The 288,358-nt window shown below is 37.7% G+C and overlaps 2 protein-coding genes across 3 annotated transcripts; one reads left to right on the top strand and one right to left on the bottom strand.

The window, feature by feature from the left end:
- The first annotated feature begins 119,271 nt into the window (after window positions 1-119,271).
- On the top strand, window positions 119,272-120,114 carry LOC131062976 (chitinase 2-like). Its single transcript, XM_057996720.2, has one exon. It carries the CDS (start codon window positions 119,272-119,274, stop codon window positions 120,112-120,114), a length of 843 nt encoding a protein of 280 aa, XP_057852703.2.
- A 14,346-nt stretch (window positions 120,115-134,460) lies between these two features.
- Window positions 134,461-261,664, bottom strand: LOC131063009 (uncharacterized protein At1g32220, chloroplastic). Of its 2 annotated transcripts, none has more exons than XM_057996764.2 (7): window positions 261,280-261,664; window positions 258,363-258,459; window positions 258,179-258,267; window positions 248,507-248,562; window positions 187,317-187,463; window positions 135,266-135,366; window positions 134,461-135,130 (listed from the first exon to the last, which is right to left on the bottom strand). In XM_057996764.2, the coding sequence occupies exons 1-7, from the start codon at window positions 261,444-261,446 to the stop codon at window positions 135,119-135,121; spliced, it is 669 nt and encodes a 222-aa protein (XP_057852747.1). In that variant the 5' UTR covers window positions 261,447-261,664; the 3' UTR covers window positions 134,461-135,118. The 2 variants fall into 2 exon arrangements, with proteins under 2 accessions (XP_057852747.1, XP_057852746.1); XM_057996763.2 differs by having other exon boundaries at window positions 135,241-135,366; window positions 261,280-261,660.
- Between the last annotated feature and the right edge of the window lie 26,694 nt (window positions 261,665-288,358).

The raw sequence follows: 288,358 nt of genomic DNA, 5'->3' as shown, positions 1-288,358 counted from the left end.
CACTTATCAGCCAATTGTGCAATGAATCTGTGGATGGATTGAAGCCGTCCTTGTAGTGTTCTTAGCTGACTGATATTCTTTGGAGGTGGCATGTCCATGATTGCTTTAACCTTTGCTGGATCGACCTCAATGCCTTTGCTTGAGACAATGTATCCTAGAAGCTTCCCAGAGGTCACTCCGAAGACACATTTCTTTGGGTTGAGTCGAACATGGTATTGTTCCAGTCTATCAAAGATTTTATCTAAGATGTGGAGATGTCCTTCTCTAGTAAGTGATTTTGCTAGTAAATCATCCACATAATCTTCCATCATAGTATGCATCATGTCATGGAAGATGGTGGTCATTGCTCTTTGATAGGTCGCTCCTGCATTCTTTAGACCAAAAGGCATTACATTCCAATAGTATGTGCCCCATGGACATGTGAAGGCTGTCTTATGTTGGTCCTCTGGTGCGATCTTTATTTGATTGTATCCTGAAAAGCCATCCATGAGTGAAAGCATGGCATGTTCTGCTGTTAGACCACTATGATGTCAATATTTGGTAGGGGGAAGTCATCCTTAGGACATGCCTTATTCAGATCTCTGAAGTCAGTACAAATGCGGATGCCCCCTTTTGGTTTGCCGACTGGCACAATGTTGGAGATCCATTCTGCATAATCAATTGGTCTAATGAAACCAACATCCAGGAGTTTCTTGAGTTCTGTTTTGACTAGCATGGCAATCTGAGGATGCATCTTACGAAGCTTCTGCTTGACAGGTTTGGCTCCTTTTGCTACTGTGAGATGATGCATGACTAAATCAGGATCAAGCCCAGGCATGTCTGCATATGACCATGCAAAGTTGATCTGACGCTTCTGGAAGAACTCTATGAATTGAGGCTGTTCCTCTGGAGTAAGAAGAGACGCCAGATGTATTATATGAGGGTTTTCAGGAGTCCCCACATTGTATTCATTGGTTTCCTCGATGAGAATCGTTGATTGTTCCTGTTGTGTACTATCAGGGAGAATGTCAAACCCTTCATCCTCAGGCGCCTCAGAGAGGTTTTCACCGTTGGATACGCTCTTTCTTTTTACTGTTGTCAGATCAAACAGTGCCACAGTGTGGTTTTCACTGGAAGATCCATGTTTTAATGTTATATTTTTGCAGCTGAAGGGTTTGGCATCCGCCCCGAAGTATGCTGCGCTATTAAGTTGAATGGCGAATCCAGCTTTGTGATCCCCGCTTGGTAGATTATCCCTTAATTCCAAAAATTCAATGATAGCCTCATCGTTTTGGAAGAGGTCAAGACATGGGGGATTTGGTTGGTTCCATTCGATGAGTTCAGGGTGGATAATGGGCATTACTTCGTCGATTAGATTAAGTTCGTTAGAGGTATCAGTGAGGGTTAAGACAGTGTGTTGCAGTTTGTTGATGGTACTCTCCTTGTCAGAATCAGGCGTAGGATGAGATGTAGGGTCTGTGGAAGATGTTTCCAGCTCAGGTACCCAAGTGGTCTTTATCTGTGCTTCTCCGTAAACAGGAATGTCTTTGCGTGGTGGAGGTGGTGATGTGTCTTCCTCATCTGAAGTGTTAAGCTGTACAGAATCAAATTCCCACTCATGTGAGTCGGTCTCTGAATCACTTTCCAGCATCCGATTGCTATACCATACTGGGATGTCTTTGGAGTTAAACACGGCAGGTGTGATTGGTTTATGTATCTTTGTGGTGATTGGTGCTGCAGGAACCGTGATGGGGTTTAAAGGATTTGTTAGTGGAAGTATTGGTAATGGTGACTCAGTGGCTTCTGCTGGAACTACTGGCGCCATAGATGTTGCTGCGGGTTCTGATACAGTTGCTGCTGCTATTGGTGTTATTGATAGGATTACTGGTTTGTTTGGTGGGATGATTGGTATTGTAGATGGTTGTGGTGGGTTTGTGAGCCTCGATGGGGCAGTGGGGATAGTGTTTGATGGTGCTTTGATTATGAAAGGTGTCCTCTTTGCAGTAGGCGGGCAAAATGGTTTGCTAGGTTTTCCTTTGAATCTGAGTTTAGGAAGAATCTCTTTTTCAAAACCTAGGCCTGTATTACCTTTGGGCTTGAATTCCGGCAGCAACGGTTCGTGTCGTCCTTGTTTGCAGTATCCCAAAGCACTCTGACCATCATATCCCATTCTTTGCATAATGAGGAGGCCTTTGCCATATTGTTCCGTAGGAAGTGTAACTTGCGGTTTGTCAGTGGTGATGGGATCTTTATAGATCCAGTCCGCTAGGTCTTCATCTTGTGTTTCTTCCTCTTGACTCTTTCCAAGGATGAAAGGCGTTAAGGCACATGCTGGCGTGATTAGTGGTTGCTGGAGCAACTGCTGTGGTTTACCATGTGTTCTAGGAGAAGTGGGCATTTGTCCCACACAAAAGAGCTGACTCAAGTTGTATTCTCCAGGACCTTCCTCTGCTACTTTCATCTTAAGATTTTCTTGCTTGGGTATAGGGGTGTTCGAACTGGCAAGAGAGGCGGGACTTACATATGATGTGGAGGAAATGGCTTCCCTATTATTAGGAACAGTAATCTCTGGTTGATGGCTGATATTATGGCAAAATGCAAAGGGATTTGCATCGCCCAGGATTGTGATCTCTACACCGTTATGTGGGAACTTGATACATTGATGGTAGGTAGATGGAACAGCTTGCATGGCATGTATCCAAGGTCTCCCTAACAATAGATTATATGGCAGAGGAAGGTCCAGAACCTGACAAATGATATGCTTTACCACAGGGCCCACTCGGATTGGTAGTACCATAGCTCCTTTGGATGAACGTTCTGCATCATCATAGGCTTTGATGGTGATCTTCTTACGAGGATCCACTGATTCTATTGCATATCCCAATGCCGTGACCAACTGAAGTGTGCAAATGTTTAGGCCTGCTCCATTATCGATCAAGACTCGCTTGATCCTGTGTTGGTTGACAAAGCCTTCAATGTGGAGTGAGGCGTTATGAGGTTGCTGGAAGGAAGAGTTGTCACTTTCGGAAAAAGTGAGACAAGTTGATGACTTTAGATTTCCAACCATGGCTTGAAATTGGTCCGTATTCAAGTTTGCAGGGACTGACGCCTCTTGGAGTGCTTGATCCAAGATAGTTTTATGAGATGGTGACAGGCGTAATAGCTCTAAAATGGATATAAGCGCAGACGTTTTGTCTAATTGTTCCACAAGATTGTACTGCTTTGGGATGGAGGTGGTGCCTTGTGGAGCTGCCTTGATGGTAACTTTGCCGCGACGCGTAACAACATTGCAATTTGAGGTGGGATTTTTGAAGGTGATAGTTGCAATTTGTTCACTGGCATCATACAGGTGATTGACAGTGTAATTATACGCAGCTTGTGTATAATCAGTGGTATCAGGACCTCGTCTGGACGTGGAAGGACCCCTTTGATCTTGCGATGGAAGTGGATTTTTGAACATCTGATGATCATTATTGGTTGTTTTTGGGTCATGCCCTTCAATTTCAATTTCTCCTCGGTCAATAAGATCCTGAATGAGATCTTTCAATCGATGACAATTACTTGTCTTGTGTCCTCTTCCTTGATGGAATTCACAATGTTCAGTATCTCTCCACCATGCCGGTTTGACCTGAGGCTCATAATTTGATAACTTAGGTAGAGTGATCAAATTCTGAGAAATGAGTTGTCGCATCACTGTTTCAATGGGTTTCCCTAAGGGAGTGTATGTGCGTTTTTGTTTTTGTGGACGGGGTCTTGGTTCATTATGAGATGTGATGCGACCTTGATTAGGAAGAACATTTGTGTTATTTTGAGGTGGAGGATTTTGTCCTGCAAACCCAACCACAGGTTGTGCATTTTGGACAGTCCGAGCATCCACAACTCCATCGTTGACGATATTCTTATTCTTATTCCAGAAGTTCGGTTTATCACTATTGAAGCGCGGGCGAGGACCATCTTTGGGTTCATTAAAGATTTTGATGAGTCCTTTTTTGATGAGTGCCCTTTCACATTTTATACCTTTGGTGATCATATCGTTAAAAGAATCGGTGTCTTTGACATCCAGGTGAAATTCCATTTCTTTGTTTAAGTTGGAAATGAAAATTTCCACTAGTTCTCGTTCAGGTAACTGAAGAGAACGTCTGCTAGACATTTGGCGCCATCGTTGCAGGAATACTGAGAATAATTCACCTAGTTTTTGTTTGGTGTTGCATAGATCAGCCATGGTGATGTCGCGTTCAATATTATAAGAGTAATGAGATAGGAACTTCTGGATGAGTTCCTCAAATGTTCTTATGCCACCTGGTAGTCGGGAAAACCATGATGTGGTTGTTCCTCCCAAGCTTTGGGGAAAAAGGCGCATTAAGTATGTGTCTTCATATGCAACTTCGAGACAAGCGGAATGAAATTCTCGGACATGATCGCGGGGATCTCCCTTTCCTCTATATTTTTCGAATTTTGGTGTTTCGAACCCACGTGGAAAGGGTGGCATATAAAGATTCCTATCAAACGGATAGGGACAGATGTCGTTAAGTGAGAATTGATTGGTCTTAACACCACTATGAAGTTGTTGGGCGAGATTCTCGACTTGTTGCCGCAACATCTCCATTTCATTAGGAGGAGGAGGTGGTGGGTTACCTCGAGGGATGTTATATCTGATGGGATCTCTACGCCTTTCCTCCTCATGGCGACTTTGTCTTTCTGATGCTTGTCTTAATTGGGCAAGATCAAAGTCTGAGGGGAGTTTGGCTCCTTCTTGAGCGAGTTTTAAGAAGTGAGCATCTGCGTTGCTCCTTAGTATTTCATCAAATAATCATTTAAAATGAGGATTATGCTGAACCCTCTCGATTGTTGAAGGAGTGGGTGTACCTGGGTTTTCATCATTCCCATTTCCTCCAAGTGCTTCTTGAAATTCATTGAGGTTGTCCTCTTCTTCCTCAATTTCTATTTCTCGTTGCCTTGATCGTGATCGGGTTTGAGCCATTTTGTTTGCAAGTTTGTTTTTTGAAGTTGATTGAAGATGATGATGAGTGGTGATGAAATGAAAGATTGAATGGTTGGTGATTTGTGTTGTATGGGGATCTCTAGCACTTTAAGGTAGATGTAACCGAAATTCCTCCTTTGAATTGCTTGTTTGTTTTGATAAGATTTGATATGATAAGGTGCAGAGAAATCTGAGATGTGTTACAGATTTAACTACCTAGCAATGAGAGGATTCACTCATGAACTAGTTTTAACCTGCGTAGATGTGTCTCTTAGGATGAGCTTATCCTAGATGTAGAAACAATCTAAAAAGTGATGTGATGTGTTTGATTTCAAGCAATATCTAAAAAGAGAATTTGGGACAAGAACCTCTTAATGCTTTGAGAATTTTTGGGATGGATTGATGATGGAATAATGATGTATGAATGAGATGATGGATGTTTTTGTTTTCAACTTCAATCTTTCAATAAAAACTTTGTGTCACAAATGGAACAAACTCTTCTTCTCCCCTTTCAGGTGTTGGTGGCACTTCTCGAGCTGTGTTGTAGGTGATACAAATGTTTGGGAAGAAATTGGGATTAATCTTTCCTCCTTGATTTTTGTGATAACTCAGAGCTCTATATTGCATAAAAGCTCTGCGGTTCAATGATTCGGAATCAAACTCGTTTGTTTTACCTTGAAGATAGAGACGCATGCGATGTAGAAAGACTCTATGTGAGACAAAGATTTGTCTATTGAGATAGAAGAATTTCCTCCTTTTGATCAAAGCCTTTGAGCTTAATGGTCTTCTTTTTAAGGTAATATTCTGATGACACTTCTTCTTTCGCAAGATGTGAAGAATGGTCATAAATTTTGTCTCTTTGTTGTTTGCACTTTGTTTTTGGTATTTTTGGTTGTGTTGATAGATGTTGGATGAGTACTTTGTTTTTGAAAGTGATTTTCTGATTTTTCTTTGACAAGAAAACAAAGCAAGCACACAAACACAAAATTGTAGCCTCAAAGGCACAAATGAGTATGGGTCTAGATTAACCCAATCCTTAGACTTGTTTTTGACCCTTCCTTTAGATTTATTTTAAGGTGTAATTCCAAAGCCTGAAGTCGGCTCAATTTGCTCTAGGTCTGTAAAACGAACACACTTCAAACACTTTTTATCCCTAAGGTCAAATGGCCAGTTGTGATAAATTTAGCCCACATCTTGATATTTCTTCGACTTTGGTACTACATACCTTATGAATCCCGCCGTGGCAGGTAAGGATGTGATATACTAAGTCTTGCACGAGCATAACAAATAGATGATCCCTATGATGGGGGAGTCACCACTTTTATCAAGCCACAAGTGACTTTTCAAAAAGCTATGTTTCTACTCAAGGAAATATGTATGGTGAGTATCTTGGGAGAAAAACCATCTATGCTCTTGCACTAAATTATACCTCAAATATCCTCAATCAATAGAACGGGTGGGCTACTACTTAAAGGTGTTTAGTCATGTTCGATGGCTTTGGACATAAGTTCATTCTGCAGTGACTCACTTAAGAGCCTTGTAACTGGTGGTGGGGCCCATTTGTCCTTTCGGCCAGTTACACTGTAGGAACAGCTATACCCAAGGCTACAGCTTTCGCTCTCACCTGATTTCTATAGCGGCTCGAAGGATTTACCGCTCGAGGTCGTTCCCAAGAGTATCGATCCCTTGGCAGGCCTCTCTTAAAAAGATAAAATTTGAGTGCAACTAACACTTTTCTCTTGCACCTAGGACCACGAGAGCCAAGGGAGAGGATAGTGTGTGTTAGAAGTAGGTCCACTCGACTGACTTTTGTGCACAAGCGTGCCAAACACGAAATTCACTTGTTCTTTTTAATCCAACATTTGCAAAGATGATCTAACTATTTGGAGATGCTGCTCCAACAGCCATGGTGATCTTTTTAACTTCAAAGGCAATGTGTTTTGTAATCTAGAATTGGGAAATCCTGGTCAACTTAATGAAAAACACGTTTGCATGAAGGAAAATTTGTTTGCCAAAAATAAATCAAGACAAGTGGATTGTTCTTTTTACTACACCAAAAATTGAAGTGTGGATTGTGCTTTTTAAGTCCCAATTGATGCAAATGAAATTAAAGTTGTGTTGTTAATTTTAAGCACCAAAGAAAATGAGGCCTAACTAGAAAACAAGGAAAAACTATTTTTTGTGTTTTTAAGTTCTTTTTAAGCACTTAAATGAATTTTTTTTGTGATTTTTGTTGGGTTGTTAACCTGCACAAAGAAAAGAAACAAGTTAATAAAATCAATGCTCAAAGGGGGGCTTCCACAAGCCTAAATTCTGATTTTTTTTTTTTTTGGGTTACAAGTCAATTTGGGCGACACTCTGTCGCAATAGCGCTATTCTGTGTTTTTGCAGAAGCGCTGATTCATACAATAGCGCTAGTCTGCATGAGCAGAAGCGCTAATTAAAACTGTAGCGCTGAAAGAAAACAAAAACCCGAGAAGACAAACGCGCTAGAAGTGTGTCAATAGCGCTGAAACGGTGACAATAGCGCTGGAATGTTGTCAATAGCGCTGGAACCTTTTCAATAGCACTATCTTATGGTCAATAACGCTAAAAGAAATTGTTGCAAAAGCGCTAAAACGCGTTCAATAGCGCCGAAGCGCGACCTGTGTGGCAATTTCAACAAGCAAAATGTTAATTTCAAAAAAAATGATCAGAAGGTTGCGTGTTCGATTCACGTCGGGTTCACCAAATGACGCCCTCCTAAATGGCACAAATAGTTAGTTTAAGATCAATCAACACAAAACACACAAGACGTTAGAGTTAATCAATCTAAAACCAAACACATGAAGGCATTCCAAAGGAGACACTAAAAACATGCTAATGAATCTAACTAAAGAAGTAAGACAATGAAATATCTCCAACTATCTCTTAACATGATATTAGCTCCTTTCTCCCTTGTTCCTCTCCTCTCCAAGTTCCAAAATAGTGTAGCTCTCAGCAGCTTTTTGCACTATGGATGCTTATGGAGGATTGAGATTGTAGTATAGCTCCAAACATGAAATGAAAAGCTATTTTATGCTAAAATGATGTATTTTAACCAAAAAGACAAGATTTAGTTATGCTATGCTAAATGCTCTCTAAAATGGCTATAGTCTAAATGCATACAAGTTTTCAGGATCTGGATTATGAAGGAATGGGCTCTATTTATAGGAAAAATGGAGCAATGGATGGTTGAGATTGAGTAATCTCAACAAGGGTCAGGATTGAATGATTTCAAATCCATGTGAGGGCTTTCAACCCAATCCCAGGATGACAAGTGTCAATGTGAGATAGGTTGAGAGGAGAGGGAATAAGCATTAAATGCCTGACATGACTTTGGGATTTTGAGTCAAGGTTGGTTGAATGAATAAACTCTTTATTCAAAGAATAAAGCTTTTATCCAATAGATAAACTCTTGTGCAAATGTGAAATGGATGAATATGGTCAAAATAATAAATGTTTGGGGAGACAAGATTGAAATAACCATAAATGGTTATGTAAGAGCCATTAGTGGTCTTGGAAGACTTTGGGGGTTAATTTGTTGAACACACAAAGCATTAAATGTTTTTCAAAGACTTTGGAGTCTTTGAGAAGTGACTCCATTTTGCTTAGGAATGTGACAATAATTAGGGGATGGATTAGGCTAATTAGGAAGGGGTTAGAAGAATCTAGAAGGGGATTAGGTTTGCAAGTGGATTTGGTGGGTGAGGGAAAATAGGATTTTATTAAAATAAAAATTCATTTATTTCAATAAATGTGTGCAAGTTGCATTTGTAGGAAAATGCAAGTGGGGTGGTGATAATGATTTAAATAAATGTTTTATTTAATTTATTTAAAAGAGGAATAGGGGGATTTTAATTAAATAAATTGATTTTATTTATTTAATTGATTTGAATTGGATTTTAATGAATTAATTAAAATAAATTGGATAATTTATTTAATTAATAGAAGAATGTTTGGGGATGAATTAATTAAATATCAATTTAATTAATTGGTGGCTAGTGGATTTTTAATCAAATAAATACGAAATATTCATTTAATTAAAATGGACAGATTTATGTGACTACAAATTCTATTTAATTAATTTATTCACATTCATCTATTTTATTAAATAAGTTAATTTATTTAATTAAGTTCACCTAAGCCTTTTCTAACCTTTAATTAAATAAACCAATTTATTTAATTAAATTCCCTTTCTCCCCTTTTAATTAAATTCATCCTTGCAAGTAAATAAATCTAATTTATTTATTTAAATCCCCCACTTGTATTTATGCAAGTTGCTTCCTTTTTTATTGAAATAAAGATTTATTTTAATTAAAATTCCTTTTTCCTCCACTTGCATTCTCCTACATATCCCACTTACCTCCTTAACCCCCTTCTAGATTCTTCTAATCAATTCTAATTTAGCCTAATCCATCTCCTCACTTTTCAAACCCTCAAAGTCTTCTAAACCATTAAAGGCTCTTACATAACCATTAATGGTTAACTCAACCTTCTTGCATGATTAGAGACTTTCTCTCTATCTCAACCCCCATCTAACCCAAGGGTCTTATCAAGCATTCATGGTTTTAACCTTGGTTATCCCTTTAACCCTTGCACAAGAGTTTATCCTTTGGGTAAAAGCTTTATCCAATGGATAACCCTAACCTAACCTTAACCCTTACCTCCTAAGGTAACCACCATGTCTTCTCAAGCATTTAATGCTTCTTTCATCTCCTCTCAAGCAATCTCTTGTTGACAATTGTCACCATTTCATTGGTGAGAATTGTAAACATGGATTGATAACTTTCAATCCTGGCCCTTGTTAAGATTATCCAAGTTTCATGCATCTAATTTATAGTCATTTTACTAAGCATTTAGCCTCTCTTTGATAAAAATCATCTTAATAGCATTTTAGAATATTTTAAATATCATAGCATATCCATGTTAGACTAGTATATCATGCTAGGATAAGTTCACTAAATCCTTTATCTTATCATCATCTTTTATGATAGTTTAAATCATCATAGATTCAATATCATACATATCTAGGAATGCATTCATGCTAAATTAATAAAACATCACTCATTCTTGGAGTTGTCATTCCTAAGTCACTTTTCTCAATGATCTGAGAGCAAAGGCATTGACTTGAGGGATCCGGTGAGATAGAGAACAATAAAATACCCCTTGGGAAGTTGAGTTATTCAATATAGCTCCCATAACTTGCACCAAGAGTCTCATTGGTGTGCGGACACTTTGGAACTCAACATTTATGCTTTTGTCACCCACATTTCCTGCACACATTTCTGGCGCCCACCGTGGGGCCGGACCCCATTAATCTTATCATTTTTGATACAGGAGCAAGATTGCAAGCACACAAAAAGGTTGGTTTAGCACATTGTGACCTTTCTTTAGCGTGTAGAAACCTTTAGTTAACGCTTTTGGTATACTATTTAGCGCATTAGACCTCTTCTCTAGCGCATTTAGACTTTCTGTTAGTGCCTAGCATTATGGTCTTATTCTATATCATCATAGCACATTCGGCAAATAGAGTAGTGCATTCGGTAACCAAATTAGCGCATAGAAGACATTCAGTAGCACATCTATACTTTTTAGTAGCGCATCTGTGCAGAAGTCTTGCACATAGCTCTGGCAGAGGAAAAGGCAAAACTATAACCAAAGAAGGAAAATTTTAGGCTTGTGAAGCCCACCCTCAGGATTTGATTGTTTTTGCTAACTGATTTTGTGCAGGTTCTAACCTTTTTGTGCAGGAGCAAGAGGAGTTAGTTTAATTTTTTCTTTGCTCTCTTTCAAAGTTAGTAAAAAGAACTCACCTTCCTTTTCTTGCAAAAGCTTAAAATGAACCTCATGATTTCTTTGGGATGCTTAAAATGAACTTCTTGCTTTCTTTTGGTGTTTAAAACAAAACTTCATCTTTTCCTTATTGCTTGGGTAAAAAGAGCAACAAAGAAAAAAATTCCATTCTTGCAAGTTAGGAAAACACTTCGTTTGGGTTTAAAAAGAGCAACAAATTTACTTTTCAGTTAGCAAAGGTAAAAATAACTCCACCTTCCTTTGTTGCCTAAAAGGATTCATTTTGATTTATTGCAAAAGTAAAATAACCTCACTTATTATTTTGTGCAAAGCAAAGGGGTTGTTCACAATTTTCCTTTTTGTTGACCAAACATCACGATTTCTTTTGTTGACCAAACATCATGATTTCTTTTGTTGACCAGGATTTCATTTCTTAAATAGAAAATCATTGCTATGAAAGGTTAAAAAGAACACCATGCTTTTTGGAGCAACATCTCCAAGTAGAAGTTAGCAAATTATTGATTTGAAGGGTTAACAAGAACACTTGTGGGCTTTGTCTCGAAAGTGGAAGGTATATGCTCTCCCCTTAACTGGGTGACCAAAAATCCAAACCACTCTTTCATGCTTTCTTCATTTCAAGCATTTTAAATCTTTTAGTAGGCCTGCCCTCCTGAGTTGCTCTTAGAGCGCCATTAATGGCCAGTGAGAGGGAAACGACCTAAGTGGGAAACGACTTTATCGCCAAGTGTTCCAACCCACTATAAAAAAAATTGGAGGCTGATGAAAGTCCCCTTCAATGATTTTGCTGAGGGATTAGCCTTCCCCCAGTATCTTTAAGATACGTAAAGCCTTTGTTCTAAAGGTTGGGAATCCTCCTGAAAGAGTTTATCACTGAAGACCGAACGAAAGCCTGATTAAAAACCTTAGCACTAGAAACTTTGAGCCAAGTCAGTATCCAAACATCTTCAATATCATAGTGCAAGGGTGGGGAAGAATCCGCTCCCAAGATCACTCACCATATATCTCCCAAGATAACTTCTCAACTGTGAAGAAATTCACTTTGAGTTAATTTCTGGCAAAAGACAAAAAAATGGGCGCCCCTAGGGGGTGACACGACTATTTGAGCTGATGGAGTATCGAGACTAGTGGGCTATGATATTGTTGATGACCCTTGAATAAAGAGTCTATCTGATTTGTATTACTTGTTATCTTATCTAGTGAAAACATCAGGGATTTGAACACATCCTCACATAACATACACTATTTGTCTAGCATAGGCAAAATTTGTTATCTCTTTTGTGTGTCGTGTTTGCAATTTATTTTTCAGAAAATCATCCATTATGACACAAGTGTTAAAAATCCTCAAACAACATAAACAAAGAAATCAGGGCAACTTAGCGCATAGGAGCAACTTCCTAGCGCGTATCAACCATTCTGTAGCACATCCAAACCAAGATATAACGCTCTCAGCCTTCACATTAGTGCATAACCAGTTTCAGACTAAGTAAACTTTCAGTGGTGCTTTACGATACCAACTTAGCACATTTTAACATCAGCTTAGCGCTTAAGAGCCATATCTTAGCGCTTTCATCTCAAATGCTAGCGCTTTTCAGGGACATATTAGCACGTAATCTTTCCAATCAAAACAGTTTCAAGCAAATCTTAGTCACCATGTAGAAGAGGCAGCTTAGCGTATAGAGAACTTTTTGTGGTGCATCTAGACCATTTGTTAGCACATCCAGTCTCTGTCTTAGCGCATATTCAAAACCTAGAAAAACCAAAGATCAAACCAGGCATTTCAGAAAAATTTTATTGTTACACAATGCACCATTGAGAGGGGGAGGGGGTGAATCAGTGGTTCAAAATTTTTTCCCTTTAGCTATCCTATGTTAGCATACTAGTCAATAGAACTAACTCAATGTAGACTTATCGGTTAGAGGAGAGACCCATACCAATGCAATCACACAAGGGACAACACATAACACCAATATATATACAAGGAAAACCCAAGATGGGAAAAACCTCGGTGAGCAATGCTGCTGAAGACTACTACTCCAATCCAGCCTCACAATGAAAATTTTGTTACAATGTTTTGGGCACCAACCCAAGGAGCACCAACCCCTAACTTGTTTATGGGCTATAACTGAAAGGAGATACAACCCCTTCACCGAGCTACAACTTAGTGTTCATAATAAAAATGTCAATTATAAAAGTAGTTGTCTTGTTACAAGTGAATCTTGTAACCATTTCATATACCTTACTCCGTCGTTGAGATACCTTCTCTACTACACCGACTCACTCTTCTACTGCTTAACTACTGGTACACCTCTCCTCTTCTTCTTCTCTATTTAATCTCCACCTTACTCTTTGTTCTTCATCAGTATAACACTTTGTCAGTTCTTTGTCTGCCTTCTCTGCAACCTCCTTCACTTCTTCTCTGCTACCGGTTGAACACTTCAACCTGATTCTCACTCACTCTCACTCTCTTCTAAGATACTCGTGGAGCACTTGGCTGATTTTCTCTAACATGCAGAAGTAACACACTTCACATTAGCACAATATTCTTCTATTTAGCAACACTTAACAGTGTCTTTGGTCTCCATATTTATAGCCAGGTTTTCTTGACAAAAGCCAATTCAAATAATGGGCGGTTAGGGTTTTATCATCATCCTCAAGGAAAACCAAATCTAATCAGATCTTCCTTGATATGATCTTCCCAACAACCAATAGTACACCTCCTCCATTATCGCACCTTCTTGATTATGCCTTCTATTTCTAGCGATCTTCTTTTTCCTTATCGACTGATCTCTTGGTTAAACACCAAGATTTGTCTTGTTGTTTCCTTCAACTGCCTTGATCTTATCAATCACTCTTAGCTAGCTCGTAGTTGTCCTCAAGACCTCGAGCTGCAAACCTCTGTAAGGACACTACAGTACGTCCCATGAATTGTGGGATTTTCCATCAATGTCGACCAACTCTGCAACTACCCCATCGGTGTACATTCCATCTTCAACCAAATGTAGGTTCGCCACCTTGACTCCATGTGGCATCCATGCCAACCATCTACCAACTTGACTCTTCATGTTGGTCCAGGTAGAATCACCAACTAAACACTTCTATCGGTTCCTCTTCTCTACCGGTTTTCTAACCCTGCCGATATCTCTCATTCTACCGGTTCACACCTCATGTCTGCACTTGTTGAATTGTCGGTGGAACACCTAAACCGATCTTTAGACATGTCTATCCCAAGCATGCACATTCCCACAAGGTGGGAGGACATCTGCATCTGCACCTTGCTCATATTACCGGTGGACTTACATACCGATAAACCCTCTTGATTTGTTCCAACATCTCAACATGCCTTCTAAGTCGGTTCAATGCATATCCCTGATTTCATGCAATTGATGCACACCTCTTCTTCCTCATCTCACAAAAATATGATGCACACAATGCATGATAGGAGATAAGTTCCAATTACCAGTGGAGTGCCACCTTGACTTCTGTATCCCGCAATGTACACATGTGACTTCCCTGTTTGTGCAGCATATCTTCAAATAGACACATGTGATCTTGTGTGAGAACATTCACTGTTAGTCATTATTTTTCATGATGACTTCATCTTCATCAGGTGGGAGTCTTTCTATCCTACAACCTTACAGTATACCTGTGCTCTGTTCATTCTTTTTTCTCTAGTGTTGATTTGATTTAGGTAACATTTTGCCTCTTCATCACAAACAACATCCAAGCACCTTGCTCATCCTGGTTTGTACACTGGTCATGACCTTTGCAGGCAGAAAACCACTCACTTGATTGATCTGACTTCCCCATGTCAGCACATTACTTACTAGTTGACATCCTTTCCTTTTCGATGATGCACTATATTGGTATTGGTACAGGTATCGATCACCTTACCATTCCACCCCCACAAGCCAGGAACCAACTTGTGTACCAGGGTTATCTTTCTTACCTTACTAGTGTTTTGCAACACAAGGTGATATCAAAGATATCTCAACATGTACTCCTCCTTGATAGTATTGCACATACATCTCTCTTACTGGTAGTCACCCCATACTGGTTGACATCAAGGACAACCCAATGCCAACAATCTCCCCCTTTGGCATTGATGTCAACTCATGCAGTATCTGACATACTACATAGTCCTTCTCCCCCTTTCACTGGTCTAGGTTCTCGGCACATGTAGTATAAAGTATACTATAGAATGTTTCTCCCCCTTTGACAACAATGGCAAAGGGAACTGCCAGGGTATCATTCCTCCTTGTATTTGCTAGGTACTGACATAATTCTTTCTTCCCCTTTGTCTTTACTGGATGTCTCTCCTCATCTGTCGGTCAACTTGCATCACCTTCTAATTGATCCCAAAATTCTTTAGGAATCAAATCTGATTGTACTACTAATACAACCAGCCAACTAACAAGTGGGAATCAAATGTGATTGTACTATGAATACAACCAACCACATGACAGGTAAATACCCCTTGCAATGAAATTCTCCTGGGTATTCCTACTGTGATTTTTCATCATCTGCAGTTTTGGGCAATCAGTGCACTTACTCTTCTAAGTTCAAGCATCCTGGCTTTGCATCATAGCCACTTTAACTCCCCTGAGTCATACATCTCAAGTCCTTATCTCTAGTGGGGCCTAATACCTGGGCTCCAATTTCCTCCATATACCAGTTGAGCTATGAATATGTGATCATCTGATGATATTTTAGCTCCACTATTTCACCACAACATTATGACATGATCCTGGATCTACACAATGCTAGACATTATTATCATCATGCCAATATTCAAACCGGTTAGCCCAAAAATATGCATGCCTGCATGATCAACCATCAGGCCAACAAATGTCATTTAGGTCTTTTCCAATACTACTTGAGACATGAACTCCACATTCTATTCTACCGGGGCTAATGAAATGATTTCCAACTTAATTGTCTTACATAACCTGCAAGTACATGTAGGCATCTATATCAGTAGCATTCTGCACATACTAGTTAACATCTGATACCAATTGTTAACCTCCACTTATTGACACATGCAATGGTGTGAACCAACACTAATCTGTAGGTGTGTAGTTAAGGCAGCCTCTACACACACTTATCATATATGTTCTTCCATGTTGCCTTATTCACAGAGGGGGTGAATGATAAATTCAATGTGCTGCTCCTCCTAAGATCTCGCATCTCCTTTAGGCCTTATGAGATATCATCTGTGCAATGAGTGCACAGTGTTGGTCCATGGTCTTCTTCCTCCATACCTACTTGGTCTCATCCTTCTTCCCATTTTCAGGTTTGGGAGCTAGTCTTTCCTTCTTCTGTTGATGGGTCTTTCCATTTCCTGATTCTCCATTACAGCTAGAAGTAGTGCTATAGTAGCACACAACATCCATCCCAACTTCATGTTTGGGGAATCTTGACATACTGGTTTGACCATCTCCTTCTGGTCATGTTGCCGTGACTGACAACCAAAATCAGTGGACCTCTTTCTCCTCCAGGGACATTTGTCCTTTGTTTCCATGTATGTCTCTGACTTCCAAATGCTCTATATCTACATTTCTGTAGAGCATAGTTGCTATACCAGCCTCCATGTGACTGCAGGTTCCTCTTCCTGCACTCAAAATCTCTATGGCCAAAAACATTGCAGTTAGGACAAACAACATTTGCATAACTGAGAGAGGGGACATGCATGTATCTTCTCCTAGATACATTTTCCTCATATGCCTAATTTCTATGAGATCCTACATTATCCTTTCTATATCTCTTTCTGCATTCCCCTACCCTATGGCCATAAGCATTACATGCAAAGCAGTAACCGGTAAAGGATGGCATATGACTTACAAATCTATTTTTCCATGCATGGGGAGATCTTACCGATTTAGCATCTCCATTTCTACTTCTTTGAGAATGGATCCTTGGTTGTCCATTTTGTGCATCTCTTCTATCTCGTCTCTTCTTCTCCCATACTTTCTTTTCCCTGTGGGTGGTAGCATTTTCTTGTCCTCTTCCAGTAGGAGGTCTTCTTTTCTTCTTTCTCATTTTCTTGCTTCTGGTGAAGCTGTCTTCTTCGATCTCCGCTTTACCTTTGGAATCCGCATTGATCCTCCTTCTTACAGCATCGATCATCCTTTTTGTCTGCAAGTCCTCACCAGTTGTCCTTAGGTCAACCTTCTTCCGGGGAGCATTTCTGACTGTGAAGATCTATCCGTTGTTTTCTCCATTTGAGGAGACAAACAAAATGTCATTGTGGGGGACATTATTGTTGGTGGAGCATTCACTAGCACCACTTCCTAACCCTTAAGTGTCCTTGGCATGCCTCTGCTTTTTCAACATCTTGTCCAAGGCATCACTGGTGCCATCAAACCGGGTTCTTACCTTGAGCTTATCCTGACACTTCTCAAGGTCATTTTGAAGAATCTCCATTTCTCCAACCAGCTGCAGATATTTTTCATTCTTCACTTCTACCCTAGATGCTAGATCTTCACACCGACACTCCTTGGTGATCTCTGCGTGAGACTTTAACTCTAAGATGCATTTCTCAGATTCTTCAAAGCATTTTGTCATTTAGTTCTATTCTACTATAGCAACATTATTGAATAGCTTGTATTCATTTCTCAAGATCTCCCTTTCACTTTCCTTGGAGTCCAAGACTAATTTCAAATCAGCAGTCAATATTTTTGTCTCTTCTAGTTGAGAGGTCAATAAGTCAACCTTTTGGTTTGACACATCAAGGTAGGTTCTCAGTTGATTGCAGTCCTCATAAACTGATCTTTTGTAGATTTTTAAATCATTTCTAACATTTTGAAGCTCTTCGAGAGCAATTACGAGTTCACACTCAAGATCTACTTCTACGTCTTCTTCTTCTTCTTCTCCCTCACTATCAAATAGATCTTGATGGCTAGATCTATCTGTCTTGTTTCCTTCTTCCTCATCATCACTCCCAAACACATATTTTTAGTGGGATCCATTTTACATCACTTTTAGATGTGTGTACCTCAACTTCAGATCCTTGAGCCATGAGGAGATGGGTTCCTTCTTCATCAATGCTGCAACTGCTAGTGGATCTTCCTTCATCATTTGAACATGTATCTACTGCATTGTTCTTCTCACTTCCACACACTGATCCAGTAGTGCAAGGTTCATTTCCATAGAGCTTCCTTAGTCTATCCCATAGACTCTTTGTAGATTTACATTTATCCACTTGTGAGGAGATATCACCGGTGAGCCAACTGAATATAGCCTTCATGGCTTCTTCACTGCTCAAATGGGAGTCGCAATGACTACAGTAGGATGGTTAAATCCTAGATAATGTACTACTCAAAATAACATCTTCATATGCTAGATTCAATACTGATTAAGCTCTGATTATCTCCTTCAAACCTTCCTTGAACCTTCAAATGATGTCTGCATGAGTAGCTCTACTTATATTCGCATATACCGAATATCACAACCTTATAATGCCTTATGTCATTCCTCTACCACATAATCTCACAAATGAGATCTTACATATATACCAAAACCTAAGACCAAATGTGTAGGTCGGCTCATTAAGAATATTACAATAAAATCAATTACAAATGAATCAATATGTGATGCATCATGTCGGCTCAATGCATTTACAATAATAACCAATCAATAAATCATCTCCATAACATGTTGTGCTGATCTCGAATAGATAACGCATGCCGGTCCATAACCTAGACCAATTTGCCGGTAACAACAAATATGCCAACTCAATTAGACCAATAACCAAATCACCAAAACCAAGTGTCCAAACCATGTCTTCGACATAACCAAGTAATCTCCAGATGATAACAGATCATCCTCAGTACCGGTGAACAATAAAACCTGCTAATGAATCAAATACCGGTGACTGTGCATAAGTCATTGAACATGCCGGTGAACATAACCAAAGATCTAAAGAAATATACGTGCTGATAAGTGTTGACATCAATGACAAAACCAATGCAACACATCCATAATACCAACAATCTCCCCCTTTGGCATTGATGGCAACACAAGATGGAAAACCATCTAAGTGCCAAAGTCAGAATGCCAAAAACCAAAAACCAACAATCTCCAGAAATCAAAATATAGAATATCTCTCCCCCTAGGAATAATGATTCCTAAATATAAATTTTTTCCACAAATATCTCCCCCACTTTGACATCAAATGCCAAAGTAATACAAAAACCAGATACAACCAGTTCATAGAACTAATTACAAATACCAACTACTCCCCCTGAGAAGTATCTCTCCTTCATCAAAGCTGGAAAAAGGTTTCTCTATAAATTCTACCAGTCTGATGCCAATCTCGAACTATTTAAGTCTCTACTAGTGAGGGTATTACCCTAAGCCTCTCTCTGAGATATTCAAAATCTTCTTTAGGAAAAGGCTTAGTAAAGATATTTGCAATGTGCTCTTTAGTATTCACATAAATCAATTTCACTTCTTTTGCTTCAACATTCTCTTTCTGAAAATTGAATTTGATAGAAACATGTTTAGTTTTAGAGTGAAATACCAGATTCTTAGATATATCAATTGCTGCCATATTATCACAGTAAATAATTATAGGTTCTTTGCATTTTACTTTTATGTCCTTCAACATTTGTTTAATTCATAATACCTAAGTACAATTAATTTCTACAACACCAGTGATGCTCTTTATGTCATATACATCTCCTTTAGTGTAACCAAGCTTCAAAAGATATTTGTCCAATCTAGCATACCAAGCTCTAGGAGCTTGCTTCAATCCATATAAAGCTTTCCTTAACCTGCAAACCATATATTTGTCATTTGTCAAAGAAAATCCACCAGGTTGTTCAATGTAAACTTCTTCTTCAAGACCACCATTTAGAAATGCACATTTAACATCCATTTGATATATTTTATAGTTCTTGTGTGCTGCAAATGCAAGAAATAGTCCGACTGCCTCAATTCTAGCTACCGGTGCAAAGGTTTCATTGTAATCAATTCCCTCTTTTTGTGAATATCTTTTACACACTAATCTTGCTTTGTTTATGATTACCTTACCATCTTCATTAAGTTTATTTCTGAATACCCATTTAGTTCCAATTACATTTTTGTTTTTAGGTCGAGGAACCAATGTCCATGTGTTATTCTTTTCAATTTGTTTGAATTCATCTTCCATAGCTTTAATCCAAAATTTATCTTCACATGCCTCAAAAATAGATGCTGGTTCAATTTGAGAAATTAAGCATACCTCTTCATTTGCCAGTCTTCCTCTAGTCATAACTCCTTGATACTTATTCCCAATTATCCGACTTTCAGAGTGATTCAATCTTACATACCTGGGTGTATTCACTTGTTGTTGTTCTTCAGTCACCATGGAATTCTCTGATGATGCTGGTGTGATTGGATCTACATTCTGTACCGGTGCACTCAGTGCAGGTTCATTTATGATTATCTCAATTTCCAGTTCAAAATCTACAGATCTTGAATTACCTCTAAACTATTCATCTATCTTCACATTTGCACTCTTAATGATTTTTTGCAATCTTTTATTAAAACATCTATATGCCTTGCTCTTAGATGAATAACCAAGAAATATTCCTTCATCACTTCTAGGATCAAATTTACCAACATACTCATCTCTCCTAATATAACATTTACTTCTAAATATTCTCAAAATATTTAAGAGTAGGAATATTACCAAACCATAGTTCATGAGGGGTCTTACCGGTTTCACCTTTAATGTGAACTCTGTTGAATGTGTAAACCATTGTATTTACTGCTTCTCTCCAATACACATGAGGTAGGTTTTCTTCTGATATCATGCTTCTAGCTGCATCTAGAATAGTTTTGTTCTTCCTTTCCACAACTCCATTTTGCTAGGGTGTCTGAGGTGCTGATAGTTGTCTTCTGATTCCATTCACTTCACAGAATGTATTAAATTCCATAGATGTGAATTCACCTCCACAATCTGATCTTAAACATTTGATTTTCTTACCGGTTTCATTCTCTACCATTGCCTTGAATAGTTTGAATTTCCCAAAAGCTTTTGATTTCTCCTTGAGAAAAGTAACCCAACTCATTCTAGAATAATCATCAACGATTAGCATAAAATATCTATTGCCTTGTAGACTTCTAGTTCTTGCCAAACCACATAAATCACTATGAATTAAATCAAGAACATTATTGGATTTCTCTGGAATACTCTTAAAAGTTGTTCTAACTTGCCTTCCAAATTGACATTCCTTACATACCGGATTGTGAGGTTTTACAATCTTAGGTAAATCCCTTACTACCTTAGTTGTACTAATCTTCACAATGCAATCAAAATTTACATGACAAAGTCTCTTATGCCATAACCAACTTTCATCAATATGTGCAATCAAGCATGTCTTCTCATTATTATTCAAGTGAAATATATTACCTCTAGTTTGATTACTGGTTGCAATTTCCAAACCAGTTCTGTTCAAGATTTTGCATTTACCATTCTTGAATTGTAACTGAAATCCTTTTTCAACTAATTGACCAAGACTCAAAAGATTATGCTTCAAACCTTCAACATAATAAACATTGTCAGTATTGAGCTTACCATCAAAAGATATAGTGCCTTTTCCTTTGATTAAACAAGCTTTATCATCCCCAAATCTTACTAGACCTCCATTGTATTCTTGAAAAGTTAAGAATTTATATTTATCACCAATGATATGATGTGAACATCTGGAATCAATGATCCATTCATCCTTTTCTTCAATTTTAGTTGCCAGTGCCTGCTCTACCGGTTGTACAGTAGGTGTCGGTTGATCTTCTGTTATAGCAACAAAAGCCCATCCATTGTCTGTCGGTTCCTCATCAGAATCGTCAGTAACTCATTCATCAGCATAGTAACATGATTTGTCTCTATTCTTCATAAAACTGTATCTCTGATATTTAGGGTTAGGTTTATATGTTCTTTTAGCTTCTTCTCTCAATCTTGCATGTCTATCCAAACATCTAGATGCCATATGACCAATTTTATTGTAGTTAAAACATTTAAATGGTGCTTTACCTTCATACTTACTTCCAACTAGACCTTTAGGCATTTTTCTTGCGAATAGTGCTTCAAATTCTTCCAGTTCTTCATTTTCCTTTTTGATGTCTTCAAGTTCTTTTGCATAAAGTGCTTTCCAATCAGATTTCTCAGATGATGATGTTGTAGATGATGATGATGCTTTGAAAGCTAAATTTGTCTTAATTGTAGCAACAAGACCAAATTCCTCAAGTTCAAAGCTGAAAGTTTTCCAACCAAAGTATCTCTCAATACTGATGTATTAGGCATTGTTCTCAATTCATTAATAGCAGTTACTTTCATTTTGTATGCCGGTGGTAATGCTCTTAAAAATTTAGAAACAATCTCATCTTCATTTAAGGATCCTCCACGACATTGTATACCCAAAACAATTTCATTAACTCTTTCCATAAAAGCAGAAATACTTTCATCTTGTTCCATTTTCATACCTGACCTTGAAGCATTCCAGTTTTGCAATTTTGACAGTGGTATCACCTTGATTCAAAGTCTCCAATTTATCCCAAATTTCTTTAGCAGTAGATCAGTCTGATAATCTCATGATTTGCTGATCTGACAATGCGCTCAAAAGTGCTTCTCTTGATTTGCAATCATTCTCCTGATCTTTAGCCAAGTTTGGTGGATTAGGTTGACTCTGTGTAGGACCAACATAGCCATTCTTTGTAACATCCCATATGTCTCTTCCAATGCAATTTAGATGTGTCTCCATTATGATCTTCCATATACCATAGTTAGTTCCATCAACTTTCAGACTGTCCTTCCTGAAATAGTTAGTTGCTATAGAATCTCCTCAAGCTATTAAACTTCTGAAAAAGAGGACTTAGCTCTGATACCAATTGTTAGGACCCAGAGGCAACTGAGAGGGGGGGGGGGGTGAATCAGTTGTATCTTAATTTCAACTCAAATATATCTAAATTAAACTTGATGTATAATACCGATAAACCAAACTTAATGTTGGTTGACAATTTAACAGTTAATAACAATACCAGTGAATCTTAATGCATGAAATAGAAAGAGAAATAAAATCCACAACACATAACACATATATTTGTATGTGGAAACCCTGTAAGGGGAAAAACCACGATGGGAAACCTTACCCACAATCAGATGATATTGCTGCAGATAGTATGTATGTACAAATGGGGTCTGCACATGTAGAAAGGCTAGTTGCGTAGAGCTCACTGCTCAAATGGGAGTCGCAATGACTACAGTAGGATGGTTAAATCCTAGATAATGTACTACTCAAAATAGAATCTTCATATGTTGGATTCAATATCGGTTAAGCTCTTATTATCTCCTTCAAACCTTCCTTGAACCTTCAAATGATGTCTGCATGAGTAGCTCTGCTTATATTCGCATATACCGAATATCACAACCTTATAATGCCTTATGTCATTCCTCTACCACATAATCTCACAAATGAGATCTTACATATATACCAAAACCTAAGACCAAATGTGTAGGTCGCCTCACTAAGAATATTACAATAAAATCAATTACACATGAATCAATATGTGATCCATCATGTCGCCTCAATGCATTTACAATAATAACCAATCAATAAATCATCTCCACAACATGTTGTGCTGATCTAGAATAGATAATGCATGCCAGTCCATAACCTAGACCAATTTGCCAATAACAACAAATATTCCAACTCTATTAGACCAATAACCAAATCACCAAAACCAAGTGTCCAAACCATGTCTTTGGCATAACCAAGTAATCTCCAGATGACAACAGATCATCCTCAGTGTCAGTGAATAATAAAACCTGCCATTGAACCAAATACCGATGATTGTGCATAAATCACTAAACATGCCAGTGAACATAACCAAAGATCTCCAGAAAGATAAGTGCTGATAAGTGTTGACATCAATGACAAAACCATTGCAACACATCCATAATACCAACACTTAACTGCTGGTAAACTCTACTGGTACACCTCTCCTCTTCTTCTACTTTGCTGGATCTCCACCTTACTTTGTGTTCTTTATTAGTATAACACTTTGCCGGTTCTCTGTCTACCTTCTCTGCAGCCTCCTTCACTTCTGCTCTACCAGTATGGTCATTACCAGTTCTGCTCTACTATCGGTTGAACACTTCAACCTGATTCTCACTCACTCTAACTCTCTTCTGAGATACTCGTTGAACACTTGGTTGATTTTCTCTAACATGCAGAAGTAACACACTTCACAGTAGCACAATATTCTTCTATTCAGCAACACTTAACAATGTCTTTGGCCTGCATATTTATAGCCAGGTTTTCCCACCAAAAGCCAATTCAAAATCATGGGTGGTTAGGTTTTTTGCATCATCCTCGAGGAAAACCAAATCTAATCAGATCTTCCCCAATCTGATCTTCCTGACAACCAACAATACACCTCCTCCATCGCACCTTCTTGATCATGCCTTCTATTTTTGGCGATCTGCTTTTTCCTTATCAACTCATCTCTTGGGGAAACACCAAGATCTGTCTTATTGTTGCCTTCAACCGCCTCGATCTTCTCAATCACTCTTAGCTAGCTCGTAGTTTTCCTCTAGACCTTGAGCTAAAAACCTCTGCAAGGACACTATAGTACGTCCTATGAATTGTGGGATTTTCCATCAATGTCGACCAACTCTGCAACTACCCCGTCGATGTACATTCCATATTCATCCAAATGCAGGTTCGCCACCTTGACTCCATGTGGCATCCATGTCGACCATCTACTAGCTTGACTCTTCATGTTGGTCTAGATAGGATCATTGACCCAACACTTCTACCGGTTCCTCTTCTTTGCCGATTTTCTAACCTTGCCGGTATCTCTCATTCTACCAGCTCACACCTCATGTTTGCACTTGTTTAACTGTCGGTGGAACACCTAAATCGGTCTTCAGATATGTCTATCCAAAGAATACATATTCCCACAAGATGGGAGGACATCTGCATCTACACCTTGCTCATATTATCAATGGACTTACAAACTGGTAAACCCTGTTGATCTGTTCTGACATCTCAACATGCCTTCTGAGTCGGTTCAGTGCATATCCGTGATTTCATGCAATTGATGTACACCTCTTCTTCCTTATATCACAAAAATATGATGCACACAATGCATGATAGGAGATAAGTTCCACTTACCGGTGGAGTGCCACCTTGACTTCTGCATCCTGCAATGTACTCATGTGACCTCACTATTTGTGCAACATATCTTCAAACATACACATGTGATCCAGTGTGGGCACATTCACTGTCAGTCATTTCTTTTCATGATGATTTCATCTTCATCATGTGGGATTCCTGCTAACCTGCAAACTTATAGTATGCCTGTGCTCTATTCATTCTTTCTCCTCCAGTGTTGATGTGATTTAGGTAACATTCAGCCTCTTCATCACAAACAACATCCAAACACCTTGCTCATCCTGGTTTGTACACTGGTCATGACCTTTGTAGGGAGACAACCACTCACTTGGTTGATCTGACTTCCCCATGTCAACACATTACATACCAGTTGACATCCTTTCCTTTCCAATGATGCACTTTACTCGTACCAGTATAGGTACCGATCACTTTACCATTCTATCCCCACAAGTCGGGCACCAACTTATGTATCGGGGTTATCTTTCTTACCTTACCGATGTTCTGCAACACAAGGTGATATCAAAGATATCTCATACTCCTCCTTGACAATGTTTCACATGCATCTCTCTTACTGGTAGTCACCCCATACCAGTTGACATCAATGACAACCCAATGCCAACATTTATCACCAGTCTTGAATACCCTTTTGGGTCTTTTGTCAAACTCACCAGTCAAAATCCGAACTAGATTATCAAAGAAAACACTTCCAAAATCAAACAAGCATCCTTAGAACAAATTTTTCAAATCTAAAACTAGCTTGAGATAAGACTTAATCCAACAAAATCAGGCAGTATCATAACATTGATCAAAGTTTCAGCATCTAATGGATTCTATCAAAAACAACATACCAAGTTTAATCCTTAAGTTGTCAAATCAACTTTCCATATCGGGTGACTCTTATCCATATCATTTGACACACTTTGTCGTCGACGCGAATCAAACTAAACCTCTACTTGATAAAGTAGGCTTGAGTTTTCAAACAAAGTATCACAATCCAACATCAACGAAAACCATTGATCATTCATGTATGACCACTCCTAATATTTTGAGAAGAACAAGTCTTCATCACAAAACTAAGTTGAAGAAGAGACAACCTATTTCTAAAGCACTTGTGAGAAGGAATGAGTTTCTCTATATCAATCACCAACTTTTTAAATCACATCACGCATTCTTGTGTCACATGTGATTGTATATTCAAGGAAAATCAAATGTGTTTGACAAAGAACCTTTGAGAAGCATAGCTTATATTCAGAAAGTTGCATTCCACCAACGCTTAAATTGGGGAGGAAGGATCAACCCTTCTTTATTTCCATAGTTCTGTATCACTTATAATGAAGCTCGACTTGAACCACCAACCCCTGAGAGAGAGAAAGAAGAAGAAACCCCCTTTGTAATAGAAAGTTTTTATTGAGGAACATATTATATCCACCTAAACCCACAACACCACCAGGAATTCATCATGGTAGAAATTTACTAAATGCCCATTGTCATTTGCTCTCAGAGAAACAAGCAAAGTGAATCACAACCAAAATCAAGTATGGGTCATAGATTATCCAACCATTTTGATGAGTATGCTAATATGAGAGATATAGAGATCACCGAGGAAATTCACCAAGAGTGTCAAGAAAACCCTTCATTCCAAAGGATCATGGAAAGACTTATTGAAGTAGACAAGGAAAAATATATACTCATGCTAACTAGCAAAGGAGTTAGACTTCCTGAAGATTTTGATACTAAAAACTTAAGGAATGTAGAAGAAAGAATTTTTAGAACAAGGTTTAGAAATTACGCCTATCAAGACCAACAAAGAGAAGAAGAAACACATGACTCAGAAATCATACATGAACAATGTTGGATTGCTGACATTGACAAAACCGGTCAATCTATAAAACTGGTATATGTGCTAAGGTTTGTCATTGATGTCCAACACTTATTGGTGAAGACAATAACCGATGGAGTGGTATAGGTAGAGTGGTGTTTCTTTTTAGTAAGAAATAGTGAATGGAAACAACATTGGTATTGAATTATCAAAGGTTACTTCAGCTCAAGGAAAGATAAATTAAGTCAACCTATCTATCATTCAGAAAGATCGGTCACTTTGATGATGGTGAAGTCACAAAAGCTGACTCAGGGAAGAAAATTTGTTTTCTCTTACCAACCGATAACTCATTGGTAAACAAGGGAAGAGACTTGGTGCTAGCACAACAATCCGGCAATCAAAGGATGAACTGGTAATATAAGAAGTGTAGTTGCATACTGGTACACCGGTATGATAGAAGGAAGACATGAGATCACCATAAATCTTGGAGCAGTGATCGACTATTCAGTTGTGGTGACAAAGGATGAGTTGGTAAGCTTGTGTCTACACCAAAACATTTGTTGGTAAGGCTAACTTTCAGTTATCATGCAGTCAAGCATGATTACATGTGAGTTTTTGGGTTTGCATTTATTTGGCTGAACATGACTCAAAAGTTTCTATCTTTGGGAGATGCGGTGGAAAAATTGGTTGAATACTTGGTAGAATTGATGTAAGGCACGCAAAGAAAGAGTGGAAGATTTTGAAATTGAAATCTTCAGAAATCCTTGATTGATTTGATTTAGGATTGCCTGAAGGTGTCAACAAAAAATGTATAAAGAGTTCTTGAGCTCTTTCAAAAAGTTTTTTGATCGTGAAACTTGAAACAAGGAAATCTTGTTGAAGGCGATCCAAGGTGAAGAGCAGAGTGAGAGGAAGTGCTAGGAGGTGTTAGCATAGTTGAGTGTGTGTGTGAGGTAGACTAACTAAGTGCAGAGATGAAGGATAGAAAACCAGCTAAGGGCAGAGCCAAATGATAGAGGACCGACAGAGTGCAGAGCCGAAGGTGAAAGGACCGATAGAGTGCAGTGTCGAGGGATAGGTGACCGACTGAGTGAATAGCCGAAGGTGTAAGAAGGAAATCGGTGTTGTGTAGAGAAGACACAATCAGTGTGTATTGAGTAGAATGCATATTGAGATCTGATCAAGCTATCAGTAGCTAATTCAACAGATCATCCATATGTTGCTTTCTAACAACTGCAACATAAATCCCTTAACTGGGTGGACTTTAACAGGTCCCTTTTGTAAAATACCTTAACTGGGTAACATATTAACTGATGTTCTAAGTCCTCTAACTAGGCTACCTTTAACAGGGTAAAGGGACTAACTAGCCTTGATCAAAATCCCTTAACCAGGTGGCACCTAATAGTGTCCTTGTTATCTCCTAACAGGGATGGCTCTTAAGCGGGCGTACTCCAGAAGAGTGCAAATTTTGTGAGTTCCTACTCACACTGTGGTTTTCTCCCTATTGGGTTTCCACAAGATAAATCCTTGGTGTCATTGTCAACTTTTCATGCTTGCATATTTTACTTCAGTGATTAAGTATATTGTTGGATCTTAGATGAATGAAGATTTAAGATAAAAGTTAAATTGTGAAAATTTGATTAAGTGCTGATTCAATCCTCCCCTCTCAGCACTGGTTGGGACTAACAATTGGTATCAGAGCATTAGGTCCCTACATTAAGAAGAAGCTTAATCAACTTAGGGAGAGATCCAAGATGATGCGTAAGGAGGGCCCTAAGTTCTCTAAGGAGAGCTACATCTTATGGTGTGGAAGAATGAAACTTTATCTAAGATCCCTAGGTGAACACTACTGGAATCATGGGATCACATAATACAATGAACCTTCAGGGACTCTTACTCTAGACTAGATAAAGGAAAGGCAAGATAATACTACTACTATGGATCTGATTATTAGCACTCTTTCAGATAATGAATTTGCTGAAGTACAAGATTTGAAAATAACTTTTCAGATATGGAATAAGCTGAAGATAGTCTATGGGGGAGATCCCCATGTTCAAAAGGCCAAAGTAGATAGCCTGAGAGGAAAATACGATGAGATGAGAATGTAGGAAAGTGAAAACATAGAGCAGTACAGTAAGAGGATAAAGGATGTAGTAAACTCCATTAAAAGTGCAGGAGGAAAACTCGAGGAGGATGATGTGGTTAGCAAAATCCTAAGAACTCTACTACCACAATATACCATAAGGGTCTCTTCTATACATGAACTTAGATCCTTGGGAATAGTTAGTGTAACTCTTGACTCACTGATCAGTAAGTTGACCACTTTTGAATTGAGCAATTATGACAACAATATACCAAATATTGATGCTTCTTTCAAAGAATCCATGATGCATGCACCCACAAGGAGAAGGAAAGAAACCGGTAGTAGCTCTACTACCAGAACCGGTCATTCCCATGAGAGTGACAATGTGCTCTCTGAGGAATAGTAGCAAGATGAAATTGAAGCTCTACTGGCAAGAAGATTGCCAAGAGGTAAAGGTAAATACAAAGGTAAATTAACCTTAAAGTGTTTCTTTTGTAATAAGATAGGTCATATTGCTTCAAGATGCCCTGACAATAATAGAGACATGAAGGACAATTTCAGAAGTTACAGGGACTTGAGCAATAAGGAATATTATCTTGCAGAAGAAGGAGTCACCAATGAAGAATCAGAGAGATCTAATGAAGATGGCATTGCTTTTGTGGTAGTCAAAGAGGAAAACATAGAGGAAGGAGATATGACATTGATTTCTAGCACAAATTGGTGTGGAGAATGGGTGATCGACAGTGGCTGCACTCATCACATTACCGGTGATAGAAGCAAATTCCTCAACATGGAGGATTGCAATGGAGGAACAATGAGGTTCGGAAATGATGCCCCATGTGCAGTAAGAGGTAAGGGATCTATAGCCTTGAATGATAAGACAAATTGTGATGATGTCTTTTGGGTAGAAGGATTAAAGTATAGCTTGTTAGGTGTTGCACAACTTAACAATAAAGGATACCAATTAGAGTTCAATGAAGGGATATGTAAAATAAATGACAAACCTGGAAGTCTAATTACCACTGGTAAACAACCAAGAGGCATTTTGTTTCATCTAGACACCACCATAGGTAATTGTCTAGTGGCTAAGGTAGAAGACAACTAGTTGTGCACAAAATATTTTGTCATGTTAATTTTGATAGCATAGCTAAAGTCAGTAAGGAAAAATATGTCAGAGGTATTCCTGACATAGTAAAACCTAAAAAATGCTATGTGCAAAGAGTGTCAACTAGGAAAGTTGACCGGATCCAGTTTCAGCAGTAAAAATTTCTCATCTGAAAGTGTGCTGGACTTAGTTCACACATACTTGTGTGGTCCCATGAGAAGCAAGAGTTTCTATGGAGACTGATATTTTATGTTATTTATGGATGACTTCTCAAGAATGACATGGGCTATATTATTAAAAGAAAAATCAGAAGCTTTTCACATATTTAAGGTGTTTAAGGCTCGAGTAGAAAGAGGAACCAGTAAGAATCTGAAGTGCCTAAGATCAGACAGAGGAGGAGAGTTCACCTCTCAAGATTCATGAACTACTACGAGGAACAGGGAATCATGAGACAAATGTCTGCACCCAAAACACCTCAGCAAAATGGAGTTGCTGAAAGAAGAAACAAAACTCTCATTGATTGTGCCAAAACTCTAATGATACAGAAGGATATCCCACATACCTTCTAGAGATAAGCAATAAGCATTGTTGTGTACACTTTGAACTAGATATAGGTAAGGAAGGGGAAAAACAAAACTCCTTATGAATTATGGAGTGGTTACTCACCTAATGTTTGTTATTTCAAAGTATTTGGAAGCAGGTGCTATATCAAAAGGGATGAGTACACTAGAAAATTTGATCCCAAGAGTGATGAGGGAACCTTCTTAGGTTACTCAACAAAGAGAAAGGCTTACCGGTGTCTAAACAAAAGGACCGGTAAGATTGTAGAAAGTGCAAATGTTAGAGTAGATGAGTACTCTGAGAAAAATGAAGAAGATAGTAAGAGTGAACTGGAGAACTATAAAGGGTTCCAGTACAATGTACCAGTGGAACCTACTGAAGAACATCCCGTTGAAGTGGCTAATGAAGAAGCCTGTGAAATAAAACCTATACAATCAGTAGAAGAAGCTCTAAGGGATGAACCGGTATTGGCTAAATATATCAGAAATAATCACTCTATAGAAGATATCTTCGGTGACAAGGATGTAGGAGTTCTAACCAGAAGAAGAGCAAGAGAGAATGAGTGTATGCTATCCATTTTTTAGCCCAAAATATCAAAGGAGGCTCTGAAAGATGATGACTGAGTCAAAGCCATGGAAGAAGAGTTGGAGAAAATAGAGAAAAATGATACATGGACTCTAGTACCCAGGAAAATAAAAATGTAATAGGCACCGAGTGGGTGTTCAGAAATAAGATAGATGAAACTGGTAAGGTAATAAGAAACAAGGCAAGATTAATTTGTAAGGGCTATTCTCAAGAAGAAGGTTTGGACTATGGAGAAACCTTCGCACCGGTCGCCAGACTAGAAGGGGTCAAAATTATGCTGGCCTATGCTACTTATAAAAGGTTTAAAGTATACCAAATGGATGTCAAATCGACATTCTTAAATGAGGTGTTAGAGGAAGAAGTATACATAGAGCAACCAGAAGGGTTTACATCTGAAGATTGGAGGAATATGGTATGTAGGTTGAAGAGGGCTTGGTATGGGCTGAAACAAGCATCGAGAGCTTGGTATGAGAGGTTACACTCATATCTACTAAGCATTGGGTTCAAAAGAATCAATGATAATAGTAACTTGTATCTAAAGAGTGGAGTTGAAGGAAAACACCTAATTGTTGAGATCTTTGTAGATGACATCATCTTTGGGGGAGATAATGAGATGAGCAGAAGCTGTGCAGGACAAATGCAGCAAGAATTTGAGATGTCCATGATTGGTGAGAATAAATTCTTTATTTTCCTACAAGTCTCTCAATTAAAGAATGGCATCTTTATCAGTCAGACTAAGTACATAAGATAAATTATTAAGACTTTCGGAATGGAAGATTGCAAACCTGTTGGAACTCCAATGGTTACAGGTTGCAAGCTATCTAAACATGATTAGGCTGAAGAAGTGAATGAGACACTTTACCCTCCATGATCGATAAATTATAGTTTGCAGTAAATAACAGACCGAACATAGTACAAGTTGTTGTTTTGGTTTCTAGATTTTCTACAAATCCGAAAGAAACTCACATGATGGCAGTCAAAAGAATATTCAGATACCTAAAGGGGACTGATGAGTATGATCCCTGGTATCCACACAAAGGCGACTTTAGTTTAAGTGTCTTCATTGATTCAGATTGGGCTGGAAACATCAATGATAGGAAGAGCACTAGTGGAGGAGCATTCTTTCTTGGAGAAAGGATTGTATCTTGGACAAGTACAAAACAAAACTGCATATCTCAATATACAGCTAAGGCTGAGTGTGTAGCTACTGCAATTAACTGCACACAGATAGTGTGGATCAAGCAACTGCTAGAAGGAATTCAAGAAAAAGTGGTTGAACCGGTAGTAGTTCATTGTGACAACACTAGTGCCATTTACATATCTAAGAACCTGGTGATGCACTCCAAAATGAAGCATATAGCCATCAAATATCACTATCTAAGGGAACAAGCTCAAGAAAAGGAAGTGATGTTGGAATACATACCAACAAAAGAGCAGGTGACTGATATATTCACCAAGCCACTACAGAAGGACACCTTTGATTATCTTAGAGGTAATTTGGGGGTTATGCCCCTCCATCCAGTAAAGTAAGCAAACAGGGTTCTACATCAATCTGGTATGATTTCAAGTTTTTTCAAATGAAAATAACTAGATTGATGAGTGTGGACTACTTCGGTTAGAGGGAGAAGTCTTGTAAGTGTTCAGAATGGAATCTTTGGCATTGTTGTCAAAGGGGGAGATATGTTTAGTGTGTTTGAGCATTGGCAGACATTAGTGACAGGGGGAGATAGCATGTTTGAGGATTGGCACATATATAAGTGATAGGAGGAGATATTCATCACTTAGGGCAGAATGACTAGACTGTTACAAAGATGAAGAAGCATGCATCTAATTAGCCAAAGTTTGAAGTGTTTTTCATCAATTCCAAAGGGGAAGATTGTTGGATTGCTGGCATTGACAAAACTAGTCAATCTAGAAAATCGGTATATGTGCTAAGGTTTGTCATTGATGTCCAAACTCCTTATGAATTATGGAGTGGTTACTCACCTACTGTTTGTTATTTCAAAGTATTTGGAAGCAGGTGCTATATCAAAAGGGATGAGTACACTAGAAAATTTGATCCCAAGAGTGATGAGGGAACCTTATTAGGTTACTCAACAAAGAGCAAGGCATACCGGTGTCTAAACAAAAGGACCGGTAAGATTGTAGAAAGTGCAAATGTTAGAGTAGATGAGTACTCTGAGAAAAATGAACAGGATAGTAAGAGTGAACTGAAGGACTATATGTTGGAAAATGCACACTCCAATGAGAAATTGTAGGTGATTGAAGGTATTTTCATTGATGGCAACCTTACAATCTTATGGCACCAACACAGGCACAGAAACCAACATAGGCACAAGCATCAGTAGTGGCAGCGGCAAAGATGTTTATTGACACCTCAACGGACAAGATTTTGTTTATTGTATTTTATATTTAATTGTAAAATATTTTTGTAAAGCCGACAAGGCAAATTGTAATAGGACTAATATAAGTATGAGATCTTGTAAATCATTTATATAAATATAGATGGAATGTAATAGGCAGATGCGAATATCAAGGTAGATTTTGGAATAAGGTTTATGGAAGTTGTATGAGCTTAAACCGATACTGAACCTGGCATAGCAGATGCTGAACCGAAGCAGTACATGATATTGGATTTACATAATCCATTTTTATAAGTCAATGAGACTTCCCTTTTTGTATTTGAGCAGTGAGCTCTAGGTAGTGAGCCTTCCTGCATGTGCAGGCACCACATTTGTAAGTAATATTCACTTATTGGCTAGTGAGCGAATATTGTGGGTCACAAATCCCACCGAGGTTTGTTCCACATTGGGTTTCCTCATTAAAAATATTGTGTTATGGTGTGGTTTCTATGTTGTGTTTGCTGATCTTATTTACTGCATTATTTCTGGTTTACCGGTACACTATTTTTGCATGCAATTCATTTAATAAGTTTAGAAAATCCTTTAACCGGTTAGATACTGATTCACTCCCCCTCTTAGTATCTTTGGGAATCCTAACACTATAAAGGGTTCGAGTACAACGTACCAATGGAACCTACTTAAGAAGATCTTGTTGAAGTGGCTAATGAAGAAGCCTATGAAATAGAACCTGTACAACTGATAGAAGAAGCTCCAAGGAATGAACCGGTATTGGCTAAATATAGCATAAATAATCACTTTGCAAAAGATATCATCGGTGACAAGGATGCAAGAGTTCTAACCAGAAGAAAAGAAAGAGAGAATGAGTGTATGCTCTCCATTTTTTAGCCCAAAATAGCAAAGGAGGCTCTGAAAGATGATGACTGGGTCAAAGCCATGGAAGAAGAGCTAGAGAAAATAGAGAAAAATGATACATGGACTCTAGTACCCAGACCAGAAAATAAAAATGTAATAGGCACCAAGTGGGTGTTCAGAAATAAGATGGATGAAACTAGTAAGGTAATAAGAAACAAGGCAAGATTGGTTTGTAAGGGCTATGCTCAAGAATAAGGTTTGGACTATAGAGAAACCTTCGCACTGGTCGCCAGACTAGAAGGGGTCAGAATTCTGCTGGCCTATGCTTCTTATAGAAGGTTTAAAGTATACCAAATGGATCTCAAATTGACATTATTAAATGAGGTGTTAGAGGAAGAAGTATACATAGAGCAACCAGAAGGGTTTTCATTTGAAGATGGGGGGAATATGGTATGCAGGTTGCAGAAGGCTCTATATGGGCTGAAACAAGCATTGAGAGCTTGGTATGAGAGGTTACACTCATATCTGCTAAGTATTGGGTTCAAAAGAATCAATGATAACAGTAACCTGTATCTAAAGAGTGGAGCTAATGGAAAACACCTCATTGCTGAGATCTTTGTAGATGACATCATCTTTAGGGGAGATGATGAGATGAGAAGAAGCTTTGCAAGACAAATGTAGCAAGAATTTGAGATGTCCATGATTGGTGAGATTAAATTATTTATTGGCATACAAGTCTCTCAATTAAAGAATGACATCTTTATCAGTCAGACTAAGTACATAAGAGAAATTATTAAGACTTTCAGAATGGAAGATTGAAAACCTGTTGGAACTCCAATGGTTACAAGTTTCAAGCTATCTAAACATGATGAGGCTAAAAAAGTGAATGCGACACTTTATCGTCCATGATCGGTAAATTGCAATTTGCAGTACATAGCAGACCAGACATAACACAAGTTGTTGGCTTGGTTGCTAGATTTTCTACAAATCCGAAAGAAACTCACACGATGGCAGCCAAAAGAATATTCAGATACCTAAAGGGGACTGATGAGTATGGTCTCTAGTATCCACACAAAGGAGACTTTTAAGTGTCTTCATTGATTCAGATTGGGCTGGAAACATTGATGATAGGAAGAGCACCAGTGGAGGAGCATTCTTTCTCGAGAAAGGATTGTATCTTGGACAAGTAAGAAACAAAACTGCATATCTCAATCTACAGCTGAGGCTGAGTGTGTAGCTACTACAATTAACTGCACACAGATAGTGTAGATCAAGCAATTGCTAGAAGGAATTCAAGAAAAAGTGTTTGGACTGGTAGTAATTCATTGTGACAACACCAGTTCCATTGATATATCTAAGAACCCAGTGATGCACTCCAAAATGAAGCATATAGCCATCAAATGTCACTATCTAAGGGAACAAGCTCAAGAAAAGGAAGTGATGTTGGAATACATACCGACAAAAGAGCAGGTGGCTGATATATTCACCAAGCCACTATAGAAGGACACCTTTGACTAACTCAAAGGTAAGTTGGGGGTTATGCCCCTCCATTTAGTAAAGTAAGCAAACATGGTTCTACATCAATCTGGTATGATTTCAAGTTTTTCTAATAAAAATAACTAGATTGATGAGTGTGGACTACTCCGGTTAGGGAGAGAAGTCTTGTAAGTGTTCATAATGGAATCTTTGGAATTATTGTCAAAGGAGGAGATATGTTTAGAATGTTTGAGCATTGGAAGATATCAATGACAGGGGGAGATAGTGTGTTTGAGCATTGACAAATCTATCAGTGACAGGGGGAGATATTCATCACTTAGGGTAGAATGACTGGACTGTTATAGAGATGAAGAAGCATGCATCTAATTAGCCAAAGTTTGAAGTGTTTGCCATCAATGCCAAAGGAGGAGATTGTTGGATTGTTGGCATTGACAAAACCGGTCAATCTAGAAAACTAGTATATGTGCTAAGGTTTGTCATTGATGTCCAATACTTACCAGTGAAGACACTAACCGATGGAGTGGTATAGGTAGAGTGGTGGTTCTTTTCAGTAAGAAATAGTGAATGGAAACAACATTGGTATTGAATTATCAAAGATTACTTTAGCTCAAGGAAAGATAAATTAGGTCAACCGATCTATCATTCAGGAAGATCGGTCACTTTGATGATGGTGAAGTCACAAAAGGTGACTCAGGCAAGAAAACTTGTTTTCTCTAACCAACCAGTAACTCAATGGTAAACAAAGGAAGAGACTTGGTGCTAGCACAACAAACCAGCAATAAAAGGATGAACCGGTAATATAAGAAGTGTAGTTGCATACCGGTACACCAATATGACAGAAGGAAGATAGGTGATCGCCTTAAATCAAGGAGTAGTGATCGATTATTCAGTTGCGGTGGCAAAGGATGAGTTGGTAAGCTTGTGTCTCTGCCAAAAAAATTGTTGGTAAGGTTAACTTTTAGTTAGAATGCAGTCAAGCATGATTACATGTGAATTTTTTGGTTCGCATTTATTTGGTTGAACATGACTCAAAAGTTTCTATCTTTGGGAGATGTGGGTTGAACACTTAGCAGAATTGCTATAAGGCGGGTAGAGAAAGAGTGGGAGATTTTGAAATTGAAATATTTTGAAATCCTTGATTGATTTAATTGAGGATATGCCTGAAGGTATCAACAAAAAATGTATAAAGAGTTCTTGAGCTCTTTCAGAATTTTTTTTTATCGTGAAATTTGAAACAAGGAAATCTTGTTGAAGGTGATTGAAGGTGAAGAGCAGAGTGAGAGGAAGTGCTAAGAGGTGTTAGCACAGTTGAGTGTGTGTGTGAGGTAGGCCAGCTGAGTGCAGAGCCAAAGGATAGAGAACTGGATGGGGGCAGAGCCAAAGGATATACTGATAGATTGCAGAGCTGAAGGTCAGAGGACTGACAAAGTGCAGTGCCGAGGGATAGGTGACTGGCTGAGTGAATAGCCGAAGGTGTAAGAAGGAAACCAATGCTGTGCAGAGAAGACACAACTGGTGTGTATTGAGTGGAATGCATATTGAGATCTGATCAAGCTATCAGTAGCTAATTCAACAGGTCATCCATTTGTTGCTTTCTAACAACTCCAACATAAATCCCTTAACTGGGTGGACTTTAATAGGTCCCTTTTGTAAAACCCCTTAACCGGGTAACATCTTAATTGATGTTCTAAGTCCTCTAACTAGGATACCTTTAACAACGTAAAGGAAGTAACCGACCTTGATCAAAATCCCTTAACCGGGTGGCACCTAACAGTGTCTTTGTAATCTCCTAATAGGGATGACTCTTAACTGGGTGTACTCCTGAAGAGTGAAAATTTTATGAGTTCCTACTCACACCGTGGTTTTCTCCCTATTGGGTTTCCACAAGATAACTCCTCGGTGTCACTATCAACTTTTCATGCTTGTATATTTTACTTTAGTGATTAATTATATTGTTGGATCTTAGATGAATGAAGATTTAATATAAAAGTTAAATTGTGAAAATTTGATTAAGTGTTGATTCACCCCTCCCCTCTCAACACTGGTTGGGACTAACAAATAAGATAATACCCCCGAACACAACCATGGATGAACTCAGGATAATTTTAATGAAAGGGAGGAAGCTCTCCCTTGACGTACAAATGCACCCATGGTCTCTCTTACACAACAAATCCAAATTCCCCAAAGGAAAATGAAGGACATGCAACAAGGGACCACAGTGCGATACTCCTTGGAAGAGATTTGTCCTTATCCTTTTGATAGGAGATTAAACATGGTACCTTTTCCCCTGAGTTCAGATATACCAAAGTATGAAAAGTACGATGGTAAAAGTGATCCCCACGATCATGTTCGGGAATTTTGTACTATAAGCCTAGAGTTTTCTCACGATGACACTTACTTAATGAAGCTATTCCCAAGAAGTTTGGGAGGGCAAACAATGGAGTGGCTGTCTAAACTTACACCTCCCATCAGATCATTTGATGAGTTGGTAAGCAAATTTATCACATAATACTCCTATAATATTCAACACGCAATCACCATGTTGGATGTATGTAACACCAAACAAAAGAACAATGAGACATTAATGGTGTTTCTTTAGCATTGGAGACACATGGTTTCAAGATATCCTCAAGATGTGCCTAAAAAGGAAAAGATGGAGATCTTTATTGATAATATAAATAGTGAGATGAGTTATCAAATCAAACTCCAATGCATACCATTTTTTGCGAAGTTGATAGAAAATGGAATCCAAGTAGAGGAAGCCTGCATCAAGTAAGAAACATTGAAGTTCTTTAAGGAAGGAACTAACTCCTCCAACAATCACCCCTTTAACAGTCAAAACAACAACACTTTAGACAAATCCATATTTTGGACAAGAAATAAAAATGTTGTTAATGATGGAGGAGTTGATTCTAATGATATGAAGTCCAAACAACCAGTATTAGCTTTATCAGGTAATCCACAATCTAACAAAAATCAAAAGGGTGTTAACCAAGGAACTAACACTTATCCACAAAATACCAATCAAGGACCTTCAATTTTAAACACCAAAAACAATACCCAAGGCAACAACAATCACCAAGGAAACAATGCTAATCGAGGGAATAATACAAACCAGAGAGGTAACACCAACACTTTCTTGAATATACGCATCTACACACCATTAGGGAAAACCTTAGAATCAACGTTTCGAGAACTCTTGGCGAAAAAAATTATCACATTGTCGGCCATAAACAACTTTGAACCCCAGGTCAAACCACCTTGGTGGAATGATGCACATTTCTATGATTTTTATCGAAACAAAGGACATCACACAAATGATTGCATGAGGCTTAAGAACATCATTCATGATATGATCGATAAAGGTGATTTAATATTTGATGGTCTCAAAACAAATAGTTACCATGACACCTTTAAAAATCCTCTTCCAAATTACAACAAGGGAGGAGCTTCATCATCAAACGATACAGGAGGAGCTCGTATAAATCACCTGTACAATAACACCATCAATCACATATCAACAGATGACAACCAAATAAATGTCATAAAAATCAAGGACAAACAAGACCATGCATCAATCAATGTGACAACCAGAGCTCAAAAATTCGTCTTGAAAGGGCATACATCAACATCCACCACTATCCCCAAGACTCAATATAATTTGGTTGATCAACTGTGGAGAACTCCTGCTCAAATATCCATACTTGAGTTACTCAAACTCTCACCAAAACATAATGACATCTTGGAACAAGAATTGGTTGAAACAAACGTTCCTCAAGATCTGGACATTGATAAATTTCAAGCCATGGTGGCTCATATGACAGGGCCTCATAACCTCACCTTTTCTGAACATGATAATGTCTCCTTGAATCATCCTCATAACACTCTGCTCCATATCAAATTATTAGTCTATAAACATCGAGTTAAAAGAGTGTTAATAGATGAAGGAACTGGTCTCAATATCTATACTTTAAAGCTTATCCATGCATTGGGCTTCTCTGAGCAGTCTATTGATCCAAACAAAAAGATCACCTTCAAGGCCTATGATGATGAAGAAAGGTCATCCAAAGGAACAGTGATACTACCAATTCAGGTAGGACTGATACAAAGGGACACTATGTGCCAAGTCTTAGACAGAGAATTAACATACAATATTCTATTGGGTCATCCTTGGATACATGAAATGCAATCAGTTCCTTCAACATACCATCAGTGTGTCAAATTCCTATATAATGGGAAGAAAATTTCCATATCTACCAATAATAATCCTTTTCAACATTGCAATGCTATGGGGGTAGCTCAAGACAGCCTAGTTCCACACAACATGGAAGCTCCAACTTCCTCAGCATTAGATCATCATCAAGAAAAACTTAAGTCTTTATCCATGGAATTCAAACAAAAGATGAAAATTAAAGAGAAAGGCATGAGAGAATACTCTTTTGAACCCATGTGTCTATCAAAATTGCCAACATCACCAAAATATTATGGACAACCTTCTGCATCGACACATCAAGCAACACACCCCATCACTAAGTTTGACGGCAAATTTATCCAATTGGGCACACTAGCAAATGAATCAGAAGAGAAAGACATCCTTAGTTGGCTATACAAGGATGAGGAAGAGGTCATAGCTGCTACTATGGAGGTGGCCATACCAACACAACAATATGGAAAGGGATTTTGAATCATGCAACAGATGGGATACAACGACAAATGACATATAAGCAAGCATCAAGAAGGCATTACAGAACCACTAGAACCTCCTTCACAATTTTCACGAGACAAAACAAGACTGGGATATGGACATAACATACCACCTAGGCAAAAACAAAACAAGTATCAGAAACCTCAGTGGAAAGCAAAGACAAAATACAATGAGAACTCATGGCAAGAGGCACTACACCAAGCAGCAGAAACAACAAGTAAAGAGAGAGAACACCAGGAAAAAGAGAAACGACAAGAGGAATTGGCCATTCAAAAGGCAGAAGCATCTTATAAGAAAGTGCATCATGTGGAGGAACCTATTCAAAACAAGGCAAAGTCACCACCCGAAGAAATCATTACTCTCCAAGGAGAAATAGTGTATGAACAAATGAAAAGGGTACAAGAAGGCTTTGATTCTGAATCAGAAAAAGGTACAAGACCAGTATCGATTATCATCGATCTTTTCTCACCCTACAACGTACCTGTTAGCAGCACTGAGAGACTCTAGGACAATACTTCTGAAACTAATTCTAATGACTAAGAATGGGGTAGTTGTTCAAATATTACTGAGGATGTCGAGGAAGATACTATCCATTCACACAAACCCCTTTCTCAAGAGGGACAAGGTGCAGAGTCTCGATTACTTGAATTCGGACCACGACATATCTACGAGGCTAAAGAGAATTAGCATCAGCACTACGAACAAGTCTACACCGAAGATGATACCATCAAAGACCTTGACAATATCATTAACCTAACCAACATCCCAAACAACTATAACACTACCTCTATCATGACACTTACCGCAGCCGATCTCGACCCACCAAATGACTCTCTACCGCTTGTATTTCTTGATCTCATAGACTGGGAAGAACCTAAACACCTTGATATACCCATTTTTCCAGATGATGAATCCATTTTACAATATCTATGTACAGTCAATCTAGAACATGCTCTACTAGCGAACAAAATAATGATATCTGCAATCAGGAGAGTGTCAAGTCTCTCAATCGCAAAAATGAAGGAAACAAAAGATCTAATGCTGAAAACCAGTCAATGGCAGCGCTCGATCACAAAAAAGTCAAAATAAAGGATGCATCTGAGGGTGAAAACCTTTTTAAGGCACTTAAGGATGGGAGACTTGACACTATTCTAAAACATTATCAAGAAAGATCACCCATATTGATCAAGCCCTCTCTATCAATAAACATCGGTACAGAAGCAACAACTAAAAACATACACCTAGCATAATCACTGACAAAAGAAGAACATCCAGAGTTTATCAGATTCTTGAAAGAAAAGAAAATCAATTTTGCTTGGTCCTATGCTGATATGCTCAGAATAGCTCCAAACCTGATCATGCATCATTTATCTATTTCTCTAGGAGCTAAGCCAGCCAAGTAGAAATTAAGAAAGATGAATCCACATGTTGCATTAATGGTCAAAGTTGAACTAAAGAAGTTATTAGACATTGGATTCATTCGACCTATTGACTATGCTAAATGGATTTCAAACATTGTACCAGTTTCAAAACCAGATAGAAGCATCCGAATATGCACAGATTTAAGAGATGTCAACAAAGAATTCCCAAAGGATGACTTTCCTTTGCCCAACATCGACATAATTGTGGACCTAACAACAGGTCATGCAATGCTATCATTAATGGATAGTTTCTCTAGTCATAATCAAATCAAGATAGCTCTTGAGGATCAAGATAAAACTGCATTCATCTATCCATGGGGAACATATTATTGGAACGTCATGCCTTTCGACTTGAAGAATGCTGGGGAAACATATCAAAGAGCCATGACGACAATCTTTCATGATATGATGCATACCTTCATTGAGGACTATGTGGGTGATTAACTGGATAAACCATTCACCCGGGCATAACATCTGGGAATATTAGATAAAATATTTCAAAGATTGGAGCAATTCCAAGTCAGGTTAAATTGTAAGAAGTGTGTCTTCGGGTCACATCAGATAAACTATTAGGCTACATTGTGTCTACAAAAGGCATTGAAGTAGATCCAATGAAGGTACAGGCCATCATGGAGATGCCACCTCGCAGGAACATTAGTCAACTCAAATCTCTACAAGAACGACTGCAGTCTATCAGGCAATTCATAGCCCAACTTGCAAATAAAATTCTACCATTCAATCATCTGCTACATAAGAACATACCTTTCCGATGGGAAGCCAAGTGTACGGAATCATTCTATCAACTCAAGAAATATCTAATGAATCCACCAGTTCTGGTACCACCAATTGTAGGGAAGCCACTCATCCTCTACATCTCAACAATGAAAGTATCATTGGGGGCACTTCTAGCACAACAAGATCCAGAAGACAAGGAATGAGCTATATATTACATTAGTAGAACATCAAATGGATATGAGCTAAATTATACATTCATTGAGAAGGCTTGCTTAGCTATGGTGTTCACCTCTAAAAAATTCCGCCATTACATGCTAGCTCACATAATCAAGCTGGTAGAAAAAAATGATCCACACAAGTATTTACTCAGCAAAGCAACTCTTACAAGCCAACTGGCTAAATGGGTCATGATTCTCAGTGAGTTTGATATCTAATACATAGAGCGTCGAGCTATCAAAGGATGGGTAATTGCAGACCAACTAATTGAAGCACCATTACCAGATAAACAACCAATGTAGGTGGAATTTCTAGACATGGATGTCCTTACTGTCACACCCAAGCAATGGACCTTGTACTTTGACGGTTCCTATACCCAACATGGATTAGGTACCGGCTGTGTGTGTGAAAAGTGGACCTATATTTGTATTTGAAATACACAACACTTCAATTAAGTCATTAGATGCGTGGTTAGTAAATCAATAATCAATGAATAATAAACCATTACAAAGAGACCCATTGCCTTCTAGTAGATGCGAGTTTAGATTGCTCTCAAATTGCTAAGCTATCCAGTGACTAGACAACACCTAAACGAAGGATTTTTAAATCTATATGAGCATGAATATGAGCTAAATGGATGAAAGATTTAAGCAAGATGTGCAAGATTAATTTAACATGATTTAAGCAATAAATGAGCTAAATGATCTAAATATGAAATAACTAATATGCAAAATCTCAATGCAAATTCTCAATGAACCTAGAGCAAAAACAACATAATAACAATATATTCTCCAGGATTTTTTGAACGAGAGATGAGAGCCTGTATTTATAGAAAATTCAGAAAGAAACCAACGGCTAAGATCAAATGATGATGAGTGCTCAAGATTTTCCAAGAGGAAGCACAATCCAAGTGAATTGATGTGATTGGATGCTTTTCTCAGTTTTAAGGAAATTGAACTAAAATTAAGATAAAATCAGAAAAATTGATTTATTCTCTATTTCATTCAATTTTAATATTTAATTGTTTTATTTGCTTTCTTTGAGATTATTTATCAATTTTTCATTCTTTTTTTCTAATTAATTCCTTTTTTGATGATTTAATGGCAAATTGATTTATTTAATTAAATATGCTAGGATATTTAATAAAATAAATAGGATAATTATTTAAAAATGATTTACTTGGAATGATTTAATTAATTAAATAAATATTTAATTAATATTGAGTGATTAATTTTTCCATGTGACATTGATGATTAAAGAATTAATTGTGTGCCCAAGATTTATTTAATTGCCTTTGGTTAGGACCTTGGTGACGTTGTCGAGATTAGGGGCTCATGGTTTAGATGACCATTTTTAGGGTATTACATTTGCCTCTCTTTGAATTAATGTGCGAGCAGCGCGTTGGTTCAAAGAATAGTTGATGTCTGGGAGATACCAGTTCTGAACTTGATTGATCAGGAACTAGATGAAGAGCGAGGTATTTAGCTTGATTCGAAGCAATGAAGCTGAATAGAGTTGATTAAAGCGATATCGATCCCGAACTTGATTGAACTAGGACCGATGAAGAGAAGAGATACCAAACTTGAACTTGATGGATCAAGAAGCGGATCTTACTGATCTAGAACTTGATTGAACTAGATGCAGTGAGTGAAGATAAAATCGATCTTGAACTTGATTGATCAAGATACGATGAGTGAATATAAGCTGTCCAGCTTGATTTGATGCGATGAAACTGAACACCTGCTTAGATTGAGTGTGTGATCAAAGATACTCTTTAAAATTTTGATTGAGTTTAAACGAATAATCAGCTTGATGAAAAGTGATGAAACTGATTAACGTTAATAGACTGATTCAGACAAAGACAATATCAGCTTGATATGAAGTGATAAAATTGATATGCCCCTAGCAATTGATTTGATGAAGCTTAGCTGCTTGAAGATTTGAAAATTTTCTCAACATTTGAAGATGTGAGGTCATAAGGTCATGAGTATGCCCCCTTGGGAGCGAAATCGAAAGATAGCGAGGGTACATTATCATAGGCAATTGTTTAGCGATGATATCGATTTGAGCACGAAAGTGGTTCAGAGGAATAAAATTGAGATTCAGTTTAGAAATTGAGCGCAAAGTTGAAGAAAGAATGACCTTTTGATGAAAAGCGCTAATTGGTCCAAATTTTAGAAATTGACTAGCAGAATGATCTCAAATTTTGATTCCGATCCCAAAAATGGAATCAAGACGAGCAAATTAGCTAAGGGTACAATTTTCATGTCCATTAGAGCAAGTTGAAAAATTAGGGTTTTGGCTATATATGGGGTAAAAATGTTATTTTCAATTCATTTTGACCCTCCAAGTTTGAAAATTCAAAAAGCCTTCTGCGAAGAAAAATGGTGGTTCCCACTCATGTGCATCGATTTGAGCGCCAGAGATGACATAATCGACCTTGGAACTATGAGCTAGTGGTAAGTGATCTATCTTAAGCTTGTTATGCATTTCAATTTTGAATTTTTTTTGTTGAATTTTTTAATTTTTTGCATGTTGAAGTCGGGCGTTTTCGTTTTGTCGTTTAAAACCACTAGTTTTGTCGTATGAGACCTACCCTTCTGTCGTACGACAACATTCAAAAGAGCCCATTTTGTTGTTTAAGGGCTAGTCTTGTGTTGTATCAGAGTCTTTTGTCATATAGGACCAATTCCTGACTCGTACAAGTTGTTGCCTATGTGGTGTTTTTTCGTTTGGAAAACAGTGAGCATTTTTTAAGGTTTAAACTTGAAAGTTTGATTTTGCAATTAGTGTAGTTGGATTTGCGTGATGTTTTGCTTCCTTCATCGACTATTTTGGAATGTTTCCTGATGATCTTTTGTTTGATTTGTGTAGGTTCGATTGCCCCATGTATTATTCAGATGTGTATATCCACCTATGATGGCATTAGTTCGATAGTTATCAGATATAGACCAGGAGCATATTGATGCATGCAGATTGACTCATCTTCTTGGGTTGCCTGATATCAGTGTAAATCACGATATGCTGACTGCATTAGTGGAGAGGTTCCATTCAGAGCATAATATATTTCATTTTCCAGTTGGGGATATGACCTTTACTCCTGAGGATGTATACCAGATTCTCCGTATCCCTTTTGCTAGCGATAAGGTAGATTATGATTTAGCACAGTGTCCTAGCCTTCTAGCCCTTAGATAGGTATTTCATGATGCGGACATCCTGACTTAGTCCATCAGTTGGGATGAGATGATGACCAGATATAGTGAGGAATTTCCACTGGCTTGCGTCTTGGCAGGTTTTATCGGCTATTTTGTGATATCGGACAGGGGACAACAAGGGTTTTTATGTGGATGGGGGCAGGATGTTGGAGAGATTCATGGAGAACCCTCAGAGGTTAGGATGGGGTTCTCACATATTGACACACATGTATTGTGAGATGCATGAGATTGTCTACTGGGAGTGGAAGAACATGATTGTCGGAGTTTTAATTTTGTAGGTATGAGCCTAGGAACATCTCCCAGTATGCAGGCCGATTGTTGATGAGGCCAAAGATCCACAACAACCCATAGTTTATAGATATGTTGGATATGTGATGCAACCCCATCTGGGCAAGATAAATTTTTGGAGACGATAGCTGGACGACTTGATAGTCATGATATGGAGACTGTATAGGGGTCTTGAGCCTTGGGATGATTGGAGAGTTATACATAGAGACCTCTTCATTACACAACCTCTCATAGGTAGATCACAGACATTGGTTGAGCATTTTGTTGTTAGTCGAGTGATGAGGCAGTATGGCAAACCTCAGGGGATCTCGCAGGAGTTTACTACATACGTGCGTTATGCAGATGAGGAGAGGTAGGGACAGGGACCTAGGCTATCATACGCCTTGAGAATGCAGGAGATGACTAGGTTATAGTGGCTTAGGTGGGACTATCTTGATGATATTGCAGATGCGGGGGTATTGCCCCAGTATAGGGACTGGTTCTAGCAGCATTCATTCCTAAGATTCACGGATCTGGCTAAGCAAGCACCTCGCATAAAGGAGGTTGAGGATGATGCCCCTGTACAGGGATAGGGACATGGACATGGACAAAGGGCCGAGGCTCTGAGGCAGGCATGTGGTGATCCTGGTGCTAGCAACAAGAGGGTATCAGTTGGTGGTAGGCAATAGAGAGGAGAGGGTGGATCCATAGGGATGGTTGGAGAGAGACTAAGCAGAGTGAGGGTACCAGAGGGTGGAGGAGAGGAGAGAGAAACATCGAGACATGTTTGACAAAGGAGAGAGGAGCAGGGGGAGGAGATGGAGGAGGAGATGGAGGCAAAGAGCTTGCGAGGGAGCAGGGGGTTGCCACAACGCGGTCGATGAAAGCATGCCTAGCGGGTTTGTAGTCACAACTGACAGTGGCAGAGACACAGTTGGCAGAGTGAGACCGACAACTAGTAGAGCTTAGAGCCAAGAGATATCGTCAGGTCACGGTAATGAGTGCAGAGCGAGATGCTTTGCAGCAGGAGGTTCTTCATCGGACGAGTGAAGTAGCCTATTATGTTGTGGCTTACAGCGTAGCAGTTCCAGTAGCGCAATAGGTTATACTGTACTCGCAGTACATGGCACATTCAGAGGGAGCTTGGGCACCTAGGTAGGATCTGGGTTAGCACATTCCACCTCCTCCACCACCTAGCAATGAGGGAGAGGCAGAGAGCTAGATTTTCTTTTTGTAGCTCTGAGATTTTTTTGTAGACACGCCCATTTTTTGTAGCCCTTATGATTCTTGCTCCAATGGAAGTTTGTATTCGATAGTTGACATTATTTTGTACCCTAAGACTTGATCATTATATATATATGAGATCTTGATTTGACTTCATTGTACTTGTGTCAATCGATTTATGAGATGCTTGTCTATATGCTTTATTCTATATGTATGCATATTTGTTTAGTATGAATGTATGTAATGCATATGAATATGGATGTTTATTTTTTTGTTTGTTTTCATATGTAAATAAAATGAATGAAAATGAGTAATGAGTAGTGCAAGTTTTTTCATTTTTCAATGCAATGAGATGAATGCAAATGAATGATAGTGAATGTATAAATCTATATAAAATGCTTATGTATGTAGCTAAAACATCTGAATACACAAGTACTTGATCGAAGAAATGATGAAGAAAAGACCACTTAGCTAAGAAATGATGATGCTTCAAATTATCATTCAGAAGATAAAGAGATCATTGTTACCATACCAAAATCACTCTAAATTCACAAGATGTAGAATGAAATGCAAGATGAGATGCAAAATGAGATGCAACTGAAACCTAGTCATTGGATTTGGAATGCTTAATTTTCATCACTGAGCATTTTACAACCACAGCAGGTAGATTAGAGTTCCTTTCTTTACATGTCCAATATTAATTATCTTGATCAAAATGACCCTTTTTCGTTCATATCCTTCGACAGATGTCGCAGGGACCCGAATTGCATGATAAAGAAATTCCCCCAAAACAGGCAAAGAAATGATGGGAACCTCCCTATAGCATTCAAATAAGCGGAGTCGAGGTATGTGTGGTGATTTCACCTTGATGTGAAGGCTCTTATCATAGACACCCAACTAATTTAGATGTTTCCAGATCATCGGAATCATTCATACAAGCTGGAAAACAAAGAAAATATTATGCCCCCAATCCTTGCTCCTCTTAGTCAAGATAGACTTCCTCGAGTTACTCAAAGGGATAATAATCGAAAACCAATTTAAAAGACAACACACAAAGAAAATTTCATGCATAGCTCAAACTGTTTAGTGATTGTTTTCAGTAATGTTGTTTTGCTTGTGTACTTAGTGATAAAACTCTTCAGTACTCAGGAGACAGGTGACTGACTTGGAGTGGATGACCAGGTTTTATTGACGTAAATTCGACTTGGGTGATGCTTCTTAGGACATGTAAATTGCTCATTTGATTAACCTAAGACTAGGACATTGATCAGTTTCAGGCCATGAGGGTTCCAAAAGAACCAGGATGTCACAAAACTGACTAAGCAAAAGCAAAAATGCATAAAAGCGAGAATGCCAATGTTGCGTTGATAGATGGAGTGCTTGAGTACAAGAGGCACCTATTTGCCAGGTTTTCACTTGCTTGGCAGAGATTCTTTTTTTTTTTACCAAGATGCCTGTTTACCAGGTTTTCACCAAGGCATTTTCTCTCTTTTTCCTTTTTTTTTTCTTTTTGTTTTTTTTTTTAATTTCTTTAGGACTTTTTTCTAATTTTTAGGATTTCTTCAGGACTTTTCTAATTTTTAGGATTTCTTCAGCTATGCCACCAGTATGCAAACCTATATGACATGATGATCTGTAGAATGCATGTGGAGACAATGAATTTTTTGATATGATCTATATTAATGCAATCTGCATGATGAAGGTACATTTCCTATTTGAACAAGGATGACCATGTTTGTTTAGCACTTTGTAATACATCAATTGAATTGGAGATATAAAACATTTCATAGATAAGCGGTCAATCGATCCTTAAGGTCCCTTGGAACATCCAAATTAACACACTTGGTGACTAGGATTTACAAATGGAGACGTAAAAAACTTCCTCATTGATTCTTTAAACTTTGATCTTCTTTTGCCCATGTGAGTGCAAATGAGTTAATTCCTGCTCTTTTGTTCACTAAAGATCCTTAGCATCCTTTATGACTAGCTACATGGATTATTATAACTTCAAAAGCATCTCGAATAGAGCCTCGCTGCCAGCAAGCTTTTAGAGCTTCGACGAGGTTATAGACTATAATTTCTCGAATATTGCTCCATTGCTAGTAGGCATCCATAACCCTGATGGAGTTACTCACATGTTCCCATAGTCAAGCTTTTTGTCACACTTGTATGCATGATATTTCAATTATATATCATTTCTCTTTTGCCTTGAGATGAATATTTGGCATAACACTTTTTCTCTTTTTTTTTTCCTTTACTTGTAAGTAATGAAACCTACTTGGGTGTGACAATTACAAGGACGCTGAAGTAGAATTTTAGATTTTTTACTAGTCATATGATCAACTAGGTATCTCGAATGAATTAGATATTTTTTAATGTGTTTGAGATATAGAAATTGATAGATTTTGGGTTAAATAATATCAAATAGTGAAATCGCTACCCAACCATAAGTAAAGCGTCATCACAGGGTAATATTAAAAATGAATGACCTTATGACCTCAAGGACTTCATGTCTGAATATCTAAGAAAGGAGACAACCCTTGTTTGTCTTGAATGCAAACAAATGATAAACTCAGACAATTGCCTTGTTTTATTGATGCTGCTATATGCAAATGCAGGAATTTTGTATGAATGAGATGCATTTGAAAAAGAAACTATATGTGATGCAATGCTTTGAATAAAATGATATGCGATGCAAAAAGCAAAACCCGAACTAACCAGACCCTTAGAAATGATATCATTGAAGGTGCATGTTGTTCATAGGGTCAGGGATTTTTGTGTCGGTAGTTCATTGGTCCAACATAAAGATGTCTTTCTAAGAAGGACTCAACGAAGTGTACATGTCTTTTTTTTTGGGGGGGGGGTGGGGGATTTTGCGATGAAACTAGGGTAAAGTCTTATGCAGAAGATTGGATAAGGGGAATGGAAAGATGAAACAGAGGTGTTGGATAATGGACTAGATGTTGAAATTTTGGTGCATGAGTGAATGGAAACATTTGCAGGATCACCATTGGCACACATCTTGAGGGATGGTGCATTGATGGAGGAAAAGTCGATCTCAGATTTCGAGATTTGGATTGAGGAACAATCAGAGATTTTGGGACATAAGGTTCCAAAATAGATGAAATAGGTGATGGAGAAACAAATTTGGAAGGTTTGAATGGAGGAACAACAATCTTGGCCTTGGATTTGGATTTTTCTTTAGACAATTGTGCTTCAAGGAGACACTTAGGGATCCACATGGTTTTTGATTTTCCATTCTTTTGTAGTTTCTTGGAACACATTGCTTCTACTAGTGCCTTAGGAACCCATATAGCTTCTGATTTTGCTTTCTTTTGCTCAGTGAGCCTTTGTGTCTTTCTAGATGGATGAAAGGTATGTGAAGATGTATGCCTTTGTTGATCTTGCACAAGGGATGGAGGAATATAGGGTCCTAAAATGGATGGAAGAGATGAAGGGGAAGGCTTGTACCTCAATTTTGGTTTAGTAGGGATACCACCATCTTGAGGAATGTCACTAAGGACATGAACCTTAATAGTTTCTTTAACATGGATGAGTTCTTGCTTGTGAAGGTCTACCCCTTTACATTTATAAATATCTTGACTTGTAGGATCATGAGAGGGATTTGTAGGCATGGTGGATCCTTGAGGTGAACGTGGAGATTATGACAAGGAGATGAAGGTATACTTTGATCTTGACATGGAAGATGGCCATTGGATAGAGTAGGAATGGTGTTTGACTCTTCATTTCGAATAGGATCTGTAGATGTATAAAAATGACCACATTCCTAAATGAATATTTTATGTTCATTTTTCTATTTAATTAAATCCAATTTAATTAAATTATCCACATTCTTCTATTTAATTAAGTAAATCACTTGATTAAATTCACTATACCATTTAATGAATAAATCATTTTATTCAATTAAATTCCCCTATCCACTTTTAATTAAATTCAAATTTAATTAAATAGTTATCCTAAATTGAATAAATCAAATTTATTTAATTGCAACCAAATTGAATGAAAATCAAATAATTCAATTAAATCCTATTATCCCCCATCCACTTGCAAAATCCCAAACCCCTTCCTAATCCCTTCTAGAATATTCTAATCGATTCTAATTAACCTAAATCCCCTCTAAACTTTGTCACATCCCTAAGCAAAGGGAGGTCACTTCTCAAATGGCCCAAAGTCTTGGATAACCATTGAAGGTTTTCAACCTTCAACCACCAAAAACCCTAAAGTCTTTGAAAACCATTGAAGGCTTCCAACTTTCAACCACTTAATCCACAAAGTCTCCAATAACCATTAATGGCTATTTCAAACCCTCCCACATGGTTAAAACATTTGTTTTGACTCAACCTCTATCCAACCCAAGGGTCTCATCAGGTCATTAATGCTTTGACCATGATTATCTCTTAATCATTTGCACAAAGGTTTATCCTTGGATTAGATCCTAATTCATTGGGTAAACCTAACTGAGACTTGACCCTTAGCCTTTAGATAACCATGAGGTCTCCTCAGGCCTTTAATGCCTCCAACCTCTTCTTTCAACCCAATCCTGTGTTGACACTTGTCATCATTTCATTGGTGCCAATTGTGCACATGGATCCCCAACTTTCAAACTTGGCCCTTGATTAAACCTTTCAATCTTGACCATCCATTGCTCTGTTTGTGCTATAAATAGAGCTCTCATTCCTCCATTCTTAAGAATCATCTTTCAAATTTGTAGCATTATACTTATGCTCAAATACTTTCAAGCTTTTCATCATCTTTATGCTCATCATTTAGCCTCTCTTTAGATCAGAATTAATCATGAATATGCATGTTTAGAATAAGTTCATTATCATTTTAGTTCAATTATAGATTAAATATAGTATGCTAGGATAGTATTCATACTAACCCTGTCATCTTATCATTTAGTTTGTTGCATTTCTAGCATCATACCTAGCTTATAACACATCTCATACTAAAATCTAAAAAAAGCATCTCTCGTTCTCATATTTGCCATCCCTAAACCATTTTGCTCAGTAATCTGAGAGCAAAAACGTTGGTTTGAGGGACATTGTGAGATAGAGAACCATGGGACCCTCCTTGGGAAGCTGAGTAACACATCGTTACTCCATAGCTTGCATCAAGAAGTCCTGTGTGTGTGTGTGGATTGATATTTATCGTAATTTTTCACATATTTAGTTTTATTAATCCATTTTTCCCACATACAGGATCATTTGAAAAGGTGGAAGAAGCGTCATGATCTTTCTTAAGAAGTATTCTTTTCTCTTGAGATGGAAAGGGATCATCTTGGAATAAATGGAAAGGTATAAGGGAATCATCATGGGATTCTTGGAGATGGGATCTTTTTCAACCATTGGATAGGATGGCCCTTGAGATAGCCCTTGAGGATCAACGTGAAAAGTTTCATCATTAGGTTCATTATTTGAGAGACATGGTATGGATTGTTGTTGAGAAGCCTCAGGAGATGGAGGTATTACGAAAGAGATGGAAGTGACATGTGATCCATTGCTAGACACAAGTTCATCATTTTGATCATGTTTGGTAATGACATCTGGTTTCTCCTTAGGGGAATTTTCAGGATCTTCGATTTCAATAACACCATCATCAAGGAGGTCTTGAATTTTATGTTTTAATTCCATACACATTGAAGTCTTATGTTTGTTATGCCTATGGTATGCACATTATTTACTCAAAACTTCACATCCCCATGTGGTCTTTTTAGGCAATATGATAAGATTGTTCTTAAGAAGGTCTTCCAAAGTTGACTCAATAGATTGACCCAAAGGTGTAAATTGTCTATCTAGGGAATAGATGTCTTTTTGTCTTGGTGAAGGTGTCTTGCGATCTTGTATGAGATTTGACTTTTGATTTTCAATTACTTTTTGTTCCATCTTATGTAATTGTTTTAGGAATTCTTGAAGTCTAGTGTTCTTAATATCATGAATTTTCATCTCAAGAGGAGTCATTGAATCTTTTCGTTGATCTTGAATGTCATATATTTCTTTCTTGAGAACTTGAATTTGTTGAGCCAAGGTAGTCATGGGATTATTACTTTTATCATAATTTTTAGAAGAGCTTCTGGTTTGAATAGGCATTTAGAGCCAACAGGACCAAGAGCTATATGTGATGTAGAACTCAAGATCAAATTTAGAGCTAGTTGTTCATTTAACGTATTATTTGAGAGAAGCAACTAAGATTTAGTCTGGTTTTAGGAACGATCTATCATGTATAAGACGTTTATCTAAGTTGATCCGAGAGAAGTGACTAAGACTCAGTCTGGTTTCAGGAATGATCTATCCTGTATAAGACGTTATCTAAGTGACTTAGGTTTGATAAGTAGTTGATTGAACTAGCTAAAAGATTATCAACCAAATCGTGCAACACAAATGGTAGAGGTACACTGTCTTGATATGTTTATGCTCAGGATGATAACTAGTTTTATACTTGTTGTAGACTATTTTTAGGCAAGTTTGACTATTCTAGATTGACAAAATCAGAGATTCGTATGACATAATTTCCAAGATTGGACGACAGTATAATAGCTTCAAGAAAATGGCAGTACTATTTCATACGAGTTGCTGCCTAAGACCGTATGATAGATGGGTATGTCTGAAATGACAAACTAATAAATTCGAGGGTTTATCGTACGACACATGATTCAAGATAAAATGACATTTCTTAGACTCGAACGACAGACAATCAGGGATCGTACGACACACAAACCAAGCTAAAATGACAAACTCTTAGGACTGATGGAATATCGTACGACACAAAATATGAAGCAAAATGATAAAACAAAAGGCTCGTACCACTATGTCTGGATAGAGATTAAATGTTGAGTTTTTGATGATTGAGTATGACCAGTTTTGAGGCGGACTGAGTTTTCACTGACTAATGAAGACTAGTTTTTGACACTGACAGAGTTTATCACTGAGTTATTTGGTATTGTTTTCTCTATTTTTGGTATTCTAGTTTTAGTTTTAGGGATGAAAACATAGAAAAAACACAATAGGAATAATAACTTCAATCACAACATGCAAACCCTATGGCAGCTGTCTTAGAGAAGAAAACCTTTGCTTGCTGACTTAGGTACACACCCAATAGCTAATCAGAATACGGTCGCTGAGTCTCACGCAATGAATTCTCAATGCTGTATTAGCCGACTCCAAACGCTAATGGGGGCATGATATGGCAAGTGTCTTGGGAGAGTTACTATCTCTCTTGCACAAAAATTATCAACCTTTCGAAGGTGAATCGAGTAGCTTCTAATTTGAATTGGAACTAGTAAGGGGTTTGTTCGGCGCGTCAAGGTATAAACTCAATTAAGAGGTCTCTTGACCTTGAAAACCAAGGTTTAATATACCCGAAGTTACAAAGGAGAGTTATTCCCGAGCATTGCCATTGACTTGATTTTCATCAAATCATATTTATTTTATAGTGGGTTGGAGTAATTGGCATTTAGTCGTTCCCACTTGGGTCATTCCCCTCTCACCGACTGTAATGGCTATAGAGTTATTAGCTCCTTGGGAGGGCAGGCCCGCTAAAGATGTAAAAATCTCAAACTTAAAGAAAATGCCTCAAGGGTCTGGATTTTTGATTGTCTATACAGACAAGAGCATACTCTCCTACCTCTCAATTTTTTCTTAAAACATGAAATACAGATTTGTTCTTTAACCAGATAGCAAGTTAGGTGCCTAAAAAATGAATTTAAAGAATACACGAAGTTTAGTTGATTCTCTTTAGGCAACCTGCAAAAACAATGTATCAATAGTCATGTTGTTTTTATTCTTTGACAGACGTATGTTTGATTGATAAATTCTTTGACAAGCGTCCTACAAGAAACTGGTTAGGCTATGAAAATATTAGGCAGACAGAAGACAATTCAGGGTTAGCGATAGCGTAATCAAAATTGGACAGAAGACCTAAGAAGTGAAACTTGTTTTAACCCAACCGAATACAACATCGTACGACAATTATCACAGAGTAAAATGACAAAAGACTTTTATCGTACGAGTTAGAACTGAGCATGAAACGACAGAAGACAAAATCAGATATTCAGAACATAATTTTGTACGAGCCCCTTTTCAGATTCATATGATAAATCAGAGGCTTTGACAGAATGTCATACGATGCGGTAATACCACTCGTACGATATTTCATAGAGATTGTACAGATGAAACCTATAGGATAGAAAAAGTAAGTTTGAGGCCGAAAAAAGTAGTCTTGGCCCCACAGTGGGCGCCAAAAATGTGTGTGTGAAAAGTGGACCTGTATCTATATCTGAAATACATAACACTTCAATTAAGTCATTAGATGCATGGTTAGTAAATCAACGCATTGCCTTCTAGTAGATGCGAGTTTAGATTGCTCTCAGATTGCTAAGCTAACTAGTGACTAGACAACACCCAAATGAAGGATTTTTAAATCTATATGAGCATGAATATGAGCTAGATGGATGCAAGATTTAAGCAAGATATGCAAGATTAATCTAACATGATTTAAGCAATAAATGAGCAAAATGATCTAAATATGAAATAACTAATATGCAATATCTCAATGCAAATTCTCAATGAACCTAGAACAAAAAACAACATAATAACAATATATTCTCCAGGATTTTTTTGAATGAGAGATGAGAGCCCAAATTTATAGAAAATTAAGAAAGAAACCAACGGTTGAGATCAAATGATGATGAGCGGTCAAGATTTTCCAAGAGGAAGCATAATCCAGGTGAATTGATGTGATTGGATGTTTTTCTCAGTTTTAAAGGAAATCGAACTAAAATTAAGATAAAATTAGAAAAAAACTGATTTATTCTCTATTTCATTCAATTTTAATATTTAATTGTTTTATTTGCTTTCTTTGAGATTATTTATCAATTTTAAATTATTTTTTTTCCAATTGATTCTTTTTTTGATGATTTAATGGAAAATTGATTTATTTAATTAAATATGCTAGGATATTTAATAAAATAAATAGGATAATTGTTTAAAAATGATTTACTTGGAATGATTTAATTAATTAAATAAATATTTAATTAATATTGAGTGATTAATTTTGCCATGTGACATTGATGATTAAAGAATTAATTGCGTCCTCAAGATTTATTTAATTGCCTTTGGTTAGGACCTTGGTGACGTTGTCGAGATTAGGGGTTCATGGTTTAGATGACCATTTTTAGGGTATTACACCGGCGTCTTGTTCATCACTCCATAAGGGTATACAATTCCATGATCTTATAGACTGATGTTTCCATGCACCAATAACATCACTAAGTATGAAGTCTTGGTAACAGGAATCAACATGGTAGTGGAATGGAGAATCATGGACTTAAGAGTCTATGGAGACTCTCAATTAGTTATCAATCAAATCAACGATGAATATCAGACAAAGGATGATAAACTAATGCCCTATAAGAGAATGGTGGATGACTTCAAATGGTACTTTGTACATATCACCTTCGAGAAAATACCAAGGTTGGACAACAGAGCAGCCGATGCAATGGCCACTATCGCTTCACTGCTACAAATTTTAGAGCAACGGAGTCATTATGAGTTCCTAGTAGAGCAACTGTTTTTCCCAACCTATGACAATTCTGCATCCCACGTCATCTATTCCTTAACCGGTTCAGACTCCCCTCTATATGAGACAATTTATGAATATCTTAAGACCAATACCCTACCACTTGACCTATCTCGTAACCAAAAACACATCTTTATCCGGCAAGCCGCCCATTATACCTTAATTGTTGACATACTTTACTGTCGAGATCTAGATGATACTCTTCTTCGTTGCCTTGATCGTAATGAATTTGACTCTGCCTTGCACGAGCTTCACGAGGGTATTTGTGGCACACATTCAAGTGGTCCTACTCTCACCAAGAAACTTCTCAGAATGGGGTATTACTAGCCGACAATGGAGAAAGACTCTTATCAATTTGCAAAGAAATGTCCTAAGTGCCATATTCATGGCAATCTTATCCATGCACCATCACAGGAGCTACAACCGTTTACAACATCTTGGCCTTTATGTCAATGGGGACTTGATTTGGTAGGGAAAATCCATCCTTCCTCTTCAAATGGACACAAGTTCATTATCACCGCAACAAAGTATTTTACAAAATAGATTGAATCAGTCCCATTGACCACAATAACTGGAAAACATATTGCCTCATTTATTCTCAATTATATAATTTGCAAATACGACATTCTCAGCTCCATCATCACAAACAATGGGTGTCCTTTCAAAAATTAAGATGTACGAGAGCTATGTGAAAGATTCAAAATGCAACATCACTTCTCTACACCTTACTACCCACAGGGGAATGGTCAAGCAGAAGCATCAAATAAAACAATCTTGAAAATCCTCAAGAAAACAATAAATGATGTGGGTAAGAATTAGCATGTACAACTCAATCCGACACTCTGGGCATACAAGAATAGCATTCAGACACCTACAAGGGCTACACCATATTCATTGGTGTACGAATCATAAGAAATTATACCTCTTGAGGTAGAAATTCCATCACTCGGGGTGTCTTTGAAAGGCCTCATACCAGATGAGGAATATCGGGTAAACATATTGCATGAACCAGAGCTTCTAGATGAAAAATGACAAAATGCCTATGATCATCTCAAAGCATACCATCAACGCATGTGTAGAAGCTAGAACCACAGAGTCATCCCTAGGGTTTTTAAAGTCAGTGATGTTGTACTCAAAGAAAATCCCAGAAATCAACAGGATTGAGAAAAGAAGGGGAAGTTTGAACCTAACTGGTTGGGTCCCTATGTCATAATATTAGCCTATGGATCAAGCGCCTATCAGTTAACAACTTCAAAAGGTGATGTACTTGATGAACCAACTAACAACATCCATCTAAATAAATTCTACAGTTGAGTCATCTAATGCACGGAAAAAGCAAAAAAATGCAAAAAAAATTAAAAAATACAAAAAAATAAAAAACAAAACAAAAAATGCAATAAAAATAGTAGTGAAAACCTGGCAATAGGTGCTATTTGTGAGATAACATCTCCTCTATCTATCAATACTTCTATCTTTTGATCTATCTAGTCCCAGCTAAAGGCCATCGCCCAACACTTTTCACATAGCATCATCCCAGACATACTTAGCGTAGTCACTGTCCTTGATTATCCAAAATGAGCAGTTTCTTCATATCATATCCTACCATGGGTTGGTGATCGACGTATATATCCATATCAATAGATATATATGGCTAGGGGAAACATTCCTCTCACTTAAATCATTACAAACAATGAACAAACAAGGATCACAACACGCTAAGGAAACCCTGTCAACAACTGCTCATCGGGCTAGAAAACAAGACCATTATCCAAATATAACTTTAACACACACATGATGGATGATTTTATGAATTATAATTTGTTCACATCTAGCATAAAGTTTTGACTACTTTGTATCTTAAAATTTTGAAAAATTGGATCTCCTAATTTTCTCGAAGATGCATCGAGCTAGAGAAGGCAACAGGAGAGTCTGATATTTTTTTTGGTTATTTGTCTATGAGACGATCACTTGTACGGTGCAAATTTGTCTTGAGACATGATTGGAAACATATCATTGAATACATTGTTCTACTTTACGCATAAAAATGATTAACTCTTGTCTATTTTATGCAAGCAACACTCAGGTTGTCTTGGTTCAATTATACCTCGACGCTTGTGTCATCTTGCCATATCAAAATCCATGAACGTTTCACTCAAGTCATTATGGTTCAATTATACCATTATGCTTGTATAAACTTCCAACATATCAAAAGCTCAACGATGACAAACACAAACAGAGAAAAACCAAGTGACTAAACAAGAATGACAACGACATAATGAAGGTGATCATTTAATTGCATATAATTTTAAACTTGCATTTAGTTGCATATCATCTTAATATTGCATTAGGTTGCATATCATTTTAATCTTCCATTAGTATCATTTCATTATCATTATCATACCTACATTTTCAAGATACATCTCACATCATTATCATTATCATTATCATACATCTCATTTTCAAGATACATCTCACATCATTATCATTATCATACATCTCATGTTCAAGATACATCTCACATCATTATCATTATCATACATACATTTTCAAGATACATCTCACATCATTATCCTTATCATACATCTCACATTATTATCATTATCATGCATCTTATTTTTAAGATACATCTCACATCATTATCATATCATGCATCTCATTTTCAAGATACATCTTATAAATCAACGAAATCAAGGTAACAATGCATCATCATATTCTCATTTCATCATGGATCATGCATCATCATCAAAATCAAGAGCATTATTATCTTAGCACCATATCATCATTGTAGAAACATCATATCAATGCATATCATAAATCATCATCCATAACACATCACAATTGGATTAGAGAAATTAGTGCTATATATATATATATCTCCAAAATAGTCAGAATATACAAGGGATATCATGTCTGTCAAAATACAACAAAATGATCAAAATATAATAGAGATAAGTCTCTCAGGTATGACTATCTCCTGAGGCTGATGGTCTCACAGCAGATGTCTCAACCCCTAGATCTCCACCAGATGGATCACGTCGGGTAGGCCCCGTAACACCTCTTCTCTCCATCCTTGTCTGACTATGAGCAGATCAACTGGCTGCATAGCTAGGATCTCTGTGCTCTCTAGGGACCAACTCCTCATATAAATGCCTGTAGTACTCAGCCTCCTTGGTCGTATATTGTATCTCCCTCAGCATATCTCACATCAGGGCCCCACCTGTCACTCTCTCCAATCTCTCAGCAAGATCCTCTGCCCGGCCATGACACTATCTTTGTATCTTTCTTTGGTATAATCTGTGTAATCTGGCATTGTTGTGCTAGAACCTGTGCCTGTAACTCCTGCATTGTGACCTATAGGGCTCTAATATGTGAATCCCATTGATGGGTGGGTACCTTAATTTGAATGGGTACCTATGTCATGGTCCCACCCATACCTATCCATGTCCCTGTCTGAGGCGTCAGTGGAGGTATAACATCAGATCTCCTCTGAGCGGGTCGCCTAACATCCTCTATACCACCCACTACCACTAACACTGCACCTACCCTCCCACCACCACCAAAACCAAGAACGAGCCCTCCTCCTCTATTACCTCCTACACCACCTCCTCTATCTCCTCCTCTCCCTATATCTCCTCCTCTCTCCCCATCTCCCCCTCATCCTCTATCTCTCCCTCTATCAAATCCTCTCCCTCCTACATCACCTCCTTCACCACCTCCTCCATCATCTCCACCTCCATCTCCTATCTCCTCTCCCTCCTCATATCTCTCCCTCTCTCAGATATTCGTGCCACTGCATATGCCACGAAGTACACTCCAAACTCCTTTGTTATCCCAACATCAACAACCCCAACTCCATAATCCCAGATCTGGCTTGCCAATGTCATATACTCCTCTACCGCCACTACACTATCTAATGTGGGTCCCCACTCTAGCACATCCTATCTCTGGCGAGAATATAAACATGCTCCATGTGGCATCCCCTGTTTTCTCCCATATTGCCACTGAACATGGTTGTGCAAAAATCGTTCAATAATAAAGGGCGTCCACCTAATCAAATATCTCGACATATACACATAGGGCATCTCTAGCCCATTCTCAGCCCACACCTCACAATCCATATACAGTCTCCATATGATCGTATCGATATCATCCAATGCTCTTTGCCAGTACTCTAGTTTGCCCAGCTTATGCTAGAAAACTATACCTATGTACCCATAAGCATATGCTCGACCAACTAGCCTATCTCTATCTGCAAGTGGTCTCAACACAAGAATGTGCTCCTAGGCCCACACTTGTAGTAATGTCACCCCCGCGGATAAACTATTGTATCATAGATACACCATCTGGTGAATCTCTCTGTAAAGGTGGGATAACATACAAGACCCCCATGCGAACCTGCACCCCTATGTCACCATATCCTCCAAAACCAATCCCCATACCACAGCTAGTCCTTTCGACCTACATTTGGGACACATAAATCCACCAATAAAACCTGCTAGTACAAAGGGCAACGAAGCATAAACTAGATCTACAAACTCCTGCCAAGGGATCTCATATCTACAGATCTGATCATCCTAGAAGATGCGGCGAAGAGCCTCTGTTCCACCCTCCTTAGTCTTCTCGTATGGCAATAAGGCCCCCACGATAAGAATCTGCAGATGCGATAACAATCCTCTGGTGTGACTGTTATCTCACCCGTAGCTAAGTGGAAGGTGTCCGTGTCACTATGCCACCTCTCTATCAAAGCTATCAACAAACCCCAATTAATGATATATCGAGGCATGTCTGGTAAGGAAGATAAACCACATCTCTCAATCACATCCCTATCAGCCTGTGACAATCCCAAAATCAATGACCACGGTCGTGGAAATTGCTCTCGTGGCTAAAGTACACCAAGCTATGCCTGCAAAACAACAAATGTCCATCATCAGTTCCCACATCTATCTGATATATCCAATCAAAACAAAATCAACTTAAAACAATGAAACGTCTCAAGAAAGCATCATATCAAGAAATCAATCAAAGACCATAATGGAAGAATCATATAAAAAATCTAACCCATATCAAGAAATCAATCAAAGACCCATAACACAAGCATCATATCGAAAAATATAACCCATATTGAGAAATCATATCAAAGACCCATAACACAAGCATCATATCGAAAATCTGACCCATATCGAGAAATCAATCAAAGACCCATAACACAAGCATCATATCAAAAATTTGACCCATATCAAGAAATCAATCAAAGACCCATAACGCAAGCATCGTATCAAGAAATCAATCAAAGACCCATAACACAAGCATCATATCAAGAAATCAATCAAAGACCCATAACACAAGCATCATATCGAAATCAATATCAAAGATCCATATCGACAATCAAAGATCCCTAATGCAAGCATCACATCAGGAATCATATCAGACATTAAGAATCGGAACTCACATTGGACATCAAATTCATATCACAAGGCAAAAATCACAGATCCACATCAAAAGAAAATCAGGATCCTCATTCAAACAATCAATTAGCTTGGAACTCCATATCAAAAGCAAATTTCAATAGACTCCAAAAATTAGACATCATCACAACAGGCAAAACATTGGCTCAAAACCCATCATGAAACACTCAATAGGCACCTACCCATCCCTAAGCCATCTACCTAATCTATTCGGCCCTCGACGCATTCTTCTAAACCTTCTTCACCCATTTTTGGACCCTACGCACCAAAACAGACCTCCAACGCGCTAAGCTTCTACTTATGCACTATTTTTCTTCACCAATGCGCTAGACACTTTACTCTATGCACTAATTGGTCCCGCCATTGTGCTACCCTACTAACCCAAAGCATTACAAAACCCCTACACGCTATCCTTTTCCCCCTAAGCGCTAACATGTCTACCCTATGAGCTACAACACTCAACATGCTACCCTAACCTGTCGACATGCAACAGAATGCAACTTAAACACTAACCTAACTAGGTCAACCCTACGTGCTATCTTTTCTATCGTATGCGCAATAACAAAATCCCTATGTGCTAAAACGGAAAATTTTCAACAAAAAAATAAAAAAACGTGATTAAAATAGGCAAAATCAATAAAAACATGGAAAGTTTTAGATCACTTACAGGTGGGCCATATGCGGTGGGCCTCCGGTATCGACGAACGCACTTGAATTGGTGCGAAGCATATGGAACCAACATTTTAGTCAGAGCTAAAATATCACAATCACAAGGAGACAAATGTGCAAATGATATGAATAAAATCACTTTTTACCTTTTTATAGGGTAAAAGTCAACAAGGTTAGTAAGTGGGGCATGTATTTTCCTCATTTTTCTCACTTTTAACCTTATCAACATAATTTTTGGGAGATGAATCAATTAAAATGCATTCAATACAGTCAAAATATTCAAAATGCAATTAATTAAAAAACTCTCATCAAATCAACAAAATTTTCAAAATCCTTGATTCCTCTCCCGAGGGGGCATCATCAATATCGTTCATCAACTGGGGCATCATATCGACATCTCAACACACAACATCATATGGATCAAATTTTGACAGCATATCCGACAAATTTTCTTTGAACCAACATGTGCACACACTTCACTTCAAAGAGGGGCAAAATGTAGACGTATAAATCTGACCACTTTCATAAGTGTATTTAATATTCATTTTAACCTCATTCCTCTATTTAATTTTTTTCTTCACATTCATCTATTTGATTAAATAAGTTACTCAATTTATTTAATTAAGTTCACCTAAGCCTTTTCTAACCTTTAATTAAATAAACCACTTTATTTAATTAAATTCCCTTTCTCCCCTTTTAATTAAATTGATCCTTGCAAGTAAATAAATCTGATTTATTTATTTAAATCCTCCACTTGTATTTATGCAAGTTGCTTCCTTTTTTATTGAAATAAAGTAATTTATTTTAATTAAAATTCCTTTTTCCTCCAATTGCATTCTCCTACATCTCCCACTTGCCTCCTTAACCCCCTTCTAGATTCTTCTAATCAATTCTAATTTAGCCTAATCCATCTCCTAAATATTGTCACATCCCTAAGCAAAGAGAAGTCACTTCTCAAACCCTCAAATTATTTGAAAACCATTAAAGGCTTTATGTCCTCAACAAGTTAACCCTCAAAGGCTTCCAAACCATTAAAGGCTCTTACATAACCATTAATGGTTAACTCAACCTTCTTGCATGATTATATACTTTCTCTCTAACTCAACCCCCATCTAACCCAGGGGTCTTATCAAGCATTCATGGCTTTAACCTTGGCTATCCCTTTAACCCTTGCACAAGAGTTTATCCTTTGGGTAAAAGCTTTATCCAATGGATAACCCTAACCTAACCTTAACCCTTACCTCCTAAGGTAACCATCATGTCTTCTCAAGCATTTAATGCTTCTTTAATCTCCTCTCAAGTAACCTCTTGTTGACAATTGTCACCATTTCATTGGTGAGAATTGTAAACATGGATTGATAACTTTCAATCCCAACCCTTGTTAAGATTATCCAATCTTGACCATCCGTTGCCCTATTTTTCCTATAAATAGAGCTCTCATTATCTCATTTTCATATATCCAAGTTTCATGCATCTAATTTATAGTCATTTTACTAAGCATTTAGCCTCTCTTTGATAAAAAACATCTTAATAGCATTTTAGAAGTAATTTTAAATATCATAGTATATCCATGTTAGACCAGTATATCATGTTACAATAAGCTCACTAAATCCTTTATCTTATCATCATCTTTTATGCTAGTTTAAATCATCATAGTTTCAATATCATACATATCTAGGAATGCATTCATGCTAAATTAATCAAACATCACTCATTCTTGGAGTTTTCATTCCTAAGTCATTTTGCTCAGTGATCTGAGAGCAAAGGCATTGACTTGAGGGATCCTGTGAGATAGAGAAAAATGGAACACCCCTTGGGAAGTTGAGTTATTCAATATAGCTCCCATAACTTGCACCAAGAGTCTCATTGGTGTGTGGACACTTTGGAACTCAACATTTATGCTTTTGTCACCCACATTTCCCTCACACAGGAGGCATAGCAGATTGCCTTCTTTGTACTATATTGTATAATATTTTTTAATGTCTTAAATGAGGGTGTTCCTTCTCGAAACCAAAGAAAAAAATATCTTTCACGAGATTCTTCATTCCTGAAACCAGACGCAACATTTAAATATGTCTTAAACTAGGTGCACATTCTCAAAACTAGAGCAAACAAACTCTTATAAAAGATTCCCTTGAAACTAGGCATATATTTGTCTTACATAGGGTTGTAGACTCTCAAAACTAGAGAAAACAAAATGTAACACGAGATGTTCCCAATACCATACACACATTTTTATTTTCATTGCATGTCTTACATAAGTTGTTGCATGCTTGAAACCGGAGAAAATAAACGCTTATATAGGATGCTTAACACCTAAAACTAGACAGTCGCACACACAGTAGGATGAGTGGAACTAGCAAAACGTAGCTAGACTATTCCTACTCTCATCCCCAACACGGATCACCTAGAAAAACACAACTAGAATGTGATATCCATGTCTTCTCTCACTCTTATTCTTATGGATCACCTAGAAAAATACAACTAGAGTGTGATACCCATGTATCTTCTCTTCTCTTCTCATCATGAGCTCATAGCTTTGTTGTTTGTAGTTCATGATTTTATGTGTTCTCTTTCTGTTTTTTGTGATCAATTGTGTCCTTGTGATGACATTTCAAGAATGATATTAGTGGTTGAGACATTTTGATTATTGAGGTCTCTTGGGCTAGTTGACTTGAGGTCTTGTTTTGATTTTTAGCTTTTTTTGTGTTGTGTCTTTTACCTTTTGTTTTTGTTTGTCTTTGTTTTACTATTTTGTCTTTGTCTTGTTTTGTGTGCCCTTGCATGCGACTATGTGAGTTAAGATCCTAAGATTGGGGGCTTGGTTCCTTGACATTAGTGATGTCTTAGCTCCTTGTGATTTCTCTCCTAATTACTCCTCTTTTTCATCTTTCATCTACTTTACCATGAGTATTTGCATAGAATCATACTCCCATTAAAGTGGGGGAAAAATATATCATCATGAATTGTCACCGATACAATTTACACCTCATGTTTGCGCCCCTACTTAAGCATGATCTATCCCCACCACCTCTCCAAGTCTAATTTGTGCTAATTACCTAGATTTGATGTCATGATCAACTCGTTGCAGGTCCCATAGAATGGTACCCACCTCCTTGGTATCTTGTTTTGGTCCCTTTTGCAATGGTACTAGCGCGTGGTACATCCTAGTCTAGACCATGACACCCTAAAATGCCATGGTCCCCCTCAAAGGGGCCCAAATTTAAAATAGGGCAGGTGTTGTGTTTCCCTAGTGGGAATTCATCCTCATGGCTATACATGACCATTAGAGGTTGGCCTAATTAGTAATTTACTTAGAAAACCCTATATAAAGACATTTAATGAACATATTTTCATCGAACCCAAGAAATCTAAGTCTTCATTCCTAACATTCATGCATATTTGAAGCATTCATGGAACAATTTTAGAGATCTTGAATGTTCCATATTCATCATTAAACCATTGCGAAGAAAAAATTACATCAATCTTCTACAAGCATGTGTGTGTGATTAGGGTTTTATATTTTTCATGCAATTTCATACAACTTTTGTGACTACATTCAAAGAGAAAAGTATCATCATCAACAATTGCAAATCTGAGGTATATGTTTTCATCATTTATTTCAGTATTTGATTTATTTCATTCAAAGTTAATTCCTAAACTGCGGTTTGACTTAGGCAAACCTCTATCCCCAATATATTTACCTTTCTTTATGTGTGCATGGCACAAGTATAGAGTTGCATTTGGGAGGATCAATAGAGTTTGCAGAGATGAACAAGTTTAGCTTTTGACGATGGAAAATTTGGTGGACCGTGGTGAATTGATACTACCTAGTCCCAAAAATTTAGGCCGACCTTCTCAGAACAGATCTGTGACATCTTATTTTTCTTAGATCCAGGGTGGTGTCCCCATACGATATTTGTAGCTCACTATTTATGCTTGATCTCTTCATTTATCACCTATTTTTCCCTAATCTTCAACAATCAAATCAATTCAACTTAAAGATGAGAAAGCCCCTTAAACAAGGAGACTAGGATTCTATCTAGAATCTTAGTCTTTCAAGGATAAATCTATTAGATTCCTCTCCTCTTTGATGTAATGGTTAATTAGGTAATTTAGTTTTTTTATTATCTTAATTTAACCCTAACCCTAATTTTTCTACCATTATAGCCACAAATCTCACAACATCCCTCTTCATTCCATTCCAGATGTATAGAGGTTTGACTTCTGTCATAAGCATCTAATAACACTTGAGTGTCTGAAATATGGTGCTAAATGCACTTCCTTCCAAACTAATTACCTTAATTCTAAGGTATCTGGTACATACATTCATCCTTGGTATCTCAAAAGGCCATCTAGTTCAACATTGAACCCTTCATACCTGGGATCTTGGGGATTAACTTGAAGGGCCTCTTTGACCTAAATATAATACTCATCCCCTTCTAAATTCTATAAAACACGTGCTCTAAAATTTGTGTTAATAATCACCATATAAGGTAGGTTTCTTTGATGACTTAAAGCATCTACCACTCTATGAGTGTGTGCACCAAAATGATGTGCAAAAAAGTGGACACACCCTCAAAAAAGTTGGAAAAATAAAAAATGTGCACGAGTTATTACAAATTTAAAAAACCCCATACATATTTAGGCTCATTTTTTCGAGCCTAAAGGAATAAAAATGCGTACAAGGTTTTACTTATACTAAACGTGTACGTAGTTTAGTTTTCAAAACCCCATGCGCGTTTTACTGTCAATTTTTTTTTATTGCGACCGACTGGGTCATTTTCACCTGCGCTCATAAGAAAAGCACTTTGAGGGTTTTAAACAACCAAATACGCAAATGGGGTTCTCAAAATAAAACACATCAATAATGGAAAGATTTATGAGATCAAAATTTTTCATCTATTTTATGCATTTAATAAATTATATTCACAATTACAATGTAAATTCATTGTTTTTGAATTTTTTTTTTGTTATGAATGCATATTCGATTCTGAAAATACTACCCCTCAGCAAGACACACCTCCTAAGAACTTAGGGAAAAACCCAAAGGAGAAACCACAACCAAACCCTTAAGATACAAACCCTCCAGCTTCTCCAGTAGACCATTCACAAGCTACACAGGAGAATTTGATAAACCAGTTAACACAAAACACTGCCAAAATAACTAGACTGGTGAATAGATTGAAGGAATTCAAGCATGAGCATCATGCATCCCTTGCCATAACCCTAGAATCATTAGCTAGTAGTGCCAATGAAGTTTCCAATCAAATTACAAAATCGTGAAGCTGTAGGGATCGATGTTGTGCTTTTTATGCTAGTGGGTTGTCATTTAGAGAAGTGAAAAAAAACATAAGTAAACAACAAATATGTGCTTTTTTTTATTGATCCCAAAATGGGTGAGACCTTACCTCTTAATTCAAAGAAGTTTCCTATACATTGGTGTAGCCATTTTGCAATGAAAAATGCTTTATGGGATAAGTGGTGGATGGTCTTTGACCAACCACCTTGTAATAATTCTGAGGTTCCATTATATTTTTTGAGGAAACTATATTGTGAGTTTATCCTCAATGAGTGGCCGAAGTATTTTGATATGAGAGAGTTCCAAGGTAGAGGTGGAGGTTCTGCCCAAGATAGACCTGGAGCCCGGAGGGTACTAAACCCCCAAATTTTCATCCCCCTAGCACCAAAATCTGTGGTCCATGTCACGATCCTTGTTGGACATTGTTGCTGCTAGGATATGTTGTTGCCATTGATGTCAACATATTCCTTCTTTGGTGATTATAGATTGGTTTATTGGAATTATGGTTTGGTGTATGGAGTATTTCTTGTATCATTATATTCTTCTATATTGGTCTTGGTGATCCGGGAATCCTAATTGATCATATCAGATGATCTAGTTTTGCATTTTGTTTATCTGATCAGTTATTTGCAGAGTTCAATATCTCCTTTGGTATATTCCGCTATGATCAAATCTTGAGCTGAGATTTTGGAATATTGTTTGGAATGGTCTTGTGTATCTTCATTTGAGATGGTTCATGATTTGGTGCTCTTCAAGTTATCTTTTCTTCATGATATTTGTTGTTTTTTGAGTGTTCTTGAGTTTCAGATGTTGATTGATGAAGATTTGATAAGTGGTGTGATGGGTTTACCTAGTTTGCTCAACACTTCACCTAGGTGGTGTTGCTCAATTGCACCAACTCACCAGGCCTAGTTGCTCTCTAGACCTTCAATTCCTTCTCAATATCTTCTAGGGATTTATTCTTGATCTCTCTAAGATTTTTTCTTCAAGTTTTTTGGCTAGGAACCCTACCAACTCACAGTGCTTCCCATGTACTCAATTATGGCTTCTTGACTTCAAGTTGTCAAAATGACCTCCTACCATTATGAGATGATGCGAAGGTGTGGAGGTATCTTAATTCATTTTTTGGATGCATTTAGGGTCCATTTAAGGTTTTCCATAAATAGGTTTCTTACCGATTTCAAATTCTTGCCTAGAAAAGGGCTACAAGGAATTAGCCCAATTAGGCCTCCTAAAACTGATTTTTTAGGGCTTGAGTGAAAACGATCCAAAAGACCCCCAAAAAATCTTGGATTTCCTTCAATTGTTCATCTAAACTCAATATATTTTTGTGGTTTTATCTTCTTGTTCCACCATTCATTGTGCTAACCCCAAAATGAGGGTTTTGGAGGGTTTCTAGGCCTTCTAGGTGGTCGTGACATGTCAAGTTGGGGTTTGTGCATTAAATGACCTCTTCAAGGCTCCTCCTTGCATTTTAAAATCTGTCCCAACTCATTTGACCCATTCAAAAACTTAGAAAGTGATTTGACATCTACCCCTACACTTGGCACTTCATTTTCACATTATTTCCTCTAACCGAGTTGCTCCTGGACTCACCTAGAATAAGGTGATAGTCATATCAAATCTCTTCTCCAGAACTTGCACCTACATTTGCACATTATACAGATGGTTTCTCATCATGTTCCAACAAGCCATGATGGTAGCATGTGTGGAACTCATGGGGCAACCATATTTACAAGAAAACTGCTATATACAAGCCAAAACTGGTTGCTTGCAAACTAAAGCAAGAAAACACTAATGAACAGTATCTACAAAGCTCTAAATTGAACCAACAAAATAATAAAACACAAGAGTAACTCAATCCATTTCTGGATCAATGGATTCAATCCATCTTTAATTACAAAATGAGTAAATCAAGCCAAAATGTTGCCAACTAGTCTGAAAATGAGTAGTTTCAGATTGTTAAGCTTGCAAAACACATTCACCACCCTTGGTAACCATGCAAGAGAGGGTTATTATAGATTTACCATGTGTGGAGTCATCCTAGGGAATTTAATAATCCCTAACTCCATCGCTAACCATTTCAGGACAAAAGTTGTCATGACAACTTTCAAAAGTTATCATGACAACTTTCAAAAGTTGTCATGACAACTTTTTGCAACTTTACAATTTTTTCACTTTTCGTCTTTCCAACCTATAAGACCTATTCCAAGTCATCACAAATGAATTTTAACACTTTCATAATACTACTTTAACCCTTCCTAATGCCTGTACCAAGTTTTGACACTTTTGACCATAAAAAAAGTCAATTACCTACTCAAACTCACTATTTACACAAAAATGCAAACCTAAGAAGTATGAACACAACCTAGGCCTACATTGACTCAAAACTCTAACTCTTGGACCCTCTTGGATTCCTTATTCACCACTGAGTTGGCTAGGGTTGGTAGAAGCCAAAATCAAAAAGACTAAACAATCTAAGTCCTAAGTGCTCCTGTACCATGGTGTTGGTGCAGTTGTTGCTAATGATTCTAACGTGCTTACTGGTGTTTCCTAAGCATGTCCTATTTGTTTTGATGATCCGTATTTATCGTTGTGCAAGTTTTTTGGCAATTTTTCTGAAATGGTGATGTTCTTCGTGTTATGTGGTTTTCCTAGTGGTGCATCGTGTTGCGGTTGATCTTGGCATGATTTCTGATGGTGATGAGCATTTAGGTATTTGATTTAGGTCCATGTTATGTCATGTATATCATTATACTGGTCTTGTTGTCGATCTTTTTATTGTGTGATGTAATTTTGTAGTTATAATTTGAGGGTTTAGCCGACCTTGTTGTCAAAGTTGATGAATTGTATAAATAGGTGATATAGTCATGTAAATTAGGGATAAAGGGTGTGTCTTCCTTATCAGAGAGTGGTGTATGTGCGATAAAGTGGTTTCATATTTTGGTGTTGTGATTGAGCAGAGATTGGTGTTGTAGAGAAGACAATTATGCTTAACCAGAACTGTAATTAGGCATTTGGAGATGTTATTTTTTCAGTTCATTTCTTTCGGATTGTAGTCCAAATCTTTTTGTAAGTTAGTGAGACTTCCCTGATGGTTGTAGACTTCTGGATCATTATCTTTTGAGAAGTGATCTCTAGGCAGTGTGCTTGCATGCATCTGCATTCCCCATTGTAATATTTTCACATACTACTATAGAGTATCATCTTACTGTGGGTAGGTTCCCATTGTGGTTTTTCGCTTAACCAGGTTTTCCACGTCAAAATATTGGTGTTGTGTGTTGTGTTATCTATTTTCTTATTGCTACAGTTTGTAAGATTTATTTTTGTGATTAAGTTTGTAGATCCGGTGAAAAATAATTCACCCTTAGTTTTCTCTCATTGTTGTTGCCAACAATTGGTATCAGAGCTAGATCCTCTAGAAGAAGCTTAACCACTTGAGGAGATCTAGGATAGCAATTGGAAGTGAAAGTGTTATCTTTAAAAAGGAGATTATGAGATTTGATGGTAGTAACTATGCTATATAGAAGAACCAAATGGAGGTGCATTTGAGATGTCTTGGAGAAGATTATTGGAATATCACAAAGAATGCTTATTTTGTTCCTTAGAATGGACTGGTTACTGCATATGAGATCCAGGAAGCCGAACATAACATTAGAGTAAAGGAAGCATTGCTAAGTGCCCTAAATGATTCAAAAACAACAAATGTAATGGGACTTTAGATCACACATGAGATGTGGGAGAAGCTCGAGACCCTGTATGAAGAAGATAAAAAATTCAAAGTTGCTAAGTTGCAGAGTTTGAAATGGAAATATGAGATGCTGAAGATGGGAGAAGATGAGAATGTAAATACCTTCATGGCTAAGGTGAATGATCTTGTCCTAGGTATCAGATGTGTCAGTGGAACCCTTGATGAAGATGAAATTGTTGCTAAGGTGTTGAGATCTTTGCCTCCTGCTTATAAACATAAGGTAGCTTCTATACAAGAGATTTGGAGTGTAACTACAGTGACAAGAGATATGTTGGTTGGAAAGATTGTTGCGTTTGAGTTGAGAGAATTTGGTAAATCACATGGAAAGTCTGAGACATTATTTAGAGCATCTGTATCTAGTAAACAAAAGTATGAACCTGAAGAATGCAGAATATTCAGATATGAAAGATAAATGAGAGAGTGTTACTACTTACTAAGTTGCCATTAGTTTTATGTCCAAAGTCATTCTATATACTCTACTCGGTTACTACTACTGAAATATTCAATCGGTATGCACAGAGCAGTCGGTTATAGAAGAAAGTAGTCACAGAGCCTAGTATACACCGAGCTGTGTACCGAGTAACACTCTATGTCTACCGAGCAGCAATAATGATACACCGAGTGAAACATGTTACCAGATTCATTGAACCTAGATACACATGTGGAAACGTGTTACAAGATCGAGGAACAAAGAACCGTTATCACATTGGAAATTGCACTTAAGGATTGTGTATGATTTTGAGGTCATCTATCCAATAAAATATTTTGTATGGTTATTCATTCGATAAATCATGTTTGTAAGATCGAAGCAATGAACCAGATCACCGACATAAGAGATCTATTTATACAGCATGGATTGAGATCAGAAAAAGAGATATAGAGGTGTATGAAGCAAGACATGTGTGATACATAAGAAAGCACTGAGTGTTATGATTGTTACAGAGACACAGAGGTCACTGAGAAGGATTTCAGAGAACAGTCAAGGAACAAAGTAAACAGAAGGGTTTACCAAATTATTCTATGGGTTACCGAGGTATGCTATAAGCAAGGTAATCTCATTTTGAGCACATAGAATCTGCTATAACATTTCAGATGTGAAGTTGCAGATATTTGTAAAGATTTTATTGTAATATTTTGAGTTGTAAGAGAAACCTTTAACAGGGTAAAAGACTCTAACAAAGTCTATAAATTGTAAAGCCTTTAACCAGGTGCAGCATTTAGAATAAGTCTTGCAAAATCCTTTAGCAAGGTAGATCTAACGATCTTGATACTCCTAACAGGGCAAGCTATCAGAAATAGCTAAACATGTAGCTCTAACCGAGCACTCTTTATTATTGCAATAGTGAAGTTGTGGGTGCCATCCCCACCGCATTTTTTCTCTCTAACCAAGAGTTTCTACGTAACCAAAATGTATGTGTTATGGAGTGAATCATGTATGATTGCTATTTATTTGTTTTAGCTTTATGTTATGTTACAATAGTTTTTGGTTTATGCATAACAGTAAAGTTATTGTTCAAGAAAGGATTTGAAGTACTTATTCACCCCTCCCCTCTCAGTACATTAGCTTTCCATATTGGGCCTAACAAAGAGATGAAAGAGCAAGAAAGAGAACTAGATAAGCTTGAAGCATTGATTGCCCAGAGATTGCCTAAAGGAGCCGATAAGTATGATGGAAAATGGCCCTTGAAATGTTTCTCTTGCAATAAGGTAGGACATTTTGCTTCTAGGTGCTTGGGGAGAATGGCTAAATATGACAGTCATGATAAATTTGATAAGAATGACATAAATGATAGATATGAGAAGCATGAGAAGTATGATAAGCCTTATAAGTCTAACCGGAAGTATAGGAATCAAAAGAACTGCTATTATGTTGCTGATGAAGGTGTTACAGATCAAGAATTAGAAGGAGATGAAGTTGTGTTTCTTGCCATTAAGGAAGATGGACCAATACCTGTTGATTCCACTAGCTACACTATTGAGGAGAAATCTTTAGCTACTAAAGTTGAAGAAAAAGATGAATGGGTGATTGACAATGGTTGTTCACATCATATGACCGGTGATAAAAGAAAATTTGTGAGTATGGAAAGGTATGATGGTGGAATAGTGAGATTTGGAGATGACAAAGCCTGTGTGATCTGTGGTAGAGGTTCTATTTCTTTTGATGGTAAGGATAATACTGATGATGTCTTACATGTTGAAGGTTGAAGCATAATCTTTTGAGTGCTGGACAGGTGGTTGGTAAAGGATACGATTTGCAATTCAAGAATGGTAAATGCAGGATCCTAAATGCCTCTGGTATAGAGATTGCATCTGGAATTAAGACTAAAGGTAATATTTTTCATTTGAATGTTGGTGAGAAAAGTTGCTTGATTGCTCAGATTGATGAAAGTTGGTTGTGGCATAGGAGAATGTGTCATGTTAATTTTGATTCAATGATTATGATTAATTGTACACAAGTTGTTAGAGATCTGTCTAAGATTGTTAATCTTATTGATCTAGTATGTAAGGAATGTCAATTGGGTAAGCAAAAAAGAATTTATTTCAAGAGAAAGTAGTATACATCTGATGGATAGCTATATCTTGTGCATACTTACCTATGTGGACCTACAAATATTAGAAGTGTGCAGGGTGACAGATATTTTATGTTGCTAATTGATGACTATTCTAAGATGATGTGGGTTGTCTTTTTGAAGGAAAAATCTGAAGCATTGGACAAATTCAAGATATTCAAAGCAAAGGTTGAGACTAAGTCAAGATTGAAGGTGAAATATTTGAGATTTGATAGAGGTGGAGAATTTTGTTCTGGGGAGTTTGATTCATTATGTGAGAACCATGGGATTAGAAGACAATTATCTGCTCCTAGAACCCCTCAATAGAATGGCGTTCTTGAAAGAAAGAACATGACTGTCTTGGATGCTGCAAGGAATATGCTAATTGAAGGAAATGTTCTTAAGACTTATTGGAGAGAAGCTATTAGCACTGTTGTTTACATATTCAATTGAGTTCATATTAAAGGTGATACCGGTAAGACTCCTTATGAGTTATGGTTTGGACATGTTCCTACTATGAGATATTTCAGAGTATTGGTAGCTAGTGTTATATCAAGAGAGATGATGACATAGGAAAGTTTGATGCAAGAAATGATGAAGGAATTGATTATGAGGAGACTTTTGCTCTGGTGGCCAGACTTGAAGCTGTTAGATTGTTGCTTACATATGCTACTTATAAAAATTTCAAGGTATATCAGATGGATGTTAAATCTGCCTTTTTGAATGGTGATCTTGAGGAAGAAGTATACATTGAGCAAACTGATGGATTTTCATTATTAGATGATGGAGACATGGTATGTAAACTGAAGAAAGCCCTTTATGGATTAAAACAAGCCCCTGGGGCCTGGTATGCCAGATTAGATAAGTATTTGTTGAAATTAGGATTTAACAAAGGAACTACTAATAGTAATATGTACTTTCGGATTGAGAATGATAACATGTTGATTGCTGAAGTCTTTGTTGATGACATTATCTTTGGAGGTGATGATAAATTGAGCATGAAGTTTGTCAGTGATATACAGAAAGAATTTGAGATGTCTATGATAGGTGAGATGAAATTTTTCTTAAGTTTGCAGATTTCACATACTGGAAAAGGTATTTTTATATCTCAAACTAAATATGTGAAGGAATTGTTGAAGAAGTTTGGATTAGATGACTCCAAATTGGTTGGAACTCCTATGGTGACTGGCTGCAAATTATCCAAGAATGATGATTCTCCAAAAGCTAATAAGAGTTTTGTATAAATCTATGGTTAGTGGACTGTTATATCTTACTCAAACTAGGTCAGACATTATGCATGTTGTGTGCATGGCTGCTAGATATCAAGCTGATCCGAAAGAGAGTCATGTCACTATTGTGGAGAGAATATTCAGATACTTGAAGGGGACTGTGGATTATGGTTTGTGGTATCCGAGGAATGATGATTTCATGTTATGTGCTTACATTGATGGTAATTGGGTCGATGATGTTGATGACCAAAAGGGTACCTCCGATGGAGCATTCTTTTTGGGTAAGAAACTGATTTCATGGGCTAGTAAGAAACAAGATTCAATATCTTCATCTACTGTTGAAGTTGAGTACATTGTTGCAGCTAGTAACTACACTCGGGTAGTTTGGATGAAGCAAATATTGAAGGATATAAAAGTTATCTATGATGAGCCTATTGTCATATGCTGTGATAAATCCAGTGCTATTAACATGTCAAAGAATCTAGTACAACATTCAAAAACTAAACATGTGTCAATCAAATATTATTACTTGAGAGAACAAGTCGGTGAAGAGAAAGTGAAGTTGGAGTATGTATCTACAAATGAACAAATTGTTGATATTTTCACTAATCTTTTACCTATAGATACATTTGTCTACTTGAGAGACAAGTTAGGGTTATCTACCCCTCCTGATGAGAACTAGATTCATTGAGTTGCATCAATCTGGTGGACTTCACAGTCTTATCTCTTTATCTAGATTGATGAGTTTGTGTTGCTCCTCTGGTGGAGTAGTCTGGTTATGTGTTTTAGGGGGAGAAATTCATGAGGATGAGTTTTGTCTTTGGCATTGATGTCAAAGGGGCAGAGAACCATGTGAAAATTTGTTTTATCTACTTGATCTTAGGAGAGTTTGTTGGAGATAATTTCTTTTTTTGCATTGAGTGTTTTTCACATTCATATGTTGCCATCAATGCCAAAGGGGGGGATTGTTGGAAATTGTTTCTGTTAGGACATGTTGTCATTGATTTCAACATATTCCTGGTCCGGTGATTGTAGATTAGTTTATTGGAATTATGGTTTGGTGTATGGAGTATTTATTGTATCATTATATTCTTCTGTATTGGTCTTGGTGATCCGAGAAGCCTAATTGATCATATCAAATGATCCGGTTTTGCAGTTTGTTTATCTGATCGGTGCTTTGCAGAGTTCAGTATTTCCTTCGGTATATTATAGTGTGATCAGATCTTGAGCTGAAATTTTGGGATATTGTTTGGGATGGTCTTATGTATCTTCATTTCAGATAGTTCATGATTTGGTGCTTCGTAAGTGATCTGTTCTTCATGACAATTGTTGTTGTTTGCGTGTTCTTGAGTTTCAGATGTTAATCGATAAAGATTTGATAGTGGTGTTGGTGCAACTATTGCTAATTATTCTAATGTTATTTCTAGTGTTTCCTAAGAATTTCCTATTTGTTTTGATGATCTCCATTGATCGTTGTGCAAGTTTTTGGTGATTTTGTTGAATTGGTGATGTTCTTCGTGTTATGCATTTTTCCCAGTGGTGTAGCGTGTTGCGGTTGATCTTGACATGATTTTCGGTGGTGTTGAGCATTTGGATATTTGATTTAGGTCCATGTTATGTCATGTATATCATTATATTAGTTTGACGGTCGAACTTTGTATTGTGTGATGTAATTTTGTAATTATAAGTTGAGGGTTTAGCCAACCTTGTTGTCAAGGTTGATGAATTGTATAAATAGGTGATATAGTTATGTAAATTAGGGATAGATGGTGTGTCTACCTTATCAGAGAGTGGTTTATGTGTGATCATGTGGTTTCATCTTTTGGTGTTGTGATTGAGCAAAGATTGGTGTTGCAAAGAAGACAATTGTGCTTAACCGGAATTGTAATCAGGCATTTAGAGATGCTATTCTTTCAGTTCATTTCTTCTGGATTGTAGTCTGAATCTTGTTGTAAGTCAGTGAGACTTCCCTAAGGGTTGTAGCCTTCCAGGTCATTATCTTTTGAGCAGTGACCTCTAGGCAATGTGCTTGAATGCATGTGCATTCCTCATTGTAATATTTTCACATACTACTGCAGAGTATCATCTTGTTGTGGGTAGGTTCCCACCGTGGTTTTTCCCTTAACCAAGTTTTCCACATCAAAATATTGGTGTTGTGTGTTGTGTTATCTATTTGCTTATTAATGCTACAGTTTGTCAGATCTATTTTTGTGATTAATTTTGTAGATTCAGTGAAAACTGATTCACCCCCCCTCTCAGTTTTTCCTCATTGGTGTTACCAACAATCCCAGTACCCCTGAAAGATTTGATGGATCGATAGACTCTTCAAGAAGCCACTGCATTAATCAATGTCATAATTCAACATGGCACACAATTATCACGCCCTCTTGGTCTGGATGATGATGCAGTAGTTGATCCATCTGGCATGGGTGAGCCCATTCAGCATGTGTGTCCCAATTGTTCAGGTATATGCCTTGGGATGGATGTTGAGGCAAATGCAGGTGATTCTACGTCCCATCTGTGTATAATTTGCAGGAGTAGATGCCAGACTACCACTATAGACGATGTGGCACTGATTGATGATTTGATGGATATGGTGTTTGGTGGTCACACACAGACACAAGTGTGGTGATTTGAATTGATAACATTTTATTTATCAATCACTTAAAAATTATAAATGTAAATGAATTTTCATTTATAGATCAATTTAAATTGATATAAACAATATGCATTTCAGGATGTAGTAGCGGGTGTTAATACACCATTTGATATTCCTCATGTAGTTGTTGCAGCTACAACTTAGATGCTCGAGGTATAAATTTTGTAACATGTTAAAACAAAATAGTACCTTGAATTCAAAAAAAAAATTATAAGATATACTAAATCTCTTTAATGCATATTTATTTTGTGTTTTATAGGCATTGTCAGACGATCAAATGTCCCAAATTGATAATGTCACACTCTCGACCATCAATTTTGGCCTAGAAAGCTACGCGGTATCATATTTTGCCCACCTTTTTTTATGTATTTTTTTGAGTGAATATGCAAGTCATTTAAATTTAGATTTGTTAAATTATATTTAATATTATCTACTGATATCTCTTGTGATAATTTTGTTTCTTTTAGGGTACCCCACACGTGTCTAAGACACCTCCTCAGCAAAAGAAATCCTCAAGGACGCCTAAATGTCAAAAGGTAATTGAACATATTTTTAATTGACACAACTGTTTGAAAAGGTTGAAATTGTCTTAAGTGGAACTTGTAGATTGATTAGTCTTTCTTGTCTCTTTTATATACAATGGCAATTGTGATTTGTAGAATTGATGAATGCACCTAATATGCCAGAGGATCAAGAGAGGAAAGAGGTATGTATCTCTACTTTATTTTCTTGATTTGATAATTATATGCACATGTACATGTGAACTTTAGATAAATTATAATCTTATCACTTTTCATACATAAAATAGCCATAGTTGCTTCATCAATGGCAAGCCCTCCTAAGTCTATTGGAGAAGCATCTTAGGCTCTGGTACACTTTTGTTTTATATATTGTAGATTTTTTGTGTTTTTTGATCTATATATGTTATTACCTTGTATTAATTGTATTTAACCTACAATACTTATCATTGTATTAATTGTATTTAATATTATCATTTTTCATACAAGAAATAGCCATAGTTGCTTCATTAATGGCGAGCCCTCCTAAGTCTACTGGAGAAGCATCTCAGGCTCTGGTACACTTTTGTTCTATATATTGTTGATTTTTAGTGCTTTTGATCTATATATGTTATTACCTTGTATCAATTGTATTTAACCTACAATAGGACCCTTTGCAGTTTGGCCATAGCGTGGATCCTCTCAAGTTCCATTTAAAGAGGACTCCTAAGTTTGACAAGGCAATGAAAGAAAAGACTATAGATCCCAGATTAGCAGATGAGGTAATCTACAATTCAATTGCAAATAAATTATAGTTGAATGTATAGTTATGTTGATGATTGAGAACTATTTTGTACAAAAGGATTCTAACTTGGCTTTTGAATTGTGGTTGTGTAGCCATCTACAGAACTGCATACTACATCAAAGAGGCTCGATTTTGATGATCCACCACAAATATAGGATCATATAGTGTTAGTTGTGGTCATCGAAGGACCAATACAGCTAGATATATTCTACATTTTTATTGTATATCAATCTGGACATGGCATATGTCATATTTTTGTACAACTTTTATTGACAACATATATGCCCATTTTTGTATACATACACAATTATTGTGCATTTTGATATATATAAATGTTGATATTCAATCCAATAAATGTGCATTGTGTTCATTATTGTGCATTTAGTTGATATTGATATTGATATTCGGTACATACACAATTTGTTCATTGTGTTCATTATTGTACATTTTGACATATATAAATGTTGATTTATAATTGTTATTGTTGGTGTAAATAAATATTCATTATGGATATTATTACACTTTATTTAAGTTAACTTGGGATAATGCATCTCTTCGTAGTTTGGATTTGAGACACTTAGGGAAGTTTGCACATAGGGATATAGCTTGTAGGAGAAATTCCATCTTTTGTGGTCTTATTTTGCTGTTACACTCCACATTGAGTGGATCATCCACCTCTTGTGGAATATTATATTATTTCTCCTACCTACCCCTAGTATTTATTACCTACCCTTGTTTCTCATTGAGCCACATGTCATGATTGTGTGCTCGTACATCCATATGGCCTTGCCTATATAAATAGGCCTATATTCATTGTATTGGTTAATCTAGTTGATCATTTGCATATTGATGAGAATACAGTTTGTTCTTGTCATTCTTTTGTCTCTCTTTTATACTTTTCATTGTGTCCTTGATCTTGGCAAAATATCACATAGTATTAGAGCCATTGGGGCTTCATTGATTGGTTTTTGGAGACATCTTGGAAGGCTTCTATTTTTGGATCTGAGGAACAACGCTTTTTGGAGGAATCTTAGAGCATTTTTGACCTCACCATTGCATTCGAGAGGCCGTTTCCATAAAAATCAAGTATAAACTCGACTTATTTTGGCGAAAATTGAATTTTGGGTGTTGGAGGAATTTTTTGCCCAATTCAGGGGGTATAGTACAAAATTTATGGATCTCAAAAAAAAAAAAAAAAAATTCTAATTTTTTTTTTTTTTCAATTTTGAAAAAGATTTTTTTTGCAGGTTCGTACCTTCTACCCAATCAGCCACTCAGTCAGCGCCCAGTCAACATTTTTTGAAAAAAATTTAACCCCTCTATTGAGCAGTTTGAATTTTTTAGTCAACTTTGGAGGCCCATAACTTTCTCAACTTTTCTCCTTTTTGGGTGCATTTTTTTTTTATTTGGGATAATTTTTCGTGCTCTCCACAGTGGTGTGGTTATTTTCTGATTTTGGTCCACAGATTTTTTGAAATTTTTGGATTCTCTCAGATGTACCTGTCCAATCCGCAATTTTGCAACTTCAAATGCTTCGTTTGAGCTCACATGACCTCCTTTTTAGGTGCCGTTTTTTTTAAAGTGCATATTTTTTCATCTACTTTCATAATCTATGATCATATTTCAGATATTTTGAGTGGAAATTGTACTTTTAGATATTGTTGATGTAAATAATTATTCATCTTGGATATTATTACACTTACTTAAGTTTACTTAGGAAATGCATTTCATAGTAGTTTGGGTATGAGACACTTGGGTGTTTGTGCCACATTGGGATAGTGTGTGTAGGAGAATTTCCACCTTTTATGGTGTTGATCTTGTTGTTACACTCCACATTCAGTGGGTGATCCACCTCATGTGGAATATTATATTGTTTCTCCTACCTACCCACACCTATTTCCTACCTACCCTTGTTTCTTATTGAGCCACATGTCATGTTTGTGTGCTCACATATCCATCTAGCCTTGCCTATATAAGCAGGCTCATCTACTTTGTTTGTACGGATAATTAACATCGATTGATGATCCAGTTGATCAGTATTTTCATCTTGATAGAATACAATTTATTTCTATCATATATTTTGTCTCTCTTATTTGTGTTTTCCATTGCCTCTTTATCTTGGCAAAATCTCACATGGTATTAAAGCCATTAGAGTGTCATTGGTTTGCTAATTGAGATAAATTTGATGCTATTTGGGGTTGTGTATTTTGGAGTTTTCTATTGCAGGTTTTTATTGAAGCTTGATGGGTCAAATATGATGTTACCATTGGATTTAGGAGGTCTAGGAAAGTCAGTTTTGCCTTTTGTTTCATCAAAATCGGACTTCGGAGGCCAAATCTAGAGGCATTTGAAGTTTGACGTTGTGGCGGAAATTTTCCAGAAATTATAATTTTGCAAGCATTTTTCAAATAGCGATATCTCACTCATCCAGACACATTTTTTCGAGCAATATTTTTTGTTTTCGGGTAGAATTTTGTGATCTGTATAGTGGTGCAGGAGTTTTCTGATTTTCGGATACAGGTTTTTCGGAAATCACGAAATCTCGATTTTTACAACTTTGGAGCTTCATTTGGGCTCATATGGACTCCTTTTCAAGTGCCGTTTTTTTGAAAGTGCATATTTTTTCATCTACTTTCATAATCTACCATCTATTTGCAGTGATTTTGAGTAGAAATTGTACTTTCAATATTTGGCCATTTTTGGCATATTTGGTACTTGTATTTCGCTTGGATCTCAGTTTAGATCACTAGCAGTATTTGTTGAAGTCTCTTATATCTCATTTTGAGAAGTTGTAAATTGAAATCAGAAGTCCACTTTGCCTTGTTTTTCAAGTGGCCCATTGTATACACACTAAATATAAAGTGCCAAAATCACCATTTTGGGGGGATTTCTTGATTGAGTATTTTGGGGGGGTGTCTTGTGTGATTGTGCCTCTCTCTATCTTGTGTTTTTTCATTTTGGTGCTATGGGTTCTCCTAAATTTCCACTTTTAACTCCTCATAATTATGCATCATGGAAAATTAAGGCATGGAGTAAACTAATGGAAAAAGAACTCATTCATTATGTAAATGAAACTATAACAGCACCACCTGATCCTAAGGCTGATCCTAATGCTCAAATTGAATGGCTTACTAAGAATGCTATGGCACTTGGAACTCTTAGAAAGTATGTATCAGATGACCTCATTTTTCAGATTGATAAGTGTACAACAATTAAAGAGGCTTGGGATATTTTTCAGAAATTGTATGGTCAAGTTGATGAGATTAAGGGCTATAAGCTTGATAGTGAACTCACAACTTTGGATCCCAAGGATTTTGATACAATCCAAGATTATGTCACAAAAGCAACTGAGATAAGAGCAAAGCTAAAGGATTGTGGAATTGACAAAAAGGATTCTCAATTGGTTTATAACTTGTTGGACAAACTTCCTTCAGAGTATGTAGCCTTTGTATCTAGCTTTCACACCCATAGGTTAGCTCAAGGTTCCTCATACACTTCTCCCTCATTTGATTCATTCATGGAGATGTTGATACTTGAGCAATATAAGTTGACCATGATGGGGATTCTCAAATCTTCAAAGTCACAAGCTTTGGTGGCTAACAAAGGGAATCAAAGTAATCAAGGAAAATGCAAGAATAAAAAACAACCTAAGTCTAAACCACAACAAGATGGAGCACAATCTTCCTCTCCACAACAAGGTGACTCACCATTCTCACCTAAGAGGAAATCATATAAGGACAGTCTTTTTTGTGGATATTGCAAGAAGTCAGGACATGATGAACATCATTGTTGTAAGAAGGATATTGATGAGTTGAAGAATCTTCTTGAGAAGAACAGAATCAACCTACCTTCTAGAATGTCTACATCGGCTTCTTCTTCCAAGGATAAAGGAAAGGATCACTCTTTTGGGACAGATAAAGGAAAGGGATAAGCTCTTTGTGCTACTACAAGTCATGATTCAGGGAGATGGCTTCTAGATTTAGGGGCTTCTCATCATATGGCATCTTTGCAGTCTATGTTTTCTACATTTGAGTCTTGCCACATGCCGCAGATTTTGATGGGCAATCATACATACATGGATGTGATTGGGAAAGGATCTATTGCCATTGGGGATAACTCCTTCAAGGATGTGTTGTGTGTACCCCACTTGACAAATAATCTTCTTTCCATCTATCAAATCACACATGGGGCAACTAACAAAACTGTGGAGTTCACACCTGATTCAGTTATCATTAGAGACTTGGAGAGTGGAGCTATCATTGCGACTGAGGTGGTTGATCATTCATCTCGATTGTACTCTTTTTCAGATTTTGGTCCTATTGATGAGGTTGATTCTACCTATGTTGGTGATTCAGATTTTGAGGAGAACTTTGGGCATTTGAACTTGGGGGTTCTCACATGTGACCCCATTCTTGAGCCTTGCATTTCATCTCCTTCTCTTGATATCACACCACCTATTGCACCTGATGATGCAACTAGTGCGACAGTTTTGCCTTCTTATGATTCAGTGCAGCAAGATATTTCATGTCTTCCAGCTTCAGTTGATTGGGATGCCTACTTGACAGACATTGCAGGTTTGTTTGTGGACTCCTACATTACAGATTTGGGAGACACCATTCATGACATTCATCTTCTCTTTGATGAAGATGATCCTTCTTTGGTTGTTGCGAGGGATAACTCTGACCCTCTTGTGCATTCTCTACATGATCAATCCTTAGAGGTTGACATGATTGTGGATACTTTTGTACAACACTTGGAGGAGGTCTCTTTATCTTTTGAGGAGACATATGAGTCTTTGGATATTGTTCTACATTCATCTCCACTAGATCCTAGAGTGCCTTTTTCAGCAGTGTGGCACAGTTTACCACCTTTGGAGGGGGTACCTTTCAGCATCGACATGGGGACACTTGAGCAGTTTTTTAGAGATTCCTTTCATCATGAGTATTTTTTCTCCATCTTCCTTTCATGGTTGGGGAGAGTTTTTGGATCCACCTTTGGTTTTGTTTCTTCCTAAGGGAAGGAATGTTGTTCGACGTTCATGGAGTATTTTTTTCATTCATCTTCAAGCTTCTATCATTGGTGCAGATTCCAGATTGAGGGGGGGCTTCCTAGTCTCTCTTCTTCTTCTCTCATATGGGGGGGACTTTTTCCTCACATGGGGTTTTGTCCTTCACATACTTCTATGAGAGTTCTTTGTATCTAGTTTTTCATCTCTCTTTTGGGGGAGGGTTTTTTCCCATTGGGTTTTTCTCTCTTTCCCCACTTTGTGAGAGATTTCATTGCATTGGTTTGCATGCATTTGCATTTTTACATGGGTACCTAACATGGCCTAGTAGCCGAGACCCATCTTGCATTGCTTAGTTGCATTGTAGACTTAAGCGCATTCCCCTAAGTTGCACTTAAGGGGGGGTGTTGGTGTAAATAATTATTCATCTTGGATATTATTACACTTACTTAAGTTTACTTAGGAAATGCATTTCATAGTATTTTGGGTATGAGACACTTGGGTGTTTGTGCCACATTGGGATAGTGTGTGTAGGAGAATTTCCACCTTTTATGGTGTTGATCTTGTTGTTACACTCCACATTCAGTGGGTGATCCACCTCATGTGGAATATTATATTGTTTCTCCTACCTACCCACACCTATTTCCTACCTACTCTTGTTTCTTATTGAGCCACATGTCATGTTTGTGTGCTCACATATCCATCTAGCCTTGCCTATATAAGTAGGCTCATCTACTTTGTTTGTATGGACAATTAACATCGATTGATGATCCAATTGATCAGTATTTTCATCTTTATAGAATACAGTTTATTTCTATCATATATTTTGTCTCTCTTATTTGTGGTTTCCATTGCCTCTTGATCTTGGCAAAATCTCACAGATATTGGTCTTATTTGGCCTACTTGGTACTTGTAATTTTCTTGGATCTTAGTTTAGATCTCTTGCATTATTAGTTTGAGTCTTCTTTGGCCTTATTAAGGCAGTTGTAAAATTGAAATTAGAAGTCCACTTTGCCATTTTTTGCAAGTGGCCCATTGTACACACACTAAGTATAAAGTGCCAAATCATCACTTTTGGGGGGGTTCTTTGATTGAGTGAATTTGGGGGGGTGTCTTGTGTGATTGTGCCTCTCTTTCCTTGTGCTCTTCCATTTTTGTTGCAATGAGTCCTCATAAATTACCACTTTTAACTCCATATAATTATGCATCATGGAAAATTTAAAGTATGGATCAAATTAATAGAAAAAAGGTCTCACACATTACATAGATGGAACAATAGCAGCACCACCTGATCCTAAGGCTGATCCTAATGCTTAGTTAGAATGGCTCACTAAGAATTGCATGGCTCTTGGAACTTTGCGTAAGTATGTATCAGATGACCTCATCTTTCATATTGAGAAGTGTACTACAATCAAAGATGCTTGGGATATGTTTCAAAAATTGTATGGTCAAGTTGATGAAATCAGAGGTTACAAGATTGATAATGACCTCACCAACTTGAATCCCTAGAGTTTTGATACAATTCAAGATTATGTCACCAAAGAAAATGAGCTAAGAGCAAAGCTTAAGGATTGTGGAATTGACAAAAAGGATGCTCAGTTGATATTCAACTTGTTGGACAAGATTCCACCAAAATATGCAGCATTTGTGTCTAGCTTCCAAACTCATCGTTTGACAGTGGGGAGTTCCTATGTTATGCCTTCATTTGATGCTTTCACAAAAATGTTGATATTGGAACAATCTAAGTTGTTGAACATGGGGCTTCTCAAGTCTTCAAAGTTCAAGGCTTTGGTAGCTAATAAAGAGAATCAAGGAGGTCAAGGCAAAGATTCCAACAAGAAGAAGAAGCAATCTAAGTCAAATCCACAACAGGAAAAAGGGCAATCATCCTCTCCATCACAAGGTGATTTTTCATCCTCTTCCAAGAGGGGGACTTCACCTAAGAAGGATAAACCAACTTGTGCATATTTCAAGAAGTGTGGTCATGATGAGCATCGATGCCACACCAAGCAAGCTGATGAGTTGACAAATCTTCTTAAGAAAAACATCAACTTGCCATCTGCCTACACAAATAAGGATTCATCTCCTTCCTCTTCCTCACAGTCTAAGGGAAAAGGACAAGCATTTGTGGCTACAACAAGTTCTTCACAGTAGTGGATACTTGACCTTGGTGCCTCTTATCACATGGGTTCTACAAAGGAGCAGTTTTCTTCATTGAAGCCATCTAAGGTACCTCACATTTACATAGGTGATGATAAACAAGTAGAGGTTGAAGTGAAAGGTTCAGTTGACATGGATGATGGAACATTTGAGAATGTTCTTTATGTTCCTAACTTGTCTACCAACCTTCTCTCTATCTACCAAATCACTCACTATGGGAATGCGAAAAAGGTTGAGTTTACACCTAATTCAGTTGTGGTAAAGGAACGTGATGATGATGCCTTGGTAGCAGTGGGACAAGTCAATGACAACTCAAGGCTTTATTCATTCTCCCACTTTGTGCCAAGCTCTCCTTCTAGGGCCTTTCTTACTCATTCAATTTCAGAAAGTAAGCTATGGCATGAGCGGTTTGGTCACCTCAACTACCACTATCTTTAGCAGCTCAACACTAAAGACATGGTCACAGGTCTACCTCGAATCAATTTTTCAGAGGGTGTATATTCAGGTTGTTCCATGGGAAAGCATCCCAAGGAGAAGTTTGATAAGGGGAAAGCTTGAAGAGCTTTGGAAGTTCTTCAACTTGTTCACAATGATGTAGCAGGTCCATTTCCATTACCTTCATTTAGTAAGGCCTATTATGTCCTCACCTTCATTGATGACTACTCTTGCTTCACTTGGGTCTACTTTCGCATTCATAAGAGTGAAGTATTTAACAGATTTCAAGACTTCAAGACTCATGTGGAGAAACAATCCGAAAAAGTGGTCAAGATTCTTCGTACAGATAATGGAAGGGAATATGTGAACAAGAGACTTGAGGATTTTTGTACATTTGAGGGGATTGATCTTCATCATTTGGTTGCATACACTCCACAACAAAATGGAGTTGCAGAATGCAAGAATAGAACTTTCAAAGAAATGGCCAGTTGTATGATACATGCACGTTCTCTTGATCCCACCTTTTGGGAAGAGGCTATCAGTTGTGCCACACACATCCAGAATCGGGTTCCTCACAAAGCTTTGCAAGGTATTACCGCTTTTGAGGCTCGGGCTGGTATAAAACCGATTGTGAGACATTTCAAAATCTTTGGGTGTCTAGCATGGGCTCGCATACCTCCGCAAAAATGCAAGGAATTGGAACCTCAAAGTCGGCCTTGCATATTTGTTGGATATCCTGAGGGTGTTAAGGCATATAGATTGATGGATCCTGAGACACATGAGGTGTTCATTGAGAGGAGTGTTCACTTTGAGGAAAGCTCTCCTAGCTTAGCCTCTCTACCTCCTCCACCTTCCTCCATTGTGGATAGTGATGCCAGTGATTCAGATGATGAGACTCCTTCAACTCTACTCACAGGGTTACACCTCCGCAGAGTCCACATGTAGTTGAGGAGCATCATTCTCCACCTCCACCTAGACCTTGTTGGGCTCGACAGACACTTGAGTCTGTGGGTTCTCTTGTTGGGGATCCTTTAGATACACAGAGGAATCGATCATAGCATCAAGATCTTCCACAAGCATTCATTTCTACCGCTTCTAATCCACAGACATTTTGGGAAGCATCGAGGATTCCTGAGTGGGACCAAGCTATGGAGGAAGAGTATAGTTCCTTGATGAGGAACAACACATGGGATTTATTCCATCTCCCTAAGGGGAGAAAGATGGTTTGATGTAAGTGGATCTATTGAAACAAGTTTGCAGCGGATGGTAGTGTGGATAAGTATAAGGCTTGGCTTGTTGTGAAAGGTTTCTCTCAGGTTCCAGGTGTTGACTATACTGAGACCTTTGCGCCTGTAGCCAAGATGAACTCCATTCGTTTGACACTTGCTATTGCTGCAGCTCATGGTTGGGTTGTACATCAGATGGATGTGAAGAGTTCTTTTCTTCATGGTGATCTTGATGAGGATATTTATATGGAGTAGCCACATGGTTTCATCCAGAATACTTCCTTGGTTTGCAGACTAAGGAAATCTCTCTATGACCTTAAGCAAGCCCCCAGGGCTTGGTACGCCAAGATGGATTCTTTTCTTCTCTCAACAGGGTTCACCAGGTGTCATTCTGATCCCAATGTCTACATTTTGCGACATGATGACTCTCACTTGATACTTGTGCTCTACATTGATGATTTGATCATTACAAGGAGCACCGCATCCATCATTAGCAGGGTCACTTCTTCTTTGCATGATAGATTTACTATGACTGACTTGGATCTTTTGCACTACTTTCTCAGGATAGAGATTTCACAATCACCTTCCGAGATTACACCATCACAGCCCAAGTATGCTCTTGGTCTACTTGCACACTTTCATATGGCTAATTTTAAGCCTACACCGACTCCCTTTCTTTCAGGAGTCAAGCTTGAGGCTCATTGTTCTTCTCCACCAGTTGATGCCACATTGTATTGTTAGCTTGTGGGTAGTCTCATCTACTTGACTCATACATGCCCTGATATTTCACTTGCAATTGGCATGGTATCTCGCTTCATGCAGGAACCACATGAGCTTCATTGGAAAGCCTCCAATCGCATCCTTCATTACATCCAAGGTACACATCACTATGGGATTCACTATGCATCAGGCACAAGACTTTGCTTGGTTGGTTACACAGACTCTGATTGGGCTAGCGATCTTGATGATTGTAAGTCTACTTTCATTTATAGGTTCCACCTTGGTTCGAGCCCCATTTGTTGGCAGAGCAAGAAGCAGAATGCTATTTCTCTTTCTTCGACTTAGGTTGAATATCGAGGAGTTGTTAACACAATGACTAAGACCATTTGGCTTCAGCAGATTCTCACAGAGTTTGGGTTCACCACTCCACGGCCAACAATTCTACATTGTGAAAATCAGAGTGCTATTGCAATCTCGAAGAACTCGGTCCAGCACCAGCGGACCAAACACATCGAGATCCATATGCACTATATCTGAGAGCTGATTCAGGAGCAGGTCATTGATTTGCAATATTATCCTACAACGTAGCAGGTTACAGACATATTCACCAAACCTTTCACCGAGAGTAAGTTCCACCAGTTGCGAGCTCTCTTGGGGGTGTGGGATGTGTCATTAGGGGGGGTCAACTAACTTCTCCTTCCTCTCTTATGGGGGGGACTTTTTCCTCTTTGAGGTTTTGTCCTTCTTCTTTGAGAGTCTTTTGTACATTCATCTCTCTTTTTTGGGTGGGGGAGTTTTTTTCCCACTGGGTTTTTTCCCTTTCTCCATTTGTGAGAGATTGCATTGCATAGTTTTGCTTGCATTTTCATATTGTACATGGGTACCTATCATGGCCTAGTAGTCGAGACCCATCTTGCATTGTTGACTTGAGTCTTCATTCCCCTAAGTTGCACTTAAGGGGGGGTGTTGGTGTAAATAAATATTCATTATGGATATTATAACACTTTATTTAAGTTAACTTAGGATAATGCATATCTTCGTAGTTTGGATTTGAGACACTTAGGGAAGTGTGCACATAGGGATATAGCTTGTAAGAGAAATTCCACCTTTTGTGGTCTTATTTTGTTGTTACACTCCACATTCGGTGGGTCATCCACCTCTTGTGAAATATTATATTATTTCTCCTACCTACCCCTAGTATTTCTTACCTACCCTTGTTTCTCATTGAGCCACATGTCATGATTGTGTGCTTGTACATCCATATGGCCTTACCTATATAAGCATGCCTATATTCATTGTATTGGTTAATCTAGTTGATCATTTGCATATTGATGAGAATACAGTTTGTTCTTGTCATTCTTTTGTCTCTATTTTATACTTTTCATTGTGCCATTGATCTTAGCAAAATCTCATAGATATAATTAGTTTTTGCTCAAACAAAGACATACAATTCATTATGTGAGAAATATATCCAAAGTGCTCAATGAAATAAGTCTCACTGATAACAAACAAGCTTACAAAATTGTAATAAAAGAGCCTCCAACACACAATCATTAAAATTTGTCTCTACCTAAAATAGTAGTTTCAAGCTAGGTATTGCCAAAACCAGTGGCTTGCTAATCAATTACTTCTGCTAAACAAATGCCTTTTTATTGAATTGTACCCCATATAAAAGACTTAACAATTGCCATCACAAAATATGAAGAATTGCAACTATGGAATATGATTTGATAAGCTTTCTCAGATATTGAACTACCCCTAGAAAACTCCATGTCTCAATCACAGTGAAAGTCTTGGATCACTTCAAAATAGCTTCCACTTTTACTAAATTCCTAAAAATAGCTGGATCCTTGTCTGATAAATTTTGATCTCAGCTACTCCATAGACTTGGCTAATCTATGATCTCATACTTAGATAGCTATTTGGTGTATTTGGTTATTGCCCTTCTATAAAGTTAGATGAATATTTTCCTATGTAATCAGAAATATGAATATAAACAATAATTTTGTTTTCTAGAATCATGGGTTAAACTCTATTTTATTTACTGTATATATCTATATGATGATTTTTTCAAAAAATCTTGTACTTTTGGTTTGTTGATTTTTTCCCCAAACGATTTTTGTTGCTATGATATAAAGCATTGCAATTGTGGAATATGATTTGATAATATCTCTAAAATATTGAATTAACCCTACAAAACTCCTTACCTTAATCACAATAAAATTCAACGGTAATGATCACTGGATTTTTTTTATTCCTTTCCTTTATATCTGTCAATGTGAGTGGTGCAAGAGCACCCTCATTTTTGCAATGGTAAAATTTGGGTTTTTGTCTTGTTTTATATTTTTCCATCTAAATAAGGCCATTTGGAACCATTAATGATCATTTGGAGTCATTTGTGAAAGTTTGAGGTCATTTGGATAAAATATGTAAAAGTTGCTCAGTTATTGTCAAAGTTGCTCAATTGTTGTCAAAGTTTTCAAAGTTTGGGGTTGGATGATGGAAACCACTTGTGTGGTCATAAATAGGCATCTTCAACATGACCCAAGGGTTGAAAAAACTTTGCATTGAAGTTTTGAATAAAGTAGAATAGGTGAAAACCGTTAGATGCATACAATGCAAGGTTGCAAGATAGGTTAAATTTGATTTCGTTCGTCATGGGCATGAACCAGCAACACGAGCGCATCTGGGTGGGTAGGTTTATAGTAGTCATGCTCTTGTTGTGCCTCCCAACTTGTTGGAACATCCAGAGCCATATCCTACTAACGCGATCTCTCAAGCGCCCTAAGTCCAAAAAATTATCAAACTTTGATGATTTGTTTCTCGCAATCCAAGATGCACACCATTGATTTGTTTGAACCTATAGGGTCACGAGGGGCTTGTCTACAATGACTTGTCTCGGTTTATGAAGACTCGAAGACATTTTCACATGGTAGCATTTTTTCAGTTGGTGCGAAAATCGTCAGATGCGTGCAATGCAAGGTTGCAAGATAGGCTAAATTTGATTTCGTTGGTCCTGGGCACGAACCAGCAGCATGAGTGTGTTTGGGTGGGAAGTTTTGTGGTAGGCATGCTCCTATTGTGCATCCCAGCTCACCGGAACGTCCAGAGCCATACACTACCGACGTGATTTCTCAAGTGCCCTAAGTCCAAAAAATTGTCAAACTTTGACAAACTATTTCTCTCAATCCAAGATGCATATGATTAATCTATTTGAACCTATAGGGTCATGTGAGGCCCATCTACAATGACCTGTCTCATTTTTAAATACTTGAAGTCATTTTCACATGGTAGCATTTTTTCACTTGGTGCGAAAACCGTTAAATGCATGCAATGCAAGGTTGCAAGATAGACTAAATTTGATTTCATTCGTCATGGGCATGAACCAACAACACAAGTGCATCCAGGTGGGAAGGTTTACTGTAGGCATGCTCTTGTTGTGCCTTCCAACTCCCTGGAATGTCTAGAGCCATATCCTACCAACACGATCTCTCAAGTGCCCTAAGTCCAAAAAATTGTCAAATTTTGACAGACTGTTTCTCACAATATAGGATACATGTGATTGATCTGGTTGAAGCTATAGGTTCATGGAGGCCCGTCTACAATGACTCATAATGGCAAAAAAGAAGTATATGGCCACCTAGGTGCTCCTGCACCACATACTCATGTACGATAGACATACACATGTACTCATAAATAGTCATAAATTAGGTCATGTACTCATAAATAGTCATACAGAATTTCAAGTATAATAAAAAATACAAAATGCATCACAAAATTCCATTTATGCACAAATTTACATATACAAAAATTTGCATATATAAAAAATTACATATACAAAAATTTACATATATTTAAAAAATTTCCTCTAAATACGGACAAATCAGCTCTTGGCTATTTAATAAATATACAAAAAAAATATTTATGAATCAGCTCATGGGCATTTATACATAATTTGGCATTTAAATATGCAAAATCCAACTTATGGTCATTTAAATATACAAAATTTGGCATTTAAGTATGTACAAATCAAGTCATGGTCATTTAAATATACAAAATTTTGCCTCTAAATATGCACAAATTATCTCATGGGCACTTATATATACAAAAAATGAATATAGAACAATTCACCGACGATATATACAAAATTCTCAAAATCATTCTACTTTGAACCGTAGAATCATTCTAATGCTTCAACAATTGAACACTTGTAGATGACCCAAAAATCAATCAAGTGAGCCTTCTGGGTCAACTCTAACCCGTATTGTGTCAAGTATTTCCTCATGGTTGGATTCATGAACTTCCCATAAATTTTTATTATGAGGTCTACCACGATAATTAATCAATTGAATATTTGTTGCAACAACAAGGTTGGAGAAATGAAGAATATGTCTGTGTGTTTCAAAGTCCTTGAACAACCAAATATCAGAATTATTGATAGGGTATTTCCTAAGCCATGTGCCTGTCACGACAATAGACCCTATTGGGTACTCAATACCCTCTCTGTCAATGATTGTGGTTGCTAATTTTCTTTTAGGCTCAATACAATGACACAAAAAGTAATTTGTTCCTTCTTCATTATTCTCTTATACAACAACTGTGTACAGATGACCTGAATTTTATAGAATGATAATTAATACAAAAAATAATGTGTGATGTAACAAAATGAGCCAAAAAATTGCAAAAAAATTAACCAAAAAAATCAGTTGGTTCCACTAGGTCAGATACATGGTCGAAATCCACTGATGCTTCCATCTGGTTCAATTTCAGTGGTTTGGGAATTTGATATGTATAAATGGGAACCAACGGTGTACAATACCATTTGTCAACTCAATCTTGTGATTCACATTCTTCCCACAAAAAATACATGTACATGAAGAGGAAAAACATATAATTTGTCTAGTAAAAATTACTAGTGAACTTGCATTGGAACTTCTAAATGAGTGCATGTCACTCAATCCTGCAATTGTACAAAAATGTTGATAGTTTTCAATGTTAGATTCACTGATCAACCAAAAATATCTATGAACCATTGACGTAACTGCATTACCTGATCCCATTGTAGAGTTACACCATTGCACAATTGTTGTTGCATCTATCAACTGGGCACCACCTTCGTATTTTAATTCTTCTCTAGATAGGGCTCTTTTTATGCATGCTCATGCACCATTGTTCTCTCCCTTTCCATGTCCAACCTCAGTAAAATTCCAAAAATATTGTACATCATCGGTCACATGCATCCTAGTAAACCAATTAAACATCCTTGCATTCTTGAATTGTAAGGTGCAATTATTTGACCATATTATGTGTTGGTTGTATCGTATGTTTCTTTCCCTTAAATTATCGTAGAAAAATTTAAAGCATCCTTGCACAAAATCTGATGAATGAGTACGATCATAACTTATGTAGAAGTGATACTCTCTTACAACCTTTCTATCCCCCTTTGTGCTAGCATCTGCATGTATGAATGCTATGTGCACTGAAATAGAAACTTGTATAGAATGGTAATACATAGATTGCACTTCATTTTGAGGTTGTAGTATATAATTTTAAGAAAAATCAATGATAGAGATAATGGTACCAAGAGGAAATGTTTCCTTACATAACTTGAATTGCTCATCTAACCATCGATCTCTATGTCTATGCATTATGTACTCATAAACTAGTTTCTCTTGAAACATTTTTATAAATTCAGCTACACATATATCGTTTTTCACTAACTCAAATCTCTTCAATTCTTTTCCATCTTTAACCCCATATGTGACTGTCTTGTATTTTGCAAAGGAAACTAGTTTCTTACCAATTTCATGTGTGCTCTCCAAATGTACACATCTTGGTAAGAGTTGCAAACCATCACATGTAGCACAAGAACCTTTCAAACACATCATCTTATAATAAATGCAACCATCGTCTCTTTTACATAACACACTTGAAATAAATTCTCTTGGTGACTTAGGAGGTGATTGTATATTGCATTCTTGCAAAACATCGTTAGTGTGCAAAGTACAACATATATGATGATAAATATCACAGTGCATGGAAAATTCAATATGCATCCTACAACAACACGTGGTGTGTACATAATTAATCTTAACATAAAAAGGTTTTGCCATTTCAAAAAGTATTTGACTAATTTTTAAATGAGAAATTTTTTGAAGGAATCATAAAATTTTATTTGAGTCATATCCAAATAGTGTTCAACATCTGGCTCACAATTTCTAGATCCAATTCGCCTTCTAACAACATCTCTTTGGTTGGGCGAAAACCTTGTGTTGCCATGCCAAAAATTTGCAATTAATATTCTTAGTGCATCAACAACAACCTTGCCTTTGCGTGGTAGTCTACCTGAGAACATCCAAAGAAAATTATTGTTAGGATCCTCTATTTTCTCCCGCCTCTCTAATGCTTTACGTAATGTTGTTTCTACTTATGTTTGATGACTTACTTTTCTTGCTTATCAAACGATCTTTTTTTATTTTCTTACTCATTCTGGTTGATGTAATAACATGTCAAGCAACATTAGAATCTTTATTACATGATTTTGAACCAATAGCTTGATATGCATCAAATAGATTTCTCACAATAGTTCTTTCACTATTACTTTCGAATGATCTTAGGCCTAGAATTTTCATTGTCTCTCTAAAATTCAATTTTTTAATCATTTCAATAATTAATTGGCATCTTGCAGTTTGATTTAAGTTTTCAAAATAGTGTTACCATATTCTTTTAACCATTCTTCTACAAGTTCGTTTGTTTATTTTATCGGGCATTGGCTTCAAAATATTCTCATCGATGTCAATTAGGTACTATGGTTTCCTATGAATAATTATAGGAGGTTTTAACTTTGGTGCATTATGTGCATTAGGTACATTCATCACATCAAATTGAGCTAGTTTATGTACATCATTTGATTGATTATTCATTGTGGTCTCTTCTTCAATTGCATTAGGTTCATTTGGTAAATCAAACGTTGTAGGTGCATCTTCATCGTTTGTTTGATTATTGGTTGTGATTTCTTCTTCAATTGCATTAGGTTCATTTGGTATGTCTAATTGAGATGTTTTGGATGACATGCCTTCTTGTCCTATTGTTCTTAGTTCACATAATTTTGTCATGCTTTGCCTTTGTCTTTCATTTTCAACCTCTCGTTGTTTGGTTGTTCCTCACTTGTTCTTTCCCATCGTTAATAACGGTTGTCATAAATAGAATGATTTTGCACATATATGTCAAAAAAAATTATACAATTAAATGACCATAAAATTGAGTATTATCATTATTTTTAATAATCAAAACTATTAAACAATCACAATAAAATTGATCAAACTAATTAGAACAACAATTCAATCATTTGAAATCATGCAAAATAAAATTTTCACTTATTTTGACATATAAAATTGTCACAGAATCGCAGTATCAGTTGTAGTGGGGCCTTCAACGACTTCAAAAACTCCTTTTTTGGTCATTGAGGTCATTGACCAAAAAAGGAGTTTTTGACAACATATGACCCCTTAGCACACCATACAATGCCTTAGGATATCAAATGGTCCTACTTGGGGTTTTATGGTGTGGTAAGGGATCTTATGGTGTCGTCAGGGGTCATGTGGGGTCTTAAGGGGTCATATGGTGTGCTAAGGGCTGGGGTGATCTAAACTTATTTTTGTAAGCAGTATTGGTATTGATTTTTATATTATAATAATGGTTCATATTGTCCCTCATGACACCATATGACCCCTTAGGACACCATATGACCCCTTAGGACACCATACGATGCCTTAGGATATCATATGGTCCTACTTGGGGTCATATGGTGTGTTAAGAGATCTTATGGTCTCTTTAGGGGTCATGTGGGGTCGTATGGTGTGCTAAGGGCCCACATGATTTGAACTTATTTTTGTAAGAAGTATTAGCATTGATTTTTATATTGTAATAATGGTTCATCTTGCCCCTCGGGACAACATATGACCCCTTAGGACACCAGACAACATTTTAGGATATCATATGGTCCTACTTGGGGTCATCTGGTGTGCTAAGGGGTCTTATGGTGTTTTTTAGGGGTCATGTGGGATCTTAATGGGTCCACACATGTGTTACAACACCATATGACCCCTCAGGACACCATACAACCCCTTAGGACATCATATGGTCCAAAAGGGTCTTATAGTGTGCTGGTCATATGGTGTCGTTAGGGGTCATGTGGAGTCCTAGTGGTGCCACACATGTATTACAACACCATATGACCCATTAAGACACCATATGACCCCTTAGGATATCATATTCTCCTAAGGGGTCATGTGGTGTGCTAAGGGGTCACACGATGTCCTTAGGGGTCACGTGGGGTCCTAATTGGGTCACACATGTGTTACAACACCATATGACCCCTTAGGATATAATACATGGTCCTAAAGGGTCATATGGTGTCATTGGGGGTCATGTGGGGTCCTAGTGGGGCCACACATGTGTTAGAACATCATATGACCCCTTATGACATTATACAACCCCTTAAGATATCATATGGTCCTAAGGGGTCATGTCGTGTGTGAAGGGGTCATATGGTATCATTAGGGTTATTTGGGATCCTAATGGGGCCAAAATTTTGTTATAACACCATATGACCCCTTGGGACACCATACTGATGTAGGGTGAGTTGTCTCTCACTAGTTTGTGCTACCTTGTCTAGGTATCTCCTCCAAGCTACACAAGAACCATCCACTGATTCTACACCTCACATCCTCCAAGGGTCTGCAAGAATTACCCTCTCTGACATTCCCAAGGTCTTTAGGCTATGATAATCACTTGTTGTTTTGTGAGTTCCATTTTCTTGGTTAGGAGACATTGTTTTCCCACTCCCTTTCACACTCAACCAAAGAGTTCAACCCCTCTACCACAGGATCTTCATTCCCCACACTACACACATTAGGATGAATGATTTTTGAATTATTCCCAACCCCATTTCTTACTCAAGATCTTTTACACTTACCGGTTTGGTGTTTTACAAACAAACTGCACTTTTAGGCCTAACAGGAGACCTAATTCTAGTAGCCCTGTCAGCGAGGTAATCTGCATTTATCTGTTGAACTTCATTAATAACCCTATGAAATATTTTACATTTCAAACACCCTTTTGTGGTTTACATACAATTTCTCAAAATCAGATGTGGGTTTTGTCATTAACATATCTAACCCTTACCGGTTAATTACGCCTAATTGCCCCTTCCTAGGCCTAGAAAGTAGGGAATTGGTTAAAAATCCTTCACCGGTCTGATTTCCTTTGTGAAATGATGTTGTTTTGAGGTCTTTAACTCCATATGGTTGTGTGGGGGAAAAAGTGACACTAAGCAAACATGCCCTAATCTCACTTTCAATCACACATTTGTGGAATACGAAAGAGCCTAGAGGTATCACACAATTGGCTACTTCTTTTTGTGGAAGAGAGAGCCACGGGCTACCTATTAGGATTTCTATTCCTTTGTTGTAATTGAAAGATAAAATGATGCAAGTTCAATCCCAAACCCCAAAGTGCAAGTATGAACTAATAACAAGATTTGCAGAATTGAACTTAAATAATGGAAAGCTATAAACACAAGGACAAGACAAGAATGTAAATGCGTACCTGGTGTTAAAATATGAATGAAAATGTTCGGGAAGGGGGCACGGGCGCCACTGTCCTGAATCTGCCCCTGAAACTGCTCCAAAAACTGCTGTTTTTGCACTCTAGAAAAGCTGTCAAAAATGCTGAAAATGCTATCTGTCAGGAGGACCAGGGCGCCCAGCACCCCTGTCCCAGGGACCAGGGCGCCCCACGCCCCTGTCCTGGTCTTTTGCTCTGAAATTTGGTGGGAAGGTCGGTCTCAGTCTGCTTCTCCCAGATCTGCAACCTGCGGCGTCGTCCGAGTCCCGAAACCTGCACTTATATTTGAAAAGGTGTTTGGGCGGCTATATAGGGTTTTGCCTTAGTCAAACCCCCGCTTCGGTGATTTCCACCTCCACGAATAGCCAAGTTGTATTGTGTGTGCAGACCTAGTGTGTGTGCAAGGTCCTAAAATGCAAGAAAGCAAACTAGAGCAACCTAGAAAGTAAACCCTAATTGCTTGTAAATGATAAGATAAATGCTCTAAATCAAGATGCAAAGTGATCTAAAGCATGAATAAGTGATATATTGAAGCTTATGCAAAGACATGAAAACAACATGAAATCATACCCAACCCTCAAGGGAGGAGTACAAGCCAATCTTCAGTCGGTAATCTCCTATTGTTCTTCAATGTCTTCCAAGCCCTAAAATGGATGGATGAAATTGAATGAATGCTTGATAGATGGATGTTGAGTGTTGTTGAAGTCTTCAAAGATCTTCTCTTTCGCTGCATATGAGGTCCTGAAAACCAAAAATTCGGATCCTTTCAAATGAAGAAAGAGAGCTCTTATATATGAAACCCTAGGTCTTAATTTCAACTTTTGGCCGACCTAGAGATTGAATATCCTGCCAATTTCTTGGGGTTAAGCTTTATTTTATGATTGGATCGCGCTCCTAAAATTTTCAGAAAAATGTCCGGGACCATGTTGCACTCCGGGCGCCATGGTCCCGACAACTTTTCACCAAATTTTCAGGGCCGTTGGATATGATGATTTTAGAGAGAATCCCGAAGTTACAGGTGATTTCGAGATGTTTTGACCCCCGAAATCAAGCCCCTAAGTTCAAAATAGGACCTAATTAGGGTTTTTGATTAAATGATGTATTGGAAGAATAAAATGAAAGGGGCACACTTTAATGAAAGGGCCCAACTTTATGATGTGGGAGATGATAAAATAGAACCTTAGACCTAATTAATTTGATTAATTAAGTGCTCAAGGGGAAATGCAATGCAAAATGTAAAATGCACTAAGGCGGGTGCTAAACTAGGTGTGAAATTGTACCACCCTAGCAAGTGCGTACAATTTACGATGCTACAATGGTATTCCAATCCAATCATACTTCACCTCCACTCATCGGATTCACCCAATTAGGGTCTGTTATCCATGATTCTTAATGATTGCCAACTCAATGTGCCAAGCCTAGGGTATGGTGGAAAATATTTGTTTTGAATTGACTCAAAAGAAAAAAGAAAACATATAATGCATTTCAACCTAACATTTGATAAGGTTTCAGAAAGGATATCTACCATGGAATGTTAGGTTGGAGCCATTTTGCTCTCAAAACCCTGGTTTTTAGGACCTTTTAACCCGCCTGCAACAAAATGAAGTGTATTAAAAAACTACAACACTTCAAGACTCCAAATAAAAAAAAATTAAGGTAAGATACCAGGATAACAATCCATTTCCCTATTTTGGAAGTGTCAATCCGTATAGGCAGTACAAACTTGCCACTGAACAAACGATAACTCAGGAAAAAAACACATCAAATGGGAAACCAAATTACTTTATTTGCTTCAGATCTTCAACAACAACAACAACAACAACAACAATTGTTTATCATCGGTCCTTCCAAGCCCTGTACTTTCCTTGGATTAGTTACACATGCTCATAACCAACTGTGACAACCAACTAGTCGTTGGTGTATGAAAATGTTGCAAAGTTGTTATGAGCAACTTTTTGCAACTTTTGTAATTTGTTACATAGGTGAGTAACTTTTTCTCAAACCCAACCTTGGTCAGTTTAAAATGACTCATGTGACCTTAACAACATCAACCAACCTACATTAACCCAAAAACAACTTATCCTATTAAGTGCTCTACCTAGCACCCTTAAGAGCTCACATACCAACATTGGGCAAACAAAGACTCTTAGAGACCTTACAATATTTTGAGCACACACTCAATGGCCTCTTGGCCTTATTAGAAAACTAAAAACATGATTCCAACATCCTGGAAACAAAGTTATCAAAATTTTCTAAGTGCCCTTGCACCACATACGACCCCTTAGGACATCATCATGTGGTGTGCTAAGAGGTCTTATGGTGTCATTAGGGGTCATGTGGGGTCCTAATGGGGCCACACATGTGTTACAACACCATGTGAACCCTTAGGATACCATACGACCCCTTAGGACATCCTATAGTCCAAAAGGGTTGTATGGTATGCTAAGGGGTCCTATGGTGTTGTTAGGGGTCATGTGGGGTCCTAGTGGTGCCGCACATGTTTTACAAAACCATATGACCCATTAGGACACCATATGACTCCTTAGGACATCATATGCTCCTAAGGGGCATGTGGTGTGCTAAGGGGTCACATGATGTCGTTAGGGGTCATGTGGGGTCCTAATTGGGCCACACATGTGTTACAACACCATATTACCCCTTAGGATATCATACATGGTCCTAAGGGGTCATATGGTGTCGTTGAGAGCCATGTGGGGTCCTAAGGGGTCATATGGTGTCGTTGAGAGCCATGTGGGGTCCTAATGGGGCCGCACACATGTTAGAACATCATATGACCCCTTAGGACATTATACGACCCCTTAAAATATCATATGGTCCTAAGGGGTCATGTCATGTGCTAAGGGGTTGTATGGTGTTGTTAGGGGTCTTCGGGGTTCTAATGGGGCCACACATGTGTTAGAACACCGTATGACCCCTTAGGATATCAAATGGTCCTAAGGAGTCACGTGGTGTGCTAAGGGGTCATATGGTGTTGTTAGGGGTCTTGTGGGGTCCTAATGGGTCTGCACATGTGTTATAACACCATATGACCCCTTAGGACACCATACGATCACTTAGGAAATCATGGTCCTAAGGGGTCATGTGGTGTCCTAAGAGGTCATATGGTGTCGTTAGGGGTCACGTGGAGTCCTAATGGTGCCACACATGTTACAACACCATATGACCCCTTAGGACATCATATGCTCCTAAGGGGTCATGTGGTGTGCTAAGGGCTCACATGATATTGTTAGGGGTCACGTGGGGTCCTAAATGGGCCACACATGTGTTACAACACCATATGACCCCTTATGACACCATACGATCGCTTAGGATATTATACATGGTCCTAAGGAGTCATATGCTATCATTGGGGGTCATGTGGGATCCTAATGGGGCCACACATGTGTTATAACATCATATGACCCCTTAGGACATCATATGGTCTTAAGGGGTCATATGGTGTGCTAAGGAACCTTATATGATGTCATTAGGGGTTATGTGGGGTCCTAAGAGAGAGAGAGAGAGAGAGAGAGAGGGTAGGATCAATGCAATGTTCTAAGATATTGAGAGACAATATATATGCATATATTTTACATACATATATGTATACATACACATACACATATAATTTACATACATATATGTATACATACACATATTATATACATACATATGTATTTCTATATATTAGGATGTCTTTATGTTGACATAACCCGTACGGGTTTTGTTCTCTCTAAAACGCATATGCTCTTTTGTTTCTACAAACCTCATACATGCTATTAGTTAAACAAATTGTACGTGTTTAATGCATTTAGGCTTGTGAATAGGCTTGGATGACAAGGCTGAGGGTTGGAAGTTTGATTTCCCTCCATTTCCCTCCTTTTTGACATATTTTGTTTTATCAAATTGGTTTCTCGACTTTATCATCATCAAGTTTACACCTCATCAACTGGGTATTTCTAAAATTGCCACCATATTTTCACCCATATTTTGATCTTTCTAACCACATAATATTTTAAAAATTTGAACAACAATAAAATATTAATCTTTAATTTCTTTTACTAGTGTCTCCATAGTTCTAAGAGAGATGTGTACCAATTTTTTTAATAACTTTTGATCTAATTATCCAAATTTAAAAGGCTTTATATATTATTGTATTGCACTTGATTCTTTACACTTTTTTAAAAAATGCATTTTTTATTATTTTGGTGCAAGTTATGCTTCGTGCATGAACAGGTACCTGATTTTCAAGATGTGTCCGATTCGAAAAATCATAAAAAAAAATACGCAACAAAAAATTACAAAAAAGTACACAACTAGTGCTCACTCTTAACTATCTTTCTACCAAAGGATTTGTCAAAATACTAAATTTAACTATTAATTTTTTTATGTGCACGTCAGACACTATGTTATGTTTTTTTTTTAAATCAGGATCTGTTTTTCATGCGTGAAGGATTTGATCCCCTTAATCTTATCCAATTTTGAAATTAGTAGTTTGGAAACTAGATTCAGAGTACTACAATCTTTGTTCTTTTAGTATCTTCATATTTTGAGTGGATGACTCTCAAATTTCTCCTCCAAGTTCAGGTTTAGCTGATTTTAGGAAGAAAGTGTCCACTTATAGCCCCATTTTTGCACACCATCTTGGTGCACTTATCCCTACTCTCTTTACCCTTGATGTAATTGATTTCAAAATCAGTCAGATATCAACTCCAACCATCTTCTTTGACGAGCATTTATATTGGGTTGGGTAAACATATATTTTAGCCCCCAATGATCTAATCCGATTTCAAATGGTTTTCCCAAAAAATGGTGTCTCCATGTCTAGAGAGCATTCACAATAGTTGCAAGCTTGATATTGTGGGGTGCATAATTATACTCTTTGTCTTTTCAAATTCCTTGACTCATATGCAATTACTTTCCCATCCTACATGAGAACCTCACCTAACCCTTCTCTGGATGCATCTGTGAAAACCACAAAAATCCTTTGGGATCTAGCACTTTCAAAATTAGTACTTTAGTTAGCTTCTCTTTCAGATACTCAATTTTTTTTGGCATTTTTTTGTCCACTCAAACCTTTTCCCTTTCCTTTGAAGTGTGGTGATAGGATGACCTATTCATGAAAAATTTATTACAAACTTTCTATAATAACCTACCAATCCCATAAAACTTCTCACCTCCTGGACATTTTTTGGAAGTGGTCATTCTAGTGTGGACTTTATTCTCATCTTCAGACATCCTTAATGTCTCTAATTTGTGCTTTAGATTTTGCAATTTGACTTGCTTGGTCTTCTCCTTCATAAATGTTGCTCAATTTATCCCAAAATTGCTTTGCACTTTTGCATCTATTGATCTTGAAAAACTTTGTGTCACTCAAACTACTAAAAAGTATATTGATTTCCTTGGCATAATTTTCATTCATGACCTCATCTAGAGTAGTAGGACCACCTTGTAAAGAAGTATAACCAATCTTGATAATGTTACACATTCCAAGTGATAGATAATTCAAATGATATTCCATCTCCGACTTTCAGGCAGAGTAATTTGTTCCATCAAACCTTGGTTCCTTCAAATAGACTTCCCATGCCATCCCAGACCTTCCTAAAGCAGTTAAGTTTATCTCAGAGGAACCTCACTTTGATACCAATTGTTCAACACACAACGGGACTAAGAGGGGGGGTGAATCAATCTGGACCTTAAAACAACTTACTTATAACCCTTTAAACTATAAATCACAACTAACTTATCTCTAAAATTATGAAACATGAAAGCACAAAGCACAACACACACAAGAACACTAGATTTATGTGGAAAACCCAAGAAGGGAAAGCCTACGGTGAGAATCACACTCACAATATGAATAATTGATTACAATGTTTTAGGCTCAAGGCCAAGCAGCTCATTGCACCTAATTTGACTTGCAAAACTAAGGTGCACAACCTTAGGGCAAGATATAAGTGACTTGCAATACTGAGAAGAACAATCTCAAGGCTAGATACAAATTACTCCTTAGGCTACCAAAGGACACTGGCTTTCGATAGGTACAAGGAAATAATGAATTGAAATAAACAAGATCTCATGATCATGAAATTGTCCTTGTACCACTATGTCAAGCAAAGAATATCATGCCAAACATCTTTGACTTCATTCACTATCTCAATACACTATCACACTAAAGATATAAGCATCAAAGCTCATCACAAATTGAAATCCACATTTTTGTTGCTTGCACATCATTCACATCCAATTCACAACAATCCATTCTGCAAATCACATACATACACTTCCATTTGTAACGTCATAAATTGTACGCACTTGCTAAAGCAGTACAATTTAACACCTAGTTTAGCACCCGCCTTGGCGCAGTTGCATTTTGCATTGCATTTCCCCTTTAGCACTTAATTAATCAAATTAATTAGGTCTAAAGGTTCTATTTCATCATTTTCCACATCATAAAGTCGGGCCCTTTCATTAAAGTGTGCCCCTTTCATTTTATTCCTCCAATACATCACTTAATCAAAAACCCTAATTAGGCCCTATTCTAAGCTTGGGGGCTTGATTTCGGGGGTCAAAACATCTCGAAATCACCTGTAACTTTGGGATTCTCTCTAAAATCATCATATCTGACGGCCCTGAAAATTTGGTGAAAAGTTGTCGGGACCGTGGCGCCCGGAGTGCACACGGTCCCGGACATTTTTCCCAAAATTTTAGGAGCGCGATCCAATCATAAAATAAAGCTTAACCCCAAGAAATTGGCAGGATATTCGATCTCTAGGTCGGCCAAAAGATGAAATTGCGACCTAGGGTTTCATACATAAGAGCTCTCTTTCTTCATTTGAAAGGATCGGATTTTTGGTTTCCAGGAACCTCATATGCAGCGAAAGAGCAGATCTTTGAAGACTTCAACATCTTACAACATCCCTCTATCAAGTATTTATCAATTCCATTCATCCATTTAGGGCTTGGAAGACATTGAAGAACAATAGGAGATTACCGACTGAAGATTGGCTTGTACCTCTCCCTTGAGGGTTGGGTATGATTTCATGTTGTTTTCATGTCTTTGCATAAAGCTTCAATATATCCTTCATTCATGCTTTAGATCACTTTGCATCTTGATTTAGAGCATTTACATTATCATTTACAAGCAATTAGGGTTTACTTTCTAGGTTGCTCTAGTTTGCTTTCTTGCATTTTAGGACCTTGCACACACACTAGGTCTGCACACACAATACATTTTACAAAACAACTTGGCTATTCGTGGAGGTGGAAATCACCGAAGCGGGGGTTTGACTAAGGCAAAACCCTATATAGCCGCCCATACACCCTTTTTCAGATATAAGTGCAGGTTTCGGGACTCGGACGACGCCGCAGGATACAGATCCGGAGAGAACAGGTCGAGACAGCACTCTGTATCAAATTGCAGAGCAGAAGACTGGGACAGGAGCGCTGGGCGCCTTGGTCCCTGGGACAGAGGCGCTGGGCACCCTGGTCCTTCGGACAGACAGCTTTCCGACAGTGTTTCAGAGTGCAGAACGACAGTTTCCAGTGCAGTTTTCAGGACAGTGGTGCCCGCGCCCCCGTCCCACACATTTTCAGTCCGATTTTGACTCTGGGTACACATCTGCATTCTTATTTCATCCTTGTATTTACAGCTTTCCATTGTTTAAGTTCAATTCTGTAATCTTGTTGTTAGCTCATACTTGCATTTTAGGGTTAGGAATTGAACTTGCATAATCTTACCTTTCAATTACAACAAAGGAATAGAAACCCTAATAGGTAGCCCGTGGCTCTCTCTTTCACAAAAAGAAGTAGCCAATTGTGTGATACCTCTAGGCTCTTTCGTATTCCGTAGTGTGTGACAAGAGGTAGGATTAGGGCATGATAACCTAGTCTCGCTTTTTCCCCCACACACCATTTATATAGGATTGTTCTTTGAAACCCTTAACTAGGTCGGCCATAGACATAATAAACATGAATTACATAAAGTTGGTCGCTTGGACCAAAAATACATAATGCAGTCCACTCCAAGAGATAAAGGGGACCCAAACACATCACAACACATCTTCGAAAGTCTGTTCCAACAAACCATACATACTAGAACATCCTTTAAAATAGACATCAACAGCACCATGTAGAACAACAATAAAACATTTTAACCAGTTGGCCCAAAAAAATCACCCAATCCAAAATAATCAATGTGGATATACACATCCCATAGTGAGACCCATGTCAAAATTCTAACTCAACCTCCAATTCACATTCAAACCAAAAGAGCATGATCCAAATAAGATACACCACAAGTGTGTCATCCAAAGACAAACACAGAACTCAAAACAACATAGCTTTACTTTCCAATCAAACCAATAGTAGAAATATGAACTAGAACACTACACAAACCATATGAACATGTCCTCCAAGATGCAACACTTGAATCAACGCAACGAAGCAATACAGAGTATTCTCTGGAACATTCCTAACAGACAACTTCACTGTTAGCAAATCACCACAACCAACTACATCAACACAACAACTGAGGGCTAGAAAACATGATAGTGCAACATCCACAAAACATATACATTATATCCAAAACCACAGGACAACAATGTCATGAACCAAAGGAATGTAGATAATTCTTCCATAAAGACATTTAAATACTCTTTCCTGCATAATGTAATTTCCACTACACTAGCCTTCTAGGAACACCTCATACTTACTCAGCATCACCACCAGACAATGTAGCAACATCTGAATAATTATTTTTTGACCATCTACAACATCCACACAATTGAACAACAACAATGACAACACCAGTTAGGTTGGCATCAATGACAACAAGTTTAACATCAATGACAACACAACACAAGTTTCCAAGACACCACCTCCTCCTTCTAACTTAGGGGAGTCATCCTCTAAGTCTAAGAAGAAGAAGGGTAAATGTTCCTTTTGTAGAAAATCTAGGCATAATTATGCACGTTGTTTTGTGAGGCTAATAGCATTGGAGGAAGCTATGAGAAAGCATAATCTTGCCATACCTAAGTCTTCTTCTATGGGAAAAAGGCAACCCCTCTCATCTAGAGCTTCATTCTCTACTAGTTCCAGTTGGATTCTTGATTCTGATTCTTCTTATCACATGAATCATAATGTGGATCTTCCTTATTCTCTTTTCGAGAGTCCTACTTCACATATTTCTATTGGGAACTCTTCTTAGATTCCAGTTTTAGGGACATTAACAGTTCATATGCAGGATGGTAGCATTGATGATGTTCTTCTTGTTCCTGATATTTCACATAATCAATTTTTTGTCTATCAGATTTGCAATCATGGTGATGGAAGGATTATTGAATTATCTCCTACTTATGTGACTATTTGAGAGATGCACTATCCTGAAAAGGTCATTGCTACAGGCATAGTTGATCACACAACCACTTTGTATAGGTTCGATGGATTTGAGTCTTCATCATGATCATCCCTTACTGCTCATGCAAATTCTATGAGGAAAATTTGACATAAACAATTTGGACACTTGAATTACAAATATCTCTAGCAGAAGAGCGCATAGAACTTGGTGATTGTTCTACCTTAGATTTCTTGTTCAGATGGAGTTTTTCAAGGTTGTGTTCTTGGAAAACATCATAGTGATCCATTTCCTATGGTTTTGGCCACACGTGCTTTGAATCCCCTTGAATAGGTGCATAGTGACCTCATGTCCTCCATTTTAGGGGCCAAGTATATTTTCACCTTTATTGATGACTTCTCTAGGAATACATGGGTGTACTTTTTGTAGTACAAGGATGAGGTTCTTTGACATTTTGTGACCTTCCTTGCATTTATGGAGAAGCAGTCAGGACATTCCATTCAGAAACTTCACATAGATGATGTCGAGAGTATGTCAATAAGGCATTCCGAGAATTTTATCATGCTTGAGGTATTCTTCATCAACACAGAGTGCTATACACTTCTTAGTTGAACAATGTAGACAAGCAAAAGAATAGAACCATACGGGAGATGGCCAGTTGTATTCTTCACTCTAGGTCCATGACTCTTGAATTTTAGGTAGAGGCTTTCAATTGTACTAACAACATTCAAAACCATCCGCCTCACTAGGCAGTGCAGAATATGACCCCTAAGGAGGCTTATTCTCATGCCAATCCCAAGATGTTCTTTTTTTGAGTATTTGATAGTGATGCACATACATTCATTCTAGATGGTAGGCACAAGGCAATGGAGAAGAAGAGTCAACGGTTCATCTTTGTAGGCTATTATGTGAATGTGAAGGGTTATGGTTTGTTCGATCCTATCACTCAAAAGGTAATTTTTAATTGCGATGTTCAATTTGATGAGTCTTAAATCAATTTGAAGTATTTTGCATCACAGGCTTCTCCTTCCCTTTTTCCCAGTTCTTCTTCAAAATATGTTTTGCTTCCAGAGGATGATGATGATGATGTTATTCTTGATGATGGTATTGATCTAGTTTTTAACATTTTTCCATCTTCTCCTTCTTCTCCACCTACACCTTGTCGACCTTTATAGCCATGTACACTTCTTGACGATGTTGGTTCTCTTGTCGACGATTCGATAGCTACACGCTACACTCATTCTCACACTTCAGGTATCAGTCTTTTGATTCATACGGTTTCTAGTGATCCTCATAAGTTTCTTGATGCTTATGTTGTTCCAAAATGGGATAGTGCTATTATAGAGGAGTATTCTTCTTTGATGAAGAATCATACTTGGGATTTGGCTCCTATTCCTAAGGGAATAAAGTTGGTTCAATGCAAGTGGGTGTATCATACCAAGTTTGCATTTGATGGTTCTAGTGATAAGTATAGGGCTCATCTAGTGGTTGAGGGTATTGACTATTTTGAGACTTTTTCTCCTATAGCCAAGATGGATTCCATTCATCTTGTACCTTTTGTAGCTGTATCTCAGGGTTGTTCATTGTATCAAATGAATGTGAAGAGTTATTTCTTGCATGGTGATATTCAAGAGGATATCTATATGCAGGCACTAGGCTTTGTGTAGGATCCTTCACTTGTTTGCAAACCACACTATTCATTGTATGCTCTCAAACAAGCTCCTCAAGCTTGGTCTCAAACAATTTCTTATTTTCTTTTGTATTCACTAGATGTCACTCTCATCCTATACTTTAGATATAGAGGAAAGGAGGGATCTCTTCATTCTTGTTCTCTATGTGGATGATTGATTCTCACGAGGAGTTCTCTTGCCATGATTGAGGATACTCAGTAAGACTTGGTGGAGCATTTTGATATGACAGATCTTAGTTTGTTGCATTAATTGGTCTTCAAATTCATCAGTCTCCTATCAATATTTCTATCTTTCAATAGAAGTATACTCTTGATTTTCTTCAGAGATTTGGGATGGCTAATTACAAGTCATCCCGTACTCTTTTTAAGTTTGGTGTTGCGTTGTCTACTATTTGTACTACTCCTTCAATTGATGCTACTTTGTATTGGTAGTTGGTTGGCAATCGTTTGTACTTGACACATATTCATCCTAATATTTTCTTTGCAGTTGGTCTTGTCTCATGTTTATCTCAAGATCCTCATCAGAGTCATTGGAAGGCAGCCAAGCATATCTTGCAGTACATTTAGGGCACTACATAGTTTGACATTCCCTACACATCAAGAGCTAATAAGATTATGGTCTTCACTAACTCAGATTGGGTTGGTGATGTTGACAATCAAAAGTTTACTTTTGGCTTTGTCTTTTGTCTTGTTTCTTATCCGGTTGCTTGGTCTTGCAAGAAGAAAATTTCTATTGCAATATCATCGACTGAGGTTGAGTATCAAGGAGCGGTCTTGACTAGTCAGGAGATTCTTTGGCTTTGACAATTGATGGTTAAGTTTAATTTTTATATTGATCATCCCACTACTCTTTGGTGTGATAATTAGAGTGTCATACATATTTCTTGCAACCCAATGGAGCATCAACATATTGAGATCCATATTCACTTCATTTGGTGACTCATTTAGGATGGTGTTCTTTTCTTGGAGTATTTGCCTACGAAGTAGCAAGTTGCATACATCTTCACTAAACCCTTGGCATCTCCTCGCTATCTTTTGTCACAATCAATGTTAGGGGTGAAGGAAGTAATCCTTGGGGGTCTTGAGGAGTCCTCCTTCCTTTCACTTTTGCTTTCTATCATTTTCTATTTTCTCTCTTTTGGAGAGTAGCTTTCTCCAATCGGATTTTTCTCCTTTTCTCCGGTTGTGAGATATTTGCATTTCATTGAATTGTAGTTTTACATGGGTACCTAATATGACAATGTTTCCTAGACTCATAATGCATTTCATATTGCATATTGCATTTTCATTTGCTGATTGCATATCTTACATATTTCTCCCTAAGTTTCACTTAAGGGGGGGCTGGTGGTGTACGTGTTTATTTTGTGCATATATTTTTTAATTTACTTAGGAAAAATCATCTAGTTGTATACATTGTATACATTATCTAATAATGTTAGGTGTATTATTTTTTGGTTTTGAGTGGTTACACTTACTCTCCTTTGTGATTGGGAGACATTTCCTTATCACATGTTCAATCCTATCATGTCCTTTGCTTTATAAGCATGGGCTTTGTGTTGGAAATCTGAGTTATATTGTCATGGATGTCAAACTTGTTGGCCTAAATGTGGTCTAGTCCAAATGTGGTCTTGTGTTGTGCAAACTAATGTTGGTGACACGTGAGCTATTATTATATTGTCATGCAAGTATATGAAGGTTTGTCTATTTTGTATTGTTGATTAAGGGAGTTAGAAATTGTTGCTATTGTTGAGTTTGATTGGTGTCTCAATTGAGTTTGTTGTGGAAGATAATCAAAGATGTATGATGTCAATATGTGTTGCTTGGTGTTGTTGTTGAGTTTGATTAGTTTCTTAGTTGAGGTTGTGTTGTCATTAATGTTACTTTAAGTTATATAAAAGTGTAGCAGATGTTCAGTGGTCTATTTGGTCTAGTACTGAGTGTTCAAATTTTGTCATATTGCTTGGTGAAGATGTTGTGCTTACATGAGGAGTTTTGGAAGATTGGTGTAGCAAAAGTTTCAATATGCTCAAAAGAGTACATTTAATGCCCCAATGTAAGAATATTATGTTCACGATTGTGAAGAGTATGGTGTGCAAACTTGGATATAATGTTAATGTTCTGTGAATGGTGGGGTAAGTGCACCAAGATGGTCAACAAAAAAGTGGCCACATGCAACAAAAAAAATGAAAAATTTTCATAACCCGTATGTGTTCTAGAAATTCAAAAACGTGCACCAAGCCTAGCCAAAAACAATTAAAAAAATAAAAAGTCAAAAGCTCCACAAAACCGTACGGGTTTTGAGGAACATTATATATTATAATAAAAAATCAAAAGCTACGAGTTTTGAGGAACATTATATTTTTTAGAAACCCGTGGGTTATGCAAAACTAGAAGTTTTGGCCTTAGTTCTGCATAACCCGTTAACTAGGAACCAAATAGGAAGTGGAGAGAGAGAGAGAGAGAGAGAGAGAGAGAGAGAGAGAGAGAGAGAGAGAGAGAGAGAGAGAGAGAGAGAGAGAGAGAGAGAGAAGGGGATAGGAAGAGAGGGAGAGAGATAGGGAAATAAAGAGAAGAGAGAGAGAGAGAGAGAGAGAGAGAGAGAGAGAGAGAGAGAGAGAGAGAGATTGGGAGATTGGGAAAATGTGAGAGAGAGGGGGGGAGGGAGATTGGGAAAATGAGAGAGGGAGAGGGAGGGAGATTGGAGAGAGAGTAGGGTCAAGAGAGGGGGAGGGGGAGAGAGAATAGGATAAGATAACGAGAGGGAGAGGGAGAGAGGGGGAGGGAGATAGATTTAGAGATAGAGAGAGAAGGGGATAGGAGAGAGAGAGAGAGAGAGAGAGAGAGAGAGAGAGAGAGAGAGAGAGAGAGAGAGAGAGAGAGAGTAGGGTCAAGAGAGGGGTAGGGGGAGAGAGAGAATAGGATAAGATAATGAGAGGGGGAAGGAGAGGGAGGAGGAGAGAATGAGAGAGAAGGGGGAAGAGGGTGAGAATAGGATAGGATAACGCGCGCGCGCGTGAGAGAGAGAGAGAGAGAGAGAGAGAGAGAGAGAGAGAGAGAGAGAGAGAGAGAAGGATAAAAGGGTGAGACTCGACAAAGAGAGAAGTGTGAGGGGGAGAGAGATGAGATAGAACTCAAGGAGGATAATTAGGGCTCAGAATAGATAGAGACGGTGATGGGGGAAGGAAGACGAGAGAGAGAGGAAAAGAAGAGAGACATGTATGTATACAAACATATATACATATATCTATATAAATATATGTATATATAACTATAGATATGCATATATACATACATAAACACATATTATATATGTATGTCTATACACGTGTAGTGAATGGTAAGTTTACAAGCATACATTATTATGTCTTCATAACCCGTACGGGTTTTGTGAAACACAAAACAATGGTTTTAGTTCTACATAACCCGTACAAGTTATGTAGAACTGTGAAAAGTACTTTTTGTTTTTCAAAACCCATGCGGGTTTTGGCTTGGTAAGAGGGTAGGAAAATGACCCTAAGGCTCACGAGCCCATTTTTCCCCCATTTTTGTCCCTTTACACATTTTTTCATCTTCCAACATGATTTCTCGACTTTGTCATCATCAAGTTTACAAATGATCAAGTGGGTATCTCTAAAATTACCACCATAATCTCACACATCTTCTCAGTTTTTTTACCATATAATTTTTTCTATTTTTGGACAACTTAGCATAGTAAACTTTAATTTTCTTTACCAGTGCCTTGACAGTCCTCACAAACATATGTCTACCATTTTTTTATTGACTTTTTATATACTTGACTAGATTCAAAATAAATTATATATTATTGTTCTACACTAGATTCTATACACTTTTTAAAAAAAAATTGCATTTTTTATTATTTTGATGCAAGTTATGCCCAGCGCACGAACAGATACCAAATTTTTCAAGATGTGGTCACTTCAAAAAATCATTAAAAAAAATACTCAACGGAAAATTACAGAAAAATACACAACGTCTAGATCTCACTCTTACTTATCATCCTACCAAAGGGTTTTGAAAAATAGTAAATCTAACTATATATTTTGTGCAGCACACGAAAACAGCTATGTTATATATTTTTGAAAAAATCAGGAACAACTTTTCATGTGTGAGAGGTTTGACCCTCTTAATCTTATCCAATTTTAAAAAACTTAAGTAGTTTAGAAACTAGATTCAGAGCACTACAATTCTTATCCTTTTCTCAACTCCTATTTTTTAGTGCATGACCTTCAAATATCTCTTTGAAGTTCAGGTTTACCTGTTTTTAGGAAGAAAAAAAAAGTGGCCACTTATTCCCCCCTTTTTGTTCACCATCTTGGTGCATTTACCCGGTGTACTATCAAGTTTGCAGGTCCTTTGATTGCTCAAATGATGCGATTAGTTGTTGTTGCTCTTTGACGGTGAGAGTATCTGTCAAATTAGTCCAAAATTTATTTGGTGGCTTCCAGATATGAATTCAAGTGTTGCAGTTTGGATGAGATGTTTATTTGGTTCTTGTAGTGTTCCAGTTTGAATCTTTGGTGTTGTTTTTGTTCCACAAGTGAGTTATGTTAGTCTATGCTTGGTATGGTCAGTTTTGTTGGGTCTTAGTATGCTCGGATGGATTATCTTGTTTGGATCATGCTTTTTTCGTCTGATATGCATTGGAGGTTGAGTTTGAATATTGTTTTGGGTCTCACCATGGTGTGTGGAGATTCACAATAGGTAATTTGTATTGGAAGATGCTTTTGGGTTGATTAGTTGTGAGTTTAATTATTTACCTACATGTTTCATTTGGAACCAGCTTTGAAAGATGTGTTAGCATATGTGGTTTGTTGGAATGAACTTAGAAGGATGTGTGATGTTGATTTTGGGTCCCCTCTTTCTCCTAGAGTGGACCGTATTAAATATTATTGGTTCAAATGGCCTAGTTTATGTAATTTAATATACTTTGTTTTGGTTCAACCTAGTTGAGAGTTTTAATGAATATCTAAGTTGTATATAAGTATGAGTAAATGTGTGTTGAAGAGTACAAAAGATGGGGATGCATTTGAAATGATGTGAATGACATGCAAATAGATTTGATCGAAAAGGTGTGCGGAAGTTGGTTGAGAAAAGCTTAGACAACATGTAGTAACAGAGTTTAAGGTCAGATGTATTTGCCATGATATTGGACACTTGAAATAGGGGGTCAAGGTCAATTTCATGATCAAGAGATCATATTCATTTTTAGTTCAGCTATTCCTACTAGAAGACAATGTGTCTCTCTTGACAGCTTTATGTATCTTGCCTTGAAGCAATTTGACAGTGTTCAATAACAGAGTTTGAGGTTAGATGTATATGCCATGATATTGGACACTTGACACAAAGGTTCAAGGTCAATTACATGATCAAGCGATCCTATTCATTTTCAGTTCAACTATTCTTTCTGGAAGAAAACATGTCTCCCTTGGGAGCTCTCAGTATCTTTCTCTGAAGCAATGAGTTTTAGTTGAGCAAATCCTTTGTATCTTGCCCTAAGGTTGTGCACTTTAGCTAGTTATTCCAAAGTAGGGGGCTCCTAGCCTGTGGCCTAATCATTGTAATTATTTATATCTATATTGTGAGTGTGATTCGTGGTTTTTCCCTTCTTGTGCTTTCCACATAAATCTAGTGTTCATGTGTTGACAGTGTTTTGTGCTTTCATGATTTCATATAAGTAATATGTTAGATATGCTTTGAAGTTTAATAGATCATAAATAAAGTTGCGTTAGAGATATAGACTAATTCACCCCCCCTCCCAGTCGTGTTGTGTGTTCAACACTTTGTACATTGCAAAATATCTCATTCTCATCAATGCAATAGTTCATTGACTAGCGAAATAGTTTATTTTGTGTTGCTTCTCATTGTCCTTGTGGAGGTTTTTTTTTTTTCTATAGGTCAGGATCCTAGGTGCATCGACAGACTTCTCTAAAGATGTTGGTGATCTAAGAATTAGAGAAGTAAACCAATATGTTCAATGAGTCCTTAATAAAATAATAATGGTCCAACATGTTTTCTCTCTAAAGTTATTGCCAGTACATTTATAATACACAAAAAAGAAGTAAAAACTCAAAAAAAAACCTATTAGTTTCATACACATCCACAAAATTTACATGTAAAGATATATTCTTTGCAAACCCTCGACAACAATAAAAAATCTTGAAATTCATTTAATTTTGTTATTTCAATTAGCTAGTTAAATATTATATAGTTTAATGGTCAAACAATGAAGAATGATAAGTTTGTACACTTTTTTTTATAAAAATTGAAACCACCCAACTCTTTTACAAAAACATGACTAGATAGAATATCTAAGCCAAAAAAAAGAATTGAAAACATTAGAAGGACGAACAATGCTTGACTACTAATCAAACAACTATACAACCTAGATAGTGCCACCACTTAAACAAACAATATAACAATTCATTCACGTGAAAAAACAATAAACATTTGTCATGTTTTGATTGGCCAAAATTTATCTTGACTATTAAATTAGACAATATCTAAGATAAAATATAAAAATATAATCCCTATAAAATAATTCTTAAACATCATGCATTTCAAGTATCAAAAATCAATAAAGATAGAACAAATATTTATATTTTTTATATTAATATAAACCAAATAATAAATTTTTAAAAAAAAAAAAAAAACCGATCACTTTCTCCTCATATCTCATTCAGCATTGTTCTTTGAAGCTCTCGAATACATCATCTATTTCGTTTTTTTAATAACAAACCAGACGTGGGACAAATCTGAACCAGCCTCTTGGGGAATCTTCTGTAATTGTATCAAACAAAACAAAATAGTTTAAAAAAACAAAAACAAAGTAGAGAATATTTTATTTTAAGAGATTGTATAATACAATACCAAATCGCCTGTACAACCCATTATAATTCCTAGAAATCATAAAACAATAGTAAGAAAGCCAGAATGAACCAGCTTATTGCAAGAGCCGGCTGCTATGTAATCTCCGAATGCTTATTTCCTTTACAACCTATAAATTCGTGTATGATGTCCTGCAATAAGTTATCCTGAGAATTACTACATCATCAGCCATGGATTTCAGATCATCTGTTATCTCCCTCCTGTTGGTTGCCATGGCACTCTCAGCAAATACTTGTGTCTACTCAGGTAAAAACTATATATTTTTGTGCTGCTTCTGAATTGTTTCTGTATATTTGTTTGTCTGATTGCTAGTACAAAAATGTATGATATTTAAACCCTCAACCATATATTTTTGTGCTGCTTCTGAATTATTTCTGTATATTTGCTTGTTAATCCCTTTGTTTCAGTGATGAATGATTAGGATGTATAGTTTGTATTCTGGAATGGTTATGATTGTTCTCAGAGCAGAGCTGAGTCTTAATTCTCTTAGAATGCTTTATGGTCAGAGTAATTTGAAAATAAAATTAACAGTAAAATAAATAGTTTCAATCTATTTATAGAGGTAATTGTTTTCATCATATTTTGATTTTTAATTTTTTTTTATCTTAGTTTGTTAAATTTAATCTAGCTAGAAAAGAAAAGAAACAAAACTTGCATATAGAAATCTGAAGAAAAAGAATTAATGTAATTAAATCATTTACATTATCATATTGAAACTTGAATGAATTACAATTGGTTTATAGATCATAGGAGCAGAAATTATGCATTAGATGCATGGAATTTCTGGAGATCAAGAACTGTTTGCATGAAACAAAACTAGAAGATGAAGAGGGAGTTAAAAACAAGAACTCCTTGGTTAGCTTAAACATAAGCAACAATGCAAATCACAATCACCGTAAATCACGGAGAAGACTGCATGTTAAGTTGCGCTAACATAGTTTGGAGGTCAAATGAATATATGGAATGATTTATTTTTTATTTAAATAAATAGGATTACATAGATATTTATCTTTGTATAGCAAATTACAAGATCAAAACATATATAAACTATAAATATTTTCAACTAAACAATCACATACATAGAATTAAATCGATCAGTCATTCAAATATCGAACCTGAAATAAATCTCCATCTTTTCAACTAAACAATCACATACATAGAATTAAATCGATCAGTCATTCAAATATCGAACCTGAAACAAATCTCCATCTTTGTTTCAGTAATGGATGTATATTTTTTATCCTAGTATTGTTATAACCAGAACAAAGCTGTGTCCTAGTTCTTTTAGAATGCTATTCCAGTCACAGTATTACGGTCACAGTAATTTAAAAATGAAAATTAATGGCAAAGAAAACAATTTTAGTCTAGTGATAAAGATAATTATTTTTATCATATTTTGCTTGTTAATTCTTTTTTCAGATCTTGGTCTGTAAGTCAAATGAATTTATAGAATGATTCTTCTTTCAAGAAATAAGTGGGATTACATAGATGTCAGCATCTCTATCTTTATATTGTGATCAAAACAATGTGAATAAGCAGACATATAAACCAGAACGCCTTCCATTAAAAAATCCAGTCCATCAAAATCATCCAAATATCGAACATAATGAAAGTGTCTCGAAAAATTTAAACCTTGATGAAATAATCTTTAAGCCCACAACCATACGTTATTAATAATATAATAGACTCTGCTCGATCTGTGGTACTCTGCTTGCTTGATCTCCAAGCCTGTTTTTTGAAGATTTTTTGGTAATGAACTGTAATGGGTTGGAGCCCTTCCCCACTTAATTTAATCAAAACAATGTGATAGCATGATATTGAAGCTACTTTCATAGATTTATGAATGTTAAATATCTTGAAACTCGATACCTCTCAACAATGTGATAGCATGATATTGAAGATACTTTCATAGATTTATGAATGTTAAATATCTTGAAACTTGATATCTCTCAACATCTTTTACAAAAAAATATACACATACTAACATATCATTTGTTGTGAGACTCCACAGAAGCGAAGGTATTTATGGAATACATTGGCGCGACAGGGATCCCAATAAACATGGATGACGTGCCGATACGTGACGGTCTCGACTTCTACTTCATATACGGCTTCGCCATCGATGCCGACACCGAAGGAAACTACAACGACGGCGTGTTCCTTCCCTATTGGACGTCCACTCTGACCCCACAAGCCCTCCAGGGCGTCCAAGAGCGCCACCCCAAAGTGAAGGCCATGGCCAGTCTGGCCGGGTGGAGCGTCTACACAAACCAAGGCAAAGATAAAGTCATTGCTTGGTATAATCCTAAGGACCCCAATAAATGGGTCGACAATGCCTTCAATTCCTTGTCTCAACTCATCAAAGATAATCACCTTGATGGCATCGACATCGACTATGAGAATTTCCCCGTTGGAAAAAACAACACTTTTGCTTACTGCATTGGGGAACTCATAAAGCGCCTCAAGAATTCAGGTGTCATAAACACCGCTACCATTGCACCTTATTATAAAACAGTGGGTCCCTACATTGAGCTTTTTCAGAAATATGGGTCGTTTATTGACTACGTTAACCATCAGTTTTATACTGACAAAGTGATCGCCCCTGTCAAATTTGTTAATGATTTTGTCATGAGGGCTTCCCAGTTTGATCCTGCTAAGTTGCTCCCCAGTTATGAAGTTGATGGCAGAGGAATCCAAGGTGAAGGCTTTTTCACTGCACTGGGTCTCATTCAGAAGAATTTTACTGTCAATGGTATCATGATATTCAGCGCTGATGCTTCTGCCAAGCCTGGTAATAATAATTCTTATTACTATGAGAGTCGTTCTCAGGATTTCTTGCTGGGAATCAACAGCTCTATGATAGTTTAGGTTTTGTTAGGATCACTCTATTGTTGTTATGTTTTTTTCATGAGTTCTATTTTTCTGCATTTTGAGCTGTTTGTTGTTTTTGTTGCTTCTGTGGCCACATGAAGCTCTCAGCTCTGAGAATAATGGCTGTCAAAGTTGGTTCTTACTATTGAGTTGATAATTTTATGGTTGGTTATCATTTTGGCCTTGCTTTGATTCCTTTGAAAAATAATCTAACTGTTTAAGCCTTTTTAAGAATGTTTCATTCAATTATCAGCCTGTTTGGTACAGTTTAAAATGTATTAATAATCATGTAATGTGGAATGTGGAATGGAAATAGAAATAGAAATGGATTTTTTTATAATCTATGATATAAAGTGATCTGTTTTTTAATGTACAACATATTCATTTTAATTCTGTAAAATCTAATTTTAGCTCACTGAAATACCGAAAAAGAGCAAAGTCCATTAATTCATATTATCAATTATAATGGGACATGATAGATCCTCCCTTGCCAAAATCACTCGTCATGCCAACATAATTGTAAAGCAATCCACCAATCATATAAATTTGAAGATCCCATTTTTTGTGTAAATGTGATGAATCATTCTATGTTGCGCATAGAACCTAGATCCTATATCTGATAGATGATATAGAATTCTATGTAAATTCACATACTCAAGTTTCTCAATGTCAATGTCATGAATCAAACAAAATTGTCCATGTAATCTGAATCGCGTACCTATCAAGTGAGACAACTTTTGTCAAATAACACTACAAGCTATGCTATCTTTTATGTGCACAACATCCTTGTAGAAATCGCATGATTTGATAATTTTGTTGAAAAAGAACTTGTCCTTAATAGGATAAATATTAAAGAAATGTGCCAAACTCTCAACAACATAAATGATATCTTTCTCAAGTACCCTTAAAATACTTACAATGTCATCTTTGACCATATTTTTCCAATCTTGATGACGAATCAATAATGGCTACAACAAATTTACTAGAGAGACATGTCTTACCTCATTTTGATGGAAGATGATGTATCCCATAGTGTCTTAAAATATCCTCCTCCATTAGAATCTCTCTTGTTTAGACTGATAAATTTTGTAGGATCTAAATTGGCCCAAGCATGATAGGTACCAAATATTTTGTTTCATTTTAGATTCAAGATCTAGACCAATTCTATCCTTGTACCGAATGAGATCATCTGCCAACACATCCTTGTCATCTCTTATTGATCAAATATGAAACTCAACTCATAACATTTAATTTTTTTAATTTTACAATAAAAATGAATTTAATTAAAGTCATTACAACACCTATAACTACTCGTATAAATTTGGAAAAATGATAACAACAAAGTTAGTTAAATTTTAGTTTCTAACCCCTCTTTTGGAGGGAAAAGTAAATTTGAAATTTTCATTAACACTCCCACTCATTTCTTGCATTCAAAAATAGCATCACACTAACATTGTCATATTGGCAATTATAACTTCATAAAAAATCAATGCCCCTCTTTAAAAAATTGAATATTATTTAATATTAAATGATCCAATCCACCAAAAATATGAATTAAAATAAGACCAAATAAATATTGATTAAAATAATTCCCATTCAACTAACTTTAGCTCACTAAAAATATGGAAAAATAAGTTAAGTTCATTAATATGAATATTTTTTAGAATACCCACATGACCCAAAAAAAAAAAAACTAATTTAATATGAATCTTATAAATATACTCGTATTTAAATACTGGAAAAAAATATTATAGCTTTTAAAAAATACTAAATAGATTGAAAAGTGTGGCTTCAATAATATTTCTATTGAAATTCAAATTGGAACCCTATATAGTTTTGGATTACAATGTTGGTGAAGCTAATTTTTGTTTTTCTATCTATCTTTGACATCTATGAGGTTGTCTATTGTTTATTATAATATATTTGGAATTAGGGATGTTGAGTGGAATGTATTGGTGAATTCTAGACCTACAAAGTGAATATTTTTGTAATAGAGCTTCAAATTTTTAATGTAATTATATGCAACATAAAATTTAATATAAATGAGAGTTGATTTAAAGATGATGTGCGTTTAGTAATCCTACAAGGTATGAAACATATTTTGTAATTAGATTTGATGGCATTGAAGTTGTAGCATTCGGTTTACCCCTTCATTCTACTCCACTCACCTCAAAAGTAATAATTGTGGGAGCATGGGAGATGTAGCTACCTATTTAAACCCTAAAGCAAGTAGAAGATGGTTCAATGATGTCTTTGTGGTACAAGATATATCTATTATTTGTTTATTCTTAGATATATTTAGCTTATTCAAAGATACTATCTAAAACTACAGATATCTATTTTTTTGTCTATTCTTAGATATCTTTAGCTTTTAAAGCTTTAGAGAATAGCTTCAAATATCATTAGCTTTAGCCAATATATTTAGCTTATTCAAAGATATTGTGTAAAACTAAAGCTAAAGATATCTTTGAATAAGCTAAATGTGTATCCATATCTAAATATTGCATTAGAAGAATAGTGTCCTTAATGATAATTTAAAACTTTCTTAGAAAAAATCTCTATGTATCGAAGTCTAGTATAACATATGACATTTGAGAAAAATAATTATTGATAATGGAAAATAAAATTCGTTATTTTCATATTGCCACCAAGCCAATGTTTGCATGAAAGTGCTATAAGAATCTATTTACAAATTAATCAAAAGATAAAATAGAATGATATGATACAAGAGTAAAACTAGTCTAATGCAATGTCCTTCAAAGATCATGCAAATAGTGTTGCTAACAACTCTTGAAAAATCAAATCACTACACATGTGGTAAATAAAAAGACGTGTTTACATGTCTCCTTTGTCATTATACTTTTCAAAATATGAGACCTCAAATTTAGTGGAGAGATGTGTAGCAATAATCTCAGGCAATAATGCACTAGGACAATAGTATTGTGTAGTAAGTGGCTATAATGAAGTGGATTATGAAGCAAGTTACTATTGCAAATCACCCATATTTTGTAGTGTTTTTTATTAGTCATGTGAAGGTGCATAATGGAAGTGGTAGTGATAATAGTAGTCGTAGGAATATCAAGTATAGCTAGGGACTAGGAGATGAGGGGATATGAAGAGTATGTTTCAAGGTTAAAGCAAAGTTTAGGATTGGGAAACAAACCTATATTAAGTAGTAAGAAATCACACCAATTTATAATAGTAAGTGCCTACATTACCAAATTGAATTGTGGAAGTAGTCATATTCATCATATTTGCCATGTGAATGTTTGGTGTTAGCAATGACAAATTTTTGGTTGTGTATAATATTTAAATGTTAATCTTGTTGTTGTTCAAGAGATGAGTCACTATTGATGATTAGCCCATGCAAAAATACTTAACCTTCAAGATGATGACCTAACATCATTCTCACGACATACAAAATGGGACTCATAATGCACTATGTATTCTCATCGCTAGTGAATTGAGACTAGAAGTTTGCTAGATGGATATCCAACCAGCTAACTTGTGCCTCAACTGTCATTTGAAGAGGGGCATCATGATTGATTTGTCTCTATGTATTGTAAAAAAATGTAGAGGAAGATGTAGGTAGAGTTGGAAGGGATGTAATAGTTGGATCAAATGGAAAATTAGAAAAGACAACTTAAGAGTGAAAGAGAAGTTATAGTAGTGCACTAGGAAGAATAAATTTTGGAATATTTTTAAAAACTTTACAATGTTATCTTTTAGAGGGACTAGGTTGTAAAAAACATAAAATATGAGAACAAAGAATACCACAACATATAGAACTAAAAAATGAGTGTCAGGTTCACCCACAATGTGGAGAGAAAAAAATGTTTTGTTTACGTAAGTATATTAAAGTTTTACAACCAATCCCACTATATTTTCAAAACAAGATTTGAATGACATAAAAACCTATTTGTATTTTTTAATTAAAAATTGAATCCATTATTGCTATAATAGAAAATTAAATAAATCTTTTCTAGATAAATTTTGTCCTACTTAAATTGTGTGAGAAGAAAGAGAAAATTGGGCTTATGAAAATTGATAAATTACAAAAAACTAGAATGCAAAAATTGACAAACTAACATTAAAACTAGAAATGATAGAAAGAGAACCTACTACTAAAAGATGAAGCTTGATATCCAAGAAATGGCACATGGACACCTATGCAAGGTGTTACCTTCAAACTTAGGCAATGTAGTCCAAGTTACTTGTCATTCCAAAAAATTGCAAAACTTAATTATATATTCAAGAACTATCCTATGTGGTAGGAACAAAATCAACAAGCTAGGGGATACTAGATGATATATAAATGACAAAAGAAATGAAGCTGAACTTTTGAGAACTAAATTAAGGAAAATGGAAAGAAGGGAAGAGTGTGACCAAATAGTTTTGTTTGTATGCTTCAAAAACTTGTAACTTGAACAAGGAAGGTTTGGACTACTTGGTAGCTTGTTGTGAATGGTCAAGCCCTATTTACATTTCAGTTTCCACATGTAGTTATTAATATGAAGAAAAGAATGTGTGTGCTCTCTAGTCTAAGTTTATCTAGACTAAGAACACCAAAATGAAATGCTACAAATATTACCCTTGAGTGTACAAGAATTGATAGACTAGTGTGTGAATCTCAAATGGAAGTAAGGAACCCAACAAGTGACATCAACACAAAAGAGTTCACAATGCTATTACAGAATGGAAAAAAAATGGCAAGGTGTGAACGTCATTAACTCACACCATGAGTGGAAATCAAAATAAGGTAGATATCATCAAGAATGCAAGAATGATAGAAAACCACACTAGACATGAAAACACCACAGGGATCAAGAATCCAAGAATGGTAAGAAAACCACACTAGACAATAGAGTATTCAATATGTATTTTAATGTTGATCAAGAATATTGGTAGTAATCCAATAGAAGCTTGGACACAAGAGCTTACAAGAAAAATGTCAACAAAGCTATTGGACACAAAATGAGACTCAAAAAGGAAGATGAAGAGACATGAGGCTCAAGCAGGCTATTGAGATTCATTTGAGGTCAATCACAAAGCTTGGCCATCAAGACAAAGGTGGCCAAATTGGAAGAAAAGAGTTGTTATACAACTAAAAAGTCAATGGACACTAATGAATTGTATTGACATCCAAGTACAACAACCCATCTAAAAACTTGGCATGTTAGCACAACACTAGATAAATGCAAAAGTGGCATTGGTTAACACAAAAAGAGGGAAACATAGAAAAACACAAAGCACATAAGTTGGCACCGAGGTGGGAAAAGGCTAAGGCAAGGTCAAATGAACCTTAAAACACAATAGGTGATACAAACACTAAAACAAGCCTAAAACATAACATGGAAATTGAAAGGGCATGTAATATCCAACATTACACATACAAGGCATCATCATAATACTTTAAGACCCCTATTAAAAACCTCTTCAATAAAGTTATTGAAAGTTGTTACAATTAGTTTACATAGTACCCATATCTCATTGTGGAGACCATATGAAGAATATAAACTGTAAAAGTGGGTACATTAAGGCCATTCTTTTTAAACTCCTCAATAAGCCTAGATATTCTACCCTAAAGAGATGTGAGACCCTTGATGTTGTAGCAATGTCAATTTTTATTTCAACATTATGATAGATAGACAAAGGAACCTATAAAGGTAGATGTGGTTTAACGCGGTTTTTTATAAGTGTTCGTAGTTTGACTAATGAGAAGTGCTAGTAGGTTTGGAGGAGATGGACAATGTTGACAATTGGGAGAAGGAAAGGTAGGGTTGATCAATCTGTTGGGCCTTATTCATATGTTGGTGAAGTTTGTGGATCATCCACACAAATCCTCCATAGTGAATACGTGGTAGGTTTGGATCTTGGAATGAAAGGGTGTAAAGTCAATTTTGATTGGGCTTGAGAGAGTGTGTGTGAGGTTGTTGATTCATTGTAGCATCCTAATTTATAGTATGTTTAGGACGGGTTTGGCTTGCATCCTCCTCTTAATCAATTTTGATTAGACCTTGAGAACTGAAATATTGCTAGAAACTTGGTGCAATGGTCATCAATTTTCTATGATAGATCTTACTAGGGATCCTACCTTTAAATATGTGGTAACCTTTATTGTTTAAATGGCTTATATAGCCTTGGTTAAGAGCCTCAAGTTTTGCGAACATTATTCCATTCTTGACATGTTGCCTCAAATATATAGGCATATTATAAGACTCATATTGAGTCATGCACAAATTTAAAATTTTATAATTTTTAGGCAAGTTATCATGAGAAATAGAAGTAGATACTTCGGATGCTTGGTTGGTAGGAGCCTTGATATTTATTTTTATCTTTTTAAAATTATGGGTGACTTAGACAAGATTGAGGGTATGTGAGCCATGGAATCTTCACACCAAATTTGAGAAAAGAAGATCTACTATTCATCTTTGTAGTACTCATTAACCTCCCACCCAACATTATCATAACCCTAGATATGCAAATAAGAGGCTTGATGCCATATATAAAATTTTATAATATGCTATAGTTGCTTGAATTAAGATTCTTTGTTGAGGTTTTAGATGATCAACCCATGGAGGAGATAAATGCCCATTCATGCAAGCAAGGGCACATGTCACCTATTGGAAGTCTACAAATAACAATCAATTTGAGTGCTAACAAGTAAATATCAAGTTTGAAATATAGGGCTTTGTGCCCTTATTGAACATGCGTATCACCTTCAACCATGCATTAGATAGAAGTCTTGACTTCACCCATTCAATGCTTCACAAAGAAATATACATAGGTATATGAAATGTTTTACTTGATGAGCATGAAGTGTTGCAAGTAACTTCTTATGTTTGTCTAGCAATATAAAGATTGTTGTTTATTGGGAGGAAGTAGAAAACACAATGTAAAATTCTAAACATTGTTCCTTTAAGAATATAATCAATATTGCACATAAAAGGATCAAGAAGATCTAGAGTAATCCAATTTGGATTATTGTAAAAGCAATTTTGATCATAGCTTAGCAAACTTGGAGTCATTGACTTGTGTTTTCAATATGTGGACAAAGAATTCAAAGAGGGGAAAACTCAAAAACTTGGCATCAAAAGAAGAGACGGTGAGGAAGTAGCATGACAAGGACAGGAAGGAATGTCTAGGCAAGAAAATATCAAGGGTCGCCAAGATTGTGGGGAGTGGAGATAGAAGCAAGTGCTAGTAAATGAGAAAATATTTAGTTAGTAGAGGTTGTGGGGCAATGGAGACAAAGGCAAGTGTTATGAAATAAGAAACTGCAAGTTGGGTTTGTTGACGTAGAAAATTGAGAAGTAGAAACATTGCTCCATACGAGATGGTTAGGGGTGGGGAAAATAGATTGGGTCCATGAATTATAAATTAGGAGCCACATTGAAAGGTGAACATAGAGCTCAGAGAAAATATGATCTTCTGAATGAAACCCCCTTCTATCTGTGTGGAAGTGCAAAAACATAATTTGGCTAATACCATCAAAACCATATGTCCCTAGTTGGTAGCGATTTCTTAGAAACCCAGGCAATGACATCATGTTGTGTGACAGATATACCCAGATATCCCCAACATCATTGGCAAGACTATTGGGGATTTTGTTGAATCTACAAGGAACATGTTGAAATTCCAAACACTCAAAGTCATGGGGAAGGGGAGGTATTTGATTGATGATAATAGCTAATTTCTAATTCTATATAGAACAAAATTAACCTTCTTATATATTAATAGAAAATTCATTCCAATCAATGGATGGGGGAACCAAAGCTCAATACTTAACCACAACACTTTAATAATTGCCATGGTATCAACACAATTATTAGTTTCTAAACCTATATGTTAATCATAGGTCAGGACCATGTTTTCTCGTTTATCACAAAAAATACATCCAATGCCTGCTCCTATTTTGCCCCTGGTCACTCCATCAAAATTGAGGCAATAATATTCAGGGTTTCTAAGTCAACTTTTGTGATTTGTCAATGATAACCCAACTAGTAGCATATTTGAAGGTGATATTCCAGCCCCTTTCTCTAGTTAGGGCTTGAATGCTTCGACAAATAAATCTCCTACGATCTTGTTTCAAGTGATGAATCTTGTGGTCCTATGTGCTCCTTTTTTTTTGCATCACGCTGGCATCCTTTTAAGGATTTAAATAATGTGAGAAGAATGGATGGAATTATAATTTGATGCTAGGTGAGATGGATTGTCAATTAGAAACTTAACAATGTGACTAGGGCATATGAAAGAAACAAATAAGCCAAGAGATCTATTGAAAGGCTCGGGGAATTGACAATCAGTATTCATGAGGTTGAACAAACAGATGGAATGAAGAAAGGAAGCTGTTGAGACATTTTAGATAGTACCAACAACAACCTAAGGTAAAGACTCGGATATGAGAGAGAGTTGGCCAAGAGATGCATATTTAACAAAGTTGGTAAGACAGTTGTGGAAGAAAAGGTTATGTCGAGATTACTAGAGGGCTTTGAATTCACAACAGAAATATGGACGAAGGATATAAGTAATAATGATTGTATCACTCTAAAATGCATACAAACACTCTATATGACTTTGTATGGTTGTAGTTTTGTTATCTCGTCATTCATCCTTCATAGCAAGAGTAAATCGCCCTACAAAATTTTATTTGAGTCCTTATCTTTCTAGAAATTCCTTGGTTCAATCCTAAATCCGTTTGTAAATTGTCTCTTAATCCGTAGCGCCAAGTTTTAATGGTCTGTTTGAACCCCATGAACTCATTGAATCATTTTGAAGGGAGTTCATAATGTTCGTTTAGGTTCCGCAGGTTCTAAGGTGTCTAAAAGGTTTTCATGCTAACGTTCACTCAAAGTGTTTTGCAACGGTTCTTTTTCATGGTCGCGAATGATGTGTTATATCCTCTTTCTCCAGACCTTGAACCCTTTGATCCTAGTTCAAACAGTTCAGTGGTGTTCAACATGTTCAACGAAGTTCAAAAGACCAGCGGCACTTAACAGAGTTAATCTTTTCAAAGAGAATTTTCTTGGCACAGTGTACACCTTGAACTACTTGAACTCTCATGAAGTCAGTTCAAATTGTTCATGCGTGTTCGAATCAGGTGGGTCTCGTGGGCTAAAAGACATGATGGTGCATTTATTGCTAAGTATGATGAAGATTGAACCATATCTCGGGTGACATCAACTGGTTGAGTTTTCAAGGCAAGTAATCATTTTTGGGAATTGGCGGTTACTCCAAAAACGCCGCCATGCATTCAATACACGCGTGTGAGGTCCAATCCCAACGCTCAACACATTTGAGTTGACAATTGGAATTAATGCACTAAATAAGTTCGTATCACTTCTTTTGCTATAAGGTATGAAGTGATTAATTTCTGAAAACTTGTTCTTCATTGTTGCGGAGTGTTTGGATAGAAAGTTTGTTTGCTGGTAGTCGTCTGATTGGTATCAATTGTGAAGGTGAGTTTGTTTCCTATCCTCTCCAGTGAATTTTACCTACTTTTCCTCTCTTGTAATAAAATTTGCTGGGGAAAATAAGGGTTGTTGTTTATGAATTATGAAGTCCACATTGCACCTTTTCGGGAATATTTCCAGTCTTGCATGCACATAGCCCATAATCAGTGATACAGACTTGAAAGGAGAAAATCTGGAAGTTTTAAAGGAAAGGGTGTTTAAAGGAATTGACAGTTCATTTGGTTTAGAAATTCTGAGTAGTGGTCTCATAGAAGTGGCAACCTTTCCTCATGTCGTCCCTTGCCCAGAACTAGTTAGGGAGTGTATTGTGAGGTATGATCCTATTTCTGAAACTATTACGAGAGATAATGGTGAAACCCTCCTCGCAATTAACAAGGAAGTTATTTCCTCCGTTTTCAAATTACCTGATTATCAGTTCTCAAACTTTTCTCCCGCCCAATCAATCACTAAGTTCAATGCAGATAGAACTGGACACCGGAATAATATTGTAAAGTATTGGTTGAAGGTTCCTCAGAGGGATGGCTCCAGATTACCTAAGTATCCCAACAAGAATCACATGCTTCCCCACATCCATGATGTCATGTTACTGCTACACCGAGTTAGAGGTTCAGCTGAGGCCTACAGTTTCGATGATTGGATTTACTGCTATGTACAACTGGTGCTGGAAGGAAAGCAGTATCTTGATTGGGCAGAGTTGATTGCCGACTCCATGAGGGAACAACTGAGTATGGCGAAGAAGTTCAAGCAAAATTTCTTTATGTCCTCGTATCTAATATATTGCTTGGCATGTGTTAAAGAGATAGTGGGAATACCTAGGCTGCTCGCTGAGGGAGAGGTTTCTATGTATGACTTTTACCCTATGTTACAAAAGGATAATGCTTTGCAAGATTTTAGGAGAGTACATAATGCTTTCCTGGGAGATTTGTGTTATGAGTTGAAGAACATGAAAACCAAGAGGATGTCTGAAGATGCACAGGCATTAGTGAAGCGATATGGTAGTTTCTTTGTTCAGTTTCCTCGTTTTTATTACATTAGAGTAGGCGGTTTTGAGGAAGAGTCTTTCAGGCTTCCTCGTTTTTGTTCGGATTGTTTTGTTCTTGCTGCGATCTGTAGGCAGTTGGCTACCGTAATTAAGAAGGCTCAACCTAGAGATAAATGGGAGGATCATTTTCCTATTCAATTAGGTATTTTATCTTGCAGTTCAATGTCAGATGCTTTAAGCATTGGAGCCGACTTGAAGAACTTCAATTTTCCACTGTATCATGAAAGAAAGGGCTTTGACAATAAAGGTTTCTCACGGAGTCTTGGTTTGATGCCGCACCTTCCAATCCCACACCTGGAGGACTTCTGGGAAGATTGCAAAGATGAGCTTGAAGTGTTCAAAAGAGCAAACATGAGAATGGTTTTGGAACAGGTAGTTTCACTATAGGTGAAACTTGATATAAGTGGAATCCAAGAGGATTATCTAGAGCTCTTTGAACCAGGATATCCAGACCAAGCTGAACCCGAAACGTCTTGCATTAATTGGGATGTGGAAGAAGAGGATGACATACAACTTAAAACAAAGAGGGTCTTGGAAAGAACCGCAGAATGGGTTAACAAGAGAAGGGCAATGAAAATAGACATCAAGATTGGTCCTGCAAGAAAAAGTGAGGTTGCTCTACGTTCCCCAGAACATTTTTCTAACCCCACTTCTATGCATGTTCATGCAGGTAAAGATAAGAAGCCATCTCACACCAAGCACAAGCCCAATTTGGCTCTGGATTTTTCTGCTCCTCGATATACCAGGTCACGGAGTGCTGTGCAGAAGAGAATGGACCAGATCAAAGACACGGAGGCAAAAGACAAAATTCTTGATGCTCAAATTTTCTAAGTCGGGGACCTTGACAGCGACATTGTCAACACCATGGGTTCTCATGCAGTCACCGTAGCCATGACGCCGCCACCTAAGGTGATCAGAGGAATAGTTAGTTCAAGTGCAACTCCTAAATGGCTAACCACTTCAGTAAGCAAGAAATGGAGTTTCATTCCCGTAACCATCCCAATTCAGGACATGGTGGTTAAGTACACGGAGAAGGGTCCCAAACAAAAGAAGTTCAAAACAACTGCCAGATTGGATGTTGATGAAGAGACTGGGAAGTGGGTTGCCGAGATCGCTTCTTATAAGCCCAAAGATGAGAATAAGGAGGTAAATGTAGAGGACTTTGAGATCACCAAAGTGGAGCTCGGGAACATGAGTAGGGATTTGGATAATCACCTTTTCCAAGTATCTCCTAAGAAGATGCTCACTAGGTCAGAAAACGATGGGCAGGAGAAAAGAGAGTTGAAGCGGCATATCAAAATTCTTGCTCAATTCATTGATAGTATCAGCTGCTTTGGAGCACTTCCTATATCACATGCTTCAGAAAGTTTTGACCCTACTACGCCATAGAACAAGAAGCTGATGGGTCAAGTTCAGCGAGCCAAAAGCATCGCGGGGGCTGTGGAGAAATGGATTGAAGGAGTGATTAGAGATGGTGAAAAGTATATCACAAGCTCCATGAAGTTATGCGACGAAATGCAAAGCCTCATTGCAGAGATTCAGAATCAGATTGTGTCATGGGAAAAAGAAGAGCATAAATGGGAAAATGTCTTACCCATGCTCACCAAGATAGAAGAGTACGAGCCACAAAATTTTTGACAGAAAACTCAATCAAGTTGGTAACTGATGAGTGTCAACTCTTCGTATTGAAGAAGACTATAATGTGGTGGGTACTCACATTCAAGTCTGTGATTTCTGATGCCAGGACTTTTGTTCATGAGCTTCAGGACCTTCAGTGTAGCTCGGTTAATGACAACAAAGTGGTTAATTCGAACCACAATTGGCAACTGGGAATCTGTGGACTGAACACGCAGGACGCAATAAAGGTTTTTAGGCTGCACATGGAGATAGTTAAGGCCAAAGGCAATTTCACTCCCGAAGATATAACGCAAGTCGCCTGAATTGAGTCCATGACATTTATCGGTAACGATCATTACCTAAGCATGCCGAGAAAATGGTGAAGCACAGGTGGGATAAAGAAGCCGCAAAAGCAAAGATCAATGTCATGAAAAATCCTAGCCAGTCTATAATTCAAGAGCTTGCAACCGCCCACGATGCCTGAAAAAGTGGAGGAGAGAATGACGATGGAGAAGAAGCGTAGCATAATGATAATGCTCTGTTTTTTTATTTTATTTGTTTTTCATAATCTTGCAATGACTTCGGGACATCTGTCCCTAAAATACTCTGTTGGTTTTTATAACTGTTTCGGAAGAGTTAGAGTTTTAAGGGAGACATCCTCTGTTCTTTAAAGCGACTATAAATTAGAGGAAGATAGATAGAGAATGGGTTAGAATAAGTTACTTAGATTTTGTTTTTAGAAGTTCTGTTTTTAGTTGGAAGGAAGTCACTAGTTTCTCGAAATCTGAAATTAGAAAGAACTTATACGTGTATTGTTGTGTCTTTGTTGCATGAAATATATATATATATATATATAAAGATCATATGCGTCTTGGAGAAGGAAAACTTTTGAGTTTTGAATCCGTGGAGTGGTATTTCTTTGCAAATATTAATCTAATTGAACGATTGTGATCACCTTTTTGATGGTAAATGTTGTTATTATTTTGGAGCTCCTTTCTATGTGATTTTAAAAAATATGTGTTTGGAAAGAGATTTTATTTCTCTTACCTGTTTTTATGAAGTGTTGAATCGGTGTTTCTGAACTTTGTTTCGATTACCTCCATTTTTCATGTTGAAGCGTTTTGAAGAATAGTTTTCTCTGAAATATTTGTGAACCATTAGCCTCTCATCTAAGAATGAAGTAGGCAGCCTTATGTGCTTTCAGGTTAAAAGCATACCAGTTTAATTTAATTAGATTATTCCCTGAATAACTAATAGAGGGAGTTGTACCTATCAAAAATTCAGAGGGAAGTGGTGTGTGTCACACTTACCCAACTGTTTAGTCGAACTTTTGTCTTTCAAAAAAGGCGACGAAGTTTAAAAACAATTTAATTTGAAGAAAGGCAAAAATCTGTTCACTAGCAAGTTTCAAATGTTTTAAGCTTGCACAACTTAAAAGGGTCTTACCTTTCCTTTATTTTTCTTACAAGAGAATCAATCATAAACCCAAACATATCGTAGATACATCATAACACATCTTTCAAAGGAGATTGCTTCATGTAAGCATAGCATAATTTTATAATGAACACACACTCAAGCAAGGATTTTCACATTTGTAATGATGGATGGAGAGGCAAGACTGTGTGGCCATGATGAACTCTTATATAACATCTAGTCACAACCAAATATTTAATACTTCAAGGTTCATGAACATGAGTTTAAGTACCTGAAATTCTAGGACTCTACAATGTGCTCTAAACCTCCTTGTTCCATCTGCATCTCTGGTCGCTTTCAAACATCCTAACTGACATCATATTATAAACAACATAAATGTGTTGCCATAAGAATATAACAATCCCCAATGGAAGTTCTGGTAGAAGTAATCCACCCTCATTTGTTTGCATAGAGTTTGTTAGACTTGGCTGATATTCTTTTTACAGTTCAATGTCTACTATTACAGCTGGGCTGGTCCAGTTTATTGAGCTGTTTCATGCACTAATTGAAATTCACAATGCACTAATTGAAGTTCACGATGCATTATTCATATCCAAAGCAAAAGAGAAAAGTATTACTAGCATCATCCCTAAGAAAACTGTGTTTCAGTGCAAGTTCCATTATAGTCTTTACTTTCTAAATAGTCTCTACAGTAAACTCATTCCACATGCAACAACAATGAGAAATGAAATCCATATAAGAAATTAGTCCAAACTATCGACCAAACAAAAATCCCACTAGATGTTAACAGAAGGAAGCATTGATGAGACAAAACATGGTAACAAAGTAATCTTCTAGGTCGCCTTTGACATTTCATGGGGCAAACCTTGTGGCTGAGATTAAAAAGATCATAACTCTTGACGAGGGTATCTCACAGTATTGAATGCTCCTAACAGACTATTTTCCGGATATTCAATCATCCTTTGATGAAAAAGAATTATTGGTTTGCCTTTCAGAGTACTTTACAGATGATGACATAGCCATTAAAAAATACATATATAGTAGTGCTATGGATTACAAACTGAAAAGCATGGACTCCCCTCCTCAATTCCAAGAACAGAAAAAAATTAAATAGACTACAGAAATGAATGCCCAAACATAAGACCTCCAGTCAAGAAAATGAATCTTCATGCCCTGACTGCTGCAGCTGCTTCCTTAATTTGCTCAATTGTGAAGACACCAAAAAAAGAATCATCAGTGACAGCTTTGATAACTGCATTAGCCACATCATCAACACTGACTGGAGGAGCGAAGAACAGGTCTGAGGCTGGTAAAGATCTCAATGGCCTGATGAAATTTTCATTTGCAAGGAGAAAACTCTCTAATGGCTTGCCAACAGAATCAAGAGGTATTTCAAATCCATCAACTTTTCTCTTTCCATATATAAATCCTGGTCTTAACACAGTGCCTGCACAAATTTGTAATGTCATCACTGAAGAATGTTATAAGAACCAAAGACAATGACTGCAATAATCAGAACATGAAAGTAGAAATAAAGCAAAAAATACATTGTTAAACCTGAATTAGGAAATTTTGAAAGCACCTCTGATTCTGCTCGTCTCTTTCCAGTAAAGTATCCCGAAGTCAGTAAGAATGATGGAAGGTTGTAATCATGAACTGAGATTAATATAAATTTTGAGATTCCTGCATTGGACAAAGATGAAATGTGCACTACGCTTATAACTTGAATGATAAAATAAACATTAAAAAAGAAACTGAATTTGAGAAAGTTTGTGGTCATCTTGAGAACTAAAGAACTTTGAAATATGAGAAAAATTAAAAAGAGAGCAAGGAGGAGGGAGGTCATCCATCATTCACCAAGTATGTCGATCCATTCTTTTTTCCTTTGTTATTTTGGCATCACACAAAATGTTACAAGCTTGGTCTTTTCTTTTTTTTTTGAATAAATATGAAGCATAAGTTGATTAACAAATTGTAAGACATAATTGTTTTCAATCACAGTTTTTTTCTTAAAATTGTTGTGTTCGAATGAACTTTTTTTTAACATTTCAAAAATTTAATAAAATTGCTATTTTTTTTATGTTTCTCTGTTTGAAATTTGTTTTTTCCTTTTTAACTTGTTTTTGGTTTAAAAACACTGTTCTTTTTGTGCTTGAAATGTGCTACAATGCTATGAAGTCTGTTTTACTCTTTTGCACTTGCAATGCCTTTAAAAGATTAAAAACACGCCGTTGTCTTTTTTCACTTGAACTACATTACAATGCCTAAAATTTTTCTTTTTTCTGTAATTGCAATGCTCTCAAAGATTTAATCACTGCTATATTTTTAACTTGTAATGAGCTAAAAATCATAAAAAGATTGCTGTTTTTTTTTAATTATTTTGTTCTCTCTCTTTCCAAGATCAAGATGAGCTACAGTTGGACTTAAAAATTGAGTGATGAAAGTGGGAGAAACATGGAAGAAGGAAATGAAACTAGTTAAACCCTAACATGCATAGTTCAATTGGGAGTCTTCTGCAATGTGATTGCCCTTTCATGATGTAGGCAAAATTTGCCAAGGAAATCTGTTTGCTGGTACAACTGGTAAATTAAGTACAGGAAATAATAATGTACATGACAATGCATACCAGACACGGCAGAAAATATATCTTTATTCGCACTTCAATTATTACAGAGAAGAGACCAAAGATGGTCGGCCAAGGATTACACTAGATCCGACAATCCCATTCCCCTTCCTTGACAGTACATGATATATTTAAAGGACCCGACAGTTGCCGAGAGGTACACAACCGTCAACCAACCGACACATAACCACCCGAGACTGACAACCCACTCAATACAATTAATTAATACCTAGTCGTATAACAAATATTATCAAACATAACAATAGGCAATTTATGCCGACAACATCATCCCCCCCAAAAGAAAAAGTTGTCTTCCAAACGACAAGCAAACATCAAGTAATATTCGGGAAGACTAACGACAAATAGCGACTTCGATTGGACAACCCCAACTTGTAGTGTACCTGCCAAATCAAATGGGGGTTTGGGGCAATGCCCCCAGCGGGGTCAAGGGGCAGATCCCCTTGCGGGGTCGAGGGGTAGCACCCCTCGCAGGGTCCCAGGGCAGCGCCCAGGGCGCACTCCCTGCCAACACCAAATTACAACCTTCAAACCCACACGGAACTCCATGGCATGCATCAATTTTCTGCTTTTTAAAGGCATCAGGAACAAGGCCAAAGAAGTCAAAATTCTAATCAAGGTGCATTCTCCCATATGGGAATTGTGTTTTCTGACTTGTTCTTTCGTACAGACTTGTGCTTCTCTCTTGGTTGTACGATGCATAGGTGTGTGGCTTGAGACTACCTTCATCCAACTTAAAGCTAATGCCTTCGAGTTTTTGATATATTGCTTCCTTGACCGTACGGTATTCCTCCTATGGTCCGTACGGATTCTTCTTGGTTGCCGTACGGCCTCCGCCTTTGGTTGTCGTACCTGTAGCATGGTCGAACGACCTCTCCCTGATTGCATACTTGTATACCATAGGATGCCTCATGTACAATGTTCGTACGGCTTCCATGTATGTCGTACGATGCCTCTTGTGCCATATCCGTTGTACGGTTTCACCATACACTGTACCCTTTTCTCTATGTAGTTTATGTCGTATGTCGTACGGATCGAATGAATGGACTACTCCATACGGAATGGTTGGAAGAGCTACGTTGTACGGGTTGATTGAACTGGGTACGCCGTATGGGTGGGCTACGCCGTACGGGTTGATTGAACTAGGTATGTCGTACGGGTGAGCTACGTCGTACGGAATGGTGCTCTGCGCTTGTGTGTCGATCGTACTTGTTGACCGTATAATGTACGGTATCTCTGCTTCTTCACCTGCACTGTACGGATTCGACTTCTCCTGTGGCTGGATGGGGATGTTCCTTCCCTCTCTCGATTTTGTCCAGCTGTCAAGTCTGCTTCCCCGGCTCTCCCTTGACCGTACAGATCTCCAGCACTCGTCTTCTCTAGTTTGTACGGTGTAGCTAGGGCTCTTAGCTTCGTGTGGTAACCTCATCACGTCGACGCAACTTGGGCACTCAGGAGCCAACTTGCTCATCTACTTTGAACCGTACGGCTGAATTGCTTTCGGCTGATGTGAACCATTTAGCGTATAGTATTAACTTCTTCGGGGCATCTCCACCAGGCTCTACAGCATCCAATTTCAGATCCTTGCCCTGTGAATCTTCTTTGTACACCTTAGATACTTCCCCATTCTCGCTCGGCGGCCTCTGTTCATACGGTACAAACTCACTTGTTAATTGTTCGTACAGCCCAGACACACCAACGTTGGATGTGCATAGATGAATATCGTACGACGGACTTTGTACTTCCTCAATTTGGCCAATTTGTAGCATGTTACAGTCGGGGTGGAAAACTTCATAATCCTCCATCTACCAGTGGAATAATCCATTAAGAGAACTCGTCTCATCTTCAGAGCAATCTTCTAGTTTGAGCACCCCTTCATCGTTGGGTTTCATGCCTTTGCTTCCTCCATCCATACCTAACTCTCCACCCTTAGACTCAGAGTCCGAGGGTGCCAGTTTTTCACTCACCACCTGGTTCCTCAAGTCAATGACGTGCTTCCTCCCGTCACTCTTGATCGAGAGTGTGTTTCGCTTCCAATTATGATTCGCCTTGGCAGTAACCAACCATCCCTTCCCAAGGAGTGCATCGTACGCCTTCTTCTGTAACCGGATAACTACAAAGTCCAAGAAAAATTGTTGTGTCCCAATCATTACTTTTTGTGCCATCAATGTTCCCAACAGCTGGATGTCGTGCTGATCGGCACCTACCAAGTGGAAGGTTGGCAGCCAAAGCTTCGGCTTCCCCAGACATTTCCATGTGTCTTCTGGCAGGACATTTACTCCCGAGCCTCCATCGACAATGGTGTTTGTCAACTTCTTCCCCATTATTTCCATCTTGACGATCGTCGGCTTCCTCTTTATGCTCACCGTCAACAACATTGGATCACTGGACTCATTCCCTTCGACTGATGGTTTTCCCGTCAGTTCCTCCTCGTGTGGCTTACATTGGTTCTGGAAGACTATGTCATCGCTGACTGTGTTGGCAATTGCCATTCTTAGTTGCGGCATAGTTTGAAGAAGGTCTGCCACCTTGATGGGTACAGTTGTTTGTAGCACTTGCCGGACTATGTTCTTCTCTGACTCCCGCAATGACATACTTGCAGTTCCATTGGAAGTTACTCGTTCCTTCGCCAACACTTGTTCTACTTCGGCTTGTTCCTTTTTCGTACCAGAGTTTGAATACATTGCCTTCTTTGTTTGTGCTCTTGTGATTGCCAAAACTACGTCCTCTTGTTCCTCCACGTCCAGCATATTAATACCCTTCTGATATGGGCAGTTGGTGTCTTCATGGTCACCTGGTCCACACCATTTGCACAATATTTGTATGTTGTCTTTCCTGTTATGGCAGTCTCTCGCAAAGTGTCCCCATTCACTACATTGTCGGCATTGTATGATAGGACGTCCTTTGGAGTCGTACTGTATTTGGTTTTGTCCTCATTGATTTCCATAACCACTTGGCGATACATTCTGTGATTTCGATGGGCTAGACTCTCCTTGTGTGAAGAGTACTTGTGTACTTCTCATCTTCAAATTGTGCGGGCACTCGTTGATTGAATGCCCCAACACTTGGCAAATTTCACAAAACATATTTCTAGGACAATTAGCTTTCGTGTGCCCCTCCCTTTTGCACTAAATACACCATAGTTCATTACCTTCATTGCTGGTTCCTTTCTCATCCTTCAATTCTTTCATCATTCTCAACATATCTCGTCGAAAGTCTCGTACGGTTTTGGATTCTTCGTCACTGCTACCTTCGGTGCTCTCATCATCATTGGTCTTCCTCTTCTCTCAGGAGGAGGTTTTATTTTCACTCTTGATGTCCATCGCTTGATTGTACGCATCGGCGTATGAGGACGGAGGCACTACTTTCATCTTCTTGCGCAATGAGGGTATCAATCCCTCCATGAACCACCTCTTCTTCAACCCGTCGGCTGGCTGGTTTTCCATCTTGTTCAACAGTTCTTTGAGCCTACGGTTGTAAGCGCATACACTCTCATTTTTCCCTTGCTTAGTATTATAGATTTCGGCCACGATCTCATTATCATCCCTCAAGAGTTTGAATTCCTCCTGGAACGCCTTCTTCAGATCATTCCATCTCGTCTTGTGCTGGGCGTCGAGGTCTGTGTACCAGTCAATGGCGATCCCCCGAAGGGTGGTGGGAAATGCCTTTAGCCAATAGTCCCTGTCATCTTGGCCATTTGCCTCCCAAATGGTTATGCATGTTTTGCAATCCCGTACTGGGTCCTCCGACCTGTCTCCCGTGAACATTGACAATTTCTGCTTCTCTTGGGTGTTCAACATTATTTTCACTCGGAAGGTACGTGTGCATTCGCCTTGTGTGCCGAACCTGGGTGGACTGTTTCGACCGCTACGTTCTGGTGCTTTCCCTGCACTCTCGGCCACGCAGGCGTCCTCTACACGTCCACCTTTAGCGTCCCCAACACTTCGAGTACTTCCAGGTGTGTCGGACCTGAGTGAACTGTTCTGACCGCTAAATTCCGGTGCTTTCCTTGCACTCTCAGACACGCGCGCGTCCTCTACACGTCCACCTCCAACATCCCAACACTCTGAGTACTTCCAGGCTTCGACTCGTCTCTGTGCTCCCTCCGACCGAGGGTTGGCAGATCACCTAATCGCTTGGTCTTGACCACCCCGTGGCCTCTTCTCACCTTTGATGGGATCTACGGACATGAATCACTCAAGGTTGACCTGATTTCTTTTAAGGCAACGGCGCCAAAATGTTTGCTGGTACAACTGGTAAATTAAGTACAAGAAATAATAATGTACATGACAATGCATACCAGACACGGCAGAAAATATATCTTTATTCGCACACTCAATTATTACAGAGAAGAGACCAAAGATGGTCAGCCAAGGATTACACTAGATCCGACAATCCCATCCCCTTCCTTGACAGTACATGACATATTTAAAGGACCCAATGGTTGCCGAGAGGTACACAACCATCAACCAACCGACACATAACTGAAAAATAAATTGAATGAATGATTCAATAATCGGATGATTACATTGAACGATATACACGCGTATATATAGAGGGTACAAGACGATGTTCTATAATCAGATAATAACGTTGAAGTAAAAGATTAAAGAGCTAAACGCTAAATTAAGCGTAAAAGCTAAATTAAGCTTAAAAGCTAATTAACTAAAAAGAAAAAGTTAAATGCTAAATAAAGGTTAAAAGCTAATTAACTAAAATCTAAATGACCATTAAACAAGGAACTAAATATAGGTGACTAAAATATAATTAAATATTCTAATACCCTCCCTTAATGGTCATTCTATGTACTAACTACCCTACAAAAGACACTGCAAGTCTTTTGATCACAAACGAAAAGAATACTCTGTTGCGATGGAGACCCTCCCAGGATCTGCAGAATGTAAATGACCAAAGAGTACCAAAAGCCATCCAAGCTAATGTAGCCTTCACACACAAATTAGAGATCTGGCACACACGAATTACTGAAGCTTGAAACCATGAATTTGAGGAAAAAATCAGCAAACCCTTTTGCAGAAGAGTAACAACAATTTTTGAGGAAAATATCATGAAAACCCTAGGACCTGTAAGACGAGGTCTGGCCTAAATCAATCTGATAAAGGTAACGATATTCAGATATCGTGAATATGCATTGTTTTTAGGTGTTGTGGCAACTGTTGAACTTTTGACTGTGTTCCAACATGATGTTGGTCAAAGGTGCCATCACGAAAATGGAGGTTGAACGGGGTCAACCTAGTGAAAGCATGAGACAAAAGAATCTGATTCAAAAATCAGAATAGAAGCGGCTGCACAAAAAAATTGAAACCCTAGAGGAGAATTCTAGCACGAATTCTAAGGCGCGAATTTCGAGGTTCGGAAGAAACCCAGAAATTAAAAAAATTCTGCAAACTTAAAACATAAACGGTGCCCATAAAACACCAAAATTCCCAACGTCCACAGAATTAGTAGAAATTGCGGACTGTTTTTAAATTCCAAGGCAAATTTGCTGGCACAAAATTCGAGGCACGGAAAACAAGGCACCCAAAAAAATCTGAGACCAACTCAGAAAAGCTCTCAAAAAACCCACCAAGAATCTGAAATCAGAATGCAAATCCGACGGCTCAAAAATTGAGGCACAAAAAACGATGCACCTAGAAAAATCTAATGACGACCTAGTTGAGGTCTCGAAAAACCCACCAAGAATCTGCAACCAGAATAAAATTTCGACTTGAACTGAAGGGTCAAAACCCTAGTCGAAAACTACAGAAACCTTAGAAAATTTTTCAATCTGCAAAAAAAACCTCCAAGTTGCAGGCTCGAAAATCTCCAGAACCCTAAAAAAAACATGAACTACTGCCCAGCACAAAGAAATTCGCCCACGAAGCAAAAACCCTCAAAAAGCCTTCAGAAAAGCAGAATCATTTTTTAATAAAAAAAATCTGGAAAATATTCCAAAAAGAAGGCCATGAGTTTTTATTAAAAAATTCGCCAAACTTTAAAGAATCCCATCGATCCGCTCTGATACCATGAAAAATAAATTGAATGAATGATTCAATAATCGGATGATTACATTGAACGATATACACACGTATATATAGAGGATACAAGACGATGTTCTATAATTAGAACATAACGTTGAAGTAAAAGATTAAAGAGCTAAACGCTAAATTAAGCGTAAAAGCTAAATTAAGCTTAAAAGCTAATTAACTAAAAAGAAAAAGCTTAAAAGCTAATTAACTAAAAATCTAAATGACCATTAAACAAGGAGCTAAATATAGGCGACTAAAATATAATTAAATATTCTAATAATAACCACCCGAGACTGACAACCCACTCAATACAATTAATTAATACCTTGTCGGATAACAAATATTATCAAACATAACAATAGGCAATTTATGCCGACAACAAAATCCTTTGCACTAATTTGTAATGACACTTAACACCTACCAGGGTGCATAATTCAAGAGGGAGTCAACATTAGAGATTAAATGCTTGCACCCTTGAATGAAAGGGAAGCCTAATGAGGGTAAATGCACACATCTTACATATACCTTTTACCACAGAAACATCATTGAACCATCTGCTACTTGCTCTAGGGATCCTAAACTAGCAGCTGCATCTCCCAGGCTCCCACAGTTCTTACTTTTGAAGTGAGTAGAGTAGAATGAAGGGCTAAATGGAATGCTATGGCTTCAATGTCATCAATCTAATTACAAATATGTTCCATGTTCAAGCTAAAGAGGATGTAAATGCAACCATTGGCAAATTATTTTTTGCCAATGGTATTCCCTTTTATTTTTCTCAGTCTCCTTATTACAAGGAGGTTACCCAACAGAGAACCACAATCTTGGAGAAAAATTATTTCAAGATTAACTTACTAATGCAGGAGACAAAAGCCACATGGATGCCACATGGCTGCAACATAATCATGGATGGATAGATGGACATTAGACACCCCTCCCTCATCAATGTCATTATTACATAAGGAAAGCCCTTTCTTAACGCAATTGATCGTTCTTGAAAGTGAATGGATGTGAACTTCTAGTCTCAGATGTAAAAAGCAATCATTGAGGAGGTTGGTCCATCCAATATAGTGCAAGTGGTTACTAATGCAGCATACATGTGCAGACGATAAGTAAAGTGGTGGAGTCCACCTACAAGAGCATTTGCTGAACTCCTTGTGTGCATGTCATGAACAATGCACTTGAGGATTTTAGAAAAATTGAAAAGGTCATGGCAAATGCAAGGGAGATGTACATGTTCATTTGCAAGTTGCAACCATCACACCTCATTGGCACTATTTGGTCCTTTTTGGAGAAAATATTCCTCAAACCAGTAGAGACCATATTTGCATGCCACACCTATTGGAGAGTAAGCTTGAGTTGTAAGGACCCTTGCAACTTATAGTTATGATCATTACACAATAGGACTAAGTGGAGGAGTCTAGGACTTAGTGGGGGAAGAAAGTGAAGGAGGTGGTCAAAAATGTGTTTTGGTCAATCGTGAGATACATCACTTCTCTTTCTTTCCTTGTTTTAGTGACATCAAATTTGGCAATTATAATTGTCCCAACTTTCAGAAGATCCGAGTGCATAGATAGCATCTTTGATTAGATGAAAGCCTGCAATTAGTGAGAGGGGCCATAGCATATGGTTCTACCATGAACATATTTGGCCCATCAATCAGCCAAGGTGGGAAGAGCTTAACGTCCCTCCATGCATGGCTGCATATGCATTGAATACAAAATGCGATGTGGAGAGGCCTAATAGAGTTGTTTTTACCCTGGTTGAAAAACTCAGGCTTGCCAATAATGCAGCTGACTCAAAAAACATAAAAAACTTTGGACTCTGCAAAACTCAGCATAGTTCAAAAACTCAAACTCAGAAAAAACTTGGCAGCCAAAATTTTTACCTGGACTCTAGACTCAACAAAACCTCAGCAAATAAAAAACTACATATACGCACAAAATAAACCTTCATAATACATGAGATGCATAAAGAAAGATTTTAAAAGAAACACATAAGTCTATTTTGATCATAGTAGCATTACTCCAAATTGAGGTTGTCTCAACAACCTGTTGACGTGTATTTTGTACACCATCATACACAGAATAAAATACCAATAGGCATCTTATCCTCTCTTGAGAAAATAGTCTTTAACTACTGAAGATTCGCATAAAGGATCAGTTAGATAGACTCCAAGGTTCTTTTAGTAGGGTCTCTACGTGTGGACAAGCTTCCAGCGGTATGATGTGATTTGCTGTTTCCTCCAAGGGGCCTTACGTATTCCGAAAGCTCAAGATTTTACTAAACTAAGAAGCTTTTCAAAAAATAACAAAAGAGTAGGGTTTGAAAGAGGTCTAATCTAGTCTAACCCTATGAATGACTTAGTATGGACAAGACTTGGCAAGATTCAACCAACTTCAATTTTGCCATAAGATAACAACTCAATTGAAATTAGTGCGATCTTCTAAGGTAATAAAATGATATTCAATGCATCAAAGATCATGGACACTACCACGAAGGTACATATCCAAGATACAATAATGATTGAAGATTAAGGGATTCAAGGTATTCTCCAGTCGACCACGCAAGGCGTTCCTACAATCAGCAAGAAGCTAGTGGTTTGGATTACGAATCCTACCAAAAATCAAGTCTCACACTATGTCCTTCAAATTAACAAGCTACTTTGATTGAGCATGATTCAAGTAAATCAAACAACCATGAAGATAACTTAAGAAAGTTGCAACGAAACACCATAACTTCAATATTTCATTGATTTCCAAATCATCATGTACAACAATTGCTTGAATTTCTCTCTTCAAAACTCAATCTTGCTACAAAATAAAATTGCTTCCAACTCTAATCTCTCTTCTCTATTACATCAACTATTGACTATTACACTATTATCAAATGAAATGAAAAATGAGGGTATAAATAGCATCCCCAATTACAATGAAAGGTCCAGATCGAAAGTAGATCAACGGTCAAGATCATGACACCTAAACCCTAATTAGGGTTTGTTACAAATGGCCTCCTTTTTACTGAACAATATTAAATACATAGCCAAATATTAAATTTGGCACAAAAACCTAGGAGACATAAACCAATGACAAATAAGATGCCATGTCATCTATAACAACCTTTCATCTAGAACCTTATTCCCTTTCCAATGTTCTTTTTTGGCATATGCAATGAATCTTGTCACGATTCCTTCGATTTCTGCAATTGGAATCTCGGGAAGATTCTTCATACTCTCTTCCAAGTGGATGACCTGATCGAATGCATCTAGAAGAGCTGCGTCCCAAGTAGATTCAAGTTCCTTTGTTCTTTCAATCAAGAGCATGGTGGCAAACATCTGATCATACTGCTCATCTGTAACATTTGCGTCCTTGCAAAAGATGACCTTGATTCTATCCTCTAACTCCTGCATATCCACATCTGTCTCGACCTCGATCCTTCTGCCAAGAATGGTACGAAGTACCTCAAATACTCTGTCCTGGATCGGATTGATCACCTCCTCAACTTGGCCACATCTAACACTGATGTCCTCGAAGAAAACACTCTTCATATGGAGCAAGGTTGACCACTGAAACAAACTGTGAGATTCTCCATCCAAGATCTTCTCTTGCGCTAAAACTTTCCTTGATGTGTGTCTAATTACCTTCAAGACAGGAATGATGACATCTTTGGTATGGGCAAATGCAGCTACTGTTATCATCAAATTGTGGATTATCTCAAGAACTTGGATAGCTTGATGAATAATCTTCATCATCCTTGTTGCAAATTCTATGGCCACTGTATGAGATCTATCCATCCAATTACTTGTACGTTGGACCATGTTCCTGAATCTTTCTGCCTCACTGATTGATTGAAGTGGAAGTGCTTGCACTGGTGATCTAGCTGGATCCTGACGTCCCAAAGGTTCATTGATGTGACTGAAATATGTCCTCCATGCACCGACCTCTCTCTCAAGCTTTCTATTCTTCTCCATTTCTTCTTTAAGCTTGTCTTTCAATGCTTCAAATGAATCGGTGGCATCATCCAATGTCTGCTCTGCTGTGGATGGTCCTAGCTCAAATGTCTGTATATCATATTCCTCTGCTAGGATCTCACCCTCATATTTGTCTACTACCGGTGTAGCTATCTGCAGTTTTCTAGATCCAGTCTCATCTCGAATCATCTTGGACATCATAGTAGCCTTTCTCTTCTCTGTTACTTCGTGAGAACGTCCAACAAGGCTCTCTAAATCAATTGCACTGTCCTCGTCCTCTACTATGATCACCTTGGTTAATCTTTCCTTCAACCAATCTGGGATAATCGATCTTGTCTCTTGAACTTGAATTTCCTTATGTACTATTTCTTCTTGTCTGGGAGGAGATGATATTTCATTGTCTTCTTTGTCTTCATCTAACTCATAGTCTTGGAGAGATCCATCTGGTGACCCTTGTTGTGCTTGTCCTTCCTCCTGCCTATCGTTCTGTACCATCGACTCCATGGATTCTTCCACTTGAATTGTTCTCTTCTCAGGTCTAGAAGAAATACCAGATGATTGATCTCTGTTAGCCTCTTGTTTCTTCTTGGAGGACTCTCTCTTTCCAGGTCTCTCTTTCCTCTTCGAACCTCTTGGATGGAGATTGCCCTCACTGGCACATCGAAGGTTTCCTTCACCTGAATTTCTAGGATTAGGATTGCCTTCACTCACACTAGCTCCACCTTCGGCTGGTTTCTCTTCCAAAGTGAAAGTCATAGCTATGCCTTGTTCTCTCAACTTCTGATGTTGTATGTCAACCCATCTGCGAGTACAAGACAAGACTGGTGCCATCAAAGTAGCTAAATCCACGACCTCGGGCTCATTCCAATCTAACCTTATTGTTTTGCTTTCTCGATCATAGGAAGACTGGATATGTCTGCCACTGTCCTGAGCTTGGTCGGCCACTCTGTAAATCCTGCATTTCCTGATGAAATCCAAAGGCAATCTAGAATGCATTTTCCGTTTCACTTCAAGATCATCTAAGAGATTCATCATAAAATCCTCTATTTGGTACTCATGCCTAAACCTTCTGCCGACTATCTCCTCTAAATGTCCATGTGGATCAAAGCTTTCTCTCAAAGCAAAAGATGGAAAAGAATACAAGGCTAACTCCTTCTCTGCGTCATCCATGGCTAAAGCATTAGGACATACCTCAACTGAATTACCCAAAATGATAGGTACTGGAACTCCATTCTGATGTCTGTGTCTGAATGCCTTCACATATGCTGCCAACTGTCTTGTTACTTCAAGTAACACAATTCTGTCTGTCGGATATCTCGGCAACATGTATGGAGGTAAAGGACATCCATGCACTCTAATATAAGTGAACTTGGGAAACTGAATGAACCAAGCACCGTACCTCTTTATGAATTCCTGGGCATCCTGAGATAACCTGTTGTGAATTCCTCCTTGCAACGTCCTTGTGATGTTCATCATGAAAGTATCATTAACCAACTTATAGTTGCTCCCTGGTGGATGATGCAAGTAGGCATAGGAATCACAAGCTTTGACCTCGCTGGGTCCTCTTCCAATCACTCCTCTGTGAGGTAGTCCTGCGTACTCAACACTCCTAATCAAGGCATAAATGACATATGAACTCATGTGGAAGGACTTAGTAGCCTTGAGTCTCCTCAACTGTACGTCCAAGCAATGGCTAATCATCCTAGCCCAATGTATCGTACCTTTTCCCTGAACGATCACCTGGATGAAGTAAAACATCCACTTCTCAAAATAGAAGGCATGAGGGGCTCCTATAACTCGGTTGAGCATGGTAATCAAATCTCTGTACTCCTCTTGGAAATCAATCCTGTGCGGTGTGTTCGGGACCTTGCTCAGACGGGGATGGCTCTTGAGTAGCCAGTTCTTGTTAATTATGCTTAGACAAGCATCTGGATCATCTTCGTACATTGATCTGGCTCCTTCTATGCTCTTGTATATCATGTCCCTGTGCTCTGGAAGATGGAAAGCTTCACTTATAGCTTCCTCTGAAAGGTACGCCAAAGTGTTTCCCTCTTTGGACACGATCGTCCTGGACTGTGGATCATAGTGACGAGCACATTCGATCATCAACTCATGGCACTGAACAGCTGGAGGAAAGCCGGCCGCCTTAATGATGCCACTCTCTATTATTCTCCGGGCGACAGGCGATGGCTTGCCAATGTAAGGGACCTCTCGAAACTTCTTCGTGCTGAAGTTGCCCAAGTTTGTATCTCCAATGTTGCTCCACTTCGACACGATCTTGGTCTCCACTTCTTCGGTCTTCTGATCTTCTTTCATAAGAGCTGAACGACTGGTGGATGCTCCCGCCTTCGGGGTTGCCATACCTACACAACATTTCATAATGAGAAACTAAATTTTGCAATAAATAACATGGATTAGAGAGATAAATTCTTTAGGAAACCTCATGATAAGTCGTTGAGTTATCATTTCCTAAAATAAAACGATTGAGCTAGGAATTCAAAATTCAAAATTTCAAAATTTAAAATATGATGATCAACAATTCAAAATTAAAACAATAAAATCAAATCGCCATACCTTAGAAGAGAGCTAACACTAGAATGCAAATAAAGAAAATTCGCCTAGGCAAAAAGATCGAAAATATATAGTCTTCAACGTGATCTCCTCAATGCCTTTGACAATTCGCTTCAAATGGAAACTTGGATTCGCACCACCTTAGATGATATTAGCGCCACCTTGCTTTGTAAACTCTAAATCGCACCACCTTGAATACAACTCGCACTTTCCTCTGTCTTCCTCAAATCGCATGTGGAAAGGTAAAAATGATAATGTGAAAATAATGGTTTTCACCTCTACCTTTATAGCGCTCACACCACAATTACCATATAGGCCGACTTGGTGATTAAACAAGGCAATTTAAACGATTTTTTGAATAAATACAAGAGCCGACCTCCATAAAACACCAAGCGCTATATTTAATTTTTTATTAAAATAATTAATTAATTATTAAATGCCTTCATTATTATTGAATAAATTCGATTTTTCTTACAAGGCAAAAACAATTAATTAATACCAAACGCAATATTTAAATGCCATTTTTAATTAAATATCGATTTTGCTAGCATTTAAATAAATTCAAAAATGTTTGTTTGAGCACCAAAATATTTTGAAAATGAAGTATACGTACCTCATCGCCCTGGTCCCTGGCTGGGGGACAGGAGCGATCCATCAACTTCATCATGATTCTTGCAATTTCGACGTCCAAAGTCTTCATCATAAGGCAAATAATAACATTGCTTGTTCATTCCATGCTCGTCCCACTTGCTGTTCACAAGGCATTTTGATGTTTAAAGGATCATCGCCCTTGTCCCTTGGAGAGGGACAGGAGCAATCCTTGTCTTTTCTCCACTTTAAGCTCAAACTGGTAATATTTAACGTCTATCTCCCTTTGTATCGCCTTCCAAATGATGTTTAAAACCTTGTGCAACCTTATTTCAACGTGATCTTTAAAGGATATCATGTGTTTTGGCAAATATCGCCCTGGTCCCTTGGAGAGGGACAGGAGCGATCTCCATGTCCTGGCTCAAATTTGTAAACATTTGATCTTCGTTCTTCGTTCATTGCCTTCCAAAGGACGTCCTTTACTTCGCCAATCCTTGCATTGTCTTGATTTTGAAGGAGCATAAGTGTTTTTGTAAAAATCGCCTTGGTCCTTGTCCAAAGGACAGGAGCGATATAAGTCTTTTAGCTCAATTGATAACACTTTGACGTTCAAAACTTTTGCATATCACCTTCAAAAGACGCCTTGAACCTTTTACAACTTTGTGAAGTCTTGACTTAACGTGATTTTTGCATGAATTGTTCAATACATTCAATATCGCTCTGGTCCCTTCCCAAGGGACAGGAGCGAACTTCAATACTTTGAGGTTATGCTTGCGTTCTCCAACTTGTAATTGCTATCATCGTGTAAAACGTAGTCTTTTGATCCTCGTTGATTGCTTGATGCTTGATAAACTTTCAAGATTTATGCCTTTATGCAACTTTCGCTCTGGTCCCTCCCTGAGGGACAGGAGCGAATTGAGATATTTTAGTGCAAATCTTTCAACTTGGCGACCTTTGTAACTTCGTGCTTGATCGAAATGCCTTGAAATGCCCTTGCCACCTTGTTCTTCGTCTTAGAATGTCTTGAATTTTGAAGGGACGACAATATAACCATTCTATCGCCCTGGTCCCTTGGAGAGGGACAGGAGCGATTCTAGCTCTGTAGGCCTCATTTCACTTTATCATCTTCGAAACTTATATTCAACGGATTCGTAATGTACCCTTCCATTCATCTATGCCTTGGGATCCATTCAAATTGGGCAAGAAAGTCATCCACAACAAAAATCGCTCTGGTCCCTTGGAGAGGGACAGGAGCGAACTTAAGCATTTTGGTCCTTTGTTGGCATTTGGTGATCTTCAATTTATCTTCAATAAGTTCATTTCACCTCCTTTCTTGCCTTCAAACATAAACTTGACTTGATCTTTGCCTGAATCTCACCTTATGAAGAATATCGCTCTGGTCCCTTGGAGAGGGACGGGAGCTACAATGTACTTCGCCCTGGTCCCTTCCTGAGGGACAGGAGCGATTTTGGCATTCTGGACCATTCTCCTTCACGACGGCACTTCAAGTTGTATTCATTTGATAAAACATATCTCCTTGGACATCTTCAAATCGTTAGGTCATTAAAATCCTGCAAGGACAAAGCGATATTCGATTTGTAGCTCCGGTCCTTCACTGAGGGACAGGAGCGATTTTGCTCCTACAGGCCAAAATATCATGATTTTACAAGTTTAATCAATTCCCGAGGCAAAAACAAATCATTCCCAACGCCCGGGATCAAAAATAAAAAAAGTCAAAATTTGATCAAAATTAGTCAATTGGACAAAAAGTCACATTTCATCTTCAACACTTAGACAAATTTAAGCTCTGCACTCAAAATTCCAATTGAAAATAGACCATTTTGGCGAAATCATTGCATTCAAAATTTGCATTCTTACAAAAGAAGCTCAAAAGCTCTCAAAATTGACTGGATTCTGGCCCAAAAAGATGGCAATTAAAACCCTAAGGCTTGACCCTAAATCCAGACAATTGACTGACTAACAAAACCCTAAAAGCGAAGCGAAAAGTGAGCGAAAAAACGAGCAAAAAGAGGGGGTCCCCATTTGCAATGGGGCGATGTGTGAAATGGTCACAACACAACCCTAAACTATAAATGCAATTCAATTACTCAAGATTCAATTGGGAGACTATTGTTTCCCCCGTGGGGTGTGTTATTAACATTGAATATCAATAATCAGATGATAACCATGGGATAGAATAGTAACCAGAAACTCAGAGTAAAGCTTTCATTAATACCAAAGTGTCTAGTACAATAATCATTCTCTACATCTGTGTCTCCAACAACAAGTACAAGAGCATTTATAAAGACACGGTCGAGGGTTGCGGTTACCACCCGTGGGGAACCGTCGTGCAACGGACAACTACCCTCGACGACACTAACATACTTGACCAACGTAGCTTAACAAGTAGTACAAAGCCCATTTTACGACCAACATCATCCCCCCCCTAAGAAAAGTCGTCTCCAGACGACAAGGACAAAAATCCGAGACTAACACAACAAAATGGGGATGAAGTACACTGTATACAATAAGAAAATCACTGAGAAGAAGCAGCTGAAGGGGGCGTCCCTGAAGGAGGTAGTTGCACTGTCGATGAAGAAGATGCAGGAACTGCTGACGCCAGTCGAGCTTGGAACTCATACACCTGCTGCGTCCTCGCCTGAAAACCCTTTTCTGCTACCATCTGATGCTCAAGTGCGGATTTCACCATTATTGCTTCCGCAAGGAGTTCTTTTTTCCTTGACATCACAGTCCTCCTGTGCCTAAACCAAACTTGTCTGCAAAACACGCTTTTCAGTCTCAGCCTTCACCAACTGCTACTCAAATGATACTGTCTCCCTAGCCAATTTGTCCTCGATAGCCACCCGCGCTGCCCTCTCGACATCCAACTCCTGGGTACGCTGAGCTAAGTCTCACGCTATGACTGCCTTCAACCTGGTGGTCAGCTCCTCCCAAGCTCTCTGTGCATCCACCAAGGCAACCTCACGTCCAGCCGAGACATACTCCAAGTTCCTCAAAGCGTACCATTCATGCCTGGAAGTGGCCACAACCCTATGGCACAAAGGCTAGGAGACACCTCAAATCCTCCATCACACTCCCCAAAGGCTAATAACTGAACTGAATAACTCCCTAGTGCCGTACGACTTCGCTTGCTTGCAATGCCTTCCCTCAAACTCTGTTTGATCGCAACCTCCAAATCCATCTCCCTCTACGGCTTATGGCTTCCCCGCCAATACTTAGCTTCAGGCTTCTCTCTCACAGTACGGAACAACCCCAACACTTACCGTGACTTCTCTGATGCCCTTCGCCCAACTCAAAAGTGTATTGTAGCTCAAAAATAAACTGGGGGTCTGGGGGCAGCGCCCTCACGGGTTCTGGGGCAGCATCTTGGCTCCAGACTCCATCGAATGATTTTTCAATCTGGTCGTCGTTTTTTTTTGTTTTGTTTTTTTACCACTGTAATGTACTCGATGGCACCCCCAACCATACAACAACCTCCCCATACGGTCAACAACAGAGAGCACTAAAATTGACCCTTGACACCCCCAATCGTACGACAACCTTCCCGCAAGTTCAACACCCTCCTTACCGTACGGTCCTCCTTCCATACGCCCAACGCAAGTGACAGTTCGGTGTTGCACACAGAAAGGGGAAATAATTATACTTTGCCCAACGCAAGTGACAAAAGGAGATTTTACTTGCCAAAGAAATAACCTGTGGATTCGCACTTGTAAAAAGCAATTATATTGATAATGAACGCACAACCGATTACACTGACTTCGACAAAAGCAGAATCGGGTGAGGAGTTGTCGACGCATTTTTTCTTTTCACATGCCATCAACCACCATTTATCCCTGTCGTATCGTGGTATTTTTCCTTTCACCCTTTTTTTTTTAAAACCGCCGCCGCCATCGCCATGCTCCTTCAGGCCTACGGTGGTATTCCACCGCCGGTGACCTCCGTCGACGGTGGTGCACCGTACAGTGTCCCACCGCATGGTGGTCTCATCGTGGTGGTTCCACCACCACCACTTTCAAAAATATATATATATATATATATATATTTTTAATTTAATTTCCTAATCTAATTTTCTAGAGAGTCTACAGCTCGGGTCCCGTGCCTCTGGGATCGCCCTTCATTCTTCTCGGTTTGCCTCGCCCGAGAGTCTCCCGCTTTGGTCCCGTGCCTCTCGAGTCGCCTGCTCGGCCTCTCGGGTCCCCCTTCGGACTCTCGGGTGTCCTTCCGACCTCTCGGGTCCCCTGTACGCTTCTCGTGGTAGGGTTTCAATTTGGACCCATTGATGGCAAGTCTATTTTCAATGGCCATCCGAAGACCTGGAACCATAAATTCTACAGGGACCACGGTCTCCTTCCCATACATAAGAAGAAGAAGAAGAATAAAGATTTTGAAGGCTGTGTCCTTCCACACAGGGTTCCACTCGTTGCCGACACGAATGATCTTGGGATTATCTACGTCACCAAGGTTTGTCTCCTTCAATTTTACCTCTTGATACTTGATGGGTTCTTCCTTCGGGAACTGGTGTGAGGTGGTGTCACTCACACGGGCGTCTCCCTTCCAATATTCTTTGTATTCCAGCAGGTACACCTCCTCTGTTACTTGCTCTGGTTCCTCTACTTCGAGCATGTAGCTCTGGAACATTTCATAATCCTCCATCTGCCAGTGGAAGAGCCCGTTCAATGACCCTGACTCATACTCGGAGCACTCCCCTAGTTTTAGAATCCCTTCATCGTTGGGCTCCATGTAGCCCCATCCTTCATCCCTCAGGTCGCCTTCTCCTTCACCCTCCGATTCCGAAGATGATGCCAGTTCCTCACTAACCAACTGCGTCCCAAGGTCTATGATAAACTTCCTTCCTCCATTCTCCATAGACAGAGTGTTCTTCTTCCAGTTGTGGGTGGCCTTAGCTGCCACCAGCCACCCTCTCCCTAAGATCGCATCATACCCTTTTTTCTTTAGTGGGACCACCACGAAGTCCAGTATGAAGGGTTGCGCCCCGATGGTAACTTGCTGGCCCATCAGTGTCCCGATGGGTTTGATTTCATGCTGATCTGTTCCCAACCAATTGAATGTAGATGGCCACAACGTCGGCTTCCCCGGCTTCCGCCAGGTTTCTTCTGGAAGAACATTCACTCCCGATCCACCATCGATGATGGTATCGGTTAGAATGGTGCCAAGGATACCCATCTCCACAATGGTCGGGTTCCTTCCAGTGTTAACTGCCAGCAGCCCGGGGTCTATTGCAGACCCCCTAGGAACATTCGTGCGGTGGTTGGTAATGGTGCGTGGTTGGGAGAGATTATTCAGCAATGCCATTCGTAATTGAGGCATCGTCTGGAGGAGGTCGTGTACCTTCACAAGCACCTCCAGTTTTAAAAATTTGATTTAGTATAGCCTCCTCCGCCTCTAGTCGGCTGGAAGTACCTGTCGTACCCTTCGCCTTCGCCCTCTCTCGTATCTCTTTCTCAATTTCTTCCCATGCTTCCCGTACCCTTCGCTTCTCCATCTCCGGGTCTGGGCACGTTGCTTGTCTGGCTTGGGCGCAGGTTATGGACAACACTTCCTCTTCTTTGGTTTCCTCGATATTGAGCAAGTTGATGCCGGACTTCGGGCAAGTGGCGTCTTCGTGGTCTCCCGGTCCACACCATTTGCACAAATATTGTGTGACCTCTCCCTTTGGGCAGTCTCGAGCGAAGTGCCCCCACTGGCTACATGCTCTGCATTGTATCATCGATCGGCCTTTGGAGTCGTATTGGATCCGGCTCCTTGTATTGTTATTGTTGTTTCGTCCTCCCCATCGATTATCTCGGTAGCCTCCCGATGATGCATTGTTGTTCCCCTGGGCGCTGCCGGTACCGCCCAATGTAGTTGGTTGTTCCTGCGTAAGCAATACTTGTTGGTTTCGTGTTTTCATGTTGTAGGGGCATTCCCTGGTGGGGTGCCCCATCAATTGGCATATATCATAATAGGCCTTCTTTGGGCAGGAGACTTTCAAGTGGTCGTCCGTCTTACATTCCATGCACCAAAGCTCCCCTTCGTCGGTCTTGCTCGGACCTCCCTTCATAACCTTCAGCTCTTTCATCATCCTCAGCATGTCCTTCTGCAGGGCTTGCACCTTTTTGCCGGACTCGCCATCGCTACTGCTTCCCTCGGAAGAGTCATCATCCTCGGACGAGCTATCCTTCTTCTTTTTCTTCTTGGATGTCTTGGTCTCGCTCTCGAGATCCATCACTCTATTATATGCCTCTTCGTACGAGGTTGGTGGAACAATTTTCATCTTCTTCCGGAGGGAGTGTTTCAGTCCCTCCACGAACCATCTCTTTTTCAACCTATCCGCTAGTTGACTCTCCATTTTCCCCAACAGTTCCTTGAGCCGCTGATTATAGGCTCGGACCGTCTCGTTCTTGTTCTGCTTTGTGCCATAGATTTCGGCTACTATTTCATTGTCATCTCTGAGGAGGCGGAACTCTATCTCGAACTCCTTCAGGTTGGGCCATGTGCCAACTTTGGCCTTATCCATATCGGAGTACCAGTCGATGGCCACTCCCCTTAAGGTTGCTGGAAATTGTGTTACCCATTCGTCCTAGTCGGTAACACCGTTCGCTGACCATATGGTTTCGCAAGTGCGGCAGTGGCGGACGGGATCTTCCTTCCCGTTGCCGTTGAACTTCGACAGCTTTTGTTTACTAGCCATTGATGGGGGTCATGTCGACTATCGTGCACCTGCACCACTCCCACCCGCGCCGGTGGTGTGTGTTGTTTGAGTGACTGGGGGTACAGTGGTTTGTACCCGCGTGCTTGGTGTGATGGTTCCCAAGAGGGGATCCTGCTTGTCGTGTGCCTGTGCCTCCTCCGCACCTACGGTCGTACGGTTGCCCTCCCCTCCGTTCTCACCCTCGTCATCTGTTCGCTCCCTTCGGTGGTCCTCTGTGCCCGGTGTAAGGGATAAATTCCTGAATTGATCCCGAGTCTCCTCGACCAGATTTCTTTGTAGCCTTGTTTCCTCCAAAAATTCTTCGTAGCTTCTCACCCTACGGTGTTCTAGCGACACATAGAAATCTCCTTCGGCTTCTGCTCCTGCACCCTCCATGACACCTCCTTGGTTCCCTTCAAGCAACCCTTCGGCAGGTCGTCCTTTGACAAGTTGCCTCAGCCTCCGTCTACATTCTCCTTGTTCCAGAATCAGGGCTCTCTGTGCAGCCTCCCACTCCTCATTTTGTGCCTTCTTATTTCTATCCTTATTTAATAAGTTGGGCATTAATTCCCATACATAATGTAGGAGTGTTCTTTATTCTGCCCCTAAGGCTCAAGGTTCAAGTTTCCCGTCGTCGCTTGCCATTACGCTCCTCTTCCCAGTGACGGTTGTTTTCTTCGTACTCTCGGAGGACCTATTGGTGTCGCTCCTCACGTTGGATTTCCTCCCTTCGGTGCTGGTGGGCAAGGGTTGCTTGGGCTAGGAGATGCGGGAGTTGGTGTAACAACCTATTTGCCGTCGGGACTAACATTGAGAACGTTCTAGATTACACCCTCAAGTACCTCTTCCTGTGTAGCCTCCCCTCGTACGAAAGTCTCTATAGCCGCCTAGAACCGGATCACGAAGTCGCGTGTCAATGCGTTCTCCCCTTCGTAAAGTTCTCTCAGTCGACTATCATCCCCCTCGATGCTATTGCCAATGGGCTGGCCCATTATCCTCCGTAGGCCATTCATGCTCTGTGGCTACCCAGATTTAGACGGCAACGGTGCCAAATGTTTCCCCCGTGGGGTGTGTTATTAATATTGCATATCAACAATCAAATGATAACCATGGGATAGAATAGTAACCAGAAACTCAGAGTAAAGCTTTCATTAATGCCAAAGTGTCTAGTACAATAATCATTCTCTACATCTGTGTCTCCAACAACAAGTACAAGAGCATATATAAAGACACGGTCGAGGGTTGCGGTTACCACCCATGGGGAACCATCATGCAATGGACAACTACCCTCGACAACACTAACATACTTCACCAACGTAGCTTAACAAGTAGTACAAAGCCCATTTTACGACCAACAACTAAAAGCACTAAAAATTTTATAAAAAAGGGAGAAATTTGTTTCTGGTACTTCAATCCCAATAAAGGAAAAACCTCTACTTTTCCTTCTAGTGAAACTCCAACATTTTTTATGATTTTCTTTATAAAGCCAAAGCAGCCTTTGGGGGTAGCAGCCTCTAAGTCTGAGGCAACACCCCGAGCACATTCCATAATGTGATATAGAGCAAAGTCTAGAGCTGAAGAGCCACCAAGCCCAAATGAAGCCCTTCAAGGCCACAAAGACCTTCATGGTGCATCCCATTTTTCATAATCTATCACTTTTAACTGACCGATGATAAATCCCTTCGATCGCTCATCAGTCAATTCACTTGCTAAGATTCTAATTACTGAATATCAAATGATAAAAATCAAGGTTTTAGCAAGGTATGCCAAAAAAATTTGGGGGCAAAGTCTACAAAGAAAACTTGTGTCAAATGAGTTGAAAACTTGGTTATGCCCTCCCTTTAGAGTGAAAAGCCTTTTGGGGGTGTTTCTTTTCAAATGCTTTTTGGGCACCACGCATCACGAGTATGGTTTGGTTCACCCAAGTATGCCCAAGGTACTGCTCGAGCAACCAAAGTTCTCCATGGAATAGGACCCCATAGGATCCTAAGGTAACAAGTAGTACCTTGGGCATACTCGAGCCAAATTGAGACCCATTTCATACCCATACAAGGACTGTGGGCTAAAATGAAGGACCCAACAACATAGCTCTTATTTCTATTGGATGACAAATTCAATTTCTAAGTTTTTGTTCAATCTAGCAATGAATTCTCATTTTGGCATTTTGTAAGTTTGATATTGTAACTTGTGATTTGCAATTTGTCTATAATTTGTAACTTTGATTGATAGAAATAAAATTTATAAATCATATTATGTCATTATGATTAACTATCAAATGGATTATTGGATCCAAAGAAACAAAACTCCTGAAAAAATTTGTTATAAATCACAAGCTATGTTCCACCAAGTTTATTGGATAGGGACAACAGGGGACACATTTCCAAGACAACAAGGATGAGAGACCATGTTTTAGGCAACGACAATTTAATAAAAGGAAAAAAAATAATATAGGAAATTTCAAATATTCATATGATAAGGCATTCACCATAATCATTATAAAACCATATTATGAAACATTAGAGATGAATTGAGAATTCAAAAGAGTTCAGATACAAATTAACAACATTTAAAATGTCTTATCATTTGAGTTTTCATTATCAATGTGCACATACAAAAAATTGAAAAGACCAAAAGGCTAAAACTACAAAATGACAAAATTTAGACTACTAGATCTACTACTGCTATGCCTCTACTTCATCTTTGCCTAAACCAAAATCAAATTCTAAATCTAAATCACAACAAATATAAGGGACTGCCCCATCCAATGTAACCCCAACTAAACCCTCATGTGCTTCCTTATCAGTTCTTGTAGCATTTTTTGGATCAACATCCCATCATGCAACTAGAGTCTATCAATACTCATGAATCTGTCAATCATAAAGTCTCAAGGCACTATGCATGGCCATCAACTTCTCTACTCATCTATAGGTAAGCTTATTCCTTTTGACTAACTAAATGAAGCTCTATGTGAACCAATTCCTCTATACAACAAAAGAATCAACAACCTATGCAAGAAGCTGAGTAGAAAACATCCACAACTAAATTGCATCCTTGCCATACCATGTCCACCATCGAATAGGGGTTAATTTGAGCTAATGCAGCCCTATCCAACCTCGCCTCTAGCTTGCCAAATGTTGAACCCCAAAGATTCACAAAGAAGCCACTACATTCAAAGTAAATTTGCCTCCTAATTGTTACACATCTTCCAAAGGGCCTTCATGAGTCCTTTCACCTCTTCATCATTCAAAAGATGCACTCTCCTAGGCATTATTGCATAGCATTAGGGATTTAGAGCATAGGCTATTGTATATGAAGTGGGGTGTTCATAGTGTTTCACTGTCTCATCATAATGGGCCTAATATGCTCCTCTCATATAATCCCAAATCAATATCCCTACTCTTAATTGCCTGCTCCATCTGCCCAAGCATTTTGTCAAATATTTTACAAATCCCTCCAAGAGTAGAAGAGTTTGTATCAACATATCTAATGACTTGCACGATAGGTAAGATAAAAGAACACACATGTATACAGACAAAAAAATTCAAAAAAGAATACAACTCGTATCAAGTGAAGCAATTGATCGATCTTGTTCCAGAACTCTATATAGGAGGTCAATGCTAGAGAATAATGAAATCAAACAACTTCAAGAATTGATTCAAAAAGTCAAAATTCAACGAAGTGTCTTTCCTTATGGAATTCTAATTCTATTAACCAAAAAGAAGGATGGGATGCAACAACTTTGCATTGACTATAATACCCTAAACGATGTCACTATCAAGAACAAGCATTCAATCTCTCAAATTAATGACATCTTAAACCAAATTAGAGGGGCAAAAATTACATAAAATTAATCTAAAATCAAAGTATTGTCAAGTTTCTATTGAGCCACCTAACATCTAGAAAATTGCCTTCATGTCCAAAGAGGGCTTGTTCAAGTGGTTGGCCCTTTGGTCTTGTTGATGTGCTTTTTATGACAGCGCCTAACAAAGATTAAAGTTGCCTAACAGTCACTTCACTCCCTCTTGATCAAAGTACGATTGTTTGCTAAGATTGCAATGAGTTTAGACAATCGACTCCAAGGTTCCTATGTGCAACGGACGTGACTTAGTTGGCTGATGTGATTTGCCGGTAATCCAAGAGGACTCACGCATACATGAAGAAGATTAAAAAATTCATAACTTTCAAAAAATCCGATTCATGAATGATTTGTTAATGGCAAACTCTTTTTTAGGATTTTGGGTTTAAAATATGCATAAAGTAAATAGGAAAGGGTTTAGGGAAGTCTAATCTAAATCAAAGAACAAGGAGACAATGATTGGTTGGGTGAAACCAAACTGCACTTTGCTTCGTCAACTTTGTACAACTACACAAAGACAATGCAATCTTCCAAGGTTGTGCAAGAGCTTTTTATACCACCAATGGACACCATCATAGAACAATATCCACTCGATGATCGAAGTTAAGTTTATACATAAAAAGGCTCAGACTAACCTTGCAAAGTTAAAAACAATCAGCTACTAACATAAGGTATGAGCAAGGGCTTCACTACAAACAATCTCATCAAATCCCATTCATCTAACAATTGAAAGCAAATCTACTCTAAGTGAAGAGAGCGAGACCATGCCAGTTGCAAAACAGAACAAGTATACACCATCAAATTGAACAATGTATTAAATTACAGCTTCAAAAACCTATCGCAACAATCTCAAAAAGTAATCTCTCCTCCCTTACAAATGAGGGAGGTCACCCCTTTATATAGGCTTCATGCCTTGGCTACATGCAAAACCCTAATTAGGGTTTTCCACTAAAAGATTCCCCACACATGGTGCAGCAAGGTGGGAATCAGCAATAAATGCCCATTATGCCCATATACAATTAATATAAGCCCATTACAATTGGCATCCAAAATCCATTAAATGTGCCACTCTTCACTAAATTTGCCCAACATGCGTTGAATATTCCTCCACGCAAAAATCACCCCATCATGCCACAAATGCTCCATCATCTCCACATGCGACGGCTGTATGCAAAAGGAATCTGCCATAATGCCTTAAATGTGACGGCCGTATGCAAAAGATGCTCCATTAATTCAACATGCATTGATATGGCTGCCACTTGGTCAAAGTATTCCCGCAATAAATATGCCACTATGTCATTCGGTTAGAAGATCCTCGTCTAGAAATGGACGACCATTATCTCGCTCATTAATGGCATAAGCGATGAATTTGGTGACAACAACCTCCAATTCTCCTACGTAGACACTTGGTACACTTTCTATCCTGAACTCCATCAAAGTAATTTCTTCTTCACTCTTGGAGAGAAAACTCTCCCATTCTGCTACCAGTTCCTATGTCCTTCGCATAGTGCTAGAAAATAAAAAAACAGTTTCCAAGTGTGCCTTGGAAAATGCCCCCACAAAGAAAAATTCATGCAACTGGGCACTTAGAAAATTTACAGTCAATCTACCTGTTGTGACCTAATCACACATCACCCCATCCTAGATAGGGACCCCCCTAGCTTTTAGCCCCTTTTGGTCGTTTGATCTTGTTTTTTTGGTGTGTTTTGGTGGCAATATTGTCAATCTCTCTGCTTTGCGGATGTTCGGGGATCAGTTAGAGCTGATTTGCTTCTCTATCAAGCGAGTTTTATGAAGTCTAGGGCCTGTTTTGTCCCTTTTTAGGGTTTCTGCCTTCTATCCTAGACTTTAGGGGTTTTTGTTAGGGTTTGGGGAAAACTGAACATACACTGGAATCCAGACCCTTCAAGGAACCTCCCAATAAAATTTGAGCCAAAACGGAGCGACTTTCTATTTTTAGAAAGTTCCTATTTTTTAGGGATTTTTTCTAGTCCCGAAATGTAGTCATTTTGCCACAAATCAAACTTACTATTTTTAGTAAATTTCTATTTTTAGTAAGTCATCCTGCATCCTGTTTTGGGCTCTAACTCTGGCATTTTGGAAAGTTTCTATTTCGGGAAAGTCTATTTGTGGCAAGATCAGGCTAGCAGACAGCGAAGAATCAACATGCACAATCACTTCTAAATCTAGAAAGTTGAAAGCAGACAGATAGGGGTCTAAAACGGCTAAGTGTGAGAATCATCCCTGACGTGGAAAGCACAAAATTGTTCTAAGTCTAGAAAATCCACCTTCAAAGTCCCAAAGTGGCATCTCAGCACAGACAGTGGTCAAAATTTGGCTAAGTATGGGAATCTGTTCAAGAATGGAAAGCTTGAAAAATCATCTGTCTGGAAATTCACATCAATCCACCAATGTCATCTGGATCCGAAAATGGCCTGAAATTTCACAAAGTCTGAAAATGTGAAAGATCTTCCAAAATCCAGAATTTGCATTATGATTCTTATGGACCTGAAACCACTCTCAAACATCCTGACAATATATATGAAATATAACTTAAAGTATAAGAAAGGAAAAAGACATATTGAAGATGCCACTTGTTGATACATAATAGCTTCGGTAAGATAAATGATTGAGTGGGAGATAAATGAAGTCTCCCATTCAATCATCTATCTCATTGATAGATAAATTCAGATCTCACCGGTTATTCCTTTATCTATAATTGCTCTCCTTATTCTGTTACAGCATTTATCAATTATGTTACTCATGCAAACTGATGATTAAATTGAGTATTAACTATTAAACTTATAAACCAATAATGATCGGGTCTTATTCTAACCCTCCCGATTCATTATCGGGTTACCACTTTAATAGTCACCGAATTTACAATGATTGGGCTTAATACATTCCACCGACTAACTAATGTTATCGGGGTAAATTAATTGATAACCGACTAACTTAAGTTATCGGGTTTAAACCGCTTCAATTGCCACCGATTACCATCGGACTAGCTATATTGATAACCGAAATGATATCAGTTCATTAGCATATGTGATGACACCGATTAAGCAATCGGTTATGGGGGGGCACGATCAAGGGGTATCTTGGTCGGTCATGTCCAAAGGACATGATCGATCAAGGCACCACTTGATCGGTCCCCTCCATAATATATATATATACACCAATAAATGTTGTGGAGAAAACATAGAAAATATTAATGCTCTCTCTCCACCTGCAACAAAGAAAAGAAATCAGATTTATCATATTGTGAATTAACATATACTTGAAAGGAAAATTACTTTGAATATAACTTGCACCATGAATTGAAAATTGAAATACATTTACATGGTATCAGAGCTATAGTTAAATCGAACCTGAGGCTATTCAATTTTGTGGAAAATTCAAGACAAGCATATATCCAACATCACATTTCTCCAAATGGCCAGCACTATCAGATTCGAAGATAGACTCGGAGGAGGCGATGATTTCTCAACATGGAAGTTCAGAATTAAGATGATTCTAAGAGAAAATAAAGTTGAATCATTTGTAAAAGCTGAAACTACAGAACCTGAGACTGAACCTGACAAAGCGACTTGGATAGAGGGAAATGAAAAAGCCATCAAAATCATAGTTGATGGGATGAGGAATAATATTATGCCCATCATAAGGAAACATGAAACGGCCTACAACATGTTCAAAGCACTTGAAGATGCATTTGAGATATCCAATGCAAGTAGAACCTTGGCTTTAAAGAGAGAAATAAATCATATAGCTATGATCAAAGGGGAGTCGGTCAATGCCTCCTTCATGCGGATATCAGCCCTAAGGGATGAGCTAGCAACCCTTGGATATGAGATCCAAAGCAAAGAATTAACACTCATTGCTCTAGATGGGTTGCCTAGTATATGGGAAACATTCGTCCAAGGCATCAGTGCAAGGGCTAAATTTCCAAAGCTTGAAAGGCTAAAGGCAGACTGTCTCCAAGAAGAATCAAGGTTAAATAAGAAAGGGATCAAACAAAAGAATATAGATGAAAATTTTCAAGTCCTAAATACAAACTCTAATAAGAAAAGCAAGCAGAAACAATTTAGGAAGAGAAAAGGTCGTCGTGGAAAGAACACCTCCAAGAAGGATCTTTCACATATTCAATGTTACAAGTGTGACAAATTCGGACACTATGTTGCCAAATGTCCGGAAAGAACCAAACAACAAGCCACATTTGCCAAAGAAGGAAAATCTAAAAGGGAAGATGACTCCGAGAAGTATGTACTCTACTCAGCACTTACAAACCAAGCATCAAACAAGGTTAACTCCTGGGTGATCGACAGTGGCTCATCCAGACACATTACAGGGTTTAGAGAAGTGCTAGACTCCATGATAGAGGAGAATGATGAGGAAGTGACTATCGGAGATGACTCCACACATCCGGTCAGAGGAGTTGGAACCTACACCATCAAACTGAAGTCAGCCATATCATTGCAACTTAAAGGAGTACTATATGTCCCAGGCATCAAGAGAAATCTAGTCTCTATATCAGCACTAGAGGATAATGGGTACAGAGTGACCTTCATGGACAACAGAGTGTTGGCTTGGCCAAGGAATTCGTCTATCAAGAAAGCTAAAACCATTGGTCAAAGACAAGGTTACTTGTATGAGTTGTGCACAGAGCCCAACCTAGCCCTAATCCATGAAGCTACAAATGTTAATGAAATTTTGAATAGAAGACTAGGTCACCTGAATTTTAGAGCTTTGTCATCAATGGGAAACCTTGTCACAGGTCTACCTAAGTTAAAGCAATATCACTCAAGGGCATGCAAGGGATGTGCCCTAGGTAAAAATACTAAGGGTGTCTTTCAAAATAGTACTAAGAAAACAAGCAAAGTTTTAGAGTTAGTTCATTCTGATGTTTGTGGACCTATGTCCGTACCTTCTCTAGGGGGGATTTTTGTATTATGTAATATTTGTTGATGACTACTCTATGAAAACTTGGATCTACTTTCTGAAATGTAAAGAATCAGAAGAGATCCTTGATAGGTTTAAGGAATTAAAATCACTAACAGAAAACTACTCAGGAAATAAAATTAAAACCTTAAGAACTGACAATGGGGGGGGATACACCTCAGATTTGTTTAAGGATATTTGTAAAAATACTGGGATTAAGAGGGAGCTTACTATACCTTATAACCCTCAACAAAATGGGGTAGCTGAGAGGGAAAATAGGACAATTGTAGAAGCTGACAAAGCCATGATTCTTGATCAGAATCTAAATACCAATCTTTGGACAGAAGCAACCAGCACTGTTGTATACATACAAAATAGATGTCCTCACTCTCATCTTGAAGATAAAACCCCTGAGGAAGTCTTTACTAAAACAAAGCCAGATATCAGCCACCTTAGGATATTTGGGTGCCCTGTCTATATTCATGTACCTAAGGAGAAAAGATTAAAATTAGAGCCTTCTGAAAAAAGGGGAATACTTGTAGGATATAGTGAAACCTCCAAGGCCTATAGAATCTATATACATGGTCAGAGGAATATTGAATTGAGTACAGATGTAATCTTTGAAGAAGACTTAGCCTTCAAAAGAGCCCAAAGCTCAATAGAACCTGAAGCCTATATCCCTACCCCTAGCACAGATGAAGACCCTGCTCTTGAGCTTCAGAGGGAGAATCTTGAGGAAAATGAAGATGAAACTCAAAACTCACCTAGAGAAAATCTCAAGAAAAGACCACTATGGGCCACCAAAACTGTAGAAGAAGCTCAGAAGTATGCTACTCTTTCAGGAACCTTCAAAGAAAGCAAAAGGCCTAACAAATTCATTAGCTATGTTGCTCTTATGAATGATCTTTCAAAAGCTGAACCTAACAGTGTATCAGATGCACTTAAACATCAAATATGGAAGGATGCCATGTCTGAGGAATATCAGTCCATAATGAAGAATGATGCTTGGAAAATTGTTTCTAGGCCAACTAGAAAATCTGTTGTTTCTTCCAAATGGCTTTTTAAGATCAAACATGTGCAGATGGCAGTATTGAAAAACACAAGGCCAGATTTGTAGCCAGAGGGTTCTCTCAAAAGGAAGGAATTGATTATGAAGAAACATTTGCACCTGTAGCCAGATACACATCAGCAAGAGCCGTCTTAGCCATTGCAGCAACAAAGGGATGGAAAGTTCATCAGATGGATGTTAAGACAACATTCCTTAATGGTGAGATCTCAGAAGAAGTATACCTAGAGCAACCTAAAGGGTTTGAGATTCGTGATGCAGAGTCTCATGTGTGTAGACTCAAGAAAGTTCTCTATGGGCTTAAACAGGCTCCCAAGGCCTGGTATGAAAGAATTGATACTTATCTCTCAAAACTAGGCTTCTCTAAGAATGATGCAGATCCTAATCTCTACTATAATCAAAACAAAGGTGATATGCTAATATTGATTTTATATGTTGATGATTTATTAATCACAGGAGAAGATCACCTTATAGATCAATGCAAGAAAGATCTTTCTAAAGAATTTGACATGAAGGACTTGGGACTCCTTCATTACTTCCTAGGCTTGGAAGTATGGCAAAATTCTGATAGCATTATACAAAACCAAGGAAAGTACACCTTGGACATTTTGAAGAGATTTGGAATGATAAACTTTAGACCCATGACCTCTCCAATGGAAACAAATCTTCATAAACTTAAGGAAGCAGCAGCAAAGTCGCAACCCACTAATCCTACTCACTACAGGCAAGTGATTGGGTCTCTGATGTATCTGGTAAATACAAGACCAGATATCTGTTATGCAGTTAATGCTTTGAGTCAGTTTATGTGTGAACCAAAGGAGATACACCTGATAGCAGTAAAACACATTATGAGATATCTACAAGGTACTCTAAACCTTGGTCTCAAATATAAGAGAGTTGATCTAAATCTACACGGATTCACAGATTCAGATTGGGCTGGAAGTGTGACTGACAGGAAAAGCACCTCAGGATGTTGTTTCAGTTTAGGTTCAGCTATGATATCTCGGATCAGCAGAAAGCGGTCTTCAGTAGCACAGAGTTCCACTGAGGCCAAATACATTGCAGCTTCCATGGCTGCCCGAGAAGCAGTATGGCTCAGGAAGTTGCTTGTAGGATTATTCAGTGAACCAATGAAACCTACTGTTATCCATTGTGACAACCAGAGCTGCATAAAACTTTCAGTAAATCCGGTGTTCCATGACAGATCCAAGCACATTGAGATTCCATACCATTATGTGCGAGATATGGTAGACAGGAATGTGATTCAGTTGGAATATATTTGTATAGGAGATCAGACAACAAATATTCTTACCAAACCACTTTCCAGAGTAAAGGTTGAACACTTCAGAAAAGGCTTGGGTATGATAGAAAGGTAATTTGCTTTGTAATCTGTACTTACATATCAATAAGATGTTTAACATGTAAACTTCTTTGTCGTGTTAGGACTTTTATGGGTTCAACCCCCTGTGTTCATTTCTAAGAGGTGATGATCTCTCAGATACTGAAAACTTGTATATAGACATTATAAGGTGACGATCTTATAATGATCAAACCAGTTATCATGTGTGATTTCTAAAATGTCATGGATGTGCCATGATTATGATTGTGGTAAAACATTTGGAAAGATTTTAGTGCACATACCACAATGTGGATCAGTTGAGAACTTAATTACTCTCATGTGTTAATCCTTAGTATTGCTTGTTTTGCAATACTGATATCACGTGCTTAGGTGATATCATATCATCATAAGGTGATGAATTTCTTGTATCACGTGTTTAGGTGATACTCCATGTCACGTGCTTAGGTGATATGGTTACTTGTATCATATGTTTTGATGATACTTCATGTCATGTGTTCAGATGATATGAATCCTTGGAGAATGAGATTATAAACTAAATAAGGAATGCTGGTCATCAAGAGAAATGTGATGCTAGACACTTTGTCTGTTATTCATCTTCCCAAGCTAAGAGGGAGTGTTGATACATAATAGCTTCGGTAAGATAAATGATTGAATGGGAGATAAATGAAGTCTCCCATTCAATCATCTATCTCATCGATAGATAAATTTAGATCTCACTGGTTATTCCTTTATCTATAATTGCTCTCCTTATTCTATTACAGCATTTATCAATTATGTTACTCATGCAAACTGATGATTAAATTGAGTATTAACTATTAAACTGATAAACCGATAATGATCGGGTCTTATTCTAACCCTCCCGATTCATTATCGGGTTACCACTTTAATAGTCACCGAATTTACAATGATCGGGCTTAATACATTCCACCGACTAACTAATGTTATCGGGATAAATTAATTGATAACTAACTAACTTAAGTTATCGGGTTTAAACCGCTTCAATTGCCACCGATTACCATCGGACTAGCTATATTGATAACCGAAATGATATCGGTTCATTAGCATATGTGATGACACCGATTAAGCAATCGGTTATGGGGGGGCACGATCAAGGGGTATCTTGGTCGGTCATGTCCAAATCGGGTTTAAACCGCTTCAATTGCCACCGATTACCATCGGACTAGCTATATTGATAACCGAAATGATATTGGTTCATTAGCATATGTGATGACACCGATTAAGCAATCGGTTATGGGGGGGCACGATCAAGGGGTATCTTGGTCGGTCATGTCCAAAGGACATGATCGATCAAGGTACCACTTGATCGGTCCCCTCCATAATATATATATACACCAATAAATGTTGTGGAGAAAACATAGAAAATATTAATGCTCTCTCTCCACCTGCAACAAAGAAAAGAAATCAGATTTATCATATTGTGAATTAACATATACTTGAAAGGAAAATTACTTTGAATATAACTTGCACCATGAATTGAAAATTGAAATACATTTACACCACTTATACTCAAATGTTATATTTCATATATATATCCTGACGAAGAGCCTGGAACTTGTGAAAAAATTCCATGAATCCTTCACATAGTGAAAATTCCGCCCCAGGAAGTGATTGGGTGCCAGAATGGAGGAGGCAAGGATAAATGAAAAAATTTCATGAATCCTCCACAGGGGTGAAAATCCGCTCGACTGTGGACTTGGGCGCCAAAATGAGGGTGTCAAGGATTCACAAAAAATTCCATGAATCCTTCACATAGTGAAAATTCCGCCCCAAGAAGTGATTGGGCGCCAGAATGGAGGAGGCAAGGATAAATGAAAAAATTTCATGAATCCTCCACAAGGGTGAAAATCCGCCCAATTGTGGACTTGGACGCCAAAATGAAGGTCTCAAGAATTCACAAAAAATTCCATGAATTCTTCACATAGTGAAAATTCCGTCCCAGGAAGTGATTGGGCGCCAGAATGGAGAAGGCAAGGAGAAATGGATAAATTGTGAGAATCCACCACCTATGCAGAATTCCGCCCTAACACCTGGGAGGGCGCCAAATAGCAAGAGACATGGAAAAAGTGAAAAAATGAAAATTCCTTCCTCAGGGAAGAATTGCACCCAGAAGAAGAAATTCCAGGAAAGGTGAAAATTTGGCTGTGTCTCGAAAATTCCTTCCTTCAGGACAGAATTCCAGGAAAGGTGAAAAATTGACGAAGTGTTTGAAATTTCTTCCTTCAGGACATAGTTCTTGGAAATCATGAAAATTGGCCTTCCTCAAGGTAAGGAACAAATTTATTTCCAAAGGAGACTTTCCTTCACAACATGAATTCCACGCCGAGATGAATTAAGGGTGGAAAAACAATTTCTTGGCAAGGAAGGAATCAGAGATGAACTGAACAAGAAATTTCCCCCAGGAAAAGTTTTTAAAAATCCATTCCCGGACATCAAATCACATCCAGATTTCAAAACTTTTTATAGATTTGGATTCGTAGGAGAATTCTCTCTCCTGGACCGTGGAACCCTAATTTGGAAATTTTCCTAAAAAAATAGGAAATGTGCAAAATTGATGAAAAACCTTCTCTGAACAAGGAAAGTTGAAGAGACTTCAGGAAAATTTTTCTTGAATCGAATTTTCCCTCTCCAACAATTCCAGATGTGCAGGAGCATATATACGACGATGGGGTCCACTTGCATGGCGAGGATCTAGTGAACACGTGGCAGTAGAGTGGCGCATTCATTACCGGAATATTTGACCAAATGGTGACCCGGTCATTTCATGTTGAATTTGTGGCAGATTTTTTTCGCATGCAGCCGCTGCATTTGGAAATGACAGAGCATTTATTCCTTGCATGGGTGTTTGCTATATTCTAGGCATAATCAACATCATGGGGCGCATTTAATGTGTTAGTGGGCGCTATTTTGGGCTTTGAATTAATTGTATATGGGCATGATGGGTTATTAATTGGAAATTCCCACCTTGTTGCACCTTGAGTGGAGAATCTTCTGGGGTGAAACCCTAATTAGGGTTTGCATGGCCTGAGGCCCATATAAAGGGGTGACCCCCCTCATTTGTAAAGGGGAGGGAGATTATTTTGTCTGAGATTGTTGCATCAGGATTGTGAAGTAGCCAACATAATGCATTGTTCAAATTTTGATGGTGTATTCTTGTTCTACTTTGGCAATCTGCATGGTCTTGCTCTCTTCGATTAGATTAGATTTGTTTGTGTTGTTAGAAGAACTGGATTTGATAGGAGAGCTTGTTGCCAAATCAGAGCTCATACTTTTGGTGTGCAGTTGATTGTTGTACGCCGTGCAAAGTTAGCCTGAGCCTGTTGATGTGTATGCGTTTAACTTCGGTCATCAGTAGAGATTGTTCGATCCGAAGGTTTGTATTGATGATCTGAAAAGCCTCCACACACCCTTTGAAGATTGCACTGCCTTCATGTAGATGTTTGATTTTGCATGAGTAATCCCGTCTCCTGTTCTTAGGATTAAATTAGCCTTAGCCTAGTTTTCCTCTTCCCTATTCCTATTTACTTTCTGCATAATTGAAAACCTAAAAGATGCAAAACCAGAACTTTCATTGCAAATCTTCTGTACAAAAAATCTTTGAGCTTACATAAGTCTTCTCCAATTGAACACGCGTAAGGCCCCTTGGGTTATCAGCAAACCCATCAAACATCTGAGTCACGTCCACGCATTGAAGGAACCTTGGAATTAGCCGTCTGAACTTTAAGCAATCCTAGCATACGGACTAATCTTGATCAAGAGAGGGTAAGGTGACCGTTGGTGACTTTATTTTGTGTTAGACGCTGTCATAAAAAACACGTCAACACCACCCTCATTCAACTTCCTTGTGAATAATGCCTCAACTGCGTTAAGGATTTCCTCATGTACTCTTCTGATTGAGTTTTTCAAAGTCAAAGACTCCATGTTGAATCTTTCAAAAGCATCCCTTCCAATTCAAACGGCCAAAAACCATCATGGGAAATCATAAATCTCGTTCTCTTGAATCACCTTCCCATCTATCAATGTCTGCTTTGGAACTTTCATCAAGGCTCTGAGTCGTGGAATGATCAAGTCCAAATAGATGTGAACATCTTCCCATGCACCATCCGCTACCTCCAACTGGTTCATGAGGGCAACAAGTCTAGAATGAAGGCTATCCAGGTCTTCAATGAATTTTCTAGCTGCGGTGAAAACATCCTCCACCCATTCCTTAGAATATTGGGCAATTTTCCTAACCATTTCAACGACATCAAAGGATTCTTTAAGAAGAGAGGAAGGAGGAACAAAGGACGGATCCTCTTCCCTGAGTGGATGTTTGAAACTCTTGACATACTCACACAAGGCCCTGTTTTCACTCTTTAGCCTTTTACATTTTTCCTTCAGTTTCTACATCTGTTTCTTCATAGCCAAGGAAGATCCTTCAAATTCATCTATCACCTGCATCATGAAAGCACACCCCAAATCAACCTCTCTGATCACATAATCATCTGGCGTGATTTCATTTATGTCCTTGTCCACTGTAGGCTCTACTATATGCAAAGTTCTAGATCCAAACTCATCCCTTGTGACCTGGGAAAACTTTCGAGAAGCCTTCTTTTCTGCTCGTTTATCCATTCTTCTCAAGGTTTCTTCCAACTCCTGTGCTGGATCCACTTCCTCTTCTGGTTCTTTTCTTAATTTGTCTCTCAGCCAATCTAAAGCAGTTGTCGATTGATCCTGAATTTCCATCTGTGCTTGCTCCTGTGAAGCTTCCTCCATTTCTCCAAGGATTGTTTCTATGAAACTATCTTGGCATGGCTCTTTTGGATGAGAGGTAAGTTCTTTCCTTTGACCTCCTGGCTGAGTTGGCTTGCATGCAGCACTAATGCTAAGAACATCCTGTGTAAGTGTGTTATCAGGAAAATCACCCTGTGGTGGATTTAGTGGATTTCCTTGTGTGAACATTTCCACCTCTCGCACACTAGAAGAACTGGTCGGGGATTGAGCTTCTTCCGCCCTTGCTCTTTTCTATTGTGGTTCTTCCTGATGGACTTCCTGCTGAATAGCTGGCTAGATTTCCGGTTGAACATTTGGTTGGGCTTCCTTTCTTTTCCTTGTCCTAGGATTCTTCGGAGCATTCTTTCCTTCACTAGGTCCAACTCCTTTATGCTGGATTTCTCCTTCCTCAACTCGGGCCTATGATGATCCTTCTATGGCCTCACTATGGGAATCCAAATTTCCCATTAACCGATAACTCAAGCGAACATTCCCTTCCTTCAACATCCAGACATACTGATCAATCCAATGCCTAGTGAACTTCAAAACTGGTCTAGCCAAAATGTCTAGATCATCAACTTCAGGCTCTGACCAATCCGGAAGTTGGATAGGTTGATCCCTTACCTTTTCAAATTTCGGCTGCACTACGTTTGGATCCTCTTTCACTTGATCATTATTTCACCAATTCTAATTATGTCAAGGGGTAATCTGGAAAACATCTTTTTCATGACCTCAAGGTCATCCTTGGTACAAGCCCAAAAATCTTCTAGGTGAAACTTGTGCACAAACTTCATCCCAACTACCTTCCGGATTTTATTATATGGATCGTAGTAAGATCTGGATGTGTAGAATGTTAAATAGTAGAATGCCAATTCCTCCACTGCCTTCTCAGTTGCTGCCAGGTTCGGGCACAATTCCACATAATCACCCAAGACAATTGGGAATTCAACAGATAATTTTCTTTTCTTTTTCTGAATATGGTCATACACTATCAATTGTCTGATAAGTTCCAACAATACCACTTTATCTGACGAATATCTTAGCAATTCATGTGGTTGGGACGAAAATCCTTGTGTCCTGATATAGGTAAACTTCGGAAACTACAGGAACACCGCACCAACTTCTACACCAATGCCCTAGCTTCCGGTGACACTCTCATATGAAGCTCGTTTTGCATCAACCTGGTTAAATACATAGTGAAAGTGTCATTCACCAATTTGAATGAACTAGTATTGGATAGGTGCAGCTAGGGATAACATTCATGAACCTTCAACTGTGTCGGTCCACATCCCATGGGCGCATTTCCTGGCAAGCCATCGAAGTCACCCATCCTTGAGAGTGAATAACTCACATATGAGCTCATGTAGAAGAATTGGGTCTTCTTTTCCTTAAGATTTTTCAACTGTTTGTGCACATAATGGCTAATCAAATCTAGCCCAATCCACCATCCCATTGGCATTCATGACTTCACCAATGAAGAACATCCACGTTTCACAATTGATGGCCTACAGACATCCCATAATTCTGCTCAACATCATCAATATGTCCACATACTCTTGCTTGAATTCAAAAAAAGTGAGTTGTTTGGGCATCTCGGAAATGTGAGATCTTGGCCTCTGCATCCAATTCTTATTGATCGTTTCAGCACATCTATCTGGACTTGCATCATATACTGTCTGAGCTCTATCCTTAGTCTTGTAGGTCATAGAATGATGTGATGGAATTTCGAAGGTTTTCCCAATAGCTTTTGGACTTAGGTTAGCAAGAAGCTTTCCGCCTGACGTCAAAATTGCCCTTCTTTCTGGATTGTAGTGCTTCGCGCAATCCAAGATTAATTCTGGAAACTAGATAGATGGAGGGAAACCAGCTGCCGTGACAATTCCACTCTTAATAATTCTGGTAGCAACGGGTGATGGAGCATGTCCAGTTGTTCCAAACATCCTGATCTGAAAAGCAGCCAAGTTGAAAGTTCCAAGATTCGTGTCGCTGATCTCCTTCCACTTGGACACAATTTTGGACTCCGGAAGAAATCCCTTCATCTCGTTTTTAATTTGTGCCTGCCTAGAAATAGTTGCTTCCTTACTTCCCTCCGCCATTCCTCCGCAAACAAAGCTTCTAAAAGGAATGAAAAATTATTCAAGTCTGATTTCTTGCCACTTCTCTCCAACTTTAACTTTCTCCAAATTCGCACGTGAGAAATGAATTCTTCCACCATCTTGCTAAGTTGGCGAAAGATCAAAATTGGCAGTTGTTTGAATGATGCGTCTTACTTTCGTCTTCAACTTGCCATGCAAACAAGTCCTGTCATTATCCTCATGTTTCAAAATGAAATTTTCCATTAATTCCTTGAGTCATGCGTCATAATTTGGAATATTCTTTCTTTTTGAGTCGCCAACTTTCCATTTTGAAATTTTGAAGAGATATTCGAAGGATTTTCTTATAATTTTGATTATTTGTCCACTTGGCGAGAAACCTTTGGAGAGAGTAAATTTCATCTAGAAAGAATCTTCTTGAAGTTTTTAAATTTGCCTTGTTCTAGGGAAGCTTTTTCATCAATTTTGCACATTTCCTATTTTATAGGAACTTTTTCAAATTAGGGTTCCAGGGTCCGAGAGAGAAAAATCTCTAACTTAGCCAAATCTGAAGAAATTTTGAAATTTGGATGAATTTTGATGCTTGAAAAATGGGTTTTTCAAAAAAATTTTGGGGGGGATTTTTTTTAGTTTATCCTTGTCCCTCAATTCCCATGCCTTGGAATTTATCTTTCAAACTTGGGCGTGGAATTCACATGAGGAATCTTCAACTTTCTTGTTTTTCCTTGACTCCCCCTATCCAACGCTCTGCCATGAACTTGGGTGTTATTTAGGCATGATGGAGAAATTATGACTCCTTGTTGACTTTCCTTGGCACCCTCCATTTGGCGCCCCACACTTGACTTGGGCGCTAAAACATTGCAGTGGAGGAATTCCCCTTTCCTTGACTTTTCCATGGCATAGTTTATCCAGCACTCTCATCTGGCTTTGGGCACTAATTCACCCCGATGGAGGAATTCTTCCTTTTGCTATCTTGCCTTGGCACCTTGGTTTTGGCGCTCTAGCTTCTCCTTGGGCGCTAATTTCATAGCATGGTGGAATTTTGGATTTTGCTGATCTTTCCATGACCCCCCTTCTTCAACACTACACACTTGACTTGGGCATTATTTCCACTATATGGAGGAATTTTCAACTTGATGACCTTTTCCATGCCACCCTCCGTTTGGCGCCTTCAATTGGCCTTGGACGCTAAAACACTGCAGTGGAGGAATTCTTGAGTTTGATGTCTTTTCCATGATCCTCCTTCTCCAGCACTCTCACTTGGCTTTGGGTGCTGTTGTGACGTTTTCACACATCGCCCCATTGCAAATGGGGACCCATGTTTTTTTGCTTTTTTAGGGTTTGTTTTCTGGGTCTTTTAGGGTTTTGTTAGTTAGCCTTTGCATTTTGAGTGTCACCCAGGTGATCACATGGATAAGCAAGTCCGGCTTGAGTGATGTCTTGATCCTGAAATTTGGCTAAGTCTGGAATGTCCTGAAAATTTGGCTAAGTCTGAACGTCCTGATCCTGAAATTTGGCTAAGTCTAGAATGTCCTAATCCTGAATTTGACTAAGTCTGGAAACTGAAAAACCTCAAAAAACTAGATTTTGCAATATAACTCCTGGAGGTCTGAAACCACTCTCAAACATCCTGAAAGTATATATGGAATATAACTTAAAGTATAAGTGACATTTCCTTCTTCTTATACTTAAATGTTATATTCCATTAAAATTGTCCTGATAGAGAGTTCAAAAAGTCAAATTTCGCTCCTGACCTTCACTGAGGATCCAGAGCGAAAAGCGCTCCTGTCCCTCTCCAATGGTCCAAGGCGAATCGCTCATGTCCCTCACCAAGGGTCCAGAGCGAAAAAGCTTAGTGGAGTCATTCCTGACCTCGTTTGGACAAATTGAGACATCAAAGGCATGATGGAGGACAAAATGAACGTGATAGAGCATCCAGACTTGATTAAGGACGATGAAATGATGGAGTATTTGTCTAGATAGGTAAATTCGCCCCTGTCCCTCTCCAAGGGACCAAGGTGACTGGCTAGGGCGCTCCTGTCCCTCTCCAAGGGACCAGAGCGATTTTCCCTCAAGACAAGATTCGGGCAAGAGAAAAACAAGTTTTGCGTTTGAGGTGGGTGAAGGAAGACGCAATCGATCCGTTGAAGATAATTTTCAAAGCTAACAAAGGACGGATAAGCTTGGATTTGCAAAATAGCTCCTGTCCCTCACCAAGGGACCAGGGCAAAAATGCTTTAAAGTGCACTCATTTCAAAGATCGAATAAATTGAACTCGAAATTCTAAGTAAAAATGCCATCTTGGACGTCAAAAATGAGGTCTTGGACGTAAAAAACAAGAAGTGTGAGGTCTAGAATGAGATCGCTCCTGTCCCTCACCAAGGGACCAGAGCGATCTTGTTAATAGCCATTATTTTTCATGATTGGGCGCCAAATATCCTTCAAATTACATTAAATGCCAGATTCGATAAAACCTTGAAATATTTTTGGCATTTAATAAAAGCGCATGGTATTTAATAATTAATTTTGAGCCTAAAAAATCGAATTTTTTAATTATAAAGGCATTTAAAATTAATTATTATTATTTTTAAAAAATAAAATAAAATTGGAGCGCTTGGGGTATTATTTAATGTTTTTATCAAGTCGGCCTCTTCTTTTATTAATTTTTATTTATCTTTTGGCCTATTTTTCCAAGTCAGCCCATGGAAATAAAATGGTGAGCGCTCTATATATTTGAGGCATGTTTTTCATTATTCAAATCATTCACTCATCATTTCAAGTGCGATTTGGAAGAGCAATTTGAAGGAGCGAATTTCTACCAGGAGTGGAGACTAAGAACGGCGAAATTCATCTTGAAGGCTATTGGAGAGGCATATTTCTTGCTAGATTGGAGGATAAATCCAGATGTTTTGAAGGTATTTGAAGGCGAATTTCCAGATTTTTGAAGAGGAAGGTGGAGTTCTTTTCCAAGCTAAAGGAGGTGCATTTTATCCAAGGGAGAGCTTTGATCTACACTTTGCCTAGCCAAAATTCATCTATTTTTTAGAGTTAATTCCCAAGTGGAGGTATGGTGTAATCACCATGGCACCATTTTTGAAGATTTAAATTTTGCTTTGAAAATCCTAAATTAGGAAATGATAACTCAAGATTTATCATGAGGTTTCCTAAATTAAAATCTTGAATCTTCCTTTTAAAGTTTAATTTTTAGATTTCAAGATATATTACTAATTTTGAAATGTTGTGTAGGTATCAAGATGGCGACTCCAAGCTCGAAAGATCTACAAGTCGGAAGACTCTCCTCAAGGACGATCAAGCGAGGACAAGGACGACCTTCTTCGATCCAGCCTAGCATCAACAAGGACGGCCTTCTTTGGACTAACGTCATCAAGGGCGACCTCTTCCAATCCAGCATTCCAAGGCGAGGTACATCATCATCCTGCAAATCAAGGACACAAGAAGTTAGAACAAGGGTTCATTGAGGAAGCAAATAGTTCCAGATGAATTAATTAAAGCTAGCTTCTCAACAACATTAAGTTGAATATCTACCAAGTTACAAGTGTCAGACAAGGTGGCATCCCAGTCATCGCTCATCCAGTCAGTGTGGTCCACCTCAGCATTTCCAGATTCAATGTACCTAACTCATGGAAGGTGGCACAAACTTCTATGTACCTACCCCGGCTATCCATTGGTGGAATTTTCTAGAGAGGACATGTGTCCAAGCAATACAATTTTATCATTGGTCAAGCATTAAATGTTATGTAATGGTTGTAACAAACCCTAATTAGGGTTTTCATTGTAAAATCTTGGCCATTGATCTCGAATTGATCTAAGCCATCGAATTGTATTGAGGGCACTATATAAGCCCTGGCATTTCATTTTGTAAAGGTGATAGTTAGAGTTAGAATATAGTTGGAAGCAGTTAGAAGACAGATAGAGAGTAGTTAGAAGGTGATTAGAATAGCAATTAGAGTAGAGTAGAGAGAGAAGGCAAAGATTGTTGCCAAGATGTTGTTGTAAAAGACTTGTAACTTCATTGAAGAAATGGTGAAATTTATGGGTCGATTCGACAATTTGCGTGGTCTTTATACTTCTCATATTTGATTTCATGTTAATAAATGAGTGGAAGAAATGTGCTTGATTGATGGTGGAATTCGTATATCCATACTACTAGCAGTTTGTTGATTGCAGACTTGCCTTGTGTAGTCAACTGGAATCATTCAGCTTAAGCTTAACTTCAATTGTCGCTTCTTCATTGATATGCATCAACCTGATGGTGTCTATGCCTGCAGTGATGATTTGAACATCATAAAGCTTTCCTTCGAAGATCGCACTAACCTTGTGGAGATGGTCCTGGGATGTCAAAACAAGACTTAGTTAGAATTCCATCAAAGATCATTCATTGCTCTTACATTCTTAGTGTTAGGATTAGATCCTTTCCTCGCCCTCATCTTTTTTCCTTTTTTTTTTTTCAAGTCAAAGCTAGTAAGATCCTGTGTTCCAGCAATATTCAAAGCAAATCAGAAGTTCAGGCATCAAGTGTAAGTCCCCTTGTGATTCCAGCAAATCACATCATACCACAGAGAGCTTATCCACACGTAGAGACCCTACATACAAGAACCTTGGAGTCATCCTGATTGATCCTTTTTCGCGATATCTTCAGCAATCAGAGGCTTTACTCAAGAGAGGATAAGGTACCTTTAGGTATTTTATTCTGTGTTTGATAGTGTACAAAATACACGTCAACAGGTGCTAATTTGGCATTGTGGAGGAAAAACACCCCCTTTCTAGTGCCCTTCTTTCTTCTTGGGTGCTAAAACACCATGGTCAAGGAATGATGGATTTTCCTTCCCGGTCCCCATTTAGCACTCATTCTAGACTTGGATGCTTTTCTTTGGTGAGGGATTCTTGCTTGTTCTTTTCCAGATAGTCAATTTTGATCATCTTCCGGATTAGGATGCCATATCTGGAATTGAAGTGATTTTCTTGCCGGAGTTAGAGAATTTTTCAATGCTTTCCACTTCTGGGATGGGAGTCCACACTTAGCCATTTTTTCTGATCGGTAGCCTGTTTTTTTCACACTTTTCCGGATTTAGAAATGTTCACAAATGCTCAATCATCAATGTCGGGAGCCCTGCTTGTTGACGAACCTGCCAAGAATAGACTTACTATAAATAGTAAGTACTTTAGAATGTTAAGATTAGGGCAAAACAAGATGAGACGACAAATACTAAAAATAGAAACTGCTAAAAATAGTAAGTTTATTTTTGGCAAAATTAGACCAATCCGGGAGGCAATGAAATCCCTAAAAATAGCTTTCTAAAAATAGAAAGTTGCTCAGAATTTACTCAAATTTCATTGGCAAGTTCCTTAAAGGCTTTGATTTAATGCAACGTTCAGTTTTTCCAAAACCCTAAAGGAAAGGTCTCAAATTCAAGTCTGAAGGGCAAAACCTTAAAATGGACAAAACAAGCTCCAGACTTGGCGAAATTTGCTCAAACAAGCTGCAAACTAGATCAAATTGACCCCCAAACACTTGCAAACTGAGAGGACTGATGAGACTACCACGAAAAGACCCGACAAACCAAGACCAAAAAACCAAGAGGACCTAAAAAGTAGGGGTTTCCCATTTGGAACGGGGTGATATGTGATTAGGTCACAACAGGTCTAACCAAAGCACTTATCACTTTCATTTGGATGATGAATGATGTATTCACCTTTCAATATTCTTTTGTGATAGTCTACATAGATGACAACTTCATCTTTAGTAGATCTTTGTGCTCTTAATGAATGCTGTACTCACCTTTCAATAAATAAATAAAAATTATCTCGTGTTATGCTCCACCAATTTTCTTCAAAACAGAAGATGCTCTTTTCTGGTTTCTGTCTAGTTTGAATTGTATATTTGGGTGTCCGAGACATACTGTCAAACCTTGATGGAATTCATAAATATACAGAAATAAAATAGCCGACAAAATAAACAATTGAAACAGAGCAGGACCACATATTCTATCTTCCTTAAATTTTAAGAATATATGGATACCGTTTTCCTGCTCTACCACATTTCTGCATCTTTCTAACATTGTTTAAAATTGTGGCTTGGATAAGATTGCAATGGCATCCCAAAGCATTTAAAAGGAGAAAATGATAATAAGTTTTAAGAATTTCCATGGAAAAAAAAATATACAATATTTGCAAGAACAGAAAATAAAATAAATATATGATTTATTAATAATTTAATATCGATGCAGATATGCCTCCAGAAGACAGCTTAATGCATGAAGTTATCATCCAAGGGTAGAAAATTTGGATTGAATCAAGTAGCTGAGTGTGAAAGCATTTCACATCAATGCCCAAGGAATACATTGCCCTAGAGATAACAACTACAAAATGTTGTGGGGAAAAAGTCGGTAGACAAATTGCTAGAGATGTAAAGCCAATGAAACGGGACACAGACAATGTTGCACAAAACAGAGGACATTGCAGCCAAAGATGATAAGAAAATGAGATAGGACAACTTTGAACATTACTAAAGAAGCTAAAACAAGAGTATAGGGAGTGAACAGGTTTTTCTTATTCTAACCTCCAATGTGAGGTTTGGTCCACAAATAGGATTATAAATAAATAAGATGCATTATAATAAAACATATGTATGGATGCATGAATGATGGGGCAAGTGACCATTGCACAACAATTTTAATGCAGAAATCTGTTCCAGTACAGAGAACTGCATACATATACAATATTGATTTATAGGTATTTTGTTCATCGGATAAGAGATAAGGAAAAAAATAGTTGAAACAAGAAGTGTAAACCACTGCAAGAGAAAGTTAAATTAAATTTTGATGATGCCTTAAAAGGGAACACGGGCATAGCTGGTGCAAAATTTATCATAAGGGATGTGCATGGAGAAATGTTGATGAATGGATCCATGCACATAGGCATCAAAACTAACAATGAGGTGGAATGGAACGCACTTCTTGCAGGAACAAAAACACCAGATGAGATCCAAGGGGTTGAGCTTAATTGGTTAAAACATTGGATTTTCATCATAAAGATCCAAGCTCAATACCCCATAGGTGCATCTAAAAGTGGAGGTCTAAGTTGTGACTCTTGGTATTCCATAGTTGACTTCTATGGAGGTGGTTTCTAAATAAAAATGGATTTCTAAGTTGTGACTCTTGGTCTTCCATGGATGACTTCTAGTGTATTTGCTCGTGAGCAGCTTATTTTTGTCTCATGTTGATGCTCGTATGAGCAAGATATCTGTAATCCATAAGCAATTAAAAAAACAGCATATGAGGTAGATTACCAGAAGCTGGAGATAGCAGGTAACTCTGAAATGGTGATTGACGCAGTAAAATTCAGTCCCAACTTGCGGCTTCTGTCCAATCTTGAAGAAATGCTTACATGGATCAGCAAATTGGAATACGCTTCCTTTGAGCACTGCTAGAGGGTACATAATTCTGTTGCAGATTACCTTGAGAATCAAGAGAGTGCTTCAAACTGAATTCTCTTACTTAGAAAGTAATAACGTGGGAAAATGTTGGGACATAAATGATTACTAATGTTAGATCACCTTTCCTAATCTGTTTGTGATATACTCACGATAGGGTTTTAGAGGAAGAGTAGTTCATTTGGCTATCTCCTTGTGGCATCCTTATGGTGTATAGGATCGTTGCTATGGGTCTTTAAGTCAGTTTAATGATGGTGTGGCATGCATGTATGTGAACATGCCTCGGAGAATTCTATGCAATTGAAGAAGTGTGCTGTTAGGCTAAGTTGCTGGTACGGGCACAGGTACGTGGGTACGGTACACCGGTACGGCAATTTTGGGGGGGGTTGGGTACGTCTGGGTACATCTGTACAAAAAGATATTAAAATCATAAATATATACACATATGGGTGAATTTGGATTGGTTTTGAAAGTCCGTTGAGGAATAGAGCTAGCAGTGGTTGCCATTATGCTATCTACAACAAATTAAAAAATAATTATTAACATTTAATATTAAACAATAAATTATAGATGTTAAATATTTAAATTTAATTTAAAGTGAAAGTGAAATTATTATAATTATGAAAGTAACCTATAAAAATATTTAAATATTTACAAACTTCTAATAATGAAAGTAACCTATAATTAAAATTTAATTATGAAAGTAACTTATAATTAAATATTTAAATTTTATTTAATGTGAAAATAAAATATTAATTACACAACAGAAAAAATATTCATATTTAAAATAATAATACTACAAATTAAAATTAAATATCATATTTAATTTTGATTTGTATTATTAATAATTATTATTTTAACTATTTTGTAATTAATATTTTATTTTCACTTTAAATAAAATTTAAATATTTAATATTTATTATTTGTATAAATTAATATACAAATCATTAATTAATAAATTTATATCAAGGCTCCATTTATTTTGTTTAAAATACAAAATATAAATAAAAATACAAAGAATACATAAACAAAACTACAGAAAAGTAACATAAACAAAATAAATCGATGAAGATTAAAATACAGACAAGACATCAACAAAACTATAGAAACAAATTAAAAAAAAATTATTTTAGTGTGTTGTGTCGTGTGCCGTCGTGCCCTCGCTAGTCTACCTCTATGCCGGTCTACCTCTGTCTCGTCACTGGTTTTCTTTGCCATTTCCTCTATGCGTCGTGCCATTTTCTCCGCCGAAGACAAGCGAAATGCGTTTTAGCTTTTCATTTTAGGGTTTAAACTTTAAACGACCCAATTTCATTCTGCAAAGTCAATGAATAACCCCTCATGTGTGACATGATTTCATCAAAAAAACTCCATGGAATCATCATGTCGACCTCAGATGCGTCGGGATTCATGGGTCAAAATGGGGATACGTTTCAGGAGCAAAAAAGAGGAACCCTATCCGATTCCACAAGGATTCCAAGTCGACTCCAAATCAGACACGTACCATGCCCAGATTTGGGGGAAAACTTGGAGGTACCGGTAACTTAGCTGTTAGGGCTTAAGTGCAGCATGTTGTTCTACAAATGGTATTTAACAGTGATTTGGTGCATAGGGGTGCGGTCTTTACAGTGTCCAGATAGGTTTGGTGCTTGTTGGTTAGGTGTGAGTCTTCTGATAATGGCGAGCTCTGGAGCAAGCACCCCTAGGGACCCACTAAGAAAAGGGCATGTTTCAGACTTAGGTTAAAAAAGAACTTTCATTGTCCTGATGTGCAGATTCTAAACTTGGTTAAAGATAAAATGGGACATAATGGGGTGAAAGTATCTGGTTTAAACAGGTTGCAGTCCATGTTAGGAGATTTTCACAGCAAAATGGAGGAGAAAACATGGATGCCAAGGTTCATCAAGCGATAGAGGAGCTGGTTCCTTTGAATGATGCAGAGAAAGATGTAATGGGGGTACATGTAATATCCTAGTTATTTTTTATTTTTATTTTTAAGGCCAACAATAAACATCAACAAGAAATTAACCCGTTAAGGTTAGAAATCATAAACTGAAACATGCTGGGAAAGTAACCCTTCCACTTTCTGATCACCAAGTGCCCAATGTGGGAAGGTGAGAGCATACGGTGTTGAGGGGATCATTAGCTTAAGAAACTGAAATACAATGCAATGCTTGGGCGGCAAGCCAACCCCTTCCGCTTATCAAGCGGGAAAACAAGGAAACTTGGCGGTGAACCAGCCAAGTAAGATACACAAAATAAGAATCACTCAACCGCAATATTTCAGCGGGAGGACTGCAATTACATAACAACCTCAACTCGACCGCTTATGTAGCGGGAGGATCATTACACATAACTATCACTCGACCACTTATGCAGTGGGAGGACTGAAATTACAATTTTGCTTGATAGTAGACGGCAAGCCAGCCTCTTCCACTTTTTCAGTGGGATGAGAATTACAAAGCAGAACTGGTTAGTAGTACTACTACTTAACCTTACAAAAAGAGAGATAAGAGAAGGAGAATAATGCAGATTATCCCAATAAGAAACATGAATTTCTGCTAAAACCAATCTGCATGCTGGAATTACAAATCAGCAGCCTATGAAAACTCTAAAAAGCTCATAACTCCCTCAATACCCATCCAAATCACTTCAAACCAGTCCCAAACCCACAATATATCAAGTGCAACAACAACCAACTAAAACCAAGATACAAACAACCCCTTATTAATTTTGCATGCATCCCAATGCAAAACAGAAAGCCACGCTAAGCCTGGGAATTTCGATTTAGCTTAGAAAATTCAAAACTCAAACAAACATGCTATAAACTCACAAAGTATATCGCTATTGCTAGGAAGGAGGAAAGAGCTGATACCCATAACCGTCAGTTGCTTCAGCAGAGAGGTGTGATCGAAAATGTACTTCAGCCACAGGCAAAACAGCAAGTCTCCAGAATCGCTTCAACACCAAGAATGACTATGGCAAGCTCTGAGAATGTAGTAGAATACAGCACACAGCTAGGTACTATGTTTCAAGTACGAAACCGAGAAGCACTAGGGAGATGCACTCCGAAGCCTCAAGTTCTGTCGCCAAACCGGCAACATAACATTACAAATTTTCAAGATGAAGCAAATGGGAGCCCAAGGCTCTTATTTATAACTTCTCACCATCAAATCCAAATGCAAATTCCTTCAAACTCAACTTCTTTCATTTGCATTTCATTCCACCCCACGTGGACCCCAAGAGTGGCGCCATATTCTTAATTCAACCCTCACGCCAAAAAGCATGGACCCACGATATTTACTTGGCAAACATTAGAGATAAGTCATAAAATAATATCTCTCTCAATAATTTCGACATCCCCTTATTAAGCATGAAATTCGCCAAATACTTAGGAGATAATAGACATTAATCCCACATTCAATAAATCAATAGCAATTAATCAGATTAATTAAATATTAAACCTTAGGATAAGGAAATAATATTTAATTGTGTCACATATGACTCCCGTACTGATTACTGTCAAAACCAGGATGAAACTGAGCCAGGAAGACCACTGAACTGCTGCAGGATCAGGACCCTATCCACTGCTAGAAATAGAATTATGCCACACTACCACTTACTAAAAATAGCAAGTCAAGAACTAATGCTCTGAAAAGCATGATCTTCGCGCCCAGTGACAGAGCATAGAGAGCTCAGTAGGACAGTATCACCAAAATAGCCATTCCTTGACTTACTAAAAATAGTAAGTCCTCGCTTCATCAATGCTGGACCCTCATTCTTCATTCCACCTAACCTACGGGTCTCAGGAATAGGCTAATGGACCACTGGAAGGTCACCAATGAGAAGGGGATATTACAGTTAGGATCAGATGGTGGCAATTCCTGGCCCTCCACCCACAATGCAGCCTTTTGTTGGGCATTTCTCTTTGGTTCAGCCATTCAGGCACAAGATGAGGTCTCAGTGGAGGACTTCGATTTATTGAACAGAGATATAGGCAACCTAATGGACCTGTTTCAAGATTTGTGGCAGCTCATTAGGCATAAGCTGGTCACGCAGCACGACAGGCTCTAGTAAATTACGAGTGGATAATTCCTCTGAGTGTTTGTCAATGGCCCCTTCTCACATTGAGTTTGCAGGCCAGAGCTATTGGATGGCGTAAGCTTCTCAGGTCTGGTTGCAAATTCCACATCTGTTATGGCTGTTATAGTGCCACTTTCAGGTGATGGTATTCCCTCAAGCTAAGTCACAGAATATAGCGATTTTCATGGATGAGGTTTGAATTTAATCGAATTTCAAACTTTTATAAAAAAATCGTTAATACGGCCATAAAAAAATTCTGCTAAAAAGTGGGCAGACAGCAGAATAACTTTTACAAAAACTACAAATGTGAAATAAAGTAATCCAATAAAATGACACTTTTGTATATAAAAGAAATGGCAAGTTCCTAAAATAAGAGGGTGGTTTCCTGCACGCTAAGATTCAATTCAACATGGTCCCCGGCTGTAGCTATATAAAGGCCAGACAGAAAATGATAACTTGCAAACCCACATTGAACTATCACCTAGTAAAAAAATTTTTAGAGAAATGCAGGTGTCAAGTGCACTTCCTTCTGCAGGTTCAAAAGGGATTCCGCTGTACAATGTATTAGGCATATCATATATGATCACTAGCATTACTGAAATTCCTATGTTTCTTATGGTTTATATTTTATAAATGTGCCATCTTTCTATAATGACTTCAAATCTATTTAGCAATGTTAAGCTATTTTGATAATTTATTATAAGTATACATATATTTAAAAATAAACAAAATTATATAAGGCGAATTTTATCCGATTTTTTTTTTTCGAATTTTTCCCTTGTCGAATTTCATCCGGTAGTAACCAGTTCATGGTGGTGCCAAGGTTCCATCATGGGATTCACCTGGCATACAATGAATTTGTGTTTGGTACTATGTTTTGTTACTGTTCCCTGTCCAGTGGGTACATATGGGCTTTTACATTTTGGCTATCCTGTCTATAGTAGCCTCTGGTTGTTGGATAATGTAATTTTAGTAGTTTAGTCGTGTGTATGGTAGTGCTTACATTATTTTGGCTGTTAGTGGTAGTTGTTAGCTGTACTTTGACCAAACATGACAATATTTGTAGTTCCAAGGTTTTTTCTGGTCTTGAGCCCCTTGCATGGGTGCTTTCTAGCATAGGGAGTTGGTCATTTGTTTGTGTTGTGTAGTGCGATGAGACCCCTAATAGAACCTCTATGGTAAAAATGAGTTCTGGGCAAATATGAAGGCTTACAAATTGCATATGGAGGAAACAAATTACTTTCAAGAAAAAAGATAGAACTGGAATACCATTTTATTACGCTAATAAGAAATATTAGAGTAGAAAGAGGAATTTGAATTCAAAAACAATTTGTTGGTGATACTTCTTTGCCTTGTTTAAGTTTGAATGACCACCTGCAATTACCCCATTCATGTTTTGTGCCCATGTTTGAGCATTCTTATGAGAGAGAAAAATGCCTTGTAATTCAGTAGATGTACCACCTAGGAAGAATGTGGAACTCAAAAAATAAGTAATCAACAGTTACTAACCAGATCTACTGGCAGCATCTACAGCCAAAACATTAGCTTCTCCATTTATTTTTTCCATTTGTTCATTTGTACCAAAGCCTCCAATGGTAGAAACAACTGCAGTAACACCAGGAAGTAAACCTTCCCAGTTGGCATAGAAAACATCACCTGCAAAATTATTTCTGAATAAATATTGGATACTTGAAACGCTGTACAAAATGCTAGTAAAGAGAAATTTCTGAAAATATAAACAGATATAATACTAACTAAAAATTTGACTTATCGTACTGATGTTTCAATCACATCTGAAAACAATCAAACTAATGATACCAAACTTTAAAGTAACATAATGAAGGAAGGAAAAGAAGTGGAGAAATGACATAATCAGGGTCATTTATGAAAATAAGAGTACACTGCAACATAAAACTCCACCATGTATTAAACAGGGAGGAAATGGACAAGATTAAACGGATCAACAATGATGTGTAGATAACATTTTAGATCTAACAATAAGTTTCTCTTATATTTCTTTCCTACTAGGGAAGGAAAGTGTTATTCATCTTTAAATAGATATGAAGCTTTAATGTATAAGATAGGATATAAATGCTTATAATATTGTAATAAACTTTTCATGTTATAATGAAGTTTTAAGATAGGATGCCTAACCCCTGCCACATGGAGCCAAGAGGGATGAAGCATCTGCTCTTGGGCTTAAGAGAGGAGGTGGTTGTGATGAGGGGGAACAGCAATAGGACACCTCACTGGGTACGCTACTCCATGATGGATGCTTAACACCTGCCACATGGAGCCAAGAGGGATGTAGCATTTGCTCTTGGGCCTAGGGTGGAGGGTCTCTTCGACACCTTATACAGCTAGCCTACCCTAGTGCACTAAGAATTGGATAATAATGGCAACTAACCTACAATCTGATTTTATCTAACAAATATAATACTAATGGTAATTAATACATTAAAGGATTGTATCACTCAATCTAATTCATTAGTATATGTTTCAGTTTATTAGTATTACTTCATATATGTTCTCTAATTTTGTGTTGCAGGAAAACAATATACAAAGGTACTCCCATAAACTTAATTACCTATTTTAGATTTGGGCAAATTTAGGTTAATTTATTAAAAGTACAACTAATTAGGGGACATTACAAATCTACTATTTTGTCTATGGATCTTAACTGACTTTGAATTGTTATAATTTTTAAGCCTCTAGGTAGTTTGATTGCATGCTGAATAAATTGGGTCCATTTTCTATTTTTGACTATTATCCTCATTCTAAAGGTTTCTTTTGATTTGGGTAACAATAAAGTTTGAGCCATCTTCTATCAAGAGCCTCCAAGAATTCATGTTTTTGGCTGGTTCAGTGCCTCCTTCAAGTGCAAGCAACTCAACCATATTATTTGTTTGGAATAACAACAAAAATCTTTGGGGAAAAAATTGTCAAATAAAAAACAAGCGACTTCTTAAATTGGGATTTAAATGGGAAAAAATGAGGAAATTTTTGGATTAAAAAAACATAAAAAAAGGGAGAAATACCTATGTTCCAAGGAGTTTCAGGGACGGGGACGACAAGGGATGCTTTCATCAATCATTGCCAACAAACATGCCATAAACATCCATAATAGACATAAAATGATAAATATTAAATATTAAACATCCATAACTATGAAATGACATAAACTGTAATGAGTGTATTTTTCTTCCTTTTGTTTGTTTTATGCGTTAGATTAGGGTTTGTTATATTTTAATGTTTATTTGGGGTCTTGGTGGGGCCAGCCGAACCTCTATTGTAAACTAAAAATGTGTTTTTTACTTTATTTTGGACACTAAAAAATTATGGGCCATAGGGAACAGCCAGCTGTCCCTGGGACGGGCGGGGGACACCTAGGCGTCCCCTGTGGCCCACAAACTGTCCTGGAAACATCCCCTAAAATTTTGCAAAAAAGGGGGCACTTAGGAAACGGCAAATTCCTGTCCCTGCATCCCTGGTATGGGTACGAGGGAAAAAAGCCAAGGGATACATCCCCGTGGAACATAGAGAAATACTTTTTTTTGAAATTTAAAGGCATTTCAATAGCATAGAGATATCAAGAGCAAATAAAATAGAGAATTTAGCGCATCGATTGTAGAGGACCAATTTTGTCATTTATGTTCATAACTTCATATTATCTATTACATTGCACTGCATAATGCATACTTCATAGTGCATAAATAATAACTAGATGCTAATATTTCTCAAAATTTAAATTACAGTCTACTTTGTACAAAGTCAGCCTAGAATAAGTAAAAAGTTCCCCAAAAATCAAATATAGCCGATGACTTTCTGTTACAAAGAGAGCTACTCTAGAGGGTTGTCCGTCCTCATGATGAAACTCTTAGGTTAGAGCCTCTCCTAAGTAATTCAACCACATCACTATCATAGCTTAACTCCTTAAGGAAAACACAATCATCATTATCAAAGACATCACCATTTGCAATCCACTTTGAATGTGGATTAATCTCGTCGTAGTCAATTGGCTGGTCATACTCAACATTAACTATTTTTTTCCAAATAGAAATTAATATTGGCATTTGACTGTGAAAAAAAAATAATGATTACAATTATAATTATGATTGCAAGTATTTCAAAACTCTAACTTGGAGCTTTCTTTAGATTCAAGCAAAGGTTGTGGTGAACAAACACCAAGTCATTTATCTATTGTTGTGTTAGTCAATTGCATTTCTTGCAATGTTTCTATTCAAAAACATTCCAGGTACATTCCCAAGTAGATGAACAACATTGCTGGCTTGAAATGCCTCTCACCATCAAAGATTTTAGGCTTCTTAAATCCCACCATTGTGCTAACAAACATTTTAAATTGAGATGATATCATGTAAGATATACTAAAAGCTATGTTACTAGGTTCCTCTACCCCCCACCCATGCCCGTGTGGGTAGAATTTGGATTTAGGTCTTGAGTTGGTTCCCCAATAGGTTCGCCTAGGGTCCCTCTTGGGCACCTCAAGTTCCTTGTGGGTCCTTCAAGAGGGACCCTAGGCGAACTTGGGCTGAACCCAAGGGCTGCCTAAGAAAAAACAAAAAAAGAGTTATTTTTTTCAAAACATGTATATGAACCAAAGAAACGGGACTCGGACTCGGCAAGGCCGACTCGGGCTCGGACTCGAGACTCGGCATCAAACTCGGCTCCAGACTCGGCTGGACTCGGGAAAGTGAAAAACTCAAGAAATTTAGAGATTTTTAAAGATTTAAAACTTGTTTCAGACACCCTTTATTGAATGCACCATAAAGACACAATAACATCATCAAACTTGGCTCATTTGATTACATACACAAGTATACATCAATCACATAAGCATAAACGCAAATTGTAGCTGAAGAAAATAACAAACATAGATATATAAATATTGTCAAATGTATACAATATTACAAAACTCATGGAATAAAAAATCCATGTCATCATATGATCATCATCAAATGTTTCATACAAATACCAAAGGTAAATACAACTACAAGCCTATGGCTCAGAGGAGCCTACACGGCAGCACCCTCCGGCCTCGGCCCCCTGCGAAGGCGTCTAAGGTAGGTCCTGGATGATTGGACAGCCATGGCCGCTCCCCGTGACACCATGCCATGCTCACCAACATCAAGAACATCCGTGTCACTATCTGCCTCTGAATCTCCAATCTGTGCTCGTGCTCTCCACTCCTCCTCTGCCATGGCTACAGTCTCAACCTCTATATCTACCTAGTCGATCCAATCAGTGTCAGACTCGGAGGTTAAATTTTCCCTACTTCTATCGACACAATTTCCCCCCATATTTTTCGACGGGGGTTTGGGGGCAGCGCCCCCAAGGTGGGGTAAAGGGGCATTTAATAAAGGCGTCCGGTGTTATTTTTCTATTGGCTGACATGTTGTAACCCTAATTTTTCTCATTCTCAGGCGGAGGTTGTAGTGAACAAAGACGAGACCATTCATTTTAAAAAAACTTTTTAAAATGTTTTTTTTTTGTCATTTTACTTAAGCTAGGCAGTAGCCAAGTTTGGGGCTCAAGACTCGCCGAGTTTGGCGAGTTTGAGCCAAACTCGCCAACTCGGCGAGTCTGGCGATTTTACTCGCCAAACTCGGACGAGTCCGAGTCCGAGTCCGAGCCCCTAGGACTCACCGAGCATGACTCGTACTCGGACTCGCCGAGTCCGGGCGAGTCTGGGCGAGTCCCGTTTCTATGATTATGAACAAAGAAATGGCTGCATACATAATTTCATTCTTATTTGATAAAATTGTGAAAATGGCATGCATCTTGAAGGTTTGTGTCATTTCAAAGGCCTTAATTGCACTTGGTGGCGTGGGCTCTACCCCACAACCTTGCCTTGTATCGTGACCCCACGAGGGGCACTACCCCACATACCCACTAGGAGCATTTCCCATAGACTCCCACGAGGGGTGTTGCCCCTAGACCTTGCTCAAAGCATTTCCTTCAAACCCTCATGAGGGGTGCTGCCCCTCAACCCCATTGGGGGCATTGCCCCCAAATCCCCATGAGGGGTGTTACCCCTCAGCCCCATTAGGGTCTACCCTCCCAAACCCCCTCTAGTTATTAGGAACTCTTGTCATATAAGAGATTTGATTACAATTAGGGGGTGATGAGGAATTGGAATCAAACTCTTGAGTGTGTTGACTTCGACATTATCATTGCACAGCTTGCCAGAAAATATCTCCAGATGAGGCAAGGTAGCTTGTACAATGCATGGCTAGTGGAAGTGGCATTGTAACACATTGTGGTTCAAATGAAATTGAACCAAACGTTAAGTTTTTTATGCTTTTCATGAAAAGCAATATAAAGATTATTAAATATTGATTGTAATTTTCATTGTTTATTAACATTTGACAAATCATTGAATTATGAATTTATGAATATTTTAATTTTGCAAATTATGAGATTTAAAAACAGAAATTATTGGCAATTATGAGTATCACTGTTTCACATTATATAATTTTGAATTTTTTAATACATTATATGTATGTATGTATATGTATAAGAATAAACCTGTTGTGATGTATTCACACATCGCCCCATTGCAAATGGGGACCCCCACTTTTTCGCTTTCTAGGTTGGTTGTCTTAGCTTAGCCGTTGGTAGTTGTTAAGTCTTTGCTATTAGACTCTTATTTGTAGTTGCTCAGAGGTTGATCAAGTTTCTCTCATTATGATGAAGTAAAGTTCAACAATCCCTCAACCCTCCAAAGCTTCCGATCTGCCTTTCTCAACACTAATAGTGGATGCCCAAGCCCGATCGCTTCCCTTTCACCTCTCCATCATTCATCCTTCTCCATCTCACCTTCCTAACATTTCATCCATAAACCTTTCCTTCCATCTCACCCCACTACCTATCTTTCCATCCTCCATCTACCCTTCCTTCCACCCATCCCCATATCCCAACCCACTTCACCTACATAACCTCTATCCTATCCCTTAACCCTTTTACCTCCCATCCTAGCTATACCTTACATTCCCCTACATCCCTCATTATTAACCATCATAACCTCCCTACCCACCTACCTATCCTCATCTCTTACCTTCATTCCCCAGATTCCATTTTCCTAACCTACACCTTCTACTTCCTACCTTACCCTTTACACCCCCCTATTCCCCTAAACATACCCTTCCATCCTATCCTAAACCACCCTCTACTTAGCCTAAACCTACCCCTCCATCCTACATCCTAAACTCCCTTCACTAACTCCAATCCCATCCTAGCTTACACCCCTTACCTCTTCATTACACCCTTATACCTCCCACATCCTAAACCTCCCTACCCCACGTATTTCCTACCTTCATCATGTTATGTTTTGGATCAGAAGTTAAATAAGCAGAAGTACAGAATTAATATTTCTTTAATGAGTATCGATCTGAAGCAATATGTGAATATGCTGAAGATATAGATTTCTTCCTCAAGCACTAGTTTCTTCCAATATATTCAATTTGATTGTTTGAGTTTGCTGGGCGCTTATGTAAAACATATATATTCCGCGGAGACCACACATCATATGTATTTCACGGGCATCACATGTGAATTGTCAGATCCCCTCCTGTTTACTCTTATTTTGGTACTTAGTTGTGTTGATGCCGTAGATGGATACTGGTTTCCGAAACAATGATTTTGATGCCCTACAAGATTTTGGTTTTGCTAACAGTGGTTTTCAGTTAAACAATGATGCCCTAAATGATAATGAATGCTAGAAACAATGGTTTAGCCTAAATGATTTATTTATTTTTCAAATGTTCGTTAGTGTCTCCAACTTACTCTATGCTCATTTGTCTAACCTTTGTATTGGCGTTACATTATCATTAAAATGTACCTTTATATATTTTCTTAATTAATACATTTATTTAGATATGAATTCGAATTGAGAAGTCGACTCCGAATATATATACATTTGAAAAATAAATAAATATCTTGATCAATTTGTTAAATGATTCTAATAAAGGTATATTATTTATTAAATTTACATTGATTTTAAAAAGGGAATATTTACATTGATTCTTATATTCGCTTCTCATAAAAAAAATTATTTATTTTATCAAAACTTTAGCCTGATTGGCGTCATAATGATTTCTTTTTTTTTAAAAAAGAGGTTATTTAATACTTCATATGTGTGATTTTTCATTCTTTCGAAGGATAAAATATATTGGTTTTGGGGGTCATAGTTCTTAAAAAAAAAAAAAAAATTCCTCCGTCACCGAGATTTCTTTCCAGAAACCATGACGGTTGATGGCGGAAATTTAGAGCATCTCCTCCGTAAAATATTAGGGTGGCGGAGCATTATAGGGAGTGGGGGGAAAACGATTCGATATAGGAAAAAAAAATTTGGATCTTTATTTTGGAGGAACGACAGCTAGAATTCGGCAAAAGGAGAGTTATTGCTAAGTGAACAGCAGCTTGTTGAGGAAGGAAGGATATTCTTGAACTCTTGGTAGCTCAAGGTAACCAAAACAGTCTACCGTAGCAGCCAGGTCATTCATAGCAGGTTGAGGTGTTACTATCTTCATCACATTTTGCAGGCACGTGAACTCTCTTATTAATCTTTTGTTTCAACAAGGAAGCTTATATACCTGCTGCATAGAAAATTTGTCTGTCTGTGAAAAGTTCTTCAGTTATAGTGTTGTGTTTCCGAAAAACTTTGATAGATAAATTTCCTTTAGCAACTCAACAAAAAGCCCTTCCTTTCGTTCTTTCTTTCTTTCCTATTTTGCGTTGTTGTTACTGAAGGAGTCATTTTGTAATTCAAGTACCGGTTTTCTTAATATATATTTACTGTTCGGTAGGGTCCTCTGTCTCAACAAGAAAATTTATGAGATTATAATTAATACGTGGTAAATTTAAATAAGGGCTTACACTCAGTCAGAAGAAGATAAACTTGTAAGGGTGAGATAAGAATGTTAACCTCACAAGTACAATAAGAAAATCCTTTTGAATTCCATGTTTTCTAATTCTTGCTAATAAATCTAAGAGTGCAAGTCGGATAGGGTGGAACTAGACCACATGAGAGCATGTAGACAAATCCTTGGCCAACGTGCACTAGCTGCATGTAGTGCTTGTCGGTTCTAAGATTCCAGATACAGTCTTACTCAGGAAATTATACCAGTTAGTAGGTAGTTATAGGGTGTAATTGATTACGACTGTAGGGTCTTACACCAGTTCCAGCATGACTTGACATAACCATTTCTTTTCCCTTGCGGAGGGTCGGGTCACTTTAGTTGGAAGTGAGCAAGGGGGATCGGAAACGATCTATGGTTGGGTGGATAAAAGCCCCGGTGATATCTTTTTCCCCTCTATGATTCAGAAAGAATTTAAGGATGAGCAGGTTTACCAGATGCTAAATGAAAAGTACATTCTAAACCTTTCATCTTTTCCTTTTAATAGAAATTAGTTACATGCTTATTTATGTTTATGTTTCCAATGAACTAATGTTTATTTTATTCAACGAAGACTATTTCCTTCTTGTACTGAAATCTGTTTAAAAAAAATGCATATGATAATGGCATCGGCATTTCATGTTCAATTATTTCCTTTTTGAAAAAAAAAAAGTTAATCTAGCCGTTTCTTGCTTTCATGTTAGTTAATGTTCATAAACTAGCCGTTATTTGTTTGAGTTTTTGAGTATGTTACATATGGTATCAGAGCGACCAGGTTCAACACTGGACTTGGGCTCGTCAACACTTGAGACAAAAACAAGACTGATCAAGGCATTTTGGTTCTTGCCAAGATGTTGATGATGATCCACACTAAACCGAAAAGAGTCTGAGACCCTCTTTCTTTAAAACTAGCTAATGCCCTTTTCAAGGATTACGATTATTCCCAATGTGAACCCTTGGGCGATCATGAAACCCTTGCAGCAGCTTGGGAGAGGATCAAACAGCAGAGGCGCAAATGGACACCCGAAATAAGGGCTGAGGTTAAAGCAGAACACAAAACCATAATTAAAACAAAGTCAGACCAGCAAAACCCCAAAATTATAATAGAAACTGTTCAGACTACAAGAAAGACAAGAGAACCGATCTTGCTTTCCACCATAGTAGCTGAGCCAGTTCATGTTCCTATTGTAATTAAACCGGATCCACTAGTTGTTCAACGAGAGCCTACTCGAGGCTACAGACTCCTACCTTATACTGAACTTCCTGACTAGGAGGAGCCCATTACAGGCAGTGAGTGCAGTGAAGACAATCAGAACAGCTCTTAGATAGGATGTCTATATATCAGTGTAAATACAATTTTGGTTTGCACTTGTTTAATCCAATGTAAATATAATTTTGGGATGAATGGAAAAATAATTTTGTTGTGTGTAATCTTCTTGGCAATTTTCTGAATGTTTATTTACTGTAAATTATCGATATTTTACCTTATGTTGAAATACTTAGAAAAATAATAATAAATAATTAAATCAAATCTTTCCATCAGGTATTAAAATTAATCAGAATGGAAGACAGAAGGAGTGGTGACCATATTGAAATACCTAGATCTCCAACAGAAAAGTTAGACAGACTCATGTCGATGATGCAAGAAACCCATAACCAAATAGGGAATTTGGAACAAAGGGTTCTGTTTTTGGATGAAACTGAGGGTAGGGAAACTGAAAATCAGTCTAGGGAGAGAGAAAACAGGAAGGAACATTTTAGTGAACACGGGGAGGAACATTCTCATAATGGAGCTCAAAGTTCTGAAAAGAATTCTGGAATTGGCATCATATCAGAAGATATGAAGAAGGTCAAACCTCCTCAATTCGATGGAACTATGTCCGGGGATGCCGCTGAAGCATGGCTAACCGGTATGGAAAAATACTATGACATTAGGGACTACATTGAAACCCAAAAGGCCGTATGGGGTTCCTATCAGCTAACAGGGGAAGCTGCTGAGTGGTGGGAAAGTAAGAAAGCTGAACTTAAACTAAAACCATCTAGCTTAACTTGGACCAAATTTGTGGAGTTGTTCAGGCAGAGGTGGCTGCCACAACTCTTCTATGAACAGAAACTATCAAAATTCCAAGCCCTCTGACAAGGAGAATTATCAATTAATGAGTACACAGAGAAGTTTAATCAGTTACTTAAATATGTTCCCCAGTTGCAAACAGATGAAACATTTCGTCCGAGGAAGTATATTATGGGACTCAATAACAGAATTGGAGGAGTGGTAGATGTCCTAGCTCCCTCGACTACTGTAGAAGCCTATGAAAAGGCCGTCCGTCAAGAACTAAAACTCAAGAAGGATGACTCTATTAGAGATAAAAGTAGAAAAAGAGGAAAGGGGTTTCACTCTTCTTAGCCCTTCAGGAAGAGAACTGACAGAGAGGAAACTGCCACGAAGGGGGAAAAGAAGTTCAAAGGATATCATCAAGATTTCCATGGAGATAAAAAGCCTGCTTCTAGTAATAACAGAGGCAATGATCCACGTGGTAAGACAACTGAAAAAGAGGACCCCCAGGAGGATGTTTTACATGTGGAGGGGAACACTATGCAAACCAGTGTCCCACTAGGACACAAGGGGCACAAGCTCAAAGGAACCCTCTCCCTAACCAGCAGACAGCCTTCCAACAAAGAATCCATGCAGCAGTAGATAACAGGCAGGAAGACTATCAAATCACTCCCATTGAGATGTCAGGTATGCTCTATGGTAATTCAATATCCATTTTAATAGACACAGGAGCCACAAAGAATTTTATTTCACCTAGGATACTTAGTAGATTTCCAAAAAGGATTGGGTATATGGCTAACACATGGATAGTTGAATATGCGAATCAGTCTAGAGCTCGGGTAGAGCAATGTTTGTTTGAGGCCAAGGTTGAGCTACCAAGCTTCGCAACAGAGGTTAACTTGTTTGTAGCGCCCTTAGGATCATATGACATTATCTTAGAAATGAAGTGGTTGTGGAAGCATCATGCAAAGGTGGACTATTCCAATAAAATTGTGGAATGTTTGGATGATTCAGGCAATGCAGTGTCCCTACAGCGTATCAAGAAGGAAGTTAAGTTGAGACAACTCTCCGCATCTCAGTTGAGGCGCAGTAAAAAAAAGGGATGTCATCTGTTTGTTGTCAAGATGGAAGAAATGGATGGTAATGAAGAGCGGAAAGAGTCCTTTGAAGATAAATGCCCTTATCTTCGTGACTTTCGTGACGAGTTTCCTGAAGAGCTGCCAGGATTACCCCCAAAAAGAGTCTTTGACTTTTCTATAGATCTCATACCAGGTGTCGCACCCATATCTAAAGAAACCTATAGAATAACGACAGTGGAACAGATGGAATTGAAAGCGCAATTACAAGAGTTGCTTGACAAAGGTCTAATTCAACCTAGTCTGTCTCCATGGGGAGCACCGGTCATTTTTGTCAAAAAGAAAGATGGGACTCTTTGATTATGTATAGATTACAGGATGCTCAATAAAATAACAATCAGAAATAAGTACCCCTTCCCCGTATCGACGATCTATTCGACCAAATGCGAGGGGCTACCATATTTTCTAAAATCGACTTGTGGTCTGGGTATCATCAGTTAAGACTCAAGGAAGAAGACATACCTAAAACGGCTTTCTGAACTCGTTATGGGCACTACGAGTTCATGGTCCTACCATTTGGACTAACTAACGCACCAGCTGCATTTATGAACCTTATGAACAGTGTATTCCATGATTGCTTGGATCGATTTGTTCTAGTTTTTCTGGACGATATCCTTATATATTACAGGAACAAAGAAGAACATTTGAAACATCTCCACATAGTATTGCAGCGATTACGAGAACATCAATTATATGGCAAACTATCCAAATGCACTTTCTTCCAGAAGTACAATACCTTGGGCACATCATTTCCGCAAAAGGCATAGCAGTAGATCCAACTAAAATCAAAGCCATTTCGGAATGGCCAGTTCCTAGAAATGTACAAGAAATCGGAAGTTTTATGGGCCTAGCAGGGTACTACAGAAAGTTCGTCCTAGATTTTTCTCAAATCGCTCATCCCATCACTTCCCTCCAAAGAAAGGGTAAACGATTTCAATGGATAGAAAAGTGCCAACAAGTCTTTGAACTCCTTAAGGACAAGCTAACCTCGGCACCGATCTTGAAGGTGCCAGACCGCGAAGGACAATTTTTAGTAGTAACCGATGCTTCAGGAGAAGGCTTAGGGGGAGTGTTAATGCAAGACTAGCAAGTAGTTGCATATGAGTCTCGGAAACTCAAGAATTATGAAATGAACTACGCACCCCATGATTTGGAACTAGCCGCTATAGTTCATGCTTTGCAAAGATGGCGTCATTACCTAATGGGAAAGCCCTTTGAGTTACGATCAGACCATCAAGCATTAAAGTATATATATACACAACCAAATTTGAATGCCCGCCAAAGAAGATGGCTGGAATTAATTTCTGACTACGACTTTGAAATCAATTACATCAAAGGGAAGGAAAACCGTGTGGCGGATGCCTTGAGTCATAACGACATATATCAGCTATAGCTTCCATCCAAATGAACTTTAGACAGCAGGTTCTTCAAAGTTCAGGAAATGACAAATTCTATCTCCAAGTAAGAAAAGCTAACCAAAATAACCCACAAGATCACAGGTATGACGGATTTAAATTTGAACCCAACGTGTTGTCATGATTTGAGGGCAGAATGTATATCCCGAAATCTTCGGAACTAAGGAAATTAGTGTGGAAGGAAATACATACTGCTTCGTATTCGGGTCATCCCGGAGTTACCAAGATTTTAGCAGATGTTAGACCTTTGTATTTTTGGAAGGGCATGAAAAGGGATGCAGCCAAATTTGTAGCCAGCTATCTCGAATGCCAAAAAGTCAAGGCAGAGCACCTGCACCCAGCAGAATTACTCCATCAACATGACGTACCAAAATGGAAGTGGCAGGTAATAAGTATGGACTTTGTCCAAGGTTTACCCACGTCACGGAATAAGCACAATACCATCTTGGTGGTAGCAGACAAACTCACAAAAGTGGCCCACTTTATATCGAGAAATCTCACAGACGGAGCACCCACATTAGCCCGTAAGTTTGTGCAGGAAATTTTCAAACTTCACGGAGTTCCAGAGAAGATTATATTAGATAGAGATGCTAGAGTAACGTCCAGATTTTGGCAGACACTCTTTGCAGCATTGGGCACTCAATTGAATATTAGCTCATCCTACCATCCGGAAACTAATGGTCAAACAAAGCGAGTTAACCAAATATTGGAAGACCTACTTCGAATGCACTGTATGGACCAACAGTACAAGTGGGAGGACTATTTACCTCTGGTAGAATTTGCTTATAACAACACTTATCCATCATCTATCAAAATGGCTCCATTCGAAACTTTGTATGGAAGGAGGTGCAAAACTCCTATCAGCTAGGATAGTCCTCGATCCAGAAATGCTTTCAGAAATAGAAGGGCAAGTTAAACTGATCCAACAAAGGTTAGCAGAAGCTAACGATCGGCAAATAAGTTATGCAGATGCAAAACGAAAGCCCAAACATTTTTAGGTGGGAGAGAAAGTGCTCCTTGGAGTCAAACCTCCGAAAAGTGCCATCACCTTTGGAAAATCCTCCAAATTAGCTCCCAGATATGTAGGACCTTTCAAGGTTTTGGTAGTCATCAACCCAATCGCTTACAGGATTGCTCTACCTCCAACTCTTGCCCAATTGCATAATGTTTTTCATGTATCATATCTTAAGAAATATGTAGCGGATTTTGACCATATGATTGATTGGAATTCCTTGCAGGTGCAGGACCCAAGAGTGGTCGTGATCGAGCCCGTTAGGGTGCTTGAGGGACGTAAGCTCCGCTTACAAAACAAAGTGGTTAGACAATGCAAGGTCCAAAGGGACCAATACTCTGAAGACAGTGCTACCTAGGAAGACTATGATGAGATGCATCAAAAATTTTCTTACTTGTTTAATGCTTATAATCAGTTAATTTAGCTTAGCAATGTAAAAATTGTAAATATTTTTGGAAACTTCAATCATCAAGGACGATGATTCACAAGAGGGAGGATATGTCACATCCCCTCCTGTTTACTCTTATTTTGGTACTTAGCTGTGTTGATGCAGTAGACGGATACTGGTTTCCGAAACAATGATTTTGATGCCCTACAAGATTTTGGTTTTCCTAACAGTGGTTTTCGGTTAAACAATGATGCCCTAAATGGTATTGAATGCTAGAAACAATGGTTTAGCCTAAATGATGCCCTAGTTGAAAATTGCTTTATTTCTTATTTTTCAATATTATATATATGAAATGTTGTGATGTTTCATTTACATTAGTGATGTTGAGACTCTTCTTTTGATTTAATGAATATATACATTAATGTTGGAATGTCGAGATGTCGGACTAACTACTCTAGTGTGGAAAAGTGGATGTAGGAACGACTTGGCCTCCAAGAAGAGCGAGGGGGGAAAGATATCACCGGGAAAGAGGGAAGCGAAATGGTTATGGTCAATGATTGTATGGTATACAAAGACTGGTATGTACTACCTAATGTCAGCTAGTGTGACCTTGTCAACCTAGGTTTCCCTATTAGGACCATGGGAAAAATGTTCGTTAGTGTCTCTGACTTACTCTATGCTCGTTTGTCTAACCTTTGTACTAGCGTTACATTATCATTAAAATGTACCTTTATATATTTTCTTAATTAATACATTTATTTAGACATGTTTTCGACTTGAGAAGTAGACTCCGAATATATATACATTTGAAAAATAAATAAATATCTTGATCATTTTGTTAAATGATTCTAATAAGGTTTTTTTTTTTTTTTTTTTGTGTGATAGGTAATGGGCCGAAGCCGATAAGGTGTACATACCCTACCTCCTTGTGGGATTTGAACTTGTGACCTCTTTTTCAAGAGCACAAATTCTCCACCACTAAGCCAACTAAGGTTGTACTTCTAATAAAGGTATATTATTTATTAAATTTAAATTGATTTTAAAAAGGGAATATTTATTTATTTTAATTATTAATTTAATGTAATTATCAAAAATATATATATATATAATAACTTGGTTGTTTTAATTTCTCTGACCTTATATTCGCTTCTCATAAAAAAAATTATTTATTTTATTAAAACTTTAGCTCGATTGGCATCATAATGATTTCTTTTAAAAAAAAAAAGAGTTTATTTGATACTTCATATGTGTGATTTTTCACTCTTTCGAAGGATAAGATATATTGGTTTTTGGGGTCATAATTCTTTTAAAAAAAAACTCCAAGCGTCGCCGAGATTTCTTTCCAAAAACCATGACAAGTGATGGCGGAAATTTAGAGCATCTCCTCCGTAAAATATTAGGGTACCGAAGCATTATAGTGAGGGGGGGAAACGATTCGGTACAGGCAAAAAAAATTTGGATCTTTATTTTGGAGGAATGGCAACTAGAATTCGGCAGAAAGAGAGTTATTGCTAAGTGAAAAGCAGCTTGAGGAAGGAAGGATATTCTTGAACTCTTGGTAGCTCAAGGTAACCAGAACAGTCTACCGTAGCAGCCAGGTCATTCATAGCAGGTTGAGTTGTTACTATCTTCATCACATTTTGCAGGCACATGAACTCTCTTATTAATCTTTTGTTTCAACAAGGGAGCTTATATACCTGCTGCATAGAAAATTTGTCTCTGTCTGTGAAAAGTTCTTCAGTTATAGTGTTGTGTTTCCGGAAAACTTTGCTAGATAATTTTCCTTTAGCAACTCAACAAAAAGCCTTTCCTTTCGTTCTTTCTTTCTTTCCTATTCTGCGTTGTTGTTACTGAAGGAGTCATTTTGAAATTCAGGTACTAGTTTTCTTAATATATATTTACTATTTGGTAGGGTCCTCTATCTCAGCAAGAAAATTTATGAGATTATAATTAATACGTGGTAAATTTAAATAAGGGCTTACACTCAATCAGAAGAAGATAAACTTGTAAGAGTGAGATAAGAATGTTAACCTCACAAGTACAATAAGAAAATCCTTTTGAATTCCATGTTTTCTAATTCTTGCTAATAAATCTAAGAGTGCAAGTCGGATAGGGTGGAACTGGACCACATGAGAACATGTAGACAAATCCTTGGCCAAGGTGCACTAGCTGCATGTAGTGCTTGCCAGTTCTAAGATTCCAGATACAATCTTATTCAGGAAATTATACCAGTTAGCAGGTAGCTATAGGGTGTAATTGATTATGACTATAGGGTCTTACACCAGTTCCAGCATGACTTGACATAACCATTTCTTTTCCCTTGCGGAGGGTCGGGCCACTTCAGTTGGAAGTGAGCAAGGGGGATCGGAAACGATCTATGGTTGGGTGGATAAACGCCCTGGTGATATCTTTTTCCCCTCTATGATTTAGAAAGAATTTAAGGATGAGCAGGTTTACCAGATGCTAAATGAAAATACATTCTAAACCTTTCATCTTTTCCTTTTAATAGAAATTAGTTGCATACTTATTTATGTTTATGTTTCCAATGAACTAATGTTTATTTTATTCAACGAAGAGTATTTCCTTCTTGTACTGAAATCTGTTTTAAAAAAATGCATATGATAATGGCATCAGCATTTTTCAATTATTTCCTTTTTGAAAAAAAAAAAAAAAAAGTTAAACTAGTCGTTTCTTGGTTTCATGCTAGTTAATGTTCATAAATTAGCCATTATTTGTGTGAGTTTTCGACAATATATTCAATTTGATTGTTTGAGTTTGCTAGGCACTTGTGTAAAACATATATAGTCCACGGAGACCACACAGCATATATATTTCATGGGCATCACATGTATATGCACAGCATATCATTCAGCGATGATTATGCTCCAATATCCCCGATCAAAGGAAACTACATACCCGTCTAAAGCAAACAACGAACAGACATGACTCTAATCAGGGGGTCAAAAGCAAGGGGTGCGATATCAACCCGATAGTTAACTAATATAATCCCACGTTGGAATACTAACATACAGTTTTAGTAAATAAAAAGATTGTAGAAATAAGACAACAATAACTAGGAAATGAATAAAGTGTTTATAATAATTAATACAACAGTCAGGTGGAAAGAGAACTCTTGCTGCTATAACATCAACACTCCCTCTTAGCTAGGGAGGTATCTTTCCAGATATTCATGTCATTAAGTCTATCAACATGACATTCACCATAGCTACTCCCATGTGTGAAAGAAAGTTCATCACGGAGTCGCTCAACGTGTTATCGTCATGGAGTCACTCAACATGACGTCCACCATGGTAACTCCCATGTGTGGAAAGAACCACATCTCCGACTCAGAGATGGACAAGGGCTTTCACCTCAAATTTCTCCATCTCAGAGAAAAATGCATTATAGCAAATAACAAAAATCAATGATGTTGAGCCTCCCTCTCAACAAGGGCTTCATTCTCCACAACTCCGAGCTTGTCTCAAAAATGTACAAATTTCACTCTGGAGAGGGGCTTGGTGAGAATATCAGTCGTCTGATCATCAGTGCAAATGTACCTTAGTTGAATAGCTTTCCTCAGTACCATATCTCTGATATAATGGTATTTGATTTCCACACGTTTTGTTCTATCATGAAACTCTGGATTGACAAATAGCTTCACACAACTTTGATTGTCACAATGAATAACAGTTGGCTCCAATGATTGTCCAAACAATCCTGTAAGGAGATTCCGAAGCCACACTGCTTCTCGAGTTGCTACACATGCTGCAATATATTCGGCCTTTGCAGTGCTTAGTGACACTGAAGACTACTTCCTGCTACACCAAGAAATCATGGCAGACCCCAAGCTAAAGCAACATCCAGAAGTGCTCTTCCTGTCACATACGCTTCCGGCCCAATCAGAATCAGAGTAGCCTTGTAACTTTAGATCTCCGTTGGATGACTATATCAAGCCATATCAAATTGTTCCACGCAAGTATCTCAAGACATGCTTTGCTGCAACTAGGTGAATTTGCCTTGGTTCACACATGAACTGACCGAGGGCACTCAAAGCATAGCAGATGTTTGGTCTAGTATTGACTAGATACATCAATGATCCAATCAACTATTTGTACATGGTTGGGTCTACCAGATCTGAACTAGTTGCAGACTCACTCAATTTCTTCAAATTTGTTTCCATCGGTGTAAACATAGATTTGCAATCCATCATACCAAATCTCTTCAAGATATCTTGAAGTAGCGATTTAAATCTGCATCATTCTTGGAGAATCCCAAGCTCATCAGGTATTGATCAATCCTCTCATACCAAGCATGAGGTGCCTGTTTAAGGTCATACAATGCCTTCTTCAATTTGCACACATAAGATTCATTTCCATGAATCACAAACCCATCTGGTTGCTCAATGTACACTTCTTCTTCAATCACATGATTACGGAATGTTGTCTTTACGTCCATTTGGTGTAGCTTTCGTCCTTTAGTTGAAGCAATAGCAACAATAGTTCTAATGGATGTATAATGAGCAACGGGAGCAAATGTCTCCTCATAATCTATTCCCTCCTTTTGAGAGAATCCTCTTGCCACAAATCTTGCTTTGTATTTTTCAATACTTCCATCAGCTGCATGCTTGATCTTGAAAAGCCACTTAGAAGATACAACTGATTTTCCTTCAAGTCTCGGTACAATGTCCCAAACATCATTCTTGATAATAGATTGATATTCATTAGCCATAGCATCTCTCCATACTTGCTGACTTATGCTTCCTCAACACTGGAAGGCTCACACTCAATGATGTGACTCATCAATGCTACATAGCCAGGAAACTTATGTGGTCTTTTGCTTTCTCTGAATGTGCCTCTAGGGGCTGCATACTTCTCTGCATCTTGCATAATCTGTCTAGCCCATAGAGGTCTCTTTCGACTTATGGCAATATCTCTCAGACCATCAATAGGTTTCAAAGGCTCTACTGGATCAATAGCCTCTTCAGGTTCAGTAGACTCCCTCTGAATCTTGGGAGTATGATCAACGTCCATGTCCTGAGGAGTCTCCTAGTCTTCATTATCTATCTCCATGTATGAAACTTTAGATCTTTTGAATGCAACATCTTCTTCAAAAGAGACATCCCTGCTGATCTCTATCTGTTTCTATCCTGGAATGCAAATCCTGTAGGCTTTTGAAGATTCACTGTAACCCACAAATGTTCCTGTTGTCCTCATTTTTGTTTCCAAAAATGAAGGACCACTACGATGAAATTTTTATGAAAAAAATAAAAATTATTACTCTGTGGCACGCTTCCCGAGGCGGAATTTTGACTAATCCTTGGACTGGCTTAATCCTCAGTCCATTCTCGAACTACGTTTCAAATTTCGTCCAATTCTGGGTTCGTTTGCTATGCCTTTCCTTCAATTTCGGGTTTTAAAACCCAGACTGCAGGTGGAGAATTTTCTTCAAACTGCAAGTTTTAATGATATTCATTGTTTTGGTCTTTGTAGGGGAATTTTTGACCAATTACATGTGCACTTTTATTTCAAATATGTCACTTGTAATTTATTTTAAGTTTCCCATTTAATGTTTTTATCTTTTTGTTGTTTTTTGGTCATTTTTAGTTAAAATAGGGGTTTTTTAGCTCAACTGCAAGTAAACTTGCAGTTTGTCCAAAAAACCCCTACTTTAATGGTTTTCACATGTAATAGGGATTTTAAATCCCCATTACATGTGTGCAAGTGTTTAATACTTGTTGTAGGGATTTTATTTCCCCCTTACAAGTATTTTTAAACTTGCAGTTTGTCTTTTAAAACCCGATTTTAACATAAAAGTTCATTTTTGACAATTTTAAACTTGTCATTTGTCCAAAAAAACCCGATTTTGGCTTAATGAGTGAAAAAGTGAGATTTTAAACTTGTTGTTTTATATCCAAAACCCGATTTTAAGCATGAAAGAGGGAAAAGTGCAAATCGAACTTGTTATTTTGTATCCAAAACCCGATTTACTCCCTTTTGAAGAAAACGAACTTGCCATTTGTTTTTCAAAACCCGAAATGCAAGAGGGAAGCGATTTTAGACTTTTTCAAAGCGAAATTTGTGGAGGAATCGTTGGATGAAGGAGGCGTTTTGGGTTTGCATCCTATCTTCTTGCATTTTTGGACATCTATCATGCCATTTCAAGGACAAATTCGCTGGTTTTTACCCTAAAAACAGCAACCACGTTTTTTCCTAACGTGAATCATTAATGCCACGTTTTGAGGGGTTGAATCTTTAACATCTTGCATACTCCTAAATCGTTTTGCCCTTTTCTACCAAGGCGTGGAGCATGGGATTGGTTTCGCATCATTTAATGGTTCATTGAATGAATATTGAATACCACGTTTTTGGCAAAAACGTGATTCTCTTTGGCTGCGTTTTAAACCTTTGGCATTGTTTCCTCTTCAAACACCTTTGGTGTTATTGCTTCAGCAAATACCTTGATCGTTTTGCTTCAACAAGCTTGAAATGAACACTTTCATTGGCATTTTACTCCTCCAAGTTTAAGATTGCTGCCATTTTTGGGGGCATTTTCACAAAAAACGTGATAAGGGTTTAATAGTCCAGTTTTGCTTCTTCATCTCAAGAAGTATTGCATTGTTGGAGAAGCATTTTGATTTTCCAATCAAGGTATGTTCTTCTTTTCTTCTCTTCTTCTTATTATTTTCATGTTTTCTTCATTTTTCGTTATTTGTTGCATTCTTCGCATGTGTTGTTTTTCCCTTAAAATTGGTTTTCATGAAAGAAATCTTCCCTTTGAAATGCAATTGTTAAATTGCATTATTCTTCTCAAAATTCCATCTTAGCTTGTATTCGGGATTTTTAATCTCGATTACAAGTTCGCTGGAAATTCTTGTTCTTCCCCTACGGTTGAGGAATTTAATCATTTTTGGTTAAATTTCCAAGCTTGAAAAATGTGAAATACCCCTCTCTTGCAAATTCGTGTTTTGAAAACCGGATTACATGTTGAAAAGATCTTCCCATTTTCATGAAAATGACTATCCCAGATATTCCCATTTCTATCCATTCACGTTCCCCATATCCGCACTTTCCATTTCCATCATTTCCCGCAAGTCAAAATCCCATTTTTCATCCGTTTCTCCATTTTCGAATTTACAAGTATACTTGTATTCGGGTTTTAAAATCCCGATTGCATGTATGTACTTTCCAACTTGTATACTTGCGAAAATTCCCCCAAGATCCGAAATTGGTCAAAGTCAAGATTTTCCCATTTCTACATGTCTTCCCTCTTCTTCTCACAAAACCGTGAAATTCAGAGATCAAAGTTTTACCCATTTGAAAAAAGAAAGAATGATATTTGCAGCTGATTATGATGTGGCCTTAACCCTTTTAAGTCTTCATCACAGCATTCCAGGTTCGCAATCAATGTCAGATTTGCCGGCATCGCCAACTCCAAAGAAAATGAAATACAAATATGACAAATACCAGAATGAGGTTGCACCTTCCCAGGTATCTTCTCCATTGGATCGCATCAGGGACACAGAAATAGGGCATGTTGATATGGCAGAATTCATTCACAGGGTAGAAGATCCACAGGATAACAACTTGCAGCGGCTGTTGGACAGCCATATCCATCATGCGTCTTCTTTCCCAGTGGCTGCCCTAGAACCTGAATTTGTTCTTGCATGCGCCCATCATTTTGACAAAGAGTCAAGAGTCATAAAAAATGATGATGGTGAAGCCATAATTCGTCTTGATGCGGATACAATCAAGAAGGTCTTCAAAATACCTCCTGCACCTGTTTATATGGAAATCACCAAAGAAAGTGCAGCAGAGTATTATGTGAAAAGAGAAAAAGATTGCAAGCGCCACATCAATAGGTGGATTCATGAGCCACGTCCTTCCTTCTCAAGATGGGCAAAGTTGTACCGTTGTGATTTCAAGTGGGAGATAGGAGACACCATCACTCTTCTCAACAGAATGTTAGGCCTTGAGCACTCTAATGTCTTTGAGCCATGGATGTATCAATTCATCATGTTCATACGGCAGTCGCATCACATTTCATGGGGTGAAATCATCAGCGATGCTTTGTGCGAACAACTTGCAGCGGTTCCTACCACTATGACCTTCTTTATGAATTCTTATTTGGTATATTTAGCAGCATCACTTAGACACTTTCCAGGTCTTTCTACCAAGGGTGATCGCTCGCTCATACCAGTTTGGGAATATTATGACCAGCTGCCTTTGAAACCTAGCAGACTACATTTCAGATGAGTTCAAGACGCGTTCTTTGGATATTTTATGTGTCAGTTTGACATGGATCTCAGAAATAAACGAGTATCAGATGAGGCATGGGTCAAGGTATCTGAGTATGGGTGCTTATTCCTGCAATTTCCCACCTTCACCTACATGAGAATTGGGTGCTATGATGGACAACCATACATGCTTCCAAGATACCCGACCGATAGGATAATTCTTATGGAGTTGGGAAGACAGATTATGGCTGTTCATACTCTTCAGTCTGCTAGACACAAGGTTGGAATGGGGATCTCCAGCACAAATCCATTGAAAATTGGTCGATACTCCCTTGTCACATCTGTGAAGGCTAAGGCCATGGAGGTTGAATTGCAGGAAATCAAGCTTAAGAGGTTCAAACCTAGAGTTGATTTTGATTATAGAGGTATGAAGGAAAAGATCAAGAAATCCTTTGTGCATGTTCATCGCATTGAAGACATCTGGGCAGATCTCAGCACAGAAGCTGAAGTTCTGAAGATGGATTACTGCAGGCTCACTGTTGAGCAAATTGTTGACTTGAACTTGGCAGATATCCCACAAGGGATGATTGATGACGGGCGTATACTTGATCCTGAATACACTTCACGGAGGGTTGAGGAAGCTCCACTTCCTTTGATCCAATGGTCACATAAAGAGTGCGTCTCCATTCTTGACAGATTTCAGCCTATCTTGGCCAACACTAACGCATGGTTGAAAAGCAATGCTGTTAGACTTATCAAAATCAAGGTTGGTAAAGAAGATGATTCTACAAGGCCTCTTGGACGGAAGTCTGAGATTCAGATTGATAATAAGGAGGGTGCTTCATCTTCAAGCACAAGGATCAAATTACGAGTTAGTCGTGCAGTAGTGCTTCCACCTGAAGAGACAACTACTCGTGGGAAGGAGAAATCACGGTTCCATGTTCAGGTGGTCGATCTGGATAATCCTGAAGAGGGGCAGCAATCTGATGATGCGCCTAAGTCTCCAGTTCTAGACACGCCTCACGAGGTCATTCCTCCAGTTTCCATTGAGACGCCTCTTTCTCCTCCTGATTTGCTCATTGATGAGTCTCCTCAGAATGCAGTTCCCATTTCGGCATACGAGCCTTCTCCTGATCAACAGCGAGAAAGTGTGTTGAAAGTTCCTGAAGATATTCCCATTTGCATTCAGTTATCAGAAATTGACACTTCCACTTCTGGTTTTGAAGAATTCATGAGGCAATCTTCATGTCCGTTGGTAACTGAGCAAAACATAGTCGCTATTCAAACAGATATTCCTCCCAGGGTGACCACGATGATTCAAACAGAAACTGCTTCTCCTTTGCCTACAGCTGCTACAGGAAGTGAGTTGATGACTTTGCCTCCATGGCTTAGTTCTTTCACCCCGAAAAGAAAGAAGCAAGAGATCTCACCTGATGCCTTTGACTACCAGCAACTCAAACAGTCCAGATCTAAAGTTGCTAAGAAGGCGAAGACTATTTCCAGGGTAACTGTTGATAGCAACAAGATGAAAGTAGCTGAAATTGTGGAACCTATTGCAGATAAACCACTTGATGAAATGTCAGCTGCTGATTATAAGGTTACAAAGGTAGAATTGGGCAAACAAACACATGAGGTTATTAAACATGATGCTCAGTTTTCTGTTGCTTCACTAGTGCAAAGATGTGACGATCTTCTTGCAAAGAAAAACAAGCTAGAAGAAGAAAATCGACAGCTCATGGCAGCCATCCATAAAATCACAAAACCTGCTGCCGAAGGGAGTAACTCTATAGGTTCTTCTGGTTCCCAAGAATCGATTCGTGGAGTGGAAAGAGCTGCTCAGAAAGTACAAGCACTGGATTCCTGGGTTGATCAGCTTCATGATCAATGCGTGCAAGTGATAAAAGACATTTTTCAAATAATGTCTAAGCTGGAAACCATTGAGGAGAAATTGGATTAGACTTCTAACACTTTCAAAAAGAATCTGGAAAGTGTTGAGAAAAGTCTGGCAATCTGGCGTACCATGCCCCAACAACAGCTCAATATCCTGCAGGATCACGCCATCATTTCTTCCAGGGTCATGTACTTGGAATTCGAGGAACTCATGGAAAACAAAACTCTTGTTCTTAAATCCCTCATCGAAGAGATCAGCGATGCAAGGAAATTCCGGGATGAAGTTTATCAAGGTATTGTCTCACATTGTGAAAGGGCCTCTTGCAATATAGTAAGTCAGGATGGAGAACTAATTCCAGAAGAAGAGGTTCTTGCGGATTTACAGATGAGGATTCACGGTGAATGGAGGAGTGAACAATTCTCGGCAGTTTCAATTCAAACATTGATGAAACACCAAGCCTTTTTGCATGAGATTCAGTCCATCTTGGATAAAGACAATTCCGCGCTTCTCCGCTGCCACGACACTATTGTGAAGACTATGGTAGTTGCTAAGAACACTCATGAACCGAATCCCGAGGAACTACAAGCGAGCATCCGGAAGTTTCAAGGATTCATGTCTTCACAAAATTCAACTTAAGTGTTTTTCAGCACTTAGTTGAATCTTCTCTCTTTTTGTAATTTCTTAGTTGTAATTTTGTTTTAACAAGATGCATGTAAAAGCAGTTTATGTAAAATGCAAGTTACACATTACTTGTACTTTTGTAATTACATGTAAGGTAACTACAAGTTGTGTCCGATTAGGACTGTAGTCTGAATAAGTCTTAGTTAGTTAGAGTAACTCTTAGTTAGTTAATGAAGTCTCAGTTATTTATTGAATGAGTCTTGGTGGTTGAGAGAATCTCTCAAGTTAGTTAAGATCCTCCCACCTTTTTCTCAAGGCTCCTATTCTATAAAGACTTGAGAGGTCCATTGTAATTTTCATCTTTTGGAAAGCAAGCAAAAACTCTGCCAAATTTACAGCAAGAAGTCTTTGAGCTTATGAATGTGAATTGAAGGTTTTGGAAGAATAATAAAGAAGGATTACTCAAGTTTTGAGTCTTTGAGCTACATGTTTGAGTTTGAATCTTTTTATTTCTTCTATGCAAAGTGTTTCTAAAGGAGCTTAGTCCAGTCTGATTTGAAGTCTTTGAGCTGCAAGTAGAGAAGATTAATTAAAATAGGAAACTCTCTTGAAGGAGCAGCAAGTCTTTGAGCTTGCATCTGTTTTTGAGAAAAAAAAATTATTGTGTGATAAGAAATAGCAGCAAGTCTTTGAGCTTGCATTAGTTCTTGTCTTTGTGTTGTAAGAATAGATTATTTCAGTCTTTGAGCTGTTATCTTTTATTCGTTGTAAAATTTAGTATAGCAAAGGGTAGATAGGACTTCCAATAGTCAAGTCTTTGAGCTTGATATTGTTGTCCCGTCCCGAAGGAAGTGACGGAAGTCTTTGTGCTTTCAGGAAACTTCATTTCCTTTCTCTTATTTCACTTGAAAGTGGTTACTGCTGTTATTCAATCGCTATCCTTTTCTGTGAAGAGAAAAGGATATTGTCTTTCTTGAAAAAAAAAAAAGAAAGATTGCTGTCCCATCCCATTTTATTTTCCAAGTTGTAGTTAGATAGGGGGAGCCTTCCCTTAATTAGGAGAGTTTTTACTCGTGTGCTGTGGTTGAAACCACAATTTTGTATATTTCCCCAAGTGTACAAAATTTTCAACCAACAGTTCCTTTCTTGCTAGATGGTTCTAACTTAGATCTCTTATCTTTAGGCACATGAATATAAACAAGACAACCAAAGATTCTCAAATGACTAACCTCAGGTTTCACACTTGTAAATGCTTCTTCAGGAGTCATATTTTCCAATATTCGATGAGGGCTTCGATTCTGAACATACACTGCAGTTTTGGATGCTTCTGCCCAAAGGAAGGTTTGTAAGTCTTGATCATGGATCATAGCTTTGGCTGCCTCAACTATGGATCTATTCTTACTTTCTGCAACTCCATTTTGCTGGGGATTGTAAGGAACACAAAACTCCCTCTTAATCCCTGCCTCAATACAGAAGTTACGGAAGCCACCAGAGGTGTATTCTCCTTCGTTATCAGATCTCAAAACCTTGATCCTTTTTCCGGACAAATTTTCTATTTGAGCCTTAAATTCTTTGAATTTCTCAAGCACTTCTTCAAATTCCTTAGACTTCAAAAAATAAATCCAAGCCTTTCTAGAGTAGTCATCAATGAAAATTACATAATACCAAAAACCACTCAAGGATGCCACAGACATTGGACCACATAAATCAAAATGAACAAGATCTAGAATACATTTTGATCTACTTTCACTACTATGTAAAGGACCCTTAGTATTCTTACCCATTGCACATCCTCTACAAGTACCATTATGCTCCTGACTGAGTTTCAGAAGGCTAGTAACCATCTTCTCCATGGATGGAAGAGCTCTGAAGTGAAGGTGAGCAAGTTTCCTATGCCATAGCTCACTTGAACTAGGGGAATCATGCACCATGCTAGAATTGGATGAATGGAGAATCTATATAGACTCTCTTGACAAACACCAATCACTCGGGCTGTTTTGATGCTAGAGTTCTTCGGCCAAGCAAGGACTTTTCCCTCAGAAAATGCAACTTGATATCCTTTTTCTTCTAAAGCTGAAATTGATACAAGATTCCTCTTGATTCCTAGCACGAACAAGACATCATTCAAATGAGGAGGGATGCCAGAATCCAGGTGAAGAGAGGTGTTTCCAACACCTTTTACTAAATAGCAAGCATCATCTTCGATTATCACTTGAAGGTGAGTTTCTCTTTCTACTAATTCTGAAAGATGTTCTCTATAACCTGTAATGTGACGTGAAGCGCCACTATCAATCAACCATGTGCTACTATTGGTTGGAACATTGCTTGATAGGCCAGAGATGAATAGAAATCCACTTGAGTTATCTCTTGATTCCTTCAAAGGAGAGACATCATCCACATCCGCAGTAGAGGCATGATGCTTTGGTCTTGTTGGACAATCTTTAGCATAGTGGCCATACTTTGTCACATCTAAAGCACTGAATATGGGAGAGATCCTTCTTCTTCTTTGATTCAGGAGCAGCATCTGATTCCCTGTCTCTATTTCTCTTGAAGTTTCCTTTTCTCCCTTCTCTTCTTTTCCTCTTTGAAGTTTGTGCAGCAAGAACATAATTGTCTTCATTATGAGAGCTACGACCAATACCTCTTGCTACCAACCTGGATAATTCTTGAATGCAATCTGCTCTAAGGCGATCAAACTTTGGTAGTCTAGATCTTCCATTGATACTTTGGATAAAAGGCTCCCAAGATTGAGGAAGACCGTTAAGTGCCAACATTGCTAAGTCCCTATCTTCAACTATGTCTCCAATGGCATATAGTTGATCCTTCAATTCAGTAATCTTCATGAAGAAGGAGATGACTGAATCTCCTTTAGCCATCTTGATGTGATGAAGTTGTTGCCTTAACACAAGAGCTCTACTGGTGTTATTGATCTCATACAATCCCTCCAAAGTTTTGAACATTTCTCTAGCTGACTTCAACTTGGAGATAATAGGCACAAGGTGGTCCTTCTGTCATGTCCCCTCCTGGGTCGTTATACATATACAGAGAGAAAGAGAGAGAGAGCCTAAATGAAGAAGTTATTATTATTAATTTATTTAATAAGTACCAACGAATGAATATTTAATATTTATTTATTTATTTATTAAATATTATTATTTATAGTTATAACTAATAATATTCTTTAAATGATAAGGATGGGTAAAAAGAATGCATACAAGCAATCATATGGTTTCTCCAACAAACAAGAATAGCATTTAGACTAATTGACATTAACATTTAATTGGACATTACATCGCTAGTATTCCTCAATCTTGCGAAGTCTCTAAAAGAGACAAAATTGCGAACGTAATTGGAAGACCATTATTAGAGAGGGTTCAAGGGTGGTGCTTAGCATGGACCACCATTTAAAAACAATAATCGTATAGTCAACGATCATGATTAAGGACATATCGGACACTCTAAGGGGATTTACGACGTAGCCTTCTACTCAGACACCCTTCAGTAGATCATGGTTCTGATTTAAAATTATTTAATAATGTTAATATATGGATTAATTAAATAAGTTATTGTAAATAATGATTAAAATGATAATATAAGTAATATATTAAAAATAAAGGAAATATATTTAATATATTAAGAAAAGTGTTATTTAATATATAATAAAGGAAAGTGTTATTTAATATTTAAATATATAATAAAGAATGTGTTATTTATTATATATTTAAAAATATATATATTATAAAGAATAAGTGTTATTTATTATTTAACACATTTTTAAAATGGCAAAGTAATATGGTTAACTATGATGACCCCCCCCGCCCTCCCCTCCCCCCAATTACCCCTGCACGAAGTGGTGCGAGGATTACCACCGCACCCCTTCATGCGGAAGGGGACCTGTAGAGGGGTACAACCCTTCACGGGGTATAAAGGGGAAGGCAACCGTAGTTTGAAAGGGGAGTAGGCAGGGAGAGATTTAGCGGCAGAGACAACCACAAAGCTGGAACTTCTGCTACAAACAGAACAGTAAGTAATAAAGTACTTCTGCTGCAAACAGAACAGTAAGTAATAAAGTATAATACGTAATGCTCATCACTACATATATCCATGAACATAGGTAAATAGTATGTAATGCTATTTACTGTATGTATAAATGAATATAAGTAATTAATATGTAATGCTCATTACTATATGTATCAATGAACATAGGTAATTAATATGTTAATGCTATTTACTGTATATATTAATGAATACAAGTATTTAATATTCTAATATATGCATTAATGAATGACTATTTTAATAGGTAAGTAATGAATGTAATTAATGCATATTTAATATATATGATAATGAATATTTTTATATAGACGTTAATGAATGGTTTTCAGATATTAAGGAATAAGCGTAAACCATATGTAATGAACATGTACAAACATACGTTAATGAATACATTTCAATGCATAGTTAGGGATATACGTTGATAAATGTGAATGTTTTATAATGGACACCTTCTGAACATATGTTAAGAAATATATGTAGAAAATACATGTTAAATCAGGAATATGTACATATGGAATATGGAATAGGAAAATAGTAATGAAAGGCAAAAATATATTATAAATGTTATCACATGATGGAGGCTATAGGGAGGAAACTCCCTTAGTCTAAGGGAGGGATTATGATAATCCCTAGGGTAGTATACATTGAAAACTGATATGCATATGTATGGCTTGGTTGATTAAACTCAACCAAGAAGAGACGGATCTAGCCGGTCCCCTCTGAGGACTTGGATGATGGAGGCATCACCCAAGGCAAGGAATAGACAAGGGTCTTCCTTGGATGGCTTGGGTGACAGGATTCGATCTCATCTTCGATTTCCTGAAGGGCTTGGAACCAAGGGGTTCCAAGAAGGCGAGCTTCACGGCCGCCTAAGGACATACTTTCGTATGGCATTCGTATCTTTTTTATTAGATGAAAAATTATGATTATGTCAATTAAGTATTTTAAAGTTAGATTGCAATTTAGATTAGTTATATATTTATATGTCTGTTGTATTCTAACACACTATTTTGCAGGACAGTGATCTCTAACTAGTAGGGACATTACACCTTCACGGAATCAATCAATATCTTCTTGGCCTTTGTGCCATTCTTCCTCCATTGTGTTTTCTCAGTCTCATCAGAAGGCTCAGACACCTCGCTCTCTATGAACTCGAGAATATCGTTTTCTTCTAATGCAATTAGAACTCTAAACTTCCAAGAGGTGAAGTTTGAGGCACCATCAAGTCTATCTTCAACCTTGAGTCAGTTCACCATTTTCGATGCTAAGATAGATGTCCTAAGAAGAAGAGAAGAATATTTCACTGCTTAATCAATTCTGATCACGATCCTGCTTAAACCCGCTCTAATACCATGTTAAGTTTTGGATCAGAAGTTAAATAAGCAGAAGTATAGAATTAATATCTCTTTAATGAGTATCGATCTGAAGCAATATGTCAATATGCTGAAGATATCGTTTTCTTCCTCAAGCGCTGGTTTCCTCCAATATATTCAATTTGATTGCTTAAGTTTGTTGGGCGCTTATGTAAAACATATATATTCCACGGAGACCATACAGCATATATATTTCACAGGCATCACACGTATATGCACAGCACGTCATTCACCGATGATCATGCTCCAATATCCCTGATCAAAGGAAACTATATACCCGTCTAAATAAAACAACGACCAGACATGACTCTAATCGGGGGGTCAAAAGCAAGGGGTGCGATATCAACCCGATAGTTAACTAATATAATCACACATTGGAATACTAACAAACAGTTTTAGTAAATAAAGAGATCGCAGAAATAAGACAGTGATAACTAGGAAATGAATAAAGTGTTTATAATAATTAATACAGCAGTCAGGTGGAAAGAGAACTCCTGCTGCTATAACATCAACACATCATCCATATCCCTTATGTCTCCCTTTCCCCCAACATCCCTTTCCTCTTCTTTCCCCACATAGCAGCTTCCCTCACATTCCTCTCCCACATGCTGGGCCCCACAAAATCTGAAATAGAGGTTTAAAAAATCTTGTTTTAAAGCATAGCATTTCCTTTGACTTCCTTTACCACCGTAGCCTTGATTGGGCCCCACCAAACTCTAAGGTGAAGGAAAAAGTTTTTAAGGCATATTTTATTTTTTTTTAAAGGAAAGCAGCCACCTCACCATTCCCTTTGACCCCTAATATCACCAGCATAAGCCACGATGAGACATAATGCAAGGTGTGGCACCAAGAAAGATAGGGAGGTGGCCTTTGAGTGAAGATGTGTTACTTCAATAAGGATAGAATAAAAAAGCTGACCCTTAACATCCAACACCCTTATAGAGTGATTCACATCATTTTAACATCATTCAATAAGAGATTCTGATCAGACATTAAGGAAGCAGTTTTAGTGATTAAGATCAGACCTGATTTTAGCAAATTTTCCAGATATATCCTGATCAGTATCATCATGTCCAGCCTTAGAAATCCATGTCCAGACTAGAATGGGTTGTAGGAAGCTTGATTTTTGCAGAAAATTGTTTTCATTCCTAATGTCCTGATGCAAAATATTTCTGCTTTCCAGGTTTGGTATGAAGATAAAAGAAAAGAGAAAGATGAGCATTCAAGGAAGCATGGAAGACCAGTCACGTGGAGATTCAAGATAAGCAACTCACATTTCAAGACAACATCAAACTGGAAGATAGCTATTCAAAGATGACTTCCTTTGCTAGGCAATGTTTTAAATCCTTTCAGTCACCGATCTGGCCTAGAATGTGTATTTTTGACTTCTTAGAAGTCCGATTTGGGTACCAAGAGTTGTAAATGGAAGAGCTCCAGTGAATAGAGCAAGAATTTTGAATATTCCTTGTGCTTTATCACAAGTGCAACCTTTCCTTGCTCATTGAAATGCATGATCAGCAAGAGGATTGAAAACAAAGATTGTATTAAAGAAGATTTGATGGGAGCAAACTGGGATAGCTATTCAAAAACAACTTCCTTTGCCCCTCAAGAAGTCCAATTGCACTTCTAGTGACACTTGAAGAGTCTGATTTTGACCTTTGCTCTTCATTGATGACAAATTATTTCCTTGGCAAGCGATAATCTTGATCTTTGCTGGTCTATAGCATACTTCTTTTGATCCCTAAGTGACTGATCTGTGAACAAACAGTGGCTTTGAAGGTTAATGATACTCTTGTAGTGGAGAAGAGAGCTTAGGCAAATGGAACAAGGCTCTTGAATGTTCCTTTGCCTTGATGCAAACACAACCTTTCCTTGACATTGAAAGGCTCGAAAGGGTGAAGTTTTGAATGGTGTAATGCAAAGGCCAATTTGCCTTAGAAATTAAAATTTGACGAACTCGGTTTCAAGGTCTTGACAAAGCTTTGCAATGCAAAGGTCTTCAATTTCACCGATCATGTTTTGGTTTGCAAAGGTCCCCTAATCTGGCCAATCATGTTTGCAAAGCTATCTAAGTTAGCCGATCAAGTGGAGAGGTGCAAAAGGAGTTGATTTGACCAATCAAATTCAAAAGTTGCAAAGGTGGCTTAGAAATCCACTTAAGTGTTGAGTGGCAAAGCTCCCTTCAAAATCCGCCCTCAATCAAATGTGGCAAAGGTCCTTGAAAATGCCGCCCTCGATCCATCTTGCAAAGCTCCCTCAAAAGGCCAATCAAGTGATGAGATGGCAAAGGTGCTCTAAAAAATCCGATCACATCAAAATTGGCAAAGCCCCCTCAAAATTCTGCCCAGGTCTACATATGGCAAAGGTCACTCAAAAATCCGATTAAGTGCTATGTTGCAAAGGTCTCACAATAAGCAGCCTTGATGTTGTAATGGCAAAGGTGCTCTCAAAATCCGATCACACCAAATGATGGCAAAGGTCTTCCAAAAATCTGCTCAAGGTGCAAGATGCAAAGGTCTTCCAAATAGCCGATTCCAAACAAAACTTGCAAAGATCTCTAAAAAAGCCGATCAAATAGAAAGATGCAAAGATAGATGATTTGACTGATCCAAGCTATGGGTTGTAAAGGTGGACAAAATGGCCGATCACACCATAAGGTGCAAAGGTGGCTTAGAAAACCAATCACATCAAAAGTTACAAAGCTATCTCCAAATGTCGCCCCTATACCAAATTGCAAAGGCCTCCTTAAAATCCGCCTAGATCTAATCTTGCAAAGGTGCCTCTAAATGCCACCTAGGTAAATGAGTTGCAAAGGTGTCACAAAATGCCACGTCCATTAAATTTTGCAAAGGTCTGATACAATGAAGATTCAAGACATTGCAAAGATGAAAAGACTTTAAGCATCTCAATCACCATGACACAAGGAAATCAAGGCAAATCTCATACTACAACGAGGTGGATAATGTTGAGTATCAAGAGACATTGCTCAACATTCCTTCATGATGAATCAAAGTTACAAATGCAGATTGAGGTGGCATCCTTGTCACCATTCCAATAGTCAGAAGGTTCCACATCAACAGGTCCTGATTCAATGAAGCAAGCTCATCCATGGGGGCACAATCCAATGTACCTACCCCCGCTATCTATTGGTCAACTATTCTAAAGAAGACGTGTCCAAATCTTGTAATTATTTGATTGGCCAGAATAGAGTTTGTTGTAACAAACCCTAATTAGGGTTTTATTGGAAAATCTCGGCCATTGATCTCAAATCAATCTGAGCCATTGAATTGTATTGTGAGCACTATATAAGGCTCAATTCTCTCATTTGTAAGAGGTTAATAAGGAATAGCAAGACACTAAGAGTAGAAGAATAGCTAGATTAGGAGTTAGAAGTTAAATTAGAATAGGAGAAGAAGAAATTGTTGCTAAGACTTGTAAAAAGTACTCTTTTCATTGAGGATATGGTGAAATGCGTTATTTCAACAAGCTACATGGTTTCTACTTCTCATTTGCTTTCATGTTGATTAATTGAATGATAGAGCGTTGTGTATGATTCATGGTGAAACTCCTAATCCATACCACTTGCAGTTTGTTCATTGCAAATTCGCCTTGTGTGGTCAGCCAGAATACTTGAATGAGCTTAAGTTCAATTGTTATTCATTCATTGATATGCATTCAATTAATGGTGTCTATGTTTGATAATGATTTGAAAATCATCTAATTTCCTTAGAAGATCGCACTAAGCTTTGTGGAGTTGTTGCTTCGCATGTCAAAGCAAGGCTTAGTCGAGTTGCACCAAAGATTATCCATCGTTCCTACATTCTTAGACTTCCTAAACCCCACGTCTTTTGCCCTTTTTTTTATTCTCCATGCAAGTAGATAGAATCAAAGTTCCAGTAGTTCAAGCATACAACTATTCAACGTAAGTCCCCTTGGATTACCAGCAATCACATCAACCATTGAGCTTATCCACGCGTCGTGACCAGACATAGAAGAACCTTGGAGTTATCTCGAGTATCTCGAGTGATCCTTGTGCGAATCTTCAGCATTTAAGAGACTTTGATCAAGAGAGGATAAGATACTTTTGGGTATTTTATTCTGTGTTCGCATGTGCATAAAAAACACATCAAAATATTTTAATTTTGCAAATTATGAGATTTAAAAAAATAAATTATTGGCAATTATGAGTATCACTGTTTCACATTATATAATTTTGAATTTTTTAATACATATATGTATATGTATGTACTATGTATGTATATGGATATGAATAAACCCAAGTGAAAAATGTCATGCCTCTAAATCTATTTATACTAAACTAAGGAAATAACAGTTAGATGAGGGCCGACCTGTTTGATATTTAAAATAAATTAAATTATATTGTTTTGCAAGGGCCAGCTGCGCTCAGGGAGAAAAGAATTGAATGAGGAGGCCAACTCAAAGAAAAATGACAGCAATTCATTATGTGAATGGAGCCGGGCACCTTGATTTGAAAGGCAGCAATTAGTTTGAAAAGGGCCGACCATAATAAGTAATGATTAGCTTTGAAGGGAGGCGTCCCTTGTAAGATGTAGGAGTGTGTCTCCTTATCATTAAAAGATATGACTTATAAGGAGGACCAATGAAATTGGGGGAAGACAGAACAGAACAGCAGATCAAATTTGCAGATCTACAAGCAGTAATCAGTAAACTGATAATACATCAATCCATTAAGATCAGATCCGATGTATATTTATACAATCTGCATTCAGTAAAGCAAGTAATCAATTTACAAATCAAGTTAAGGACAAAGACCCTTAATTTTCCATTCCTAAGTTAGAGACAAAAACCCCTGATTCAGGCAGATCTGAAAGCACTTTCAAAGTAGGCAGACATACAGGAGGAAATCATCACAGCTTGAAGGAGAATTTAGCAGAAAATCAAGGTGTGATTTATTTTTAGAATTATGTCATGAATCTGAATATTATAATAAATTTATAATTTTAGACAAAGCCATTATTATTTTGAATAAGGATTGTCATTTTAGGGCAAAAATAAAAAATATCCAAAGAGGGGACATTAAAAAAGAGTTGTCATACCATCATACTAGGTTCCAATACTCATACCCACACCCGTACCGAAACTGGTAACTTAGACTAAAATCTTAACACCTTTAATGAATGTCCTCAATACAAAAGACTACCAAAGTTTATAGAGTCTACCTGGTTTGAAGGTCCTTTTGCCTTTGCACAGCAGCCATACCTGCCTACTTGTATATTGGCAACTCTATCATAATTGCTTGCAACTTTTCTAGGGTAGGAAATATTTTCTCCATGCACAAGAATAGTACCTATGTAACCTCAAAATCATCATCTTTTGATGAGGAGCTATAGAACAACATTGGATTCAAATGGTATCCAATAGCATGGAGAGAGGAGTGCATATGTCGATGCCATCTCCTATTGATTATGTCCCACAAGGCATGTACTTGTTCTTGTTTTCTTTATTCTACTTGTCATCAACTCCTTGGCCCTATCCACAACCTCATACAAATGGCCCATGTGGGATTTCTCCCCACTCACTAGCCTCGATACTTTAATTAAAGGCCCTAAAAATTCTACTTGTTCAACCACACTCCAAAAACTTTCAAAAAAAATGTACTATTGTGCATATTGGACACACACCCCTGTTTCAGGGGACCCCCCCCCCCCCCATTTTCACCAAGAGAAAGAGAAATGTCAAGGCATTTCAACAGAAAACTAACTTCGCGCATTTCACGAAAGATGGCTGAATTTCCACTTAAGGCATCGAGCGATTATAGCAAAAGTTTGGTGAAAAGCATATCACGGGGAGAGCAAAGTTGCATGAAATCGCATTTTAACCCAAGCAGCCGAGTTCGGCTATTTTGCTAAGTTTGCCAGCTAGCAGAAGCTCAACATGCCAGAATCGCAATTCACCCTTTTAGCCCGAAATTTGAAGGCCTAAGGCAAACAATTCACAATCGCTTCAAAGACCGAAAATGAGACCATCTAAAGTCACGCATTCTAACCATATATGCCAAAAAAGACAGGCAAAACTAAATCGCGAAAAGGTGGCTGATCTAGCCGAAAACTTCAACTAAGTCCAAGTTCGCCAAATGACTGAAAAAGCCGAAACTAAATTTCAAAGGGTAAATTCACAAAATCCTCTCATTTGCCCGAAATTTGTAAAACTTTCAAAATCCCCTTCTAAGCCGAAAAGTGAAGGCTTCTGAATCACTCAAAAGCTTCATTCGTCTGAAAGCAAAAACAAGTGTAAGTACGCAAATACCTCATTTAGGCCGAAATAACTTAAGCCTCCAAATTGTGCAATTTTGACCAAAAGGCCAAAATTGTTGGTTTTAATTAGGGTGAAGAGTGTTAAATTTGTGCCCTAGTTCAGTAATCAGATTTGTAACATTTAATTATTTGTTAGCATTCAGTAAATCATAATCAAGTAATTCCAAGAATGAAACAAGAGAGCTGGAGACAAACACAAAATACCCTGGGAAAACCTCCAAGGAGGAAAAACCTAGCACTAAAGACCCATAGGTCAGATTATGTATTCACTCTTAATTGTACAATTACAATACTTAGCTTGATTCTCCAGATCTGATCCTCTTTTGTATATCAGATCTGTCCTTCTAAATACACCAAGTCTGCACCAAAATGCCTTATATCCTCTTGGACAAGTTCGCACAATCCTCTTCTATTTTCGCACCTTTCGTTGCAGAGATAGTTCGTTGATTGCATGTAAGATAAGGTGAATGATTGTATTTGCAATTTGACTTTATTTATATGAGTCTTTAACCCATATATCCAAGTCGGCCTTCGTCCTTTTTGGCGCCAATTTATTTATTGAGGCATGGTGCCTTTTAGGGTGGCGTGGAGGTATGGGGCCGAACTTAACTTGGGGGCACGTTACCCCTTTAGGATAGGACCCAGTCCTATATGGGTTCGGATGTTGCCTTAAGGCAATCTGAACCCATCTTACCTAGTTACAAACAACACTCCCTCTTAACTAGGGAAGAAGAGAATACATAATCTGAAACTTTAGAGTTCCATCTAGCACACAAGCATAGAATGGATCTAGCACACAAGCATAGAATTACATCTTCCACCTAGCACACAAGCATAGGATGGTTCTAGCACAAAAGCATAGAAAGTATAATACACAAGTGGGTCTTTACATGATTACAATTTTCCATCTAGCACACAAGCATAGATTGGACACATTTCATTCTTGCACACAAACAAAGAATGATCAAAGCGCTGCAGATAGAGTCATTGAGATTGGAGCTCCCTCTCAATCAGGGTTCCATTTTCCACAATACCAAGTCTGTCTCTGAAGTATTCGAACTTCACTCTAGATAAGGGTTTGGTAAGGATATCTGCAACCTGTTCATCTGTGCTAATGTACTTTAGTTGAATGGCGCCTCTTTGCACCATATCCCGAATGAAGTGATAGTGTGTTTCCACATGTTTGGACCGGTCATGGAACACAGAATTTACTGACATCTTTATACAACTTTGATTATCACAATGAATGGTGGTAGGACCACTAGCTTGACCAAATAATCCAACAAGGAGCTTGCGAAGCCACACTGCTTCTCTGGATGCAACAGATGCTGCAATGTACTCAGCTTCTGCAGTGCTTAATGCTACTGAAGATTGCTTTCTACATGCCCAAGAGATCACTGCAGAGCCCAAGTTGAAGCAGATACCTGAAGTACTTTTCCTGTCCTTGACACTTCCTGCCCAATCTGAATCTGAGTAGCCTTCCAAGAAGATTGAGGTATTAAGTGAATACTTCAGCCCATAACCAATAGTGCCACGCAGGTATCTTAGAATGTGCTTGGCAGCAACTAGGTGAACAAGTTTAGGTAAGCTCACGAACTGACTGAGGGCATTCACAGCATAACAGATATCTGGCCTAGTATTGACTAGGTACATCAAGGATCCAATCAACTGCCTGTACTCAGATGGATCTGCAAAATCAAAGTTAGCTGCAGAAACACTTAACTTCTTTAAGTTAGATTCCATAGGAGTATACATGGGTTTAGAATCCATCATTCTAAATCTTTTCAGAATATCAATAGTATATTTTCCTTGAATTAGAAAGATTTCATTGGATTTTTGTCATACTTCTAACCCTAGGAAGTAATGCATTAGTCCTAAATCCTTCATTTCAAATTCTGAGGCTAATTCCTTCTTACGTCTTATGATTAATTTATTTTCATCAGTGAGAAATAAATCATCCACCTACAAAATCAAAATAAGCATATCATCATTATAAATCTTCAAATAAATGTTAGCATCAGCATCATTCTTGCAAAATCCTAAGCTTAGTAAGTACTTATCAATTATTTCATACCAAGCACGAGGAGCCTATTTGAGCCCATATAAGGCTTTCTTCAACCTGCAAACATGAGAATCTCTTTTATGGATTACATAACCTTTTGGTTGCTCGATATAGACTTCCTCCTCAATGACACCATTGAGGAAGGTTGTCTTAACGTCCATTTGATGCAGCTCCCAAACTTTGGCTGCAGCAATAGCTATTATAGATCTAATAGAAGTATATCTAGCAACAAGAGCAAAAGTTTCTTCATAATCTATTCCTTCCTTTTGAGAAAAACCACGAGCTACAAACCTAGCTTTATATTTTTCAATACTACCATCAGCATTATGTTTAATTTTAAACAACCATTTAGAAGAAACAACAGACTTACCTTTGAGTCTGGGTACAATGTCCCAGACATCATTCTTGATGATAGACCCATACTCATTCTTGATGATAGACCCATACTCTTCATCCATGGCTGATTTCCAAGCATGATGGGATATAGCTTCTTCAACATTGTGAGGTTCAGACTCAATGATATTACACATCACGGAAATGTAGTTGGCGTGATTTTGGAGTCTCTTGCTATCTCTAAAGGTTCCTCTGGGAGCAGCAAATCCTTCAGCATCTTGAATCGTGTTTCTCACCCAAAGTGGTCTCTTCTTGCAGACCACAATATCCTGAGGTATATCTGTAGAGTCCATGGGTTCTGCTGGGTCATCCTGAACTTCCTGATCCGGAAGGTTAGCGGACTCCTTTTGTATCTCAAGGTTAGCATCAACTTTTGAATCTTGATTTTCAATCACCATATCATTATTATCAGATAATGAACCTTTAAATCTTTTGAAAGCAATATCTTCTTCAAAACTTACATCTCTACTTACCTCAACATACCTTTGACCTGAAATGTAGATCCTGAAGGCTTTGGAAGATTCACTATATCCCACTAAGATGCCTTTATTTCTAGAGGGATCCAACTTGGTTCGTTTTTCTTTAGGCACATGAACATACACCAGACTCCCGAATATCCTTAGGTGGCTGATGTCAGGTTTGATTCCTGTAAAGGCTTCTTCAGGAGTTACATCCCTTAGAGCACGATGAGGACATCTATTCTGAATGTAAACTGTTGTTTTGGATGCTTCCGTCCATAGAAAAGGTTGCAGGTCTTGATCATGAATCATGGTTCTTGAGGCTTCAACAATGGTCCTGTTCTTTCTTTCAGCAACTCCATTTTGCTGAGGATTGTAGGGAACACAGAAATCCCTCTTAATTCCTGCCTTAACACAAAAATCATAGAAACTACCTGAGGTGTACTCACCTCCATTGTCAGATCTTAAACATTTAATCCGATTTCCTGTAGTGTTTTCAACTAAGGCTTTGAATTCTTTAAATCTGTTTAGGACTTCTTCAGACTCTTTAGATTTAAGAAAGTAAATCCATGTTTTCCTAGAGAAATCATCTATGAAGATAACGTAATAAAGGAAGCCACTAGGAGATGCTACAAACATAGGGCCACATAAATCTAAATGAATAAGTTCTAACTTTTCTTTAGCCCTACTATCACTTTTAAGAAAAGGGTTCTTTACATTCTTACCCATTGCACAACCTTTACAAGCATCATCATGAGATAAACTAAGTTTAGGCATACCTTTAACCATTTTACCGAGAGTGGGAAGAGCTTGAAAGTGTAGATGTCCAAGTCTTCTATGCCATAGCTCGCATGATTCAGGGGCCTCATGGATGAGAACTTGAATTGGATTAGCTGCAAGCTTATATAAACTATCACATCTATTTCCAATAACACGAGCAGTTTTGAAATTAGATTTCTTAGACCAAGCAAGTACCTTCCCTTCAGAAAATGCTATTTGCAAACCCTTATCTTCTAAGGCAGAAATGGAAATAAGATTTCTTTTAATACCAGGTACAAAAAGGATATCACAAAGTTGTAAGGAAATACCAGAATCTAGTTTTAAAGAGGTAGTACCAGAACCTTTTACCAAGTATCTAGCATCATCACCGATTACCACATGAAGGTTGGTATCTTTTTCAATCAGATCTGAAAGATGCTCACAAAAACCTGAGATGTGTCTAGAGGCACCACTGTCAATTATCCAAGTATTACTGTTCGTAGGGACATTGCTTGATAGAGCAGAGATAAGAAGATAATCCTCACTTTGTTCAGCAACTTCATTTAAATTGACGTCCCTTTCCTTGGGATCATTCTAACAATCTCGGGCATAGTGACCATACTTATCACATCTGAAGCAACGAATGTGAGAGGAATCTCTTGACTTCTTCCTTGGATCATAGGAGGAGGATCTAAAATCTTTGCTTCTCTTTTCTTTCTTCCAATGTCCACCTTTCCTTGATTTAGCTAAGAGAACATGATTATCATTTTTGTGAGAGTTCTTGAGTTTTCCTCTTACCTCAATTCGAGATTCCTCTTCAATGCAATCAGATTGAAGACGCTCAAAGTTGGGACGATCAGCTCTTCCACCAATGCTACGAATGAATGGTTCCCATACATCAGGTAGACCATTTAATGCAATCATAACAAGATCTTTATCTGAAATTTGGCAATCAAGATTACTTAGCTTGTCCTTTAATTCATTGATCTTCATGAAGTAGGCTATGATTGAGTCTTCATCTTTCATTTTCATGTGAAGAAGTTGCTGCCTTAGAGCAAGAGCCCTGCTAAGGTTGTTGACTTCATACATCCCTTCCAAGTGTTTGATCATTTCCCTGGCAAACACAAATTTTGATATGACAGTGACAAGATGATTCTTGACGGATTCAATTATGATCTTCCTAGCCTTGAGGGAGTCTTTCTTGAACTGCTTCAGCTCTTCAGCATCTTCTGGAGGGGACAGCCTTTCTTCTTCTACGAATTTCAGCAGATCATTCTCTTCAAGGATCAAAAGAATACGAACTTTCCAAGCAGCAAAATCAAGGGCTCCATCAAGTCTATCTTCAGCCCTCAAACCTGACATTTTAATCTGAAAAACAAACAGCAACTATATGCAACAAATGATTTACTAAAATCTGAAATTAGTGACACCTTAGCTCTGATACCATGTTAAATTTGTGCCCTAGTTCAATAATCAGATTTGTAACATTTAATTATTTGTTAGCATTTAGTAAATCATAATCAAGTAAATCTGAGAATGAAACAAGAGAGCAGGAGACAAACACAAAATACCCTGGGAAAACCTCCAAGGAGGAAAAACCCAGCACTAAAGACCCACAGGTCAGATTATGTATTCACTCTTAATTGTACAATTACAATACTTAGCTTGATTCTCCAAATCTGATCCTCTTTTGTATATCAGATCTGCCCTTCTAAATACACCAAGTCTACACCAAAATGCCTTATATCCTCTTGGACAAGTTCGCACAATCCTCTTCTATTTTCGCACCTTTAGTTGTAGAGATAGTTCGCTGATTGCATGTAAGATAAGGTGAATGATTGTATTTGCAATTTGACTTTATTTATATGAGTCTTTAACCCATATATCCAAGTCGGCCTTCATCCTTTTTGGCGCCAATTTATTTATTGAGGCGTGGTGCCTTTTAGGGTGGCGTGGAGGTATGGGGCCGAACTTAACTTGGGTGCACGTTACCCCTTTAGGATATGACCCAATCCTATATGGGTTCGGATGTTGCCTTAAGGCTTAAGGCAGTCCTAACCCATCTTACCTAGTTACAAACAACAAAGAGCGGATTTCAATTGCCTAAGGCAACATTGGAATCCACCCTAAAGGGCTGGGCCCTTTAGCATCTCCTCTAGCGTCCAGCCCTCTTACTATGTGGTGTGTTCAAATAAAATAGGGCCAGCCTCTTAAAAGGACACGCTACACTAAATCAAAAGATAAAATATCTTTGGCACCAAAATACCACATTCTAAAGCCAACCTAATTAAGGATAAGATGGATATAAATAAAGATGCAAAATGAAAAATTATATACACTTGCAACACATACATCAATTGTGAAATTCGGTCTGCAACCAGCTAATGCAAAATACATCAGAAAGGTGCGAATTCATTTCCAGTCAAGTGCGAACTTTGTAGCTCCTCCTTCATTGTCATCTCTACTATTGAAAGTGCGATCTCCATCCAAGTAGAGGTGTCCTGCATATTATCTCAGAACTGTAGCAGACCTGTGAATGCTGAAAGAACAGATCTGATTGTTGATTCATCCACTAAGGAGAAGTGGAGACCTGAACAGCAGACTATAAACCTATTGTTGATTGATGAAGACAACCTAAGAAGCAGCTTGTGTGCTGACCTAATTGCTGAGTGAACTCCTTCATCAAAGCCCTAAGAGATAAGTTGTAATCAGAACATTATGCTTAATACATAATCAGATCCGAAGATCTTTCTTGCTGGGTTTTTCCTCATAGGAGGTTTTCCCAGGGTACTTGTGTGTTGTGAGTTCATTTTGTTCATTTCTCTACTTATGCTTAATTCTGGAAAATCCTAACACTAACAGCAATCAACATTAATCTGGAAATTTAGATAGATTTCTATTTTCTGAGTATTGTATTAATCTGAAAGTCTAAAAATTAACATGGTATCAGAGCTATAGGCTAGATCAACTTTCAGATTTCAGAATTTAGTACTCTTTTATTTCCAGATTGTTGTCTCATTCCCAGGTTAGGTCAATGGGGCTGAAAGTTGAAGATAGGTTCAATGGAAATCTCAACTTTGCTGCATGGAAGGTTCGCATCATGGTTGCCCTAGAGGAAGAAGATCTTCTTCACTTCATAGAAGAGAAAGAGCTAACTGAACCTATAGATGCAGCTGAGCTAAAGCAATACAAAAGGAATGTTGTCAAGGCCAGAAAGCTCCTTATTGATTCAGTTAAAGATCACCTAGTCACCTCCATTTCCTCATTTACTACAGCAAGAGAAATATTCAGTCATCTACAAGGTACTTATGAAATCAACAATCTCAGTAAGGCAATTACTTTGAGGCAGCAATTACTTAATATCAAGATGTCAAAAGAAGATTCTGTTATATCTTATTTCATGAGGATTTCAGAACTAAAGAATCAGCTAGGTACAATTGGACATAACATGGAAGACAAGGATCTTGTTATGATTGCTCTAAATGGTCTACCATACTCATGGGATTCCTTTATTCAAACCATAAGTGGAAGAGCTGAATTACCTACCCTTGATCGTCTTAAGAATGATTGCATTCAAGAAGAGTCACGTCTTATCACAAGGGGGCAACTCAAAAGTCCTCAAGTGAATGATTAGCATGTACTTGCAGCCCAATGCAAGAAAGGTGGCCATTTGAAGAAGAATAATCCTAAGAGGAATAGAGACTTCAGATTATCAAATGCTCAGAATACTTGGAAGAAGCCAAGAGATCTCTCTCGTGTTCGATGCTTTAAATGTGACAAATTTGGTCACTATGCTAAAGAATGTCAGAATGAACCTCTGCAAAGAGAAGCTAACCTAAATGAAGTCTCAGATCAAAACGAGGACTTCCTATTCATTTCTGCCCTATCAAGCAGCATTCCCACAGACAGTAACACATGGTTGATTGATAGTGGTGCTTCCAGACACATCACAGGCTATCGTGAGCATCTTTCAGACTTAATAGAGAAAGATACCAGTCTACATGTAGTAATTGGTAATGATGCTAAATATTCGGTAAGAGGTTCTGGCACTACTTCTCTGAATTTAGATTTTGGTATTTCTCTTCACCTTAGTGACATCTTATTTGTTCTTGGAATTAAAAGAAATTTAATTTATATTTCTGGTCTAGAAGATAAAGGTTATCAAGTTGCATTTTCTGAGGGTAAAGTCCTTGCTTGGCCTAAGAAGGCTAGTTTTAAATCTGCTCGTGTAATTGGAAGTAGATATGATAGTTTATATAAGCTCTCTGCTAAACCTGTTCAAGCCCTCAATAATGAGACTCTCGAATCCTGTGAGCTATGGCATAGAAGACTTGGACACTTACACTTTCAAGCACTTCCCTCCCTTGGAAAGATTGTCAAAGGTATGCCTAAACTCAGTCAAATTCATGATGATACATGCAAAGGTTGTGCTATGGGTAAAAATGTTAAACGTCTTTTTCATAAAAGTGAAAGTAGAGCTAAAGAAAAACTAGAACTTGTTCACTCTGATTTATGTGGTCCTATGACTGTAGCATCTCCTAGTGGATTTCTTTATTATGTAATCTTCATAGATGATTTCTCTAGGAAAACTTGGATCTACTTCTTGAAATCTAAAGAATCTGATGAAGTCTTAAGTAGATTTAAAGAGTTTAAGGCATTGGCTGAAAACATTTCTAGTAAAAGAATAAAATGTTTAAGATCTAACAATGGAGGTGAGTATACCTCTGGTAGCTTTCATGATTTTTGTGTTGAGACAGGAATTAAGAGGGAGTTTTGTGTTCCCTACAATCCTCAACAAAATGGGTCGCTGAAAGAAAGAATAGAACAATTATCGAGGCTGCAAAGGCAATGATTCATGATCAAGATTTGCAGACTTTTCTATGGGCTGAGGCTTCTAGAACAGCAGTATACATTCAGAATAGATGTCCTCACCGTGTTCTAAAGAATATGACTCCTGAAGAAGCCTTCACTGGATCCATACCTGACATCAGCCACTTAAGAATTTTTGGAAGTCCTGTATATGTTCATGTACCCAAAGAAAAGCGAACCAAGTTGGATCCTTCCGGGAAGAAAGGAATGCTAGTTGGATGCAGTGAATCCTCCAAAGCCTTCAAGATCTACATTCCAGGTCAAAGGTATGTTGAGGTAAGTAGGGATGTTACTTTTGAAGAAGATATTGCATTTAAGAAATCAAAAGGTTCTCCTGTTATTGATGAGGCTAATGATAATCAAGATATGAATGTTGATACTAACCTTGAGATTCAGAGGGAGTCTGTTGTGCCTCCACCTCAAGAAGTGCATAATGATCCACCTGAGCCTATGGATCCCAAGCATGTAACTGGTGACATTGTTGTTAGCAAAAAGAGGCCACTTTGGGTGAGAAACACCATTCAAGAAGCTAAAAGATTTGCAGCCCCCAGTGGTACCTTCAGAGAAAGCAAGAGACCTCAAGTATTCTCCAACTACGTTGCATTGATGAGCAATCTCATTGAGTCTGAACCATGCAATGTTGAAGAAGCTTTGAACCAACATGCCTGGAAGTTAGCCATGGATGAAGAATATCAGTCAATCATCAAGAATGATGTCTGGGATATTGTGCCCAAACCTAAAGGTAAGTCTATTGTTTCTTCTAAATGGTTATTTAAAATTAAACATAATGCTGATGGTAGTATTGAGAAATATAAAGCTAGATTTGTAGCTCATGGTTTTTCTCAAAAGGAAGGCATAGATTATGAAGAAACATTTGCTCCTGTTGCTAGATATACTTCTATTAGAACTATAATAGCCATTGATGCAGCTCAAGGTTGGAAGCTACATCAAATGGATGTTAAGACTGCCTTCCTTAATGGTGTCATTGAGGAAGAAGTCTATATTGAACAACCTGAGGGTTATGAGATTCATGAACTCATGTTTGCAGATTAAAGAAGGCACTATATGGCCAGGCCCCTTGAGCTTGGTATGAAAGAATTGATAAGTATTTGGTAAGCTTAGGGTTTTGCAAGAATGATGCTAAATCTAACATTTAATTTAAAGTATCTAATGATGAAATGCTAATTCTGGTTCTATATGTGGATGATTTATTTCTTACTGGTAAAGATGAACTCATTATTAGATGTAAGAAAGCATTAGCTTCAGAATTTGAAATGAAGGATTTAGGTCTAATGTATTATTTTCTAGGTCTAGAATATGGCAAAGACCTAACGAAATTTTCTTAAGTCAAAGAAAGTATACTATTGATATTTTGAAAAGATTTAGAATGATGGATTGTAAACCTATGTCTACTCCTATGGAATCTAACTTAGAAAAGTTGAGTGTTTCTGCAGCTAACTCTGATTTTGCAGATTCATCTGAGTACAGGCAGTTGATTGGATCATTGATGTATCTAGTTAACACTAGACCAGATATATGCTATGCAGTGAATGCTCTCAGCCAGTTCATGAGCATGCCTAAACATGTTCACCTTGTTGCAACCAAACACATCCTGAGATACTTGTGAGGCACAGTTGGCTTTGGGCTGAAGTATCCAATGAAAACTCCCATAACCCTGGAAGGTTACTCAAATGCAGATTGCGCAGGAAGTGTAAAAGACAGGAAAAGTACTTCAGGCATCTGCTTCAACTTAGGATCTGCAATGATTTCTTGGGCTTGCAGAAAACAGTCCTCAGTGGCACCAAGTACAGCTGAAGCTGAGTACATTGCAGCAAGTGTTGCTTCTAGGGAAGCAGTATGGCTTCGTAAGCTTCTCGTTGGGTTGTTTGGACAACCTTGGAAACCCACAGTCATTCATTGTGATAATCAGAGTTGCATAAAGATGTCTGTCAATCCAGTGTTCCATGACAGGTCAAAACATGTGGAAACTCATTATCACTTCATTCGGGATATGGTGCAAAGAGGCGCTATTCAGCTGAAGTATGTCAATACTGATGACCAGATTGCAGATATCCTTACCAAGCCTCTATCCAAGGTGAAGTTTATGTACTTCAGAGACAGGCTTGGCATTTCGGAAAATGAAACCTTGGTTGAGAGGGAGTCTCAACCTCTGTGATGCATTGTGTTGCATCAACCACCCTCTGCGGGCAATGTAAGGTGGTAGTCTTCTCAAGGAGAAGAGTAATTGTTACCATCCTCTACGGGCAATGTAAGATGGTAGAAAAGATCCTCGCCACCCTCTGCGGGCAATGTAAGGTGGATCTAGTCTATGCTTGTATGCAAGATGGAAGATTTTTGTTATGTAATTCCATTCTATGCTTGTGTGCAAGATGGAATTCTACTATGTTCTGATTATGTAATCCATTCTTTGCTTGTGTGCAAGATGGAAGATAGTGATATTCTGATTATGTTTTCTTCTTCCTAATTAAGAGGGAGTGTTGGTTTTAATTAGGGTGAAGAGCGGATTTCAATTGCCTAAGGCAACATTGGAATCCGCCCTAAAGGGTTGGGCCCTTTAGCCTCTCCTCTAGCGTGTGGGGTTGAGCCCTCTTTACTATGTGGCGTGTTCAAATAAAATAGGGCCAGCCTCTTAAAAGGACACACTACACTAAATCAAAAGATAAAATATCTTTGGCGCCAAAATACCACATTCTAAAGCCGGCCTAATTAAGGATAAGATGGATATAAATAAAGATGCAAAATGAAACATTATATACACTTGCAACACATACATCAATTGTGAAATTCGGTCTGCAACCAGCTAATGCAAAATACATCAGATAGGTGCGAATTCATTTCCAGTCAAGTGCGAACTTTGTAGCTCCTCCTTCATTGTCATCTCTGCTGTTGAAAGTGCGATCTCCATCCAAGTAGAGGTGTTGGCCCTGCATATTATCTCAAAACTGTAGCAGACCTGTGAATGCTGAAAGAACAAATCTGATTGTTGATTCATCCACTAAGGAGAAGTGCAGACCTGAACAGCAGACTACAAACCTATTGTTGATTGATGAAGACAACGTAAGAAGCAGCTTGTGTGCTGACCTAATTGCTAAGTGAACTCCTTCATCAAAGCCCTAAGAGATAAGTTGTAATCATAACATTATGCTTAATACATAATCAGATCCGAGGATCTTTCTTGCTGGGTTTTTCCTCCTAGGAGGTTTTCCCAGGGTACTTGTGTGTTGTGAATTCATTTTGTTCATTTTTCTACTTATGCTTAATTCTGGAAAATCCTAACACTAACAGCAATCAACATTAACCTAGAAATTTAGATAGATTTCTATTTTCTGAGTATTGTATTAATTTGAAAGTCTAAAAATTAACAAAAATAAGAAGAAAGGCCTCCAAATCGTGCAAAGCGGCTTATTAAGCCGAAAAAGAAGAAAAAGAGGTTAGATTTCTCAAAGTAACCAAAAATGACAGAATTTTATGAACAAGCAAGAAGACACTTTGTTTTCAAAAGTAACATCTCACATTTTAGGTGAAATGTCCGAAATTCAAGAAGAGTTTTTTTTTTAAACGTAGCTAAAAATCTCTCATTTTGGCTCAAGAGCCCGAAATTAACAAAAGGGGCGTTTTAACCAAGAGGGAAGCAATTAAGACAAAGTCGCCAAAGATGAAAATTCGAGGTTTTTGGTAAGTTTGCGAGCTCAATGGTATAAAGCAAAATCGACTCCATATCTGCCAAAATAAACCTGAGCCCTCTAGGGAATCGATGAAATGTGAAATAAGGGGGAAAGCACTTTAGAAATAGAGCTTGCAAATTGCCTCTCAAAGCCGAATTTCTCCCCTTGGTCGCAAAATAAGTGAAAAGATATAAAGTGGAGGGCTGAATTTAGCAAAAAGGAGACATTTAACTAAAATCGCACATTTCACCTAAATTAGCCGAGTATTGCTAGTCCGAGTCGCTTAAACTGGAATCACAAATTTAAATTTAAATAGCCGAATTTTATCATAAGACAAAGGACGTTCAAAACAAAATTTCAGCCTTTGATTATATTTTGGGGGAAAGGAAACAATGTTCGCTCATTCCATGTTAATGGTCGAATTTCACTGTCAGAGAGGAGGCGTTTAAACAACAAAGCCCGACATTGCCTAAGATGGATTTAATATTTGTTAAATTATTTTTTTCAAAATGATTAATCCAGGTTGAAATTGATTGTTTGCAGATTGACAATAACCTGAAGCGCAAAGTGAAGCCTTGATCGTGATCGACGCCGAGAAGCGGAAATGCAAAGCGAAAGATTAAAAACGACAATCCAAAGCATTGCTAAAGCAGAGCGCAGGGTTGAAGCAACGAAGAAAGGTGTAGCTCGCCACCACTAAACCGACCAGACCAAAGACAAAAAGCACACAGAATGCTACAAATATGCATTCTCAGAAACGCACAGCTGGAATTAATTCCAGAAAATCAGTTTGCAAAACTGAATTGTTAATGTAAAGGACTGCCTGTGGGTCCCACCTAATGAATTTAAAATGAGGGGACACAGGTCAGTTATTTCCAACTACCGGATTGACTTGAATTGATGTCAAATATTGGTAGGTAGTTGAGAATATGGTTGGGAGGATAACTGAGGATTAAATGGGCATGGATTAAAGCTACCAAGTTCTAGAAGGCAGATCAAGATTGTTGGATGCAGTCAATCCTGGCCTCTAATTCATAATTGTAAAATCTATAAAAGGCAAGATGCCTCTCTTTGTAAAGGGTTAGATAGTTAGAGTTTTTGTAGAAGGTTAGAATTTAGTAGTTAGGAATAGAGTAGAAATGTTGCAGAAATTGTTGTAATGATAGCCAAAATCAATATATGAACATTGAAGTATGGTGTTTGTTATCTTGGTTTTCTTTTGTTTGCATGGTTTCCTTCAGTAGGTTTAGACAGATCCTTTTTGGTGTGCAGGTATCTGATGGATTCGGGTTCATACCATTGGGGATATGTTGATTGCATATCCCTGTGTATGGTTAGTCTGAGCCTTTAAAATCGTGCTTAGTTCAATTGCAGGTGTTCGTCTGAACTGCGCCAGAATTGGGTGTTTAGGCATGCACCTGCAACTTGAAAATCTTCTATGTCTCCCTTGAAGATTGCACCGTTCTTGTGAGGTTGTGAGTTATTCTAGCCAAGCAGGGATTGGTTACGTCGAATCCGTCTACTCGCACACCAATCTTGTTAATTTTAGGTCTCCTAAACCCTTCTCCTTTGCTTTTATTCCCTAGCTTGAGAAACGCAGCATCTTAGGATGCATACCAACTTGTTGCAAATGTATGTCCCGTTGTGCTCCCAGCAAAACACATCAAATCGCTGAGTTATCCTGCAGTCATGAACTCACATTTGGAATCTTGAGGTCGTCTCATTGATCAATTAAAACAGCATTAGGGATCCCTTATTTCAAGAGAGGATAGAATACTCAGCAAGATAATTCTAATCTGTGTTGGCCGGATAGAGTTGTAGCAATACAATTTTAGCCACGTCAACATGTACTTTACCACTACTCTGCTATTTGTTTGATTTGTGAAGGAAAATTCCATCCACTCATTTGAAATAAACACCCACTTCAAATTCATTTTATGTTGGCAAAAAGTCTACAATGCAAGAAGTGCATGGTAAATCTTGTCACCTTTGGTCAAACTAGTTGCTTGCCCTCTATGAAAGAATGCATTATATACAAAAAGTTACATTAGATAAAATGATGATAAAAATGCAATCTTTTAGCATCAAGACGACCATCAATGCCCAAGCCTATAAAGGCCTCTAGATTACATTCTAGGCCCACATCACCATATCTTCAACATTAATAAGAGTTGTTAAACTAGCATTGGCCTTAAAAACTACACCCTAAACAAAATTTTCAATAGAACCCTATTCTTGCACCATCTATGTAATGTCCCCTTCTCAAGAATAATCAGTTTGAGAACAATTAGCTTGTTTTCCGAGTTTTCTTGTCGACTAATTGGTGTGTAACTTCAACTTTCTTGGAGAGAGCAAGATTGATCAAGCAATAGTTTTGTCCATGGCAGTGAGTTCCAATGATCTTGGTCAGCCTCATGATGCTTTCAAAACATGATTCTATCCTTTTGGGAGCTCTCCACACTTCTTGGAGAAGCATGTTATTTTTAGATTGATGCCAGGTTGCTGCCGTTCATCATCCTAAGTCCTCAAAAACACTATGATATGGTTAGAAATTCATATTTATCTCATTTTGATGCTTGCTACAACTTGGGTGAATAGTTAAATTATTAAATAGTTATAGCTTAGGTTGTCCTAAGGAGGATAAATCAGAAAAGCAACAAAGGTATAATTATTTAATAAAAAGTGTTTTAAATTGTGCCTCCAAAGGGGCACTAGGCACAAGGGGAACTTTGCTCACATAAAGGATTACTATTTATTTTTAAAAGAGAGCTTTTGGAGGGAAAAGAGGAAAGAATAAATTATTTCTTCCAGTGTGTTATGAAAGGAGCTTGTGAGCTCGTTGTTGAAGTTAGTACATATGAGAGAACCTGTGTTCATCTCTGATTTTTCTTAAAGACAAAAACTCTTGAAAATATTGATTTCAAAGATGAAACCCCCTAGTTGATTACAATGATTACATACAGAAACCACCTGAGCTATAAGAAAAGTTTCGGTTTGTTGCTACACAAATGGATGTATATGATGTTTTTTGCTGAATTGTTTTTGGTTTAATAATACTATGTGTGAGTTTTCAGTTTAAAGGATTTTGAAGGTGTTTAAGGAAGGCATTGCATTTTGCCTATACAAGTCATATCATTCCATTATGCAGGCCATACCAATCTCTCTTGGCAAGGCATCAATTACAAATCATAAATGAGGCTTGCACTTAGGGTGTTGCATTGTTTGAGGTTGTACATTACACTCTTGTTGACCATACAAGTTTCAAGGTGAAGTGAAAGCATTTCTAGGAGATTGTACCACTGCTAGGTCGTACCATTCAAATATGTGTAAACTTGGGAAGTGAGATGCCCCTCCTTTGGAGTTCATTCAGTCATGTTTGGAGGCACCTAGGGTTTTGTTGGTGTGGCTTTTATGCACGCTCAACTCAAAATAAAATACCCAAAGATATCCTATTCTCTCTTGATCAAAATCTTCAATGTGCTAAACGGATGGACTGTATGATCACAAAGACGATTCCAAGGTTCCCAAGTTCATACGAATAGCCTCGGTTCGTTGTGATTTGCTGGTAATCTCAAGGGGGACTTACATAATTGTTCAAGGAGTGAATCAATCAAAGGATTCCGCTGATTGCCGACACTTGTAACTTTCTTCTTTTTTGGAATGGTTTTTCAATGAGCTCTCTTTTCAATCCTACTTCTACTAAGACTTTGAAAAAAAGGAAAAAGGATGAGGGTTTAGGAAGATAATTCTAATCCTAGTCTAATTCTATGAACTTTGTAGACAGAAATTGCAAAAGTGGAATTCAAACCAATTCTTGCTTCGCCAAATTCAACAACTGCACAAGAATGGTGCTATCTTCTAAGGAATTCAAAAGATTTTCATCACTCATATTCACCAACATTTTGAACAATGAATATAGCAATAGAAGTTGAGTTTTCATTTACCAGTTCAGACAAACTTTGCAAAATAATTGAAAATCATCCAATTATAAAAAGTATGAACACATCAACTCCACATTAAGCAATTTTATCAAATCTTCATTCAATCTAACAACTTGAAAATGAAATCTAGTCTAATGAGAGCCAAGAAACCATGCTAACTTGCAAAAGTAGACAAAGATTCGCCAACATTTTGAACAATGAATTATGTCTTAGCACTTAAGAAGTATCACTGCAACAATTTCTTCGAATCTCTCATGAGTTACAAATGAAATGAGGGTTTATATAAAATACAAAGCAACAGCCTAGATTGATCTATGATCAACGGCAAGATTAACAAAAAAAACCCTAATTAGGGTTTGTTACAACAAACGCCTTTTGGCCAATGAGAAAATATGAGCCATTTAGTATCTTCTACTTGTTGAGTTTAGTTCATTGCACCTGGACATGCCTAACTTGAAACCCTTTGATTGGTTGATTGATGACTGGGATGCCACCTCAGCTTGCCTTGCAGATTTGATTCCTCATCAAGAAGAAGTGTTGGTACCTTCGGCAATATCTCTTGATACTCAACATTTCTAATTACTGATGTCATGAAGATGCTGGGACATATTCCCAAATTGCATCATCTTTGGATGATCAAGTCATCTAACTTTGATTATCCCTTTTGAAATTGTCTTTCCTTCTTGATCATTTTTACATTTTACTCTCATATTTGGGAATTTTCCTCCATTATAATGCATTTCATCCTTGATCCTTGCTTTAGTCTTGAATTCCTTTACTTGACGTAGGGATACCTCCATGTTGCAATATTTCTCAACTGGGATCACCTCTTTGTACTAACTCCATTTCTTGGATTCCCAAAGGAAATTCAAGATTGTTAGAACATTTTCTTCATCTTCATTGTGTCTTGAACTTGTCGCTCCTTGGTGTGGATGTTTTTGTGTTCACCATCATTCTGAAGTTTTCTTTATGTCTGAACTAATCCGCATCTTCACTTAGATCTTGTGCTTCTTGAACAGTCCTCCATATTGACAAGTTCTTTCTTTTGATTTTGGAACTCCAAAGGAATTTCAAGGTCGATGTAGAGTCTTTCATCCTTGTATGACTTGATCTTCTTGAATGTCTTGATGAAGTGCAAGTCCTTCTTTGTTCCATTCATCCTTGGATTCCACCTATAAGTGTGAATGTTGTCCTTCCATGCATTATGGAATCATATTTCTAACCGATTCCTTTAAACTTGAAAACCTTGAGATAGTCCTTTCTGTGGTTGAGTCTTTCTAGTTCTGTAATGTCCCCTTCTTGGACCTGATTTTCTCTGCGACCGTTGGTCTTTTGTTTGGAAACTCGGAGGCCAGTCGGAAGGTATAATTAGGGTTTCCTATTTTTGAGGAGGACTTTGTTCATGTTGGGTGTTTTCCTTGGCGGCTTCTTTCTGGTTGCTCAGAGAGCTTCGCAACGGTATATTCATCTCTGCTTTCGAGGCAATTCTTAGAATTTACTATTTTTAGTAAGTTCTATTTTTGGCAGTATCCAGGTGGCATCAGGCAATCTCCTTTTCTTGTTCAGTCGACTCAAAAGGGCGTAGACAGATTCGAGCTCCAGAATGCAAGGTTGAGAAGTCAAGTAATTTCAATTTTAAATAACATTATAATTATAATGTTATTTTACCCCTTGGCCTAGTCAAATGACTTAATGACAACTTAAAAGGGGGTTTCTAAGGGTGGCGCTTTCATGGAGTATATTTAATATTTTTTTGTCCTAAGCCAAAGTCAAAACCAAGGCGTGACTTACCAAGGTGAAGACTTTATTATATACCTTGACTTTTGCGCTAGGAAAGATGGGGCGCCATGTTGAAGGTGAGATTAGGGTTTGAGGTGAAGTTGCATTTAGGGTTTCGTGGAGTTCAAGGAATCTATATATTGGAGTCTTGTGCATCATGGAGGGATCTTTTTGCAGAATTTTGTCTGGCTGCCGTCTGGCTCTGGGATTTGCTTCAAGGAATGAAGGCCTTCTAGCACAGGCATCGCTTCTTGTTTGAAAGACAACAACTAGTGGTGATTTAATCTCTATGTATTGCATTTGATAGTAGTTTATCTTCAGAGTATTGCATTATTAATCATTTAAGCATTGTAGTGTATTCAGTTTTCTGCATCCAGGAAACCGCGACTGCATGTTTTTCATTCATAAAACAGAAAACACCAAAAATATCATTCTGGGTATTAGCCCATTGCATTTGTTTGACCTAGGCGTTGCATTTCCTAAGTTTGTAGCATTTTAGAAGCTTGCATTGAATTTTAAGAGCAAATCGTACCATTCTGCTAAATCGTACCATTTGGGAGTGCATTGAATTTCGTGCAGGTTGTATGCATGGGTTTTGGGTTGGTTTCTTTGTCTTGTCTTAAGCATCTCCATTAATAAGGGTTATTGCATCTGATTGCTGGTCATTTGGAGGTTATATGTGAAGAATATGAGCATGTGAAGTAGTCCTATAGACTGCTGTTTATGCATTTAATGTGCAGATTTGTAACAGGAATCGGAAGATCCAGTATATTGATCTTTGAAGCTATTGGATTTAGTATTTCTACTTAAGTTCATAATGGCTCTCCATAATGTAATGTGATCCCTTAGAAATTCTACAAGATTTGAACAGAGGAATCCACACTTTGTAAAGGCTGACAGTAGTACTGGCTGTCTTGGTATCATGCTTTATTTCTAGTTGTAATTCTCAAACTCACTCAAGTTGTTGTAATAAGTTTATCCTCCACCCTATGGTAGCTACTCTCCCTTCTTGGGTCGGAAAGCACATTCCGGGTGTTGAGTGTTTTCAGTTTCTGCATTACTAATCAAACAAGCATTATAGTTTTCACTCCGTCATATGGTCGCCCCTGTCCGTTTGGAGTGGGTAGCACATACTTGGCGTAGAGTTCCCATTCCAGTTTTAGAATAGGGGATCCTCTGACCAATGCTCGCCATCCCGGCGCCATGCTGGTTAGAGTTTTCTGCATAAGCAACTGTTTTAAAGATCCTCTGACCAATGCTCGCCATCCCGGCGCCATGCTGGTTAGAGTTTTCTGCATAAGCAACTGTTTTAAAGATCCTCTGACCAATGCTCGCCATCCACGGCGCATTCTGGGTAGAGTTGTTTCAGCACATGGAATTATATTCTAACTTAAACGAACAATCATCTAAGTTATTGCAATCCAACTTGATTTAAAATTTTTTTAAAAAAATTGGCTAGGGATATTTCAAGTTCCTCCTCCCATATTCTTTGGTGCAAACATGGTACCTGTACGAAGCTTAAAGTTAATGAATTTTTAAAAAAACAATTGTAATGTCAAGGATGATAGATTGATTCCAGGATTCCTTAAGTTGTAATTTTGTTTATTAATTCCAAACATTTTGATCTTCTAAAATCAGAATTCAAAATTGTGAATGTTCAAACCTTAACAAAATCTGGAAAATGGAATTCTAAAACCTGATTTTTACCTTTTAAGGTCTGATTACAATTGGAACTTATAGATGTAGATCTGGAAATTAAATTTCAGTCCCAAAATCCAAAGACAAAGGGAAAAAAAATTCTTTCGATTTTGAGCTCAAAGTATGATCACCATGGCTGAATATATGTCTGAAACTTCTTTGACTTAAATGATGAGGGTTTTGCTTGGTTGATCAGCCTCTCTTCTTCACGAGTTTGCTGTTTCAAGGTTTTCTTAGAGAAAAATCAAACTTGTGAAATGAAATGATTGTTGTTCTTCCCTTTAATATGTTAATGCATGGTAGCTTATGCAAGATAAGATCTTCCTAACCTTCCTTGTTCTGTTATTTATCTACATGCTTCATGTCTGATTTATATTGCATATGATTATCGGATTGTACAAACATTGCTTATCATTATGCTATCGGGCTAACAACCCGATAGCATATTAATGTCAATTGTTAATTGGCATTAATATGCTATCGGGGTATTAACCCGATAGCATATTAAATGCTATAAGTTATCGGGTTAAATTCGCCGATACATACTTGCTATCGGGTGCATAAACATTGGCACCGATTCACATCTGTTATCGGGCTTAATTATATCGGGCATATTTGTTATCGGGTTTAATGAATACACCGCTCCATTTGGCATTAACATTGGTTAACAAATGCACCGGTTGGATTATATACATTGTGCACTTTGAATCATCGGTGTTTATATGAACCGATTCATTAAATTGATCAATCATTATATTATGATATTACAATATGCTATCGGGGGTTCTTGAACCGATAATCAGCATTGTGTTAATGGTATAATTGTAAAGGCATCGATCAATGGGTGCATTGATCGGTCATGCCTAAAAGGCATGACCGGTCAATACACCAATTGACCAGTTGCCTAAATGATATATATGCCAATTGAATTCATTTGGAGAAGACATAGAAAATATTAAATGATCTCTCTCCTTCAGACCTGCAAATAAAAATCAGAATTATTAGACATTGACATAATTCCTCATATCCATATATAGCATTCATAGTTCATAACTTGTTCTTTAATTAAAATTGAAATAACTTTACATAATATACTTGTGAATCCTTCTAGAAGGAGGGTGACTCATGCCTTCTATCTCTTAAAAAAAAAAAAAAAATTCTAGCCTCTCACAAGTGACTTGCAAAAAAAGAAATAAGGCCTTTGTTTTCTTTCCTTAATGAATTTGCAAATAAAGCCATAAAACTTGTTCAAACCTTCCTTGAGTAATTTTAGCAAATAAAACAATTAATTTTATTTTTTTGAATAAAATAAATGATTTTCCCCTTTCGAAGAAATCAACCTTGTGAAGGAATTATTCTTCCACATTTAAGTGGATTTTCAACACCTTGCTTACTTCTTTACTTGGTAATTTTGACCTCCAAATGGATTTTCTCTTTCATCTTGTGGATGTCTTTACTTGGGAAATTCAACCTCCAAGTGGATTTTCTTTTTTATCTCACAAGGAATTTTCAAGTACTTGGAAACTTTTTGCTCACCTATACTTGGGAAAATTGGACCTCATGTGGATTTGTCCTCTTCTTTGCAAGTGGATTTGTTCACTTCTTTTCCTTCAACTTTGGAAATTCTAACTCTAAGTGGATTTTCTCTTTCAAAATGGACTTTTTTTTTTGCCTTCAACTTTGGAAATTCAAACTCTTCAGTGGATTTTTTTTTGCTTCTCTGATGAATTTATTTTCAATTGGATTTTCAATTTCTCCTTGGGTGGATTTCATGCCTTCAGCAAGATTTCTTAGTGAGGAGGTCAAACTTTGTAGGATTTTCATTTCCTTGCACACAGAAGTAACCTCTGACATCTATGGAAACTCCTAAAAATAGAAATTTTTATTTTTAGAAATTTCTAAAAATAGAAAAAGCAAAAAGCAAAAAAGCAACTCCCCAGATTGGCCCCAAAATGCCAAAAACAAAACTTTATAAATTTAGAAAAAGCAGAAAAAAAGCAAATTTCCTAAAAAATAGGAAGTTGTCAGAATTGACCCTAGAAAATTGCGTTTTTACTCTTTTGACCTATCTAAGGACATTTGTAGCATCAAAACATTCTTCTAATCATTCCTTCTGTCTATTGATTTTGAAGACTCCTCGAATTTTCAAAAAAACTTGACTCATTTGCAGAGGTGAGAGACAAGAGACAAAACCTAAGACACCAAAACACTACCCTAAAAAGCGAAAACAAAGGGGGTTTCCATTTGCAATTGGGCGATGCGTGATTAACTTCACAACATCTAGCACCACCTCGAATAAGTGTTCCTGAACATATCAAAGATAAAGACTTAATAAACACTTAGAACCTCTAGAAAATTCAACCCAACCTATCACAAGACTAGGAGACATATTTAAAAGGGAAGAAGAGTCCCAAATTGGATCAAGGCACTTAGTCTTTGATTACCAAGGTGTGTGCAAATGATTCGTTCCAACTCACAAGAACATTGTGACACTTAGAATCCACTGTGACGAACTATGTTAGTTATCCATACTCCAAAAGCATCCTAGATAGAGCCTCGCTGCCAGCAAGCGTCCATAGCCCCGATGAGGTTATCGATGTAATCTCATGAATATTGCTCCACTGCCAAGTGAGTGTCCATAGCCTCGATGGGGTTACTCACATGTTCCCAAAGCCAAAAAATTTATATTTCTTTTCTTTTAAATTTTCTCTTTTGATTTTTGTTTTTTCATTTTTTTTCTTTCTTTCTTTTGATATTGCTTTCTTTCCACATATTTTCCACACTTTGGCTTATAAGCAATGAAGCTCACCTGGGTTTGAGAATTACAGTGGTGTTGAAGCAGAATTTTAGATCTTTTCACTAGCCACGACTTCACCTAAGAAACCACAATGACTTAGAGCAATTTATTAAGTATGTAAAATATAGTAATCAAAAGATTTTAGTATCGAGACACAATAGGTGATTCTCTTCAAAGTCAAGTACAAATCCTAACCATATGATAAAGTTGGAAAAGAATGACCTCGGATTATAAAAGCGCTTCATGAATAGATATCTAGGAAACGGACCAAACATAAGATCCAAGATGTGCCAACATATGTCGAAAACAACACAAACGCCCTTCTCACAAACAAAGGTTCCCACTCAGGACACATAAACTAAGCAACAACTAACACTAAAGACTCAAAACAAACTAGGCTGAAGCGAACCAAATGAAAGACAACCAAACTAACTACTTGAGCCACTTAAGAATCATGAGTCAACTGACTCAAGGCAAATTAATGACCTGGCTCAACAAAACCACTAAACTAAAACACACAAAAAGAAAACCTATTCTAAAACTAAACTATGTACAAGACTCCTAAGACGGACATGACTCAAAAGACTTAAGTATATACATGGTCTAACATGATTTCTCAAACTGTGCAGGAGTAACAATGTATTGGTCATAGTTCGAAGTCTTGCAAACTTGTCCTTAAATTCGGAGAGACAGTCTCTCACTTTGCAACTCTCATATTCAATCAAGACTTCATGCAAGATTAACAGTTGTGGCAATTCATCGGGTCCATGGTCAAACCAAATGCAAGTTGTTCTTCCTAAAACTCCATAATCAAATTCGTAATAACTTTCAAAATTAGGATTTAAGCGCAGGGAAAGAGACAGCAAGGGTATATTTCCTGCTTTGGAGGGTGTTTCATCAGCATGCAGAGGAGATTGTAGCCTGTTAACAGTGTGCATCGGTCATATTTTGGTAGTGAGACAACAGTATCAGATTGATATCAGACATGTATCAGCATTTCATTTCATCCTTACAAGGTACTCTGCAGTTGGTTCATGATTAGACTGATTTGCCTATGTTATTTGGTTAATTTTTAGTTGTTGCAGCAGTCTATGTTTGTGATCAGAACTTTACATCAGCATATATCAACAATTTTATCTTTCTAAATGATGTTTTGCAATGCATTGTATATAATCTTGTAAACTGTGGATGGTAGTACCGCCAATGGCTTCATATTTGCATTTTAATGTAAGTAAAAACTCTGTTGAATAAGCATAGATAAGAATTGCTTGCTGCCTTGTGTGCTTGTCATACTTCTTGTATTTGCACACTCCACTGGATAAGCTATAAGTGGTGGCTTTGTTGCCTAATGTGTTTCCTTTTGGGTTTTTGCTATGCTACCAGATTTGTGGGTTTGGGTCTGGGTACGGGTTCGGGTTCGATCTGGATTTGGGCTTGGTTTGGATTTGGCCCTAGGATCAAACCCGGCACCCGAGCTGAACCCTGTGTGAACCCGGGCATTTATGATGCCGTGGGCATCCAAAAAAGGGCCCCACAAGTCAAAAAAACCATTAAAAAATTAAAAATTAAAAATACCCCCCCAACTTTGATTTTCCCCTACCTTTCTTTTTTTTCTTGTCATTTCACCTTATTTTTTTAACACAAAACTTGCATTCTCACCATTTTTTTCTCCTAGCTGGTTTAGAAGGTTTTTTTTCTCCTAGCTGGTTTAGAAGGTTGCTGATTTAGATGCTACAGTTGCATAACTTGCTGAAGTCTCTATAGATATGTGTATATATGTACAGACATACCTGTACCCAAGGAAAAAAAAATGTCGTACCTGTGTACCCGTACCCAAATCGGCAACTTAGGTTTTTTGCATCAAGCACAGTCCATTGAAAGAAGTGTAGACTTGGTTGGCTCTGCCACCTAGTGTTGTTTCTTTTCAGTTTCTTGCACAAGCACACTCCACTGAAGAAGTGAAAACTTGGCTGGCTCTGCCACCTTGTGTGCTTTGGTTGATTAGATCGTTTCATAATTGGGTGTGGTCCTATACACTGTATGTTCTCACCTTGCCCATTTTGGGAACTAGGTGATCAAAAAGTGTTAAGGGCATTGCATTGTAGCTTTGCTTCAATTGAAATATTCAAAAAACAATTGGGGTGATTATTACAATCTAACCATGGCTGTCTCAATCTCATAGGCCTGAAGATCATCTAAAAATGCATCTCTATCTCAATGGGCCAAATAATTATTTAAACATTTTTTCTGCAGTACACACACAGCACATTCCATTGTAGTGAACATCTATCAACAAAAGCATACTCACATGGAGACAGCAGTGTATAGGAAAAGACACCATTTCAAATCAGGGTTCAGAAGTAAATGAATAAGGCTATGGCTATATTATTTATAAATACACTTACAGTCACTGGGAGATTTGGTTCCAGGGACAAGGTGCTTGCCCCTATACAGGAACTTCCAGGTTCTGGGAGACTCTTGACAGTTAATTATTTAACAAGTATTCTTCTTCATACAAACTTGAGATCATCATCTTGTAAAGAATGCTATTAATTATATCCATATTTGCTTTTTAACATTAGTTCCATATTTGGTATGTTCGTATATTCCTACTCTATTAACATTTGCCCCTTCTATCTGTTTTTATAATATATACCTGCTAAAATAACATATAACTCATATGAGCCCAGTACTTTGACTAAGATGGAATTATATACCTGTCAAACTTGGGCTTGAACACACATTGCAATATGAACTTGGAAGTATACAAAACAGGAAAGAGCAAAATTCCACAATTAAATGATAACAGAAAATGAGAATGTTGTGAATTCAGGCAGACAAAAGGCCTGACATGAGGTACAGAAAGCATGCCTGCTTCCCATGTAACTTGGTCTATCCATGAATCTGTGTATGAGGGTCGCCCTGACCTGGATTCACAGCAAACGGTTCAATTTTTTTGTTAGAACTTAGAACTCTTCTAAAATGATAAAGAAAAGAAAATTTTATACACCTTCCTACACTATTTAGGTTCAATTCTTAAAAATGTAAGGTAAAGGTAGGTTTCTAGGTCACCACTAATCAAGGGTCCAAAACACCAATTTTGGTGTGTGAGAACCACCTTATGGAAGCCCACAAGCAGATTGGCATGTCCCCGCCTAAGAAGAAATATAGCAATTTAAATAAATATACAATGCAACCTTAAATAACAGCCAAACCTGGGCTGACTACATCTGCAAATATTGGTGCCCAAATTAGAAGTCAAAATACATTAAATAAATAAATCTAATTTTGCTTGTGTTGGCCGACCCCTCTCCATCTTGCCGCCCATTTTCATATGTCAAAAATTAAATAAAAGTTAAAACACGTTTTATACTAAGATACCGGTTCTTGGCAAAATGGGTTGGGTTCGGGTCCTGGTTCTCCCTGGGTTCCACTTGGGTAGGACCCGGGTAGAACCCAGGGAGAACCCGGCTGGCCCTGGGAGAACCAAGGCCTGTGGGTTCCCAAAAATGGGGCCCACGGGCCATTAAAACACAAAAAAAAAACACCTTTTTTAATTTTTTTTTAACATCTAAACCTAATTTCGCCCCTTATGATGCATGAAATGCATCAAAACATATATATAATTTTGATGTTTGAACATATATATATAATATATATATATATATATATATATATATATATATATAATTAAAATATATGTGTGTGTGTGTGTGTACGGAGGTACCCGTACCCGTACCCCAAGAAAAAAAAAAAATTGCTGAATCCATACCCGTACCCGAATCGGTAACTTAGGTTTTATACTATGGCCGACCTCCCCAAGTGTGGCATCCACTCTTGTAACATTTAAAATCAAAATAAAAACATTCAGAAGAGGGCCGACCCCCTAGAGATGAGCACCCATCATGTGCAAGCTAATAAATTAGATTAAAATAAATTATTGCTGTTTTGGGCCGACCTCCTTGAAGAGTCACCCTTCTTGGGTGAAAGGGTGTATTTGGCATGGTACATATGAAGATAAGTTTGAGATGAGAGTGGGAAAAAATTATGGAATATCATTGCTATTTAGAGCAGATATAAAGGAGTGAAAATCAGAATCGTGGAGCAGCTATATGGAAGATTTATGAGCAAACTATTGAAGATCACATTGCAGATTTGTGAGTAGAAGATCAGTAAATCATTGTTTATTGCAGCCTGTAGCATTACTATTCAATTGTGGTATGCATAAATATGAGTGTGTTGTGTATGCTTGATGTATGGGCTATAATATATGTGTAATGATGTATTTAATGAATAATCCTTAAAAAATTGATATACACAATTATGTAAAATGACTAGATTTCCAATCTGTCTGTCAATTTGCTGCAACCAACCATGAGGTTAGAAAAGTAGTACCAGGAGGGAGAAACTATTATGAGGTGCTCTTCTAAGCACACCACCTCATGGTAGTGACAGATAGTCCCATGAGGCCAAGGGGGTGCAAGGAGTGCCCTGCCCTTGGGCTTAGACAGGGAAGAACGCTCCAGACACCCTATTGTGACTTCCCCACCAACCTCAGCAAGGGCTAATTATTGGAATGAATTCAAAGGGATCTCAATCATAGATTGCAAATAAGGAGGCACGAGTAGGGAGAGCAGATACAAATATCCTCACTAGGTACACCACGTCATGAAGGATGGATAGCGGAAGGCCACATGAGGCCAAGAGGAATGGTATCCGCAATTGGGCCTAGGATAGAGAGTCACTTCGTGTGCCCTATCATGTACCCTTATCCAAGCCGTTTTGGTTGAACCTCAAATAATAAATTATACATATTATATGTTTAAGATGGTTGTGAAAATATGTGCTCTAACCCTAGTAGAAATAATTGATATTGTGTATAGTATTTTTAATGATTATCTAGCATGATTGCAGGATCTCAACTAGGATCTATCTTGTTCAGCAATGTAAGTTGGTAACTGATATCCCTAACTCCATTCCATTTCTTGTTTTACTTGGAATTGTGATTTTAGGGAAAAAACTAGGGCATTACAAGTGGTATCAGAGCATCATTCTTGCCAACTTGAGCGACTAGCAATAGTTGATGCAACTTAGTCAAAGGGATTTAAGGGCTCTAGAAAGGGAAAAGAAGAAAATTGCAAACCAAGACAACACAAGGGGGAACAAATGGAATATGAATTGAGGGCTTTTATGGAGAAAAATGAACAAACAACTCAAGCCATTCTTCGAAACCTATAAAATATAAACACCACCATGAATACTTTTAGACCTAACCAAAGGAATAAAAGAGATGTCACTCATAGCCAATCTAAAAGCAACAATAGAACTACATTAAGATCAACCCCAGCCTTCCTTCTTAACTAGGGAAAGGCCATCAAGGGAAGATTAGGAGATAAACACACCCAATCCTAATTTAAATGAACTTGCCAAAGCATATGCAAGGCTTGACTCGGAAGTCAAGAGGAGCATCCCCTTCACAGTATATTATGAGGCCGGAACAAAGAGTATTCATAGGTGGTGGAAGAATCAAACTAATCAAAATTTACAACACAAAGTAGGAAAATTGCTTTCCGTTGTAAATCTTGATTAGTTTGATTTACAACTTTGATGGGATAGGAAAAATCACGACCCGTGCATGGATCCAAAAATTAGAGACCTACTTGACCCTTAGCCCCATGTTAGAAGAAGATGCCATTACATTTGCCATATTGCATCTAGAAGGGGTCACTCATGATTGGTGACACCATGGCTTAATCACCCAAATCCATTGAAACACAAAGACCTATGATGCCTTCAAGAAAAAACTCATTGAGAGGTTTGACCAAAAACATCCCCAAAGATACTTTAAAGCGTTAACAAGAATAAGGCAATAAGGAACTCTTGAAGATTATGTGACAGAATTCCAAAAACTACCAATCATGGTACTTAACATATTCGAAGAAAGGCTCACCTACCTATTTATAGAGGGATTGTCAGATACCACCTGTGGCCTAGTAAGTGCTTTGGACCCAACCACACTTGAAAAAGCAATCCTTAATGCTACTCGGTTTGATATTGCCTAAACAAAGGAAAAGGATCACTATAGAAAGGAGATATCAAAATAAGCATTTCTATGGAAATGACAGGCATGAAAGAATATTTCTATCTCAAAGCACTCGACAAGAACTTCAAAAGAAAAATTTGTGCTTCAATTGCAAAAAGCAATGGCAGTGTGGATATGTTTGCCAAAAAGAAGACCAAGAGAAGTTGTGCTTCCAGTGCAAAGATCCATGGAAGCTTGGGCATATTGGCAACCGAAGGGACTTGTTGACGTGCGTTTTGTGACCATGCCCAACACAGAATAAAGTTTCCCAACGGCTACCTTATCCTCTCTTGATTAAAGTCAAATGTATGCTAAGATTGCAGGAAGATCATATGATGACTCTAAGGTTCCGACTGCGTACTACGAATCTTGGCCATTGATTAATTTGTAATCTAGGCCGTCCATTTTCCTTCTGGAGGCCTATAAAAGGGGTTCACCCCTTCATTTGTAAAAGAGGGAGATTTGTATGAAATTGTTGCAATAAGTTATTCAGATAATAACAGTGATGCATTGTCCTCTTATGGTGTTCACTTAAGTTATTTTTCAAAACTTGCAAGGTTTCACCTTCCTCGGAGTAGAAATTCATTTTCAAGCATTTAGATGATCAAGGTTGATTACAGTGTTTTAAGGTGAAGATCGCTTGCTCATACCTTTTGTTGATAGATGATTTTTATCACCAGTGCGAGGTTGGACTGAGCTATTTTATGCATGCACTTAATCTGAATCATGGGATGAACATTATTCTCTGATGGTATTCATCAATGGTTTAAAATCCTTCAAGCACAACCTTTGAAGATTGCACCCGCTTCATGTAGTTGTCTTCTAGTGCCGAAGTGAAGTGTGGTTGATCTCATCCGAAGCATTGCTATTTATTGAGTTCTTAGATTTAGCTTAGTCTTCCTAAACCCTTTCCCCTTTAATTTCAGTCCATTCCAGTTTAGTTCGTTTAAAGAGGAAGCATCAAAGAATTGCTATATCCGATGATGAAGTTCCAGCCACAAGAAAGAAGTGAAAGAATGATCCAAATGTAAGTCCCCTTGGATTACCAACAAACATCAAAGCCAAACAAATCTATATCCATCATAAAGTTGCTAGTACGCAGTCGGAACCTTGGAGTCATCGCGTGATCTTCCTACAATCTTAGCATACATTTGACTTCAATCAAGAGAGGATAAGGTAGTTGTTGGGAAACTTTATTCTGTGTTGGGGGTGGTCACAAAACGCACGTCAACGGAACCTTAAAAGAAAGAGCTTGTGTTACAAGTGCAAAGAAAATGGGGAGGTAGGACGCACATGTGAAAAGAAAAGCCAAGGACATAATATGGAGGCAATACCTAACGAAGAAGCAAAAGGAAATCCGAGCAAGAAAACAAAGCATGATATAAGAGATCTTAAGAGCATCCAATCAAAAGATGAAGGGGCAATAAACAAGTAGAGCTTTGTGGAGGAACAAATCTGGTAGTTACAATGCCCTTACATCCTCAAGATCTAGAAACAAATTTTCCCACCAATCTTCAGAATAAAGACTTCTTGTAGATACAATTACCACTATTACAAGATAACCTTGATCCATTTTTCCAAAAGATGAGAGAAAACGTGTCTTAAATTAAATCCTGCTGGTCTCCAACTATTGGTTATAACTCCCATTCAAATTAAAGGAGAAAATCTTCAAATTTGAAATTGCTTGAGTGCAAGCAATCTTGGGAAGGGTGGAATGTCATGCCCCCGCCTAAGAACCAATTTAGCGATTTAAATAAATATACAACGCAATCTTAAATAGCAGCCAAACCTGGGCCGATTACATCTGCAAATATTGGCACCCAAATTAGAAGTCAAAAAACATTAAAATAAATAAACTTATTTTTGCTTATGTTGGCCGACCCCCTCTCCATCTTGGCACCCATTTTCATACGTCAAAAATTAAATAAAACATGTTTTATACTATGGGCCGACCTCCCCAAGTGTGGCATCCACTCTTGTAGCATATAAAATCAAAATAAAAACATTCAGAAGAGGGCCGACCCCCTAGAGATGAGCACCCATCGTATACAGGCAAATAAATTAAATAAAAATAAATTATTGCTGTTTTGGGCTGACATCCTTGAAGAGTCGCCCCTCTTGGGTGAAAGGGTGTATTTGGCATGATATATAAGAAGATAAATTTGAAATCATTGCTATATAGAGAAGATATGAAGGAGTGAAAATCAGAATCGTGGAGCAGCTATATGGCAGATTTAAGAGTGTGGGAGAAAATGATGGAATATCATTGCTATATAGAGAAGATATGAAGGAGTGAAAATTAGAATCTGGAGCAGCTATATGGCAGATTTATGAGCAAACTATTGAAGATCATATGCAGATTTGTGAGTAGAAGATCAGTAAATCATTGTTTATTGCAGCTGTAGCATTATTATTCAATTCAAAATGTGGTATGCATAAATATGTGTGTGCTATGTATGCTTGATGTATGGGCTATAATATATGTGTAATGATGTAATTAATAAATTAATGAATAATCCTTAATAAATTGATATACGCAATTATGTAAAATGGCTAGATTTCCAATCTGTCTTTCAATTTGCTGCAACCAACCATGAGGTTAGGAAAGGAGTACCAGGAGGGAGAAATTGTTATGAGGTCCTCTTCTAAGCACGCCACCTCATGGTGGTGACAGATAGTCCCATGAGGCCAAAGGAGCGCAAGGAGTGCTCTGCCCTTGGGCTTAGAAGGGAAGGATGCTCCGGACACCCTACTGTGACTTCCCCACCAACCTCAGCAAGGGTTGATTATTGGAATGAATTCAAAGGGATCTCAATCATAGATTGCAAATAAGGAGGCACAAGTAGGGAGAGCAGATACAAGTGTCCTCACTAGATACACCACCTCATGAAGGATGGATGGCAAAAGGCCACATGAGCCCAAGAGGGATGGTATATCCGCTCTTGGGCCTAGGGTAGAGAGTCACTTCGGGAGCCCTATCATGTCCCCTTCTCCGGGCCATTATAGTTGAACCCCAAATAATATATTATAGATATTACATGATTAAGATGGTTGTGAACATATGTGCTCTAACCTCTTGTGAGGTATTCACACATCGCCCCATTGCAAATGGGGACCCCCCACTTTTTACTTTCTAGGGTTGGCTCTTTTAGTTTTGTTGTTGGTCGTTTTAGTGTCTTAGCCTTTGCATTGAAGGGATTGAGTTTCTCAAAGGTCATCAAACCAGGTGGATCTCCTCAAGGTGGAGTGAAGGAGGTCAAGTCAATTGAGTGATTAGGGGTTATTTAGATCATTCCTAGGGTTTTTTTGTGTACTATCCCGTCACGCTTCAAGTTGCTAAATCAAGCCTTGGTTGAATGTAGTGTCCTCCTAAGTCCCATCCCTTACATCAAGATCAGAGCGAACTTGCCTTAGAAATCTGGAATGTCATCCTGATCCTGAAGTGTCCTGAAATTTGACTAAGTTTGGAAATTTGAAGGATCCTCCAAAAACTAGATTTTGCATCATAACTCCTGGAGGTCCGAAACCACTCTCAAACATCCTGACAATATATATGGAATATAACTTAGAGTATAAGAACTTATACTTAAATGTTATATTCCATATATGAATCCTGACGGAGAGACTAGCTTGTCAAATGAACTTCATGTTGGAGGAGAGGTGAGCGAACTTCATGTTGCAGAAGAGGTGAGCGAACTTCATGTTGAAGGAGAGGTGAGCGAACTTCATGTCGAAGAGGAGAGGAGTGAACTTCATGTTTCACCACTATAGAGCGAAGTTCCTTCCTTCACAAATTTGCATTTTAAAACAAAATTGACAACTTCATGTTCAAGCACTTTGGAGCGAAGTTCATAACCTAGCAAAATGAAGCGATCTTATGACAAAATATATCAACTTCGTGCATTGAAGGAGAAGAGTGAAGTGCTTACTTCATGAGTTGAAGGGAGTGAGTGAGGTTTTAACTTCGGTAGTTGAGAAAGGTGAGCGAACTTCATGTTTTCACCGAGGAGAGCGAATTTCATAAGCATGAGCAAAATTGAATGAGAAAAGGATAATCGCCTAAAGAGGATACACTATCAAATGAACTTCATGATCTCATTTAGAGGAGCGAACTAGAGCGATCTTACAACTTCATGCATTGAACAAAGAGAACGAAGTGCTTACTTCATGAGTTGAAGGGAGTGAGCGAAGTTCTAACTTCGGGAGTTGAAAGAATGAAGCAAGGATCATGAATCAAACAAGGAGAACGAAGTGTATGCAAAGTAAACTTCATGATTTGACCTACATGAGCAAACTTCACAATTTGAAGGGTATGAACGAAGTTCAAGAAAATGAAGAAGATTAAGGTGAGGAAAGCTTAATGAACACCAAGGATGGAATACACTTAAAGAGCTCCTCTCTAAAAATAAAAATCAACTTCAAGAAGCTCCTTTGTGAAGACGAATTCCTCTAGATCTTCTTATCAAACCTGCAAAACATATAAAATCAAGGATATATCAAGCTAAGAAGAACCATCAAAGTTTTATATTACGTATTTGATATCATGTTTGTTTTGTTTTGCACATGGGAGAGGATGGTGATTGCAAAGCAAAGAGGAAAATTGTAAGACCTACACCACCGTGCAAGAGGAGAAACTTCACGACCAGGAGGAATTTCAACCTTCACCACACCATGGAGACATGAAGAGATCAAGGGAGTGCAAAAGAGAAGTTATACAATCACTCAAAAGCAAGCAAGCAAAGATTCAGCTACATCAATAACTCTCACCACAACTACTTTGAGTGAGCTAGATAATGTTGAGTATCAAGAGATATTCCTTCATGGTGAATCAACTCAAGTCTACAAAGTGCAAGAGTGAAGTGGCATCCTAGATGGCGTTCCAGTCACCATTCCTCCAGTCAATGAAGTCCACATCAACGCATCCAAGTTCAATGAATCAAGCCCACCAGTGATGGCACAAACTCCGAGGCACCTACCCCTGATATCTATTGGTCCACACTCATGGAATGTAATTTTCTCATTGGCTGTGGAGAAGTTTGTTGTAACAAACCCTAATTAGGGTTTTTATTGTAAAATCCTAGCTATTGATGGAGAATCAATCAAGGCCATTCGTTGTAAAAGAGCTCTCTATAAAAGGCTCAAGCTCTTCATTTGTAAAGGTTAATAGCTGATAGTGAGTTAATAGTCAGTAGATAGTCTTAAGAGAATAGAATAGAAGTTAAAGTAGAGTAGGAAGAGAAGGCAGAAATTGTTGCCTAAATTGTAAATGAACTCCATTTTAATGGAAGTTATGGTGAAGTGTGTTGTTTCTTTACAATGTGCATGGTTTCTTGTTGGATCTTCATGTTAGATGGTAAATAATTAGGTTGAATGTAAGAAGTTGTTGAATATATCTATGTGGAATCCGCCTAGTCCATACCACTAGCCTCTTACTAATTGTGAGCGTGCCTTGTGTGGTCAACTGGAATAACATGGGTTTAACTTCAAATTGTTCTACACTCATTGCTTATGCATTAACTTGAATGGTGATCAATGTTTGGTGGTGTTGGTTCGAACATCTTTGAAATGTCCTTAGAAGATTGCACTAAGCTTGTGTCAAATTGTTCAAGTTGATGGTGAGACCTAGCTTGGTAGGATTCCACCTATTCATTTATCTATCTTCTTACATTCTAGGGCCTAGCGTAGATTTCTCAAACCCTACCTCTTTTGCTCTATTTTATCTTCCAATTGAGTAAATAGGACCTAAGTTCCAACAAATCAAGCATTCAGACATTCGAATGTAAGTCCCCTTGTGATTTCAGCACAATCACATCAACCAATGAGCTTATCCACACGTACTGACCCTACATTCATGTACCTTGGATTCTTCTCGAGTGATCCTTAAGCTAATCTTCGGCATTTGAGAGATTTTGTTCAAGAGAGGATAAGATACTTATGGTATTTTATTCTCTGTTCGCATGTGCATAAAAAACACATCAACATAACCCTACTAGAAATAATTGATATTGTGTATTGTATTTTCAACGATTATCTAACATGATTGCAAGATCTCAACCAGGATCTATATTGTTCAGCAGTTTAAGTTGGTAAATGATATCCCTAACTCCATTCCATTTCTTGTTTTACTTGCAATTGTGATTTAAGGCATTTACAAAAGGGGACATTACACAATTTTTTTTCCATGTACCTAATGAAATATTTAAGGCAATATAAAACCCTTTCCCCTTCAGGTTTGAGCTTGTGTCTTTCCCGAGGGAGTATGCATGCCTTTAACAACAAAACCACTCAGGTTGTACATGTGGCATGTCTAACAACATGGAGAAATCAAAACAACAAATGATGTAAAACAGCATGCACCCTCATTCATGACATCACTATTTAAATTATCAGAAAAATTTCAACACTTCAAAATAAGTTAAATACAAACTTAAAAAACTTAAGCATACAATTGTAGAAGATACCTGCTGAGGCTGACAACTTCTATGCCCCTGGCAACTGCTGCTTTGCAAATAGCCGAACCAACAAAACCATTGCCTCCCAGGACTAAAATCTGCATTCAAAGATTTCATTGTATATCATTAGCTTTGACCAAACCACTAAGAATATACACAAGCAAGGAATTAAATTTTACTCAACATCACCCACCTTTTCTGTCTTGACATCAGCCACAACGTCAATGGGATTAGATGAATAGCCTGGCTCACTGCCACTCTCAGTAGAATAACTACATTGTACATGCTGCCTGCACTCACACTAGAAATGAGCATTAACTTAAACAATCTTTCATTAAATAATAAACAGAATCATTACACTCTATCCCTATTCTCTATCCTACTCTCATAAGTGCAGTTCTCTAAAATTATACTATACATATGAAATGTATAAGCAAAACAAAAGCTACACATCAAATATACTGCTCCCAACATCTAGGTTTATCAAGTTGGAACCTGACAAACAGAATATACAATAAGTCTCTGCCTGAAAGTGGCTGGTTTTTACACAAAACTCATCTGTGACATGGCAAGTACTACCCGCAAGTCTCATGTGAGTCACATGTATAGCTTTCCACCCACAAGTCCTATAGAGTTTCTGCAACTCAGGCTGACTTTTCTAACTATTGTGTTCCTATCCAGTATTAGGATTACAAATTTCAGAAATGTAGCTCATACTTTAGATTGAGGTGCAGGAGAAAAATCCTGTTTCTGTTTTTCTTTATGTAACAGCAGGATTTCTGAGAGGAACAATACACCCTCAATTGGAATTGATGAAGGGATCAGATTAGTCTTAAGCATACCAAACAAAGCAACTTACCTGCCTCCTCAAAATTAATTGCACTTACAAGAATGATGTTTTTAAGTGGGAAACGAAAATAAGAGAAGAATATAAAAGGAATGAATCAGGTAAGTGGAAGATAGTCAAGTGAAGTAAAGGATGCCTATTTGTTGGCAGATATATAAAAATAAGGCACATATTTTGCTTTTAGAGTGACCATAGGTTAGAGTCCCCACCCAAGAGCAAATCTCTACTGACTTTTAACACTCTATACAGCTGAAAAAAGCAGAAATTCTAGAAATGACATCAAGAATGACCATTCTACCTCTGTGTTTAAAACATACTTTAAGTGGTAAACTATGTAACATTTATGCGAACATTAGATGTCTTAGCTCAAAATCATTTTTTGAACTTTAATATAGGATCAAGCTTACTCCACTTCATGTATGATCACGTTTAGGAATAAAATTTGATCTATATGCATTGGAACATGCATATGGTGGATTTAAACAAATCACTATTGACAACAAGGAGGCTAGTATGCATATGATTTGTATTATAGTTCAAAGAATGGTCTACAAACCATGGTAGTGGTACTTTCAAAACAATGAGAATGGCCATACAGATGGAAGCAATTGCAGAGGGGAGGATTGAACACACCATGCTTAGTTTCTCTCAATTTATCTTTTTTACTTGTTGGACACTCTCATTCTCATCCTTGAGGTAACCACTTGACACTTCCAACTATGAATCAATATATATTATACTAGTACGGGACAAACGCTAAGGTGTCAAAATTGTGTAGTTAATTTTGAAATTTCAATGTTTCATTTGCCAATGTTCATTGTTGTCATGAAATGTATAATGTCAAAAAGATAACTTTAATTATCTTTCGTCATTTATTTGTGAAATACGAATGAATGCATTTTCTTTGCCGAAGTTTTGAATTCCATTTCCTCCCATTCAATATTAGAACAATACCCAAATTTCCAATCGAACTAAAAGTTAACCAAAACTTCCTTTCTTCTTGTTTCAAAGCTTCCTTTTCTGATAGAACATGGGCATTGTGGCACAAGTAGTCCACAATAGTTTGTCAAATCATAACCCTTTGAACCTCAGTCTTGAATTTGATAGAAAACAAAAAATGATTTGTATCCAGATTATAAGTAACCAAACGACCGTATGAGGAGAGTCAATTTTTCATGCTAAAGAAGCTCTTGTTTGATTCAAGGAGCAATCCAAGATCTTGGAAGTTAGAACAGACATAACATGTATAAAGTTATAAACTCATTTTGACAATAATGAAATACTTTCACCGGTATCTTGTACCTATACATTCAACTGTTGATACTTTTTAAACGCCACTGTCTAGATATTTTCCATAAGCCTAAGTCACCAAAACTTCAATTGCCTTAACATGGACGTTTATTCGAAGAACATTGTATTGCGAAACCCAGAAGTTTATGATATTGCTTTCTGAAAGTCCTCGCTCACAGCTTTCACAGGCAACATGATATTTATAGTTTCTGAATAAGCCACCAGCTGCATTTAAACTTTATTTCGATTACTTTGATATTTTCTTACACATTTTTTGATATTGGACAGGAAGTCACGGTAGCCAGACTTTGGCCTGTATGTCCTCATGTTATTCTCTCAGGGCTTGTCCCTTATACAAATACGTATAAACGCACGCATATACATATATATGTATATTAGTGCATGTATATGTATATTAGTGCATGTACACATACACCAAATTGGTGTCCTAGTTAAGCTCAAACCTAAAAATGCATTTATTTCCATACCCTAGAAGTCAAATTCTTTGTGGCGATTGAGGGATTCAACTTTAAAATCATGTGAAAGCAAAAGATCTAGAGCTACATTGTATTCAAAAGTGCCAATTAGAAACATTGAAGCTTTGATAACACAACAATGCTTCCAATACATATCCTCAGATTCAAATCCCAGGAGATATGAATGTACAATTAGCTTTAAGTGATAATATAGAATGAGATTAAGTGTTAGGAGGATTAAAGCTTATATAACAGAGCCCCAGGAACATCCCACGGGATATAAATATATCATTTGAAATTTGTTATATAAAAGCATCCTCTGCCAAATAAATAGAATAAGTTCGAAGAGAATTGAACTCAGGAATGCAAGTTAAAAATACCAACAAACAAAAGATTTTATAAAACTCTAGAAAAGCCTCTAATCAATCGCAATCCAAATAATATATATGCCGAAGAAAGCAGAGACGGGTCTAACAATTTGCAGAAAACAGATTTACCTTACGCTACGAAGAGAAGAAAAGTTTGGACAGGACAGCCGTCGAAGATTTGGTTTAGGAAAAGAAAGTGTTGATAAGGAACGCAATTGAGGACGAGTTATCGTGAGGCTCTTATCATGATTTATTATACATTTTGAAGAAACAGCTATTGACATTGCCATCGCCATTTACACTTCCCAGCTATCACTACCCTCTTGAAAATCGAAGTGCCCTCTTGGGATTAAGCTTATTTGTTGGCTGTATGTGACCAAAAATCTCAAACCTTGTCCAAGCCACAAACTAGATTGCTTCCTCGACAACCTCGAGATATTATCCTCAATAGCCGAATGGACTTTTTGTGCAAAACTTTTGTGTAAAATGTCAAAAAGCAATTACCAGACACTATCTAGCATTATTGCCTGACACTCATTCAGGTATCTAGTCATTTGGAGATTTTCAATAGTTGTTCATAATACATTAAAATATAACAATTTCCTACTTAGTCCAATGAGGAAAATTGTGTTTGTTAACTAGATATAAATATTTTTAACAGATTATTTTTACTTAATAGAAATTCAAAATACAAAGAGAAGAGAAGTATGTGATATATGTTAAAAAAAATTATGGAAAAGAAAAGAATTAGCAAGAAGAGAAACTTTATGTATTATCATCAATCAAAATTATAATGTATTTCAAATATTATTTTTACTATTGAAAGAACAAAATGTTCATAACTTTCAACTTGTAAGGCTTCAAAATTAGGGTGAGTAATAATGTCCTAACCACACACCTAAAGCTTGTTTGTTTAGGCAAGAGGCCCACTTAGAAAGCACTAGTAGTTTTTAAAATCATGCAATACCAATCTAAAGAGGTGGCATAATTTTGAACTTCCAATTTAGCATACTAGATGTGGTAAGGTTATTGCTTTCACATCTCAACAAAAAAAATAATAACATACTTCATATATATATATATATATATATATATATATATATATATATATATATATATATATATTCTTGGGATATCTTCAAGCTTTTACTTTTGAGAGACAAGTGGCATAATTTTGAACTTCCAATTTAGAATACTCTAAGATGTAGTAAGGTTATTGCTTTCACATTTCAACAAAAAAAATAATAATATACTTCAAATATATATCTTTTTGGGATGTCTTCAAGCTTTTACTTTTGAGAGACAAAATGTCTCTTACTTTCAACTTGCTATTCTTCAAGATTGGGGTGAGTAATAATACCCTAACCACACACTTAAAGCTTATTTCTTTAGGCAAGAGGCTCACTTGGAAAGCACTAGTAGTTTTTAAATCATATTATAGCAATCCAAAGAGGTTGCATAATTTTAAATTTCCAATCTAGCATAATTTGAGATGTGATAAAGGTTATTGCTTTCGCATCTCAAATAAAGGGCTCACTTAATCTTCACATAAGAGTTACACGTAAATTACAAAATCCATAAAATAACAAATGGCATAGAATTTAGCCTAAGTGAACCTTATAGAAAATAGAAAATAATAGCACTATTCAAATTGCATTCATAGTAAGAAAATTATATTACAAGAAGAATCAAGCATATGTTATTTAGGAGATCTTCATAATTCAAAAACTTCAAGTAGCATCACAACCAAAACTCTTGGAGTAATCTTGATAAGATTACCTACTTCAAAACCTATTTATTAACTAAAATTAAGGATTGAAGTTATAGCAAAAATGTAACAAACAACCATGCAACTTAAGTGTCATAGTTCATGCAAAAGAATGATAAAGAAAAAACCATCTCCCAAGAATAGCATGTTTCACAATCAAACTTGCAATGGAAGCAATCTTAACTCCCACAAAACTAGGAATTAACTTATTGGGCATTTATAATAATTATCTAGAGAAGTGCAACCAAATAAAGATATCCTAAGTGTGAATTATAATTTTACAAGGATTGCAAGGTGTACAACACACACCTAACCTAACACCAACCACCTACCAAAAAATATATTTTCTCTATCTACATCTCAACCATCTTGCCTAGCATTAATGGGGTACTCAAACTCATACTGAGCCAATTTAAACACTCTACTTTCATTTCATACAATATATCTAGTATCTTGGTATTGCACATATCCATCCTAATCCACACGAGGATTTGATTTGATATATTTACAAGGCTATTCCCACAATAATGAGTTCCACTTTTTGGTCAAAGTAGAACATTGAAATCAAAATTTTCAACTATATCTTCACTTCTTGACACTAATAGCAACTAAACTATTAAGAATTTGAAGATGATACAAACTAGTGATTTTGGGGATTTTGTTTGTAATTCTAAATATTTTATTTTTTTTTAATGAAATTAAATTGTAACTTTTTTACGTAACTTTTAATAACTTGCTTTTCTAGTAAACAAAATTTTTCAAAGGTGATATTTATGTCATCACACATAACTTTTTTAATACCAAGGATAAAATTCTATTTTTTTTAAGTATAGATTTGTAAGACCAATATCTAACGCTCGCATTTTATTTCACAATATTTTGTTGTATTTCTTTAGATTAAGTATCAAATTTTAGGTAATTGTAATTTAGACATACGTGTATGCTATCAAGCATAATTCATTTTATATCTATCAAAATTCCTTTTATTTTTTTGGGTTGAAACAAGGACATCAATACTTGATGCATAGATATTTTTTGAATTTTTTTTCACTAATTTACTATTTTTTCTCATGTGTAGAACAAAGAATTTGATGTATAAAATATTAAAATTATAGTTTTTGGAAATGTCATTTCTAGGGCTATGATCCTACAAATCAGTTTGTCAAAGATCATTTCATTTATAGGTCCAACCAAAGATTCGAAAGTGATATGTTTTAGTAAAATTGAAGATGGAGGGTGTGGAGACATAGCCAAAAACCTTCATTTGAAGGACCTTTGAATGAAGGTACTACCTGCATTTAAAATTTACTTTTGAATGAAGGTACCATGAGTGGGAATTAACCATATAAATTAATTTCTACCACCTTTGACAAAAGGTAAGGATCTTTGCTCAAAGGTGTACTTCATTCGAAGGTCAGCCTTCAAGGGAAGGCACTTCCGCAATTTTTCTATCCATTTTCAAAAACCTGATGTCCCAAGTTTGGGACCCAATATTGTGGTATGATCCACAAGTTATTGATTGGCTATTATGTCCCCCTATGCCTATGTAAGTTACCAAAAAATAGAATTTGTACTTTTGAGGGACTACCTCAATCAATATCCTTTCTTATTTGGTTTCTTTTAATCTCAAAAATGTCTTTAAAAAATGTTTGTGTACTCCAATGATGATAAAGATGATGTATGCAAAGGAAAAGATTCCTACAAAACAAATCTTGAGAGAATAGTTGGGTTATGGTGGTGTGTGAATTTGATAGAGGAAAAAAGGGTGGTGGAGACTAAAAAATAGGAAAAATGGAGTTAACAAGGGTCCAAAAATATTTAAAATCTACAATATAAGGGTTTGGATAAAGGATTTTAGACTATAGATTCATAAGAGGATGGAATATTAAAGATCTATGGCTTCAAAGATGGGATCGAGAGGATAAAAAGAGAGTTGAATATATGGAGGTGAAAGATCACTAGAAAATTATAACTTTAATGGCTTAAAAGGGTTCATAATATTTAATCTTAAGATTGTGAATTATTTTCATACATAAAAAATGTGGTTATCTTGATCACATATAGACATATGGAGGCTTGTGTGAGAGTGAGAGTGATTTATAAATTTATAACCTAGCAAAAGAAGGGTAAAAATTAGGTTTATAGGAAAAATTATGTGAAATCAATATAAAAACACAAAAATAATTAGTTGATTAAAAATGTAATCATTTTTAAAAAAAAAAATTGACACAAGAATGAGCGTTAGACTTACACAAATGCTTAGACGTGAATACCAAACTAATGCGTATGCCTTCTGTCTTGTCTCACTAAAGTGTTTAAACTTTCAATGATGACTAGGGAGGGGTTCCTAGGGATTGTTCTCCATGTTTCGTATTTATTTGATTGGTGAAAGGCCAAAAAAATAGGTAAAGTGATGCCTAAATAGATTAATTGAAGGGACACCAAAAAAAAAGTATAAGGTAAAAGTTGAAAAGTAGGTCATTTTAACCTTACAATCAACTAAAATTGTTATTTATACACATTGAAAACATTTTGTATATCTTATCATGTTAGTGATGACTAGGGAGGGGTTCCTAGGGATTGTTCTCCATGTTTTGTATTTATTTGATTGGTGAAAGGCCAAAAAAATAGGTAAAGTGATGCCTAAATAGATTAACTGAAGGGACACCAAAAAAAAAGTATAAGGTAAAAGTTGAAAAGTAGGTCATTTTAACCTTACAATCAACTAAAATTATTATTCATACACATTGAAAATATTTTGTATATCTTATCATGTTAGTGATTCATGGATTGATGTATTTAATGGTCATAGAAATGGGTGTCATGATGATTCATGCTTCTATGTTAAGTATATTTTTTTCTTAATGTATGATGCACTTTTTTTTTTAGGATGACATGTTTCTAAGCATGCACATTGAGAAACTTTAATTGATATTTAAAGCTTTATCATGGTTTGATTCATCCATGCTTATTACTATTTACTAATGGATGTTATATATGATTTTAATGTATACTTTACTTTTTCTCTCATGTGTATTTGTAGTATTATGCTAATCTTTCAACATCAAGTGGTGATCACTTGGTTCCATACATCATATTAGTTGAGACCTAAACAACAATAACAACATAAGGTTACACAACAAAGAAATTCAAAGGTCAAGTATGACTATATTGTGGTATTTCCTCTTAAGGACTTTAATGATTCCAACATAATTTCAAGTGAGATTTTCTGCTTGTATTTTAGTTTATTGTTTTTATATTTTTATCTCGTGTTGTTTTCACCTTCTTAGTTAGAGCATGTTGATGATGCAATGACACCTTCAGTGTTGTATGTTATTCAATTTGACTAGATTTTCCCTCTTTGTGCACTTACACATTTTTATTAGTAATAATGAATGGATGCTTATGCATCATCTTGCTAATCTATGAGGAACAAAAATAAGCTTGGCGAATGGTAGCCTCGCTAAAGGAGCACATGGATCCAAAAGACCCAATATTGTTTCCTTATATAGAGATATAATATACAAAAATATGCAAACTATGACTCATGTAAATTCAAGAATAGACCACAAAAACATGGTTTACATGACACAAAATCTTCTTATCAACATTACAACAATATAGATTACATGTACATGAACCTCCCTTTCCATATTGAGAAAACTAGTGAACAATAATAGTGAAAGTATAAGCTTAAAGTGTAAAAGTTTCATTGACTTGAATAGAAGTTCATGTGATTAAACTTTAAATCTAAAATAAAAACATTGAAAAATATGTATAAAAATATCAAGAAGTTAGTAAACACAAATGACAACTTATATGTGGAGAAACTCTTTTAAAAGAACTTCACCATTAAAGATATGCCAATCTTGTATTAATGGTGTAGAAATGAGTACCTCGATACATCCCATAAAATATTCTTTACTATAGCACCATTCTAGTAGCATGAGAGTACCTACATAATAGAAATACCTCATTTCATTCTAAACCCTTAATAAATAAACTTCAAGAGGTTCATAAAACCACCATAAAATAATATCATGTGTCCAAACTTGGTCTTCAATATCATGGTGAAATACCCACGACCCACTAAATGAGAGTGATCTTTAAAATAGTTCAAGTAACTCCTCTTACACATTGATGCATCATAGATTCTATCATATCATTCTATTAAGCCTGCTTTCTATTTTTAGGTGCTACATGAGTGCAATAATTGCATTGGTCTTGCCAATATTGAAAACGATGCTCCATAAATCCCAATATTTGTATTAATTTTATAAACTCCATTATTCAATTCCATTATAACAATATCTCATATAATTTAGAGAATAATTATACGTAATATTACCTATTTCAAGCAATTTGAAGACTTGTCATTGTACATTAGGTTCATTGTTTGCCCTCTCGGGTGAATAACTTAAAGCATAAAGTACGTAATGCAGAATAATAACGCCATAGATATCAGACAAGTATAAGATATGTTATTCCCTTCATAATTATTTTCCCACAAGTTACATTTGGAAGTATATAAAGATACCGAGGGGGTGCGAGCGCCAACCGTCGCACCGCAACTGCCACCCCTCGGTTGCGAACTAACCAACACAATTACAACTTAATTAACTAGTTTTATTTCTGTGTACAATATTGCAGCCAACATCATCCCCCCAAAAGAAAAGAAGTCGTCTCTGGATGACTTAATACAAAATAGAGATGACATTAAACAGAACTGCTGACGCCAGTTGAGCCCGGAACTTATACACCTGATGCATCCTCGCTTAAAAACCCTTTTCTGCTACCATCCTATGCTCAAGTGCAGATTTCACCATTAGTGCTTTCTTTGACATCACAATCCTCCTGTGCCTAAACCAAACTTGTCTGCAAAACATGCTTTTCGGTCTCAGCCTCCACCAACTGCTACTCAAATGATATTGTCTCCCTAGCCAATTTGTCCTCGATAGCCACCAGCGTTGCCCTCTCGGCATCCAACTTCTGGGTACGCTAAGTCTCACGCTAGTACTGCCTCCAACCTGGTGGTCAGCTCCTCCCGAGCCCTCTCTGCATCCACCAAGGCAACCTCTTGTCCAGCCGAGACATACTCCGAGTTCCTCAAAGTGTACCATTCTTGCCTAGAGGTGGCCACAACCTTCTAGCACAAAGGCTAGGAGACACCTCAAATCCTCCATCACACTCCCCAAAGGCTAATAACTGAACTAAATAACTCCCTGGTGTCATGCAACTGCGCGGACCTGCAATGCCTTCCCTCAAACTCTATTTGTTCCCAACCTCCAAATCTGTCTCCCTCTACGGCTTATGGCTTCCCCGCCAATGCTTAGTTGCAAGCTTCTTTCTCACCGTACGGACAACCACAACACTTACCATGACATCTCTAATGCCTTTCGCCCAACTCCAACAAGTGTACTGTAGCTCAAAAATAAACTAAGGGTCTAGGGGCAGTGCCCCCAGCGGGGTCGAGGGGCAGCGCCCCTACAGGGTCTGGGGCAGCGCCCCAGCGGGGTCCAGGGATAGTGCCCCTCACGGGGTCCAGGGGCAGTGCCCCAAAGTGCGCTCCCCCCTCGACCCCAATTTACAACCCTCAGAACCATACGAAAGTCCATGGCGCACATCATTTATGTGATATTTTATGATGTCAAAACCCTTCTTCTCCACTCTAATATTTTCAGTGTCCTGGCTCCAAGATGTCATCGAATAATTTTTTAATCTGGTCGTCGTCATTTTTTTTTATTTTTTATTTTGGTGTGTCCACTGTAATGTCCCGATGGCACCCCGGCCATACAACCTCCCCATACGGTCAATAACCTCCTTACCGTATGGACACACCTCCAGCGTACGGACAATTTCCCGTGCAGTCAATATCCCTCCACCATACGGTTGTGTTTGTTTGTGCGGTGTACCTGGCATGTGGGTGTGTGCAATCTCCTCCCTCCACGTTGTTTCCCTTCTTTATTTATTTTCCTCTGTTCGCCTCTTCGATTGTGCAGGTTAAAATAGCCACCGCACAGTGACCCTGCAGTGCCACCGCACGGTGGACCCACAGTGCCACCGTACAGTGACCACACGACGCGGTGCCACCGCACGGTGGATGCGTGGCCCCACCGTACGGTGCACTTTGCCTTTTAAAATTTAAAAAAAGCCATACGATCACCCGACGTACGAGTTTTTTGTTTTTTTTTTAAATTGTCCAGATTCGGCTCGGGTTTCGTGCCTCTGGAATTGACTTTTCTCAGTTTGCCTCGCCTGAGGGTCCCCCGCTATGGTCCTGTGCCTCTCAAGTCACCTGCCCAGCCTCTCGAGTCCCCTTCCATCCTCTTGAGTCCCCCTTCGGGCTCTCAGGTGCCCTTCCGGCCTCTCGGGTCCCCTGCATGCTTCGCATGGTAGGGTTTCAATTTGGACCCGTTGGTGGCAAGTCTATTTTCAATGGCCATCCGAAGACCTGGAACCACAAATTCTACAGGGACCACAACCTCCTTCCCGTACATAAGAAGAAGAAGAATAATAAAGATTTTGAAAGTTGCGGCCTTCCACACAGGGTTCCAATCGTTGCCGACACAATTGATCTTCAGATTATCTACGTCACTGAGGTTTGGGGCGTCTCCCTTCCAATACTCTCTGTATTTCGACAGGTAAACCTCCTCTGTTGATTTCTCTGGTTCCTCTACTTCAAGCCTGTAGCTCTGGAACATTTCGTAATCCTCCATTTGCCAATGGAAGAGCTCGTTCAATGACCCCGTCTCATCCTCGAAGCACTCTCCTAGTTTGAGAATCCCTTCGTTGTTGGGCTCCCTGCAGCCCTGTCCTTCGTCCCTCGGGTTGCCTTTTCCTTCATCCTCCAATTCTGAAGATGATGTCAGTTCCTCGTCAACAACCTAGGTCTTCAGATCAATGGTGTACTTCCGCCCCCCTTTCTCCATAGAAAGGGTGTTCTTTTTCCAGTCGTGGTTCACCTTTGTTGTAACTAGCCACCCTCTGCCCTAGATGGTGTTGTACCCCTTCTTGAGTGGGATTACCACAAAATCTAGTATGAAATATTGCGTGTCGATGGTGACCGACTAGGCCATCAGGGTGCCGAGTGGCTTGATGCCGTGCTGGTCTGCACCTACCAAGTTGAACGTGGGTGGCCATAGTTTTGGCTTCCCCAGCTTCTTCCACATATCCTCTGGCAGTACATTCGCCCCCAAACCTTCGTCCACGATGGTGTCTTTGAGGATAGCCCCAAGAATTCCCATCTCTACTACAGCAGGATGTTGACCACTATTTAAGGCCAACAACGTTGGGTCAGCCGAGGGGCTGACTGGAACTTCTGCCCGTGTGGCACGCAAAGGTGCCTGCGCAGTGGTTTGTATGGAACTAAAAATGGCGGTTCTTAACTGTGGCATTGTTTCTAGAAGGTCATTTACCCTTATAGGTACTTCCATATGCAGTACTTGCCCAATGATGTTATTTTCCACTTCCGTACGGGATGATGTACTCGCCACCTCGTTGTCCCGTCGTTCGGCCGTCATCTCATGTTCAATATTGGCCTTTGCCTCCCGTAATCTCTCCTTCTCCGTACGGGGGTTGGGATAAGTGGTTTTTTTTGTCTGGGCGCAGGTGATCGCCAGTACTTCTTTGTCACCAGTCTTCTCAACCTTCTCAATGTTGAGGAGATTAACCCCTGCCTGTGGGCGATTTGCGTCCTCATGGTCGCCTGGCCCACACCATCGACAGAGGTGCTGAGGGGTGGCTTCCTTCGTGCAATCACGGGCGAAGTGCCCCCACTGATTACAGGCCCTACATTGGATAATTGGCCGGCCCTTGGCATCATACTAGATACGGCTTCCGTTATTGTTATTGTTGCTATTCCTTCCGCCGCCGCGTCTGTTGTCCCAGTAACCTCCAGATGATGTCGTCGTGTTAGTTTGTTGGGTCGTACCCGCTAGTGCGGATGTTCTGGCCTGCTCCGTGAACAACACTTGGCTCATTTGCGTACTTCGGGTTTTCATGTTGTATGGGCACTCCTTGGTGGAGTGTCCCATCACTTGGCAAATCTCGCAAAATGCCTTCTTCGGGCAAGTACCCTTTGTGTGCCCCTCCTCTTTGCACTTAGTGCACCATATGTCCCCTTCAGTCCGACTGGTGCTTCTCATCGTTTTGAATTCCCTCCTCATTCGCTCCATGTCTTTCTGGAGCGCTTGCACCCATTTGCCAGCCTCGCTGTTGTTGCTGCTTTCCTATGACAAGTCATCCTCCTCGGACGAGCTATCCTTCTTCTTCTTCTTTTTCTTCGATGTCTTGGTCTCACTCTCGAGATCCATCGCTCTATTGTATGCGTCTTCGTACAATGTAGGTGGAATGATTTTCATCTTCTTTCGGAGGGAGTGCTTTAGTCCCTCCACGAACCATCACTTTTTCAACCCATCTGCTGGTTGACTCTCCATTTTTCCCAATAGTTCCTTCAGCTGCCGACTATAGGCTCAGACAGTCTCGTTCTTGTTCTGCTTCGTTCCATAGATCTCAGTGACTATTTCGTTGTCATCTCTTAGGAGGCAGAACTCTATCCCAATCTCCTTCTTTAGGTCGGGCCATGTGCCGACTTTGGCCTTATCCATGTCTGAGTACCAATCTATGGCCACTCCCCTTAAAGTTGTTGGGAACTGTGTTACCCATTCATTTTGGTCGGTAACATCGTTCGCTGACCATATGGTTTCGCACGTTCGACAATGGCGGACAGGATCTTCCTTCCTATCGCCATTGAACTTCGACATTTTTTGTTTACTCCCCATCGATGGGGGTCATCTTCTTGGAGGTGGCTGAGGCTGTGTCTGGGCCCCTGCGTCGCTCCCTCCGGTGTCAGTGGTGTGTCCTGCGTGGGTGACTGGAGGTACAGTGTTTTGCCTACCGAGTGTGGCACCTATCGTACAGTTATCCTCCCCTTCATTGTCACCTGCACCCACTCCTGGCTCCCTTTGGCGATCCTCGCTTTGTGGTGTAAGGGATAAGTTTCTGAACCGATCCCAAGTCTCTTTGACTAGATCTCTCCTTAACCTTGTTTCCTCCAGAAACTCTTTGTGGCTCCGCACCCTACGGTGTTCTGGCGACACGTAGAAATTTTCGTCAGCTTCTGCACCCTCTGTGACACCTCCTTGGTTCCCCTCGGGCCACCCTTCGGCAGGTCATCCTTCGGCAAGTTGCCTCAGCCTCCGTCTACGTTCTACTTGTTGCTCTAGAATCAAGGCCCTCTGCACGGCCTCCCACTCGTCCATTTCTGCTTTTTTATTTCTATCTTTATTTAATATATTGGCCATAAATCACTTTCGTAGATAGCAAGCACGCGCCATGTACACAAAAAAAACTTTTATTATTTTTCCTTTCGACCACAATTTATCTCAACATTGTGTCGGGATTATTATAGGGTTCAATTTCCCCTTCGCCTCTTGCCATCACGCTCTGCATCCCACGACGATTGTTCTGTTTGCACGTCGTCGGCCTCTGGGTTAATCTCACTGATGGGTAGGCCCATCATGTTTGTGCGCCATCCACGTTTTCCGTTCCCGAGTACGTCTAGACAACAACGCCAAATGTTTGCCCTCTCGGGTGAATAACTTAAAGCATAAAGTACGTAATGCAGAATAATAATGCCATAGATATCAGACAAGTATAAGATATGTTATTCCCTTCATAATTCTTTCCCCACAAGTTACATTCGGAAGTATATAAAGATACCGAGGGGGTGCGAGCGCCAACCATCGCACCGCAACTGCCACCCCTCAGTTGCCAACTAACCAACACAATTACAACTTAATTAACTAGTTTTATTTCCATGTACAATATTGTCGCCAACATTCATCATTTAAATACCAAGATATCCTAACTTTCTCCCACTTGATATTATACATTTCAATTTGACATAGATAGGAAACATAAAATGAATCAAATTTGGGATGAAAAATTCGTCACCTCCCTACACCTTGAGATAATTTATCTATGCTCATTGGTTTCATAAGGAAATTTGCAACATTATCCTAAGTACATCAACCTTTTGAATCGTGACCATACCTTGATCCACCATCTCCCCAAAAAATGATACTCAACATAATTATATTTCATATGATAATGTTACATGGGATTCTTGGCCAGATAAATAGCACTCTAACTATCAAGTCTAATTTATACAGACTTATAATCAAAATCAACTCTTGAATATAGCCTTTGTAATTGAACCATCTCTTTACATGCATGTATATCATCCATATACTCTACTTTGGTGCTGGAAAAATAAACCATGGGCTACCTCTTATTCATCCAACTTATAGCACCACCAAACATAGAAAACATATAACCACTAATAGACCTCAACTATCGAAGTCATCTACCCAATCTACATAAAAAATTATGTATGCCCAACATATTTCCCACATCATTAAAATAATTATAGCACAAGTACTAATTTTAAAATACTACAAATATCTAAATGTCACTTAGCACGAGTCCAATGTTCTCTACTTGGGTTAAACATAAACATACCATAAGAACTTATTGCATACCATTACATATATCAAGTTCCTACAATATTGTAACAAGGCATGTCATATACATCCTTCAAATCATCATCCAACTTAGGACACGTATCAAATAGAATTTTAGTGCCAATAAGTAAAGGAACACTCACAAGTTTACAATTGTGCATAACAAACCATTTCAATACAATGTCAACATACTTACTCTAACTAAGTGAAATCTTTTAGCAAAATAAGTGTAGTTTGATTTTTATTATAAGAATAAATTTTTTTTGCTATTATATCCTTCATTAAACATACTAGAGAAATAAGTTTTAAGTTCCCTAATCACCCCCTTGTTCTTACTAAAAATTAGCATGTCATCCACATATAATACAATGATTAGAGTCTAATATTGATACATTTAATGTAAATAAATCGATATTGTTCACTTCTAGCTAAATAAAAATTAAATGTAAAAGAATCAAACTTTTGATACTACATATAAGACAATTGTTTTAAACCATATAATGATAGTTTTAACCTACAAACTAAATAATTATTTCATTTTACCACAAAACCATCAAGCTATCACATATAATTTTTTCTTCAAAGTTCCCACGTAATCTAAAGTAATTTTAACATCATTTTTATTGATTGCAAAATCAAAAGTAGTGGAAATATATAATAAAAATCTAATGGAATATAATTTAGTGACAAGAGAGAAATTCTCACTAAAATCAACTCCCCATTATGGCCTTGTACCTCTCTAACTAACCATTCGCTCCAAATTTGTTTTCGTACCTACTTTAAAACCCAGGGGGTTTTTACCCTTAAGAGAAATCACAAGAATCTAAGTGTCAAGCCACCATCTCTTCATGGACGAACCTTTTCCCTACCATCCTTTAAAGAGATACCCTCCCCTCGGCCCCCCACAAAAAAAAAAAGAAGAAGAGTTGATTCATTATCAATACAACTTAAATAAAATATACAATATAAATCTAACAAGTTATACCTATTAGATAGGTTACATTATCTCATGAATTATCTCAAGACTAGAGTAAGGGTCTTTGCATACTTATCTAGCTCAAAACTCTCATCTAATTCATCTCTTTAGCTCCATCGTTTTGTTTATCAACATGTGCATCTTCCTAATTTTATTTTTCTATTTTTTATTTAGATACATAGGATATGAAATTCTTTAAGATCTTTGCAAATCAAATATTTAGAATAAATGATTTTCAAGGTTAGTAGATTACAAATCTTATAACACTTTTATATTCTTACGTTAATGAATGAAGCTGCACTTTTATTCTTATATATCTAATTTATAGAACTTTTTATTAGGCACATGGTTAGAGCATAATGCTTTTAAGGGTGACCCTTAATAGCATTTATATATTATATTTAAATATAAGGTTATAAAACCTTATGCATAGTATATGCTTAATAAAGTGCATGTTATTAAAATGATTAATAATTTAGTAAACTATTAGATTATTAATTATTTATAAATGGTGTTTTGAATAGATGTGACTAATATCTTTTTAGGTATTTTTCCACACCTTCTCTTATATTTAAGTAGCTTATCTCTCATTCAGAAGTGAAGAAATTTGGATATTATGCTAAAGTTTATCACCATGAACAAGAAGCATTATTGATAATGTGAAACTAAGGAGAAGTGATATCCCTATATTCTATTAAAAAAATTATGCACAACTTTGTAAGGTTTTATAAGAAAATGATGTTTTATGGGAGGTTTACCCGAAAGGATTTTCCCCACGTATATATTGTGTAATGCATTAAGTCTACACATCTTGTAATTGTCATTTTTATTTATCTTTTATTTTAGAAATGTGATGATTAGTCATTTGAGATCCTAATTTCTAACATGGCATCTAAGTAAGTTACAAAATGTTAATTAGTTTTTACAAGTGATATTTGAGAGAATTTTCATGTTGATATTTTTCGAACATGCACAAGTAAATTACCTACAATATCTTCTTTGTCTTGCAAAAAGATTATGTTAAGGAATTGTTTGTATTCAACTAATAGTAACCTACATTATTATTAAAGATATATATAAGGTCATATAGAAGGTACCAACTAGGTTCACTTTGTGTGTATTAAAGTTGCAAGGTTCATTTTGTCCTCACTTGTATTAAGGCTTATGGGCTTCTTCAATTGTCTATCTTCCTTCTTATAATTTTAATTATGAGACCAATTGCTAATATTTTGATTTAATTTATGATAAATTAAATTAAATTAAATCCTTCAATCAATTTTGTAGACATTTGACACATACATAAATATATTGAAATCCAATATCACATCTAAATATAGTCATTTTTTATATTTTTTTATCATTCTAAATATTTCAATTTTATGTTCTCCAACCATTTCCTACTCATCTAGACTTCACCACCCAACATACTTCTATCTTTAAATAAATTTCTTATTCTTGTGATAAGTTGTATTGGGATACATGATATGATCATGCCTTTTCTTAAAAATTCTTTAAGATGAAACAAAATAACTCCTTGGAAAGACTACTGAATAAATCCATTGCTATCTATGGTCAACAAATGGTTGGTTTTGTCTTCTCATTACGCTACCCCAAGATGAATTATAACTCAACAATCTTCTTTAAACAATTTCATTAGCTAAGCTTCCCTAATTCTTCATAATATCATATAATTCAAACTTATTTTTAAGTTGAAAATCACAATCATGATAGAAATTATGGTCCGACGTAGTTTCATATGCTTCTTGAACTTTGAGAAATATCTCAATATATATTTTTTGCTTTGCAAGTTGGAAAATGTTGAGACATGATTAATGAGCTCTCGGTCTACTGGTGAAGTTGAATGATTCTAAATGAGCTCACTTGGGATCAATTCTTGTTGCTGAGTGTAAGGCCCTGACATCATAAGAGATGAGGTTGGAATTGTACCTCAAATGAATTTAAAAGAATAAATACCCCTCAATCTTTGGCTATTAGTCAAATAGGTTTTAGCCTATGACTTTTGCTCCCATATCAGGTGGATAAATGATTCAGGTGGATAAATGATTCTAGGTTTGATATAAAACTATCTAACAAAAAATATTGAAATGATATTAAAGCACAATTCAATAATATGATATCTTTGTATGATGGTTGCTTACATTGTGAGGTACACATAATACTTCATAAAATTATAAAGTAAGAAATTGAAATTCTCTAATAAATCTAACTCTTCCAATTGCATGTTGTTTATTTCTTAAACCAATTGCTACACACAATATAAATTATGGAATAAGAAAACCTCAAATAAATATACTATAACTTGTTGATGGAAAAAAACTTATTAACAAAATTAAGAAGGGTTAAATTGATATGGGAAGGGAATTTCACATTTATATTAAAGACATGCCAACTTATAGTGAAAGACATATGGAAGAAAGTGATTATGACAATAATATATGAATTAAGCATGGGATAACTATATAATTGCCTTCTACCTACCTATCTTTCTATTTAAATATTATTTAGTTCTTGTTGGTCATACTAAATAAAACTTGTCTTTCAATCAATGTGGCATATTTTATGTTCATAGTCACATCAATAAGACATAGATAATAATATTTTATTATTTGAAAATATTGTGCTCTCTCTTTTGAATAGTTGAGTCCAAATAATGTTTCTAGGAGGGGAATTGTAGCTTAGGTTTTGAAGTCAAGTTATTGTTATAAATGCCTCACTTTTTAAATATTATAGACTAATTGAAGTATGACCTTGAACATCTCAACAGGTTGATATAGACCACCATCATTGTATATATATGTATATATGTATATATGTATATGTATATATAAATGTATATGTAAATGTATATGTGTATGCATGTGTGTGTGTGTGTGTGTGTGTGTGTGTGTGTGTGTGTGTGTGTGTGTGTGTGTGTGTGTGTGTGTGTGTGTGTGTGTGTGTGTGTGTGTGTGTGTGTAATGCACTTTTGAACTTGTATTTAATTAATTATGAAATAAATGTACATTGTGAGGTTGGAAAGTAGTAGAAGATGAGCAAAATTTTATAGAGACGGGTTATGAGCATTACAAATTTAAGTTTTATTTTCATCATAATTATATTTATACATTTTGTGAGAACATCCATAGTAACACCTTTAAGCAAGGGATTCATTTCTAGAAGAGGAGAGATCAAGGAGACTCTAGAAACCATACAAAATACATTACCTAGTGGTTAAGAAGCATGTATAGGTTATAAAATTTAGGGTTTTAACTTTATTAAATTGTACTTATATTTAAATTAGAGCATTATGATAAATTTTATATTTGATACACACTGAGAAGTGAATATTTACATAAGCTCTTACAATGATAGTTGAATTTCTATCTTTATATTTTTTAACATGATTTCCACTCTAAAAGCATAAGATATTTGAGTAAATACAACTAACATATTGGGCCAATTCACCAAAAGAATAATAGGAGAAGAAAAAGGATTTAGTCTAAAAGGATAAAATAAGACATAGGTCCAGTTCCAAGTAATTTGAGCTTTGACTGTCTCCTAATAAGTGCAAAAAATTGAAGCAAAAAATTTGATGCATGCAACTCAATGGACCATTGAATCCCTTATCAAGTAACCTATTGTCTTGGAAAGGTTTATTTAATTATCAACTAGGGACTTGTCTTCTTAGATGATGTTGGCACTATATGTGCACCTAAGGGATCCCTCAATTATATATCAATTACATATAGGAAACTAGCTAAATTCAAAAAATAGAAATAGAATGCAAATAATGTTGAAAGTGAACCCATCTACACAACAATGACTGCAAGTTATTGGTTAGTTGACACAATAGTGATTGTGAATGATTTCCTATAAAAACTATGTTGCAACTTAAGACACAATATTATTCCAATGATGTTGTCAATTGATTATGTCAATTTAACTCAAGAGAAACAAACATAATGATTAATCTATCAAAGTGACTATCAAATCTAACATTAATACTGATAAATTGTACTATAAAGAGGATTTCAATGCTTCAAGTGGCTTGTGCTTGAGTGTTGTACATAACCTCTAATCACAATGCTCAGTCTAACTTAGAATATCATCAAAATTTATCCCTTTATTAAATATTCAAATGGATATATAACATATAATAACAACTATCTAAATTGACAAGAAAATCCGATAGAATCTAGTAACTACAAAGACTGCTTCATACTTGATCACCCAAACTCTAACAAGATCTGGACTTTATACATGATCCTAAGAGTGGTTTACTTTGTTGGCAATATGTGTTTTCATTGATGTCAACATAATGTCCCACAATATATGTTGTCCTATGTGTGGTCCCTTGGTGACAGATGTTGAGGTGGCATTGATGATATGGTGATTGTTTGATGTGTGGTCCCTGACTAGTGATAGTTGTGATAGATATTGTGGTGTTATTGAGGATCAATGAAAAATTTAGTGGTGAATATTCACCAAATGGCAAATATTTTGTATCGGCCATTTCAAAATTAGCGAATAAATTGGACTGAACGGGGTGGTTGGATCGCCCCAACTTTATCAATTTTCAGTCAAATGCATTTCAATTAGCCTTCATTTTTATTAATTATTTGTAACCATTTAAATTTTTTGCCAATAGAGTCTATGTTTTCACAATAGTCTACTTAATATTTTCGCCTGCAATTTTGGAAGTGTGCCTTAATCCACTACCATATTCGCCAATAGCCATCAAAAGTTCAATTTGTTAAAATCTGAGAAAATGTATTTAAATCATAATTGAATTGAAAGTATTAGAACAAAAAAGTGGAAATAAAATGGACATAATAACAGTACTAGAGAAACTTGATGTGAATGCTCAACGACAGAATAACATCAAGAGAAATCTTTATATCTTCAATATCCAATATAAAATTACAAGTTAGGTAGCGTGTTTATATAGACTCAAGTGAGGGGTGGAGGTGGCAATATTGGCCAATGAGGAGAGACCACCATGGTGGTCTAAACATAGTAAATGCACCTCCTCATAGCAGGGCGACACTTTAATACCCACTTGTCTTAAGTAAACATGTTTTATTAGCCTAAGCAATCTTAATTAAAGTGTAGGAAAAACCTAGGACAAAAGGGAAAATAAAACCCAACTAGGAAATAAAAAACCTACACTAACACCTGTTGGTTGAAAATTTTGTACACTTGGGGAAATATACAAAATTGTGGTTTCAACCACAACACATGAGTAAAAACTCTCCTAATTAAGGGAAGGCTCCCCCTATCTAACTACAACTTTGAAAATAAAAAAGGATGGGACAACAATTTTTCTTCTTTTTTCAAGAAAGACAATATCCTTTTCTCTTCACAGAAAAGGATAGCGATTGAATATGAACAGTAGTAACCACTTTCAAGTGAAATGAGAGAAAGGAAATGAAGTTTCCTGAAAGTGCAAAGACTTTTGTCACTTCCTTCGGGACGGGATAACAATATCAAGCTCAAAGACTTGATTATGTGAAGTCCTATCTACCCTTTGCTATACTAAATTTTACAACAAATAAAAGACAACAACTCAAAAACTGGAATAATCTATTCTTTCAACACAAAGACAAGAACTAATGCAAGCTCAAAGACTTGCTGCTACTTCTTATCAAACAATATTTTTTCCTCAAGAATAGACGGAAGCTCAAAGACTTGTTGCTCCTTCTAGAGATTTTCCTATTTTAATTAATCTTCTCTACTTGCAGCTCAAAGACTTCAAATCATATTAGACTAAGCTCCTTTAGAAACACTTTGCATGGAAGAAATAAAAAGATTCAAACTCAAACATGTAGATCAAAGACTCAAAACTTGAGTAATCCTTCTTTATTATTCTTCAAAACATTCAATTCACATACATAAGCTCAAAGACTTCTTGCTATAAATTTGGCAGAGTTTTTGCTTGCTTTCCAAAAGATAAATATTACAATAGACCCCTCAAGTATTTATAGAAGAGGAGCCTTGAGAAAAAGGTGGGAGGATCCTAACTAACTTGAGAGATTCTCTCAACCACCAAGACTTATTCAATAACTAACTAAGACTTCATTAACTAACTAAAGACTTATTCCAACTATAGTCCTAATCGGACACAACTTGTAGTTGCCTTACATGTAATTACAAAAGTGCAAGTAATGTGTAACTGGCTTTTTACAAAAAATACTTTTACATGTAACTTCAAAACAAAATTACAACTAAAGATTACAAAAGTGCAAAAATGCAACTAAGTGTTGAAAAACACTTAAGTTGCATTTTGTGAAGACACAAATCCTTGAAATTTATGGATGCTCGTTTGTAGTTCCTTGGGATTCGGTTCATGGGTGTTCTTGGCAACAACCATGGTCTTCACAATAGTGTCATGACACCAGAGGAGTGTAGAATTATTTTTATCCAGGATAGACTAGATTTCATGCAGAAAGGCTTGGTGTTTCATCAACGTCTGAATTGAAGTGACCGTGAATTGTTCACTCCTCCATTCATTATGAATCCTCATTTGTAAATCAGCAAGAACTTCTTCTTCTGGAATCAGCTCTCCATCCTGACTTACTATGTTGCAAGAGGCCCTTTCACAATGTGAGACAATATCTCAGAAAACTTCGTCCCGGAATCTCTTTGCATCATCGATCTCCTCAATGAGGGATTTGAGAACAAGGGTCTTGTTTTCCAGGAGTTCTTCAAATTCCAAGTACATGATCCTGGAAGAGATGATGGCATGCTCCTGCAAAACACTCGGCTGTTGTTGGGGCATGGTACACTAGATTGTCAAACTTTCTTCAACACTTTCCAAATTCTTTTTGGAAGTATTAGAAGTCTGATCCAGTTTCTCCTCAATGGTATCTAACTTAGACATCATCTGAATAATGTCTTTCATTACCCATGCACATAGATCATGAAGCTGATCAACCCAGGAATCCAGTGCTTGTACCTTCTAAGCAGCCCTTTGCACTCTACGAATTGATTCTTGGGAATTGGAAGAACCTATGGAGTTACTCCCTTCAGCAACAGGTTTTGTAATTTTATGAACTATTGCCATAAGTTGTCGGTTTTCCTCTTCTAGCTTGTCTTTCTTTGCTAGAAGCTCGTCACACCTTTACACCAATGAAGCAACAGAAAATTGGGCATCATGTTTAATGACCTCATGCGTCTATTTTCCCAACTCTATCCTTGTAACCTTATAATTGGCAGTTGACATTTCCTCAAGTGGCTTATCTGCAATAGGTTCCACAATTTCAGCTACCTTCATCTTGTTGTTGTCAACAGTTACTTTGGAGATAGTCTTGATCTTCTTAGCAACTTTGGATTTGGACTGTTTCAGTTGCTGGTAATCAAAGGCATCAGGTGAGATTTCTTGCTTCTTCCTTTTCGGGGTAAAAGAACTAAGCCATGGAGGCAAAGTTGTCAACTCCCCTCTAGTAGCAGTCGTAGGCAAAGGAGAAACAGTTTCTGTTTGAATCACCGTGGTCATCCTGGGAGGAATATCTGTTTGGACAATGACCACAATTTTCTCAGTTACTAATGGGCATGAAGATTGCCTCATGAATTCTTCAAAACCAGAAGTGGAAGTATCAATTTCTGATAACTGGATGCAACTAGGAATATCCTCAGGAACTTCCAACACACTCTCTTGTTGATGATCAAGAGATGGCTCGTATGCTAAAATGGGAATAACATTATGAGGAGACTCATCCACAAGAAAATTAGGAGGAGAAAGAGGCATCTCAATGGAAACTGGAGGAATGATCTCATGAGGTGAGTCTAAAACTGGAGACTTGGGAGCATCATCAGATTGTTGCCCCTCTTCTGGATTATCCAGATCGATCACCTGAACATGGAATCATGATTTTTCCTTCCCACGAACTGTCATCTCCTCAGGAGGAAGCACTACTGCATGACTGACTCGCAACTTGATCCTTGTGCCCGAAGATGATGCACCCTCCTTATTGTCAACTTGAATCTCAGACTTACATCCAAGAGGCCTCGTAGAATCATCTTCTTTTCCAACCTTGATTTTTATAAGTCTAACATCATTATTTTTCAACCATGTATTAGTGTTAGCCAAGATAGGCCGAAATCTCTCAAGGATGGATATGCACTCTTTGTGCGACCATTGAATCAAAGGAAGTGGAGCTTCCTCAACCCTCTGAGAAACGTATTCAGGATCAAGTATGTGCCCATCATCAATCATCCCTTGTGGGATATTCACCAAGTTCAAATCAACAATTTTCTCAACAATGAGCCTGTAGTAATCCATCTTCAGAACTTTGGCTTCTGTGCGGAGATCTACCCAGACGTCCTCAATGTGATGCACATGCACAAAGGATTTCTTGATCTTCTCTGTCATACCCCTGTAATCAAAATTAGCTCTAGGTTTAAACCTTTTGAGCTTGATTTCCTGCAGTTCAATCTCCATGGCCTTAGCTTTCACATATGTGACAAGGGAATACCGGCCAATTTTCAATGAGTTTGTGGTAGAGATCCCCATTCCAACCTTGTGTCTAGCAGACTGAAAAGTGTGGACAACCATGATCTGTCTTCCCAACTCCATAAGAATGATCTTATCAGTTGGGTATCTAGGAAGCATCTATGGCTGACCACCATAGCATCTGATCCTCATATAGGTGAAGGTGGGAAATTGCAGAAACAAACATCCATATTCACATACCCTTTCCCATGCCACATCTGATACTCTCTTGTTCCTGAGATTTCTGTCAAACTGACACACGAAATATCCAAAGAATGCATCTTGGACTCTTCTGAAATGCAGTTTGCTGGGTCTCAACGACAACTGGTCATAATATTCCCAAACCGGTATAAGTGAGCAATCACCCTTGGTAGAAAGACCTGGAAAGTGTCTAAGTGATGCTGCCAAGTATACCAAATATGAATTCATGAATAAAGTCATGGTAGTAGGGACCGCTGCAAGTTGTTCACACAGGGCATCGCTGATGACTTCTCCCCATGAAATGTGATGAGACTGTCTTATGAACATGATGAACTGGTACATCCATGGCTCAAAGACATTGGAATGCTCAAGGCCCATCATCCTGCTGAGAAGAGTTATGGTGTCTCCTATTTCCCATTTGAAATTGTAGTGGTACAACTTCGCCCACCTTGAGAAGGAGGCTCGTGGCTCTTGGATCCACCTATTGATATGTCGCTTGCAATCTTTTTCCCTCTTCACGTAATACTCTGTTGCACTTTCTTTGGAGATTTCCATGTAAACAGGTGCATGAGGTATTCTGAAGACCTTCTCGATTGTATCTGCATCAAGACGAATTATACCTTCGTCGTCATCATTTTTTATGACTCTTGTCTCTTTATCAAAATGATGGGCGTAGGCAAGAATAAACTCAGGTTCTAGGGCAACCACTGGGAAAGAAGATGCATGATGGATATGGTTGTCCAACAGCCGCTACAAGTTATTATCTTGTGGATCTTCTACCCTCTTGACGAATTCTGACATATTCACATGCCCTATTTTCGTATCTTTGATACGATCCAAAGATGAAGAAACTTGGGAAGGTGCAACCTCGTTCTGATATTTGTCATATTTGTATTTCATCTTCTTTGGAGCTGGAAATGCTAGCAAATCTGACATTGATTGTGAACCTGGAATACTGGGGTGAAGACTTAAAAGAGTTAAGGCAACATCATAGTCAGCTGCAAATATCATTCTTCATTCTTCAAATGAGAAAAACTTTGATTCTTGAACTTCACGACTTTGTGAGAGGAAGAGGGGAAATATATGGAAATAGAAAAATCTTGACTTTGACCAATTTCGGATCTTGGGGAAATTTTTGCAATTATACAAGTTGGAAAGAACATACATGCAATCGGGGTTTTAAAACCCGAATGCAAGTACACTTGTAATTTTGCCAATGAAGAAATGGATGGAAAATGAGAATTTGACTTGTGGAAAATGACGAAAATGGAAAGTACGGATATGGGAAACATGAATGGATAGAAATGGGAAAATCCGGGAATGTCATTTTCATGAAAATGGGAAGAACTCTTCAACATGTAATCCAGTTTTTAAAACCTGAATTTGAAAGGGAGGGGTATTTCACACTTTTTCAACTTGGAATTTTAACCAAAAATGGTTAAATTCCTTAACCGTAAGGGAAGAACAAGAATTTCCAGCGAACTTATAATCGGGATTAAAAATCCCAAATACAAATAAAGAGGGAAATATGGGAAGAACAATTCAATTCAAAAATTGCATACCAAGGGGAAGATCTCTCTCACAAAAACCAATTTTTGGGGGAAGAACAACATATTTCCAAAAATGCAACTAAGAAAGAAAACCAAGAAAACAAGAAAATAATAAAATGAAGGAAAGAAAGGAAAGAGAACATACCTTTCTTCAAACTGAAAATGCTTATCCAAAAATGCAACAATCTTTGGAATGAAGAAGCTAAATCAATAAAAAGAGACAATCCGCAATCCCCCAAACCCTTGCTACATTTTTGGAAAAAACATTTTTAGTTGCAAAAATGTGGTAATAGATGCAAGTGAATAGGGTCAAGTCCTTAGGGTAATATCATGCATGAAAATGTCAAAGCCAAACATCCAAGGAGGAGATGAAAAAATGACATTAAATCCTTCAAAAACGTAGCCAAAGGAGGGTCACATGAAAAAAATGTGGCAACCAATGCATCTTAGATGGATCATTAAATGACTTGAAACTTATCCCAAACTCCATGCCTAAGTGAGAGAGGTAAAATCGAACTAGGAGATTGCAGCTTGATTAAGTTTTAAACCCCTAAAATGTGGCATTTTGGAAACACGTGGTTGTTGATTTGAAGCAAAAAACCAGTAAATGTAATCTCCATATGGCATGACAAGTGGTTTCATACGCATAAGAATAGGGTAGAAACAAAAAATACCTCTCCTTCCTAGAAGATCTCCATGAAAATCGATTTGAAAACTTCAACAAATTTGCTTCCAACTGAAAATCGGGTTTTTAGGAGACAAGAACAAGTTCGAAATGCATAAGTATGTGAAAATCGGGTTTTTTAGAACATATGACAAGTTCTAATTTTCACTTTTTCACTTACAAAGCCAAATTCGGGTTTTTTGGAGAGAAAGACAAGTTTAAAATTGCACTTTTTCACTTACAAAGCAAATTCAGGTTTTTTGGAACAAACTGCAAGTTTAAAATTGTCAAAAATGCACTTTATGGGCAAAATCGGGTTTTTTGGAGAGAAATGCAAGTTTTACTTACTTGTAAAAGGGAAATAAAATCCCTACAACAAGTTAGAATTGCTTGCACACATGTAATGGGGGTTTAAAAACCCTATTACATGTAAAAACCATTAAAGTAGGGGCTTTTGGAGAGAACTACAAGTTTATAATTGTAATTTAGCCAAAAAATCCCTATTTTAACTAAAAAAGACCAAAAAACAATAAAAATGATAAAAACAATAAAAGGGAAATTTAAAACAAATTAAAAGTATTCATCCTTGAATAAAAGTGCACATGTAATAAGCCAAAAATTCCCCTACAAAGACCAAAACAATGGATATCATTAAAACTTGCAGTTTGAAGAAAATTCTCCACCTGCAGTCAGGATTTTAAAACCCAAAATTGAAGGAAAGACATAGCAAACGAACCCAGAATTTGATAAAATTTGAAACGTAGTTTGAGGATGGACTGAGGATTAAGCCAGTCCAAGGATTAGTCAAAAGTATGCATCGGGAAGCATGCCATAGAGTAAAAATTTTCATTTTTTCACAAAAAAATTATGTAGTGGTCCTTCATTTTGGAAACAAAAATGAGGACAACAACAACCCCCTTAAACGTAGCTTAGATGGGTGAAAATATGGGTCCCAATAAATGAAGCCTAATGAGGCACCCATGTACATAGTATCTCCCCCAAATAGAGAAGAAGTCCCTATCCCCCCCAAAAAAGAGTACGCCCCCACCAAAATAGAGAGAGAAGGAACTAAGAAGTCCCCCCAAAAGAGGACACTTGCCACACACCAAGAAAAGCTCTCAAATGAATGAACTTGCTCTCAATGAAGAGTTTGATGAAGATGTCTACAATCTGATCTGATGTGTGACAGTATTGAATATCAAGAGCCTGCTCATGAATCAAGTCCTAAATGTAGTGCATGTGAATCTCATGTGCTTGGTCTACTAATGATGGACTGGATTACGAGAAATCTGAATGGCACTATGGTTGTCACAAAAGATGACATTAGGATTTCGAAAGGAAACATGCCAAACTCAATAAAAATATTTTGAAGCCAAATGGCCTTAGTAGCAGGATTAACTACTCCTTGATATTCAGCCTCAATGGATGAAAGAGCAATAGCAGACTGATTCTTGCTCGACCAAGAAACTGGACCAGAACCAAGAGAGAAGCAATACCCTGAAGTAGACTTGAGATCTTGGGAATCGCCTACCCAATCTGAATCTATATATCCCACCAATTCAATATCCACACCCATTGCATAGTAAATCCCATAACTATGAGTGCCCTGTACATAGTGAAGAATCTGCTTAGCTTCCCTCTAATGCAGCTCATGTGGCTCCTGCATGAACCTAGAGACTAGGCCCATAGCATATGAAATATCTAGCCTCATGTGAGTCAAATATATGAGGCTTCCAACCAATTGGTGATAAAGGGTGGCATTCACCAAGGGTGAAGAACAAAAAGCCTCAAGTTGGACTCCTGATATAAATGGAGTAGGTGCAGGCTTACAGTCAGCCATGTGAAATCAGGAGAGCATATCAAGAGTGTACTTAGGCTATGCAATGAAGATACCAAAAGGTGACTGAGTAATCTTAATCCCTAAGAAGTAGTGGAGTAGGCCTAAATCTAACATTAGAAAATGATCGTGAAGGGCAATTTTTACTACCTTGATGCGGGATGAGTGATTCCCTGTGATCAACAAGTCATCAACATAGAGAAAAAGGAAGGTGAGAGTATCATCATGCTACAAAATGTAGAAGTTCAGATCAAAATGGCACCAAGTAAACCCAACTAACCGAAGGAAGGAGTCCATCTTGGAATACCATGCTGGAGGGGCTAGTTTAAGGCCATAGATAGACTTCTGAAGGTAACAAACAAGTGAAGGATCCTGGATGAACCCCTATGGTTGCTCCATATATATCTCTTCCTGAAGGTCACCATGAAGAAAAGCACTCTTCACATCCATCTGATGAACTTCCCGATGATAGGATACAACAATAGAAAAAACAAGTTGGGTGGAATTCATTTTGGCAACTTGCACAAAAGTTTTAGAGTAGTCAATCCCAGGAAACTTAGAGAATCCTTTGGAAACTAAGTGAGCCTTATGCTTATCAACTGACCCATCTGCAACAAATTTTGTTTGATAGTGTGTGTGAGAAAAGTGGATTTGTATCTGAATATACAACACTTCAATTAAGTCATTAGATGCATGGTTAGTAAATCAATAATCAATAAATAATGAAACCATTACAAAGCGACCTATTGCCTTCTAATAAATGTGAGTTTAGTTTTGCTCTCAGATTTCTTTATGCAACACCAGTGACTAGATGACACCTAAATGAAGGATTTAATCTATATGAGTATGAAATTGAGCTAAATGGATGCAGGATATGCAAGATTAAGCTAACACGATTTAAGCAATTTATCCATCTATATGATTTTAATTAAACTAACATGATTCAAGCAATATGATTAAGCTAGTGCAATATTCTCAATAGACCTAGAGAAAAAACAATATAATAACAATAATCTCCAGGGTGTTTTTAAATGAGAGATGAGAGCCTAAATTTATAGAAAATCCAGAGAGAGACCAACGGTCAAGATCGATCAATGATGAACGACAAAGATTCTCCAAGAGGAAGCACAATTGAGGTGAATTGATGTGATTGGCTACCTTTCTCAACTTTAAAGGAAATTGAACTAATTTTAAGATA

Source organism: Cryptomeria japonica, chromosome 2 (genome assembly GCF_030272615.1).
Source record: "Cryptomeria japonica chromosome 2, Sugi_1.0, whole genome shotgun sequence".
NCBI classification, from domain to species: domain Eukaryota; kingdom Viridiplantae; phylum Streptophyta; class Pinopsida; order Cupressales; family Cupressaceae; genus Cryptomeria; species Cryptomeria japonica.
The sequence above is the reverse complement of the archived record's forward strand: the minus strand, read 5'-3'. Positions and strand labels throughout refer to the sequence as shown.

Coding starts and splice junctions, on each gene's coding strand:
- LOC131062976 (XM_057996720.2), top strand. CDS start 119,272: ATGGAATACATTGGCGCGACAGGGATCCCAATAAACATGGATGACGTG.
- LOC131063009 (XM_057996763.2), bottom strand. CDS start 261,446: ATGGCGATGGCAATGTCAATAGCTGTTTCTTCAAAATGTATAATAAAT. Junction 187,464..248,506: donor CCAAGTTACATGGGAAGCAG/GCATGCTTTCTG, acceptor ATAATTTTGCAG/GTGATGTTTTCTATGCCAAC. Junction 135,131..135,240: donor TTCAAAATTTCCTAATTCAG/GTTTAACAATGT, acceptor AAATTTGTGCAG/GCACTGTGTTAAGACCAGGA.